This window comes from Populus nigra, chromosome 19, assembly GCF_951802175.1.
Source record: "Populus nigra chromosome 19, ddPopNigr1.1, whole genome shotgun sequence".
Classification (NCBI taxonomy): Eukaryota; Viridiplantae; Streptophyta; class Magnoliopsida; order Malpighiales; family Salicaceae; genus Populus; species Populus nigra.
Genome location: NC_084870.1, coordinates 1,097,276 through 1,381,948, shown reverse-complemented (window position 1 = coordinate 1,381,948; position 284,673 = coordinate 1,097,276). Strand labels below are relative to the sequence as shown.

At 47.0% G+C, this 284,673-nt stretch overlaps 1 protein-coding gene and 1 pseudogene across 1 annotated transcript; one reads left to right on the top strand and one right to left on the bottom strand.

Annotated features, from left to right (window-relative positions):
* Positions 1-9,068: 9,068 nt before the first annotated feature.
* LOC133680470 (succinate dehydrogenase subunit 6, mitochondrial) lies at positions 9,069-12,793 on the bottom strand. Its single transcript, XM_062103436.1, has 3 exons — positions 12,463-12,793; positions 10,025-10,127; positions 9,069-9,460 (listed from the first exon to the last, which is right to left on the bottom strand). Exons 1-3 carry the CDS (start codon positions 12,658-12,660, stop codon positions 9,312-9,314), a joined length of 450 nt encoding a protein of 149 aa, XP_061959420.1. The 5' UTR covers positions 12,661-12,793; the 3' UTR covers positions 9,069-9,311.
* A 65,294-nt stretch (positions 12,794-78,087) lies between these two features.
* LOC133680084 (uncharacterized) lies at positions 78,088-273,348 on the top strand (annotated as a pseudogene).
* The last annotated feature ends 11,325 nt before the right edge of the window (positions 273,349-284,673 follow it).

Sequence of the window (284,673 nt, the reverse complement as noted above, 5' to 3'; positions counted from 1 at the left end):
TACAAAATTATTGAAAAAATCATGCGGGGAAGCCATAAATATTTTTAAAATGCCATTTGAAAAATTTGAAGTTTTTTTTTAAAAAATTATTTTCTTATATTATTTTTTTATTAAATATATTGGGCTAGAACGAGTCCAGCTTGACTCAATGGGGGTGGGCTGACTGGCAACCCAATAATCTTTTTTTTTTGGTTCTGGGCTAGACCCGACCCAACCATCAAGGTTGGGCTGGAACAGTTCCAACCCATTGTTGCATTTGCTAGTAAAAGCTAGCAATTGGAGGACGTGAATTATTTTACTTGGCATACGGGTTGCTACGGTGTAAGTTTACAGCTTAATATTATGCAAAATTATTGAAAAAATCATGCAGGGAAGCCACAAATATTTTTAAAATGCCATTTGAAAATTTTGAAGTTTTTTTTTATTTAAAAAAAATATTATTTTCTTATATTATTTTTTTATTAAATATATTGGGCTAGAGCGAGTCTAACCTGACTCAATAGGGGTAGGCTGACTGGCAACCCAATAATCTTTTTTTTTTTGGGTCTGGGCTAGACCCGACCCAACCATCAAGGTTGGGTTGGAACAGGTCCAACCCATTGTTGCAGCTACTAGTAAAAGCTAGCAATTGGAGGACGTGAATTATTTTACTTGGCATACGGGTTGCGGCTGGCGTCACTGGTATGGATGAGACCAGTGGAAGTGCTGGTGGCTCACGGTGGAGACTGGAGATGTTGGTGGCCAAGTTATTGTGATGCAGGAAGAAGAAGAAATTTGCGGTGGAAAGGGAGAAACTTGCAATGGTTGTCCTTATTGCTGGCAAGGAGATGAGTTTCCAAGGATGCTGGGTCATTGTTGGTCACGGTGTGGGGGGGTTATGGTGGTTGAAGAAGTCGAAGTTGTGGCGGTGGAGGAGAAAATGAAAAGGCTGGCAATTGAAAAAAATATTGGGAAGGCTAACTTTTTGTAAACTTTGGACTTGAATTTATCCTCCTAAATGCATGAAATCCATCCCTATTTATAGAGGGTGAAAGAGGGGTAATTTGTCTTTATTGTGGACAAATCTTGGCTCTTAATTCAACTAGAAAGGATCTCAACCGTTGGTTCAAATGTGTCATCATGGTTTGTCAAAAGTTGGCAGTTAAAGGCTATCTGAGTTGGCCATTTTGGGCCAACGCCGTGACCACTGTGGTGTTAATCAGCCGGAAAGGACCATACCAGAGTGTAGTTAAATATCAGACCATCATGGTGGTGTTATTTATTTTATTTTTATTTTATCAAATTTGGTGAAAAAACGAAGCATTAAATGCGCTTGAAAGGTAGTCACCCGAGCAACTTTTTCAGAAAAAAAAAAGATGATGATGAACAGTAAGCAGACGACGCGTCGTTCGGTCCCTTTTTTTACAATTCAAAATGGCGTCATTTTGGACTTCTTAAGGATCTAATTTAGTGGTTTGGCTAAAGTTCAATTTCATCCTCCTTTTAATTTCTTTTAATTGCACCCCTAATTAACCATAAACTTCTAATTTTATGCAAGTTTGCCCCCACTGAACTTGAATGTCAGCCTTAGATTTCAACGCCTTTCATTTTGATCTTTGGTCTTGGGTTTATGCAAATTGACCATTAAATTTTTAATTCTCTTCAATTTCACCCCTGGTTTCAATCAATTAGGTCCCCTGTAACATCCTCAAATTATAATGTCATGCAATCTCAGACATTTCTTTACTAATATCAAGTATTGAATAATATGTCTAAAATTATGGAATTTTGTTTTTTGAAAATTTCAGCAAAGTTCCTCTATTTTTGTTGATACTAAGTTATCGACAACACTTCTATTATATGTCATTACAACTTCTATCTTAATCCAATCATTCTGAATCACATCTTATTCATCAAATAATATATCAATACATATAATTATCAATATATTCAAGTCTTATAATATCAATTAATAAGTCAACATAAAAGTATTACTCAAACAATTTGAAAGATAAACAAATTCATCACTAAAAAGTAATAAATGTTATCTAACTATATATACATTAGATGTTTTAAGACAATATGACTCTTAATCTTAATATTGTATATGACTCTTAATCTTAATATTGTAAATACAATATTAAGATTAAGAGTCATATTGTCTTAAAACATCTAATGTATTCTACTACTTTATATTATAAACTTATTTTATCATTTTGAAAATGATTTAGCCATACTAACAATTATATATATATATATATATATATATATATATAATACATCCACTACATACTACTTGATTTTTACAACATAATAGGTTTTCAAAGAAAATAAAGATATAAATATTGCATTCTAAAATGATAATTCATAAACAGAAAACTCCTACATCTAACAATCTGCATCACCTCGCGGTGTACCTGTTTCAACAATAACCACATTAATCAATTTACTTAATATCTTAGTCTAGTATTAATTATTTACTCTTAACTTTTGAAATTTAATACTTCTAACTTCAATCTAACTCAATCAATTAATTTACATAATCTTTTCAAAACTTAAATATCCAGCTAACTCATCTTGATTACCAAATAATTCTAACACTTCCATATAATTACTCAGAAATTTAGTTTTCCTTTCTCGGTTACCAATAAATCCGGTAATTTCCATCTGAATTACCCATCATCCAGCTAACTTTTTTATTAACAGTAAACCCGATAATTCTTTTAATTACCCAAGGAATCCGGCTAACTCATTTTGGTTGCCAAAATCCATCCGGTAATTCCATATGAATTACCCAGCATCCGGCTAACCTCTTTATTAACTAGTAATTCTCTTAATTACCCAAGAAATTCGGCTAACCCATTTCGGCTGCCAAAATCAATCCGGTAATTCCATATGAATTACCCAGCATCCGGCTAACCTCTTTATTAACTAGTAATTCTCTTAATTACCCAAGAAATTCGGCTAACCCATTTTGGCTGCCAAAATCAATCCGGTAATTCCATATGAATTACCCAGCATCCGGCTAACCTCTTTTGTTAGCCAAATAATGATCTCGGTAATTTCACATAAATTACCAATAATTCTCATAATAATTACTCAATTTATTCTTTTGCTTCATTCTTTTAACATCAAGTAAATAAACAACATAGATATTTAGGGAAAAATAATAATTATAAAATAAGGTGACAAATCACATACCTTCTGTTCGTGATGACCCAACTCCTTCTATTTGATAACCAACTCCAGATACAACTCTTAAATCAATCAAATGTCATTATATCATTAGTCCATCAATATTTTTCTTACATGCCAAAACGCAAAGCTCATAATTTATTTTTATTTGTAATTCATTCTAATAAAAATTCATTCTCAAACATAACATCATTATTTTACATGCAACCATATATTTAAATCAAGTTACTTCTTTTCTTACTTTATAATTCCTCCACCAAATCCTTCTATTCTTTATGCCCTCACATCATATTATTTATTTTATTTAAACATATGTAACAACTATATTGAAATACAATCTAAACATCTTGTCTTTATGCTTTCTTTTAACTAGTTCATTTCTCTTTTAAATTGAATTTACATATTTTTATTTTTATTTTTTTCTCAACTTTAATGCTATTTCTTCATTTAGTCTTTCTTGCATATTTCAAATATCATGATTAAACATAGTTTTCTAAATATTAATATCTAAACTCATTCCTCCACTTTTCCTTCATTTGACTGAATGTGATGTTCCTTTTCGTCCCCTAAATTTTTCTTCGTTTACTTGTTATTTTAAAATGGGGATTTTTTTTATTTTTTTTATAAAATTATCTTGATCTCATGACTGGAGTCACGGGTTTAGCAGGGATAACTTGAGTTGGCGAAACCCTGATTACTAGAGTTACAAGCTTGTCATTCTAACCTGAGTTGACCCAGCCTGATTTTTTTAGATCCCTCTTTTCCAGCTTGATTTTTTAAGTCCTTTTTTTACTTAGCTTTATCTTTTCATATTTAATAAACTAAGAATTAAGCTACATCGTTTATTCTCCTTTGAAAAAAAATCTTCTAGGATATAGCGAGTTTTTTTTTTTTTGTAAATTGGTTTATCTATTATTGTTGCTTTTTTATCATTTAATTAAAGTAAAAACAATTTATTTAATGCAATTAGGTATAGACCCATGTCATTAAAAAAATCAAAATATATATAGGTCTTATAATTCTATGGCATATCATCAAACTGTTATGTTGATAACTTGCACGCCAATTGCTTAACTAAATGTTAGTAATTGAAATAATTTTTCAAAAATATAGTATATTATTTATTATTTGACTTTTATTTTATACTTCATTATATTTTTTTTTTACTTTATAATCAACCTAATTTTATTTAAATGTCAAAATATTTTTTTATTAAAATAAATGTACACATGCATTTTGATGAAAAATGAAGCTCTCATTTTTTTTATCCTTTTTGTCTGTGAAAGAAAAATATGAAACTGTTTTTTATAACATTTGTTAAGAATACTGTTTCAATTTCTAAAAATGTTTTTTAAGAAATTGTAATTTTTTTTTTAACAAGTATCATTTTAGAGGTTTACGTGACTCTCCTAAATAGTATCTACTATATATTTATATACAATTCAGATTTATATTTTAAAATTTTATTTTAGTTGAATTAAGATTATTTTACCTACTTTTTAATCAGTAATTACTCCATCATATTTTATATAAAGTCATTCAGATCTAAAATAAATATTCAAGTTTATTTATTTTAATTAAAATCACAGCATATTAAATTTGGTAAAAATGTTCAATATATAGTTGATTAACATACTTGCAAAGCATGTGGCAAGAAAACTAGCTTTTTTATAAATAGATGAAGAAAAAAAAACAGAATTTAACCAATTAATTACAGCATGAACAATTTAAATAAAATCTCAAAATAAACCTTAGCTTTGTTTGGGAACGCAATTTGCATCACACCGCAAGTGCAACTTTGTTCCCAAAGAGGTTCGTAGTCACAAACTCAAATCATACAGAATGGAATGAAAGTAAAATCAGAATTATTCAAAAACTGGACCCAACGCCGACATATACATCCCCACATCTGAAGATTCAAAACTCACAGAGCGACTAGACCACAGAGATGATGGCAGCAGATACATCCTCAGGAAATTGTGCAGTAGGTGCTAGCAAGGTTTGCTAACTCATGTCACTCGGCATCAATCCAAGCCATCTAAGATCAAATCCCACTGACAAGGAATGGAATGGACTGAGGGAGGAAGGCTGTCCCCGTTGCACAGCTCATAGTTCAACAAACTCTCTAACGAACCCGGAAAAAAAAAAGAAATATGAATGCGTACCCAAGACAAGTGACTTGAACTTGATTTTTTACTGTCCCTTGAAAAACCTAACTGCTGCCTAGGGGCATGGTTAGTAAAACATATATAGTTGGTTCTGAAGGTCTACAGTCACCCTGACTTTAATATCGATTATAAGATGAACTAGCTTATATTATTAGCAGTTATGATTTATGTGATAGACTGAAGAATCTTTATATAGAGGGAGAAAAACCACTCACATCCCCATCAAACTGTGCAGACAGCCCTTTGGGAACTTAGTTTTGTTGTTATTAAAAAAAAAAGGGTTGTCCACCGAGAAAAATTCCCGGATGTGAAGCTGTATAACACCAATACTTGGAGAATCATTAGCTATTCCTCAAAAAGTTAACACTAGACCAGCTGGATGATGCTCTAGCATCCCATCTCAGAGTCAAGAACTCTATACTGAAAATCTAGCAGGCTCTTCTGAAAAGCTTAGTTGCATGTCCTGGAAAATTAAAACATATATGACAGGAATTGAACCTAAGACATTTCCTCAACAAGCAACATGGCAAAAAAATTGCAAGTATAAAAGCACCAGAAATTAAATGCAGGCAACATTGTTGAAGCAAAACCACTACTCAGAGAGCAAGGGAACCAGGATGTAATTGGAATCAAAACATGCTAATAGCATTTATATATCTATCAAGAAGTCTAAACCCATGAAACAAATGCACGTGTCAGATTTAACCGATCACCAAAGTGTGTTAATAGAAAGTAATTACTCCATGCATTATGTGCCAATAATTGCACTCCACTCAATAATCTTCCACATTTGAAGTGAACATACCAAATACAGTACATCTATAAAACCTATTACTGAGTGGCAGACCAAATGGAAAAGCATGAAGGGTTGATGGACCTGCCGATTCTCAGAACATTGATTGAGTCATTCGAACTTCGAGTTGGGAAAAGAGTAGGGGTACAATGTCCTTTAGTTTTGAGATCAAAGCATCCATGATCTTTCAATAGTAGACTGATCAGTGTGACCATAGCATGAACTATGAAGAACCAAAACCGAGATAACAAAATGAATAATACTCCTCAGAAGCTAAAAGTGTCTCTTAATTAGTTTCCTATCTGCAGTGAAAATGAAACTACACTCAACACCACTCACATATGTTAAGATTGCCAGGTACTTACAAGGTAATAATAATAACAGTCTTTGATTCTATCTCCACTTGCCTCAGACAAAATGAGAAAAAGAAGAAGAAGATGAGAGGCCTAGCCTTGCAAAGCAAGCAAAACTTAAGAATCCCTACAGATTTACAAAAGCACGGTAAAACTAGCAAGTAAAAGAGTTTGAAACTTATTTTATTTCTTAATAATCATATACTTTAATATTTCTTGCTCTTTGATTTTAGTGGATTTAAATTAAACTAAATTCCTACTTGAGTATTTGATCATAAAAATATCCACAAGCCTACCAGTTAAACTAGTTCATTGGATTGATGATGCAATTTCACTCCCTTTTGCAGTTAACTTCAGCCTTCCACTCTTCTATTTGTGTCTCACTCTGTAGATTTTTGCACCACAAATTCATTGACTAGAAAGCTAAAACCTGGACTTCAGATTGAAGATCTATAACTTCTTTTTCTCAGTTCTACTAAACTTCAATAGAACCAATCAAATGTAGCAAAAAATGCTCATTTGGCAAGGGGTTGATCCAAAAAATTATCAGAGTTCAGATGTTCTAGTATTGCAAATCATTGAAACCAAAAACAGAAAAGCATGGATCATTTGAATAAACTTACCTTACTGCTAATTTTTAATCCTAATAAATTTGTCTCTTGCAGCACAGAAAACCTGAGTTGCAAAGGTTCTACTGTGCATTGAGGGAGAATTAATATCAAGCAACTCGTTTTTTTTTAGACGACAAAACAAAATGGAAAACATATGAAGCAATTGATAGAGCATTCATTTCTAACATGAGAACAATAAATAGTATTTTAAAAATCAATATGCATTTAAAGTTTCAACTAATCACATAGAAACCTCTATGGAAGGACTGTCTAGTTCAACTTTTGGCCTGAGCATTTTCAGGAAATAAACAGTGAATTAGCAGGAAAGAGTGATAATTTGATTAGCGCAACTTCATCCCATCAATTCAAAAAGAAGGAAAATGTTAATAATAATTCAGCTCGAGAGAGGTTCTTGCCTTGTGGCTTCAAGAATCTCTAAAAATCCCATTCGGGGACAAGGAGTACACCTGTGAGCAGCTGGTCCAATGTGGTTTGGTTTGGCAAATAGAGCTCTTTTCCTGGTTGAACTTTGAGCTCTCTAGTTTTCTTCAGACTTTAGCTGATTTATATTTCTTAATCCTGCTACCATAAATGGGTGGACCTTTAGCTCTGCATGATTGCGCTTAAGGTGAATGAGCTCTCCGGGTATTTCAATTGGAAGTTTCTCTTGTTAATAAATGCAATGAATTTAAGAAAATGGTGCAAAGATTTGTTAATTGAGCCAACGGCAACCATTAGAAATGCCATGACCCAGATAGAGTAGCAGGCATGAACATTATACCTGCATATAATTCTAAATTTCCTGCCAAGGCATGGTTCTGGGTTGTTGTCACTTAGTATTTTTATTACCTATGCTCTTGTCTGTTCTTTCAAAGTGATTTGCCATTTTCCAGTGAGAATTGTGAAGTCAAATGAGCGTAGCCTGCTTTCTGGTATTTTTATTCATAATGCTGCCTTTTGTTTTTTCCCCTTCGTTTTAATTTGACAATGGAATGCCCGATTTTCTGGTTAGAATTATGGCTTTATTAATGCTCACATAATCTCTTCTTTGCAGGTATAGGATGCTGTGGATGAGATGCTTTGCCCCCCTATCTTCAAAGCTACCCGATAGTCATGTTATCGAAAGGGAAACGGAATGGCAAGTCAGATGTGATTTAGAATAAAGAACTAGAGCAAAAGGTCGTCTTCCATTCGAACACCTATTCCAGTAGATGTTTGAAAATCAGTTTAGGAGGATGACCTTGAATACAATTCTAATCCATGTGTAGGCGTGCTAATATTCAAGTTACAATTGACTAGAAACTTTGGGTAAATTCCTTGCGTTTTCAGTTAAGAAACTAAAGGTGGCCATGTGTGATTGTGAATCAGTTTATTTAATCCATGGAGTCTTTTCTCAGCATGCTAGTTTTGCTGAAACGTCTTACTTTCATCTGCATCTCAAATTGATTATGCAACATTTCTTTTGAATGGTCCTTGCTTCTGAGCCTTGAGGCTGAGCTGCACAAGAGAAACCCTTTAAAGAAAAAAACTTTATGTAACAACGATGCACGCTCCCATTTCGAGTGTTCTATAAACATAATCTCAAGAGGTTGGTAACGAGCTAACGCACATCTCACTCCTATAAATGTGAAGCAAACCATACCCATTGTTAGATCAGTTACACTCGCTTCGACAGTACCTGCTGCTCCTCACGTAATTTTAGTTATTAATTAATTACATGCGTGATGCAACTGGACCAGGTCAAATTACAGGTGGAGCCGCCACTTCTTGAGTGCAGCTTGGCAGAGATGAGGAATCCAATTATGACCCCAAACCATGTCATACTAAAAGACAGATCCTTACTGAATCAGATGGGGAAAAAAGGGCATTAAACTACATAACACAGTAGATATTGTTTAAACAGAAGTGTAATTCAAGGTAAAACGAATTTCAGTTGAATAACAAATTCTGCAGCCAGAGTACATGAACATGTCAAAAAAGCGCAAGGAAACTTATTATTATCATCAACAGCACACAAACTGCATTCTTATCAATTAGCATCCTAGGCAAGGCACAATGATAGTAAATCCATGATATTTTCAAGATTCTAGCATAAAACACAAGTTATGCAAATTGCCATTACATTTTCTGCAATGGAGCATTTATATTATTGTTGAAAAGGTGAACGACTCTTCGGTGAAGCTCCACATTCAACCAACAGTCCAACTTAAGACTACTCTCCACATTTTTTCTCCCACCACTCAATGAACTTAACCTGTGCTGCCATGGTATCCAACCTGTAGAGTTGTAGCCAGTGGTTTCCAACTTCATGTCCAAATGTCCAACCAAAAACACCTCCAGCTAGAAAGGACAGCCCAGCACCTGTTAAATATGATTAGGGTAAGAAGCTAAACAATTTTTCATAACTAAGAAAACATGATAGAACACCTTTTCTTTCTGCAAGCTTCTGTTAATGATAATTGGCCTGTTTTCACTGTGAAACTAAAGAAACTCAGTTCATTTGCAAGCACATAAATACATCTGGGGAGCTGGTCCAGTAGATTCTTATATAATAATGATTTTTCCACTATCAGTCATGCCAATAAAACTCTTAACATGTAAAGAAAAAGGAACAAAAAAGACAAGGCTGAGAATATGATTCCACTGTCCTATAAATCATATTTATGCATATTTAAAGCATACTGGATTTGCCTGAAACACAATCCCCAAAAGTAGAAATCTCTTGCAAGTTACTAAGCAATCAACAGTGGAATCAGGTTTCACTAAAAGATAAACTAACATGTGCAACTGCAAACAGAAATCATTGTGATATGGCTCAATCGAAATAATAAAATTCGAATCCTCTTTCATCCTTAAGTTACTGGACACATTCAATTCCAAGACTATATTTACAATAAAAAATAGAGTGAGGAGGCAGTGGACTACCATGCAAGCTCCTTGAATATTTCCAGGCAACACCTGCTGTTGATACTGCTCCAATTACACTTCCTGTAAGTCCAAAGTTTACTGCTTCCCTAGCAGTCCTCAGCTGAAAAAGAAGACGACTTTATTCAAGCTTTTCCATAAATAAAGATCAAGCAGTAAACATGCTACAAAACAGGAACCATCAGAACTTATGGATCTGCCTTCTTCTGCAGGAAAACTTTATATTTTATGAAAACTCAGTAAAACCCTGATCCAATAAATTTGATTTGTACAACAAGGTTCATCAAAGTAAGAGTTTCAGCCATTTTCAACCCAGTCAAGAGATTGCAAACAAATACTTCGCAAAAAGAAAAAAAATACAGTGATAACAAAATCCCCAGCAGTAATTATATCAGATGCTGGGTAAAAGTGAAATTGATGGGCATCCAAGAAACAATACATAAATAATGCAAACATGGGGCAAGATTTGGCAGTAACTTCTCATAAATTGAGTCAGTAAAGATTAGGTATGCATATTGAATACAACAAGAATGGTTAGCAGAAATGATGCCATAGATTTTATGTAAGAATTTTAAGGAATCCATGATATGATAAGTGATCAAAAAAGCAGTCAAATATTGCCAGAGCATACTTAATTCATGCACATATTGAAGTCAGGTGTAAGGGCCCAAGAGGTTCGAAGGAAACAACAAAAACATTGTTAAATGTCAATTGACTGATAGCCATCAAAAAATGAGAACAAAACAGGGAGTTAAAAGAAAACACTCCAAACACATATAACTCTATTCTCACCATAGTAATTAACCAACACAAATAAATTCTGTTATGAGGCATTTTGGACACAAATAAGTACAAATTGTCATCTTAAAAGCTCAGCTTCTATAAAAGAATAACAAAATAACTGTATTCTTTTTAGCAAGAAGTTAAATTTGAAACTTGGGAAGACCAGCAAACTATTTGTAATATTTTCAGATGCTGCAGGATACTCAACTAATAATATCATTTGAGGTTCAAGTTTTGTTCAGTGATAGATGTGATCTAATCAACTTACAGGTAACCTAAAGACTTTATTCACCTTTAACTATATTATTTGACAATAATACTATTAATGGCCCATTAAACATTTATGCAATGACTAGAGTGGTACTCTGTTAATGCCTAAGGAGGGAAAAAGAAAGCTCCTTGGAAGCCTAAAGGCGCTCAATTGGCTGAAGAGATATTACAGACAGCATGCTCAACAATAACAATAGTAAGTCTAAATCAAGCCTGTTAATTTGCGGTATGTTTTAACAAATGGTTCTGACCAATAATGTAAGCACTTTCAGGTTGAACCTGAGAAGCAGACTTACACAAACTCACCATCACATAAACTGAGATGGTAATAGCACACAAATATGGCGCTATGGTGGTAATAGCACACATAATATGGCACCTTTTTTATGTTAATAACATTGAATTAACCACAAGTCATCAATTGCATCCACCTGTTGCTAGGTGACTACCTCTTGTTACTGCCGCATCACTTTGATGCATGTTTACCATACTCGATAAAATAAATATTCCTCAATATTATGTTAGCATAAGGAAAAGACTGTGTCTAGGAATTTTCCCATGACATGTGCCCAAATATCAAAGGTCAAACAATACGATCATCTTTGGACGTGGGTGTTTTGATATCCAGCAGGCATCATACACAATTTAAAGCTGAAATTATACCATAATAACACAACAAAGGAAATTGTATCTTCGGACACGACTCTTCAACATAATTGTTCTTGGAAACAGGTTGATTTCATTTGGCAGGTCACCTGAGCAGCTTACAATTGACAGAATATTATTTCACCGTTACTAATTTCATATCTAACTGTGAAATAACTGAAGACAGAGACACATTATTGAAGAGTGTGATTTAAGTGCCGATAAGGAAATTATACCGAAGTGACTAGGCACCATCAAGAATAAATAAGAACGATTCACAAAATACCTAACACAATGAAAAGATAAATTTCGATTCAAATTCTAACAGAGCTAAAGATATGTCCAAATGGTTATTCTCAAATAAAACACACAACTCTTAAATCATTTTTTTTATTAGAAAAAAAAGGGAAAAGGACTCGTACAACTGTAAACAAACAAAATAAAAGGAACCCAAAATCAATAATAAAAATAAAAACATAAGAGAAAATATTTTCAAAATGAACCCAACATCCATCATCAGCAGATAAGCAGTAAAATCCAGCAAAAATAAAATCTTTACTTCAAATGAAGCATAAAATGCAAGGATAAGAAAAACCCAGATGAAAAAAAATCTAAAATTTAGACAAAAAAAAGAAAAGAAAGGAAATCAAGTAAAGGAAGGGAAACCCAAATGATGATCTGATCTAAGCTAAATCTACAGCAGTACGCAAGAAGTAAAAAGAAAGGGAAGGGAATAATACAGTGGGGCCATGAATATGATCTGAAGCAATGAATTCTTGAACATCAGAATCAGACCAAGAAGGGATTGGTTTATCACGCCTGAGGAATCTTGCATAGTTTTCAAGAAACGAAAATCTATCTCCCCAAAATTCTGTAAACCCTTCCCAGTGTTTCTTGAAAAATGATTGCTGATGTTGTAGGTCTGATGGTTCTCCCATTTCCTTTCTCTGTATCTTTGTGGTGATGATGATTAGCAGTGAAAATAGTAGGAGAGATGTTAGAAAATAAAAGCGCAGCCAACCTTACCTCTTTTTCCTTAATTAAATAAAAAACTGCAGGGCAGGGCAAACACTCCAGATTTCTGTATTTAACAAAGTCTATGAGATTACGAGTGTTTATTTGATATTTTAATAACAATTGTGATTGTGATTTGAAAAATAATTATTTTATAAAAAATATATTTAGTTAAAGATAGTTTGAAAAAATAAATATTTGATTAAAATTGTATTTAAATTTGAAGTTGAAAAAAAAATAATTTAATATGTTTAGTTAAGAATGCTTTTAAAATTGAAGTTATAAAATAATTTTAAAAAATATATATTAATATTGATAATTTTTAATTTAAATATTGTGGACATCATAAAATAAATCATACTTTATATTAAAAAAAAATTATTGTTTCATTAAACTATCTATAATTTTATTACGTACAATATTCATCTGACAAGAACTACAAATTAGATAAAATATTATCAGAAATAAAATTGAGATTACAATATAAGTATATTTAATTCACTTTAAATTAATTTTAAAAAAAAATTATTATTTACGTTCATGTAAATAATACAAATAAAATCAATTAACTATACTAGTTTTTCAAAGAAAAAAAAACTATTTACTTGAATATTAGATACATGTTTTTATTATTCAGTGAACAATAAATTCATACTTTATTATTCAGTGAATAGTAGAGTATGGTTCAGCATTTTGCGGCATAGAAGGCAACTCCTAACTACTATTTTTTTTCGTGTTTCAAACATAATTCATGAATAATAAAAGCGTTCGTTAATTGACCAAATAACTTGTAAAATAAAACCGCAAAAAATATAAATGCTACAACGCAACCAATCAGGTTCTTATTGGTTGTCTGAGAAGGTAGGATACTAGGACACCAACCTAGAAAAGTTTTCAATTTTATCGCGTTCGGTTTTGTAAAGCCCAAAGTTAAAAAATTCAGGTTGAGGTCGGCTACTTGTCCAACCTAATAAATAACTAACCTCATATATATATATATATATATAATTAAATAATTCTAAATTATAGTATTTAGATTCAAGTTATGAATATCCAATAGGTAATTAAAAACCATCTAGTCAGTTTTAAATATAAAAAGTCTATAACTATTTATGTTTATGTTTTTCAATTTTGGATAATATATATTAATATATATGAATATCCTTTACCTTCCTTGCACTGTTACCTCATTTTTTTATTATAGTATTTAGATCCAGTTAAAGATATCTAATGAGTATTTAAAACTTGACTAGATTAGGTATAAATAAAAAAAAATTCATATCCATTTAGATTTGTGTTAAGTTTGATAATTATTTTGATTTTAAATTCAAGTTAGAATAATAGGAAATACTATATGCATTACCTTCACATCTCTGTTACCTCGTTTATCATGCACCACTCACAACTCATCATGCATAATTTACAAAATAAAATTTGAGAATACACCATATGAAGAATTGTTGAGTATACCAAAAATTATACTTCTCTCTTACAATAGTTTATATATATATAGATCACTAGTTTATATATGCTATGAGTTGGATTAATTTTTTTAATATAACAAAAAATGTTTAGGCTATAAAAAAATATTTGGTAATTTTATTAAACTTAGTCTAGAGGATGAATCTCAAAACCTCCTGATACAACTCTTTACCTCACCACTAGAAAATTGACAAATACAAACAAAAACACTAACAGAATATTTCTGTAGGCAAATTATAGTGAATTTTACCGACAAAAATATTTCATCGGTATATACCGAGGGAATTATAGTGGGAAAAGAAAAAATTAAAACAAAGTCAAAAGGTACAATGACGTGTCATTTATACCAACAATATTAATATTGTCAGTAAATTCCATCTGTAAACTCATTGGTAAATTGTTTACTTCTCTCTGACATTGTTCATCATATCAATTACAAAGGGAATTATCGACGAATTAATTCCATCGATATTTTCAGAGAGTTTTGGAAGTGTTTATTACTCAATTGTACTATTAATTATTGTTTTTATAGATGAAATCATTAACGGATTAAAAAGTCATTAGTGTTATTTGGCAGGTTTCTATTTTTTTTTATTAAATTGAAAATTAAAATTAAATATTACAAATAGAATCATCAACGGATTGAAAAGTCATCAATGATATTTGACAGTTCTGAAAATTTCTAATTAAATTAAAAAAAATTGAATTAAATATTACAAACAGAATCATTGACGGAATGATTAAAAATATTAATATTTAATTCTTCATCGGTAAAACCATCAGTAAAATGCCCCAACAAAAAGACTAGAACATCTCATTTCACAACAGACGCGCCTCTTCTTCTTCTTCTTCTTTCCCTTTTTTAAAAAATATTAATATTTAATTCTTCTTCCATAAAACCGTCAGTAAAATGCCCCAACAAAAAGACTAGAATATCTCATTTCACAACAGACGCGCCTCTTCTTCTTCTTCTTCTTCCACTTATTTAAAAAACACCAACATCCTTTTGTTTTTTCTTCTCTTCTCTTCTCTCCTCAATTCCTTCTCTTCTCCTCCACGCTAAGGTATGTCATCTCTTCTTTTCTTTCGTCTCTTAGTTTTTTTTAATTAACATATTTTATGAATTTGTGATGCAACTATATTATTCGATAGTTTCACCTATATTTAACTAGTATTTTGCCTATATTCTATATATAAAATGCCTTAATATTATTTGTTGTATATTTTGAAGGTATTTTTGGATGAAAGATGCAAAAAGGAGTAAATTAGAGGAAATTGGCAGATTAAACCATCAGTTGATGTTTTGTGCAGAGCGTGAGCTCTAGATGTTGAAATAAAGTGATTCTAGTGGCATTAAAAATCTAACATCCATACCTTTTTGTACATCTAAGGCAAGAAAATAAAATAAGGAAGAGCATGGAAATTGCAGCCTTCAAAGTCAAATCTTGTAATCTGTCCATGTTGATCTTTGGCCATTCTGACTTGAATATCTTAAGCTAAAGAAGTCCATTGGATGCAAACTCAATTTTTTTAGATTGTTTACTCAAATACCTATCAACGCTCCAAAATTTAGCAAAAAACGATGTCATATGAGGGAGATATGATTTTTCAAAGATGACAACTGAATTTTACCAACATACAGGTTTCGTGTAGAAACAGGTCCAAATTACGTTCCGAAGCATGTAAACCTACATACAAGTTTTTATTTTAGCAATTTAGATCCTCTAAGTCAAAGCTTGAAGATTTCATGCAAGGCCATTTGTAAATCCCTAGAAAATCAAGGTTGGATTAAATTAAAGAAAATAAACTAAACTAAAAAGAAGTGGGGGCAAAATGAATACACTTAAAGAAAATAGGGCCTAAATGCAAATAAAAATAATTATAGAGCATAATTACTCCTCTTCTCACCAAAAACAAATCTGCAGCTATCGTGAAGAAAGAAAAGAGGGAGTTTTTGTATCCATTTTTACAGATCAAGAGAGAAACACTAAAATTTCAAGAACCCATCCAAGATTAAGGGTTATAGGTAGAATAAACACTGGTGGGCAATGGATTAACAAGAAAAATTGAACAAGAAGAGAATAGGGGAGGGCCGACTATCATTAAAAAGAAAAGGAGGGATCGAAACCTTAATTCGTACCGGGTAAGGTGTTCTAAACATGATCTTATAAGTCATTTCAAATTCGATAATGAATTGATGCCTTGATGTGAATTATAGATTAGGGTTCTTAGACTTGAATTGGGGGAAAAGTATTTGTTGTTAAAATTAAGTTAATTCATGTGTGGTATGTGATTGGGGACGTGAAACCATGATAATTTATCTAGAAAAGGTAGTTTGTGAAAGTTATGTGTGAAGGGAAAGGGGGTGACAAATCTGAACAGATTTGTCTCCCGACTTTCAGTAAGGTTTAGGATAGGAGGATGAGGGAATTAGAACCAGGTTCCCTCATAGAAATTGTAGTTTTGGATGTTAGCTAACTAAAAAAATTAATCTTGCTTAATTTGGAGCTGTAGAACTCCAGTTTTGGGTTATCAACTGAGACTGGGTCATGACAGACCCTATAGGGCAGTAAGTCTGATTTGTTGATGAGTAATTATGACTATCTTAGGGGTAGAACTGGGTTCACCTTCCTTCAGAGGACTTGTAGCCCCATGTCTTAGCTTTCCAATGAGACTAATCTTGCTTGAATCAGAGTTCTATAACTCTAGATATAGTTAAAAATCTTAGGAGAGGTCAGATAGTAACAGTTCAAAAACGAGACAGTAACAGTTGGACAGTAACAATCCAAATGTTTGTTGATGAATAATTTTGACTGTCTTAGAGGCAAAACTGGGTTCTCCTTCCTTCAAAGAACTTGTAGTCTCATGTCTTAACTTTACAACGAGACTAATCTTGCTTTAATTAGAGTTATATAACTCCAAATATAGTTAAAAATCTAAGGAGAGGTTAGACAGTAATAATTGGACAGTAACAGTCCAAATATTTGTTGATGAGTAATTTTGACTATCTTAGAGGCAGAACTAGGTTCTTCTTCCTCAGAGAACTTGTAACCTTATGTCTTAGCTTTCCAACGAGACTAATCTCGCTTGAAATAGAATTCTATAACTCTAGATATAGTTAAAAATCTGAGGAGAGGTCAAACAATAACATTTTAATGTCTAGACAGTGACAGTTCGGGATTTAAACAGAAACAGTTCAAATATAAAGAAAGGAATGATAACTGTGGTTGGACAAAGAATGACAATATTAATGGGTGAATGAGAAAAATGTAAAATATTAAGAAATGACTGAAAGAAAGACTTATTGGTTGTTGATATGGTTATTATAAAACATATCCTTGAGTGAGGAAAATTTATGAGATGAACCTGTGATTTGCAGGAGGGACCACATGTGTGGTGCAACAGCAGTAGCAGGGGAGCACGAGTAGAGCTTCTATTGCAGGTACGTGAATCGCACTAATACCTTTTAGTTAAATTCCATAATTTAATATATATTACCGATGTGAAATGTGAATTACTAAATGTATGTGTATTCAAGGGGAAAGGTTGTTGTGTGAGTTGCAAAGTGATGAAATTATCACTGGCAAATGAAATATAGAAGTGTGATTTGAGGTGTAAACTAGCATACATTTAGTATATGTTAAGATCCCGGGTAAGGGGATCGCCATGTTTGGACTAACATACATTTAGTGTATGTTAGGATCCCGGATAAAGGGATCAAACATATATTAACTAGCATACATTTAGTGTATGTTTGGATCCCGGGTAAGGGGATCACCATGTATTGGCTAGCATATATTTAGTGTATGTTAGGATCCCGAGTAAGGGGATCACCTTGCATCGACTCCTACAGGGTGATGATGATGATACAAGTGAAATTGGTATCGGCAATGTGTTAAACAAAAATAATCATGTTTGATCTTATAAAGTCTAGAATGGAGGTTAATAGTGGAAGAGGGAACAATTATTAATAGTTGAATAAGGAAGAGATTCTACTGAAAACCAGAAGGGAGAAGTGAACAAAATATGAATGCATGTTACCCTATTGAAATTGTTAGATATTCATGTTGTTATATTTATTGTAATATTCACCTTTCAATAATATGTATTTTGTTTCAGGATCATCGCATGCATGACAGGAGTAGATCCAAGCTTATGTTCCCTTCTTATAATTTAGGTTCTAGGAAGTATACCCTTGTATTTTGTAAACATGAAAATATTTATATAACTTAATTTGTATAATTAATGTTTAAACTTGATTGAATGAACTTAACTCTGTAGTTCATATAACCATATTTCATGTCTATATATTTTTATATATTTTTATCCATCCATAATGATATTTTGTTATATAATATATACCATAAATATTGTGGTTGATAGGTGTGAGAATATTTGTGAAATTGAAACCCAGGATGATTGGGTCGGGATTAAATTATGAGATGCGAGTTATTAGAATTGTAAACAGGTTTCATGTCAATAACTTGGGACCTTCCGGTATAGGGGGGACTCTGTTGAAATTTCAGTAGATTTTAATACGTAACCATATATATATATATATATATTACTCTATTTTTTGATTGACATGAAATTGTTGTTTCTATCCCAGAATGGGGGATCTTACACCATTTCTCTTTTTTTTAGGAAAATAGTTATTGAAGTACTTAAATGTAAATTGTCTATTTAAGGGAGGACTATTTTGTACAATAGAGACTAGGGTTTAATAGGTAAAAAGAATGAGAGAAGAGAAGGGAGGAGAAGCCAACCAAGAGAGAAAAAACGCCCCTTCTCCTCCACAAACCCGAAATCATGTTTTCTTCTTTCTTTTTGATTAGTTATTCAACAAACATGCAAGACTAAACTCTTTTTCTTGGTTGCAAGGATACAGAAACCTTCGGATTTCAAGAACTATGAGATTTATTCTACCTTTTCTTTTCAGTTTATATGGTGAATGAATATGTTTGCTCTCCTATGCTGATTTTCCTATGATTGTTTATTTTAATTGCTTGAGCGGACTCTAAGTTATTATTGTGAACAATCTATTGCTAAGTTTGCTATCAAAATCGGAGTTATGGTATATGAACTTGCGAAGCACCTAATTTTAATAATTGTGGCGGATCTATGTTATTAATTTTAGGGAGAACATTCAATCAAATCAAATATAGACTGTGGACAGTTATGTTTTCTTGATTAATCAACTTATCCAGTTCTTAAGGCTGCCATTGAATTAAATTTCTTGTGCGGACACTGTGGTTGTTTGATGGTTAGGGTTAGTTATATGACGGATTCGTTAATTAACCAATGTAAAGAAGAGATAAATATTCAGAATATAAATTGATTTTTCATTTCCATGATTAGTTTTGATTTCTATAGATGGACGTTTACTTGTGACCAATGTTTGTTCTCTTGATAATTTTCTGATTTTATTTAATTCCGCTTGATAGTTTTCTGTTTTCTTTTGCTTTAGCCTAGATAACATCTAAACCCCCCTAAATTGCATATCATCTAGCATAAAAATCTAACTTGAACCTTCCTCGTGGGATCAACCTCTTGCTTGCTTTATACTATCTTATGTGTTGTGTTTTAAGTTGGAGTAATTAATTTATGTGACCGTAACATCGCAATAAATTTTGACGCCGTTGCAGGGGAAGTAATTTTAGTTGATTCTTGTGCTGTTATTTTTATTTGTTGTGGTTGTTATTTATTTTTCTAAAAAAAAAGAGAAACATAATTTTTGCTTGCTGTGATACTGTTCATTTACGGTAGCGGTACTGTTCATAACAGATTTTTTGATGGAATTAGGTATCGACCTTTTGTTTTCTTAAGGGAAACGATGTTCTGAACAGAACTAGCAGCCTTTGGCTGCTAGCCCTACCCTATCGGGCCAAATTCTGCTGTTTTCTAGGGTTTTCAGGCACTTTTAGTTTTATAGCGTAGGATTTTCGTTCAAATTACATTGTTTTCAATCTCGTGTGTGGCTAATTTCTTTTGAGTTTTCTTAACGATTTATGCTTGCAACCTGTTTTACTAATAAGAGTCAAGTGTAGGTGGATCTTGAAATAGAAAATACTTTACGCAGGTTATGAAAGGAAGCTCACGTCAACACCATGGTTGTTGCACGATAATAGACACTCAAGGAGCTCGCTACTCCTAACGTGGAGAACCAACCATTGTGCATAAACATTGACAATAATGTCAACTTCGAGCTCAAGTCTAGTTTTATACACTTGCTCCCAACATTCAATGGACTTGCCGGAGAAGATCCTCATACTCATCTCAAGAAGTTTCACATGGTTTGCGTTGGCATGAAACCGAACGGAGTTGACAAAGAATAGGTTAAGTTGAAAGCTTTCTCTTTCTCTTCAAAGGCATGACTTTTCTCTATTAACTTGGAGTGGCATGAAGAATATTTTCCTTGAAAAGTATTTCCTAGCATCTCGAGTTGCAACATAAGAAAAGAAATATGTGGGATTCAACAATCTCATGGGGAGATACTCTTCGAGTATTGGGAAAGATTTGAGCAACTGTGCATTCAATGCCCTCATCATCACATACTTGATCAACTGCTCATTCAATATTTCTATGAAGGACTGATGCCTACTGACCGCAGTATCATTAATGTGGCAAGTGGAGGGGCATTGGTAGATAAAACACCAGTGGCTGCACGCCAATTAATCTCAAATATGACAGCCAACTTAAAACAATTTGGCACCCGTGGAGACTTCACAAACAAACAAGTAAATGAGGTAAGTATTTCTAATCTTGAAAATAAAGTTAATGATCTTACTTCTCTTGTGCATTTTTTGGCTTGTGGAAATGTACAGGAGGTGAAAGTCTATAACATATGCTCCTTACAAGGACATACCTCAGATATGTGGCCAACAATGCAAAAAGATTACATTGAACATACTCATGCAGTTGATGGAGGATTCAATGGACAACCCTAGCGTAAATATGATCCCTTTTCCAACACGTACAATCCCAGATGGAGAGATCCATCCCAACTTATGTTATGGGAACCAGCCTCAACAAGGCAATCAAGGCCGACAGTTCCATCCCTATGGATTTCAATCCTAATAGATTATCAAGCAAGACAACCCCTTCCATTCACAAACTCTAATGTTATGGGGTCGTCATGCAATGATGATCTTCATGAGATGATGAAAACTTTAGCTTCTAACATTGTGACCTTGCAACAAAATGTCATGTCTTTTCAACAGGAAACAAGGTCAAGTATTCACAACTTAGAGAAGCAAATGTGGCAAATAACTTCAAGTGTAGGGAAATTGAAAGCATAAATGAATGGAAAATACCCTTCCAAGCATTAAATCCAAAAGAGAATGTTAGTGCGATCATGTTGCGAAGTGGGAAAGAACTTGAAGAGCAAAGGTCAAAACAAATTGAGATGGAGGAAGAAGAGGAGATAGAAACCAAATTGAGTATAAAGAAGAAACATCCTTATCCTTCCTAAACTGAAACAATGACCATTACTTAGAAGGTAAGTCCCCACTCAATAAATTCTAATTTTAAAACAATTCCACCCTTTCCTGTGAGTTCTTCTAGGTCTAATAAAGAGGACAAAGAAAAAGAAATTTTAGAGGTTTTCAAGAAAATGGAACTCAACATTCATTTGATTGATGTTATCAAGCAAATTTCCAAGTATGCCAAATTCTTGAAGGAGTTGTGTACTACCAAGAGAGCCTACAAGCTAAAAGCTATGAAATGGTTAGTATAGGTGAAGTTGTATCTGCTGTGTTCAAAAGAATATGACTTTGAAGCAAAAAGACTCAGGTGCCTTTACTATTCCATGTGTTATTGGTAATCCTAGTTTTAAAAGGGCTTTATGTGATTTAGGTGCATCCATTAGTGTTATGCTTAAACGTATTTATGATGCTCTTAGTCTGGAGCCTCTGAACAAAACTAGTATTGTAATATAATTTGCGGATCGTAGTTTTGTTTATCCACTTGGTGTGATAGAAGATGTCCTAGTCAAGATTGATAGTTTGGTTATTCTATGCGACTTTTATATTCTTGATATGGAACATGACTCTTATGATTCATCAAATAACACTCCTATATTGTTTGGGAGACCATTCTTGAAAACTGCCAATACAAAGATTGATTGTGGTAAGGATACTTTTGTTTATGGTGGTAGAAGATGAAAAAATTTAATTTAATTTTCATGATGCAATGAAATATCCTTACAACAATGTTTATTCTATCACATGCTATGACCAAGTTGATAAGTGTGTGCATCAAGTTTTTGATTTTGACTGTGAGAACGGATTAAGTGTGACTTTGAGTTATGATTATGATTTTACCAAGATAAAAGACATGGAGAGTTATATATGTGTTCCCTAAAACACGCACGAATTAACATTGGCTTTGCAAGCTTTGCAAACTATCCTCTATAATGCAGGGGTCATTTACCCCATCACGATAGTAAATGGGTGGCGCCTATCCTTTTGGTACCCAAAAAGACTGGAATTACATCGGAAGAGATGCAAAATGATGCTTATGAGAATGCAAAGATTTACAAAGAAAAGACTAAGAGTCTTCATGACCGAATGATTACAAGAAAAGAGTTTAATGTTGGAGACAAAGTCCTTCTTTATCATTCGCATTTGAAACTTTTTCCTGGAAAGTTGTGCTCTTGTTGGATTGGACCCTTTGTTGTTTCTAATGTTTTTCCTTATGGTGCAGTTGAAATTACAAGTTTAGAAACAAACAAAGTGCTCAAGGTCAATGGGCATTGTTTAAAACCTTTCTATGAAAGTCGAACGACAAAACTCACCACTTCTATGGAGTTAGCTGAACCAATCTATAAAGAATGAGCATGCCACATGTCGAGCTAATGACATAAAACAAAAATGCTTACTGGGAGGCAACTCAACACAAAAAAAAATAGATTTGCTTTCTTTTTCCTGTATCTTTTATTTTTCGCATTTTACTTTATTTTTGCCGTTCTCTTATATTCCTTTTCTTTTATTTCAACATTAAGGACAATGTTATGTTTAAAGTGTGGGGGTATTGAGAGAATTTTGATTTTCTTTGTTGCGTAAAAAAAAAAAAACCTTAACTTTTCTTTAGTGAGCCCTTTTTGAGCTTGTTTAATTTTTTCTTTGCTTTACCCATGTATAAGCCTTAACTTTTTATATGTTTTCCTTTTCCCCTGGCCAAGGATTATTTAGAGCATATACTTGTGATATCTCATGAAATTATCTGAAAAGAAAGAAGAAGTGATGCTTGATGAAAAGATAGGCAAAGTTGCCAAAGGTGAAAAACAAAAAAAAAAGAAAAAATATTTCCTTTATGTTAAGATTTTATGTTGAAAGAGCTTGAAATCAAAAGAAGTTACGCATTGATGATTAAAATTGGAAAATTTATGTGCTTTGATGGGATATCCTGTTTTTTTTTTTAATCAATCTTTTTTAGAATGCTTTACTTCTTTTGGTTTTAACCTTTTCTTTTCCTTTCTTTTACCTCACCTTAACCTTAGCCCCATTACAACAAAAAAGTAAGACCTTTTGATTCATGCATTGCTTGTAATATGTTAGTAATGAAGATGAGATTGAAGAGCAAGTTTATGGTATAATATATTCATTGATTGAATTTGAGAAATTTAAACACAAAAGCCCTAAATACATGAGTGTTGGAGTGTATATCAATGAGAGGACCTATCACTTTAGCATGACATATATTTCATTTAAATCTCAAAGATCAATTGAGTTTTGAAGTTTGCATGTAAATGAATTCATGAAAATCTGTACTCTTTATCCTTCTTGATTGTATTCTTGTTTATAAGGCATATATTCTTGGACATTGATGGGAGATTAGAAGATTAATCATAGTGATTTAATTTAATTTATTTTCAATTTGATTTTATCTATCCTTTCTCGAGGATGAGCAAGAATTAAGTGTAGGGGTATTGATGCAACCATATTATTCAATAGTTTCACTCATATTTAACTAGTATTTTATCTATGCTTTATATATAAAATGCCTTGATATTCTTTGTTTCATGTTTTGAAGGCACTTTTGGATGAAAGATGCAAAAAAGAGTAAATTGGAGGTAATTGACAGATTAGACCTTCAGTTGATGTTTTGTGCAGAGCGTGAGCTCTAAAGGTCGAAATAAAGTGATTCTAGTGGCATTAAAAATCTAACATCCATACCTTTTTATACATCTAAGGCAAGAAAATAAAATAAGGAAGAGCATGGAAATTGCAGTCTTCAAAGTCAAATCTCACAATCTGCTAGTGTTGATCTTCGGGCATTTCGACTTGAATATCTTGACCTAAAGAAGTCAATTGGATGCAAACTCAATTTTGTTAAATTCCTGACTTAAATATCTATCAACGCTCCAAATTTCAGCCAAAAAAGATGTCATATGGGGGAGATATTAGTTTTCAAATATGACAACTGAATTCTGCTAGTAAACAAGTTTCGTGAAGAAACGGGTCCAAATTAAGTTCCGAAGCATCTAAAACGACATGCAAGTTTTTATTTTAGCAATTTAACTCCTTTAAGTCAAATCTTGAAGATTTTATGCAAGGCTATTTCTCTTTTTTTTAGGAAAATAGTTATTGAAGTACTTAAATGTAAATTGTCTACTTAAGGAAGGATTATTTTGTAAAATAGAGATTAGGGTTTTCTAGGATATAAAAAGAATGAGAGAAGAGAAGGGAGGAGAAGCCAACCAAGAGAGAAAAAACGCCCCTTCTCCTCCACAAACTCGAAATCATGTTTTCTTCTTTCTTTTTGATTAGTTGTTCATCAAACATGCAAGGTTTAAACTCTTTTTCTTGGTTGCAAGGATACAGAAACCTTCGGATTTCAAGAACTATGAGATTTATTCTACCTTTTCTTTTCAGTTTATATGGTGAATGAATATGTTTGCTCTCCTATGCTGATTTCCTATGATTGTTTATTTTAATTGCTTGAGCGGACTCTAAGTTATTATTGTGAACAATCTATTGCTAAGTTTGCTATCAAAATCGGAGTTGTGATATATGAACTTGCAAAACAACCGAGTTTAATAATTGTAGCGGATCTACATTATTAATTTTAGGGAGAACATTCAATCAAATCAAATATAGACTGTGGACAATTATGTTTTCTTGATTAATCAACTTATCCAGTTCTTAAGGTTGCCATTGAATTAAATTACTTGTGCGGACACTGTGGTTGTTTGATGGTTAGGGTTAATTATATAGCGGATCCGTTAACTAACCAATGTAAAGAAGAGATAAATATTCATAATATAAATTGATATTTTGTTTCCATGATCAGTTCTGATTTTTGTAGGTGGACATTTATTTGTGACCAAGGTTTGTTCTCTTGATAATTTTTTGATTTTATTTAATTTTGCTTGATAGTTTTCTGTTTTCTTTTGCTTTAACCTAGATAACATCCAAACCCCCCCAAATTGCATATCATTTAGCATAAAAATCTGACTTGAACCTTCCTTGTGGGAGTGACCCCTTACTTGCTCTATATTATCTTGTGTGTTGTGTTTTAAGCTAGAGTAATTAATTTGTGCGACCGCGACATCACAACAATTTATTTTTTCATTTCTCTTCTTAGCTTCACTCGCAACTACATTAAGGTAAGATTTTCTTCTTCTTTTTTGTTTTTTCTTTTTGCATTAAATTTGTTTTTTATTTGATTTTTACATTTTTTTTGTTCTTAATAATTGTATGAATGTTGTTGTAGGATTTTGTTTTCATATGAGATCAATTTTGTTGGATTTTTTTTCAATTTTGTTGGTTAATTTCAATTAAATTATTTTATTTGTTGCTAGATTATATGTTCTGAAATAGGTCTTCTTAGGTATTTATTTTTTTGTGTTATTTATTTGTTGCAAATTTGTTTGAGTTGATTTTTCTTCCAAGCAACTCAGTTCCTAAGTATTATGAAGTGTTGATTTATATTAATTTAATTATTTTCTAGTTCTATTAAATAAATTTTTTAAATAATCACCGATTGAATTGCATACGATATTTTTGTCGGTTATATCACAAGCTTCCCAAGGGAAATACAAACGAAATGAAGTGAATAATTTTTTGACGCGCTTTTCCAGTAAGTAAATTCATCGGTAATAATACTTTTTTTATTACTGACAAACTCACCAACAAACCAAAAATTACCGACAAGAGTTTTATCAATGGAGCATTTCCGTTCGTGATCGTATCGGTAAATTAATTGCCGATGGAATAATAGTACAAACACTGACAAAAAATTTCGTCGGTAAAAATAAGAATTCAGGTAGTGCCTAACCTAGCTTTAAAATTAAACCGTGTGAGAGTTACTTCGATATAGCTTGGTTGATTTAGCCAGTTCAAAGGAAACTTGACTTGCTGATGGAAGCAAATTCGAAGGATAAAATTGAGGAAAAAAAGATAAATTGACACAAAAAATCTCTTGACTCAATTTCTTGCCTAACATGGGTTTAAATTAAACCATGTAAAAATTATCTGAATACAACCTAGTCAACTTGGTCGGTTCAAAAGCAACCCTAACCGAGTAACAAAAAAATCTAAGCACAAAATTGAGAAAAAATGATAAATTTGACAAAAAAATTCCCTTTTGATCCAACTCTTTACCTAGCCGGAGTTTAAAATTAAATCATGTGAAAGTTGCTCTTAACGCGATTCAATCTACTTCTTAAGTTCAAATGTAACCTAAGCGACTATTAAAAACAAATCTGATAATGAAATTGAAAGAACAAAACATAGTTTTATTGTGTGTAGTAGGTCTACATAAAGAATATTAGTTTTTTAGTATAGAAGAGTAATATTTTTACAAAGAAAAGAATATAAATTATAATATATTTAATAATTTCTCACTTGACCATATTTTGTGTATATTTAACGTTTTTTTTCTTCTTCACATTATTATACTTTTTTACATTCTTAAATATATCTAGAGATTCCATCGTAATCAAAATTTAAGGTATAATTGAGTTTATCTAATGAGTAAATTCTTACAATGATTAATGTTACAAGCCAATCATTGATTTAGAAAAATACTCTTTGCCTAGACTAATAAAACAAAGAAACATTACATGCAAAATAATACAAATATTTTCACTTAAGACTCAAAATTTATAAAATACTCTTTGCCTAGACTAATAAAACAAAGAAACATTACATGCAAAATAATACAAATATTTCCATTTAAGACTCAAAATTTATTCTCTCCCTTCCATGGTGTTTATATCTTCTGAAATAAGTATTGGTAGTGCATGTGATACAGTCTATCAATTGAAAATATTAATTGTGACAGAATCAACTTGTACTCACCATCAGCTAGTATTAAGTCAGCCAAAACGATGTCCATCTTGCTACCTCTTCAGTGATGTAAAAATAGGAAGAGAACTACAAAGAGTTTGGCAACTCCACCAACCAAATGACAAAGAGATCATGCACTACTTAAGTGCGCGTTTGGCGCTGCAGTTGCAAGCAAACATGGTTTACAAGTGTTTGGTTAAATATTAACCATATTTTTATTATACGTAGGTCCCATTCAAAACCGAGGATGGACCTCAGTTTGTGAAAAGCAATTTCTAATTACTATTTAGGATAAAACAAAAGAAAATAGAAAATTATCAAGCAAAATTAAATAAAATCAGAAAATTATCAAGAGAACAAATCTTGGTCGCAAGCACACATCCACCTATAGAAATCAGAACTGATCATGGAAATAAAACATCAATTTATATTCTGAATATTTATCTCTTCTTAACATTGGTTAGCTAACGGATCCGCCGTATAACTAACCCTAACCATCAAACAACTACAGTGTCCGCACTAGTAATTTAATTCAATGGCAGCCTTAAGAACTAGATAAGTTGATTAATCAAGAAAACATAACTGTCTGCTGTCTATGTTTGATTTGATTGAATGTTCTCCCTAAGATTAATAACGTAGATCCGCCATAATTATTAAACTCAATTACTTCACAAGTTCATATACCACAACTCCGGTTTTGATATCAAACTTAGAGTCCGCTTTAGCAATTAAAATAAAATAAGAAAAATAAGTATAGGAGAACAAACATATTCATCATATAAACTAAAAAGAAAAGGTAAAATAAATCTCACAGTTCTTGAAATCCGAAGGTTTCCGTGTCCTTGCAACCAAGAAAAAGAGTTTAGCCTTACATGTTTGTTGAACAACTAATAAAAAAAAGGAGGAATGCATGATTTCGGGTTTCTTAGAGGAGGGGGGCGTTTTTCTCTTCTTGGCTGGCGCCCCCCTTCTCTTCTCTCATTCTTTTTATATCCTAGGAAACCCTAGTCTATAATTTACAAAATAGTCCTCCTATAAGTAGATTGTTTACATTTAAGTACTTCAATAACTATTTTCCTAAAAACAGAGAAATAGCCTTGCATGAAATCTTCAAGCTTTGACTTAGAAGAGCTAAATTGCTAAAATAAAATCTTGGATATCGGTTTAGATGCTTCGGAACGTAATTTGGACTTGTTTGTTCACGAAACCTATTTGCTGGCAGAATTCAATTGTCATCTTTGAAAAATCATATCTCCCTCATATAACATATTTTTTTGGCTGAAAGTTGGAGAGTTTATAGGTTTTTGAGTCAGGAATCCAAAACAATTGAGTTTGCATCAATTGGACTTCTATAGCTACAGATATTCAAGTCGGAATGACAGAAGGTCAATACTGACAGATTGCAAGATTTGACTTTGAAGGCTGCGATTTCCATGCTCTTCCTTATTTTATTTTCTTTTCTTAGATGTCCAGAAAGGTATGGATGTTAGCTTTTTAATGCCATTGGAATCACTTCATTTCAACCTCTAGAGCTCATGCTCTGCACAAAACATCGACTATAGGTCAAATCTGCCAATTATCCCCAATTTACTCATTTTTGCATCTTTCATCCAAAAGTGCCTTCAAAACATAAAAAAAAGAATATCAAGGCATTTTATATATAAAACATAGGTAAAAAACTAGTTAAATGTGGGTGAAACTATCGAATAATATGGTTGCATAAACTTTTTTCCTTTGCAAAACTAAGCTTGTTTCTTCTTGTTATAAGGCTTGTTTTCTTGTAATATTCAAGCTGCCACTGTTGGGTCTACTTGTGAGCTTGTAAGGTCTGAAATTTAGTTGGTTTGGTTGATAGATTCAATATGAAGCTCTTAAGGCTTTTACTGTTATACCTATTTTTCCTTTCTGTCGTGGGCCTATTTCCTTCATAGGACATATTGGCATTGCTTGAATTCAAGAAGGGTATCAAGCATGACCCTACTGGTTATGTTCGTGAGTCATGAAATGAGGAGTAAACAAAAAAGTAGGGTCAAAGAATCTTGAATAATTGAAAGAGGACAATAATTTTATTGGAATCACATTAAAAGTAGCAACATTTTAGCTACAAAAGAACATCTATATGTTAATTTTACAGCTCATACATGTCAGAATGAAATTATTTTGAAAGCAAAAAATTTCAAAAGAGACGTAGACATCATTTCATTTTTTCTATATAAGGAGGGATGTTTGTATCATGTTTTCCAATGACATAACTTTCTTGAGAACAAACATCTCGATTGCATTTGATACAAGCAAGTGGAACATCTTTTTTTTTTTTGCTTTAAAGGTGTGTAAACAATTATTTCTCACCAACTCTTTGATAGTTTTTTTTTGTACTGAATGATATTTAATTATTTAAAGTATTTTATTAACAACATACCAATTTTTTTTATTTACATGTAATTGAAGATATGGATGATCCATGATTTAATGCCATATTTAACGAAGATTTTGATGATGATTATGATAATGTAATGAATCGCATTGTAGACCACATTAATTATCCTAGTTGTGAAGGTAGTGGTGCCTCAATTCCTGATGCTGGAGATGATGATGATGGAAATGACAACAATAACGACGACAATAATAATGATGATGATGATGATGATGATAGTGACGATGAAAGTGATGATGATGATGAATTTATTTTAAGGAGGCAGTTTGATATGAATAAATTAATTATATGCATGGCTGGAGCTATAAACATGTATTATATTAATTATATGCACAAAGAACCATGTATGGTTTCATGCAACATAGGGATGTGTTAGTTGAATGAGGTTTTAAAAGGTCATTGGAAATGATGTGTTAACATGTTTAGAATGGACACAACCATTTTGTTGAGTCTGTGCAATGATTTAGAAACGCATCATGGCTTAAAACCTTCAAGAATAATGAACGTTGCTGAAAAAATGGTAATGTTTCTATTTACAATAGCAGTAGGGACATCAAATAAAGAAGTGCATGAGAGATTTCAACATTCAGGTGAAACTGTTAGTAGATGTTTCAAAGAAGTCCTTAAATCATTATTGATTAGTACTTAAAAGTGCATTTTTATTTAGGTTCTATATCATCATTTTGCACTTAAAGTATCAATAACTCCTTAACTAAAGCATGTTTTATAATAACATATTTAATAATATAAGATACCTTTAATTTATGGTAAATGTCCATCTTAAATGCAGGCCTATCACATAAATGAAAGAATTGATTGATGAGTTAAAGTACTGAAATTGAAAGGACAAAGAGATGGCCAAATTTAGAAAAGAGATGTTGATGCAATCCAAACTGGAACACTGTTCGGTAATCAGGTCATACCTGTAGCTGTAGATCTCGGATTTAGGTCTACTTTATATGGACCCTAGGCACTGAGAAATCATCAACAATGTGCTGTCACGGGTGACGCGAGGATTCCACAGCCGACACAGCCTTAGGCACTCAGAAATCATCAACGAAGTGCTGTCACGGGTGACGCGTGGATTAGACAGCCGACACAGCCTCCAGGGACTGAGAAATCATCAATGAACTGCTGTCACGGCTCACACGTGGATTCCACAGCCGACACAGCCCTAGGCACTGAGAAATCATCAAGGATGTGCTGTCACGGGTGACGCGCGAATTCCACAGCCGACACAGCACTAGGCACTCAGAAATCATCAACGAAGTGCTCTCACGGGTGACGCGTGGATTAGACAGCCGACACAGCCTCCAGGCACTGTGAAATCATCAACGAACTGCTGTCATGGGTGACGCGTGGATTCCACAGCCGACACAGCCCTAGGCACTGAGAAATCATCAAGGATGTGCTATCACGGGTGACGCGTGGATTCCACAGCCGACACAGCACTAGGCACTCAGAAATCATCAACGAAGTGCTGTCACGGGTGACGCGTGGATTAGACAGCCGACACAGCCTCCAGGGACTGTGAAATCATCAACGAACTGCTATCATGGGTGACGCGTGGATTCCACAGCCGACACAGCCCTAGGCACTGAGAAATCATCAAGGATGTGCTGTCACGGGTGACGCGTGGATTCCACAGCCGACACAGCCTCCAGGGATTGTGAAATCATCAACATGAACTGCTGTCACGGCTCACGCGTGCATTCCACAGCTGACACACCCCCAGGCACTGAGAAATCATCAACGATGTGCTGTCACGGGTGACGCGAAGATTCCACAGCCGACACAGCCCTAGGCACTCAAAAATCATCAACGAAGTGCTGTCACGGGTGTCGCCTGGATTCGACAGCCGACACAGCCTCCAGGGACTGTGAAAATCATCAACGAACTGCTGTCACGGCTCACATGTGCATTCCACAGCCGACACAACCCTAGGCACTGAGAAATCATCAACAATGTGCTGTCACGGGTGACGCGAGGATTCCACAGCCGACACAGCCCCAGGCACTCAGAAATCATCAATGAAGTGCTGTCACGGGTGACGCGTGGATTAGACAGCCGACACAGCCTCCAGGGACTGTGAAATCATCAACGAACTGCTGTCATGGGTGACACGTGGATTCCACAGCCGACACAGCCCTAGGCACTGAGAAATCATCAACGATGTGCTGTCACGGGTGACGCGTGGATTCCACAGCCGACACAGCCTCCAGGGATTGTGAAATCATCAACATGAACTGCTGTCACGGCTCACACGTGCATTCCACAGCTGACACACCCCCAGGCACTGAGAAATCATCAACGATGTGGTGTCACGGGTGACGCGAAGATTCCACAGCCGACACAGCACTAGGCACTCAGAAATCATCAATAAAGTGCTGTCACGGGTGACGCGTGGATTAGACAGCCGACACAGCCTCCAGGGACTGTGAAATCATCAACAAACTGCTGTCATGGGTGACACGTGGATTCCAAAGCCGACACAGCCCTAGGCACTGAGAAATCATCAACGATGTGCTGTCACGGGTGTCGCATGGATTAGACAGCCGACACAGCCTCTAGGGACTGTGAAATCATCAATGAACTGCTGTCATGGGTGACGCGTGGATTCCACAGCCGACACAGCCCTAGGCTCTCAAAAATCATCAACGAAGTGCTGTCACGGGTGATGCGTGGATGAGACGGCCGACACAGCTTCCAGGGACTGAGAAATCATCAATGAACTGCTGTCACGGCTCACACGTGGATTCCACAGCCGACACTGCCCTAGGCACTGAGAAATCATCAAGGATGTGCTGTCACGGGTGACGCGTGGATTAGATAGCCGACACAGCCTCCAGGGACTGAGAAATCATCAATGAACTGTTGTCACGGCTCACACGTGGATTCCACAGCCGACACAGCCCTAGGCACTGAGAAATCATCAACGATGTGCTGTCACGGGTGACGCGTGGATTCCACAGCCGACACAGCCCTAGGCACTCAGAAATCATCAACGAAGTGCTGTCACGGGTGACGCGTGGATTCGACAGCCGATACAGTCCCTAGGGACTGTGAAATCATCAACGAACTGCTATCACGGGTGACGCGTGGATTCCACAGCCGACACAGCCCCTAGGGACTGTGACATCCTCAACGAACTGCTGTCACGGGTGACTCGTGGATTGTACAGCCGACACAGCCTCCAGGGACTGAGAAATCATCAATGAACTGCTGTCACGGCTCACATGTGGATTCCACAGCCGACACAGCCCTAGGCACTGACAAATCATCAACGATGTGCTGTCCCGGGTGACGCGTGTATTCCACAGCCGACACAGCCCTAGGCACTGAGAAATCAGCAACGATGTGCTGTCATGGGTAACGCGTGGATTCCACAGCCGACACAGCCCTAGGCACTCAGAAATCATCAACGAAGTGCTGTCACGGGTGATGCGTGGATGAGACGGCCGACACAGCCTCCAGGGACTGAGAAATCATCAATGAACTGCTGTCACGGCTCACAGGTGGATTCCACAGCCGACACAGCCCTAGGCACTGAGAAATCATCAACGATGTGCTGTCACGGGTGACGCGTGGATTCCACAGCCGACACAGTCCTAGGCACTCAGAAATCATCAACGAAGTGCTGTCACGGGTGACGCGTGGATTCGACAGCCGACAGAGCCCCTAGGGACTGTGAAATCATCAACGAATTGCTGTAACGGGTGACGCGTGGATTGGACAGCCGACACAGCCCTAGGCAGTGAGAAATCATCAATGAACTGCTGTCACGGCTCACACGTGGATACCACAGCCGACACAGCCCTAGGCACTGAGAAATCATCAACAATGTGCTGTCATGGGTGACGCGAGGATTCCATAGCCGACACAGCCCTAGGCACTCAAAAATCATCAACGAAGTGCTGTCACGGGTGACGCATGGATTCGACAGCCGACACAGCCTCCAGGGACTGTGAAATCATCAACGAACTGCTGTCAGGGGTGACGCGTGGATTCCACAGCCGACACAGCCCTAGGCACTGAGAAATCATCAACGATGTGCTGTCACGGGTGACGCGTGGATTCCACAGCCGACACAGTCCTAGGCACTCAGAAATCATCAACGAAGTGCTGTCACGGGTGACGCGTGGATTCGACAGCCGACACTGCCTCCAAGGACTGTGAAATCATCAACGAACTGCTATAATGGGTGACGCGTGGATTCCACAGCCGACACAGCCCTAGGCACTGAGAAATCATCAACGATGTGCTGTCACGGGTGACGCGTGGATTCCACAGCCGACACAGCCTCCAGGGACTGTGAAATCATCAACATGAACTGCTGTCACGGCTCACACGTGCATTCCACAACTGACACACCCCCAGGCACTGAGAAATCATCAACGATGTGCTGTCACGGGTGACGCGAAGATTCCACAGCCGACACAGCCCTAGGCACTCAAAAATCATCAACGAAGTGCTGTCACGGGTGTCGCCTGGATTCGACAGCCGACACAGCCTCCAGGGACTGTGAAAATCATCAACGAACTGCTGTCACGGCTCACATGTGCATTCCACAGCCGACACAACCCTAGGCACTGAGAAATCATCAACAATGTGCTGTCACGGGTGACGCGAGGATTCCACAGCCGACACAGCCCCAGGCACTCAGAAATCATCAATGAAGTGCTGTCACGGGTGACGCGTGGATTAGACAGCCGACACAGCCTCCAGGGACTGTGAAATCATCAACGAACTGCTGTCATGGGTGACACGTGGATTCCACAGCCGACACAGCCCTAGGCACTGAGAAATCATCAACGATGTGCTGTCACGGGTGACGCGTGGATTCCACAGCCGACACAGCCTCCAGGGATTGTGAAATCATCAACATGAACTGCTGTCACGGCTCACACGTGCATTCCACAGCTGACACACCCCCAGGCACTGAGAAATCATCAACGATGTGCTGTCACGGGTGACGCGAGGATTCCACAGCCGACACAGCCCTAGGCACTCAAAAATCATCAACGAAGTGCTGTCACGGGTGACGCATGGAATCCACAGCCGACACAGCCTCCAGGGACTGTGAAATCATCAACGAACTGTTGTCACGGCTCACATGTGCATTCCACAGCCGACACAACCCTAGGCATTGAGAAATCATCAACAATGTGCTGTCACGGGTGACGCGAGGATTCCACAGCCGACACAGCCCTAGGCACTCAGAAATCATCAATGAAGTGCTGTCACGGGTGACGCGTGGATTAGACAGCCGACACAGCCTCCAGGGACTGTGAAATCATCAACGAACTGCTGTCATGGGTGACGCGTGGATTCCACAGCCGACACAGCCGTAGGCACTGAGAAATAATCAACGATGTGCTGTAACGGGTGACGCGTGGATTCCACAGCCGACACAGCCCTAGGCACTGAGAAATCATCAACGATGTGCTGTCACGGGTGACGCGTGGATTCCACAGCCGACACAGTCCTAGGCACTCAGAAATCATCAATGAAGTGCTGTCACGGGTGACGCGTGGATTCGACAGCCGACAGAGCCCCTAGGGACTGTGAAATCATCAACGAATTGCTGTCACGGGTGACGCGTGGATTGGACAGCCGACACAGCCTCGAGGGAGTGAGAAATCATCAATGAACTGCTGTCACGGCTCACACGTGGATTCCATAGCCGACACAGCCCTAGGCACTGAGAAATCATCAACAATGTGCTGTCACGGGTGACGCGTGGATTCCATAGCCGACACAGCCCTAGGCACTCAGAAATCAGCAACGAAGTGCTGTCACGGGTGACGCGTGGATTAGACAGCCGACACAGCCTCCAGGGACTGTGAAATCATCAACGAACTGCTGTCAAGGGTGACGCGTGGATTCCACAGCCGACACAGCCCTAGGCACTCAGAAATCATCAACGAAGTGCTGTCACGGGTGACGCGTGGATTAGACAGCCGACACAGCCTCCAGGGACTGTGAAATCATCAACAAACTGCTGTCATGGGTGACGCGTGGATTCCAAAGCCGACACAGCCCTAGGGACTGAGAAATCATCAACGATGTGCTGTCACGGGTGACGCGTGGATTCCACAGCCGACACAGCCCTAGGCACTGAGAAATCATCAACGATGTGCTGTCACGGGTGACGCGTGGATTCCACAGCCGACACAGCCTTCAGGGACTGTGAAATCATCAACATGAACTGCTGTCACGGCTCACACGTGCATTCCACAGCTGACACACCCCTAGGCACTGAGAAATCATCAACGATGTGCTGTCACGGGTGACGCGAGGATTCCACAGCCGACACAGCCCTAGGCACTGAGAAATCAGCAACGATGTGCTGTCCCGGGTGACGCGTGTATTCCACAGCCGACACAGCCTTAGGCACTGAGAAATCAGCAACGATGTGCTGTCATGGGTGACGCGTGGATTCCACAGCCGACACAGCCCTAGGCACTCAGAAATCATCAACGAAGTGCTGTCACGGGTGATGCGTGGATGAGACGGCCGACACAGCCTCCAGGGACTGAGAAATCATCAATGAACTGCTGTCACAGCTCACACGTGGATTCCACAGCCGACACAGCCCTAGGCACTGAGAAATCATCAACGATGTGCTGTCACGGGTGACGCGTGGATTCCACAGCCGACTGACACGACCAAAAGATTGATGGCTTTTCCCAAGTGCAGGAGTGTCGAAGTAATAAATAACCCGGTAAGACCGGGGTCGAACCACAGGGAGGTTACTTGTATAAATTATAAGCAACAATAACACTAAAACAATAGTAACAACAACAACAATAATAATAATAATAACAGTGAAGAAGAAGAGGAAGAAGTCGATGAGAACTTTGAGATGGAAGATTAACGTAAGGATTAAACAATGATAACAACAAATGTCAAGGTTAGAGGATCCACTAATGGTACATCAAACAAGTATAGTATAAACTCTTATTATTCAAATGGAAACCACACACAAAGGAGGTTCCAATCGGATTATAAATTGTTAACATGATTACATTAGTTATCTTATTCGAATAATGCTAATACTTGTAAATGTTGTCAGGCATTCATGATTATAACTTATGTTAACAACAAATCAAGTTCCTTTCATAGCTCAGGTGTCGGTTATACCATACAGTATGGGCTATGAAAGTACCAAGTATTTGTTGTACCAAATGTTATACAACATAAATCTAGATTAACCATTTAACAAGCAAAGTATTAAAAGTGAACAAGATAGCAAATATAAAGCATGTTAGTATCCAACATTAAGGTCCATGTTAAGTTTATATTATACTTATTCTTACACCATTAGTGTACCCTTTTCACCTTGACATAATAAACTTAGTTAAACATAATGAAAAAAAGAAACATAAATAAACAAGGAAAGGAAATGAAAAGCATAAGCAAGAGATTAATATAAGCAAAACTTAAGCATTACAAAATATAAAGAGAGAAAGCAAGAGCATGATCTTGATCTGAACACCAAGATGCCTAAATACATGGCAAATGCCTCCTTTTATAGGCCAAAATTCGGAACTATTGATTTGTTGACTAATTGATGAGTGGGTGGCCACATCTTGACTTGGTGACAATTCTTATCTTCTTGTCTGCCAAAAACGTCATTGATGACGTCATAATTTGAACAAACTTGAATCATGAAAGTTCTAGGAAATTGTCTCATCTTTCCAGCGTAAAAATTTGAGATCATTTGGACTTCTAGAACTTGAGATATGGGCTGAACACTGAACAGTGTCTGGGCTGCAGGACAGATTCAGACTTCTTTGTTGTTGCTACAATTTGGACTTGAAAACGGCCTTGTTAAATCTTGGGCTCCAAATGAAAGTTGTAGGCCTATGTCTTATCTTTCCATCCATATGAAATGGACCTAAATCCAAGATCTACAGCTCCAGATATGACCCAATTACCGAACAGTGTTCAAGTTTGGACTGCACCAGCATCTCTTTTCTAAGTTTGGCCATCTCTTTGTCCTTTCAATTTCAGTACTTCAACTCATCAATCAATTCTTTCATTTATATGATAGGCCTGCATTTAAGATTAACATTTACCATAAATTAAAGGTATCTTATGTAATTAGATATGTTATTATAAAACATGCTTTAGTTAAGGAGTTATTGATACTTCAAGTGCAAAATGATGATATAAAACCTTGATAAAAATGCACTTTTAAGTACTAATCACCGACACAGTCCTAGGCACTCAGAAATCATCAACGAAGTGCTGTCACGGGTGACGCGTGGATTCGACAGCCGACAGAGCCCCTAGGGACTGTGAAATCATCAACGAATTGCTGTCACGGGTGACGCGTGGATTGGACAGCCGACACAGCCTCGAGGGAGTGAGAAATCATCAATGAACTGCTGTCACGGCTCACACGTGGATTCCACAGCCGACACAGCCCTAGGCACTGAGAAATCATCAACAATGTGCTGTCACGGGTGACGCGAGGATTCCATAGCCGACACAGCCCTAGGCACTCAAAAATCATCAACGAAGTGCTGTCACGGGTGACGCATGGATTCGACAGCCGACACAGCCTCCAGGGACTGTGAAATCATCAACGAACTGCTGTCATGGGTGACGCGTGGATTCCATAGCCGACACAGCCCTAGGCACTGAGAAATCATCAACGATGTGCTGTCACGGGTGACGCGTGGATTCCACAGCCGACACAGTCCTAGGCACTCAGAAATCATCAACGAACTGCTGTCACGGGTGACGCGTGGATTAGACAGCCGACACAGCCTCCAGGGACTGTGAAATCATCAACGAACTGCTATCATGGGTGACGCGTGGATTCCACAGCCGACACAGCCCTAGGCACTGAGAAATCATCAACGATGTGCTGTCACGGGTGACGCGTGGATTCCACAGCCGACACAGCCTCCAGGGACTGTGAAATCATCAACATGAACTGCTGTCACGGCTCACACGTGCATTCCACAGCTGACACACCCCTAGGCACTGAGAAATCATCAACGATGTGCTGTCACGGGTGACGCGAGGATTCCACAGCCGACACAGCCCTAGGCACTCAAAAATCATCAACGAAGTGCTGTCACGGGTGACGCATGGATTCCACAGCCGACACAGCCTCCAGGGACTGTGAAATCATCAATGAACTGCTGTCACGGCTCACATGTGCATTCCACAGCCGACACAACCCTAGGCACTGAGAAATCATCAACAATGTGCTGTCACGGGTGACGCGAGGATTCCACAGCCGACACAGCCCTAGGCACTCAGAAATCATCAATGAAGTGCTGTCACGGGTGACGCGTGGATTAGACAGCCGACACAGCCTCCAGGGACTGTGAAATCATCAACGAACTGCTGTCATGGGTGACGCGTGGATTCCACAGCCGACACAGCCGTAGGCACTGAGAAATAATCAACGATGTGCTGTAATGGGTGACGCGTGGATTCCACACCCGACACAGCCCTAGGCACTGAGAAATCATCAACGATGTGCTGTCACGGGTGACGCGTGGATTCCACAGCCGACACAGTCCTAGGCACTCAGAAATCATCAACGAAGTGCTGTCACGGGTGACGCGTGGATTCGACAGCCGACAGAGCCCCTAGGGACTGTGAAATCATCAACGAATTGCTGTCATGGGTGACGCGTGGATTGGACAGCCGACACAGCCTCGAGGGAGTGAGAAATCATCAATGAACTGCTGTCACGGCTCACACGTGGATTCCATAGCCGACACAGCCCTAGGCACTGAGAAATCATCAACAATGTGCTGTCACGGGTGACGCGTGGATTCCATAGCCGACACAGCCCTAGGCACTCAGAAATCAGCAACGAAGTGCTGTCACGGGTGACGCGTGGATTAGACAGCCGACACAGCCTCCAGGGACTGTGAAATCATCAACGAACTACTGTCATGGGTGACGCGTGGATTCCACAGCCGGCACAGCCCTAGGCACTCAGAAATCATCAACGAAGTGCTATCACGGGTGACGCGTGGATTAGACAGCCGACACAGCCTCCAGGGACTGTGAAATCATCAACAAACTGCTGTCATGGGTGACGCGTGGATTCCAAAGCCGACACAGCCCTAGGCACTGAGAAATCATCAACGATGTGCTGTCATGGGTGACGCGTGGATTAGACAGCCGACACAGCCTCCAGGGACTGTGAAATCATCAACCAACTGCTGTCATGGGTGACGCGTGGATTCCACAGCCGACACAGCCCTAGGCACTGAGAAATCATCAACGATGTGCTGTCACGGGTGACGCGTGGATTAGACAGCCGACACAGCCTTTAGGGACTGAGAAATCATCAGCGAAGTGCTGTCACGGGTGACGCGTGGATTCGACAGCCGACAGAGCCCCTAGGGACTGTGAAATCATCAACGAACTGCTGTCACGGGTGACGCGTGGATTGGACAGCCGACACAGCCTCTAGGGACTGAGAAATCATCAATGAACTGCTGTCACGGCTCACATGTGGATTCCACAGCCGACACAGCCCTAGGCACTGAGAAATCATCAACGATGTGCTGTCACGAGTGACGCGTGGATTAGACAGCCGACACAGCCTTTAGGGACTGAGAAATCATCAGCGAAGTGCTGTCACGGGTGACGCGTGGATTCGACAGCCGACAGAGCCCCTAGGGACTGTGAAATCATCAACGAACTGCAGTCACGGGTGACGCGTGGATTAGACAGCCGACACAGCCTCTAGGGACTGTGAAATCATCAACCAACTGCTGTCATGGGTGACGCGTGGATTCCACAGCCGACACAGCCCTAGGCACTGAGAAATCATCAACGATGTGCTGTCACGGGTGACGCGTGGATTAGACAGCCAACACAGCCTTTAGGGACTGAGAAATCATCAGCGAAGTGCTGTCACGGGTGACGCGTGGATTCGACAGCCGACAGAGCCCCTAGGGACTGTGAAATCATCAACGAACTGCTGTCACGGGTGACGCGTGGATTGGACAGCCGAGACAGCCTCTAGGGACTGAGAAATCATCAATGAACTGCTGTCACGGCTCACATGTGGATTCCACAGCCGACACAGCCCTAGGCACTCAGAAATCATCAACGAAGTGCTATCACGGGTGACGCGTGGATTCGACAGCCGATACAATCCCTAGGGAGTGTGAAATCATCACCGAACTGCTATCACGGGTGACGCGTGGATTCCACAGCCGAGACAGCCCCAAAGGACTGTGACATCCTCAACGAACTGCTGTCACGGGTGACTCGTGGATTCGACATCCGACACAGCCTCCAGGGACTGTGAAATCATCAACGAACTGCTGTCATGGGTGACGTGTGGATTCCACAGCCGACACAGCCCGAGGCACTGAGAAATCATCAAGGATGTGCTGTCACGGGTGACGCGTGGATTCTACAGCCGACACAGCACTAGGCACTCAGAAATCATCAACGAAGTGCTGTCACGGGTGACGCGTGGATTGGACAGCCGACACAGCCTCCAGGGACTGTGAAATCATCAACGAACTGCTGTCATGGGTGACGCGTGGATTCCACAGCCGACACAGCCCTAGGCACTGAGAAATCATCAAGGATGTGCTGTCACGGGTGACGCGTGGATTCCACAGCTGACACAGCACTGGGCACTCAGAAATCATCAACGAAGTGCTGTCACGGGTGTCGCATGGATTAGACAGCCGACACAGCCTCCAGGGACTGTGAAATCATCAATGAACTGCTGTCATGGGTGACGCGTGGATTCCACAGCCGATAAAGCCCTAGGCACTCAGAAATCATCAACGAACTGCTGTCACGGGTGATGTGTGGATGAGACGGCCGACACAGCCTCCAGGGACTGAAAAATCATTAATGAACTGTTGTCACGGCTCACACGTGGATTCCATAGCCAACACAGCCCTAGGCACTGAGAAATCATCAAGGATGTGCTGTCACGGGTGACGCGTGGATTAGACAACCGACACAGCCTCCAGGGACTGAGAAATCATCAATGAACTGTTGTCACGGCTCACAAGTGGATTCCACAGCCGACACAGCCCTAGGCACTGAGAAATCATCAATGATGTGCTGTCACGGGTGACGCGTGGATTCCACAGCCGACACAGCCCTAGGCACTCAGAAATCATCAACGAAGTGCTGTCACGGGAGACGCGTGGATTCGACAGCCGATACAGTCCCTAGGGACTGTGAAATCATCAACGAACTGCTATCACGGGTGACGCGTGGATTCCACAGCCGACACAGCCCCTAGGGACTGTGAAATCCTCAACGAACTGCTGTCATGGGTGACTCGTGGATTGTACAGCCGACACAGCCTCCAGGGACTGAGAAATCATCAATGAACTGCTGTCACGGCTCACATGTGGATTCCACAGGAGACACAGCCCTAGGCACTGACAAATCATCAACGATGTGCCGTCCCGGGTGACGCATGTATTCCACAGCCGACACAGCCCTAGGCACTCCGAAATCATCAACGAAGTGCTGTCACGGGTGATGCGTGGATGAGTCGGCCGACACAGCATCCAGGGACTGAGAAATCATCAATGAACTGCTGTCACGGCTCACACGTGGATTGCACAGCCGACACAGCCCTAGGCACTGAGAAATCATCAACGATGTGCTGTCACGGGTGACGCGTGGATTCCACAGCCGACACAGTCGTAGGCACTCAGAAATCATCAACGAAGTGCTGTGACGGGTGACGCGTGGATTCGACAGCCGACAGAGCCCCTAGGGACTGTGAAATCATCAACGAATTGTTGTCACGGGTGACGCGTGGATTGGACAGCCGACACAGCCTCGAGGGAGTGAGAAATCATTAATGAACTGCTGTCACGACTCACACGTGGATTCCACAGCCGACACATCCCTAGGCACTGAGAAATCATCAACAATGTGCTGTCACGGGTGACGCGTGGATTCCACAGCCGACACAGCCCTAGGCACTCAGAAATCATCAACGAAGTGATATCACGGGTGACGCGTGGATTCGACAGCCGACACAGCCTCCAGGGACTGTGAAATCATCAACGAACTACTGTCATGGGTGACGCGTGGATTCCACAGCCGACACAGCCCTAGGCACTGAGAAATCATCAACGATGTGCTGTCACGGGTGACGCGTGGATTCCACAGCCGACACAGTCCTAGGCACTCAAAAATCATCAACGAAGTGCTATCACGGGTGACACGTGGATTCGACAGCCGACAGAGCCCCTAGGGACTGTGAAATCATCAACGAATTGCTGTCACGGGTGACGCGTGGATTGGACAGCCGACACAGCCTCGAGGGAGTGAGAAATCATCAATGAACTGCTGTCACGGCTCACACGTGGATTCCATAGCCGACACAGCCTAGGCACTGAGAAATCATCAACAATGTGCTGTCACGGGTGACGCGTGGATTCCACAGCCGACACAGCCCTAGGCACTCAGAAATCATCAACGAAGTGCTGTCACGGGTGACGCGTGGATTAGACAGCCGACACAGCCTCCACGGACTGTGAAATCATCAACGAACTACTGTCATGGGTGACGCGTGGATTCTACAGCCGACACAGCCCTAGGCACTCAGAAATCATCAACGAAGTGCTGTCACGGGTGACGCGTGGATTAGACAGCCGACACAGCCTCCAGGGACTGTGAAATCATCAACAAACTGCTGTCATGGGTGACGCGTGGATTCCAAAGCCGACACAGCCCTAGGAACTGAGAAATCATCAACGATGTGCTGTCACGGGTGACGCGTGGATTAGACAGCCGACACAGCCTTTAGGGACTGAGAAATCATCAATGAACTGCTGTCACGGCTCACACGTTGATTCCACAGCCGACACAGCCCTAGGCACTCAAAAATCAACAACGATGTGCTGTCACGTGTGACGCGTGGATTCCACAGCCGACACAGTCCTAGGCACTCAGAAATCATCAACGAAGTGCTGTCACGGGTGACGCGTGGATTCGACAGCCGACAGAGCCCCTAGGGACTGTGAAATCATCAATGAACTGCTGTCACGGGTGACGTGTGGATTGGACAGCCGACACAGCCTCCAGGGACTGAGAAATCATCAATAAACTGCTGTCACGGCTAACACGTGGATTCCACAGCCGACACAGCCCTAGGCACTGAGAAATCATCAACGATGTGCTGTCACGGGTGACGCGTGGATTCCACAGCCGACACAGCCCTAGGCACTCAGAAATCATCAACGATGTGCTGTCACGGGTGACGCGTGGATTCCACAGCCGACACAGCCCTAGGCACTCAGAAATCATCAACGAAGTGCTCTCACGGGTGACGCGTGGATTCGACAGCCGATACAATCCCTAGGGACTGTGAAATCATCAACGAACTACTGTCATGGGTGACGCGTGGATTCCACAGCCGACACAGCCCTAGGAACTGAGAAATCATCAACGATGTGCTGTCACGGGTGACGCGTGGATTCCACAGCCGACACAGTCCTAGGCACTCAAAAATCATCAACGAAGTGCTGTCACGAGTGACGCGTGGATTCGACAGCCGACAGAGCCCCTAGGGACTGTGAAATCATCAACGAATTGCTGTCACGGGTGACGCGTGGATTGGACAGCCGACACAGCCTCGAGGGAGTGAGAAATCATTAATGAACTGCTGTCACGGCTCACACGTGGATTCCACAGCCGACACAGCCCTAGGCACTGAGAAATCATCAACAATGTGCTGTCACGGGTGACGCGTGGATTCCACAGCCGACACAGCCCTAGGCACTCAGAAATCATCAACGAAGTGATATCACGGGTGACGCGTGGATTCGACAGCCGACACAGCCTCCAGGGACTGTGAAATCATCAACGAACTACTGTCAGGGGTGACGCGTGGATTCCACAGCCGACACAGCCCTAGGCACTGAGAAATCATCAACGATGTGCTGTCACGGGTGACGCGTGGATTCCACAGCCGACACAGCCCTAGGCACTCAAAAATCATCAACGAAGTGCTGTCACGGGTGACACGTGGATTCGACAGCCGACAGAGCCCCTAGGGACTGTGAAATCATCAACGAATTGCTGTCACGGGTGACGCGTGGATTGGACAGCCGACACAGCCTCGAGGGAGTGAGAAATCATCAATGAACTGCTGTCACGGCTCACACGTGGATTCCATAGCCGACACAGCCCTAGGCACTGAGAAATCATCAACAATGTGCTGTCACGGGTGACGCGTGGATTCCACAGCCGACACAGCCCTAGGCACTCAGAAATCATCAACGAAGTGCTGTGACGGGTGACGCGTGGATTCGACAGCCGACAGAGCCCCTAGGGACTGTGAAATCATCAACGAATTGTTGTCACGGGTGACACGTGGATTGGACAGCCGACACAGCCTCGAGGGAGTGAGAAATCATCAATGAACTGCTGTCACGGCTCACACGTGGATTCCATAGCCGACACAGCCCTAGGCACTGAGAAATCATCAACAATGTGCTGTCACGGGTGACGCGTGGATTCCACAGCCGACACAGCCCTAGGCACTCAGAAATCATCAACGAAGTGCTGTCACGGGTGACGCGTGGATTAGACAGCCGACACAGCCTCCAAGGACTGTGAAATCATCAACGAACTACTGTCATGGGTGACGCGTGGATTCCACAGCCGACACAGCCCTAGGCACTCAGAAATCATCAACGAAGTGCTGTCACGGGTGACGCGTGGATTAGACAGCCGACACAGCCTCCAGGGACTGTGAAATCATCAACAAATTGCTGTCATGGGTGACGCGTGGATTCCAAAGCCGACACAGCCCTAGGAACTGAGAAATCATCAACGATGTGCTGTCACGGGTGACGCGTGGATTAGACAGCCGACACAGCCTTTAGGGACTGAGAAATCATCAATGAACTGCTGTCACGGCTCACACGTTGATTCCACAGCCGACACAGCCCTAGGCACTCAAAAATCGACAACGATGTGCTGTCACGTGTGACACGTGGATTCCACAGCCGACACAGTCCTAGGCACTCAGAAATCATCAACGAAGTGCTGTCACGGGTGACGTGTGGATTGGACAGCCGACACAGCCTCCAGGGACTGAGAAATCATCAATAAACTGCTGTCACGGTTAACACGTGGATTCCACAGCCGACACAGCCCTAGGCACTGAGAAATCATCAACGATGTGCTGTCAGGGTGACGCGTGTATTCCAAAGCCGACACAGCCCTAGGCACTCAGAAATCATCAACGAAGTGCTGTCACGGGTGATGCGTGGATGAGACGGCCGACACAGCCTCCAGGGACTGAGAAATCATCAAGGAACTGCTGTCACGGCTCACACGTGGATTCCACAGCCGACACAGCCCTAGGCACTGACAAATCATCAACGAAGTGCTGTCACGGGTGACGCGTGGATTCCACAGCCGACACAGCCCTAGGCACTCAGAAATCATCAATGAAGTGCTCTCACGGGTGACGCGTGGATTCGACAGCCGATACAATCCCTAGGGACTGTGAAATCATCAACGAACTGCTGTCACGGGTGACGCGTGGATTCCACAGCCGACACAGCCCCTAGGGACTGTGACATCCTCAACAAACTGCTATCACGGGTGACTCGTGGATTCGACAGCCGACACAGCCTCCAGGGACTGTGAAATCATCAACGAACTGCTGTCATGGGTGACGCGTGGATTCCACAGCCGACACAGCCCTAGGCACTGAGAAATCATCAAGGATGTGCTGTCACGGGTGACGCGTGGATTCCACAGCCGACACAGCCCTAGGCACTCAGAAATCATCAATGAAGTGCTCTCACGGGTGACGCGTGGATTCGACAGCCGATACAATCCCTAGGGACTGTGAAATCATCAACGAACTGCTGTCACGGGTGACGCGTGGATTCCACAGCCGACACAGCCCCTAGGGACTGTGACATCCTCAACAAACTGCTATCACGGGTGACTCGTGGATTCGACAGCCGACACAGCCTCCAGGGACTGAGAAATCATCAAGGAACTGCTGTCACGGCTCACACGTGGATTCCACAGCCGACACAGCCCTAGGCACTGACAAATCATCAACGAAGTGCTGTCACGGGTGACGCGTGGATTCCACAGCCGACACAGCCCTAGGCACTCAGAAATCATCAACGATGTGCTGTCACGGGTGACGCGTGGATTCCACAGCCGACACAGCCCTAGGCACTCAGAAATCATCAATGAAGTGCTCTCACGGGTGACGCGTGGATTCGACAGCCGATACAATCCCTAGGGACTGTGAAATCATCAACGAACTGCTGTCACGGGTGACGCGTGGATTCCACAGCCGACACAGCCCCTAGGGACTGTGACATCCTCAACAAACTGCTATCACGGGTGACTCGTGGATTCGACAGCCGACACAGCCTCCAGGGACTGTGAAATCATCAACGAACTGCTGTCATGGGTGACGCGTGGATTCCACAGCCGACACAGCCCTAGGCACTGAGAAATCATCAAGGATGTGCTGTCACGCGTGACGCGTGGATTCCACAGCCGACACAGCACTAGGCACTCAGAAATCATCAACGAAGTGCTGTCACGGGTGACGCGTGGATTAGACAGCCGACACAGCCTCCAGGGACTGTGAAATCATCAACCAACTGCTGTAATGGGTGACGCGTGGATTCCACAGCCGACACAGCCCTAGGCACTGAGAAATCATCAACGATGTGCTGTCACGGGTGACGCGTGGATTCCACAGCCGACACAGCCCTAGGCACTCAGAAATCATCAACGATGTGCTGTCACGGGTGACGCGTGGATTCCACAGCCGACACAGCACTAGGCACTCAGATATCATCAACGAAGTGCTGTCACGGGTGTCGCATGGATTAGACAGCCTACACAGCCTCCAGGGACTGTGAAATCATCAATGAACTGCTGTCATGGGTGACGCGTGGATTCCATAGCCGACACAGCCCTAGGCACTCAGAAATCATTAACGAAGTGCTGTCACGGGTGATGCGTGGATGAGACGGCCGACACAGCCTCCAGGGACTGAGAAATCATCAAGGAACTGCTGTCACGGCTCACACGTGGATTCCACAGCCGACACAGCCCTAGGCACTGACAAATCATCAACGATGTGCTGTCAGGGTGACGCGTGTATTCCACAGCCGACACAACCCTAGGCACTGAGAAATCATAAACGATGTGCTGTCACGGGTGACGCGTAGATTCCACAGCCGACACAGCCCTAGGCACTCAGAAATCATCAACGAAGTGCTGTCACGGGTGATGCGTGGATGAGACGGCCGACACAGCCTCCATGGACTGAGAAATCATCAAGGAACTGCTGTCACGGCTCGCACGTGGATTCCTCAGCCGACACAGCCCTAGGCACTGAGAAATCATCAACGATGTGCTGTCACGGGTGACGCGTGGATTCCACAGCCGACACAGCACTAGGCACTCAGAAATCATCAACGAAGTGCTGTCACGGGTGTCGCATGGATTAGACAGCCTACACAGCCTCCAGGGACTGTGAAATCATCAATGAACTGCTGTCATGGGTGACGCGTGGATTCCACAGCCGACACAGCCCTAGGCACTCAGAAATCATTAACGAAGTGCTGTCACGGGTGATGCATGGATGAGACGGCCGACACAGCCTCCAGGGACTGAGAAATCATCAAGGAACTGCTGTCACGGCTCACACGTGGATTCCACAGCCGGCACAGCCCTAGGCACTGACACATCATCAACGATGTGCTGTCAGGGTGACGCGTGTATTCCACAGCCGACACAGCCCTAGGCACTGAGAAATCATAAACGATGTGCTGTCATGGGTGACGCGTGGATTCCACAGCCGACACAGCCCTAGGCACTCAGAAATCATCAACGAAGTGCTGTCACGGGTGATGCGTGGATGAGACGGCCGACACAGCCTCCATGGACTGAGAAATCATCAATGAACTGCTGTCACGGCTCGCACGTGGATTCCACAGCCGACACAGCCCTAGGCACTGAGAAATCATCAACGATGTGCTGTCACGGGTGACGCGTGGATTCCACAGCCGACACAGCACTAGGCACTCAGAAATCATCAACGAAGTGCTGTCACGGGTGTCGCATGGATTAGACAACCTACACAGCCTCCAGGGACTGTGAAATCATCAATGAACTGCTGTCATGGGTGACGCGTGGATTCCAAAGCCGACACAGCCCTAGGCACTCAGAAATCATCAACGAAGTGCTGTCACGGGTGATGCGTGGATGAGACGGCCGACACAGCCTCCAGGGACTGAGAAATCATCAAGGAACTGCTGTCACGGCTCACACGTGGATTCCACAGCCGACACAGCCCTAGGCACTGACAAATCATCAACGATGTGCTGTCAGGGTGACGCGTGTATTCCAAAGCCGACACAGCCCTAGGCACTCAGAAATCATCAACGAAGTGCTGTCACGGGTGATGCGTGGATGAGACGGCCGACACAGCCTCCAGGGACTGAGAAATCATCAAGGAACTGCTGTCACGGCTCACACGTGGATTCCACAGCCGACACAGCCCTAGGCACTGACAAATCATCAACGATGTGCTGTCAGGGTGACGCGTGTATTCCACAGTCGACACAGCCCTAGGCACTGAGAAATCATCAACGATGTGCTGTCACGGGTGACGCGTGGATTCCACAGCCGACACAGCCCTAGGCACTCAGAAATCATCAACGTAGTGCTGTCATGGGTGAGGCGTGGATGAGACGGCCGACACAGCCTCCATGGACTGAGAAATCATCATTGAACTGTTGTCACGGTTCACACGTGGATTCCACAGCCGACACAGCCCTAGGCACTGAGAAATCATCAACGATGTGCTGTCACGGGTGACGCGTGGATTCCACAGCCGACACAGTCCTAGGCACTCATAAATCATCAACGTAGTGCTGTCAAGGGTGATGCGTGGATGAGACGGCCGACACAGCCTCCATGGACTGAGAAATCATCAATGAACTGCTGTCACGGCTCACACGTGGATTCCACAGCCGACACAGCCCTAGGCACTGACAAATCATCAACGATGTGCTGTCAGGGTGACGCGTGTATTCCACAGCCGACACAGCCCTAGGCACTGAGAAATCATCAACGATGTGCTGTCACGGTTGACGCGTGGATTCCACAGCCGACACAGCCCTAGGCACTCAGAAATCATCAACGAAGTGCTGTCACGGGTGATGCGTGGATGAGACGGCCGACACAGCCTCCATGGACTGAGAAATCATCAATGAACTGCTGTCACGGCTCGCACGTGGATTCCACAGCCGACACAGCCCTAGGCACTGAGAAATCATCAACGATGTGCTGTCACGGGTGACGCGTGGATTCCACAGCCGACACAGCCCCTAGGGACTGTGACATCCTCAACAAACTGCTATCACGGGTGACTCGTGGATTCGACAGCCGACACAGCCTCCAGGGACTGTGAAATCATCAACGAACTGCTGTCATGGGTGACGCGTGGATTCCACAGCCGACACAGCCCTAGGCACTCAGAAATCATCAACGATGTGCTGTCACGGGTGACGCGTGGATTCCATAGCCGACACAGCACTAGGCACTCAGAAATCATCAACGAAGTGCTGTCACGGGTGTCCCATGGATTAGACAGCCTATACAGCCTCCAGGGACTGTGAAATCATCAATGAACTGCTGTCATGGGTGACGCGTGGATTCCACAGCCGACACAGCCCTAGGCACTCAGAAATCATCAACGAAGTGCTGTCACGGGTGATGCGTGGATGAGACGGCTGACACAGCCTCCAGGGACTGAGAAATCATCAAGGAACTGCTGTCACGGCTCACACGTGGATTCCACAGCCGACACAGCCCTAGGCACTGACAAATCATCAACGATGTGCTGTCAGGGTGACGCGTGTATTCCACAGCCGACACAGCCCTAGGCACTGAGAAATCATCAACGATATACTGTCACGGGTGACGCGTGGATTCCACAGCCGACACAGCCCTAGGCACTCAGAAATCATCAACGATGTGCTGTCACGGGTGACGCGTGGATTCCACAGCCGACACAGCACTAGGCACTCAGAAATCATCAACGAAGTGCTGTCACGGGTGTCGCATGGATTAGACAGCCTACACAGCCTCCAGGGACTGTGAAATCATCAATGAACTGCTGTCATGGGTGACGCGTGGATTCCAAAGCCGACACAGCTCTAGGCACTCAGAAATCATCAACGAAGTGCTGTCACGGGTGATGCGTGGATGAGACGGCCGACACAGCCTCCAGGGACTGAGAAATCATCAAGGAACTGCTGTCACGGCTCACACGTGGATTCCACAGCCGACACAGCCGTAGGCACTCAGAAATCATCAACGTAGTGCTGTCATGGGTGATGCGTGGATGAGACGGCCGACACAGCCTCCATGGACTGAGAAATCATCAATGAACTGCTGTCACGGTTCACACGTGGATTCCACAGCCGACACAGCCCTAGGCACTGAGAAATCATCAACGATGTGCTGTCACGGGTGACGCGTGGATTCCACAGCCGACACAGTCCTAGGCACTCAGAAATCATCAACGTAGTGCTGTCATGGGTGATGCGTGGATGAGACGGCCGACACAGCCTCCATGGACTGAGAAATCATCAATGAACTGCTGTCACGGCTCACACGTGGATTCCACAGCCGACACAGCCCTAGGCACTGACAAATCATCAACGATGTGCTGTAAGGGGACGCGTGTATTCCACAGCCGACACAGCCCTAGGCACTGAGAAATCATCAACGATGTGCTGTCACGGGTGACGCGTGGATTCCACAGCCGACACAGCCCTAGGCACTCAGAAATCATCAACGAAGTGCTGTCACGGGTGATGCGTGGATGAGACGGCCGACACAGCCTCCATGGACTGAGAAATCATCAATGAACTGCTGTCACGGCTCGCACGTGGATTCCACAGCCGACACAGCCCTAGGCACTGAGAAATCATCAACGATGTGCTGTCACGGGTGACGCGTGGATTCCACAGCCGACACAGCACTAGGCACTCAGAAATCATCAACGAAGTGCTGTCACGGGTGTCGCATGGATTAGACAACCTACACAGCCTCCAGGGACTGTGAAATCATCAATGAACTGCTGTCATGGGTGACGCGTGGATTCCAAAGCCGACACAGCCCTAGGCACTCAGAAATCATCAACGAAGTGCTGTCACGGGTGATGCGTGGATGAGACGGCCGACACAGCCTCCAGGGACTGAGAAATCATCAAGGAACTGCTGTCACGGCTCACACGTGGATTCCACAGCCGACACAGCCCTAGGCACTGACAAATCATCAACGATGTGCTGTCAGGGTGACGCGTGTATTCCAAAGCCGACACAGCCCTAGGCACTCAGAAATCATCAACGAAGTGCTGTCACGGGTGATGCGTGGATGAGACGGCCGACACAGCCTCCAGGGACTGAGAAATCATCAAGGAACTGCTGTCACGGCTCACACGTGGATTCCACAGCCGACACAGCCCTAGGCACTGACAAATCATCAACGATGTGCTGTCAGGGTGACGCGTGTATTCCACAGTCGACACAGCCCTAGGCACTGAGAAATCATCAACGATGTGCTGTCACGGGTGACGCGTGGATTCCACAGCCGACACAGCCCTAGGCACTCAGAAATCATCAACGTAGTGCTGTCATGGGTGAGGCGTGGATGAGACGGCCGACACAGCCTCCATGGACTGAGAAATCATCATTGAACTGCTGTCACGGTTCACACGTGGATTCCACAGCCGACACAGCCCTAGGCACTGAGAAATCATCAACGATGTGCTGTCACGGGTGACGCGTGGATTCCACAGCCGACACAGTCCTAGGCACTCAGAAATCATCAACGTAGTGCTGTCAAGGGTGATGCGTGGATGAGACGGCCGACACAGCCTCCATGGACTGAGAAATCATCAATGAACTGCTGTCACGGCTCACACGTGGATTCCACAGCCGACACAGCCCTAGGCACTGACAAATCATCAACGATGTGCTGTCAGGGTGACGCGTGTATTCCACAGCCGACACAGCCCTAGGCACTGAGAAATCATCAACGATGTGCTGTCACGGTTGACGCGTGGATTCCACAGCCGACACAGCCCTAGGCACTCAGAAATCATCAACGAAGTGCTGTCACGGGTGATGCGTGGATGAGACGGCCGACACAGCCTCCATGGACTGAGAAATCATCAATGAACTGCTGTCACGGCTCGCACGTGGATTCCACAGCCGACACAGCCCTAGGCACTGAGAAATCATCAACGATGTGCTGTCACGGGTGACGCGTGGATTCCACAGCCGACACAGCCCCTAGGGACTGTGACATCCTCAACAAACTGCTATCACGGGTGACTCGTGGATTCGACAGCCGACACAGCCTCCAGGGACTGTGAAATCATCAACGAACTGCTGTCATGGGTGACGCGTGGATTCCACAGCCGACACAGCCCTAGGCACTGAGAAATCATCAAGGATGTGCTGTCACGGGTGACGCGTGGATTCCACAGCCGACACAGCACTAGGCACTCAGAAATCATCAACGAAGTGCTGTCACGGGTGACGCGTGGATTAGACAGCCGACACAGCCTCCAGGGACTGTGAAATCATCAACCAACTGCTGTAATGGGTGACGCGTGGATTCCACAGCCGACACAGCCCTAGGCACTCAGAAATCATCAACGATGTGCTGTCACGGGTGACGCGTGGATTCCATAGCCGACACAGCACTAGGCACTCAGAAATCATCAACGAAGTGCTGTCACGGGTGTCCCATGGATTAGACAGCCTATACAGCCTCCAGGGACTGTGAAATCATCAATGAACTGCTGTCATGGGTGACGCGTGGATTCCACAGCCGACACAGCCCTAGGCACTCAGAAATCATCAACGAAGTGCTGTCACGGGTGATGCGTGGATGAGACGGCTGACACAGCCTCCAGGGACTGAGAAATCATCAAGGAACTGCTGTCACGGCTCACACGTGGATTCCACAGCCGACACAGCCCTAGGCACTGACAAATCATCAACGATGTGCTGTCAGGGTGACGCGTGTATTCCACAGCCGACACAGCCCTAGGCACTGAGAAATCATCAACGATATACTGTCACGGGTGACGCGTGGATTCCACAGCCGACACAGCCCTAGGCACTCAGAAATCATCAACGATGTGCTGTCACGGGTGACGCGTGGATTCCACAGCCGACACAGCACTAGGCACTCAGAAATCATCAACGAAGTGCTGTCACGGGTGTCGCATGGATTAGACAGCCTACACACCCTCCAGGGACTGTGAAATCATCAATGAACTGCTGTCATGGGTGACGCGTGGATTCCAAAGCCGACACAGCCCTAGGCACTCAGAAATCATCAACGAAGTGCTGTCACGGGTGATGCGTGGATGAGACGGCCGACACAGCCTCCAGGGACTGAGAAATCATCAAGGAACTGCTGTCACGGCTCACACGTGGATTCCACAGCCGACACAGCCGTAGGCACTCAGAAATCATCAACGTAGTGCTGTCATGGGTGATGCGTGGATGAGACGGCCGACACAGCCTCCATGGACTGAGAAATCATCAATGAACTGCTGTCACGGTTCACACGTGGATTCCACAGCCGACACAGCCCTAGGCACTGAGAAATCATCAACGATGTGCTGTCACGGGTGACGCGTGGATTCCACAGCCGACACAGTCCTAGGCACTCAGAAATCATCAACGTAGTGCTGTCATGGGTGATGCGTGGATGAGACGGCCGACACAGCCTCCATGGACTGAGAAATCATCAATGAACTGCTGTCACGGCTCACACGTGGATTCCACAGCCGACACAGCCCTAGGCACTGACAAATCATCAACGATGTGCTGTAAGGGGACGCGTGTATTCCACAGCCGACACAGCCCTAGGCACTGAGAAATCATCAACGATGTGCTGTCACGGGTGACGCGTGGATTCCACAGCCGACACAGCCCTAGGCACTCAGAAATCATCAACGAAGTGCTGTCACGGGTGATGCGTGGATGAGACGGCCGACACAGCCTCCATGGACTGAGAAATCATCAATGAACTGCTGTCACGGCTCGCACGTGGATTCCACAGCCGACACAGCCCTAGGCACTGAGAAATCATCAACGATGTGCTGTCACGGGTGACGCGTGGATTCCACAGCCGACACAGCCCCTAGGGACTGTGACATCCTCAACAAACTGCTATCACGGGTGACTCGTGGATTCGACAGCCGACACAGCCTCCAGGGACTGTGAAATCATCAACGAACTGCTGTCATGGGTGACGCGTGGATTCCACAGCCGACACAGCCCTAGGCACTGAGAAATCATCAAGGATGTGCTGTCACGGGTGACGCGTGGATTCCACAGCCGACACAGCACTAGGCACTCAGAAATCATCAACGAAGTGCTGTCACGGGTGACGCGTGGATTAGACAGCCGACACAGCCTCCAGGGACTGTGAAATCATCAATGAACTGCTGTCATGGGTGACGCGTGGATTCCACAGCCGACACAGCCCTAGGCACTCAGAAATCATTAACGAAGTGCTGTCACGGGTGATGCGTGGATGAGACGGCCGACACAGCCTCCAGGGACTGAGAAATCATCAAGGAACTGCTGTCACGGCTCACACGTGGATTCCACAGCCGGCACAGCCCTAGGCACTGACAAATCATCAACGATGTGCTGTCAGGGTGACGCGTGTATTCCACAGCCGACACAGCCCTAGGCACTGAGAAATCATAAACGTTGTGCTGTCACGGGTGACGCGTGGATTCCACAGCCGACACAGCCCTAGGCACTCAGAAATCATCAACGAAGTGCTGTCACGGGTGATGCGTGGATGAGACGGCCGACACAGCCTCCAGGGACTGAGAAATCATCAAGGAACTGCTGTCACGGCTCACACGTGGATTCCACAGCCGACACAGCCCTAGGCACTGACAAATCATCAACGATGTGCTGTCAGGGTGACGCGTGTATTCCACAGCCGACACAGCACTAGGCACTCAGAAATCATCAACGAAGTGCTGTCACGGGTGTCGCATGGATTAGACAGCCTACACAGCCTCCAGGGACTGTGAAATCATCAATGAACTGCTGTCATGGGTGACGCGTGGATTCCACAGCCGACACAGCCCTAGGCACTCAGAAATCATTAACGAAGTGCTGTCACGGGTGATGCGTGGATGAGACGGCCGACACAGCCTCCATGGACTGAGAAATCATCAAGGAACTGCTGTCACGGCTCGCACGTGGATTCCACAGCCGACACAGCCCTAGGCACTGAGAAATCATCAACGATGTGCTGTCACGGGTGACGCGTGGATTCCACAGCCGACACAGCACTAGGCACTCAGAAATCATCAACGAAGTGCTGTCACGGGTGTCGCATGGATTAGACAGCCTACACAGCCTCCAGGGACTGTGAAATCATCAATGAACTGCTGTCATGGGTGACGCGTGGATTCCACAGCCGACACAGCCCTAGGCACTCAGAAATCATTAACAAAGTGCTGTCACGGGTGATGCGTGGATGAGACGGCCGACACAGCCTCCAGGGACTGAGAAATCATCAAGGAACTGCTGTCACGGCTCACATGTGGATTCCACAGCCGGCACAGCCCTAGGCACTGACAAATCATCAACGATGTGCTGTCAGGGTGACGCGTGTATTCCACAGCCGACACAGCCCTAGGCACTGAGAAATCATAAACGTTGTGCTGTCACGGGTGACGCGTGGATTCCACAGCCGACACAGCCCTAGGCACTCAAAAATCATCAACGAAGTGCTGTCACTGGTGATGCGTGGATGAGACGGCCGACACAGCCTCCATGGACTGAGAAATCATCAATGAACTGCTGTCACGGCTCGCACGTGGATTCCACAGCCGACACAGCCCTAGGCACTGAGAAATCATCAACGATGTGCTGTCACGGGTGACGCGTGGATTCCACAGCCGACACAGCACTAGGCACTCAGAAATCATCAACGAAGTGCTGTCACGGGTGTCGCATGGATTAGACAACCTACACAGCCTCCAGGGACTGTGAAATCATCAATGAACTGCTGTCATGGGTGACGCGTGGATTCCAAAGCCGACACAGCCCTAGGCACTCAGAAATCATCAACGAAGTGCTGTCACGGGTGATGCGTGGATGAGACGGCCGACACAGCCTCCAGGGACTGAGAAATCATCAAGGAACTGCTGTCACGGCTCACACGTGGATTCCACAGCCGACACAGCCCTAGGCACTGACAAATCATCAACGATGTGCTGTCAGGGTGACGCGTGTATTCCACAGCCGACACAGCCCTAGGCACTGAGAAATCATCAACGATGTGCTGTCACGGGTGACGCGTGGATTCCACAGCCGACACAGCCCTAGGCACTCAGAAATCATCAACGTAGTGCTGTCATGGGTGAGGTGTGGATGAGAAGGCCGACACAGCCTCCATGGACTGAGAAATCATCAATGAACTGCTGTCACGGTTCACACGTGGATTCCACAGCCGACACAGCCCTAGGCACTGAGAAATCATCAACGATGTGCTGTCACGGGTGACGCGTGGATTCCACAGCCGACACAGTCCTAGGCACTCAGAAATCATCAACGTAGTGCTGTCAAGGGTGATGCGTGGATGAGACGGCCGACACAGCCTCCATGGACTGAGAAATCATCAATGAACTGCTGTCACGGCTCACACGTGGATTCCACAGCCGACACAGCCCTAGACACTGACAAATCATCAACGATGTGCTGTCAGGGTGACGCGTGTATTCCACAGCCGACACAGCCCTAGGCACTGAGAAATCATCAACGATGTGCTGTCACGGGTGACGCGTGGATTCCACAGCCGACACAGCCCTAGGCACTCAGAAATCATCAACGAAGTGCTGTCACGGGTGATGCGTGGATGAGACGGCCGACACAGCCTCCATGGACTGAGAAATCATCAATGAACTGCTGTCACGGCTCGCACGTGGATTCCACAGCCGACACAGCCCTAGGCACTGAGAAATCATCAACGATGTGCTGTCACGGGTGACGCGTGGATTCCACAGCCGACACAGCCCCTAGGGACTGTGACATCCTCAACAAACTGCTATCACGGGTGACTCGTGGATTCGACAGCCGACACAGCCTCCAGGGACTGTGAAATCATCAACGAACTGCTGTCATGGGTGACGCGTGGATTCCACAGCCGACACAGCCCTAGGCACTGAGAAATCATCAAGAATGTGCTGTCACGGGTGACGCGTGGATTCCACAGCCGACACAGCACTAGGCACTCAGAAATCATCAACGAAGTGCTGTCACGGGTGACGCGTGGATTAGACAGCCGACACAGCCTCCAGGGACTGTGAAATCATCAACCAACTGCTGTAATGGGTGACGCGTGGATTCCACAGCCGACACAGCCCTAGGCACTCAGAAATCATCAACGATGTGCTGTCACGGGTGACGCGTGGATTCCATAGCCGACACAGCACTAGGCACTCAGAAATCATCAACGAAGTGCTGTCACGGGTGTCGCATGGATTAGACAGCCTATACAGCCTCCAGGGACTGTGAAATCATCAATGAACTGCTGTCATGGGTGACGCGTGGATTCCACAGCCGACACAGCCCTAGGCACTCAGAAATCATCAACGAAGTGCTGTCACGGGTGATGCGTGGATGAGACGGCCGACACAGCCTCCAGGGACTGAGAAATCATCAAGGAACTGCTGTCAAGGCTCACACGTGGATTCCACAGCCGACACAGCCCTAGGCACTGACAAATCATCAACGATGTGCTGTCAGGGTGACGCGTGTATTCCACAGCCGACACAGCCCTAGGCACTGAGAAATCATCAACGATATACTGTCACGGGTGACGCGTGGATTCCACAGCCGACACAGCCCTAGACACTCAGAAATCATCAACGATGTGCTGTCACGGGTGACGCGTGTATTCCACAGCCGACACAGCCCTAGGCACTGAGAAATCATCAACGATGTGCTGTCACGGGTGACGCGTGGATTCCACAGCCGACACAGCCCTAGGCACTCAGAAATCATCAACGTAGTGCTGTCATGGGTGAGGTGTGGATGAGACGGCCGACACAGCCTCCATGGACTGAGAAATCATCAATGAACTGCTGTCACGGTTCACACGTGGATTCCACAGCCGACACAGCCCTAGGCACTGAGAAATCATCAACGATGTGCTGTCACGGGTGACGCGTGGATTCCACAGCCGACACAGTCCTAGGCACTCAGAAATCATCAACGTAGTGCTGTCAAGGGTGATGCGTGGATGAGACGGCCGACACAGCCTCCATGGACTGAGAAATCATCAATGAACTGCTGTCACGGCTCACACGTGGATTCCACAGCCGACACAGCCCTAGGCACTGACAAATCATCAACGATGTGCTGTCAGGGTGACGCGTGTATTCCACAGCCGACACAGCCCTAGGCACTGAGAAATCATCAACGATATCCTGTCACGGGTGACGCGTGGATTCCACAGCCGACACAGCCCTAGACACTCAGAAATCATCAACGATGTGCTGTCACGGGTGACGCGTGGATTCCACAGCCGACACAGCACTAGGCACTCAGAAATCATCAACGAAGTGCTGTCACGGGTGTCGCATGGATTAGACAGCCTACACAGCCTCCAGGGACTGTGAAATCATCAATGAACTGCTGTCATGGGTGACGCGTGGATTCCAAAGCCGACACAGCCCTAGGCACTCAGAAATCATCAACGAAGTGCTGTCACGGGTGATGCGTGGATGAGACGGCCGACACAGCCTCCAGGGACTGAGAAATCATCAAGGAACTGCTGTCACGGCTCACACGTGGATTCCACAGCCGACACAGCCCTAGGCACTGACAAATCATCAACGATGTGCTGTCAGGGTGACGCGTGTATTCCACAGCCGACACAGCCCTAGGCACTGAGAAATCATCAACAATGTGCTGTCACGGGTGACGCGTGGATTCCACAGCCGACACAGCCCTAGGCACTCAGAAATCATCAACGTAGTGCTGTCATGGGTGATGCGTGGATGAGACGGCCGACACAGCCTCCATGGACTGAGAAATCATCAATGAACTGCTGTCACGGTTCACACGTGGATTCCACAGCCGACACAGCCCTAGGCACTGAGAAATCATCAACGATGTGCTGTCACGGGTGACGCGTGGATTCCACAGCCGACACAGTCCTAGGCACTCAGAAATCATCAACGTAGTGCTGTCATGGGTGATGCGTGGATGAGACGGCCGACACAGCCTCCATGGACTGAGAAATCATCAATGAACTGCTGTCACGGCTCACACGTGGATTCCACAGCCGACACAGCCCTAGGCACTGACAAATCATCAACGATGTGCTGTCAGGGTGACGCGTGTATTCCACAGCCGACACAGCCCTAGGCACTGAGAAATCATCAACGATGTGCTGTCACGGGTGACGCGTGGATTCCACAGCCGACACAGCCCTAGGCACTCAGAAATCATCAACGAAGTGCTGTCACGGGTGATGCGTGGATGAGACGGCCGACACAGCCTCCATGGACTGAGAAATCATCAATGAACTGCTGTCACGGCTCGCACGTGGATTCCACAGCCGACACAGCCCTAGGCACTGAGAAATCATCAACGATGTGCTGTCACGGGTGACGCGTGGATTCCACAGCCGACACAGCACTAGGCACTTAGAAATCATCAACGAAGTGCTGTCACGGGTGTCGCATGGATTAGACAGCCTACACAGCGTCCAGGGACTGTGAAATCATCAATGAACTGCTGTCATGGGTGACGCGTGGATTCCAAAGCCGACACAGCCCTAGGCACTCAGAAATCATCAACGAAGTGCTGTCACGGGTGATGCGTGGATGAGACGGCCGACACAGCCTCCAGGGACTGAGAAATCATCAAGGAACTGCTGTCACGGCTCACACGTGGATTCCACAGCCGACACAGCCCTAGGCACTGAGAAATCATCAACGATGTGCTGTCACGGGTGACGCGTGGATTCCACAGCCGACACAGCCCTAGGCACTCAGAAATCATCAACGTAGTGCTGTCATGGGTGATGCGAGGATGAAACGGCCGACACAGCCTCCATGGACTGAGAAATCATCAATGAACTGCTGTCACGGCTCAAATGGGATTCCACAGCCGACACAGCCCTAGGCACTGAGAAATCATCAACGATGTGCTGTCACGGGTGACGCGTGGATTCCACAGCCGACACAGTCCTAGGCACTCAGAAATCATCAACGAAGTGCTGTCACGGGTGACGCGTGAATTTGACAGCCGACAGAGCCCCACGGACTGTGAAATCATCAACGAACTGCTGTCATGGGTGACGCGTGGATTCCACAGCCGACACAGCCCCTAGGGACTGACAAATCATCAACGATGTGCTGTCCCGGGTGACGCGTGTATTGAACAGCCGACACAGCCCTAGGCATTGAGAAATCATCAACGATGTGCTGTCACGGGTGACGCGTGGATTCCACAGCCAACACAGCCCTAGGCACTCAGAAATCATCAACGAAGTGCTGTCACGGGTGTCGCATGGATTAGACAGCCGACACAGCCTCCAGGGACTGTGAAATCATCAACCAACTGCTGTCACGGGTGACGCGTGGATTCCACAGCCGACACAGCCCTAGGCACTGAGAAATCATCAACGATGTGCTGTCACGGGTGACGCGTGGATTCCACAGCCGACACAGCCTCCAGGGACTGTGAAATCATCAACGAACTGCTGTCATGGGTGACGCGTGGATTGTACAGCCCATACAGCCTCCAGGGACTGAGAAATCATCAATGAACTGCTGTCACGGCTCACACGTGGATTCCACAGCCGACACAGCCGAGGCACTGAGAAATCATCAATGATGTGCTGTCACGGGTGACTCGTGGATTCCACAGCCGACACAGCCCTAGGCACTCAGAAATCATCAACGAAGTGCTGTCACGGGTGACGCGTGGATTAGACAGCCGACACAGCCTCCAGGGACTGTGAAATCATCAACGAACTGCTGTCATGGGTGACGCGTGGATTCCACAGCCAACACAGCCCTAGGCACTCAGAAATCATCAACGATGTGCTGTCACGGGTGACGCGTGGATTAGACAGCCGACACAACCTCCAGGGACTGAGAAATCATCAATGAACTGCTGTCACGGCTCACACGTGGATTCCACAGCCGACACAGCCCTAGGCACTGAGAAATCATCAACGATGTGCTGTCACGGGTGACGCGTGGATTCCACAGCCGACATAACCCTAGGCACTCAGAAATCATCAACGAAGTGCTCTCACGGGTGACGCATGGATTCGACAGCCGATACAGTCCCTAGGGACTGTGAAATGATCAACGAACTGCTGTCACGGGTGACGCGTGGATTCCACCGCTGACACAGCCCCTAGGGACTGACAAATCATCAACGATGTGCTGTCCCGGGTGACGCGTGTATTGAACAGCCGACACAGCCCTAGGCATTGAGAAATCATCAACGATGTGCTGTCACGGGTGACGCGTGGATTCCACAGCCAACACAGCCCTAGGCACTCAGAAATCATCAACGAAGTGCTGTCACGGGTGATGCGTGGATGAGACGGCCGACACAGCCTCCAGGAACTAAGAAATCATCAATGAACTGCTGTCACGGCTCACACGTGGATTGCACAGCCGACACAGCCCTAGGCACTGAGAAATCATCAACGATGTGCTGTCCCGGGTGACGCGTGTATTGAACAGCCGACACAGCCTTAGGCACTGAGAAATCATCAACGATGTGCTGTCACGGGTGACGCGTGGATTCCACAGCCGACACAGCCCTAGGCACTCAGAAATCATCAACGAAGTGCTGTCACGGGTGATGCGTGGATGAGACGGCCGACACAGCCTCCAGGAACTAAGAAATCATCAATGAACTGCTGTCACGGCTCACACGTGGATTCCACAGCCGACACAGCCCTAGGCACTGACAAATCATCAACGATGTGCTGTCCCGGGTGACGCGTGTATTGAACAGCCGACACAGCCCTAGGCACTGAGAAATCATCAACGATGTGCTGTCGCGGGTGACGCATGGATTCCACAGCCGACACAGCCCTAGGCACTCAGAAATCATCAACGAAGTGCTGTCACGGGTGATGCGTGGATGAGACGGCCGACACAGCCTCTAGGGACTGAGAAATCATCAATGAACTGCTGTCACGGCTCACACGTTGATTGCACAGCCGACACAGCCCTAGGCACTGAGAAATCATCAACGATGTGCTGTCACGAGTGACCCGTGGATTCCACAGCCGACATAGTCCTAGGCACTCAGAAATCGTCAACGAAGTGCTGTCACGGGTGACGCGTGGATTCGACAGCCGACAGAGCCCTTAGGGACTTGTGAAATCATCAACGAACTGCTGTCACGGGTGACGCGTTGATTGGACAGCCGACACAGCCCTAGGCACTGAGAAATCATCAACGATGTGCTGTCACGGGTTACGCGTGGATTCCACAACTGACACAGCCCTAGGCATTCAGAAATCATCAACGAAGTGCTGTCACGGGTGACGCGTGGATTAGAAGGCAGACACAGCCTCTAGGGACTGAGAAATCATCAATGAACTGTTGTCACGGCTGACACGTGCATTCCACAGCCGACACACCCCTATGCTCTGAGAAATCATCAACGATGTGATGTCATGGGTGACGCGTGGATTCCACGGCCGACACAGCCCTAGGCACTGAGAAATCATCAACGATGTGCTGTCACGGGTGACGCGTGGATTAGACAGCCGACACAGACTCCAGGGACTGAGAAATCATCAATGAACTGCTGTTAGGGCTCACACGTGGATTCCACGGCCGACACAGCCCTAGGCACTCAAAAATCAACAACGATGTGCTGTCACGGGTGACGCGTGGATTCCACAGCCCTAGGCACTCAGAAATCATCAACGAAGTGCTGTCACGGGTGACTCGTGGATTAGACGGCCGACGCAGCCTCTAGGGACTAAGAAATCATCAATGAACTGCTGTCACGGCTCACACGTGGATTCCACAGCCGAGGCACTGAGCAATCATCAACAATGTGCTGTCACGGGTGACGCGTGGATTCCACAGCCGACACAGCACTAGGCACTCAGAAATCATCAACGAAGTGCTGTCACGGGTGACGCGTGGATTAGACAGCCGACACAGCCTCCAGGGATTGTGAAATCATCAACGAACTGCTGTCATGGGTGACGCGTGGATTCCACAGCCGACACAGCCCTAGGCACTGAGAAATCATCAACGATGTGCTGTCACGGGTGACGCGTGGATTAGACAGCCGACACAGACTCCAGGGACTGAGAAATCATCAATGAACTGCTGTTAGGGCTCACACGTGGATTCCACGGCCGACACAGCCCTAGGCACTCAAAAATCAACAACGATGTGCTGTCACGGGTGACGCGTGGATTCCACAGCCCTAGGCACTCAGAAATCATCAACGAAGTGCTGTCACGAGTGACTCGTGGATTAGACGGCCGACGCAGCCTCTAGGGACTAAGAAATCATCAATGAACTGCTGTCACGGCTCACACGTGGATTCCACAGCCGAGGCACTGAGCAATCATCAACAATGTGCTGTCACGGGTGACGCGTGGATTCCACAGCCGACACAGCACTAGGCACTCAGAAATCATCAACGAAGTGCTGTCACGGGTGACGCGTGGATTAGACAGCCGACACAGCCTCCAGGGATTGTGAAATCATCAACGAACTGCTGTCATGGGTGACGCGTGGATTCCACAGCCGACACAGCCCTAGGCACTGAGAAATCATCAACGATGTGCTGTCACGGGTGACGCGTGGATTAGACAGCCGACACAGCCTCCAGGGACTGAGAAATCATCAATGAACTGCTGTTAGGGCTCACACGTGGATTCCACAGCAGACACAGCCCTAGGCACTCAAAAATCAACAACGATGTGCTGTCACGGGTGACGCGTGGATTCCACAGCCCTAGGCACTCAGAAATCATCAACGAAGTGCTGTCACGGGTGACTCGTGGATTAGACGGCCGACACAGCCTCTAGGGACTGAGAAATCATCAATGAACTGCTGTCAGCGCTAACACGTGGATTCCACAGCCGACACAGCCCTAGGCACTGAGAAATCATCAACAATGTTCTGTCACGGGTGACGCGTGGATTCCACATCCGACACAGCCCTAGGCACTCAGAAATCATCAACGAAGTGCTGTCACGGGTGTCGCGTGGATTAGACAGCCGACACAGCCTCCAGGGACTGTGAAATCATCAACGAACTGCTGTCAGGGGTGACGCGTGGATTCCACAGCCGACACAGCCCTAGGCACTGAGAAATCATCAACGATGTGCTGTCACGGGTTACGCGTGGATTCCACAACTGACACAGCCCTAGGCACTCAGAAATCATCAACGAAGTGCTGTCACGGGTGACGCGTGGATTAGACGGCAGACACAGCCTCTAGGGACTGAGAAATCATCAATGAACTGTTGTCACGGCTGACACGTGCATTCCACAGCCGACACACCCCTAGGCACTGAGAAATCATCAACGATGTGATGTCATGGGTGACGCGTGGATTCCACAGCCGACACAGCCCTAGGCACTGAGAAATCATCAACGATGTGCTGTCACGGGTGACGCGTGGATTAGACAGCCGACACAGACTCCAGGGACTGAGAAATCATCAATGAACTGCTGTTAGGGCTCACACGTGGATTCCACGGCCGACACAGCCCTAGGCACTCAAAAATCAACAACGATGTGCTGTCACGGGTGACGCGTGGATTCCACAGCCCTAGGCACTCAGAAATCATCAACGAAGTGCTGTCACGGGTGACTCGTGGATTAGATGGCCGACACAGCCTCTAGGGACTGAGAAATCATCAATGAACTGCTGTCACGGCTAACACGTGGATTCCACAGCCGACACAGCCCTAGGCACTGAGAAATCATCAACAATGTTCTGTCACGGGTGACGCGTGGATTCCACAGCCGACACAGCCCTAGGCACTCAGAAATCATCAACGAAGTGCTGTCACGGGTGTCGCGTGGATTAGACAGCCGACACAGCCTCCAGGGACTGTGACATCATCAACGAACTGCTGTCACGAGTGACGCGAGTATTCCACAGCCGACACAGCCCCTAAGGACTGAGAAATCATCAACGAAGTGCTGCACGGGTGACGCGTGGATTGTACAGCCGACACAGCCTCCAGGGACTGAGAAATCATCAATGAACTGCTGTCACGGCTCACACGTGGATTCCACAGCCGACACAGCCGAGGCACTGAGAAATCATCAACGATGTGCTGTCACGGGTGACGCGTGGATTCCACAGCCGACACAGCCCTAGGCACTCAGTAATCATCAACGAAGTGCTGTCACGGGTGACGCCTGGATTAGACAGCCGACACAGCCTCCAGGGACTGTGAAATCATCAACGAACTGCTGTTAGGGGTGACGCGTGGATTCCACAGCCGACACAGCCCTAGGCACTGAGAAATCATCAACGATGTGCTATCACGGGTGACGCCTGGATTCCACAACTGACACAGCCCTAGGCACTCAGAAATCATCAACGAAGTGCTGTCACGGGTGACGCGTGGATTAGACGGCAGACACAGCCTTAAGGGACTGAGAAATCATCAATGAACTGTTGTCACGGCTGACACGTGCATTCCACAGCCGACACACCCCTAGGCACTGAGAAATCATCAACGATGTGATGTCACGGGTGATGCGAGGAATCCACAGCCGACACAGCCCTAGGCACTCAGAAATCATCAACGAAGTGCTGTCACGGGTGACGCGTGGATTGGACAGCCGACACAGCCTCTAGGGACTGAGAAATCATCAATGAACTGCTGTCACGGCTCACACGTGGATTCCACAGCCGACACAGCCCTAGGCACTGAGAAATCATCAACAATGTGTTGTCACGGGTGACGCGTGGATTCCACAGCCGACACAGCCCTAGGCACTCAGAAATCATCAACGAAGTGCTGTCACGGGTGACGCGTGGATTAGACAGCCGACACCGCCTCCAGGGACTGTGAAATTATCAACGAACTGCTGTCATGGGTGACGCGTGGATTGTACAGCCCACACAGCCTCCAGAGACTGAGAAATCATCAATGAACTGCTGTCACGGCTCACACGTGGATTCCACAGCCGACACAGCCGAGGCACTGAGAAATCATCAACGATGCGCTGTCACGGGTGACTCGTGGATTCCACAGCCGACACAGCCCTAGGCACTCAAAAATCATCAGCGAAGTGCTGTCACGGGTGAAGCCTGGATTAGACAGCCGACACAGCCTCCAGGGACTGTGAAATTATCAAGAACTGCTGTCATGGGTGAAGCGTGGATTCCACAGCCGACACAGTCCTAGGCACTGAGAAATCAACAAGGATGTGCTGTCACGGGTGACGCGTGGATTCCACAGCCGACACACCCCTAGGCACTCAGAAAACATCAACGAAGTGCTGTCACGGGTGACGCATGGATTCCACAGCCCTAGGCACTCAGAAATCATCAACGAAGTGCTGTCACGGGTGACGCCTGGATTAGACAGCCGACACAGCCTCCAGGGACTGTGAAATCATCAACGAACTGCTGTCATGGGAGACGCGTGGATTCCACAGCCGACACAGCCCTAGGCACTGAGAAATCATCAACGATGTGCTGTCACGGGTTACGCGTGGATTCCACAACTGACACAGCCCTAGGCACTCAGAAATCATCAACGAAGTGCTGTCACGGGTGACGCGTGGATTAGACGGCAGACACAGCCTCTAGGGACTGAGAAATCATCAAGGAACTGCTGTCACGGCTCACACGTGGATTGCACAGCCGACACAGCCCTAGGCACTGAGAAATCATCAACGATGTGCTGTCCCGGGTGACGCGTGTATTGAACAGCCGACACAGCCGTAGGCACTGAGAAATCATCAACGATGTGCTGTCACGGGTGACGCGTGGATTCCACAGCCGACACAGCCCTAGGCACTCAGAAATCATTAACGAAGTGCTGTCACGGGTGATGCGTGGATGAGACGGCCGACATAGCCTCCAGGAACTAAGAAATCATCAATGAACTGCTGTCACGGCTCACACGTGGATTCCACAGCCGACACAGCCCTAGGCACTGACAAATCATCAACGATGTGCTGTCCCGGGTGACGCGTGTATTGAACAGCCGACACAGCCCTAGGCACTGAGAAATCATCAACGATGTGCTGTCACGGGTGACGCGTGGATTCCACAGCCGACACAGCCCTAGGCACTCAGAAATCATCAACGAAGTGCTGTCACGGGTGATGCGTGGATGAGACGGCCGACACAGCCTCTAGGGACTGAGAAATCATCAATGAACTGCTGTCACGGCTCACACGTTGATTGCACAGCCGACACAGCCCTAGGCACTGAGAAATCATCAACGATGTGCCGTCACGAGTGACCCGTGGATTCCACAGCCGACATAGTCCTAGGCACTCAGAAATCGTCAACGAAGTGCTGTCACGGGTGACGCGTGGATTCGACAGCCGACAGAGCCCTTAGGGACTTGTGAAATCATCAACGAACTGCTGTCACGGGTGACGCGTTGATTGGACAGCCGACACAGCCCTAGGCACTGAGAAATCATCAACGATGTGCTGTCACGGGTTACGCGTGGATTCCACAACTGACACAGCCCTAGGCACTCAGAAATCATCAACGAAGTGCTGTCACGGGTGACGCGTGGATTAGAAGGCAGACACAGCCTCTAGGGACTGAGAAATCATCAATGAACTGTTGTCACGGCTGACACGTGCATTCCACAGCCGACACACCCCTAGGCACTGAGAAATCATCAACGATGTGATGTCATGGGTGACGCGTGGATTCCACGGCCGACACAGCCCTAGGCACTGAGAAATCATCAACGATGTGCTGTCTCGGGTGACGCGTGGATTAGACAGCCGACACAGACTCCAGGGACTGAGAAATCATCAATGAACTGCTGTTAGGGCTCACACGTGGATTCCACGGCCGACACAGCCCTAGGCACTCAAAAATCAACAACGATGTGCTGTCACGGGTGACGCGTGGATTCCACAGCCCTAGGCACTCAGAAATCATCAACGAAGTGCTGTCACGGGTGACTCGTGGATTAGACGGCCGACGCAGCCTCTAGGGACTAAGAAATCATCAATGAACTGCTGTCACGGCTCACACGTGGATTCCACAGCCGAGGCACTGAGCAATCATCAACAATGTGCTGTCACGGGTGACGCGTGGATTCCACAGCCGACACAGCACTAGGCACTCAGAAATCATCAACGAAGTGCTGTCACGGGTGACGCGTGGATTAGACAGCCGACACAGCCTCCAGGGATTGTGAAATCATCAACGAACTGCTGTCATGGGTGACGCGTGGATTCCACAGCCGACACAGCCCTAGGCACTGAGAAATCATCAACGATGTGCTGTCACGGGTGACGCGTGGATTAGACAGCCGACACAGACTCCAGGGACTGAGAAATCATCAATGAACTGCTGTTAGGGCTCACACGTGGATTCCACGGCCGACACAGCCCTAGGCACTCAAAAATCAACAACGATGTGCTGTCACGGGTGACGCGTGGATTCCACAGCCCTAGGCACTCAGAAATCATCAACGAAGTGCTGTCACGGGTGACTCGTGGATTAGACGGCCGACGCAGCCTCTAGGGACTAAGAAATCATCAATGAACTGCTGTCACGGCTCACACGTGGATTCCACAGCCGAGGCACTGAGCAATCATCAACAATGTGCTGTCACGGGTGACGCGTGGATTCCACAGCCGACACAGCACTAGGCACTCAGAAATCATCAACGAAGTGCTGTCACGGGTGACGCGTGGATTAGACAGCCGACACAGCCTCCAGGGATTGTGAAATCATCAACGAACTGCTGTCATGGGTGACGCGTGGATTCCACAGCCGACACAGCCCTAGGCACTGAGAAATCATCAACGATGTGCTGTCACGGGTGACGCGTGGATTAGACAGCCGACACAGCCTCCAGGGACTGAGAAATCATCAATGAACTGCTGTTAGGGCTCACACGTGGATTCCACAGCAGACACAGCCCTAGGCACTCAAAAATCAACAACGATGTGCTGTCACGGGTGACGCGTGGATTCCACAGCCCTAGGCACTCAGAAATCATCAACGAAGTGCTGTCACGGGTGACTCGTGGATTAGACGGCCGACACAGCCTCTAGGGACTGAGAAATCATCAATGAACTGCTGTCAGCGCTAACACGTGGATTCCACAGCCGACACAGCCCTAGGCACTGAGAAATCATCAACAATGTTCTGTCACGGGTGACGCGTGGATTCCACATCCGACACAGCCCTAGGCACTCAGAAATCATCAACGAAGTGCTGTCACGGGTGTCGCGTGGATTAGACAGCCGACACAGCCTCCAGGGACTGTGAAATCATCAACGAACTGCTGTCAGGGGTGACGCGTGGATTCCACAGCCGACACAGCCCTAGGCACTGAGAAATCATCAACGATGTGCTGTCACGGGTTACGCGTGGATTCCACAACTGACACAGCCCTAGGCACTCAGAAATCATCAACGAAGTGCTGTCACGGGTGACGCGTGGATTAGACGGCAGACACAGCCTCTAGGGACTGAGAAATCATCAATGAACTGTTGTCACGGCTGACACGTGCATTCCACAGCCGACACACCCCTAGGCACTGAGAAATCATCAACGATGTGATGTCATGGGTGACGCGTGGATTCCACAGCCGACACAGCCCTAGGCACTGAGAAATCATCAACGATGTGCTGTCACGGGTGACGCGTGGATTAGACAGCCGACACAGACTCCAGGGACTGAGAAATCATCAATGAACTGCTGTTAGGGCTCACACGTGGATTCCACGGCCGACACAGCCCTAGGCACTCAAAAATCAACAACGATGTGCTGTCACGGGTGACGCGTGGATTCCACAGCCCTAGGCACTCAGAAATCATCAACGAAGTGCTGTCACGGGTGACTCGTGGATTAGATGGCCGACACAGCCTCTAGGGACTGAGAAATCATCAATGAACTGCTGTCACGGCTAACACGTGGATTCCACAGCCGACACAGCCCTAGGCACTGAGAAATCATCAACAATGTTCTGTCACGGGTGACGCGTGGATTCCACAGCCGACACAGCCCTAGGCACTCAGAAATCATCAACGAAGTGCTGTCACGGGTGTCGCGTGGATTAGACAGCCGACACAGCCTCCAGGGACTGTGACATCATCAACGAACTGCTGTCACGAGTGACGCGAGTATTCCACAGCCGACACAGCCCCTAAGGACTGAGAAATCATCAACGAAGTGCTGCACGGGTGACGCGTGGATTGTACAGCCGACACAGCCTCCAGGGACTGAGAAATCATCAATGAACTGCTGTCACGGCTCACACGTGGATTCCACAGCCGACACAGCCGAGGCACTGAGAAATCATCAACGATGTGCTGTCACGGGTGACGCGTGGATTCCACAGCCGACACAGCCCTAGGCACTCAGTAATCATCAACGAAGTGCTGTCACGGGTGACGCCTGGATTAGACAGCCGACACAGCCTCCAGGGACTGTGAAATCATCAACGAACTGCTGTTAGGGGTGACGCGTGGATTCCACAGCCGACACAGCCCTAGGCACTGAGAAATCATCAACGATGTGCTGTCACGGGTGACGCGTGGATTCCACAACTGACACAGCCCTAGGCACTCAGAAATCATCAACGAAGTGCTGTCACGGGTGACGCGTGGATTAGACGGCAGACACAGCCTTAAGGGACTGAGAAATCATCAATGAACTGTTGTCACGGCTGACACGTGCATTCCACAGCCGACACACCCCTAGGCACTGAGAAATCATCAACGATGTGATGTCACGGGTGATGCGAGGAATCCACAGCCGACACAGCCCTAGGCACTCAGAAATCATCAACGACGTGCTGTCACGGGTGACGCGTGGATTGGACAGCCGACACAGCCTCTAGGGACTGAGAAATCATCAATGAACTGCTGTCACGGCTCACACGTGGATTCCACAGCCGACACAGCCCTAGGCACTGAGAAATCATCAACAATGTTCTGTCACGGGTGACGCGTGGATTCCACAGCCGACACAGCCCTAGGCACTCAGAAATCATCTACGAAGTGCTGTCACGGGTGACGCGTGGATTAGACAGCCGACACCGCCTCCAGGGACTGTGAAATTATCAACGAACTGCTGTCATGGGTGACGCGTGGATTGTACAGCCCACACAGCCTCCAGAGACTGAGAAATCATCAATGAACTGCTGTCACGGCTCACACGTGGATTCCACAGCCGACACAGCCGAGGCACTGAGAAATCATCAACGATGCGCTGTCACGGGTGACTCGTGGATTCCACAGCCGACACAGCCCTAGGCACTCAAAAATCATCAGCGAAGTGCTGTCACGGGTGAAGCCTGGATTAGACAGCCGACACAGCCTTCAGGGACTGTGAAATCATCAAGAACTGCTGTCATGGGTGAGGCGTGGATTCCACAGCCGACACAGTCCTAGGCACTGAGAAATCAACAAGGATGTGCTGTCACGGGTGACGCGTGGATTCCACAGCCGACACACCCCTAGGCACTCAGAAAACATCAACGAAGTGCTGTCACGGGTGACGCATGGATTCCACAGCCCTAGGCACTCAGAAATCATCAACGAAGTGCTGTCACGGGTGACGCCTGGATTAGACAGCCGACACAGCCTCCAGGGACTGTGAAATCATCAACGAACTGCTGTCATGGGAGACGCGTGGATTCCACAGCCGACACAGCCCTAGGCACTGAGAAATCATCAACGATGTGCTGTCACGGGTTACGCGTGGATTCCACAACTAACACAGCCCTAGGCACTCAGAAATCATCAACGAAGTGCTGTCACGGGTGACGCGTGGATTAGACGGCAGACACAGCCTCTAGGGACTGAGAAATCATCAATGAACTGTTGTCACGGCTGACACGTGCATTCCACAGCCGACACACCCCTAGGCACTGAGAAATCATCAACGATGTGATGTCATGGGTGACGCGTGGATTCCACAGCCGACACAGCCCTAGGCACTCAGAAATCATCAACGATGTGCTGTCACGGGTGACGCGTGGATTAGACAGCCGACACAGACTCCAGGGATTGAGAAATCATCAATGAACTGCTGTTAGGGCTCACACGTGGATTCCACGGCCGACACAGCCCTAGGCACTCAAAAATCAACAACGAAGTGCTGTCACGGGTGACGCGTGGATTCCACAGTCCTAGGCACTCAGAAATCATCAACGAAGTGCTGTCACGGGTGACTCGTGGATTAGACGGCCGACACAGCCTCTAGGGACTGAGAAATCATCAATGAACTGCTGTCACGGCTAACACGTGCATTCCACAGCCGACACAGCCCTAGGCACTGAGAAATCATCAACAATGTTCTGTCACGGGTGACGCGTGGATTCCACAGCCGACACAGCCCTAGGCACTCAGAAATCAACAACGAAGTGCTGTCACGGGTGTCGCGTGGATTAGACAGCCGACAAAGCCTCCAGGGACTGTGACATCATCAACGAACTGCTGTCACGAGTGACGCGAGTATTCCACAGCCGACACAGCCCCTAAGGACTGAGAAATCATCAACGAAGTGCTGCACGGGTGACGCGTGGATTGTACAGCCCACACAGCCTCCAGGGACTGAGAAATCATCAATGAACTGCTGTCACGGCTCACACGTGGATTCCACAGCCGACACAGCCGAGGCACTGAGAAATCATCAACGATGTGCTGTCACGGGTGACGCGTGGATTCCACAGCTGACACAGCCCTAGGCACTCAGAAATCATCAACGAAGTGCTGTCACGGGTGACGCCTGGATTAGACAGCCGACACAGCCTCCAGGGACTGTGAAATCATCAACGAACTGCTGTTAGGGGTGACGCGTGGATTCCACAGCCGACACAGCCCTAGGCACTGAGAAATCATCAACGATGTGCTGTCACGGGTGACGCGTGGATTCCACAACTAACACAGCCCTAGGCACTCAGAAATCATCAACGAAGTGCTTTCACGGGTGACGCGTGCATTAGACGGCAGACACAACCTTAAGGGACTGAGAAATCATCAATGAACTGTTGTCACGGCTGACACGTGCATTCCACAGCCGACACACCCCTAGGCACTGAGAAATCATCAACGATGTGATGTCACGGGTGATGCGAGGAATCCACAGCCGACACAGCCCTAGGCACTCAGAAATCATCAACGAAGTGCTGTCACCGGTGACGCGTGGATTGGACAGCCGACACAGCCTCTAGGGACTGAGAAATCATCAATGAACTGCTGTCACGGCTCACACGTGGATTCCACAGCCGACACAGCCCTAGGCACTGAGAAATCATCAACAATGTGTTGTCACGGGTGACGCGTGGATTCCACAGCCGACACAGCCCTAGGCACTCAGAAATCATCAACGAAGTGCTGTCACGGGTGACGCGCGGATTAGACAGCCGACACAGCCTCCAGGGACTGTGAAATCATCAACGAACTCCTGTCATGGGTGACGCGTGGATTGTACAGCCCACACAGCCTCCAGGGACTGAGAAATCATCAATGAACTGCTGTCATGGCTCACACCTGGATTCCACAGCCGACACAGCCCTAGGCACTCAGAAATCATCAACGAAGTGCTGTCACCGGTGACGCGTGGATTGGACAGCCGACACAGCCTCTAGGGACTGAGAAATCATCAATGAACTGCTGTCACGGCTCACACGTGGATTCCACAGCCGACACAGCCCTAGGCACTGAGAAATCATCAACAATGTGTTGTCACGGGTGACGCGTGGATTCCACAGCCGACACAGCCCTAGGCACTCAGAAATCATCAACGAAGTGCTGTCACGGGTGACGCGCGGATTAGACAGCCGACACAGCCTCCAGGGACTGTGAAATCATCAACGAACTCCTGTCATGGGTGACGCGTGGATTGTACAGCCCACACAGCCTCTAGGGATTGAGAAATCATCAACGATGTGCTGTCACGGGTGACGCAAGGATTCTACAGCCGACACAGCCCTAGGCGCTCAGAAATCATCAACGAAGTGTTGTCACGGTTGACGCGTGGATTAAACAGCCGACACAGCCTCGAGGGACTGAGAAATCATCAATGAACTGCTGTCACGGCTCACACGTGGATTCCACAGCCGACACAGCCCTAGGTACTGAGAAATCATCAATAATGTGCTGTCACGGGTGACGCGTGGATTCCACAGCCGACACAGCCCTAGGCACTCAGAAATCATCAACGAAGTGCTGTCACGGGTGACGCGCGGATTAGACAGCCGACACAGCCTCCAGGGACTGTGAAATCATCAACGAACTCCTGTCATGGGTGACGCGTGGATTGTACAGCCCACACAGCCTCCAGGGACTGAGAAATCATCAATGAACTGCTGTGATGGCTCACACCTGGATTCCACAGCCGACACAGCCGAGGCACTGAGAAATCATCAACGATGCGCTGTCACGGGTGACTCGTGGATTCCACAGCCAACACAGCCCTAGGCACTCAAAAATCATCAGCGAAGTGCTGTCACGGGTGAAGCCTGGATTAGACAGCCGACACAGCCTCCAGGGACTGTGAAATCATCAAGAACTGCTGTCAGGGGTGACGCGTGGATTCCACAGCCGACACACCCCTAGGCACTCAGAAAACATCAACGAAGTGCTGTCACGGGTGACGCATGGATTCCACAGCCCTAGGCACTCAGAAATCATTAACGAAGTGCTGTCACGGGTGACGCGTGGATTAGACAGCCGACACAGCCTCCAGGGACTGTGAAATCATCAACGAACTGCTGTCATGGGAGACGCGTGGATTCCACAGCCGACACAACCCTAGGCACTCAGAAATCATCAACGAAGTGCTCTCACGGGTGACGCATGGATTCGACAGCCGATACAGTCCCTAGGGACTGTGAAATGATCAACGAACTGCTGTCACGGGTGACGCGTGGATTCCACAGCCCTAGGCACTCAGAAATCATCAACGAAGTGCTGTCACGGGTGACGCGTGGATTCGACAGCCGACAGAGCCCTTAGGGACTTGTGAAATCATCAACGAACTGCTGTCACGGGTGACGCGTTGATTGGACAGCCGACGCAGCCTCTAGGGACTAAGAAATCATCAATGAACTGCTGTCACGGCTCACACGTGGATTCCACAGCCGAGGCACTGAGCAATCATCAACAATGTGCTGTCACGGGTGACGCGTGGATTCCACAGCCGACACAGCACTAGGCACTCAGAAATCATCAACGAAGTGCTGTCACGGGTGACGCGTGGATTAGACAGCCGACACAGCCTCCAGGGATTGTGAAATCAGCAACGAACTGCTGTCATGGGTGACGCGTGGATTCCACAGCCGACACAGCCCTAGGCACTGAGAAATCATCAACGATGTGCTGTCACGGGTGACGCGTCGATTAGACAGCCGACACAGCCTCCAGGGACTGAGAAATCATCAATGAACTGCTGTTAGGGCTCACACGTGGATTCCACAGCCGACACAGCCCTAGGCACTCAAAAATCAACAACGATGTGCTGTCACAGGTGACGCGTGGATTCCACAGCCCTAGGCACTCAGAAATCATCAACGAAGTGCTGTCATGGGTGACTCGTGGATTAGACGGCCGACACAGCCTCTAGGGACTGAGAAATCATCAATGAATTGCTGTCAGCGCTAACACGTGGATTCCACAGCCGACACAGCCCTAGGCACTGAGAAATCATCAACAATGTTCTGTCACGGGTGACGCGTGGATTCCACATCCGACACAGCCCTAGGCACTCAGAAATCATCAACGAAGTGCTGTCACGGGTGTCGCGTGGATTAGACAGCCGACACAGCCTCCAGGGACTGTGAAATCATCAACGAACTGCTGTCAGGGGTGACGCGTGGATTCCACAGCCGACACAGCCCTAGGCACTGAGAAATCATCAACGATGTGCTGTCACGGCTCACACGTGGATTCCACAGCCGACACAGCCGAGGCACTGAGAAATCATCAACGATGCGCTGTCACGGGTGACTCGTGGATTCCACAGCCGACACAGCCCTAGGCACTCAGAAATCATCAGCGAAGTCCTGTCACGGGTGAAGCCTGGATTAGACAGCCGACACAGCCTCTAGGGACTGTGAAATCATCAAGAACTGCTGTCATGGGTGACGCGTGGATTCCACAGCCGACACAGTCCTAGGCACTGAGAAATCAACAAGGATGTGCTGTCACGGGTGACGTGTGGATTCCACAGCCGACACACCCCTAGGCACTCAGAAAACATCAAAGAAGTGCTGTCACGGGTGACGCATGGATTCCACAGCCCTAGGCACTCAGAAATCATCAACGAAGTGCTGTCACGGGTGACGCGTGGATTAGACAGCCGACACAGCCTCCAGGGACTGTGAAATCATCAACGAACTGCTGTCATGGGAGACGCGTGGATTCCACAGCCGACACAGCCCTAGGCACTGAGAAATCATCAACGATGTGCTGTCATGGGTGACGCGTGGATTCCACAGCCGACACAGCCTCCAGGGACTGAGAAATCATCAATGAACTACTGTCACGGCTCACACATGGATTCCACAACCGACACAGCCCTAGGCACTCAAAAATCAACAACGAAGTGCTGTCACGAGTGACGCGTGGATTCCACAGTCGACACAGCCCCTACAGACTGTGAAATCATCGACAAACTGCTGCACGGGTGACGCGTGGAATCCACAGCCGACACAACCCTAGGGACTGAGAAATCATCAACGAACTGCTGTCATGGGTGACGCGTGGATTCCACAGCCGACAAAGCCCTAGGCACTGAGAAATCATCAACGAACTGCTGTCATGAGTGACGCTAGGATTCCACAGCTGACACAGCCCCTAGGGACTGAAAAATCATCAACGAAGTGCTGTCATGGGTGACGCGCGGATTGTACAGCCGACACAGCCTCCAGGGACTGAGAAATCATCAATGAACTGCTGTCACGGCTCACACATGGATTCCACAGCCGACACAGCCCTAGGCACTGAGAAATCATCAACAATGTGCTGTCACAGGTGACGCGTGGATTCCACAGCCGACACAGCCCTAGGCACTCAGAAATCATCAACGAAGTGCTGTCACGGGTGACGCGTGGATTGTACAGCCGACACAGCCTCTAGGGATTGAGAAATCATCAATGATGTGCTGTCACGGGTGACGCAAGGATTCTACAGCCGACACAGCCCTAGGCGCTCAGAAATCATCAACGAAGTGCTGTCACGGTTGACGCGTGGATTAAACAGCCGACACAGCCTCGAGGGACTGAGAAATCATCAATGAACTGCTGTCACGGCTCACACGTGGATTCCACAGCCGACACAGCCCTAGGTACTGAGAAATCATCAACAATGTGCTGTCACGGGTGACGCGTGGATTCCACAGCCGACACAGCCCTAGGCACTCAGAAATCATCAACGAAGTGCTGTCACGGGTGACGCGCGGATTAGACAGCCGACACAGCCTCCAGGGACTGTGAAATCATCAACGAACTCCTGTCATGGGTGACGCGTGGATTGTACAGCCCACACAGCCTCCAGGGACTGAGAAATCATCAATGAACTGCTGTCATGGCTCACACCTGGATTCCACAGCCGACACAGCCGAGGCACTGAGAAATCATCAACGATGTGCTATCACGGGTGACTCGTGGATTCCACAGCCGACACAGCCCTAGGCACTCTGAAATCATCAACGAAGTGCTGTCACGGGTGACGCGTGGATTAGACAGCCGACACAGCCTCCAGGGACTGTGAACTCATCAACGAACTGGTGTCATGGGTGACGCGTGGATTCCACAGCCGACACAGCCCTAGGCACTGAGAAATCATCAACGATGTGCTGTCAAGGGTGACGCGTGGATTAGACAGCCGACACAGCCTCCAGGGACTGAGAAATCATCAATGAACTGCTGTCAGGGCTCACACGTGGATTCCACAGCCGACACAGCCCCAAGCACTCAGAAATCATCAACGAAGTGCTGTCACGGGTGACGCGTGGATTGGACAGCCGACACAGCCTCTAGGGACTGAGAAATCATCAATGTACTGCTGTCACGGTCACACGTGGATTCCACAGCCGACACAGCCCTAGGCACTGAGAAATCATCAACAATGTGCTGTCACGGGTGACGCGTGGATTCCACAGCCCTAGGCACTCAGAAATCATCAACGAAGTGCTGTCACGGGTGACGCGTGGATTAGACAGCCGACACAGCCTCCAGGGACTGTGAAATCATCAACGAACTGCTGTCATGGGTGACGCGTGGATTGTACAGCCAACACAGCCTCCAGGGACTGAGAAATCATCAATGAACTGCTGTCACGGCTCACACGTGGATTCCACAGCCGAGGCACTGAGAAATCATCAACGATGTGCTGTCACGGGCGACTCGTGGATTCCACGGCCGACACAGCCCTAGGCACTCAGAAGTCATCAACGAAATGTTGTCACGGGCGAAGCCTAGATTAGACAGCCGACACAGCCTCCAGGGACTGTGAAATCATCAAGAACTGCTGTCATGGGTGACGCGTGGATTCCACAGCCGACACAGCTCTAGGCACTGAGAAATCAACAAGGATGTGCTGTCACGGGTGACGCGTGGATTCCACAGCCGACACACCCCTAGGCACTCAGAAAACATCAACGAAGTGCTGTCACGGGTGACGCGTGGATTCCACAGCCCTAGGCACTCAGAAATCATCAACGAATTGCTATCACGGGTGACGCATGGATTAGACAGCCGACACAGCCTCCAGGGACTGTGAAATCATCAACGAACTGCTGTCATGGGAGACGCGTGGATTCCACAGCCGACACAGCCCGAGGCACTGAGAAATCATCAACGATGTGCTGTCACGGGTGACGAGTGGATTCCACAGCCGACACAGCCTCCAGGGACTGAGAAATCATCAATGAACTGCTGTCACGGCTCCCACGTGGATTCCACAACCGACACAGCCCTAGGCACTCAAAAATTAACAACGAAGTGCTGTCATGAGTCACGCGTGGATTCCACAGTCGACACAGCCCCTACAGACTGTGAAATCATCGACAAACTGCTGCACGGGTGACGCGTGGAATCCACAGCCGACACAAGCCTAGGGACTAAGAAATCATCAACGAACTGCTGTCACGGGTGACGCGAGGATTCCACTGCCGACACGGCCCCTAGGGACTGAGAAATCATGAACGAAGTGCTGTCACGGGTGACGCGTGGATTGTACAGCCAACACAGCCTCCAGGGATTGAGAAATCATCAATGAACTGCTGTCACGGCTCACACGTGGATTCCAAAGCCGACACAGCCCTAGGCACTGAGAAATCATCAACAATGTGCTGTCACGGGTGACGCGTGGATTCCACAGCCGACACAGCCCTAGGCACTCAGAAATCATCAACGAAGTGCTGTCACGGGTGACGCGTGGATTAGACAGCCGACACAGCCTTCAGGGAGTGTGAAATCATCAACGAACTGCTGTCATGGGTGACGCGTGGATTCCACAGCTGACACAGCCCTAGGCACTGAGAAATCATCAACGATGTGCTGTCACCGGTTACGCGTGGATTAGACAGCCGACACAGCCTCCAGGGACTGAGAAATCATCAATGAACTGCTATCAGGGCTCACACGTGGATTCCACAGCCGACACAGCCCCAGGCACTCAGAAATCATCAACGAAGTGCTGTCACGGGTGAAGCGTGGATTGGACAGCCGACACAGCCTCTAGGGACTGAGAAATCATCAATGTACTGCTGTCACGGTCACACGTGGATTCCACAGCCGACACAGCCCTAGGCACTGAGAAATCATCAACAATGTGCTGTCACGGGTGACGCGTGGATTCCATAGCCCTAGGCACTCAGAAATCATCAACGAAGTGCTGTCACGGGTGACGCGTGGATTAGACAGCCGACACAGCCTCCAGGGACTGAAATCATCAACGAACTGCTGTCATGGGTGACGCGTGGATTGTACAGCCAACACAGCCTCCAGGGACTGAGAAATCATCAATGAACTGCTGTCACGGCTCACACGTGGATTCCACAGCCGACACAACCGAGGCACTGAGAAATCATCAACGATGTGCTGTCACGGGTGACTCGTGGATTCCACAGCCGACACAGCCCTAGGCACTCAGAAATCATCAACGAAGTGCTGTCACGGGTGAAGCCTGGATTAGACAGCCGACACAGCCTCCAGGGACTGTGAAATCATCAAGAACTCCTGTCATGGGTGACGCGTGGATTCCACAGCCGACACAGCCCTAGGCACTGAGAAATCATCAAGGATGTGTTGTCACGGGTGACGCGTGGATTCCACAGCCGACACACCCCTAGGCACTCAGAAAACATCAACGAAGTGCTGTCACGGGTGACGCGTGGATTCCACAGCCCTAGGCACTCAGAAATCATCAACGAAGTGCTGTCACGGGTGACGCGTGGATTAGACAGCCGACACAGCCTACAGGGACTGTGAAATCATCAACGAACTGCTGTCATGGGAGACGCGTGAATTCCACAGCCGACACAGCCCTAGGCACTGAGAAATCATCAACGATGTGCTGTCACGGGTGACGCGTGGATTCGACAGCCGACACAGCCTCCAGGGACTGAGAAATCATCAATGAACTGCTGTCACGGCTCACACGTGGATTCCACAACCGACACAGCCCTAGGCACTCAAAAATCAACAACGAAGTGCTGTCACGAGTGACGCGTGGATTCCACAGTCGACACAGCCCTTATAGACTGTGAAATCATCGACAAACTGCTGCACGGGTGACGCGTGGAATCCACAGCCGACACAAGCCTAGGGACTGAGAAATCATCAACGAACTGCTGTCACGGGTGACGCGAGGATTCCACAGCCGACACGGCCCCTAGGGACTGAGAAATCATGAACGAAGTGCTGTCACGGGTGACGCGTGGATTGTACAGCCAACACAGCCTCCAGGGATTGAGAAATCATCAATGAACTGCTGTCACGGCTCACACGTGGATTCCAAAGCCGACACAGCCCTAGGCACTGAGAAATCATCAACAATGTGCTGTCACGGGTTACGCGTGGATTCCACAGCCGACACAGCCCTAGGCACTCAGAAATCATCAACGAAGTGCTGTCACGGGTGACGCGTGGATTAGACAGCCGACACAGCCTCCAGGGATTGTGAAATCATCAACGAACTTCTGTCATGGGTGACGCGTGGATTCCACAACCGACACAGCCCGAGGCACTGAGAAATCATCAACGATGTGCTGTCACGGGTGACGCGTGGATTAGACAGCCGACACAGCCTCCAGGGACTGAGAAATCATCAATGAACTGCTGTCACGGCTCACACGTGGATTCCACAGCCGACACAACCGAGGCACTGAGAAATCATCAACGATGTGCTGTCACGGGTGACTCGTGGATTCCACAGCCGACACAGCCCTAGGCACTCAGAAATCATCAACGAAGTGCTGTCACGGGTGAAGCCTGGATTAGACAGCCGACACAGCCTCCAGGGACTGTGAAATCATCAAGAACTGCTGTCATGGGTGACGCGTGGATTCCACAGCCGACACAGCCCTAGGCACTGAGAAATCATCAAGGATGTGTTGTCACGGGTGACGCGTGGATTCCACAGCCGACACACCCCTAGGCACTCAGAAAACATCAACGAAGTGCTGTCACGGGTGACGCGTGGATTCGACAGCCGACACAGCCTCCAGGGACTGAGAAATCATCAATGAACTGCTGTCACGGCTCACACGTGGATTCCACAACCGACACAGCCCTAGGCACTCAAAAATCAACAACGAAGTGCTGTCACGAGTGACGCGTGGATTCCACAGTCGACACAGCCCTTATAGACTGTGAAATCATCGACAAACTGCTGCACGGGTAACGCGTGGAATCCACAGCCGACACAAGCCTAGGGACTGAGAAATCATCAACGAACTGCTGTCACGGGTGACGCGAGGATTCCACAGCCGACACGGCCCCTAGGGACTGAGAAATCATGAACGAAGTGCTGTCACGGGTGACGCGTGGATTGTACAGCCAACACAGCCTCCAGGGATTGAGAAATCATCAATGAACTGCTGTCACGGCTCACACGTGGATTCCAAAGCCGACACAGCCCTAGGCACTGAGAAATCATCAACAATGTGCTGTCACGGGTTACGCGTGGATTCCACAGCCGACACAGCCCTAGGCACTCAGAAATCATCAACGAAGTGCTGTCACGGGTGACGCGTGGATTAGACAGCCGACACAGCCTCCAGGGATTGTGAAATCATCAACGAACTTCTGTCATGGGTGACGCGTGGATTCCACAACCGACACAGCCCGAGGCACTGAGAAATCATCAACGATGTGCTGTCACGGGTGACGCGTGGATTAGACAGCCGACACAGCCTCCAGGGACTGAGAAATCATCAATGAACTGCTGTCACGACTCACACGTGGATTCCACAGCCGACACAACCGAGGCACTGAGAAATCATCAACGATGTGCTGTCACGGGTGACTCGTGGATTCCACAGCCGACACAGCCCTAGGCACTCAGAAATCATCAACGAAGTGCTGTCACGGGTGAAGCCTGGATTAGACAGCCGACACAGCCTCCAGGGACTGTGAAATCATCAAGAACTACAGTCATGGGTGACGCGTGGATTCCACAGCCGACACAGCCCTAGGCACTGAGAAATCATCAACGAAGTGCTGTCACGGGTGACGCGTGGATTAGACAGCCGACACAGCCTACAGGGACTGTGAAATCATCAACGAACTGCTGTCATGGGAGACGCGTGGATTCCACAGCCGACACAGCCCTAGGCACTGAGAAATCATCAACGATGTGCTGTCACGGGTGACGCGTGGATTCCACAGCCGACACAGCCTCCAGGGACTGAGAAATCATCAATGAACTGCTGTCACGGCTCACACGTGGATTCCACAAACGACACAGCCCTAGGCACTCAAAAATCAACAACGAAGTGCTGTCACGAGTGACGCGTGGATTCCACAGTCGACACAGCCCTTATAGACTGTGAAATCATCGACAAACTGCTGCACGGGTGACGCGTGGAATCCACAGCCGACACAAGCCTAGGGACTGAGAAATCATCAACGAACTGCTGTCACGGGTGACGCGAGGATTCCACAGCCGACACGGCCCCTAGGGACTGAGAAATCATGAACGAAGTGCTGTCACGGGTGACGCGTGGATTGTACAGCCAACACAGCCTCCAGGGATTGAGAAATCATCAATGAACTGCTGTCACGGCTCACACGTGGATTCCAAAGCCGACACAGCCCTAGGCACTCAGAAATCATCAACAATGTGCTGTCACGGGTGACGCGTGGATTCCACAGCCGACACAGCCCTAGGCACTCAGAAATCATCAACGAAGTGCTGTCACGGGTGACGCGTGGATTAGACAGCCGACACAGCCTCCAGGGATTGTGAAATCATCAACGAACTGCTGTCATGGGTGACGCGTGGATTCCACAGCCGACACAGCCCTAGGCACTGAGAAATCATCAACGATGTGCTGTCACCGGTTACGCGTGGATTAGACAGCCGACACAGCCTCCAGGGACTGAGAAATCATCAATGAACTGCTATCAGGGCTCACACGTGGATTCCACAGCCGACACAGCCCCAGGCACTCAGAAATCATCAACGAAGTGCTGTCACGGGTGAAGCGTGGATTGGACAGCCGACACAGCCTCTAGGGACTGAGAAATCATCAATGTACTGCTGTCACGGTCACACGTGGATTCCACAGCCGACACAGCCCTAGGCACTGAGAAATCATCAACAATGTGCTGTCACGGGTGACGCGTGGATTCCATAGCCCTAGGCACTCAGAAATCATCAACGAAGTGCTGTCACGGGTGACGCGTGGATTAGACAGCCGACACAGCCTCCAGGGACTGAAATCATCAACGAACTGCTGTCATGGGTGACGCGTGGATTGTACAGCCAACACAGCCTCCAGGGACTGAGAAATCATCAATGAACTGCTGTCACGGCTCACACGTGGATTCCACAGCCGACACAACCGAGGCACTGAGAAATCATCAACGATGTGCTGTCACGGGTGACTCGTGGATTCCACAGCCGACACAGCCCTAGGCACTCAGAAATCATCAACGAAGTGCTGTCACGGGTGAAGCCTAGATTAGACAGCCGACACAGCCTCCAGGGACTGTGAAATCATCAAGAACTGCTGTCACGGGTGACGCGTGGATTCCACAGCCGACACACCCCTAGGCACTCAGAAAACATCAACGAAGTGCTGTCACGGGTGACGCGTGGATTCCACAGCCCTAGGCACTCAGAAATCATCAACGAAGTGCTGTCACGGGTGACGCGTGGATTAGACAGCCGACACAGCCTACAGGGACTGTGAAATCATCAACGAACTGCTGTCATGGGAGACGCGTGAATTCCACAGCCGACACAGCCCTAGGCACTGAGAAATCATCAACGATGTGCTGTCACGGGTGACGCGTGGATTCGACAGCCGACACAGCCTCCAGGGACTGAGAAATCATCAATGAACTGCTGTCACGGCTCACACGTGGATTCCACAACCGACACAGCCCTAGGCACTCAAAAATCAACAACGAAGTGCTGTCACGAGTGACGCGTGGATTCCACAGTCGACACAGCCCTTATAGACTGTGAAATCATCGACAAACTGCTGCACGGGTGACGCGTGGAATCCACAGCCGACACAAGCCTAGGGACTGAGAAATCATCAACGAACTGCTGTCACGGGTGACGCGAGGATTCCACAGCCGACACGGCCCCTAGGGACTGAGAAATCATGAACGAAGTGCTGTCACGGGTGACGCGTGGATTGTACAGCCAACACAGCCTCCAGGGATTGAGAAATCATCAATGAACTGCTGTCACGGCTCACACGTGGATTCCAAAGCCGACACAGCCCTAGGCACTGAGAAATCATCAACAATGTGCTGTCACGGGTTACGCGTGGATTCCACAGCCGACACAGCCCTAGGCACTCAGAAATCATCAACGAAGTGCTGTCACGGGTGACGCGTGGATTAGACAGCCGACACAGCCTCCAGGGATTGTGAAATCATCAACGAACTTCTGTCATGGGTGACGCGTGGATTCCACAACCGACACAGCCCGAGGCACTGAGAAATCATCAACGATGTGCTGTCACGGGTGACGCGTGGATTAGACAGCCGACACAGCCTCCAGGGACTGAGAAATCATCAATGAACTGCTGTCACGGCTCACACGTGGATTCCACAGCCGACACAACCGAGGCACTGAGAAATCATCAACGATGTGCTGTCACGGGTGACTCGTGGATTCCACAGCCGACACAGCCCTAGGCACTCAGAAATCATCAACGAAGTGCTGTCACGGGTGAAGCCTGGATTAGACAGCCGACACAGCCTCCAGGGACTGTGAAATCATCAAGAACTGCTGTCATGGGTGACGCGTGGATTCCACAGCCGACACAGCCCTAGGCACTGAGAAATCATCAAGGATGTGTTGTCACGGGTGACGCGTGGATTCCACAGCCCTAGGCACTCAGAAATCATCAACGAAGTGCTGTCACGGGTGACGCGTGGATTAGACAGCCGACACAGCCTACAGGGACTGTGAAATCATCAACGAACTGCTGTCATGGGAGACGCGTGGATTCCACAGCCGACACAGCCCTAGGCACTGAGAAATCATCAACGATGTGCTGTCACGGGTGACGCGTGGATTCCACAGCCGACACAGCCTCCAGGGACTGAGAAATCATCAATGAACTGCTGTCACGGCTCACACGTGGATTCCACAACCGACACAGCCCTAGGCACTCAAAAATCAACAACGAAGTGCTGTCACGAGTGACGCGTGGATTCCACAGTCGACACAGCCCTTATAGACTGTGAAATCATCGACAAACTGCTGCACGGGTGACGCGTGGAATCCACAGCCGACACAAGCCTAGGGACTGAGAAATCATCAACGAACTGCTGTCACGGGTGACGCGAGGATTCCACAGCCGACACGGCCCCTAGGGACTGAGAAATCATGAACGAAGTGCTGTCACGGGTGACGCGTGGATTGTACAGCCGACACAGCCTCCAGGGATTGAGAAATTATCAATGAACTGCTGTCACGGCTCACACGTGGATTTCAAAGCCGACACAGCCCTAGGCACTGAGAAATCATCAACAATGTGCTGTCACGGGTTACGCGTGGATTCCACAGCCGACACAGCCCTAGGCACTCAGAAATCATCAACGAAGTGCTGTCACGGGTGACGCGTGGATTAGACAGCCGACACAGCCTCCAGGGATTGTGAAATCATCAACGAACTTCTGTCATGGGTGACGCGTGGATTCCACAGCCGACACAGCCCGAGGCACTGAGAAATCATCAACGATGTGCTGTCACGGGTGACGCGTGGATTAGACAGCCGACACAGCCTCCAGGGACTGAGAAATCATCAATGAACTGCTGTCACGGCTCACACGTGGATTCCACAGTCGACACAGCCCCAGGCACTAAGAAATCATCAACGATGTGCTGTCACGGGTGACGCGTGGATTCCACAGCCGACACACCCCTAGGCACTCAGAAAACATCAACGAAGTGCTGTCACGGGTGACGCCTAGATTAGACAGACGACACAGCCTCCAGGGACTGTGAAATCATCAACGAACTGCTGTTACGGGTCACGCGTGGATTCCACATATTACAGAGCCCCTAGGGACGGAGAAATCATCAATGAACTGCTGTCACGGCTCACACGTGGATTCCACAGCCGACACAGCCGAGGCACTGAGAAATCATCAACGATGTGCTGTCACGGGTGACTCGTGGATTCCACAGCCGACACAGCCCTAGGCACTCAGAAATCATCAACGAAGTGCTGTCACGGGTGAAGCCTGGATTAGACAGCCGACACAGCCTCCAGGGACTGTGAAATCATCAAGAACTGCTGTCATGGGTGACGCGTGGGTTACACAGCCGACACAACCCGAGGCACTGAGAAATCATCAAGGATGTGCTGTCACGGGTGACACGTGGATTAGACAGCCGACACACCCCTAGGCACTCAGAAAACATCAACGAAATGCTGTCACGGGTGACGCGAGGATTCCACAGCCCTAGGCACTCAGAAATCATCAACGAAGTGCTGTCACGGGTGACGCGCGGATTAGACAGCCGACACAGCCTCCAGGGACTGTGAAATCATCAACGAACTGCTGTCAAGGGAGACGCGTGGATTCCACAGCCGACACAACCCTAGGCACTGAGAAATCATCAACGATGTGCTGTCACGGGTGACTCGTGGATTCCACATCCGACACAGCCTCCAGGGACTGTGAAATCATCAACGAACTGCTGTCATGGGAGACGCATGGATTCCACAGCCGACACAGCCCTAGGCACTGAGAAATCATCAACGATGTGCTGTCACGGGTGATGCGTGGATTCCACAGCCGACACAGCCTCCAGGGACTGAGAAATCATCAATGAACTGCTGTCACGGCTCACACGTGGATTCCACAACCGACACAGCCCTAGGCACTCAAAAATCAACAACGAAGTGCTGTCACGAGTGACGTGTGGATTCCACAGTCGACACAGCCCCTACAGACTGTGAAATCATCGACAAACTGCTGCACGGGTGACGCGTGGAATCCACAGCCGACACAAGCCTAGGGACTGAGAAATCATCAACGAACTGCTGTCACGGGTGACGCGAGGATTCCACAACCGACACGGCCCCTAGGGACTAAGAAATCATCAACGAACTGCTGTCACGGGTGACGCGTGGATTGTATTGCCGACACAGCCTCCAGGGATTGAGAAATCATCAATGAACTGTTGTCACGGCTCACACGTGGATTCCAAAGCCGACACAGCCCTAGGCACTGAGAAATCATCAACAATGTGGTGTCACGGGTGACGCGTGGATTCCACAGCCGACACAGCCCTAGGCACTCAGAAATCATCAACGAAGTGCTGTCACGGGTGACGCGTGGATTAGACAGCCGACACAGCCTCCAGGGATTGTGAAATCATCAACGAACTTCTGTCATGGGTGACGCGTGGGTTCCACAGCCGACACAGCCCGAGGCACTGAGAAATCATCAACGATGTGCTGTCACGGGTGACGCATGGATTAGACAGCCGACACAGCCTACAGGGACTGTGAAATCATCAACGAACTGCTGTCATGGGAGACGCGTGGATTCCACAGCCGACACAGCCCTAGGCACTGAGAAATCATCAACGATGTGCTGTCACGGGTGACGCGTGGATTCCACAGCCGACACACCCCTAGGCACTCAGAAAACATCAACGAAGTGCTGTCACGGGTGACGCCTGGATTAGACAGACGACACAGCCTCCAGGGACTGTGAAATCATCAACGAACTGCTGTCACGGGTCACGCGTGGATTCCACATATGACAGAGCCCCGAGGGACTGAGAAATCATCAATGAACTGCTGTCACGGCTCACACGTGGATTCCACAGCCGACACAGCCGAGGCACTGAGAAATCATCAACGATGTGCTGTGACAGGTGACTCGTGGATTCCACAGCCGACACAGCCCTAGGGACTGAGAAATCATCAACGAAGTGCTGTCACGGGTGAAGCCTGGATTAGACAGCCGACACAGCCTCCAGGGACTGTGAAATCATCAACGATGTGCTGTCACAGGTGACTCGTGGATTCCACAGCCGACACAGCCCTAGGCACTCAGAAATCATCAACAAAGTGCTGTCACGGGTGAAGCCTGGATTAGACAGCCGACACAGCCTCCAGGGACTGTGAAATCATCAAGAACTGCTGTCATGGGTGACGTGTGGATTCCACAGCCGACACAGCCATAGGCACTGAGAAATCATCAAAGATGTGCTGTCACGGGTGACGCGTGGATTCCACATCCAACACACCCCTAGGCACTCAGAAAACATCAACGAAGTGCTGTCACGGGTGACGCCTGGATTAGACAGACGACACAGCCTTTAGGGACTGTGAAATCATCAAGGAACTGCTGTCACGGGTCACGCGTGGATTCCACATATGACAGAGCCCCTAGGGACTGAGAAATCATCAACGAAGTGATGTCATGGGTGACGCGTGGATTCAATAGCTGACACAGGCCCTAGGGACTGTGAAATCATCAACGAACTGCTGTCATGAGTGACGCTAGGATTCCACAGCCGACACAGCCCCTAGGGACTGAGATATCATCAACGAAGTGCTGTCACGGGTGACGCGCGTATTGTACAGCCGACACAGGCTCCAGGGACTGAGAAATCATCAATGAACTGCTGTCACGGCTCACACGTGGATTCCACAGCCGACACAGCCCTAGGCACTGAGAAATCATCAACAATGTGCTGTCACGGGTGACGCGTGGATTCCACAGCCGACACAAGCCTAGGGACTGAGAAATCATCAACGAACTGCTGTCACGGGTGACACGAGGATTCCACAGCCGACACGGCCCCTAGGGACTGAGAAATCATGAACGAAGTGCTGTCACGGGTGACGCGTGGATTGTACAGCCGACACAGCCTCCAGGGATTGAGAAATCATCAATGAACTGCTGTCACGGCTCACACGTGGATTTCAAAGCCGACACAGCCCTAGGCACTGAGAAATCATCAACAATGTGCTGTCACGGGTGACGCGTGGATTCCACAGCCGACACAGCCCTAGGCACTCAGAAATCATCAACGAAGTGCTGCCACGGGTGACGCGTGGATTAGACAGACGACACAGCCTCCAGGGACTGTGAAATCATCAACGAACTGCTGTCACGGGTCACGCGTGGATTCCACATATGACAGAGCCCCTAGGGACTGAGAAATCATCAACGAAGTGATGTCATGGGTGACGCGTGGATTCAATAGCTGACAAAGGCCCTAGGGACTGTGAAATCATCAACGAACTGCTGTCATGAGTGACGCTAGGATTCCACAGCCGACACAGCCCCTAGGGACTGTGAAATCATCAACGAACTGCTGTCATGAGTGACGCTAGGATTCCACAGCCGACACAGCCTCCAGGGACAGAGAAATCATCAAGAACTGCTGTCACGGCTCACACGTGGATTCCACAGCCGACACAGCCCTAGGCACTCAGAAATCATCAACGAAGTGCTGTCACGGGTGACGCGTGGATTAGACAGCCGACACAGCCTCCAGGGACTGTGAAATCATCAACGAACTGCTGTCATGGGTGACGCGTGGATTCCACAGCCGACACAGCCCGAGGCACTGAGAAAACATCAACCATGTGCTGTCACGGGTGACGCGTGGATTAGACAGCCGACACAGCCTCCAGGGACTGAGAAATCATCAATGAAATGCTGTCACGGCTCACACGTGGATTCCACAGCCGACACAGCCGTAGGCACTGAGAAATCATCAACGATGTACTGTCACGGGTGACGTGTGGATTCCACAGCCGACACACCCCTAGGCACTCAGAAAACATCAACGAAGTGCTGTCACGGGTGACGCCTGGATTAGACAGACGACATAGCCTCCACGGACTGTGAAATCATCAACGAACTGCTGTCACGGGTCAAGCGTGGATTCCACATATGACAGAGCCCCTAGGGACTAAGAAATCATCAACAAAGTGATGTCATGGGTGACGCGTGGATTCAATAGCTGACACAGGCCCTAGGGACTGTGAAATCATCAACGAACTGCGGTCACGAGTGACGCTAGGATTCCACAGCCGACACCGCCCCTAGGGACTGAGAAATCATCAACGAAGTGCTGTCACGGGTGACGCGTGGATTGTACAACCGACACAGCCTCCAGGGACTGAGAAATCATCAATGAACTGCTGTCACGGCTCACACGTGGATTCCACAGCCGACACAGCCCTAGGCACTGAGAAATCATCAACAATGTGCTGTCACGGGTGACGCGTGGATTCCACAGCCGACACAGCCCTAGGCACTCAGAAATCATCAACGAAGTGCTGTCACGGGTGACGCGTGGATTAGACAGCCGACACAGCCTCCAGGGACTGTGAAATCATCAACGAACTGCTGTCATGGGAGACGCGTGGATTCCACAGCCGACACAGCCCTAGGCGCTGAGAAATCATCAACGATATGCTGTCACGGGTGACGCGTGGATTAGACAGCCGACACAGCCTCTAGGAACTGAGAAATCATCAATGAACTGCTGTCACGGCTCACACGTGGATTCCACAACCGACACAGCCCTAGGCACTCAAAAATCAACAACGAAGTGCTGTCACGAGTGACGCGTGGATTCCACAGGCGACACAGCTCCTACAGACTGTGAAATCATCGACAAACTGCTGCACGGGTGACGCGTGGATTCCACAGCCGACACAAGCCTAGGAACTGAGAAATCATCAACGAACTGCTGTCACGGGTGACGCTAGGATTCCACAGCCGACACGGCCCCTAGGGACTGAGAAATCATCAACGAAGTGCTGTCACGGGTGACGCGTGGATTGTACACCCAACACAGCCTCCAGGGATTGAGAAATCATCAATGAACTGCTGTCACGGCTCACACGTGGATTCCAAAGCCGACACAGCCCTAGGCACTGAGAAATCATCAACAATGTGCTGTCACGGGTGACGCGTGGATTCCACAGCCGACACAGCCCTAGGCACTCAGAAATCATCAACGAAGTGCTGTCACGGGTGATGCGTGGATGAGACGGCCGACACAGCCTCCATGGACTGAGAAATCATCAATGAACTGCTGTCACGGCTCGCACGTGGATTCCACAGCCGACACAGCCCTAGGCACTGAGAAATCATCAACAATGTGCTGTCACGGGTGACGCCTGGATTAGACAGCCGACATACCCTCCAGGGATTGTGAAATCATCAACGAACTGCTGTCATGGGTGACGCGTGGATTCCACAGCCGACACAGCCCTAGGCACTGAGAAATCATCAACGATGTGCTGTCACGGGTGACGCGTGGATTCCACAGCCGACACAGCCCTAGGCAATCAGAAATCATCAACGAAGTGCTGTCACGGTTGACGCGTGGATTAAACAGCCGACACAGCCTCCAGGGACTGAGAAATCATCAATGAACTGCTGTCACGGCTCACACGTGGATTCCACAACCGACACAGCCCTAGGCACTCAAAAATCAACAACGAAGTGCTGTCACGAGTGACGCGTGGATTGGACAGCCGACACAGCCTCTGTGGACTGAGAAATCATCAATGAACTGTTGTCACGGCTCACACGTGGATTCCACAGCCGACACAGCCCTAGGCACTGGGAAATCATCAACAATGTGCTGTCACGGGTGACGCGTGGATTCCACAGCCGACACAGCCCTAGGCACTCACAAATCATCAACGATGTGCTGTCACGGGTGACGCGTGGATTCCACAGCCGACACAGCCCTAGGCAATCAGAAATCATCAACGAAGTGCTGTCACGGTTGACGCGTGGATTAAACAGCCGACACAGCCTCTAGGGATTGTGAAATCATCAACGAACTGCTGTTATGGGTGACGCGTGGATTCCACAGCCAACACAGCCCGAGGCACTGAGAAATCATCAACGATGTGCTGTCACGGGTTACGCGTGGATTCCACAACCGACACAGCATCCAGGGACTGAGAAATCATCAATGAATTGCTGTCACGGGTGACGCGTGGATTAGACGGCCGACACAGCCTCTAGGGACTGAGATATCATCAATGAACTGTTGTCACGGCTGACACGTGCATTCAACAGCCGACACAACCCTAGGCACTGTGAAATCATCAACGATGTGCTGTCACGGGTGACGCGAGGATTCCACAGCCGACACAGCCCAGGCACTCAGAAATCATCAACGAAGTGCTGTCACGGGTGACGCGTTGATTAGACAGCCGACACAGCCTCTAGGGACTGAGAAATCATCAATGAACTGCTGTCACGGCTCGCACGTGGATTCCACAGCCGACACAGCCCTAGGCACTGAGAAATCATCAACAATGTGCTGTCACGGGTGACGCCTGGATAAGACAGCCGACATACCCTCCAGGGATTGTGAAATCATCAACGAACTGCTGTCATGGGTGACGCGTGGATTCCACAGCCGACACAGCCCTAGGCACTGAGAAATCATCAACGATGTGCTGTCACGGGTGACGCGTGGATTCCACAGCCGACACAGCCCTAGGCAATCAGAAATCATCAACGAAGTGCTGTCACGGTTGACGCGTGGATTAAACAGCCGACACAGCCTCCAGGGACTGAGAAATCATCAATGAACTGCTGTCACGGCTCACACGTGGATTCCACAACCGACACAGCCCTAGGCACTCAAAAATCAACAACGAAGTGCTGTCACGAGTGACGCGTGGATTCCACAGTCGACACAGCCCCTACAGACTGTGAAATCATCGACAAACTGCTGCACGGGTGACGCGTGGATTCCACAGCCGACACACCCCTAGGAACTGAGAAATCATCAACGAACTGCTATCATGGGTGACGCGTGGATTCCACAGCCGACACAGCCCTAGGCACTGAGAAATCATCAACGATGTGCTGTCACGGGTGACGCGTGGATTCCACAGCCGACACAGCCCTAGGCAATCAGAAATCATCAACGAAGTGCTGTCACGGTTGACGCGTGGATTAAACAGCCGACACAGCCTCCAGGGATTGTGAAATCATCAACGAACTGCTGTTATGGGTGACGCGTGGATTCCACAGCCGACACAGCCCGAGGGACTGAGAAATCATCAACGATGTGCTGTCACGGGTTACGCGTGGATTCCACAACCGACACAGCATCCAGGGACTGAGAAATCATCAATGAACTGCTGTCACGGGTGACGCGTGGATTAGACGGCCGACACAGCCTCTAGGGACTGAGATATCATCAATGAACTGTTGTCACGGCTGACACGTGCATTCAACAGCCGACACAGCCCTAGGCACTCAGAAATCATCAACGAAGTGCTGTCACGGGTGACGCGTGGATTAGACAGCCGACACAGCCTCCAGGGACTGTGAAATCATCAACGAACTGCTGTCATGGGTGACGCGTGGATTCCACAGCCGACACAGCCCGAGGCACTGAGAAAACATCAACCATGTGCTGTCACGGGTGACGCGTGGATTAGACAGCCGACACAGCTTCCAGGGACTGAGAAATCATCAATGAAATGCTGTCACGGCTCACACGTGGATTCCACAGCCGACACAGCCCTAGGCACTGAGAAATCATCAACGATGTACTGTCACGGGTGACGTGTGGATTCCACAGCCGACACACCCCTAGGCACTTCGAAAACATCAACGAAGTGCTGTCACGAGTGACGCCTGGATTAGACAGACGACACAGCCTCCACGGACTGTGAAATCATCAACGAACTGCTGTCACGGGTCAAGCGTGGATTCCACATATGACAGAGCCCCTAGGGATTAAGAAATCATCAACGAAGTGATGTCATGGGTGACGCGTGGATTCAATAGCTGACACAGGCCCTAGGGACTGTGAAATCATCAACGAACTGCGGTCACGAGTGACGCTAGGATTCCACAGCCGACACAGCCCCTAGGGACTGAGAAATCATCAACGAAGTGCTGTCACGGGTGACGCGTGGATTGTACAGCCGACACAGCCTCCAGGGACTGAGAAATCATCAATGAACTGCTGTCACGGCTCACACGTGGATTCCACAGCCGACACAGCCCTAGGCACTGAGAAATCATCAACAATGTGCTGTCACGGGTTACGCGTGGATTCCACAACCGACACAGCATCCAGGGACTGAGAAATCATCAATGAACTGCTGTCACGGGTGACGCGTGGATTAGACGGCCGACACAGCCTCTAGGGCTGAGATATCATCAATGAACTGTTGTCACGGCTTACACGTGCATTCAACAGCCGACACAACCCTAGGCACTGTGAAATCATCAACGATGTGCTGTCACGGGTGACGCGAGGATTCCACAGCCGACACAGCCCAGGCACTCAGAAATCATCAACGAAGTGCTGTCACGGGTGACGCGTTGATTAGACAGCCGACACAGCCTCTAGTGACTGAGAAATCATCAATGAACTGCTGTCACGGCTCACACGTGGATTCCACAGCCGACACAGCCCTAGGCACTGAGAAATCATCAACAATGTGCTGTCACGGGTGACGCGTGGATTCCACAGCCGACACAGCCCCAGGCACTCAGAAATCATCAACGAAGTGCTGTCACGGGTGACGCGTGGATTAGACAGCTGACACAGCCTCCAGGGACTGTGAAATCATCAACGAACTGCTGTCATGGGTGACGCGTGGATTCCACAGCCGCCACAACCCTAAGCACTGAGAAATCATCAACGATGTGCTGTCACGGGTGACGCGCGGATTAGACAGCCGACACAGCCTCCAGGGACTGAGAAATCATCAATGAACTGCTGTCACGGCTCACACGTGGATTCCACAGCCGACACAGCCCTAGGCACTCAAAAATCAACAACGAAGTGCTGTCACGAGTGACGCGTGGATTCCACAGCCGACACAGCCCATACAGACTGTGAAATCATCAACAAACTGCTGCACGGGTGACGCGTGGATTCCACAGCCGACACACCCCTAGGGACTGAGAAATCATCAACAAACTGCTGTCACGGGTGACGCGAGGATTCCACAGCCGACACGGCCCCTAGGGACTGAAAAATCATCAACGAAGTGCTGTCACGGGTGACGCGTGGATTGTACAGCCGACACCGCCTCCAGGGATTGTGAAATCATCAACAATGTGCTGTCACGGGTGACGCGTGGATTCCACAGGCGACACAGCCCTAGGCACTCAGAAATCATCAACGAAGTGCTGTCACGGGTGACGCGTGGATTAGACAGCCGACACAGCCTCCAGAGATTGTGAAATCATCAACGAACTGCTGTCATGGGTGACGCGTTGATTAGACAGCCGACACAGCCTCTAGGGACTGAGAAATCATCAATGAACTGCTGTCACGGCTCACACGTGGATTCCACAGCCGACACAGCCCTAGGCACTGAGAAATCATCAACAATGTGCTGTCACGGGTGACGCGTGGATTCCACAGCCGACACAGCCCGAGGCACTGAGAAAACATCAACGATGTGCTGTCACGGGTGACGCGTGGATTAGACAGCCGACACAGCCTCCAGGGATTGTGAAATCATCAACGAACTGCTGTCATGGGTGACGCGTGGATTCCACAGCCGACACAGCCCGAGGCACTGAGAAATCATCAACGATGTGCTGTCACGGCTGACTCGTGGATTAGACAGCCGACACAGCCTCCAGGGACTGAGAAATCATCAATGAACTGCTGTCACGGCTCACACTTTGATTCCACAGCCGACACAGCCCTAGGCACTCAGAAATCATCAACGAACTGTTGTCAGGGGTGACGCGTCGATTCCACAGCCGACACAGCCCTAGGCACTGAGAAATCATCAACGATGTGCCGTCACGGGTGACGCGTGGATTAGACAGCCGACACAGCCTATAGGGACTGAGAAATCATCAACGATGTGCTGTCACGGGAGACGCGTGGATTCCATAGCCATCACAGCCCTAGGCATTCAGAAATCATCAACGAAGTGCTCTCACGGGTGACGCGTGGATTAGACAGCCGACACAGCCTCCAAGGACTGAGAAATCATCAATGAACTGCTGTCACGGCTCACACGTGGATTCCACAGCCGACACAGCCCTAGGCACTGAGAAATCATCAACGATGTGCTGTCACGGGTGACACGTGGATTCCCCGGCCGACACAGCCCTAGGCACTCAGAAATCATCAACGAAGTGCTGTCACGGGTGACGCGTGGATTAGACAGCCGACACAGCCTCAAGGGACTAAGAAATCATCAATGAACTGCTGTCACGGCTCACACGTGGATTCCACAGCCGACACAGCCCTAGGCACTGAGAAATCATCAACGATGTGCTGTCACGAGTGACGCGTGGATTCCACAGCCGACACAGTCCTAGGCACTCAGAAATCATCAACGAAGTGCTGTCACGGGTGACGTGTGGATTCAACAGCCGACAGAGCCCCAAAGACTGTGAAATCATCAACGAACTGCTGTCACGGGTGACGCGTGGATTGGACAGCCGACACAGCCTCCAGGGACTGAGAAATCATCAATGAACTACTGTCACGGCTCACACGTGGATTCCACAGCCGACACAGCCCTAGGCACTGAGAAATCATCAACGATGTGCTGTCACGGCTCACACGTGGATTCCACAGCCCACACAGCCCTAGGCACTGAGAAATCATCAACGATGTGCTGTCACGAGTGACGCGTGGATTCCACAGCCGACACAGTCCTAGGCACTCAGAAATCATCAACGAAGTGCTGTCACGGGTGACGCGTGGATTAGACAGCCGACACAGCCTCCAGGGACTGACAAATCATCAATGAACTGCTGTCACGGCTCACACGTGGATTCCACAGCCGACACAGCCCTAGGCACTGGCACTAAGAAATCACCAACGAAGTGCTGTCACGGGTGACGCGTGGATTCGACAGCCGACACAGCCTCCAGGGACTGTGAAATCTTCAACGAACTGCTGTCACGGCTCACACGTGGATTCCACAGCCGACACAGCCCTAGGCACTGAGAAATCATCAACGATGTGCTGTCACGGGTGACGCGTGGATTCCACAGCCGACACAGCCCTAGGCACTCAGAAATCATCAACGAAGTGCTGTCACGGGTGACGCGTGGATTAGACAGCCGACACAGCCTCCAGGGACTGTGAAATCTTCAACGAACTGCTGTCACGGCTCACGCGTGGATTCCACAGCCGACACAGCCCTAGGCACTGAGAAATCATCAACAATGTGCTGGCACGGGTGACGCGTGGATTCCACAGCCGACACAGCCCTAGGCACTCAGAAATCATCAACGATGTGCTGCCACGGGTGACGCGTGCATTCCACAGCCGACACAGCCCTAGGCACTCAGAAATCATCAATGAACTGCTGTCACGGGTGACGCGTGGATTAGACAGCCGACACAGCCTCCAGGGACTGTGAAATCATCAATGAACTGCTGTCACGGCTCACACGTGGATTCCACAGCCGACACAGCCCTAGGCTCTGAGAAATCATCAACGATGTGCTGTCACGGGTGACGCGTGGATTCCACAGCGGACACAGCCCTAGGCACTCAGAAATCATCAACGAAGTGCTGTCATGATGACGCGTGGATTAGACAGGCGACACAGCCTCCAGGGACTGTGAAATCTTTGAGGAACTACTGTCACGGCTCACACGTGGATTCCGCAGCCGACATAGGCTCTAGGGACTGAGAAATCTTCAACGAAGTGCTGTCACGGGTTACGCGTGGATTCGACAGCCTACATATCCCCTAGGGACTGTGAAATCTTCAAAGAACTGCTGTCACGGGTGACGCGTGGATTCCACAGCCGACACAGCCCTAGGCACTCAGAAATCATCAACGAAGTGCTGTCACGGGGACGCGTGGATTAGACAGCCGACAGAGCCTCCAGGGACTGTGAAATCATCAACGAACTGCTGTCACGGCTCACACGTGGATTCCACGGCCGACACAGCCCTAGGCACTTAGAAATCATCAACGATGTGCTGTCACGGGTGACGCGTGCATTCCACAGCCGACACAGCCCTAGGCACTCAGAAATCATCAACGAAGTGCTGTCACGGGTGACGCGTGGATTCGACAGCCAACACAGCGTTTAGGGACTGTGAAATCTTCAAGGAACTGCTGTCACGGCTCACTCGTGGATTCCACAGCCGACACAGCCCTAGGCCCTGAGAAATCATCAACGCTGTGCTGTCACGGGTGACGCGTGGATTCCACAGCCGACTCAGCCCTAGGCACTCAGAAATCATCAACGAAGTGCTGTCATGATGACGCGTGGATTATAGAGGCGACACAGCCTCCAGGGACTGTGAAATCTTCAACGAACTGCTGTCAGGGCTCACACGTGGATTCCACAGCCGACACAACCCTAAGCACTCAGAAATCATCAACGATGTGCTGTCACGGGTGACGCGTGGATTCCACAGCCGACACAGCCCTAGGCACTCAGAAATCATCAACGATGTGGTGTCAGGGGTGACGAGTGTATTCCACAGCCGACACAGCCTTAGGCACTCAGAAATCATCAACGATGTGCTGTAACGGGGACGCGTGGATTAGACAGCTGACAGAGCCTCCAGGGACTGTGAAATCTTCAATGAACTGCTGTCACGGCTCACACGTGGATTCCACAGCCGACACAGCCCTAAGCACTCAGAAATCATCAACGATGTGCTGTCACGGGTGACGCGTGGATTCCACAGCCGACACAGCCCTAGGCACTCAGAAATCATCAACGATGTGCTGTCACGGGGACGCGTGGATTAGACAGCCGACAGAGCCTCCAGGGACTGTGAAATCTTCAATGAACTGCTGTCACGGCTCACACGTGGATTCCACAGCCGACACAGCCCTCGGCACTGAGAAATCATCAACGATGTGCTGTCACGGGTTACGCGTGGATTCGACAGCCTACATATCCCCTAGGGACTGTGAAATCTTCAAAGAACTGCTGTCACGGGTGACGAGTGTATTCCACAGCCGACACAGCCCTAGGCACTCAGAAATCATCAACGATGTGCTGTCACGGGTGACGCGTGCATTCCACAGCCGACACAGCCCTAGGCACTCAGAAATCATCAATGAACTGCTGTCACGGGTGACGCGTGGATTAGACAGCCGACACAGCCTCCAGGGACTGTGAAATCGTCAATGAACTGCTGTCACGGCTCACACGTGGATTCCACAACCGACACAGCCCTAGGCACTGAGAAATCATCAACGATGTGCTGTCAGGGGTGACGCGTGTACTCCACAGCCGACACAGCCCTAGGCACTCAGAAATCATCAACGATGTGCTGTCACGGGTGACGCGTGGATTCCAAAGCCGACAAAGCCCTAGGCACTTAGAAATCATCAACGAAGTGCTGTCACGGGTGACGCGTGGATTCGACAGCCAACACAGCCTCCAGGGACTGTGAAATCTTCAAGGAACTGCTGTCACGACTCACACGTGGATTCCACAGCCGACACAACCCTAGGCACTAAGAAATCACCAACGAAGTGCTGTCACGGGTGACGCGTGGATTAGACAGCCGACACAGCCTCCAGGGACTGTGAAATCTTCAACGAACTGCTGTCACGGCTCACACGTGGATTCCACAGCCGACACAGCCCTAGGCACTGAGAAATCATCAACGATGTGCTGTCACGGGTGACGCGTGGATTCCACAGCCGACACAGCCCTAGGCACTCAGAAATCATCAACGAAGTGCTGTCATGATGACGCGTGGATTAGACAGGCGACACAGCCTCCAGGGACTGTGAAATCTTTGAGGAACTACTGTCACGGCTCACACGTGGATTCCGCAGCCGACATAGGCTCTAGGGACTGAGAAATCTTCAACGAAGTGCTGTCACGGGTTACGCGTGGATTCGATAGCCTACACAGCACCTAGGGACTGTGAAATCTTCAAAGAACTGCTGTCACGGGTGACGCGTGGATTCCACAGCCGACAAAGCCCTAGGCACGCAGAAATCATCAACGAAGTGCTTTCACGGGTGACGCGTGGATTAGACAGCCGACACAGCCTCCAGGGACTGTGAAATCTTCAAGGAACTGCTGTCACGGCTCACACGTGGATTCCACATCCGACACAGCCCTATGCACTAAGAAATCATCAACGATGTGCTGTCACGGGTGACGCGTGGATTCCACGGCCGACACAGCCCTAGGCACTCAGAAATCATCAACGATGTGCTGTCACGGGTGACGCGTGCATTCCACAGCCGACACAGCCCTAGGCACTCAGAAATCATCAACGAAGTGCTGTCACGGGTGACGCGTGGATTCGACAGCCAACACAGCGTTTAGGGACTGTGAAATCTTCAAGGAACTGCTGTCACGGCTCACTCGTGGATTCCACAGCCGACACAGCCCTAGGCCCTGAGAAATCATCAACGCTGTGCTGTCACGGGTGACGCGTGGATTCCACAGCCGACTCAGCCCTAGGCACTCAGAAATCATCAACGAAGTGCTGTCATGATGACGCGTGGATTATAGAGGCGACACAGCCTCCAGGGACTGTGAAATCTTCAACGAACTGCTGTCAGGGCTCACACGTGGATTCCACAGCCGACACAACCCTAAGCACTCAGAAATCATCAACGATGTGCTGTCACGGGTGACGCGTGGATTCCACAGCCGACACAGCCCTAGGCACTCAGAAATCATCAACGAAGTGCTGTCATGATGACGCGTGGATTAGACAGGCGACACAGCCTCCAGGGACTGTGAAATCTTTGAGGAACTACTGTCACGGCTCACACGTGGATTCCGCAGCCGACATAGGCTCTAGGGACTGAGAAATCTTCAACGAAGTGCTGTCACGGGTTACGCGTGGATTCGATAGCCTACACAGCACCTAGGGACTGTGAAATCTTCAAAGAACTGCTGTCACGGGTGACGCGTGGATTCCACAGCCGACAAAGCCCTAGGCACGCAGAAATCATCAACGAAGTGCTTTCACGGGTGACGCGTGGATTAGACAGCCGACACAGCCTCCAGGGACTGTGAAATCTTCAAGGAACTGCTGTCACGGCTCACACGTGGATTCCACATCCGACACAGCCCTATGCACTAAGAAATCATCAACGATGTGCTGTCACGGGTGACGCGTGGATTCCACGGCCGACACAGCCCTAGGCACTCAGAAATCATCAACGATGTGCTGTCACGGGTGACGCGTGCATTCCACAGCCGACACAGCCCTAGGCACTCAGAAATCATCAACGAAGTGCTGTCACGGGTGACGCGTGGATTCGACAGCCAACACAGCGTTTAGGGACTGTGAAATCTTCAAGGAACTGCTGTCACGGCTCACTCGTGGATTCCACAGCCGACACAGCCCTAGGCCCTGAGAAATCATCAACGCTGTGCTGTCACGGGTGACGCGTGGATTCCACAGCCGACTCAGCCCTAGGCACTCAGAAATCATCAACGAAGTGCTGTCATGATGACGCGTGGATTATAGAGGCGACACAGCCTCCAGGGACTGTGAAATCTTCAACGAACTGCTGTCAGGGCTCACACGTGGATTCCACAGCCGACACAACCCTAAGCACTCAGAAATCATCAACGATGTGCTGTCACGGGTGACGCGTGGATTCCACAGCCGACACAGCCCTAGGCACTCAGAAATCATCAACGATGTGGTGTCAGGGGTGACGAGTGTATTCCACAGCCGACACAGCCTTAGGCACTCAGAAATCATCAACGATGTGCTGCCACGGGTGACGCGTGCATTCCACAGCCGACAAAGCCCTAGGCACTCAGAAATCATCAACGAAGTGCTGTCACGGGTGACGCGTGGATTCGACAGCCAACACAGCCTCCAGGGACTGTGAAATCTTCAAGGAACTGCTGTCACGACTCACACGTGGATTCCACAGCCGACACAACCCTAGGCACTAAGAAATCACCAACGAAGTGCTGTCACGGGTGACGCGTGGATTAGACAGCCGACACAGCCTCCAGGGACTGTGAAATCTTCAACGAACTGCTGTCACGGCTCACACGTGGATTCCACAGCCGACACAGCCCTAGGCACTGAGAAATCATCAACGATGTGCTGTCACGGGTGACGCGTGGATTCCACAGCCGACATAGCCCTAGGCACGCAGAAATCATCAACAAAGTGCTGTCACGGGTGACGCGTGGATTAGACAGCCGACACAGCCTCCAGGGACTGTGAAATCTTCAAGGAACTGCTGTCACGGCTCACACGTGGATTCCACATCCGACACAGCCCTATGCACTAAGAAATCATCAACGATGTGCTGTCACGGGTGACGCGTGGATTCCACGGCCGACACAGCCCTAGGCACTCAGAAATCATCAACGATGTGCTGGCACGGGTGACGCGTGCATTCCACAGCCGACACAGCCCTAGGCACTCAGAAATCATCAACGAAGTGCTGTCACGGGTGACGCGTGGATTCGACAGCCAACACAGCGTTCAGGGACTGTGAAATCTTCAAGGAACTGCTGTCACGGCTCACACGTGGATTCCACAGCCGACACAGCCCTAGGCCCTGAGAAATCATCAACGCTGTGCTGTCACGGGTGACGCGTGGATTCCACAGCCGACTCAGCCCTAGGCACTTAGAAATCATCAACGAAGTGCTGTCATGATGACGTGTGGATTATAGAGGCGACACAGCCTCCAGGGACTGTGAAATCTTCAACGAACTGCTGTCAGGGCTCACACGTGGATTCCACAGCCGACACAACCCTAAGCACTCAGAAATCATCAACGATGTGCTGTCACGGGTGACGCGTGGATTCCACAGCCGACACAGCCCTAGGCACTCAGAAATCATCAACGAAGTGCTGTCACGGGGACGCGTGGATTCGACAGCCGACACAGCCTCCAGGGACTGTGAAATCTTCAACGAACTGCTGTCAAGGCTCACACGTGGATTCCACAGCCGACACAGCCCTAGGCACAGAGAAATCATCAATGAAGTGCTGTCACTGGTGACGCGTGGATTCGACAGCCGACACAGCCTCTAGGGACTGAGAAATCATCAACGACGTGCTGTCACGGGTGACGCGTGGATTCGACAGCCAACACAGCCCCTAGGGACTGTGAAATCTTCAAAAAACTGCTGTCACGGGTGACGCGTGGATTCCTCAGCCGAAACAGCCCTAGGCACTCAGAAATCATCAATGAAGTGCTGTCACTGGTAACGCGTGGATTCGACAGCCGACACAGCCTCTAGGGACTGAGAAATCATCAACGACGTGCTGTCACGGGTGACGCGTGGATTCGACAGCCAACACAGCCCCTAGGGACTGTGAAATCTTCAAAAAACTGCTATCACGGGTGACGCGTGGACTCCATGGTCGACACAGCCCTAGGCATTCAGAAATCATCAACGAAGTGCTATCACAGGTGACGCGTGGATTAGACAGCCGACGCAGCCTCCAGGGACTGTGAAATCTTCAACGAACTGTTGTCACGGGTGACGCGTGGATTCCACAGCCGACACAGCCCTAGGCACTCAGAAATCATCATCGATGTGCTGTCACGGGTGACGCGTGGATTCCATAGCCGACACAGCCCTAGGCACTCAGAAATCATCAACGAAGTGTTGTCACGGGTGACGCGTGGATTAGACAGCCGACACAGCCTCCAGGGACTGTGAAATCTTCAACGAACTGCTCTCATGGCTCACACGTGGATTCCACAGCGGACACAACCCTAAGCACATAGAAATCATCAACGATGTGCTGTCACGGGTGACGCGTGGATTCCACAGCCGACACAGCCCTAGGCACTCAGAAATCTTCAACGAAGTGCTGTCACGGGGACGCGTGGATTAGACAGCCGACACAGCCTCCAGGGACTGTGAAATCTTCAACGAACTGCTGTCAGGGCTCACACGTGGATTCCGCAGCCGACACACCCCTAGGCACTGAGAAATCATCAACGACGTGCTGTCACGGGTGACGCGTGGATTCCACAGCCGACACAGCCCTAGGCACTCAGAAATCATCAATGAAGTGCTGTCACTGGTGACGCGTGGATTCGACAGCCGACACAGCCTCTAGGGACTGAGAAATCATCAACGATGTGCTGTCATTGGTGACGCGTGGATTCGACAGCCAACACAACCCCTAGGGACTGTGAAATCTTCAAAAAACTGTTGTCACGGGTGACGCGTGGATTCCACAGTCGACACAGCCGTAGGCACTCAGAAATCATCAACGAAGTGCTATCACGAGTGAAGCGTGGATTACACAGCCGACGCAGCCTCCAGGGACTGTGAAATCTTCAACGAACTGCTGTCACGGGTCACACGTGGATTCCACAGCCGACACAGCCCTAGGCACTGAGAAATCAACAACGATGTGCTGTCACGGGTGACGCGTGGATTCACAGCCGACACAGCCCTAGGCACTCAGAAATCATCAACGAAGCGCTGTCATGGCTCACACGTGGATTCGACAGCCGACACAGCCCAAGGCACTCAGAAATCATCAACGAAGTGCTGTCATGGCTCACACGTGGATTCGACAGCCAACACAGCCCAAGGCACTCAGAAATCATCAACGAAGTGCTGTCACGGGTGACGCGTGGATTAGACAGCCGACACAGCCTCCAGGGACTGTGAAATCTTCAACGAACTGCTGTCACGGGTCACACGTGGATTCCACAGCCGACACAACCCTAGGCACTGAGAAATCATCAACGATGTGCTGTCAGGGGTGACGCGTGGATTCCACAGCCGACACAGCCCTAGGCACTCAGAAATCATCAACGATGTGCTGTCACGGGTGACGCGTGGATTCCAAAGCAGACAAAGCCCTAGGCACTCAGAAATCATCAACGAAGTGCTGTCACGGGGACGAGTGGGTTCCACAGCCGACACAGCCCTAGGCACTCAGAAATCATCAACGAAGTGCTGTCACGGGGACGCGTGGATTAGATAGCCGACACAGCCTCCAGGGACTGTGAAATCTTCAACGAACTGCTGTCAGGGCTCACACGTGGATTCCGCAGCCGACACACCCCTAGGCACTGAGAAATCATCAACGACGTGCTGTCACGGGTGACGCGTGGATTCCACAGCCGACACAGCCCTAGGCACTCAGAAATCATCAATGAAGTGCTGTCACTGGTGACGCGTGGATTCGACAGCCGACACAGCCTCTAGGGACTGAGAAATCAACAACGATGTGCTGTCATGGGTGACGCGTGGATTCGACAGCCAACACAGCCCCTAGGGACTGTGAAATCTTCAAAAAACTGTTGTCACGGGTGACGCGTGGATTCCACAGTCGACATAGCCGTAGGCACTCAGAAATCATCAACGAAGTGCTATAACGAGTGAAGCGTGGATTACACAGCCGACGCAGCCTCCAGGGACTGTGAAATCTTCAACGAACTGCTGTCACGGGTCACACGTGGATTCCACAGCCGACACAGCCCTAGGCACTGAGAAATCAACAACGATGTGTTGTCACGGGTGACGCGTGGATTCACAGCCGACACAGCCCTAGGCACTCAGAAATCATCAACGAAGTGCTGTCATGGCTCACACGTGGATTCCACAGCCGACACAGCCCAAGGCACTCAGAAATCATCAACGAAGTGCTGTCACGGGTGACGCGTGGATTAGACAGCCGACACAGCCTCCAGGGACTGTGAAATCTTCAACGAACTGCTGTCACGGGTCACACGTGGATTCCACAGCCGACACAGCCCTAGGCACTGAGAAATCAACAACGATGTGCTGTCACGGGTGACGCGTGGATTCGACAGCCAACACAGCCCCTAGGGACTGTGAAATCTTCAAAATACTGCTGTCACGGGTGACGCGTGGATTCCTCAGCCGAAACAGCCCTAGGCACTCAGAAATCATCAATGAAGTGCTGTCACTGGTAACGCGTGGATTCGACAGCCGACACAGCCTCTAGGGACTGAGAAATCATCAACGACGTGCTGTCACGGGTGACGCGTGGATTCGACAGCCAACACAGCCCCTAGGGACTGTGAAATCTTCAAAAAACTGCTGTCACGGGTGACGCGTGGATTCCATGGTCGACACAGCCCTAAGCATTCAGAAATCATCAACGAAGTGCTATCACAGGTGACGCGTGGATTAGACAGCCGACGCAGCCTCCAGGGACTGTGAAATCTTCAACGAACTGTTGTCACGGGTGACGCGTGGATTCCACAGCCGACACAGCCCTAGGCACTCAGAAATCATCATCGATGTGCTGTCACGGGTGACGCGTGGATTCCACAGCCGACACAGCCCTAGGCACTCAGAAATCATCAACGAAGTGTTGTCACGGGTGACGCGTGGATTAGACTGCCGACACAGCCTCCAGGGACTGTGAAATCTTCAACGAACTGTTGTCACGGGTGACGCGTGGATTCCACAGCCGACACAGCCCTAGGCACTCAGAAATCATCAACGATGTGCTGTCAGGGGTGACGCGTGGATTCCACAGCCGACACAGCCCTAGGCACTCAGAAATCATCAACGATGTGCTGTCACGGGTGACGCGTGGATTCCATAGCAGACAAAGCCCTAGGCACTCAGAAATCATCAACGAAGTGCTGTCACGGGGACGAGTGGGTTCCACAGCCGACACAGCCCTAGGCACTCAGAAATCATCAACGAAGTGCTGTCACGGGGACGCGTGGATTAGACAGCCGACACAGCCTCCAGGGACTGTGAAATCTTCAACGAACTGCTGTCAGGGCTCACACGTGGATTCCGCAGCCGACACACCCCTAGGCACTGAGAAATCATCAACGACGTGCTGTCACGGGTGACGCGTGGATTCCACAGTCGACACAGCCCAAGGCACTCAGAAATCATCAACGAAGTGCTGTCACGGGTGACGCGTGGATTAGACAGCCGACACAGCCTCCAGGGACTGTGAAATCTTCAACGAACTGTTGTCACGGGTCACACGTGGATTCCACAGCCGACACAGCCCTAGGCACTGAGAAATCAACAACGATGTGCTGTCAGGGGTGACGCGTGGATTCCACAGCCGACACAGCCCTAGGCACTCAGAAATCATCAACAATGTGCTGTCACGGGTGACGCGTGGATTCCATAGCAGACAAAGCCCTAGGCATTCAGAAATCATCAACGAAGTGCTGTCACGGGTGACGCGTGGATTCGACAGCCAACACAGCCTTCAGGGACTGTGAAATCTTCAAGGAACTGCTGTCACGGCTCACACGTGGATTCCAGAGCCGACACAGCCCTAGGCCCTGAGAAATCATCAACGATGTGCTGTCACGGGTGACGCGTGGATTCCACAGCCGACACAGCCCTAGGCACTCAGAAATCATCAATGAAGTGCTGTCACTAGTGACGCGTGGATTCGACAGCCGACACAGCCTCTAGGGACTGAGAAATCAACAACGATGTGCTGTCATGGGTGACGCGTGGATTCGACAGCCAACACAGCCCCTAGGGACTGTGAAATCTTCAAAAAACTGTTGTCACGGGTGACGCGTGGATTCCACAGTCGACATAGCCGTAGGCACTCAGAAATCATCAACGAAGTGCTATAACGAGTGAAGCGTGGATTACACAGCCGACACAGCCTCCAGGGACTGTGAAATCTTCAACGAACTGTTGTCACGGGTCACACGTGGATTCCACAGCCGACACAGCCCTAGGCACTGAGAAATCAACAACGATGTGCTGTCAGGGGTGACGCGTGGATTCCACAGCCGACACAGCCCTAGGCACTCAGAAATCATCAACAATGTGCTGTCACGGGTGACGCGTGGATTCCATAGCAGACAAAGCCCTAGGCATTCAGAAATCATCAACGAAGTGCTGTCACGGGTGACGCGTGGATTCGACAGCCAACACAGCCTTCAGGGACTGTGAAATCTTCAAGGAACTGCTGTCACGGCTCACACGTGGATTCCAGAGCCGACACAGCCCTAGGCCCTGAGAAATCATCAACGATGTGCTGTCACGGGTGACGCGTGGATTCCACAGCCGACACAGCCCTAGGCACTCAGAAATCATCAATGAAGTGCTGTCACTAGTGACGCGTGGATTCGACAGCCGACACAGCCTCTAGGGACTGAGAAATCAACAACGATGTGCTGTCATGGGTGACGCGTGGATTCGACAGCCAACACAGCCCCTAGGGACTGTGAAATCTTCAAAAAACTGTTGTCACGGGTGACGCGTGGATTCCACAGTCGACATAGCCGTAGGCACTCAGAAATCATCAACGAAGTGCTATAACGAGTGAAGCGTGGATTACACAGCCGACGCAGCCTCCAGGGACTGTGAAATCTTCAACGAACTGCTGTCACGGGTCACACGTGGATTCCACAGCCGACACAGCCCTAGGTACTGAGAAATCAACAACGATGTGCTGTCACGGGTGACGTGTGGATTCACAGCCGACACAGCCCTAGGCACTCAGAAATCATCAACGAAGTGCTGTCATGGCTCACACGTGGATTCCACAGTCGACACAGCCCAAGGCACTCAGAAATCATCAACGAAGTGCTGTCACGGGTGACGCGTGGATTAGACAGCCGACACAGCCTCCAGGGACTGTGAAATCTTCAACGAACTGGTGTCACGGGTCACACGTGGATTCCACAGCCGACACAGCCCTAGGCACTGAGAAATCAACAACGATGTGCTGTCAGGGGTGACGCGTGGATTCCACAGCCGACACAGCCCTAGGCACTCAGAAATCATCAACAATGTGCTGTCACGGGTGACGCGTGGATTCCATAGCAGACAAAGCCCTAGGCATTCAGAAATCATCAACGAAGTGCTGTCACGGGTGACGCGTGGATTCGACAGCCAACACAGCCTTCAGGGACTGTGAAATCTTCAAGGAACTGCTGTCACGGCTCACACGTGGATTCCACAGCCGACACAGCCCTAGGCCCTGAGAAATCATCAACGATGTGCTGTCACGGGTGACGCGTGGATTCCACAGCCGACACAACCCTAGGCACTCAGAAATCATCAACTAAGTGATGTCATGATGACGCGTGGATTATACAGTCGACACAGCCTCCAGGGACTGTGAAATCTTCAACGAACTGCTTTCAGGGCTCACACGTGGATTCCACAGCCGACACAACCCTAAGCACTCAGAAATCATCAACGATGTGCTGTCACGGGTGACGCGTGGATCCCATAGCCAACATAGCCCTAGGCACTGAGAAATCATCAACGATGTGCTGTCACGGGTGACGCGTGGATTCACAGCCGACACAGCCCTAAGCACTTAGAAATCATCAACGAAGTGCTGTCATGGCTCACACGTGGATTCCACAGCCGACACAGCCCAAGGCACTCAGAAATCATCAACGAAGTGCTGTCACGGGTGACGCGTGGATTAGACAGCCGACACAGCCTCCAGGGACTGTGAAATCTTCAACGAACTGCTGTCACGGGTCACACGTGGATTCCACAGCCGACACAGCCCTAGGCACTGAGAAATCAACAACGATGTGCTGTCAGGGGTGACGCGTGGATTCCACAGCCGACACAGCCCTAGGCACTCAGAAATCATCAACGATGTGCTGTCACGGGTGACGCGTGGATTCCATAGCAGACAAAGCCCTAGGCACTCAGAAATCATCAACGAAGTGCTGTCACGGGTGACGCGTGGATTCGACAGCCAACACAGCCTTCAGGGACTGTGAAATCTTCAAGGAACTGCTGTCACGGCTCACACGTGGATTCCACAGCCGACACAGCCCTAGGCTCTGAGAAATCATCAACGATGTGCTGTCACGGGTGACGCGTGGATTCCACAGCCGACACAACCCTAGGCACTCAGAAATCATCAACTAAGTGCTGTCATGATGACGCGTGGATTATACAGTCGACACAGCCTCCAGGGACTGTGAAATCTTCAACGAACTGCTTTCAGGGCTCACACGTGGATTCCACAGCCGACACAGCCCTAGGCACTGAGAAATCAACAACGATGTGCTGTCATGGGTGACGCGTGGATTCACAGCCGACACAGCCCTAGGCACTGAGAAATCAACAACGATGTGCTGTCATGGCTCACACGTGGATTCCACAGCCGACACAGCCCAAGGCACTCAGAAATCATCAACGAAGTGCTGTCACGGGTGACGCGTGGATTCCATAGCAGACAAAGCCCTAGGCACTCAGAAATCATCAACGAAGTGCTGTCACGGGTGACGTGTGGATTCGACAGCCAACACAGCCTTCAGGGACTGTGAAATCTTCAAGGAACTGCTGTCACGGCTCACACGTGGATTCCACAGCCGACACAGCCCTAGGCCCTGAGAAATCATCAACGATGTGCTGTCACGGGTGACGCGTGGATTCCACAGCCGACACAACCCTAGGCACTCAGAAATCATCAACTAAGTGCTGTCATGATGACGCGTGGATTATACAGTCGACACAGCCTCCAGGGACTGTGAAATCTTCATCGAACTGCTTTCAGGGCTCACACGTGGATTCCACAGCCGACACAACCCTAAGCACTCAGAAATCATCAACGATGTGCTGTCACGGGTGACGCGTGGATTCCACAGCCGATAGAGCCCTAGGCACTCAGAAATCATTAACGAAGTGCTGCCACGGGTGACGCGTGGATTAGAAAGGCGACGCAGCCTCCAGGGACTATGAAATCTTCAACGAACTGCTGTCATGGGTGACGCGTGCATTCCACAGCCCACACAGCCCTAGGCACTGAGAAATCATCAACTATGTTTTGTCACGGGTGACGCGTAGATTCCACAGCCGACACAGCCTAGGCACTGAGAAATCATCAACGAAGTGCTGTCAAGGGTGACACGTGGATTAGACAGCCGACACAGCCTCCAGGGATTGAGAAATCATCAATGAACTGCTGTTACGGCTCACACGTGGATTCCACAGCCGACACAACCTTAGGCACTGAGAAATCATCAACGATGTGCTGTCACGGGTGACGCGTGGATTCCACAGCCGACACAACCCTAGGCACTCAGAAATCATCAACGATGTGCTGTCACGGGTGTCCCGTGGATTCCACAGCCGACACAGCCCTAGGGACTGTGAAATCTTCAACGAACTGCTGTCACGGGTCACACGTGGATTCCACAGCCGACACAGCCCTAGGCACTGAGAAATCAACAACGATGTGCTGTCAGGGGTGACGCGTGGATTCCACAGCCGACACAGCCCTAGGCACTCATAAATCATCAACGATGTGCTGTCACGGGTGACGCGTGGATTCCATAGCAGACAAAGCCCTAGGCACTCAGAAATCATCAACGAAGTGCTGTCACGGGTGACGCGTGGATTCGACAGCCAACACAGCCTTCAGGGACTGTGAAATCTTCAAGGAACTGCTGTCACGGCTCACACGTGGATTCCACAGCCGACACAGCCCTAGGCCCTGAGAAATCATCAACGATGTGCTGTCACGGGTGACGCGTGGATTCCACAGCCGACACAACCCTAGGCACTCAGAAATCATCAACTAAGTGCTGTCATGATGACGCGTGGATTATACAGTCGACACAGCCTCCAGGGACTGTGAAATCTTCAACGAACTGCTTTCAGGGCTCACACGTGGATTCCACAGCCGACACAACCCTAAGCACTCAGAAATCATCAACGATGTGCTGTCACGGGTGACGCGTGGATTCCACAGCCGACAGAGCCCTAGGCACTCAGAAATCATTAACGAAGTGCTGCCACGGGTGACGCGTGGATTAGAAAGCCGACGCAGCCTCTAGGGACTATGAAATCTTCAACGAACTGCTGTCAGGGGTGACGCGTGCATTCCACAGCCCACACAGCCCTAGGCACTAAGAAATCATCAACTATGTTCTGTCACGGGTGACGTGTAGATTCCACAGCCGACACAGCCCTAGGCACTGAGAAATCATCAACGAAGTGCTGTCAAGGGTGACGCGTGGATTAGACAGCCAACACAGCCTCCAGGGATTGAGAAATCATCAATGAACTGCTGTTACGGCTCACACGTGGATTCCACAGCCGACACAACCTTAGGCACTGAGAAATCATCAACGATGTGCTGTCACGGGTGTCACGTGGATTCCACAGCCGACACAGCCTCTAGGGACTGAGAAATCATCAACGAACTGCTGTCACGACAGACGCGTGGATTCGATAGCCGACACATCCCTAGGCACTGAGAAATCATGAACGATGTGCTGTCACGACAGACGCGTGGATTCGACAGCCGACACAGCCCAAGGGACTGTGAAATCATCAACGAACTGCTGTCACGGGTGACGTGTGGATGCCACAGCCGCCACAGCCTCCAGGGACTATGAAATCTTCAACGAACTGCTGTCATGGGTGACGCGTGGATTCCACAGCCCACACAGCCCTAGGCACTGAGAAATCATCAACTATGTGCTGTCACGGGTGACGCGTAGATTCCACAGCCGACACAGCCCTAGGCACTGAGAAATCATCAACAAAGTGCTGTCAAGGGTGACGCGTGGATTAGACAGCCGACACAGCCTCCAGGGATTGAGAAATCATCAATGAACTGCTGTCACAGCTCACACGTGGATTCCACAGTCGACACAGCCTTGGGCACTCAGAAATCATCAATGGAGTGCTGTCACGGGTGACGCGAGGATTGGAAAGCCGACAGAGCCTCGAAGGACTGAGAAATCATCAACGAAGTGCTGTCACGGGTGACGCGTGGATTCGACAGCCGACACAGCCCTAGGGACTGTGAAATCATCAACGAACTGCTGTCACGGGTGACTCGTGGATTCGATAGCCGACATAGCCTCTAGGGACTGAGAAATCATCAACGAAGTGGTGTCACGGGTGACGCGTGGATTCCATAGCCGACACAGCCCTAGGCACTCAGAAATCATCAATGAAGTGCTGTCACGGGTGACGCGTGGATTCGACAGCCGACACAGCCCTAGGGACTGTGAAATCTTCAACGAACTGCTGTCACGGGTAACGCGTGGATTCCACAGCCGACACAGCCCTAGGCAGTGAGAAATCATCAACGAACTGCTGTCACGGCTCACCCGTGGATTCCACAGCCAACACAGCCCCTAGGGACTGAGAAATCATCAACGAACTGCTGTCACGGGTGACGCGAGGATTCCACAGGCGACACAGCCCCTAGGGACTGAGAAATCATCAACGAAGTGCTGTCACGAGTGACGCGTGGATTCGACAGCCGACATAGCCTCGAGGGACTGTGAAATCATTAACGAACTGCTGTCACAGGTGACGCGTGGATTCGACAGCCGACACAGCCCCTAGGGACTGTGAAATCTTCAACGAACTGCTGTCACGGGTGACGCGTGGATTCCACAGCCGATACAGCCCTAGGCCCTGAGAAATCATCAACGAACTGCTGTCACGGCTCACCCGTGGATTCCACAGCCGACACAGCCCCTAGGGACTGAGAAATCATCAACGAACTGCTGTCACGGGTGACGCGAGGATTCCACAGGCGACACAGCCCCTAGGGACTGAGAAATCATCAACGAAGTGCTGTCACCGGTGACGCGTGGATTCGACAGCTGACACAGCCCTAGGGACTGTAAAATCATCAACGAACTGCTGTCACGGGTGACGCGTGGATGCCACAGCCGACACAGCCCCTAGGGACTCAGAAATCATCAACGAACTGCTATCACGAGTGACGCGAGGATTCCACAGGCGACACTGCCCCTAGGCACTCAGAAATCATCAACGATGTGGTGTCACAGGTGACGCGTGGCTTCCACAGCCGACACAGCCCTAGGCACTCAGAAATCATCAACGAAGTGCTGTCACGAGTGACGCGTGGATTCGACAGCCGACATAGCCTCGAGGGACTGTGAAATCATTAACGAACTGCTGTCACAGGTGACGCGTGGATTCCATAGCCGACACAGCCCTAGGCACTCAGAAATCATCAAGGAAGTGCTGTCACGGGTGACGCGTGGATTCGACAGCCGACAGAGCCTCTAGGGACTGAGAAATCATCAACGAAGTGCTCTCATGGGTGACGCGTGGATTCCACAGCCAACATAGCCCTAGAGACTAGGAAATCATCAACGAAGTGCTCTCACGGGTGACGCGTGGATTCGACAGCCGACACAACCCTAGGGACTGTGAAATCATCAACGAACTGCTGTCACGGGTGACTCGTGGATTCGATAGCCGACATAGCCTCTAGGGACTGAGAAATCATCAACGAAGTGGTGTCACGGGTGACGCGTGGATTCCATAGCCGACACAGCCCTAGGCACTCAGAAATCATCAAGGAAGTGCTATCACGGGTGACGCGTGGATTCGACAGCCGACACAGCCCTAGGGACTGTGAAATCTTCAACGAACTACTGTCACGGGTGATGCGTGGATTCCACAGCCGACACAGCCCTAGGCAGTGAGAAATCATCAACGAACTGCTCTCACGGCTCACCCGTGGATTCCACAGCCGACAAAGCCCCTAGGGACTGAGAAATCATCAACGAACTGCTGTCACGGGTGACGCGAGGATTCCACAGGCGACACAGCCCCTAGGGACTGAGAAATCATCAACGAAGTGTTGTCACCGGTGACGCGTGGATTCGACAGCCGACACAGCCCTAGGGACTGTAAAATCATCAACAAACTGCTGTCACGGGTGACGCGTGGATGCCACAGCCGACACAGCCCCTAGGGACTCAGAAATCATCAACGAACTGCTCTCACGAGTGACGCGAGGATTCCACAGGCGACACTGCCCCTAGGCACTCAGAAATCATCAACGATGTGGTGTCACAGGTGACGCGTGGCTTCCACAGCCGATACAGCCCTAGGCACTCAGAAATCATCAACGAAGTGCTGTCACGAGTGACGCATGGATTCGACAGCCGACATAGCCTCGAGGGACTGTGAAATCATTAACGAACTGCTGTCACAGGTGACGTGTGGATTCGACAGCCGACACAGCCCCTAGGGACTGTGAAATCTTCAACGAACTGCTGTCACGGGTGACCTGGGATTCCACAGCCGATACAGCCCTAGGCAGTGAGAAATCATCAACGAACTGCTGTCACGGCTCACCTGTGGATTCCACAGCCGACACAGCCCCTAGGGACTGAGAAATCATCAACGAACTGCTGTCACGGGTCACGCGAGGATTCCAGAGGCGACACAGCCCCTAGGGACTGAGAAATCATCAACGAAGTGCTGTCACCGGTGACGCGTGGATTCGACAGCCGACACAGCCCTAGGGACTGTAAAATCATCAACGAACTGCTGTCATGGGTGACGCGTGGATGCCACAGCCGACACAGGCCCTAGGGACTCAGAAATCATCAACGAACTGCTATCACGAGTGACGCGAGGATTCCACAGGCGACACTGCCCCTAGGCACTCAGAAATCATTAATGATGTGGTGTCACAGGTGACGCGTGGCTTCCACAGCCGACACAGCCCTAGGCACTCAGAAATCATCAACGAAGCGCTGTCACGTGTGACGCGTGGATTCGATAGCCGACATAGCCTCGAGGGACTGTGAAATCATTAACGAACTGCTGTCATAGGTGACGCGTGGATTCCACAGCCGACACAGCCCTAGGCACTCAGAAATCATCAAGGAAGTGCTGTCACGGGTGACGCGTGGATTCGACAGCCGACACAGCCTCCAGGGACTGTGAAATCTTCAACGAACTGCTGTCACGGCTCACAGTGGATTCCACAGCCGACACAACCCTAGGCACTGAGAAATCATCAACGAAGTGCTCTCACGGGTGACGCGTGGACTCGACAGCCGACACAGCCCTAGGGACTGTGAAATCATCAACGAACTGCTGTCACGGGTGACTCGTGGATTCGACAGCCGACATAGCCTCTAGGGACTGAGAAATCATCAACGAAGTGGTGTCACGGGTGACGCGTGGATTCCATAGCCGACACAACCCTAGGCACTCAGAAATCATCAATGAAGTGCTGTCACGGGTGACGCGTGGATTCGACAGCCGACACAGCCCCTAGGGACTGTGAAATCTTCAACGAACTGCTGTGACGGGTGACGCGTGGATTCCACAGCCGACACAGCCCTAGGCAGTGAGAAATCATCAACGAACTGCTGTCACAGCTCACCCGTGGATTCCACAGCCGACACAGCCCCTAGGGACTGAGAAATCATCAACGAAGTGCTGTTACGGGTCACGCGTGGAATCCACATCTAACAGTGCCCCTATGGACTGAGAAATCATCAACGAACTGCTGTCACGGGTTACGCGTGGATTCCACAGCCGACACCGCCCCTACGGACTGAGAAATCGTCAACAAACTGCTGTCACGGGTGAAGCGTGGATTCCACAGCCGACACAGCCCCGAGGGAATGTGAAATCTTCAACGAATTGCTGTCATAGGTGACGCGTGCATTTCACAGCCGACACAGCCCTAGGCACTCAGAAATCATCAACGATGTGCTGTCACGGGTGACACCTGATATTCCATAGCCGACAAAGCCCTAGGCACTCAGAAATCATCAACGAAGTGCTGTCACGGGTGACGTGTGGATTCGACAGCCCACACAGCCTCCAGGGACTGTGAAATCTTCAACGAACTGCTGTCACGGCTCACAGTGGATTCCACAGCCGACACAACCCTAGGCACTGAGAAATCATCAACGATGTGCTGTCACGGGTGACGCGTGGATTCCACAGCCGACACAGCCCTAGGCACTGAGAAATCATAAACGAAGTGCTGTCACGGGTGACTCGTGGATTCCACAGCCGTCACAGCCCGAGGCACACAGAAATCATCAACGAAGTGCTCTCACGGGTGACGCGTGTATTAGACAGCCGACGCAGCCTCCAAGGACTGTGAAATCTTCAACGAACTGCTGTCACGGGTCACGCGTGGATTCCACAGCCGATACAGCCCTAGGAATGAGAAATCATCAACGAAGCGCTGTCACGGGTGACGCATGGATTCGACAGCCGACACAACCCTAGGGACTGTGAAATCATCAACGAACTGCTGTCACGGGTAACTCGTGGATTCGACAGCCTACATAGCCTCTAGGGATTGAGAAATCATCAACGAAGTGCTGTCACGGGTGACGCATGGATTCGACAGCCAACACAGCCCCTAGGGACTGTGAAATCTTCAAAAAACTACTGTCACGGGTGACGCGTGGATTCCATAGGCGACACAGCCCTAGGCACTCAGAAATCATCAAGGAAGTGCTATCACGGGTGATGCGTGGATTAGACAGCCGACGCAGCCTTCAAGGACTGTGAAATCTTCAACGAACTGCTGTCACGGCTCACACGTGGATTGCACAGCCGACACAGCCTAGGCACTGAGAAATCATCAATGATGTGCTGTCACGGGTGACGCGTGGATTCCACAGCCGAAACAGCCTTAGGCACTCAGAAATCATCAATGAAGTGCTGTCACGGGTGACGCGTGGATTCGACAGCCGACACAGCCCTAGGGACTGTGAAATCATCAACGAAGTGCTGTCACGGGTGAAGCGTGGATTCGACAGCCTACACAGCCCCTAGGGACTGTGAAATCTTCAAAGAACTGCTGTCACGGGTGACGCGCGGATTCCACAGCCGACACAGCCCTAGGCACTCAGAAATCATCAACGAAGTGCTGTCACGGGTGACGAGTGGATTAGACAGCGGACACAGCCTCCAGGGACTGTGAAATCTTCAACGAACTGCTGTGACGGGTGACGCGTGGATTCCACAGCCGATACAGCCCTAGGCACTGAGAAATCATCAACAATGTGCTGTCACAGGTGACGCGTGGATTCCACAGCCATCACAGCCCTAGGCACTCAGAAATCATCAACGAAGTGCTGTCACGGGTGACTCGTGGATTAGACAGCCGACACAGCCTCCAGGGACTGTAAAATCTTCAATGAACCGCTGTCACGGCTCACACGTGGATTCCACAGCCGACACAGCCTAGGCACTGAGAAATCAGCAACGATGTGCTGTCACGGGTGACGCGTGGATTCCACAGCCGAAACAGCCTTAGGCACTCAGAAATCATCAAGGAAGTGCTGTGATGGGTGACGCGTGGATTCGACAGCCGACACAGCCCCTAGGGACTGTGAAATCTTCAACGAACTGCTGTCATGGGTGACGCGTGGATTCCACAGCCGACACAGCCCTAGGTAGTGACAAATCATCAACGAAATGCTGTCACGGCTCACCCGTGGATTCGACAGCCGACACAGCCCCTAGGGACTGAGAAATCATCAACGAAGTGCTGTCACGGGTCACGCGTGGAATCCACATCTGACAGTGCCCCTATGGACTGAGAAATCATCAACGAACTGCTGCCACGGGTTACGCGTAGATTCCACAGCCGACACCGCCCCTACGGACTGAGAAATCGTCAACAAACTGCTGTCACGGGTGACGCGTGGATTCCACAGCCGACACAGCCCCGAGGGAATGTGAAATCTTCAACGAACTGCTGTCACAGGTGACGAGTGGATTCCACAGCCGACACAGCCTTAGGCACTCAGAAATCATCAACGATGTGCTGTCACGGGTGACACGTGGATTCCATAGCCGACAAAGCCCTGGGCACTCAGAAATCGTCAACGAAGTGCTGTCACGGTTGACGCGTGGATTCGACAGCCAACACAGCCTACAGGGACTGTGAAATCTTCAATGAACTGCTGTCATGGCTCACACGTGGATTGCTCAGCCGACATAGCCCTAGGCCCTGAGAAATCATCAATGATGTGCTGTCACGGGTGACGCGAGGATTCCACAGCCGACATAGCCTAGGCACTCAGAAATCATCAACGAAGTGCTGTCACGGGTGACGCGTGGATTAGACAGCCGACACAGCCTCCAGGGATTGAGAAATCATCAACGAACTGATGTCATGGCTCACACGTGGATTCCACAGCCGACACAGCCCTAGGCACTGAGAAATCATCAACGATGTGCTGTCACGGGTGACGCGTGGATTCCACAGCCGACACAGCCCTAGGCACTCAGGAATCATCAAGGAAGTGCTGTCACGGGTCACGCGTGGATTCGACAGCCGACACAGCCCCTAGGGACTGTGAAATCATCAACGAACTGCTGTCACGGATGACGCGTGGTTTCCACAGCCGACATAGCCCTAGGAAGTGAGAAATCATCAACGAACTGCTGTCACGGCTCACACGTGGATTCCATAGCCGACACAGCCCTGATGGACTGAGAAATCATCAACGAATTGCTGTCACGAGTGACGCGAGGATTCCACAGCTGACACAGCCCCTAGGGACTGAGAAATAATCAACGAAGTGCTGTCACGGGTCACGCGTGGATTCCACATCTGACAGTGCCCCTAGGGACTGAGAAATCATCAACGAACTGCTGTCACGGGTGATGCGAGGATTCCACAGCCGACACCGCCCCTACGGATTGAGAAATCGTCAACCAACTGTTGTCGCGGGTGACGCGTGGATTCCACAGCCGACATAGCCCTTAGGGACTGTGAAATCTTCAACGAACTGCTGTGACGGGTGACGCATGGATTCCACAGCCGACACAGCCCTAGGCACTGAGAAATCATCAACAATGTGCTGTCACAGGTGACGCGTGGATTCCACAGCCGTCACAGCCCTAGGAACTCAGAAATCATCAATGAAGTGCTGTCACGGGTGACGCGTGGATTAGACAGCCGACACAGCCTCCAGGGATTGTAAAATCTTCAACGAACCGCTGTCACGGCTCACACGTGGATTCCACAGCCGACACAGCCCTAGGCACTGAGAAATCATCAACAATGTGCTGTCACGGGTGACGCGTGGATTCCATAGCAGATGATTAGTACTTAAAAGTGTATTTTTATCAAGGTTTTATATCATCATTTTGCACTTGAAGTATCAATAACTCCTTAACTAAAGCATGTTTTATAATAACATATCTAATTACATAAGATACCTTTAATTTATGGTAAATGTTAATCTTAAATGCAGGCCTATCACATAAATGAAAGAATTGATTGATGAGTTGAAGTACTGAAATTGAAAGGACAAAAAGATGGCCAAAGAGATGCTGGTGCAGTCCAAATTGGAACACAGTTCGGTAATTGGGTCATATCTGGAGCTGTAGATCTTGGATTTAGGTCCATTTTATATGGATGGAAAGATAAGACATAGGCCTACAACTTTCATGTGGAGCCCAAGATTTAACAAGGCCGTTTTCAAGTCCAAATTGTAGCAACAACAAAGAAGTCCGAATCTGTCCTGCAGCCCAGACACTGTTCAGTGTTCAGCCCATATCTCAAGTTCTAGAAGTCCAAATGATCTCAAATTTTTACCCTGGAAAGATGAGACAATTTCCTAGAACTTTCATGATTCAAGTTTGTTCAAATTATGACGTCATCAATGACGTTTTTGGCAGACAAGAAGATAAGAATTGTCACCAAGTCAAGATGTGGCCACCCACTCATCAATTAGTCAACAAATCAATAGTTCCGAATTTTGGCCTATAAAAGGAGGCATTTGCCATGTATTTAGGCATCTTGGTTTTCAGATCAAGATCATGCTTTTGCTCTCTCTTTATATTTTGTAATGCTTAAGTTTTGCTTATATTAATCTCTTGCTTATGCTTTTCATTTCCTTTCCTTGTTCATTTATGTTTCTTTCTTTCATTATGTCTAGCTAAATTAATTATGTCAAGGTGAAAAGGGTACACTAATGGTGTAAGAATAAGTATAATATAAACTTAACATGGACCTTAATGTTGGATACTAACATGCTTTATATTTGCTATCTTGTTCACTTATAATACTTTGCTTGTTAAATGGTTAATCTAGATTTATGTTGTATAACATTTGGTACAACAAATACTTGGCACTTTCATAGCCCATACTGTATGGTATAACCGACACCTGAGCTATGAAAGGAACTTGATTTGTTGTTAATATAAGTTATAATCATGAATGCCTGACAACATTTACAAGTATTAGCATTATTCGAATAAGATAGCTAATGTAATCATGTTAACAATTTATAATCTGATTGGAACCTCCTTGTGTGTGGTTTCCAATTGAATAATAAGGGTTTATACTATACTTGTTTGAAATACCATTAGTGGATCCTCTAACCTTGACATTTGTTGTTATCATTGTTTAATCCTTACGTTAATCTTTCATCTCAAAGTTCTCATCAACTTCTTCCTCTTCTTCTTCGTTATTATTATTATCACTATTATTATTATTATTATTATTATTACTATCGTTGTAGTATTATTGTTGCTTATAATTTATACAAGTAACCTCCCTGTGGTTCGACCCCGGTCTTGCCGGGTTATTTATTACTTCGACACTCCTGCACTTGGGAAAAGACATCAATCTTTTGGTCGTGTCAAGTTTTTGGCGCCGTTGCCGGGGAGGTAAATTCTTGTACAAATTATAGTATTTATTTTATTTTCTCTTTTCTCTTTTCTCTTTTCTTGTATCTAACTTTGTTTCTTTTGTTTTGTTTCTCTTTCTTTTGTTTTCTCCTCCCTTTTATTCTCTTCTTACACGTGCATGAGAGTGTGGTCACGTACATTAAGTGGTAGACTTTGTAGGGTATCCTCATCATTTTCAGAAAATATGGCCGAAGAAGATAACCAATCACTTCATAATGAAAATAATGAGAATATTCGGGTTAGAACACTTAGAGACCACATGAATCCCACAAGAACAAGTGCACCCTCATGCATAGTTTTTCCTCCTGATGCATCTCATTTTAATTTTAAGACAGGCATTATTCAACTTTTACCGTCTTTTCATGGCTTAGATTTAGAAAATCCATACTTGCATTTAAGGGAATTTGAGGAGGTTTGCAACACGTATAATGACTCAAATTGTAGCATGAACACCATTAGATTGAAGCTTTTTCCTTTTTCATTAAAAGATAAAGCTAAAACATGGCTACAAAATTTGAGACCTGGATCCATTCGTGCTTGGGATGAAATGCAACAACAATTTTTAAAGAAGTTTTTTCCATCCCACAGAACAAACTCTTTCAAAAGACAAATCATTACTTTCTCTCAAAAACCAGGAGAAACATTTTATCAATGTTGGGATAGGTATCGAGACTTACTTAATACTTGCCCCCATCATGGTTTTGAAACATGGAGATTAGTTTCACATTTTTATGAAGGGTTAACTCCTAGAGATAGGCAAATGGTTGAATTGATGTGCAATGGAACTTTTGAGGATAAAGACCCTAATGAAGCAATGGAATACCTAGACTTGCTAGCTGAAAATGCGCAAAATTGGGACACCACAGGTACTTATGAGGCACCAAGTAAAACCCAACCTCATACATCTAGTGGAGGTATGTACAACCTTAGGGAAAATCATGACCTCCAAGCCAAGTTTGCATCTTTAGCTAGAAAGGTTGAGGCACTAGAATTAAAAAAGAGTGGTCAACTAAAATCTGTTCAAGACATTGCATGTCAAATCTGTGAAACCAACGAACATTCAACCAATGACTGTCCAACCTTGCCTTCTTTTAAAGAATGTCTCCATGAACAAGCCCATGCATTAAACAGTTTTCAAAGGCCCAATCATAACCCATATTCACAAACATACAACCCTGGTTGGAGAAATCATCCAAATTTCAGTTGGAAGAGTGAGAACAATAATGCTCAAACTTCACAGCCACCATTTCAAGCACAGCATAATTTCCAAAATTCTCATGGATATGCACCTCCTTATGCTCCACCTCCTAGAAAAAATCTTGAGGAAACATTGCATGTATTTATGGAAAAGCAAGAGGCAATTAACACTCAACTTGCTCAAAGCATGACAGATTTTAAAGATACTCTTGCAAAATTGACATCTGCTCTCAGTTTCCAAGAGAAAGGTAAGTTTCCATCTCAACCACAACAAAATCCCAAGGGGCAATACAATGCGAATGCAAGTAGTTCGGGAAGCCAACACATGGATCATGTAAAATCAGTCATCACTCTTCGCAGTGGTAAGGTTATTGAAAAACCCATTCTTGAACCTTGTGAGAATGATGATGAATCAATCTCTGAGGGTAAGGAAGGGGTTGAATCTGATCATTGCAAAGAAAAGACTGATTCTCCGCCAGCACTTCCATTTCCTCATGCCATGACCAAACAAAGAAAAGTCAATCACAACTCTGAAATCTTTGAAACTTTCAAACAGGTAAGGATCAATATACCTTTGTTGGATGCTATTAAACAGGTTCCTTCTTATGCTAAATTTTTGAAAGATCTGTGCACTGTGAAGAGAAAACTGAATGTGAAAAAGAAAGCCTTCTTAGCCGAACAAGTAAGTGCCATTCTTCAGAACAATAATGCATTGAAATATAAAGACCCTGGTTGTCCTACAATTTCATGCTTTATTGGAGAACATAAAATTGAAAGAGCTTTACTTGATCTTGGAGCTAGTGTGAATTTACTTCCATATTCAGTTTTTCAAAGTCTCAATCTAGGTGAGTTAAAACCAACTTCTGTGACTCTTTTACTTGCCGATAGATCTGTAAAAGTGCCTAGAGGAATAGTTGAAGATGTGTTAGTACAAGTCGATAAATTCATTTATCCTGTGGATTTTATTGTCTTGGATACACAGCCTGTTGAAGCATGTAATTCATTTCCTGTTATTTTAGGACGTCCATTTCTTGCAACTTCTAATGCATTGATTAATTGTAGGAATGGACTGATGAAGCTATCTTTTGGAAACATGACATTGGAGATGAATATTTTCAACATTTGCAAGCAACCTGGAGATGATAATGATTTACAGGAAGTGGACTTTACTGAAAAATTAGTTCATGATCAATTTCAAACCACTTCCAATGAAATTGAGATTGATGAATCTGATGATTTGCAAATGGTCTATTTTCAGGAAGAATCAAAGGCAAGTAATTGGAGACCACAAATTGAGGAATTGCCGCCACGATCAATTGAGCCAATACCTTCAAGTGTTCAACCACCAAAACCTGATTTGAAGCCGTTACCCCTCAATCTCAAATACTCATTTTTGGGAGAAAATGAAACTTTTCCGGTAATAATCTCTTCCAAACTTAATGCACAGCAAGAAGGTAAGTTATTACAAACTCTGAAAATGCATAAAAATGCATTAGGATGGACCATAGCTGACATAAAAGGAATTAGTCCTTTGATTTGCACTCACAGGATTTATTTGGAGGAAAATGCTAAACCCTCTAGAGAAATGCAACGAAGGCTTAATCCTAATATGAAAGAAGTAGTGAAAAATGAAGTCATTAAGCTTCTAGATAATGGAATCATTTATCCTATTTCTGACAGCAAATGGGTAAGTCGTACTCAAGTGGTACCTAAGAAGTCTGGAGTCACTGTGATAACAAATGAAAAAAATGAGTTAATTCCAACTAGGACTATTACTGGTTGGCGCATGTGCATTGATTATAGGAAACTTAATTCAATGACTAGAAAATATCATTTTCCCTTACCTTTCATGGATCAAATCCTAGAAAGAGTTGCAGGTCATGAATTTTATTGTTTTCTAGATGGCTATTCAGGTTATAACCAAATTGAAATTGCATTGGAAGATCAAGAGAAAACTACTTTCACATGTCCATTTGGCACTTTTGCATATCGAAGGATGCCTTTTGGATTATGTAATGCACCAGCCACATTTCAAAGATGCATGCTTAGTATATTTAGTGATATGGTTGAACGTTTTCTTGAGATTTTTATGGATGATTTTTCTGTTTTTGGTGATTCATTTGATGATTGTTTGACTAACTTAGAAAAGGTTTTGAGCAGGTGTGAAGAGAAGAATCTTGTACTGAATTGGGAAAAATGTCACTTTATGGTAACAAACGGCATTGTACTTGGTCACATTGTTTCATCAAAAGGAATTGAGGTTGACAAATCTAAAATCGAGTTAATTGCTAACTTGCCAACACCAAAATCCATTAAAGATGTTAGATCATTCTTAGGACATGCTGGTTTTTATAGAAGGTTCATCAAAGATTTTAGTGTAATATCTAAGCCCTTGAGCAACCTTCTAACAAAGGATAATATTTTTGAATGGACTGAACATTGTGAAGAAGCCTTTGTTAAACTTAAAAACTTGCTTACTTCTGCTCCTATCATTCAACCTCCTGATTGGTCTTTACCTTTTGAAATAATGTGTGACGCTAGTGATTATGCCGTGGGTGCTGTCTTGGGACAAAGAAAAGATAAGAAACCTTATGTGATTTACTATGCAAGTAAAACTTTAAATAGTGCTCAAATGAATTACACCACTACTGAAAAAGAATTACTTGCAGTAGTATTTGCATGTGAAAACTTCAGGTCTTATCTTGTTGGCTCACCTGTTGTTGTTTACAGTGATCATGCAGCATTGAAATATCTTCTTTCTAAGAAAGATTCTAAGGCTAGATTGGTTCGGTGGATTTTGTTACTTCAAGAATTTGATATCACAATCAAAGACAAGAAAGGCACCGAAAATGTTGTCGCCGATCATTTGTCAAGATTGACAACAGATTCAAAATCTGACATCACACCAATCGATGACTACTTTCCTGATGAATCTTTATTTTCTGTCTCTACAATGCCTTGGTTTGCTAATATTGTTAATTTTCTTGTTTCAGGACAATTGCCAGCTCATTGGAGTACCCAAGACAAAAGAAAGTTCTTGAACGAAGTAAAGAACTTTTATTGGGATGACCCTTATTTATTCAAATATTGTCCTGATCAAATATTTCGAAGATGCATTCCTGACAATGAGGTAAGTAGTGTCATTAAATTTTGTCATTCTGAGGCATGTGGGGGCCATTTCTCATCAAGAAAGACAACTGCAAAAATCTTACAATGCGGATTTTACTGGCCCACCATGTTCAAGGACTCACATGCATTCTGTAAGATTTGTGAAAATTGTCAAAAGTTGGGATCTATTTCAAAACGTCACATGATGCCTTTAAATCCTATTCTTGTCATTGAGATCTTTGACTGTTGGGGTATAGATTTCATGGGTCCATTTCCTTCATCATTTGGTTTCGTGTACATATTAGTCGCAGTAGATTATGTTTCAAAATGGATAGAGGCAATTCCAAGTCGAAACAATGATCACAAAACAGTGATAAAATTCTTGAAAGAAAATATTTTGAGTCGATTTGGAATCCCTCGAGCCATGATAAGTGATGGTGGAACACATTTCTGCAACAAGCCATTTGAGTCTTTAATGAAGAAATATGGAATCACTCACAAAGTTGCCACCCCTTATCACCATCAGACTAGTGGGCAGGTAGAGCTTGCTAATAGGGAGATCAAACAAATCTTGGAGAAAACAGTGAACCCTAATAGGAAAGACTGGTCTTTAAGACTTAATGATGCACTTTGGGCTTATCGAACTGCTTATAAAACATCATTAGGTATGTCACCTTATAGACTAGTCTATGGAAAACCTTGTCACTTGCCTGTGGAACTTGAACATAAAGCTTATTGGGCTATTAAAGCTTTTAATTCAAACCTTGATGATGCTGGTCAACTGTGAAAATTACAAATAAATGAGCTTGAGGAAATAAGAAATGATGCATATGAAAATTCAAGAATTCATAAAGCAAGAATCAAAGAGTTTCATGACAAGAAAATATTGAGAAAAACATTCAATGTTGGTCAAAAAGTCTTGCTTTATAATTCTCGACTCCATTTATTTCCTGGAAAACTAAGATCAAGATGGAGTGGTCCTTTCATTGTGAAACATGTGTATCCATATGGGGCCTGTGATATCGAGAATCCAAAGAATGGCAATGTTTTCAAGGTAAATGGACATCGTTTGAAAGTTTACTTTGATAATTTTTCAGTTGAAAATGACTCGATTGAATTGAGTGATCCTGTATATAAAGATTGATTAGTTTTCTCACATTGTTTTGTGTTTCATTTTGCTAGTTTCTCTCACCCCGGTCAAAAGGCGGATAACGGTACTCCGTGACTTAAGTCGGTTCTTTCAGTTTCCCATAATAACTGATATCTATCTATATTTGTGCAATTCTTTACTCTTTCTCTCTTCTTTGAATCTCTTCTCCAATTCTCATTTCAAAATGGACACCATTCTTGAAAAATTGAAAAAGTACTTTCCCGCTCTGCCTCAGAATGCGATTACAAAAATTTACCGTGCTAGGTGTGCAAGATTGAAGTTGTTAATGGATCATGGAATTCCTGAAGATATTCGTTGGCTGATTGAAGCAAAGGTCCGATTATCAGGTGAGTCCTCCAATTCTTTCATTTCACACATGCCTGGAACAGGTAAAAGCACTTTTGCAAAGAAACGTCGTGCAAAACGACTGAAAGTCTGTCACAAATGTGCCAGATGGACTTGTAATGCAACATGTCGTTCTTTAGGAATGGTATCTATAAACCGTGAAGATAAAATACAATTCATTAAGGATGGCCTAAGTAAGGGGTCTTTAGATAATCTTTTGTTGACCCTTGAGACGCATCCTAGTGGAGATGTGCATCGTGCAATTCATGATTTATGGCCCCATTTTCATAAAGAACATGATAGACTTAGTCTTGGGAATCTGACTAAAAAAGACCCTGTTTGCCAGTTTTTAAGAAAACTGGATGGGAAGCCTATCCCCGACCCATAGAGGGCGTTTAAGCCGTTCTTGGACGTAAAACCAAGGGAAGATGTGAGCCACAATCACAACTACCTGTACATACACATGCCTTTTCAAAATAAATAAATAAATAAAGAGAGAGAGTGTGAGACTCCAGCTGGCCTACATATAGGTGGTATGATTGCATCTTCAATTTCTCTTCTATAAAATCTTCTCTTCCTTCCCCTCATTTCTACTCATCCCTTACATTAGACAGATATAGAAGCGTGTAGAAATGGCAGGTTCCTCAAGTTATCACATAAAAAATATTTGTGTTTTCGGTGGATCCAGTCCTGGGAAGGAAATAGCATTTTTAGAAACAGCAAATCATCTTGGTCAGGTCCTAGCTGAGAGAAAGATGCATTTAGTGTATGGGGGAGACAGCCTTGGGTTAATGGGAGGTGTGGCGATAGCTGCATTTTTAGGAGGTAGTCAAGTTTTGGGGGTCGTCCCCGAAGCTTTAACAAAAGGGGACATCATTGGAAGAACAATTGGAGAGGAACTACAGGTCTCCACAATGTTTGATCGAATGAATACAATGTTTAACCATGCTGATGCCTTCATTGCCTTACCAGGTGGTCTGGGCACATTGGAAGAGATCTTTCATATTTCATCTTGGGCCCAACTTCACATTCACCATAAACCTATAGGTTTGCTCAATGTTAATGGTTATTATGATACTTTGTTGTCTTTTCTTGATCAAGCTGTGGAACAGGAATTTCTAACATCTTCGGCACGACAAATCATAATCTCTGCTGCTACGGCTGAATAATTGATCGACAAACTACAATCTTTCACCCCTGTAATTGATCCTTCCATGAGTCGCATCAATTGGTCAACTACAGAAAGCTGTAAAAAGCTTAGATTGGATTTGAGCCTTCGTTTGTGAATCCTTGTGTCTTTTGGTTTTATTTCTCACATAGTATTTTGTTCTGTTATTTTTGTTTAAGTGTGTTTCAGGTTTGTCAGTGTTCGTTGTTTCAGGTGATGTCTTCTATACTCTATCTTTCTACCTTAGAACATTGAGGACAATGTCTCGTTTTGGTTGGGGGGAGAGGGTAGTAGTATTTTTTTTTAAAAAAAAAAAAAACTAACCAACTAACTGTTTTTGTTTCATTTGGCAAAACTGTTATTACTAGGATGGCAGAGTAAGGGGGAATGACTCTTGAGACGCATCTTAGTAAACATTTTCTAATGGTTATTTGCAATATTCATAACAAGGCCTATTATAATACTTCTTGAAATATTCAGGTTTACAAACTCTCGCATTGTTATCACTTGGTTCTGCTCCTATACTCATTTAACAAATATTCTTAAACCTTCATTTTCACACACACACTTTAACATATGATTGTGGGTTGCACATTGGATTATTACATTATTTATGTTCTTTTGTTAAAGGTAACAACTAAGGGATAGGGATAGTCTATAATTTGCAAAAAAAAAAAAGAAAAGAAAAAAAGAAAAAAAGAAAAAAAGAAAAAAAAAGAAAAAAAAAAGGAAAAAAAATGATGATAATAAGAACGTAGATAAGTTTGATTTCGTAGCCTCCCTAACCTAAGCAATTAAGCCCGAAGGGGTGTTTTAACACCTAATACCCTAAAGTCAACTGACTTGGGAGCTATTGGCCCAAAGCTTGTTACATGGGTTAAGGAGAAAAGCTTAAGGGAATCAAACATTGCACTATCTACGTATCAGTATCTGCAACCCGAGTTACTAAGCTCGTAGGGGTGTCTCAACACCTAATGCCCTAAGATCAACTGGTCTGGGAGTCATTAGCCGAAAGCTCGTTACATGGGTTAAAGATGCATTGTGTTTTATGTTATATGTATAGATATTAAAAAAAAAAAGTAAAATAAAATAAAATAATCCCAACCCAAGGAAGTTAACCTTAAACATTAGAACAAAATATTGTTTTCTTCCAACAAAAGCCCCATCATCTATGTTTCATACATTGAGCACATAACAAGGAAGGTTTATTAATATTTTGTTTAAGAGGTATTGAGCAGATATATAAAATTTAATGAGAGTTTGTTTATCTGGATAGATTAATGGAAGTTGAATGATGAATGCCTTGCTTTGTGGAATTTGCAAATTTTTTTTCTATTTTAACGCTTTAATTACTAGGGACTAGTAATAAGCTGGTTGGGGGGTGTGATTAGTACTTAAAAGTGCATTTTTATCAAGGTTTTATATCATCATTTTGCACTTGAAGTATCAATAACTCCTTAACTAAAGCATGTTTTATAATAACATATCTAATTACATAAGATACCTTTAATTTATGGTAAATGTTAATCTTAAATGCAGGCCTATCACATAAATGAAAGAATTGATTGATGAGTTGAAGTACTGAAATTGAAAGGACAAAAAGATGGCCAAAGAGATGCTGGTGCAGTCCAAATTGGAACACAGTTCGGTAATTGGGTCATATCTGGAGCTGTAGATCTTGGATTTAGGTCCATTTTATATGGATGGAAAGATAAGACATAGGCCTACAACTTTCACGTGGAGCCCAAGATTTAACAAGGCCGTTTTCAAGTCCAAATTGTAGCAACAACAAAGAAGTCCGAATCTGTCCTGCAGCCCAGACACTGTTCAGTGTTCAGCCCATATCTCAAGTTCTAGAAGTCCAAATGATCTCAAATTTTTACCCTGGAAAGATGAGACAATTTCCTAGAACTTTCATGATTCAAGTTTGTTCAAATTATGACGTCATCAATGATGTTTTTGGCAGACAAGAAGATAAGAATTGTCACCAAGTCAAGATGTGGCCACCCACTCATCAATTAGTCAACAAATCAATAGTTCCGAATTTTGGCCTATAAAAGGAGGCATTTGCCATGTATTTAGGCATCTTGGTTTTCAGATCAAGATCATGCTTTTGCTCTCTCTTTATATTTTGTAATGCTTAAGTTTTGCTTATATTAATCTCTTGCTTATGCTTTTCATTTCCTTTCCTTGTTCATTTATGTTTCTTTCTTTCATTATGTCTAGCTAAATTAATTATGTCAAGGTGAAAAGGGTACACTAATGGTGTAAGAATAAGTATAATATAAACTTAACATGGACCTTAATGTTGGATACTAACATGCTTTATATTTGCTATCTTGTTCACTTATAATACTTTGCTTGTTAAATGGTTAATCTAGATTTATGTTGTATAACATTTGGTACAACAAATACTTGGCACTTTCATAGCCCATACTGTATGGTATAACCGACACCTGAGCTATGAAAGGAACTTGATTTGTTGTTAACATAAGTTATAATCATGAATGCCTGACAACATTTACAAGTATTAGCATTATTCGAATAAGATAGCTAATGTAATCATGTTAACAATTTATAATCTGATTGGAACCTCCTTGTGTGTGGTTTCCAATTGAATAATAAGGGTTTATACTATACTTGTTTGAAATACCATTAGTGGATCCTCTAATCTTGACATTTGTTGTTATCATTGTTTAATCCTTACGTTAATCTTTCATCTCAAAGTTCTCATCAACTTCTTCCTCTTCTTCTTCGTTATTATTATTATCACTATTATTATTATTATTATTATTATTACTATCGTTGTAGTATTATTGTTGCTTATAATTTATACAAGTAACCTCCCTGTGGTTCGACCCCGGTCTTGCCGGGTTATTTATTACTTCGACACTCCTGCACTTGGGAAAAGACATCAATCTTTTGGTCGTGTCAGCAGACAAAGCCCTAGGCACTCAGAAATCATCAACAAACTGCTGTCACGGGTGACGCGTGGATTCCACAGCCGACACAACCCCTAGGGACTGTGAAATCTTCAACGAACTGCTGTCACAGGTGACGCGTGGATTCGACAGCCGACACAGCCCCTAGGGACTGTGAAATCATCAACGAACTGCTGTCACGGGTGACGCGTGGTTTCCACAGCCGACACAGCCCTAGGCAGTGAGAAATCATCAACGAACTGCTGTCACGGCTCACACGTGGATTCCATAGGCGACACAGCCCTGAGGGACTGAGAAATCATCAACGAATTGCTGTCACGCGTGACGCGAGGATTCCACAGCCGACACAGCCCTAGGCAGTGAGAAATCATCAACGAACTGCTGTCACGGCTCACACGTGGATTCCATAGCCGACACAGCCTTGAAGGACTGAGAAATCATCAACGAATTGCTGTCACAAGTGACGCGAGGATTCCACAGCCGACACAGCCCCTAGGGACTGAGAAATAATCAACGAAGTGCTGTCACGGGTCACACGTGGATTCCATAGCCGATACAGCCCTGAGGGACTGAGAAATCATCAACGATGTGCTGTCACGGGTGACGCGTGGATTCCACAGCCGACACAGCCTTAGGCACTCAGAAATCATCAACGAAGTGCTGTCACGGGTCACACGTGGATTCGACAGCCGACACAGCCCCTAGGGACTGTGAAATCATCAACGAACTGCTGTCACGGATGACGTGTGGTTTCCACAGCCGACACAGCCCTAGGAAGTGAGAAATCATCAACGAACTGCTGTCACGGCTCACACGTGGATTCCATAGCCGACACAGCCCTGATGGACTGAGAAATCATCAACGAATTGCTGTCACGAGTGACGCGAGGATTCCACAGCTGACACAGCCCCTAGGGACTGAGAAATAATCAACGAAGTGCTGTCACGGGTCACGCGTGGATTCCACATCTGACAGTGCCCCTAGGGACTGAGAAATCATCAACGAACTGCTGTCACGGGTGATGCGAGGATTCCACAGCCGACACCGCCCCTACAGATTGAGAAATCGTCAACCAACTGTTGTCGCGGGTGACGCGTGGATTCCACAGCCGACATAGCCCTTAGGGACTGTGAAATCTTCAACGAACTACTGTGACGGGTGACGCGTGGATTCCACAGCCGACACAGCCCTAGGCACTGAGAAATCATCAACAATGTGCTGTCACAGGTGACGCGTGGATTCCACAGCCGTCACAGCCCTAGGAACTCAGAAATCATCAATGAAGTGCTGTCACGGGTGACGCGTGGATTAGACAGCCGACACAGCCTCCAGGGATTGTAAAATCTTCAACGAACCGCTGTCACGGCTCACACGTGGATTCCACAGCCGACACAGCCCTAGGCACTGAGAAATCATCAACGATGTGCTGTCACGGGTGACGCGTGGATTCCATAGCAGACAAAGCCCTAGGCACTCAGAAATCATCAACAAACTGCTGTCACGGGTGACGCGTGGATTCCACAGCCGACACAACCCCTAGGGACTGTGAAATCTTCAACGAACTGCTGTCACAGGTGACGCGTGGATTCGACAGCCGACACAGCCCTTAGGGACTGTGAAATCATCAACGAACTGCTGTCACGGGTGACGCGTGGTTTCCACAGCCGACACAGCCCTAGGCAGTGAGAAATCATCAACGAACTGCTGTCACGGCTCACACGTGGATTCCATAGGCGACACAGCCCTGAGGGACTGAGAAATCATCAACGAATTGCTGTCACGCGTGACGCGAGGATTCCACAGCCGACACAGCCCTAGGCAGTGAGAAATCATCAACGAACTGCTGTCACGGCTCACACGTGGATTCCATAGCCGACACAGCCTTGAAGGACTGAGAAATCATCAACGAATTGCTGTCACAAGTGACGCGAGGATTCCACAGCCGACACAGCCCCTAGGGACTGAGAAATAATCAACGAAGTGCTGTCACGGGTCACACGTGGATTCCATAGCCGATACAGCCCTGAGGGACTGAGAAATCATCAACGATGTGCTGTCACGGGTGACGCGTGGATTCCACAGCCGACACAGCCTTAGGCACTCAGAAATCATCAACGAAGTGCTGTCACGGGTCACGCGTGGATTCGACAGCCGACACAGCCCCTAGGGACTGTGAAATCATCAACGAACTGCTGTCACGGATGACGCGTGGTTTCCACAGCCGACACAGCCCTAGGAAGTGAGAAATCATCAACGAACTGCTGTCACGGCTCACACGTGGATTCCATAGCCGACACAGCCCTGATGGACTGAGAAATCATCAACGAATTGCTGTCACGAGTGACGCGAGGATTCCACAGCTGACACAGCCCCTAGGGACTGAGAAATAATCAACGAAGTGCTGTCACGGGTCACGCGTGGATTCCACATCTGACAGTGCCCCTAGGGACTGAGAAATCATCAACGAACTGCTGTCACGGGTGATGCGAGGATTCCACAGCCGACACCGCCCCTACGGATTGAGAAATCGTCAACCAACTGTTGTCGCGGGTGACGCGTGGATTCCACAGCCGACATAGCCCTTAGGGACTGTGAAATCTTCAACGAACTGCTATCACGGGTGACGCGTGGATTCCACAGCCGACACAGCCCTAGGCACTGAGAAATCATCAACGATGTGCTGTCACGGGTGACACGTGGATTCCACAGCCGACACAGCCCTAGGCACTCAGAAATCATCAACGAAGTGCTGTCACGGGTGACGTGTGGATTCCATAGTCGACACAGCCCAAGGCACTAAGAAATCATCAACCATGTGCTGTCACGGGTGACGCGTGGATTCCACAGCTGACACAGCCCTAGGCACTCAGAAATCATCAACGAAGTGCTGTCACGGGTGACGCGTGGATTTGACAGTCGACAGAGCCTCCAGGGACTGTGAAATCTTCAACGAACTGTTGTCACGGCTCACACGTGGATTCCACAGCCGACACCGGCCCTTGGGAATTAGAAATCATCAACGAAGTGCTGTCACGGTTGACGGGTGGATTCCACTGCTGATACCGCTCCTAGGGACTGAGAAATCATCAACGAAGGGGTGTCACGGGTGAGGCGTTGATTCGACAGCCGACACGGCCTTAGGGACTGAGAAATCCTTAACGAACTGCTGTCACGGGTGACGCGTGGATTCGACAGCCGACATCGCCCCTATGGACAGAGAAATCATCAACGAACTACTATCACGGGTGACGCGTGGATTCGACAGCCGACACGGCCCTTATGGACTGAAAAATCATGAACGAAGCGCTGTCCCGGGCCACGCGTGGATTCCATAGGCGAGACAGCCCCTAGGGATTGAGAAATCATCTACGAAGTGCTGTCCCGGGTGACGCGTGGATTCCACAGCCGACACCGCCCCTAGGGACTGAAAAATCATCAATGAAGTGCTGTCACGGGTGACGCATGGATTCTACAGCCGACACATCCCCTAGGGACTGTATAATCATCAACGAACTGCTGTCACGGGTGACGCGTGGATTCCACAGCCGACACAGCCCTAGGCACTGAGAAATCATCTACGAAGTGCTGTCACGGGTAACGCGTGGATTCGACAGCCGACACAGCCCCTAGGGATTGTGAAATCATCAACGATGTGCTGTCACGGGTGACGCGTGCATTCCACAGCTGACACAACCCTAGGCACTCAGAAATCATCAACGATGTGCTGTCACGGGTGACGCGTGGACTCCAAGCTCACATAGCCCTAGGCAGTGAGGAATCATCAACGAACTGCTGTCACGGGTGACGAGTGGATTGGAAAGCCGACACAGCCCCTATGAACTGAGAAATCATCAACGAACTGCTGTCACGGGTGACGCGTGGATTCCACAGCCGCCAAAACCCCTATGGACTGAGAAATCATGAACGAAGTGCTGTCACGGGTCACGCGTGGATTCCATAGGCGACACAGCCCCTATAGACTGAGAAATCATCAACGAACTGCTGTCACGGGTCACGCGTGGATTCCACATATGACAGAGCCCCTAGGGTTTGAGAAATCATCAACGAAGTGCTGTCATTGGTGACGCGTGGATTCAATAGCTGACACCGCCCCTACAGACAGAGAAATCATCAACGAACTGTTGTCACGGGTGACGCATGTATTCGATAGCCGACACGGCCCCTAGGGACAAAGAAATCCTCAACGAACTGCTGTCATGGGTGACGCGTGGTTCCACAGCCGACACCGGCCCTTGGGAATGAGAAATCATCAACGAAGTGCTGTCACGGTTGACAGGTGGATTCCACTGCCAACACTGCCCCTAGGGACTGAGAAATCATCAACGAAGGGCTGTCACGGGTGACGTGTGGATTCCACAGCCGACACCGCCCATATGGACAGGGAAATCGTCAATGAACTGGTATCATGGGTGACGCGTGGATTCGACAGCCGACACGGCCCTTATGGACTGAGAAATCATGAACAAAGCGCTGTCCTGGGTCACGCGTGGATTCCATAGGCGACACAACCCCTAGAGACTGAGAAATCATCTACGAAGTGCTGTCGCGAGTGACGCGTGGATTCGACAGCCGACACAGCCCTTAGGGACTTAGAAATCATCTACGAAGGGCTGTCATGGGTGACGCGTGGATTCAATAGCTGCCGCCCCTACGGACAGAGAAATCGTCAACGAACTACTGTCATGGGTGATGCGTGGATTCGACAGCCGACACGGCCCCTAGGGACACAGAAATCCTCAACGAAATGCTATCACGGGTGACGCGTGGATTCCAGAGTCGACACCGGCCCTTGGGAATGAGAAATCATCAACGAACTGCTGTCATGGGTGACGCGTGAATTCCACAGCCGACACGGCCCCTAGGAACTGAGAAATCATCAACGAACTGCTGTCACGGGTGACGCGTCGATTCGACAGCCGACACAGCCCCTATGGACTGAGAAATCATCAACAAAGTGCTGTCACAAGTGACGCGTGGATTCCACAACCGACATAGCCCTAGGCAGTGAGAAATCATCAACGAACTCCTGTTACGGGTGGCGTGTGGATTGGACAGCCGACACAACCCCTACGGACTAAGAAATCATCAACGAACTGCTGTCATGGGTGACGCGTGGATTCCACAGCCGACACAGCCCCTATGGACTGAGAAATCATGAACGAAGTGCTGTCACGGGTCAGGCATGGATTCCATAGGCGACACAACCCCTATAGACTGAGAAATCATCAACGAACTGCTGTCACAGGTCACACGTGGATTCCACTTATGATAGAGCCCCTAGGGACTGAGAAATCATCAACGAAGTGCTGTCAGGGGTGACACGTGGATTCAACAGCCGACACCGCCCCTACGGACAGAGAAATCATCAACGAACTACTGTCACGGGTGACACGTGGATTCCTCAGCCGACACAGCCCCTAGGGACTGAGAAATCATCAACGAACTACTGTCACGGGTGACACGTGGATTCCTCAGCCGACACAGCCTCTAGGGACTGAGAAATTATCAACGAACTGCTGTCACGGGTGACGCGTGGATTGGACAGCCGACACAGCCCCTAGGGACTCAAAAATCATCAACGAAGTGCTGTCACAAGTGACGCGTGGATTCCACAGCCGACACAGCCCTAGGCAGTGAGAAATCATCAACGAACTGCTGTCACGGGTGACGTGTGGATTGGACAGCCGACACAGCCCCTACGGACTGAGAAATCATTAACGAACTGCTGTCACGGGTGACGCGTGGATTCCACAGCCGACACAGCCCCTATGGACTGAGAAATCATGAAAGAAGTGCTGTCACGGGTCACGTGTGGATTCCATAGGCGACACAACCCCTACAGACTGAGAAATCATCAACGAACTGCTGTCACGACTCATGCGTGGATTCCACATATGACAGAGCCCCTACTGTAACGACTCGGATTTCTAATCCCAACAATAGTAAATTTTTTATATATATATATATATTTAATACACCTGGTGCCGGTAATCAAAGAACTTGAATCCTTACATCATCAAAATACAACCCATACAATCAACAGTTCATTCAAAAGCGAATCTTACACAAACACATAATATTAGTGTTGCATGATTTGAAATTCATATTAAAAATATATATACATGGACATGAGTTTGCATTCTTATACTACTAATAGCCATCACAAAATTTTAAACAAAAAGGTCTAATAAAAGTTATACATTCAGTACATTGATCCCTACAAAATACATTGTGAGTTCGAATGCATCTACTTAATTCTTTGCAAAAGTAGGTTCCCATGTATCGGGTATCCTAGACATCTTGTTGGTGTGACGTCCCTGCAGCAGTACAAAACATTTAAGAGAAAACAAATACTTAATAATAATAATAATATTGGTAACTAACGGCCTAGCAATTAAATAAGCATTAACATTTATAATTTCTTCATGTATTTGATGTAACAATTAGTAGTACATATAGATACACAAGTTTTCAAATGCCATTCGCCGAAACTAGTCGTTTATTTGTCCCAGCTATCCATCCGGATTCCATAGCAATAGCTGCGTCACTGCCAATCCTAAAATCGGCAGCCGAAACTACATCGCTGCCGATCAAGGAATCGGCAGCGAAACTGGGTCGCTGCCGAATTCTGTATCGGCAGCGAAGACTGCATCGCTGCCGATCCAAAATCGGCAGCGGAAACTGCGTCGCTGCCGATTTCTGTATCGGCAGCGGAAACTAGGTCGCTGCCGATTTCTGTATCGGCAGTGAATACTGTGTCGCTGCCGATCCAGAATCGGCAGCGGAACTGCGTCGCTGCCGATCCAGAATCGGCAGCGGAACTGCGTCGCTGCCGATTTCTGTATCGGCAGCGGAAACTAGGTCGCTGCCGATTTCTGTATCGGCAGCGAATACTGTGTCGCTGCCGATCCAGAATCGGCAGCGGAACTGCGTCGCTGCCGATTTCTGTATCGGCAGCGGAAACTAAGTCGCTGCCGATTTCTGTATCGGCAGCGGAAACTAGGTCGCTGCCGATTTCTGTATCGGCAGCGAATACTGTGTCGCTGCCGATCCAGAATCGGCAGCGGAACTGCGTCGCTGCCGATTTCTGTATCGGCAGCGGAAACTAGGTCGCTGCCGATTTCTGTATCGGCAGCGAATACTGTGTCGCTGCCGATCCAGAATCGGCAGCGGAACTGCGTCGCTGCCGATCCACAATCGGCAGCGAAATCATCCCTTTTTAACCCGGCCATCCATTCGGACGCCATTAGCCAAAGCTAATCATTCTTTGTCCCGGCCATCCGTTTGGATGCCATTAGCCGAAGCTAATCACTCTTTTGTCCCGGCCATCCGTTTGGATGCCATTAGCCGAAGCTAATCACTCTTTTGTCCCGGCCATCCGTTTGGATGCCATTAGCCGAAGCTAATCACTCTTTTGTCCCGGCCATCCATTCGGATGCCATTAGCCGAAGCTAATCACTCTTTGTCCCGGCCATCCGTTTGGATGCCATTAGCCGAAGCTAATCACTCTTTTATCAACAATTAAGCGTTCGACAATTTAATATCGGTTCTAACAATATGGTAGTACTCAAGTTAAAATGTTCTAAGGTTCAACATATGAAAAAGAAAGGTGCAAGTCACCTACCTGTTCCACCTGTGGGTCGTTCCTGTCTTGATGATGGTCCAATCCCGACTGCACCACCTGAGACATCAATGGTCACAAATCAGCACAGTTGTATTTATTTTATTTTTGAATCACATGCATCATCACACTTATTTCAATAGTTCACATGTTCACATTAAAGTGTTCCCTATTTTACACCATCATATCATGAAATTGTTATTAGCATTTAAGTCATTCCTGCCTAGGAGGCTTATTGTAGGAATCGGCAGCGAGAACCGGTTCGCTGCGGGCTGCCCAATTCGGCAGCGAGAACTGGTTCGCTGCGGGCTGCCAGTTCGGCAGCAAGAACTGCACCGCTGTTGGCGCCACAGTTTCGCTGCACAACGCACAACTCGGCAGCGAATATCACTTCGCTGCAGGAGGTTCAGCTGCGGCAGCGAAACAGAATTTCGCTGCGCAACACACAACTCGGCAGCGAATATTAATTCGCTGCAGCAGGTTCAGTTGCGGCAGCGAAACAGAATTTCGCTGCGCAACCCATAATCGGGAGCATCAATTTCAGCACAATCATCACAGTAGAACACCTTAATTCCAGCAACAAACATCACAGCAGAACACATTAATTCCAGCAACAACATCACATTAATTCCAGCAACAATCATCACAGCAGAACACATTAATTCCAGCAACAACATCATAGCAGAACACATTAATTCCAGCAACAATCATCACAGCAGAACACATTAATTCCAGCAACAATCATCACAGCAGAACACATTAATTCCAGCAACAACATCACAGCAGAACACATTAATTCCCCCTAGTTAAAGCCGGCCCTCTACCATGATTTGTTAGATGTTCTGAAATTGACTTTATTTCACTTTTGTTTGCTTGTTCTCTTGGTTAATTTCAGCTTCCTTCACAGCTGGCTTAGGTCTTAGATCAATTCTTTTCTTAGGGTTTTTTTTTTTCTTCTTTATTTTCGTTTTTGATCTTACGGGGGAGAGGAAGAGAGTTTCATGACCCATACCTTCTGAATTTAACTAAGTTTGAGGAAGGTTTGACACTATTCAGCTGCTGGTTCTCCTTCTTCTTTTTTTTTTTCTCACGTTTTTTTTTTTTTCCGGCTCTCCTTTGCCTCTCCTCTATGCAGCTGCCCACTCCTCTCTCAAGGCCTCATCTCTCCCTCACAAGTTCACAAAGTAATCTCTACTGGTCTGATTTACGTTTCTGTTGTGAAAGGGGAAGGGAAGAACGACATGCAGCTGCTGGATTTGGAAGGAGATGGGTCATTCTCTCTCCCCTCTTTGTATTTATACTACCCATCCAATGAAATGGGTTGTTTGGGGGTTGGTTTAGGTGTGTCCTTATCCTTGTTTGGTTTATCTAAAACCAGTTTTACCCCTCCCTCCCAGCTCTGCGTCACTGTTCATTGAGAAATCGGCAGCGAAAACTGCATCGCTGCCGATTTCTGCATCGGCAGCAAAAACTGCATCGCTGCCGATTTCTGCATCGGCAGCAAAAACTGTGTCGCTGCCGATCCAGAATCGGCAGCGGAACTGCGTCGCTGCCGATTTCTGCATCAGCAGCGAAAACTGCATCCATCATCATCCCTCTCTCTCTAAATATATATATATATATATTTTCCTTTGGGTGTTTACACCTACGGACTGAGAAATCATCAACGAACTGCTGTCATGGGTGACGCGTGGATTCCACAGCCGACACAGCCCCTATGGACTGAGAAATCATGAACGAAGTGCTGTCACGGGTCAGGCATGGATTCCATAGGCGACACAACCCCTATAGACTGAGAAATCATCAACGAACTGCTGTCACGGGTCACGCGTGGATTCCACATATGACAGAGCCCCTAGGGACTGAGAAATCATCAACGAAGTGTTGTCATGGGTGAAGCGTGGATTCAACAGCCGACACTGCCCCTACGGACAGAGAAATCATCAACGAACTACTATCACGGGTGACACGTGGATTCCTCAGCCGACACAGCCCCTAGGGACTGAGAAATCATCAACGAACTGCTGTCATGGGTGACGCGTGGATTGGACAGCCGACACAGCCCCTAGAGACTCAGAAATCATCAACGAAGTGCTGTCACAAGTGACGCGTGGATTCCACAGCCGACACAGCCCCTAGGGACTGAGAAATCATCAACGAATCGCGTTCAAACTTTTACTGGAGTTTCCGGAGGCCGTTTTCCATGGAGTGCATGTGCAATCCATACACGGTGAATGGGACGTCTGGTCACGGCATGCTAGAGTTACGTTTCAAAAGGGCAATAACTTTTGATCCGAGCGTTGGATCGCGATCAAACTTTTACTGGAGTTTCCAGAGGCCCTATTCCATGGAGTGCATGTGGAATCCATAGTCGGTGAGGTAGAGGTCTGGTAGCATGGTTTGAAAAGGCCATAACTTTAGATCCGACCGTTAGATCGCGATCAAACTTTTACTGGAGTTCTCGTAGGCAGTTTTCCATGGATTGCACGTGGAATCGATACTCGGTGAGGTGGAGGTCTGGTAGCGCCACGCTAGTGTAACGGTTCGAAAGGGCTATAACTTTGGATCCGATCGTTGGATCGCGATCATACTTTTACTGGAGATTCCGAAGGCCCTTTTCCATGGAGTGCATGTGGAATCCATACACGGTGAGGTAGACGTCTGGTCCCGGCAGGCTAGAGTAACGTTTTGAAAGGGCAATAACTTTTGATTCGACCGTTGGATCGCGATCAAACTTTTACTGGAGTTTTCAGAGGCCCTTTTCAATGGATTGCATGTGGAATCGATACTCGATGAGGTGGAGCTCTGGTAGCGCCACGCTAGTGTAACGGTTCGAAAGGGCCATAACTAGGGATCCGACCGTTGGATCGCGATCAAACTTTTACTGGAGATTCCGAAGGCCCTTTTCCATGGAGTGCATGTGGAATCCATACACGGTGAGGTAGACGTCTGGTCCCGGCAGGCTAGAGTAACGTTTTGAAAGGGCAATAACTTTTGATTCGACCGTTGGATCGCGATCAAACTTTTACTGGAGATTTCGGAGGCCATGTTCCATAGAGTGCATGTGGAATCCATAGTCGGTGAGTTAGAAGTCTGTTAGCACAGTTCGAAAGGGCCATAACTTTAGATCCGACCGTTGGATCGCGATCAAACTTTTACAGGAGTTTTCGGAGGCCCTTGTCCATGGAGTGCATGTGGAATCCATACTCGGTGAGGTGGAGGTCTGATCACGGCAGGCTAGAGTAACGGTTTAAAAGGGCAATAATTTTTGATCCGACCGTTGGATCGAGATCAAACTTTTACTAGAGTTTCCGGAGGCTCTTTTGCATGGAGTGCATGTGGAATCCGTACACGGGGAGGTGGAGGTGTGGTAGCATGGTTTGAAAGTGCCATAACTTTAGATCCGACCGTTAGATCGTGATCAAACTTTTACTGGAGTTTCCAGAAGCCCTATTCCATGGAGTGCATGTGGAATCCATAGTCAGTGAGGTAGAGATCTGGTAGCGTGGTTCGAAAGGGCTATAACTTTAGATCCGACCGTTAGATCGCGATCAAACTTTTACTGGAGTTCTCGGAGGCAGTTTTCCATGGATTGCACGTGGAATCGATACTCGGTGAGGTGGAGCTCTAGTAGCGCCACGCTAGTGCAACGGTTCGAAAGGGCCATAACTTTGGATCCGACCGTTGGATCGCGATCATACTTTTACTGGAGATTCCGGAGGCCCTTTTCCATGGAGTGCATGTGGAATCCATACACGGTGAGGTAGACGTCTGGTCCCGGCAGGCTAGAGTAACGTTTTGAAAGGGCAATAACTTTTGATTCGACCGTTGGATCGCGATCAAACTTTTACTGGAGTTTTCGGAGGCCCTTTTCCATGGATTGCATGTGGAATCCATACTCGGTGAGGTGGAGGTCTGGTAGCGCCACGCTAGTGTAACGGTTCGAAAGGGCCATAACTTTGGATCCGAATGTTGGATCACGATCAAACTTTTATTGGAGTTTTCGGAGGCCCTTGTCCATGTAGTGCATGTGGAATCCATACACGGTGAGGTGGAGGTCTGGTCACGGCAGGCTAGAGTAACATTTTGAAAGGGCCATAACTTTTGATCCGACCGTTGGAACGCGATCAAACTTTTACTAGAGTTTTCGGTGGCCCTGTTCCATTGAGTGCATATGGAATCCATAGTCGGTGAGTTAGAGGTATGGTAGCACGGTTCGAAAGGGCCATAACTTTAGATCCGACCGTTGGATCACGATCAAACTTTTACTGGAGTTTTCGGAGGCCCTTTTCCATGGATTGCATGTGGAATCCATACTCGGTGAGGTGAAGGTCTGGTCATGGTAGGCTAGAGTAACGGTTCAAAAGGGCAATAACTTTTGATCCGACCGTTGGATCACGATCAAACTTTCACTAGAGTTTGCGGAGGCCCTTGTCCATGGAGTGCATGTGGAATCCATACTCCGTGAGGTGGAGGTCTGGTCGTGGCAGGCTAGAGTAACTGTTCGAAAGGGCAATAACTTTTGATCCGACCGTTGGATCGCGATCAAACTTTTACTGGAGTTTCCGGAGGCTCTTTTGCATGGAGTGCAAGTGGAATCCATACACGAGGAGGTGGAGGTGTGGTAGCGCCACGCTAGTGTAACGGTTCGAAAGGGCCATAACTTTAGATCCAACCGTTGGATCGCGATCAAACTTTTACTGGAGTTTTCGGAGGCCCTTGTCCATGGAGTGCATGTGCAATCCATACACAGTGAAGTGGACATCTGGTCACGCATGCTAGAGTACCGGTTCGAAAAGGCAATAACTTTTGATCCGACCGTTGGATCGCGATCAAACTTTTACTGGAGTTTCCAGAGGCCATATTCCATGGAGTGCATGTGGAATCCATAGTCGGTGAGGTAGAGATCTGGTAGCATGGTTTGAAAGGGCCATAACTTGAGATCCGACCGTTTGATCGCGATCAAACTTTTACTGGAGTTTTCGGAGGCAGTTTTCCAGGGATTGCACGTGGAATCGATACTCGGTGAGGTGGAGGTCTGGTAGCGCCACGCTAGTGTAACGGTTCGAAAGAGCCATAACTTTAGATCCGATCGTTGGAACGCGATCAAACTTTTACTAGAGTTTTCGGAGGCCCTGTTCCATATAGTGCATATGGAATCCATAGTCGGTGAGTTAGAGGTCTGTTAGCACGGTTTGAAAGGGCCATAACTTTAGATCCGACAGTTGGATCGCGATCAAACTTTTATAAGAGTTTTTGGAGGCCCTTATCCATGGAGTGCATGTGGAATCCATACTTGGTGAGGTGGAGGTCTGGTCATGGCAGGCTAGAGTAACGGTTTGAAAGGGCAATAACTTTTGATCCGACCGTTGGATCGCGATCAAACTTTTACTGGAGTATCCAGAGGTCTTGTTCCATGGGGTGCATGTGGAATCCATAGTCGGTGAGGTAGAGGTCTGGTAGCATGGTTCGAAAGTGCCATAACTTTAGATCCGACTGTTAGATCGCGATCAAACTTTTACTGGAGTTTTCGGAGGCCCTTTTCCATGGATTGCATATGGAATCCATACTCGGTGAGGTGGAGGTCTGGTAGCGCCACGCTAGTGTAACGGTTCGAAAGGGCCATAACTTTGAATCCGACTGTTGGATCGCAATCAAACTTTTACTAGAGTTTTAGAAGGCCCTTTTACATGGATTGCATGTGGAATCCATACACCCCCATGCTAGAGTAACGGTTTGAAAGAGCCATAACTTTAAATCCGACCGTGGGAATGCGATCAAACTTTTACTAGAGTTTCCGGAGGCCCTTTTCCATAGAATGCATGTGGAATCCGTTCTCGGTGAGGTGGAGGTCTATTAGCGCTAGGATAGAGTAACGGTTCGAAGGGGCCATAACTTTAGATCCGACCGTTGGATCGCGATCAAACTTTTACTAGAGTTTTCGGAGGCCCTTTTCCATGGATTGCATGTGGAATCCATACTCGGTGAGGTGGAGGTCTGGTCACGGCAGGCTAGAGTAACGATTAAAAAGGGCCATAACGTTTGATTCGAATGTTGGAACGCGATCAAACTTTTACTGGAGATTTCGGAGGCCATGTTCCATAGAGTGCATGTGGAATCCATAGTCGGTGAGTTAGAGGTCTGTTAGCACAGTTCGAAAGGGCCATAACTTTAGATCCGACCGTTGGATCGCGATCAAACTTTCACTGGAGTTTTCGGAGGCCCTTTTCCATGGATTGCATGTGGAATCCATACTCGGTGAGGTGGAGGTCTGGTCACGGCAGGCTAGGGTTACGGTTCGAAAGGGCAATAACTTTTGATCCGACCGTTGGATCGCGATCAAACATTCACTGGAGTTTTCAGAGGCCCTTGTCCATGGAGTGCACGTGGAATCCATACTCGGTGAGGTGGAGGTCTGGTCACGGCAGGCTAGAGTAACAGTTCGAAAGGGCAATAACTTTTGATCCGACCGTTGGATCGCGATCAAACTTTTACTGGAGTTTCCGGAGGCTCTTTTGCATGGAGTGCATGTGGAATTCATACACGGGGAGGTGGAGGTGTGGTAGCGCCACGCTAGAGTAACGGTTTGAAAGAGCAATAACTTTCGATCCGACCATTGGAACGCTATCAAACTTTTACTGGAGGTTCCGGAAGCCGTTTTCCATGGATTGCATGTTGAATCCATAGTCGGTGAGGTGGAGGTCTGGTAGCGCCACACTAGTGTAACGGTTCTAAAAGGCCATAACTTTGGATCCGACAGTTGGATCGTGATCAAACTTTTACTGGAGTTTCCGGATGCCCTTTTCCATGGAGTGCATGTGGAATCCATACTCGGTGAGGTGGAGAGGTCTGGTAGCGCCACGCTTGAGTAACGCTTCGAAAGGGCAATAACTTTTGATCCGACCGTTGAATCGCAATCAAACTTTTACTGGAGATTCTGGAGGCCCTTTTCCATGGAGTGCATGTGGAATCCATACTCGGTGAGGTGGAGGTCTGGTAGCGCCAGGCTTGACTAACGGTTCGAAAGGGCAATAACTTTTGATTCGACCGTTGGATCGCGATCAAACTTTTACTATAGTTTCCGGAGGCCCTTTTCCATGGATTGCATGTGCAATCCATACTCGGTGGGGTGGAGATCTGGTAGCGCCATGCTAGTGTAACGGTTCAAAGGGGTCATAACTTTTGATCCAACCGTTGGATCGCGATCAAACTTTTGTTGGAGTTTCCGGAGGGCCTTTTCAATGGAGTGTATGTGAAATGTATGCTCGGTGAGGTGGAGGTCTTGTAGCGCTACGCTAGAGGAACGGTTTGAAAGAGCCATAACTTTGGATCCGACCGTTGGAACGTGATCAAGCTTTTACTGGAGTTTTCGGAGGCCCTTTTCCATGGAGTGCATGTGGAATCCATACACTGTGAGGTGGACGTCTTGTCACGGCAGGCTAAAGTAACGTTTCGAAATGGCCTTTTTCTACCGTTGGATCGCGATCAAACTTTTGCTCAAGTTTTCGGAGGCCTTTTTCTATACAGTGCATGTGAAATCCACACTCTATGAGGTGGAGGTCTGGTCACGGCAGGCTAGTGTAACGGTTCGAAAGGGCAATAACTTTTGATCCCACCACTGGATAGCGATCAAACTTTTACTGGAGTTTCCGGAGGCCCTTTTCCATGGAGTGGATGTGAAATCTATTCTCGGTGAGGTGGAGGTCTTGTAGCACCACGCTAGAGGAACGGTTTGAAAGAGCCATAACTTTCGATCCGACCATTGGATCGCGATCAAACTTTTGCTCAAGTTTTCGGAGGTCTTTTTCTATACAGTGCATGTGAAATCCACACTCTATGAGGTGGAGGTCTGGTCACGGCAGGCTAGAGTAACGGTTCGAAAGGGCAATAACTTTTGATCCCACCACTGGATAGCGATCAAACTTTTGCTGGAGTTTCCGGAGGCCCTTTTCCATGGAGTGCATATGGAATCCATACTCGGTAAGGTGGGGGTCTGGTAGCGCTACGCTAGAGTAACGGTTCGAAAGGGCCATAACTTTGGATCCGACCGTTGGATCATGATCAAACTTTTATTGGAGTTTCTGGAGGCCCTTTTCCATGAAGGGCATGTGGAATCCATACTCAGTGAGGTGGAGGTCTGGTAGCGCCAGGCTTGCGTAACGGTTCGAAACGACATTAACTTTTGATCCGACCGTTGGATTGCTATCAAAGTTTTACTGGAGTTTCCGGAGGCCCTTTCCAAGAAGGGCTTGTGGAATCCATACGCGGTGAGTTAGAGGTCTGGTAGCGCAGGGCTAGAGTAACGGTTCGAAAAGGCTATAACTTTTGATCCGACCGTTGGATCGCGATCAAACTTTTACTGTAGTTTCCGGAGGCCCTTTTCCATGAAGTGCATGTGGAATCCATACTCGGTGAGGGAGGTTTGATAGCGTCAGGCTAGAGTAACGGTTCAAAACGGCATTAATTTTTGATCCGACTATTGGATCGCGATGAAACTTTTACTGTAGTTTCCGGAGGCCTTTTCCATAGAGTGCATCTGGAATCCATACTCGGTGCGGTGGAGGTCTGGTAGCGCCAGGCTTGCGTAACGGTTCGAAATGACATTAACTTTTGATCCGACCGTTGGATTGCTATCAAAGTTTTACTGGAGTTTCCGGAGGCCTTTTCCAAGAAGGGCTTGTGGAATCCATACGCGGTGAGTTAGAGGTCTGGTAGCGTAGGGCTAGAGTAACGGTTTGAAAAGGCTATAACTTTTGATCCGACCGTTGGATCGCGATCAAACTTTTACTGTAGTTTCCGGAGGCCCTTTTCCATGGAGTGCATGTGGAATCCATACTCGGTGAGGGAGGTCTGATAGCGTCAGGCTAGAGTAATGGTTCAAAACGGCATTAACTTTTGATCCGACCGTTGGATCGCTATCAAAGTTTTACTGGAGTTTCCGGAGCCCCTTTTCCAAGAAATGCTTGTGGAATCCATACGCGGTGAGTTGGAGGTCTGGTAGCGCAGGGCTAGAGTAACGGTTCGAAAAGGTTGTAACTTTTGATCCGACCGTTGGATCGCGATCAAACTTTTACTGTAGTTTCCGGAGGCCCTTTTCCATGGAGCGCATGTGGAATCCATACTCGGTGAGGTGGAGGTCAGTAGCGCCAAGCTTGAGTAACGGTTGGAAAGGGCCATAACTTTTGATCTGACCATTTGATCGCGATCAAAGTTTTACTATAGTTTCTAGACGCCCTTTTCCATGGAGTGTATGTGAAATCTATACTCGGTGAGGTGGAGGTCTTGTAGCGCCACGCTAGAGGAACGGTTTGAAAGAGCCATAACTTTGGATCCGACCGTTGGAACACGATCAAGCTTTTACTGGAGTTTTCAGAGGTCCTGTTCCATGGAGTGCATATGGAATCCATACTTGGTGAGGTGAAGGTCTGGTTGTGCCAAGCTAGAGTAACAGTTCGAAAGGGCAATAACTTTTGATCCGACCGTTGGATCGCCATCAAACTTTTACTGGAGTTATCAGAGGCCCGTTTCCATGGAGAGCCTGTGGAATCCATACGCGGTGAGGTAGAGGTCAGGTAGCGCCACGCTAGTGTAACGGTTCGAAAGGGCCCTAACTTAGGATCCGACCGTTGGATCGCGATCAAACTTTTACTGGAGTTTTCGGAGGCCCTTTTCCATGGAGTGCATGTGGAATCCATACACTGTGAGGTGGAAGTCTGGTCACGGCAGGCTAAAGTAACATTTCGAAATGGCCATAACTTTTGATCCCACCATTGGATCGCGATCAAATTGTTCCTGGAGTTTCCGGAGGCCCTTCTCGATGGAGTGCATGTGGAATCCATAGTCGATAAGCTGGAGGTCTGGTCACGGCAGGCTAGAGTAACGGTTCGAAAGGGCAATAACTTTTGATCGCACCATTAGATCACGATCAAACTTGTACTGGAGTTTCCGGAGGTCCTTTTCCATGGAGCGCATGTGGAATCCATACTCGGTGAGGTCGAGGTCTGGTATCCCAGGCTATAGTAATGGTTGGAAACGGCATTAACTTTTGATCCGACCGTTGAATTGCTATCAAAGTTTTACTGGAGTTTCCGGAGTCCCTTTTCCAAGCAGTGCTTCTGGAATCCATACGCGGTGAGGTGGAGGTCTGGTAGCGCAGGGCTAGAGTAATGGTTTGAAAGGGCCATAAGTTTTGATCCGACCGTTTGATCGCGATCAAAGTTTTACTGTAGTTTCCGGAGGCCCTTTTCCATGGAGTGCATGTGGATTCCATACTCGGTGTGGTGGAGGTTTGCTAGCATAAAGCTAGAGTAACGGTTCGAAACGGCCATAACTTTTGATCGGACCATTGGATCGCGATCAAACTTTTGGTGGAGTTTCCAGAGGCCCTTTTCCATGGAGTGCCTGTGGAATCCATAGTCGGTGAGGTAGAGGTCAGGGAGCGCCAAGCTAGAGTAACGATTCAAAACGGTCATAACTTTTGATCCGACCGTTGGATCGGAATCAAACTTTTGCTGGAGTTTCCGGAGGCCTTTTTCCATGGAGTGCCTGTGGAATCCATACTCAGTGAGGTGGAGGTCTGGTAGCGCCACGCTAGAGTAACGGTTCGAAAGGGCCATAACTTAAGATCCGAATGTTGGATCGCGATCAAACTTTTGCTGCAATTTTCGGAGGCCTTTTTCTATGCAGTACATGTGAAATCCACACTTAGTGAGTTGGAGGTCTGGTCACGGCAGGCTAGAGTAACGGTACGGAAGGGCCATAACTTTTGATCCTACCATTGGATCGCGATCAAACTTTTCTTGGAGTTTCCGGAGGCCCTTCTCGATGGAGTGCATGTTGAATCCATAATTGGCAAGCTGGAGGTCTGGTCACGGCAGTCTAGAGTAACGGTTCGAAAGGGCAATAACTTTTGATCCCACCGTTGGATCGCGATCAAACTTTTACTGTAGTTTCCTGAGGCACTTTTCCATGGAGTGCATGTGGAATCCACACTCGGTGAGGTGGAGGTCTGGTAGCGCCAGGCTAGAGTAACGATTCGAAAGGGCCATAACTTTTGATACGACTGTTGGATCGCGATCAAACTTTTGCTGGAGTTTCCGGAGGCACTTTTCCATGGAGTGCATGTGGAATCCACATTCGGTGAGGTGGAGGTCTGGTAGCGCCAGGCTAGAGTAACGATTCGAAAGGGCCATAACTTTTGATACGACTGTTGGATCGCGATCAAACTTTTGCTGGAGTTTCCGGAGGCCCTTTTCCATGGAGTGCATGTGGAATCCACACTCGATGCGGCGGAGGTCTGGTAGCGCGAGGCTAGAGTAACGGTTCGAAACGGCATTAACTTTTGATCCGACAGTTGGATCGCTATCAAAGTTTTACTGGAGTTTCCGGAGGCCCTTTTCCAAGAAGTGCTTGTGGAATCCATACGCGGTGAGTTGGAGGTCTGGTAGCGCAGGGCTAGAGTAACGGTTCGAAAAGGCTGCAACTTTTGATCCGACCGCTTGATCGCGATCAAACTTTTACTGTAGTTTACGGAGGCCCTTTTCCATGGAGTGCATGTGGAATCCATACTCGGTGAGGTGGAGTTCTGGTAGCGCCAGGCTTGAATAACGGTTCGAAACTACATTAACTTTTGATCCGACCGTTGGATCGCTATCAAAGTTTTATTGGAGTTTCCGGAGGCCCTTTTCCAAGAAGTGCTTGTGGAATCCATACGCGGTGAGGTGGAGGTCTGGTCGCGCAGGGCTAGAGTAACGGTTCGAAAAGGCTATAACTTTTGATCCCACCATTGGATCGCGATCAAACTTTTCCTGGAGTTTTCGGAGGCCCTTCTCGATGGAGTGCATGTGGAATCCATAATCGGCAAGCTGGAGGTCTGGTAGCGCCAGGCTAGAGTAACAGTTTGAAAGGGCCATATCTTTTGATGCGACTGTTGGATCGCGATGAAACTTTTGCTGGAGTTTCCGGAGGCCCTTTTCCATGGAGCGCAAGTGGAATCCATACTCGATGTTGTCGAGGTCTGGTAGCCCAGGCTAGAGTAATGGTTTGAATGGGCCATAACTTTTGATCCGACTACTAGATCGCAATCAAACTTTTGCTGGAGTATCCGGAGGCCCTTTTCCATTGAGTGCATGTGGAATCCACACTCGGTGCGGTGGAGGTGTGGGAGGGCTAGGCTAGAGTAACGGTTCGAAACGACATTAACTTTTGATCCGACCGTTGGATCGCTATCAAAGTTTTACTGGAGTTTCCGGAGGCCCTTTTCCAAGAAGTGCTTGTGGAATCCATACGCGGTGAGGTGGAGGTCTGGTCGCGCAGGGCTAGAGTAACGGTTCGAAAAGGCTATAACTTTTGATCCCACCATTGGATCGCGATCAAAGTTTTCCTGGAGTTTTCGGAGGCCCTTCTCGATGGAGTGCATGTGGAATCCATAATCGGCAAGCTGGAGGTGTGGTAGCGCCAGGCTAGAGTAACGGTTCGAAAGGGCCATAACTTTTGATCCGACTGTTGGATCGCTATCAAACTTTTGCTGGTGTTTCCGGAGGCCCTTTTCCATGGAGTGCATGTGGAATCCACACTCGGTGCGGCGGAGGTCTGGTAGCGCCAGGCTAGAGTAACGGTTCGAAACGGCATTAACTTTTGATCCGACCGTTGGATCGCTATCAATGTTTTACTGGAGTTTCCGGAGGCCCTTTTCCAAGAAGTGCTTGTGGAATCCATACGCGGTGAGGTGGAGGTCTGGTCGCGCAGGGCTAGAGTAACGGTTCGAAAAGGCTATAACTTTTGATCCCACCATTGGATCGCGATCAAACTTTTCCTGGAGTTTTCGGAGGCCCTTCTCGATGGAGTGCATGTGGAATCGATAATCGGCAAGCTGGAGGTGTGGTAGCGCCAGGCTAGAGTAACGGTTCGAAAGGGCCATAACTTTTGATCCGACTGTTGGATCGCTATCAAACTTTTGCTGGAGTTTCCGGAGGCCCTTCTCGATGGAATACATGTGGAATCCATAATCGGCAAGCTGGAGGTCTGGTAGCGCCAGGCTAGAGTAACGGTTCGAAACGGCATTAACTTTTGATCTGACCGTTGGATCGCTATCAAAGTTTTACTGGAGTTTCCGGAGGCCCTTTTCCAAGAAGTGCTTGTGGAATCCATACGCGGTGAGGTGGAGGTCTGGTCGCGCAGGGCGAGAGTAACGGTTCGAAAAGGCTATAACTTTTGATCCCACCATTGGATCGCGATCAAACTTTTCCTGGAGTTTTCGGAGGCCCTTCTCGATGGAGTGCATGTGGAATCCATAATTGGCAAGCTGGAGGTGTGGTAGCGCCAGGCTAGAGTAACGGTTCGAAAGGGCCATAACTTTTGATCCGACTGTTGGATCGCTATCAAACTTTTGCTGGAGTTTCCGGAGGCCCTTCTCGATGGAGTGCATGTGGAATCCACACTCGGTGCGGCGGAGGTCTGGTAGCGTCAGGCTAGAGTAACGGTTCGAAACGCCATTAACTTTTGATCTGACCGTTGGATCGCTATCAAAGTTTTACTGGAGTTTCCGGAGGCCCTTTTCCAAGAAGTGCTTGTGGAATCCATACGCGGTGAGGTGGAGGTCTGGTCGCGCAGGGCTAGAGTAACGGTTCGAAAAGGCTATAACTTTTGATCCCACCATTGGATCGCGATCAAAGTTTTCCTGGAGTTTTCGGAGGCCCTTCTCGATGGAGTGCATGTGGAATCCATAATCAGCAAGCTGGAGGTGTGGTAGCGCCAGGCTAGAGTAACGGTTCGCAAGGGCCATAACTTTTGATCCGACTGTTGGATCGCTATCAAACTTTTGCTGGAGTTTTCGGAGGCCCTTTTCCATGGAGTGCATGTGGAATCCACACTCGGTGCGGCGGAGGTCTGGTAGCGTCAGGCTAGAGTAACGGTTCGAAACGGCATTAGCTTTTGATCCGACCGTTGGATCGCTATCAAAGTTTTACTGGAGTTTCCGGAGGCCCTTTTCCAAGAAGTGCTTGTGGAATCCATACGCGGTGAGGTGGAGGTCTGGTCGCGCGGGGCTAGAGTAATGGTTCGGAAAGGCTATAAGTTTTGATCCGACCGTTGGATCGTGATCAAACTTTTACTGTAGTTTCCGGAGGCCCTTTTCCACGGAGCTTATGTCGAATCCATTCTCGGTGAGGTGTAGGTCTGGTAGCGCAGGGCTAGAGTAACGGTTCGAAAAGGCTATAACTTTTTATCCGACCGTTGGATCGCGATCAAACTTTTACTGTAGTTTCCGAAGGCCCTTTTCCATGGAGTGCATGTGGAATCCATACTTGGTGAGGGAGGTCTGGTAGCGCCAGGCTTGAGTAACGGTTCAAAACGACATTAACTTTTGATCCGACCATTGGATCGCTATCAAAGTTTTACTGGAGTTTTTGGAGGCCCTTTTCCATGGAGTGCATGTGGAATCCATTCACGGTGAGGTGGACGTCTGGTCACGGCAGGCTACAGTAACGTTTTGAAATGGCCATAACTTTTGATCCCACCGTTGGATCTTGATCAAACTTTTGTTGAAATTTTCGGAGGCCTTTTTCGATGCAGTGCATGTGAAATCCATACTCAGTGAGGTGGAGGTCTGGTCACGGCAGGCTAGAGTAAGGGTTCGAAAGGGCAATAACTTTTGATCCGACCATTGGATCGCGATCAAACTTTTAGTGGAGTTTGCGGAGGCCCTTTTCCATGAAGTGCATGTGGAATCCATACACGGGGAGGTGTGGTAGCGCCAGGCTTGAGTAACGGTTTGAAAGGGCTATAACTTTTGATCCGACCGTTCGATCGCGATCAAACTTTTACTCGAGTTTTCAGAGGCCCTTTTCCATGGAGTGCATGTGGAATCCATACTCGGTGAGGTGGAGGTCTGGTAGCGCCAGGCTAGAGTAACGGTTCGAAATGGCCATAACTTTTGATCCAACCGTTGGATCGCGATCAAATTTTTGCTGGAGTTTTCGGAGGCCCTTTTCCATGGAGTGCATATGGAATCCATACTCGGTGAGGCGGAGGTCCGGTAGCGCCATGCTAGAGTAACAGTTGGAAACGACATTAACTTTTGATCCGACCATTGGATCGCTATCAAAATTTTACTGGAGTTTCCGGAGGCCCTTTTCCAAGAAGTGCTTGTGGAATCCATACGTGGTGAGGTGGAGGTCTGGTAGCGCAGGGTTAGAGTAACGGTTCGAAATGGCCATAACTTTTGATCCGACCGTTGGATCGCGATCAAACTTTTACTGTAGTTTCCGGAGGCCCTTTTCCATGGAGTGCATGTGGAATCCATACTCAGTGAGGTGGAGGTCTGGTAGCGGCAGGCTTGAGTAATGATTTGAAAGGGCCATAACTTTTGATCCGACCTTTTGATCGCGATCAAAGTTTTACTAGAGTTTTGAAGGCCCTTTTCCATGAAGTGCATGTGGATTCCGTACTCGACGAGGTGGAGGTCTGGCAGCGCCAGGCTAGAGTAACAGTTCTGAACAACCATAACATTTGATCTGACCGTTGGATCGCGATCAAACTTTTGCTGGAGTTTCCGGAGGCCCTTTTCTATGGAGTGGATGTGAAATCTATACTTGGTGAGGTGGAGGTCTTGTAGCGCCAGGATAGAGTAACGGTTTGAAAGGGCCATAAATTTAGATCCCACCGTTGGATCTTGATTAAACTTTTGCTGTAATTTTTGGAGGCCTTTTTCGATGCAGTGCATGTGAAATCCATACTCGGTGAGGTGGAGGTCTGGTCACGGCATGCTAGAGTAACTATTCGAAAGGGCAATAACTTTTGATCCGACCGTTGGATCGCGATCAAACTTTTACTGGAGTTTTTGGAGGCCCTTTTCCATGGAGTGCATGTGGAATCCATTCACGGTGAGGTGGACGTCTGGTCACGGCAGGCTACAGTAACGTTTCGAAATGGCCATAACTTTTGATCCCACCGTTGGATCTTGATCAAACTTTTGCTGAAATTTTCGGAGGCCTTTTTCGATGCAGTGCATGTGAAATCCATACTCAGTGAGGTGGAGGTCTGGTCACGGCAGGCTAGAGTAAGGGTTCGAAAGGGCAATAACTTTTGATCCGACCATTGGATCGCGATCAAACTTTTAGTGGAGTTTGCGGAGGCCCTTTTCCATGAAGTGCATGTGGAATCCATACACGGGGAGGTGTGGTAGCGCCAGGCTTGAGTAACGGTTTGAAAAGGCTATAACTTTTGATCCGACCGTTCGATCGCGATCAAACTTTTACTCGAGTTTTCAGAGGCCCTTTTCCATGGAGTGCATGTGGAATCCATACTCGGTGAGGTGGAGGTCTGGTAGCGCCAGGCTAGAGTAACGGTTCAAAATGGCCATAACTTTTGATCCGACCGTTGGATCGCTATCAAAATTTTACTGGAGTTTCCGGAGGCCCTTTTCGAAGAAGTGCTTGTGGAATCCATACGCGATGAGGTAGAGCTGTGGTAGTGCAGGGCTAGAGTAACAGTTCGAAAAAGCTATAACTTTTGATCCGACCGTTGGATCGCGATCAAACTTTTACTGTAGTTTCCGGAGGCCCCTTTTCATGGAGTGCATGTGGAATCCATACTCGGTGAGGTGGAGGTCTGGTCACGGCAGGCTAGAGTAAGGGTTCGAAAGGGCAATAACTTTTGATCCGACCATTGGATCGCGATCAAACTTTTAGTGGAGTTTGCGGAGGCCCTTTTCCATGAAGTGCATGTGGAATCCATACACGGGGAGGTGTGGTAGCGCCAGGCTTGAGTAACAGTTTGAAAGGGCTATAACTTTTGATCCGACCGTTCGATCGCGATCAAACTTTTACTCGAGTTTTCAGAGGCCCTTTTCCATGGAGTGCATGTGGAATCCATACTCGGTGAGGTGGAGGTCTGGTAGCGCCAGGCTAGAGTAACGGTTCGAAATGGCCATAACTTTTGATCCGACCGTTGGAACGAGATCAAACTTTTGCTGAAATTTTTGGAGGCCTTTTTCGATGCAGTGCATGTGAAATCCATACTAGGTGAGGTGGAGGTCTGGTCACGGCAGGCTAGAGTAACGGTTCGAAAGGGCAATAAGTTTGGATCCCACCGTTGGATCGCGATCAAACTTTTACTGCAGTTTCCGGAGGCCCTTTTCCATGGAGTGCATGTGGAATCCATACTCGGTGAGGTGGAGGTCTGGTAGCGCCAGGCTAGAGTAACGGTTCGAAATGGCCATAACTTTTGATCTGACCGTTGGAACGTGATCAAACTTTTGCTAGAGTTTTCGGAGGCCCTTTTCCTTGGAGTGCATGTGGAATCCATACTCGGTGAGGTGGAGGTCTGGTAGCGCTAGGATAGAGTAACGGTTCGAAATGGCCATAAATTTAGATCCGACCGTTGGATAGCGATCAAACTTTTGCTAATGTTTTCGGAGGCCTTTTTCCATGGATTGCATGTGGAATCGATACTCGGTGAGGTGGAGATCTTGTAGCGCGACGCTAGTGTAACAGTTCGAAAGGGCCATAACTTTGGATTCGATCGTTGGATCGCGATCAAACTTTTACTGGAGATTCCGGAGGCCCTTTTCCATGGAGTGCATGTGGAATCCATATACGGGTGAGGTCGAAGTGTGGTAGCGCCAGGCTTGAGTAACGGTTTGAAAGGGCCATAACTTTTGATCCGACCGTTTGATCGCGATCAAACTTTTACTGGAGTTTTCAGAAGCCCTTTTCTATGGATTGCATGCGGAATCCATATTCGGTGAGGTGGAGGTCTGGTAGCGCCACGCTAGTGTAATGGATCGAAAGGGCCTTATTTTTGGATCCGACCATTGGATCGCGATTAAACTTTTACTGGAGTTCCTAGAGGCCCTTTTCCATGGAGTGCATGTACAATCCATACTCAGTGAGGTGGAGGTCTGTTAGCGCCACGCTAGAGGAACGGTTTCAAAGAGCCATAACTTTGGATCCGATCGTTGGAACGCGATCAAAATTTTACTGGAGTTTTCGGAAGCCCTGTTCTATGGAGTACATGTCGAATCCATAGACGATGAGGTAGAGGTTTGGTAGTGCCAGGCTAGAGTAACGGTTTCAAAGGGCCATAACTTCAGATCCGACCGTTGTATCGCGATCAAACTTTTACTGGAGTTTTTGGAGTCCCTTTCCTATGGATTGCATGTGGCATCCATACTCGGTGAGTTGGAGGTCTGGTAGCGCCACGTTAGTGTAACGGTTCGAAAGGGCCTTATTTTTTGATCCGACCATTGGATCGCGATCAAACTTTTACTGGAGTTTTCGGAAGCCCTGTTCCATGGAGTGCATGTGGAATCCATTGTCGGTGAGGTAGAGGTTTGGTAGTGCCAGGCTAGTGTAACGGTTCGAAAGGGCCTTATTTTTGGATCCGACCGTTGGAACGCGATCAAACTTTTACTAGAGTTTTCGGAAGCCCTGTTACGTGGAGTGCATGTGGAATCCATAGTCGGTGAGGTGGAGGTCTGTTAGCGCCACGCTAGAGTAACAATTTCAAAGCGCCATAACTTTGGATCTGATCGTTGGAACGCGATCAAACTTTTACTAGAGTTTTCGAAAGCCCTGTTCCATGGAGTGCATGTGGAATCCATACTCGGTGAGGTGGAGGTCTGGTCAAGGCAGGCTAGAGTAACGGTTCGAAAGGGCAATAACTTTTGATCCGACCGTTGGATCGCGATCAAACTTTTACTGGAGTTTTCGGAAGCCCTGTTCCATGGAGTGCATGTGGAATCCATTGTCGATGAGGTAGAGGTTTGGTAGTGCCAGGCTAGTGTAACGGTTCGAAAGGGCCTTATTTTTGGATCCGACCGTTGGATTGCGATCAAACTTTTACTGGAGTTTTCGGAGACCCTTGTCCATGGAGTGCATGTGGAATCCATACTCGGTGAGGTGGAGGTCTGGTCAAGGCAGGCTAGAGTAACGGTTCGAAAGGGCAATAACTTTTGATCCGACCGTTGGATCGCGATCAAACTTTTACTGGAGTTTTCGGAGGCCCTTTTCTATGAATCGCGATCAAACTTTTACTGGAGTTTCAGGAGGCCCTTTTCCATGGAGTGCATGTGAAATCCTTAGTGGGTGAGGTAGAGGTTTGGTAGTGCCAGGCTAGAGTAACAGTTCGAAACGACCATAACTTTGGATCCGATCATTGGAACGCGATCAAACTTTTACCAGAGTTTTCGGAGGCCCCTGTCCATGGAGTGCATGTGGAATCCATACTCGGTGAGGTGGAGGTCTGGTAGCGCCACGCTAGTGTAATGGTTCGAAAGGGCCTTATTTTTTGATCCGACCGTTGGATCGCGTTCAAACTTTTGCTGGAGTTTCCGGAGGCCCTTTTCCGTGGAGTGCATGTGAAATCCACACTCCGTGAGGTGGAGGTCTGGTCACGACAGTCTAGAGTAACGGTTCGAAAGGGCATTAACTTTTGATCTGACCGTTGGATCGCGATTAAACTTTTACTGGAGTTTCTAGAGGCCCTTTTCAATGGAGTGCATGTACAATCCATACTCGGTGAGCTGGAGGTCTGTTCGCGCCACCCTAGAGTAACGGTTTCAAAGAGCCATAACTTTGGATACGATCGTTGGAACGCGATCACACTTTTACTGGAGTTTTCCGAAGCCCTGTTCCATGGAGTGCATGTGGAATCCATAGTCGGTGAGGTAGAGGTTTGGTAGTGCCAGGCTAGTGTAACGGTTCCAAAGGGCCTCATTTTTAGATCCGGTCGTTGGATCGCGATCAAATTTTTACTGGAGTTTTCAGAGGCCCTTGTCCATGGAGTGCCTGTGGAATCCATACTCGGTGAGGTGGAGGTCTGGTTACGCGGGCTAGAGTAACGGTTCGAAAGGGTAATAACTTTTGATCCGACCGTTGGATCGCGATCAAACTTTTACTGGAGTTTTCAGAGGCCCATTTCCAGGGATTGCGTGTGGAATCCATACTCGGTGAGGTGGAGGTCTGGTAGTGCCACGCTCGTGTAACGGTTCGAAAGGGCCTTATTTTTGGATCCGACCGTTGGATCGCGTTCAAACTTTTGCTGGAGTTTCCGGAGGCCCTTTCCCATGGAGTGCATGTGAAATCCACACTCCGTGAGGTGGAGGTGTGTTCACGGCAGGCTAGAGTAACGGTTCCAAAGGGCCATAACTTTAGATCCGACCGTTGGATCGCGATTAAACTTTTACTGGAGTTTTCGGAGGCCCTTTTGCATGGATTGCATGTGGAATCCATACTCGGTGAGGTGGAGGTCTGGTAGCGCCACGTTAGTGTAACGGTTCGAAAGGGCCTTATTTTTGGATCCGACCGTTGGATCGCGATCAAACTTTTACTCGAGTTTCCGGAAGCCCTGTTCCATGGAGTGCATGTGGAATCCATTGTCGGTGAGGTAGAGGTTTGGTAGTGCCAGGCTAGTGTAACGGTTCGAAAGGGCCTTATTTTTGGATCTGACCGTTGGATTGGGATCAAACTTTTACTGGAGTTTTTGGAGGCCTTGTCCATGGAGTGCATGTGGAATCCATACTCGGTGAGGTGGAGGTCTGGTCAATGCAGGCTAGAGTAACGGTTCGAAAGGGCAATAACTTTTGATCCGACCGTTGGATCGCGATCAAACTTTTACCGGAGTTTTCGGAGGCCCCTTTCCATGGATTGCATGTGGAATCCATACTCAGTGAGGTGGAGGTGTAGTAGCGCCAGGCTTGAGTAACGGTTTGAAAGGGCCATAACTTTTGATCCGACCGTTTGATCGCGATCAAACTTTTACTGGAGTTTTCGGAGGCCCTTTTCTATGGATTGCAAGCGGAATCCATACTCGGTAAGGTGGAGGTCTGGTAGCGCCATGTTAGTGTAACGGTTCGAAAGGGCCTTATTTTTGGATCCGACCGTTGGAACGCGATCAAACTTTTACTAGAGTTTTCGGAAGCCCTGTTCCGTGGAGTGCATGTGGAATCCATAGTCGGTGAGGTGGAGGTCTGTTAGCGCCACGCTAGAGTAATGATTTCAAAGCGCCATAACTTTGGATCTGATCGTTGGAACGCGATCAAACTTTTACTAGAGTTTTCGAAAGCCCTGTTCCATGGAGTGCATGTGGAATCCACAGTCGGCAAGGTAGAGGTGTGGTAGTGCCATGCTAGAGTAACGATTCTAAAGGGCCATAACTTTAGATCCAACCGTTGGATCGCGATCAAACTTTTACTGGAGTTTTTGGAGGCCCTTTTCCATCGATTGCATATGGAATCCATACTCGATGAGGTGGAGGTCTGGTAGCGCCACGCTAGTGTAACGGTTCGAAAGGGTCATGACTTTGGATCCGACCGTTGGATCGCGATCAAACTTTTACTCGAGTTTTCGGAGGCGCTTTTCCATGGATTGCATGTGGAATCCATGCTTGGTGAGGTGGAGGTCTGGTAGCGCCACGCTAGTGTAACGGTTCGAAAGGAACTTTGGATCCGACCGTTGGATCGCGATTAAACTTTTACTGGAGTTTTCGGAGGCCCTTTTGCATGGATTGCATGTGGAATCCATACTCGGTGAGGTGGAGGTCTGGTAGCGCCACGTTAGTGTAACGGTTCGAAAGGGCCTTATTTTTGGATCCGACCGTTGGATCGCGATCAAACTTTTACTCGAGTTTCCGGAAGCCCTGTTCCATGGAGTGCATGTGGAATCCATTGTCGGTGAGGTAGAGGTTTGGTAGTGCCAGGCTAGTGTAACGGTTCGAAAGGGCCTTATTTTTGGATCTGACCGTTGGATTGGGATCAAACTTTTACTGGAGTTTTTGGAGGCCTTGTCCATGGAGTGCATGTGGAATCCATACTCGGTGAGGTGGAGGTCTGGTCAATGCAGGCTAGAGTAACGGTTCGAAAGGGCAATAACTTTTGATCCGACCGTTGGATCGCGATCAAACTTTTACCGGAGTTTTCGGAGGCCCCTTTCCATGGATTGCATGTGGAATCCATACTCAGTGAGGTGGAGGTGTAGTAGCGCCAGGCTTGAGTAACGGTTTGAAAGGGCCATAACTTTTGATCCGACCGTTTGATCGCGATCAAACTTTTACTGGAGTTTTCGGAGGCCCTTTTCTATGGATTGCAAGCGGAATCCATACTCGGTAAGGTGGAGGTCTGGTAGCGCCATGTTAGTGTAACGGTTCGAAAGGGCCTTATTTTTGGATCCGACCGTTGGAACGCGATCAAACTTTTACTAGAGTTTTCGGAAGCCCTGTTCCGTGGAGTGCATGTGGAATCCATAGTCGGTGAGGTGGAGGTCTGTTAGCGCCACGCTAGAGTAATGATTTCAAAGCGCCATAACTTTGGATCTGATCGTTGGAACGCGATCAAACTTTTACTAGAGTTTTCGAAAGCCCTGTTCCATGGAGTGCATGTGGAATCCACAGTCGGCAAGGTAGAGGTGTGGTAGTGCCATGCTAGAGTAACGATTCTAAAGGGCCATAACTTTAGATCCAACCGTTGGATCGCGATCAAACTTTTACTGGAGTTTTTGGAGGCCCTTTTCCATCGATTGCATATGGAATCCATACTCGATGAGGTGGAGGTCTGGTAGCGCCACGCTAGTGTAACGGTTCGAAAGGGTCATGACTTTGGATCCGACCGTTGGATCGCGATCAAACTTTTACTCGAGTTTTCGGAGGCGCTTTTCCATGGATTGCATGTGGAATCCATGCTTGGTGAGGTGGAGGTCTGGTAGCGCCACGCTAGTGTAACGGTTCGAAAGGAACTTTGGATCCGACCGTTGGATCGCGATCAAACTTTTACTGGAGTTTTCGGAGGCCCTAGTCCATGGAGTGCATGTGGTATCCATACTCGGTGAGGTGGAGGTCTGGTCACGGCAGGCTAGAGTAACGGTTTGAAAGAGCAATAATTTGTATCCGACCATTGGATCGAGATCGAACTTTTACACGAGTTTTCGATGGCCCTTTTCCATTATTTGCATGTGGAATCCATACTCGGTGAGGTGGAGGTCTGGTAGCGCCATGTTAGTGTAACGGTTCGAAAGGGCCTTATTTTTGGATCCGACCGTTGGAACGCGATCAAACTTTTACTAGAGTTTTCGGAAGCCCTGTTACGTGGAGTGCATGTGGAATCCATAGTCGGTGAGGTGGAGGTCTGTTAGCCCCACGCTAGAGTAACAATTTCAAAGCGCCATAACTTTGGATCTGATCGTTGGAACGCGATCAAACTTTTACTAGAGTTTTCGAAAGCCCTGTTCCATGGAGTGCATGTGGAATCCACAGTCGGCAAGGTAGAGGTTTGGTAGTGCCATGCTAGAGTAACGATTCTAAAGGGCCATAACTTTAGATCCGACCGTTGCATCGCGATCAAACTTTTACTGGAGTTTTTGGAGGCTTTTTTCCATCGATTGCATGTGGAATCCATACTCGATGAGGTGGAGGTCTGGTAGCGCCACGCTAGTGTAACGGTTCGAAAGAGCCATGACTTTGGATCCGACTGTTGGATCGCGATCAAACTTTTACTCGAGTTTTCGGAGGCGCTTTTCCATAGATTGCATGTGGAATCCATGCTTGGTGAGGTGGAGGTCTGGTAGCGTCACGCTAGTGTAACGGTTCGAAAGGGCCATAACTTTGGATCCGACCGTTGGATCGCGATCAAACTTTTACTGGAGTTTTCGAAGGCCCTCGTCCATGGAGTGCATGTAGTATCCATACTCGGTGAGGTGGAGGTCTGGTCACGGCAGGCTAGAGTAACGGTTTGAAAGAGCAATAATTTTTTATCCGACCGTTGGATCGAGATCGAACTTTTACACGAGTTTTCGAAGGCCCTTTTCCATTATTTGCATGTGGAATCCATACTCGGTGAGGTGGAGGTCTGGTAGCGCCACACTAGTGTAATGGTTCGAAAGGGCCATAACTTTGGATCCGATCGTTGGATCGCGATCAAACTTTTACTAGAATTTCTAGAGGCCCTTATCCTTGGAGTTCATGTACAATCCATACTCGGTGAGGTGGAGGTCTGTTAGCGCCACACTAGAGTAACGGTTTCAAAGAGCCATAACTTTGGATCCGACTGTTGGAACGCGATCAAACTTTTACTGGAGTTTTCGGAGGCCCTTTTCTATGGATTACATGTGGAATCCATACTCGGTGAGGTGGAGGTCTGCTAGCGCCACGCTAGTGTAACGATTCGAAAGGGCCATAACTTTGGATCCGACCATTGGATCGCGATCAAACTTTTACTGGAGATTCCGGAGGCCCTTTTCCATGGAGTGCATGTGGAATCCATAAACGGGTGAGGTGGAGGTGTGGTAGCGCCAGGCTTGAGGAACGGTTTGAAAGGGCCATAACTTTTGATCCGACCGTTTGATCGCGATAAGACTTTTACTGGATTTTTCGGAGGCCCTTTTCGATGGATTGCATGCGGAATCCATACTCAATAAGGTGGAGGTCTGGTAGCGCCACGCTAGTGTAACGGTTAGAAAGGGCCTTATTTTTGCATCCGACCGTTGGAACGCGATCAAATTTTTATTGGAGTTTTCGGAAGCCCTGTTCCATAGAGTGCATGTGGAATCCATAGTCGGTGAGGTAGAGGTTTGGTAGTGCCAGTCTAGTGTAACGGTTCAAAAGGGCCTCATTTTTAGATCCGGTCGTTGGATCGCGATCAAATTTTTACTGGAGTTTTCAGAGGCCCTTGTCCATGGAGTGCCTGTGGAATCCATACTCGGTGAGGTGGAGGTCTGGTTAGGCGGGCTAGAGTAACGGTTCGAAAGGGTAATAACTTTTGATCCGACCGTTGAATCGCGATCAAACTTTTACTGGAGTTTTCAGAGGCCCATTTCCAGGGATTGCGTGTGGAATCCATACTCGGTGAGGTGGAGGTCTGGTAGCGCCACGCTCGTGTAACGGTTCGAAAGGGCCTTATTTTTGGATCCGACCGTTGGAACGCGTTCAAACTTTTGCTGGAGTTTCCGGAGGCCCTTTCCCATGAAGTGCATGTGAAATCCACACTCCGTGAGGTGGAGGTGTGGTCACGGCAGGCTAGAGTAACGGTTCGAAAGGGCAATAGCTTTTGATCTGACCGTTGGATCGCGATTAAACTTTTACTGGAGTTTCTAGAGACCCTTTTCCATGGAGTGCATGTACAATCCATACTCGGTGAGCTGGAGGTCTGTTAGCGCCACCCTAGAGTAACGGTTTCAAAGAGCCATAACTTTGGATCCGATCGTTGGAACGCGATCACACTTTTACTGGAGTTTTCGGAAGCCCTGTTCCATGGAGTGCATGTGGAATCCATAGTCGGTGAGGTAGAGGTTTGGTAGTGCCAAACTAGAGTAACGGTTCCAAAGGGCTATAACTTTAGATCCGATTGTTGGATCGGGATCAAACTTTTAGTGGAGTTTTCGGAGGCCCTTTTCCATGGATTGCATGTGGAATCCATATTCAGTAAGGTGGAGGTCTGGTAGCGCCACGTTAGTGTAACGGTTCGAAAGGGCCTTATTTTTGGATCCGACCGTTGGATCGCGATCAAACTTTTAGTGGAGTTTTCGGAAGCCCTGTTCCATGGAATGCATGAGGAATCCATTGTCAGTGAGGTAGAGGTTTGGTAATGCCAGGCTAGTGTAACGGTTCGAAAGGGCCTTATTTTTGGATCCGACCGTTGGATTGCGATCAAACTTTTACTGGAGTTTTCGGAGGCCCTTGTCCATAGAGTGCATGTGGAATCCATACTCGGTGAGGTGGAGGTCTTGTCAACGCAGGCTAGAGTAACGGTTCGAAAGGGCAGTAACTTTTGATCCGACCGTTCGATTGCGATCAAACTTTTACTGGAGTTTTCGGAGGCCCTTTTCTATGGATTGCATGTGGAATCCATACTCGGTAAGGTGGAGGTCTGGTAGCGCAATGTTAGTGTAACGGTTCGAAAGGGCCTTATTTTTGGATACGACCGTTGGATCGCGATCAAACTTTTACTGGATTTTTCGGAAGCCCTGTTCCATGGAGTGCATGTGGAATCCATTGTCGGTGAGGTAGTGGTTTGGTAGTGCCAGGCTAGTGTAACGGTTCGAAACGGCCATAACTTTGGATCCGATCATTGGTACACGATCAAACTTTTACCGGAGTTTTCGGAGGCCCCTATCCATGGAGTGCATGTGGAATCCATACTCGGTGAGGTGGAGGTCTGGTAGCGCCACGCTAGTGTAACGGTTCGAAATGGCCTTATTTTTGGATCCGACCGTTGGATCACGATCAAACTTTTACTCGAGTTTTCGGTGGCCCCTTTCCATGGATTGCATATGGAATCGATACTCGGTGAAGTGGAGATCTGGTAGCGACACTCTAGTGTAACGGTTTCAATGCGCCATAACTTTGGATCCGATCGTTGGAACGCGATCAAACTTTTACTAGAGTTTTCGGAAGCCCTGTTCCGTGGAGTGCATGTGGAATCCATAGTTGGTGAGGTGGAGGTCTGTTAGCGCCACGCTAGAGTAACGGTTTCAAAGCGCCATAACTTTGGATCTGATCGTTGGAACGCGATCAAACTTTTACTAGAGTTTTCGAAAGCCCTGTTCCATGGAGTGCATGTGGAATCCACAGTCGGCAAGGTAGAGGTTTGGTAGTGCCATGCTAGAGTAACGATTCCAAAGGTCCATAACTTTAGATCCGACCGTTGGATCGCGATCAAACTTTTATTGGAGTTTTGGGAGGCCCTTTTCCATCGATTGCATGTCGAATCCATACTCGATGAGGTGGAGGTCTGGTAGCGCCACGCTAGTGTAACGGTTCGAAAGGGCCATGACTTTGGATCCAACCGTTGGATCGCGATCAAACTTTTACTCGAGTTTTCGGAGGCGCTTTTCCATGGATTGCATGTGGAATCCATGCTTGGTGAGGTGGAGGTCTGGTAGCGCCACGCTAGTATAACGGTTCGAAAGGGCCATCACTTTGGATCCGACCGTTGGATTGCGATCAAACTTTTACTGGAGTTTTCGGAGGCCCTAGTCCATGGAGTGCATGTAGTATCCATACTCGGTGAGGTGGAGGTCTGGTCACGGCAGGCTAGAGTAACGGTTTGAAAGAGTAATAATTTTTTATCCGACCGTTGGATCGAGATCGAACTTTTACACGAGTTTTCGAAGGCCCTTTTCCATTGATTGCATGTGGAATCCATACTCGGTGAGGTGGAGGTATGGTAGCGCCACGCTAGTGTAACGGTTCGAAAGGGCCATAACTTTGGATTCGACCGTTGGATTGCGATCAAATTTTTACTAGAATTTCTAAAGGCCCTTATCCATGTAGTTCATGTACAATCCATACTTAGTGAGGTGGAGGTCTGTTAGCGCCACACTAGAGTAACGGTTTCAAAGAGCCATAACTTTGGATCCGACCGTTGGAACGCGATCAAACTTTTACTGGAGTTTTCGGAGGCCCTTTTCTATGGATTGCATGTGGAATCCATACTCGGTGAGGTGGAGGTCTGCTAGGGCAACGCTAGTGTAACGATTCGAAAGGGCCATAACTTTGGATCTGACCGTTGGATCGCGATCAAACTTTTACTAGAGATTCCGGAGGCCCTTTTCCATGGAGTGCATGTGGAATCCATAAACGGGTGAGGTGGAGGTGTGGTAGCGCCAGGCTTGAGGAACGGTTTGAAAGGGCCATAACTTTTGATCCGACCGTTTGATCGCGATCAGACTTTTACTGGATTTTTCGGAGGCCCTTTTCGATGGATTGCATGCGGAATCCATACTCAATAAGGTGGAGGTCTGGTAGCGCCACACTAGTGTAACGGTTAGAAAGGGCCTTATTTTTGGATCCGACCGTTGGAACGCGATCAAACTTTTACTGGAGTTTTCGGAAGCCCTGTTCCATGGAGTGCATGTGGAATCCATAGTCGGTGAGGTAGAGGTTTGGTAGTGCCAGGCTAGTGTAACGGTTCAAAAGGGCCTCATTTTTGGATCCGACCGTTGGATCGCGATCAAATTTTTACTGGAGTTTTCAGAGGCCCTTGTCCATGGAGTGCATATGGAAGCCATACTCGGTGAGGTGGAGGTCTGGTCAGGCGGGCTAGAGTAACGGTTCGAAAGGGCAATAACTTTTGATCCGACCGTTGGATCGCGATCAAACTTTTACTGGAGTTTTCAGAGGCCCATTTCCATGGATTGCGTGTGGAATCCATACTCGGTGAGGTGGAGGTCTGGTAGCGCCACGCTAGTGTAACTGTTCGAAAGGGCCTTATTTTTGGATCCGACCGTTGGATCGCGATCAAACTTTTACTGGAGTTTTCAGAGGCCCTTTTGCATGGATTGCATGTGGAATCCATACTCAGTGAGCTGGAGGTCTGGTAGCGCCACGTTAGTGTAACGGTTCGAAAGGGCCTTATTTTTTGATCCGACCGTTGGAACGCGATCACACTTTTACTGTAGTTTTCGGAAGCCCTGTTCCATGGACTGCATGTGGAATCCATTGTCGGTGAGGTAGAGATTTGGTAGTGCCAAACCAGAGTAACTGTTCCAAAGGGCCATAACTTTAGATCCGACCGTTGGATCGCGATCAAACTTTTACTGGAGTTTCCGGAGGCCCTTTTCCATGTATTGCATGTGGAATCCATACTCGGTAAGGTGGAGGTCTGGTAGCGCCATGTTAGTGTAACGGTTCGAAAGGGCCTTATTTTTGGATCCGAACGTTGGATCGCGATCAAACTTTTACTGGAGTTTCCGGAGGCCCTTTTCCATGTATTGCATGTGGAATCCATACTCGGTAAGGTGGAGGTCTGGTAGCGCCATGTTAGTGTAACGGTTCGAAAGGGCCTTATTTTTGGATCCGAACGTTGGATCGCGATCAAAATTTTACTGGAATTTTCGGAAGCCCTGTTCCATGGAGTGCATGTGGAATCCATTGTCGGTGAGGTAGAGGTTTGGTAGTGCCAGGCTAGTGTAACAGTTCGAAAGGGCCTTATTTTTGGATCCGACCGTTGGATCGCGATCAAATTTTTACTGGAGTTTCCGGAGGCCCTTTTCCATGGAGTGGATGAGCTTGAGTAACGGTTCGAAAGGGCCATAACTTTGGATCCGACTGTTGGATCGGGATCAAACTTTTGCTGGAGTTTTCGGCGGCCCTTTTCTATGGATTGCGTGTGGAATCCGTACTCGGTGAGGTGGAGGTCTGGTCACGGCAGGCTAGAGTAACGGTTCGAAACGACCATAACTTTTGATCCGACCATTGGATCGCGATCAAACTTTTACTGAAGTTTTCGGAGGCCCTTGTCCATGGAGTGCATGTGGAATCCATACTCGGTGAGGTGGAGGTCTGGTCACGGCAGCCTAGAGTAACGGTTCGAAAGGGCCATAACTTTTGATCCGATTTATGGATCGGGATCTAACTTTTACTGGAGTTTTCGGAGGCCTTTTTCCATGGATTGCATGCGGAATCCATACTCGGTAAGGTGGAGGTCTGGTAGCGCCATGTTAGTGTAACGGTTCGAAAGGGCCTTATTTTTTGATCCGACCGTTGGATCGCGATCAAACTTTTGCTGGAGTTTTCGGAGGCCCTTTTCTATGGATTGGATGCGGAATCTATACTCGGTGAGGTGGAGGTCTGGTAGCGCCACGCTAGTGTAACGGTTCGAAAGGGCCTTATTTTTGGATCCGATCGTTAGAACGCGATCAAACTTTTACTGGAGTTTTTGAAAGCCTTGTTCCACGGAGTGCATGTGGAATCCATAGTCGATGAGGTCGAGGTTTGGTAGTGCCAGGCGAGAGTAACGGTTCCCAAGGGCCATAACTTTAGATCCGATCGTTGGATCGCGATCAAACTTTTACTGGAGTTTCCGGAGGCCCTTTTCCATGTAGTGCATGTGAAATCCTTAGTTGGTGAGGTAGAGGTTTGGTAGTGCCAGGCTAGAGTAACGGTTCGAAAGGGAAATAACTTTTGATCCGACCATTGGATCGCGATCAAACTTTTACTGGAGTTTTCGGAGGCCCTTTTGCATGGATTGCATATGGAATCCATACTCGGTGAGGTTGAGGTCTGGTAGCGCCAGGCTTGAGTAACGGTTTGAAAGGGCCATAACTTTTGATCCTACCGTTTGATCGCGATCAAAGTTTTGCTGGAGTTTTCGGAGGCCCTTTTCTATGGATTGGATGCGGAATCTATACTCGGTGAGGTGGAGGTCTGGTAGAGCCATGTTAGTGTAACGGTTCGAAACGGCCTTATTTTTGGATCCGACCGTTGGATCGCGATCAAACTTTTACTGGAGTTTTCGGAAGGCCTGTTCCATGGAGTGCATGTGGAATACATAGTCGGTGAGGTAGAGGTGTGGTAGTGCCAAACTAGAGTAACGGTTCCAAAGGGCCATAACTTTAGATCCGACCGTTGGATCGCGATCAAACTTTTACTGGAGTTTTCGGAGGCCCTTTTCCATGGATTGCATGTGGAATCCATACTCGGTAAAGTGGAGGTCTGGTAGCGCCATGTTAGTGTAACGGTTCGAAATGGCCTTATTTTTAGATCCGACCGTTGGATCGCGATCAAACTTTTACTGGAGTTTTCGGAAGCCCTGTTCCATGGAGTGCATGTGGAATGCATTGTCGGTGAGGTAGAGGTTTGGTAGTGCCAGGCTAGTGTAACGGTTCGAAAGGGCCTTATTTTTGGATCCGACCGTTGGATTGCGATCAAACTTTTACTAGAGTTTTCAGAGGCCCTGTTCCATGGAGTGCATGTGGAATACATAGTCGGTGAGGTAGAGGTGTGGTAGTGCCAAACTAGAGTAACGGTTCCAAAGGGCCATAACTTTAGATCCGACCATTGGATCGCGATCAAACTTTTACTGGAGTTTTCGGAGGCCCTTTTGCATGGATTGCATGTGGAATCTATACTCTGTGAGGTGGAGATCTGGTAGCGCCACGTTAGTGTAACGGTTCGAAATGGCCTTATTTTTGGATCCGACCGTTGGATCGCGATCAAACTTTTACTGGAGTTTTCGGAAGCCCTGTTCCATGGAGTGCATGTGGAATCCATTGTCGGTGAGGTAGAGGTTTGGTAGTGCCAGGCTAGTGTAACGGTTCGAAAGGGCTTTATTTTTGGATTCGACCGTTGGATTGCGATCAAACTTTTACTGGAGTTTTCGGAGGCCCTTTTCCATGGATTGCATGTGGAATCCATACACCGTGAGGTGGAGGTCTGGTCATGGCAGGCTAGAGTAACGGTTCGAAACGACCATAACTTTTGATCCGACCATTGGATCGCGATCAAACTTTTACTGGAGTTCTCCGAGGCCCTTTTCTATGGATTGCATATGGAATCCATACTCGGTGAGGTGGAGGTCTGGTCACGACAGGCTAGAGTAACGGTTTGAAACTACCATAACTTTTGATCCGACCGTTGGATCGCGATCAAACTTTTACTGGAGTTTTCGGAGGCCCTTTTGCATGGATTGCATTTGGAATCCATACTCGGTGAGGTGGAGGTCTGGTAGCGCCACGTTAGTGTAACGGTTCGAAAGGGCCTTATTTTTGGATCCGACCGTTGGATCGCGATCAAACTTTTACTGGAGTTTTCGGAAGCCCTGTTCCATGGAGTGCATGTGGAATCCATTGTCGCTGAGGTAGAGGTTTGGTAGTGCCAGGCTAGTGTAACGGTTCGAAAGGGTCTTATTTTTGGATCCGACCGATGGATTGCGATCAAACTTTTACTAGAGTTTTTGGAGGCCCTTGTCCATGGAGTGCATGTGGAATCCATACTCGGTGAGGTGGAGGTCTGGTCAAGGCAGGCTAGAGTAATGGTTCGAAACGACCATAACTTTTGATCCGACCGTTGGATCGCGATCAAACTTTTACTGGAGATTTCGGAGGCCCTTGTCCATGGAGTGCATGTGGAATCCATACTCGGTGAGGTGGAGGTCTGGTCAAGGCAGGCTAGAGTAACGGTTCGAAAGGGCAATAACTTTTGATCTGACCATTGGATCGTGATCAAACTTTTACTGTAGTTTTCGGAGGCCCCTTTCCATGGATTGCATGTGGAATCCATACTCGGTGAGGTGGAGATCTGGTAGCGCCACGCTAGTGTAACGATTCGAAAGGGCCTTATTTTTGGATCCGATCGTTGGATCGCGATCAAACTTTTACTGGAGTTTTCGGAGGCCCTTTTCTATGGATTGGATGCGGAATCTATACTCGGTGAGGTGGAGGTCTGGTAGCGCCACGCTAGTGTAACGGTTCGAAAGGGCCTTATTTTTGGATCCGATCGTTGGAACGCGATTAAACTTTTACTGGAGTTTTTGAAAGCCTTGTTCCATGGAGTGCATGTGGAATCCATAGTCGGTGAGGTCGAGGTTTGGTAGTGCCAGGCTAGAGTAACGGTTCCAAAGGGCCATAACTTTAGATCCGACCGTTGGATCGCGATCAACCTTTTACTGGAGTTTTCGGAGGCCCTTGTCCATGGAGTGCATGTGGAATCCATACTCGGTGAGGTGGAGCTCTGGTCAAGGCAGGCTAGAGTAACGGTTCGAAACGACCATAACTTTTGATCCGACCGTTGGATCGCGATCAAACTTTTACTAGAGTTTGCGGAGGCCCTTGTCTATGGAGTACATGTGGAATCCATACTTGGTGAGGTGGAGGTCTGGTCATGGCAGGCTAGAGTAATGGTTCGAAACGACCATAACTTTTGATCCGACCGTTGGATCGCGATCAAACGTTTTCTGGAGTTTTCGGAGGCCCTTTTGCATGGATTGCATTTGGAATGCATACTCGGTGAGGTGGAGGTCTGGTAGCGCCACGTTAGTGTAACGGTTCGAAAGGGCCTTATTTTTGGATCCGACCGTTAGATCGCGATCAAACTTTTACTGGAGTTTCCGGAAGCCCTGTTCCATGGAGTGCATGTGGAATCCATTGTCGGTGAGGTAGAGATTTGGTAGTTCCAGGCTAGTGTAAAAGTTCGAAAGGGCCTTATTTTTGGATCCGACCGTTGGATTGCGATAAAACTTTTACTGGAGTTTTCGGAGGCCCTTGTCCATGGGGTGCATATGGAATCCATACTCGATGAGGTGGAGCTCTGGTTAAGGCAGGCTAGAGTAACGGTTCGAAACGACCATAACTTTTGATCCGACCGTTGGATCGTGATCAAACTTTTACTGGAGTTTTCGGAGGCCCTTGTCCATGGAGTGCATGTGGAATCCATACTCGGTGAGGTGGAGGTCTGGTCAAGGTAGGCTAGAGTAACGGTTCGAAAGGGCAATAACTTTTGATCCAACCGTTGGATCGCGATCAAACTTTTACTGGAGTTTTCGGAGGCCCCTTTCCATGGATTGCATGTGGAATCCATACTCGGTGAGATCGAGGATTGGTAGTGCCAGGCTACTGTAACGGTTTGGAAGGGCTTTATTTTTGGATTCGACCGTTGGATTGCGATCAAACTTTTAATGGAGTTTTCGGAGGCCCTGTTCCATGGAGTGCATGTGGAATCCATAGTCGGTGAGGTAGAGGTTTGGTAGTGCCACACTAGAGTAACGGTTCCAAAGGGCCATAACATTAGATCCGACCGTTGGATCGCGATCAAACTTTTACTGGAGTTTTCAGAGGCCATTTTGCATGGATTGCATGTGGAATCCATACTCGGTGAGGTGGAGGTTGATTAGTACTTAAAAGTGCATTTTTATCAAGGTTTTATATCATCATTTTGCACTTGAAGTATCAATAACTCCTTAACTAAAGCATGTTTTATAATAACATATCTAATTACATAAGATACCTTTAATTTATGGTAAATGTTAATCTTAAATGCAGGCCTATCACATAAATGAAAGAATTGATTGATGAGTTGAAGTACTGAAATTGAAAGGACAAAAAGATGGCCAAAGAGATGCTGGTGCAGTCCAAATTGGAACACAGTTCGGTAATTGGGTCATATCTGGAGCTGTAGATCTTGGATTTAGGTCCATTTTATATGGATGGAAAGATAAGACATAGGCCTACAACTTTCATGTGGAGCCCAAGATTTAACAAGGCCGTTTTCAAGTCCAAATTGTAGCAACAACAAAGAAGTCCGAATCTGTCCTGCAGCCCAGACACTGTTCAGTGTTCAGCTCATATCTCAAGTTCTAGAAGTCCAAATGATCTCAAATTTTTACCCTGGAAAGATAATACAATTTGCTAGAACTTTCATGATTCAAGTTTGTTCACATTATGACGTCATCAATGATGTTTTTGGCAGACAAGAAGATAAGAATTGTCACCAAGTCAAGATGTGGCCACCCACTCATCAATTAGTCAACAAATCAATAGTTCCGAATTTTGGCCTATAAAAGGAGGCATTTGCCATGTATTTAGGCATCTTGGTTTTCAGATCAAGATCATGCTTTTGCTCTCTCTTTATATTTTGTAATGCTTAAGTTTTGCTTATAATTAATCTCTTGCTTATGCTTTTCATTTCCTTTCCTTGTTTATTTATGTTTCTTTCTTTCATTATGTTTAGTTAAGTTAATTATGTCAAGGTGAAAAGGGTACACTAATGGTGTAAGAATAAGTATAATATAAACTTAACATGGACCTTAACGTTGGATACTAACATGCTTTATATTTGCTATCTTGTTCACTTTTAATACTTTGCTTGTTAAATGGTTAATCTAGATTTATGTTGTATAACACTTGGTACAACAAATACTTGGCACTTTCATAGCCCATACTGTATGGTATAACCGACACCTGAGCTATGAAAGGAACTTGATTTGTTGTTAACATAAGTTATAATCATGAATGCCTGAAAACATTTACAAGTATTAGCATTATTCGAATAAGATAAATAATGCAATCATGTTAACAATTTATAATCCGATTGGAACCTCCTTTGTGTGTGGTTTCCAGTTGAATAATAAGAGTTTATACTATACTTGTTTGATATACCATTAGTGGATCCTCTAACCTTGACATTTGTTGTTATCATTGTTTAATCCTTACGTTAATCTTCCATCTCAAAGTTCTCATCGACTTCTTCCTCTTCTTCTTCACTATTATTATCATCATCGTTATTGTTGTTGTTGTTACTATTGTTGTTGTATTATTGTTGCTTATAATTTATACAAGTAACCTCCCTGTGGTTCGACCCCGGTCTTGCCGGGTTATTTATTACTTCGACACTCCTGCACTTGGGAAAAGACATCAATCTTTTGGTCGTGTCAGAGGTCTGGTCACGGCAGGCTAGAGTAACGGTTCGAAAGGGCCATAACTTTTGATCCGACTGTTGGATCGGGATCTAACTTTTACTGGAGTTTTCGGAGGCCCTTTTCCATGTATTGCATGTGGAATCCATACTCGGTAAGGTGGAGGTCTGGTAGCGCCATGTAAGTGTAACGGTTCGAAAGGGCCTTATTTTTGGATCCGACCGTTGGATTACGATCAAACTTTTACTGGAGTTTTCGGAGGCCCTTGTCCATGGAGTGCATGTGGAATCCATACTCGGTGAGGTGGAGGTCTGGTCAAGGCAGGCTAGAGTAACGGTTCGAAAGGGCAATAACTTTTGATCCGACCGTTGGATCGCGATCAAACTTTTACTGGAGTTTTTGGAGGCCCCTTTCCATGGATTGCAAGTGGAATCCATACTCGGTGAGGTGGAGGTCTGGTCAAGGCAGGCTAAAGTAATGGTTCGAAAGTGCAATAACTTTTGATCCGACCGTTGGATCGCCATCAAACTTTTACTGGAGTTTTCAGAGTCTCTTTTCAATGGATTGCCTGTACAATGCATACTCGGTGAGGTGGAGGTTTGTTAGCGCCACGCTAGAGTAACGGTTTCAAAGGGCCATAACTTTGGATCCGACCGTTGGAATGCGATCAAACTTTTATTGGAGTTTTTGGAACCCCTGTTCCAAGGAGTGCATGTGGAATCCATAGTCGGTGAGGTAGAGGTTTGGTAGTGCCAGGCTAGAGTAACGGTTCCAAAGGGCCATAACTTTAGATCTGGTCGTTGGATCGCGATCAAACTTTTAGTAGAGTTTCCGGAGGCCCTTTTCCATGGAGTGCATGTGAAATCCATACACGGGGAGGTGGCGGTCTGGTAGCGCAAGGCTAGAGTAACGGTTCGAAAGGGCCATAACTTTGGATCCGACCGTTGGATCGCGATCAAACTTTTACTAGAGTTTGCGGAGGCTCTTTTCCATGGAGTGCATGTGGAATCCATACTCGGTGAGGTGGAGGTCTGGTAATGGCAGGCTAGAGTAACGGTTCGAAAGGGCAATAACTTTTGATCCGACTGTTGGATCGCGAAAAAACTTTTACTGTAGTTTTCAGAGGCCCCTTTCCATGGATTGCATGTGGAATCGATACTTGGTGAAGTGGAGATCTGGTAGCGCCACGCTAGTGTAACGGTTTCAAAGCGCCACAACTTTGGATCCGATCGTTGGAACGCGATGAAACTTTTACTGGAGTTTTCGAAAGCCCTGTTCCATGGAGTGCATGTGGAATCCATACTCGGTGAGGTGGAGGTCTGGTAGCGCCACGCTAGAGTAACGGTTTCAAAGCGCATAACTTTGGATCCGATCATTGGAATGCGATCAAACTTTTACTGGAGTTTTCGGAAGCCCTGTTCCATGGAGTGCATGTGGAATCCATAGTCGGTGCGGTAGAGGTTTGGTAGTGCCAGGCTAGAGTAATGGTTCGAAAGGGCAATAACTTTAGAACCGACCGTTGGATCGCGATCAAACTTTTACTGGAGTTTTCGGAGGCCCTTTTCAATGGATTGCATGTGGAATCCATACTCCGTGAGGTAGAGGTTTGGTAGCGCCACGATAGTGTAACGATTCGAAAGGGCCTTATTTTTGGATCCGACCGTTGGATCGAGATCAAACTTTTACTGGAGTTTTCGGAGGCCCTTTTCCATGGAGTGGATGTGGAAACCATACACGGGGAGGTGGAGGTGTGGTAGCGCCAAGCTTGAGTAACGGTTCGAAAGGGCCATAACTTTGGATTCGACTGTTGGATCGGGATCAAACTTTTACTGGAGTTTTCGAAGGCCCTTTTCGATGGATTGCATGTGGAATCCATACTCGGTGAGGTGGAGGTCTGGTCACGGCATGCTAGAGTAACGGTTCGAAACGACCATAACTTTTGATGCGACCGTTGGATCGCGATCAAACTTTTATTGGAGTTTTCGGAGGCCCTTGTCCATGGAGTGCATGTGGAATGCATACTCGGTGAGGTGGAGGTCTGGTCACGGCAGGCTAGAGTAACGGTTCGAAATTGCCATAACTTTTGATCCGACTGTTGAATCGGGATCTAACTTTTACTGGAGTTTTCGGAGGCCCTTTCTATGGATTGCATGTGGAATCCATACTCGGTGAGGTGGAGGTCTGGTCACGGCAGGCTAGAGTAACGGTTCGAAATTGCCATAACTTTTGATCCGACTGTTGGATCGGGATCTAACTTTTACTGGAGTTTCGGAGGCCCTTGTCCATGGAGTGCATGTGGAATCCATACTCGGTGAGGTGGAGGTCTGGTCACGGCAGGCTAGAGTAACGGTTCGAAAGGGCCATAACTTTTGATCCGACTGTTGGATCGGGATCTAACTTTTACTGGAGTTTTCGGAGGCCCTTTTCTATGGATTGCATGTGGAATCCATACTCCGTGAGGTGGAGGTCTAGTAGCGCCACGCTAGCGTAACGATTCGAAAGGGTTTTATTTTTGGATCCGACCGTTGGATCGCGATCAAACTTTTACTGGAGTTTTCGGAGGCCCTTTTCCATGGAATGGATGTGGAATCCATACACGGTGAGGTGGAGGTGTGGTAGCGCCAAGCTTGAGTAACGATTCGAAAGGGCCATAACTTTGGATCCGACTGTTGGATCGGGATCAAACTTTTACTGGAGTTTTCGGAGGCCCGTTTCTATGGATTGCATGTGGAATCCATACTCGGTGAGGTGGAGGTCTGATCACGACAGGCTAGAGTAACGGTTCAAAACGACCATAACTTTTGATCCGACCGTTGGATCGTGATGAAACTTTTACTGGAGTTTCCGGAGGACCTTTTCCATAGAGTGCATATGGAATCCATACTCGGTGATGTGGAGGAGTAGTAGCGCTAGGATAGAGTAACGGTTCGAAACGACCATAATTTTTTATCAGACCGTTGGATCGCGATCAAACTTTTACTGAAGTTTTCGGAGGCCCTTGTCCATGGAGTGGATGTGGAATCCATACACGGGGAGGTGGAGGTGTGGTAGCGCCAAGCTTGAGTAACGGTTCGAAAGGGAAATAACTTTGGATCCGACTGTTGGATCGGGATCAAACTTTTGTTGGAGTTTTCGGAGGCCCTTGTCCATGGAGTGGATGTGGAATCCATACACGGGGAGGTGGAGGTGTGGTAGCGCCAAGCTTGAGTAACGGTTCGAAAGGGAAATAACTTTGGATCCCACTGTTGGATCGGGATCAAACTTTTGTTGGAGTTTTCGGAGGCCCTTGTCCATGGAGTGGATGTGGAATCCATACACGGGGAGGTGGAGGTCTGATCATGACAGTTTTCGGAGGCCTTTTTCCATGGAATGGACGTGGAATCCATACACGGTGAGGTGGAGGTGTGGTAGCGCCAAGCTTGATTAACGATTCGAAAGGGCCATAACTTTGGATCCGACTGTTGGATCGGGATCAAACTTTTACTGGAGTTTTCGGAGACCCTTTTCTATGGATTGCATGTGGAATCCATACTCGGTGAGGTGGAGGTCTGGTCACGGCAGGCTAGAGTAACGGTTCGAAATGGCCATAACTTTTGATCCGACTGTTGGATCGGGATCTAACTTTTACTGGAGTTTTCGGAGGCCCTTTTCTATGGATTGCATGTGGAATCCATACTCGGTGAGGTGGAGGTCTGGTCATGGCAGGCTAGAGTAACGGTTCGAAAGGGCCATAACTTTTGATCCGACTGTTGGATCACGATCAAACTTTTAATGGAGTTTTCGGAGGCCCTTGTCCATGGAGTGCATGTGGAATCCATACTCGGTGAGGTGGAGGTCTGGTCACGCCAGGCTAGAGTAACGGTTCGAAAGGGCCATAATTTTTGATCCGACTGTTGGATTGGGATCTAACTTTTACTGGAGTTTTCGGAGGCCCTTTTCTCTGGATTGCATGTGGAATCCATACTCGGTGAGGTGGAGGTCCGGTCACGGCAGGCTAGAGTAACGGTTCGAAATGGCCATAACTTTTGATCCAACTGTTGGATCGGGATCTAACTTTTACTGGAGTTTTCGGTGGCCCTTTTCTATGGATTGCATGTGGAATCCATCCTCGGTGAGGTGGAGGTCTGGTCACGGCAGGCTAGAGTAACAGTTCGAAAGGGCCATAACTTTTGATCCGACTGTTGGATCGGGATCTAACTTTTACTGGAGTTTTCGGTGGGCCTTTTCTATGGATTGCATATGGAATCCATACTCCGTGAGGTGGAGGTCTGATCACGGCAGGCTACAGTAACGGTTCAAAAGGTCCATTACTTTTGATCCGATCGTTGGATCGTGATCAAACTTTTACTGGAGTTTCCGGAGGCTCTTTTTCATGGAGTGGATGTGGAATTCATACACGGGGAGGTGGAGGTCTGGTAGCGCAAGGCTAGAGTAACGGTTCGAAAAGGCTATAACTTTTGATCCAACCGTTGGATCGCGATCAAACGTTTACTGGAGTTTCCGGAGGACCTTTTCCATAGAGTGCATATGGAATCCATACTCGGTGATGTGGAGGTGTAGTAGCGCTAGGATAGAGTAACGGTTCGAAACGACCATAATTTTTTATCAGACCGTTGGATCGCGATCAAACTTTTACTGAAGTTTTCGGAGGCCCTTGTCCATGGAGTGGATGTGGAATCCATACACGGGGAGGTGGAGGTGTGGTAGCGCCAAGCTTGAGTAACGGTTCGAAAGGGAAATAACTTTGGATCCGACTGTTGGATCGGGATCAAACTTTTGTTGGAGTTTTCGGAGGCCCTTGTCCATGGAGTGGATGTGGAATCCATACACGGGGAGGTGGAGGTGTGGTAGCGCCAAGCTTGAGTAACGGTTCGAAAGGGAAATAACTTTGGATCCGACTGTTGGATCGGGATCAAACTTTTGTTGCAGTATTCGGAGGTCCTTGTCCATGGAGTGCATGTGGAATCCATACTCGGTGAGGTGGAGGTCTGGTCACGACAGGCTATAGTAACGGTTCGAAACGACCATAACTTTTGATCCTACCGTTGGATCGCGATCAAACTTTTACTAGAGTTTTCGGAGGCCCTTTTCCATGGATTGCATGTGGAATCCATACTCGGTGAGGTGGAGGTCTGCTAGCGCCACGCTAGTGTAACGGTTTGAAAGGGCCATAACTTTGGATCCGACCGTTGGATCGCGATCAAACTTTTACTGGAGTTTTCGTAGGCCCTTGTCATGGAGTGCATGTGGAATCCATACTAGGTGAGGTGGAGGTCTGGTCACGGCAGGCTAGAGTAACGGTTCGAAAGGGCAATAAATAACTTTGGATCCGACCGTTGGATCGCGATCAAACTTTTTCTACAGTCTCTAGAGGCCCTTTTCCATGAAGTGCATGTGGAATCCATTTTCGGTGAGGTGGAGGTCTGGTAGTGCCGGGATAGAGTAACGGTTTGAAAGGGCCAGAACTTTCGATCTGACCGTTCGATCGCGATCAAACTTTTGCTGAAGTTTTCGGAGGCCTTTCTCTATGGAGTGCATGTGAAATCCACACTCGGTGAGGTGGAGGTCTGGTCATGGCAAGCTAGAGTAACGGTTCAAAAGGTCCGTAACTTTTGATCCGACCGTTAGATCGCGATCAAACTTTTCCAGGAGTTTCCGGAGGCTCTTTTCCATGGAGTGGATGTGGAATCCATACACGGGGAGGTGGAGGTCTGGAAGCGCAAGGCTAGAGTAACGATTTGAAAAGGCTATAACTTTTGATCCGGCCGTTGGATCGCAATCAAACGTTTACTGGAGTTTCTGGAGGACCTTTTCCATAGAGTGCATATGGAAGCCATACTCGGTGATTTGAAGGTCTAGTAGCGCTAGGATAGAGTAACGGTTCAAAACGGCCATAAATTTTTACCGGACCGTTGGATCGCGATCAAACTTTTACTGGAGTTTTCGGAGGCCCTTGTCCATGGAGTGCATGTGGAATCCATACTCAGTGAGGTGGAGGTCTGGTCACGGCAGGCTAGAGTAACGGTTCGAAAGGGCAATAAATAACTTTGGATCCGACCGTTGGATCGCGATCAAACTTTTTCTGGAGTTTCCGGAGGCCCTTTTCCATGAAGTGCATGTGGAATCCATTCTCGGTGAGGTGGAGGTTTGGTAGCGCCAGGATAGAGTAACGGTTCGAAAGGGCCATAACTTTCGACCCGATCTTGGATCGCAATCAAATTTTTGCTGAAGTTTTTGGAGGCCTTTCTCTATGGAGTGCATGTGAAATCCACACTCAGTGAGGTGGAGGTTTGGTCACGGCAAGCTAGAGTAACGGTTCCAAAGGTCCATAACTTTTGATCCGACCGTTGGATCACGATCAAACTTTTCCTGGAGTTTCCGGAGGCTCTTTTCCATAGAGTGGATGTGGAATCCATACACGGGGAGGTGGAGGTCTGGTAGCGCAAGGCTAGAGCAACGGTTCAAAAAGGCTACAACTTTTAATCCGACCGTTGGATCGCGATCAAACGTTTACTGGAGTTTCTGGAGGACCTTTTCCGTAGAGGGCATATGGAAGCCATATTCGGTGATTTGGAGGTCTAGTAGCTCTAGGATAGAGTAACGGTTTGAAACGACGATAAATTTTTATCGGACCGTTAGATTGCGATCAAACTTTTACTGGAGTTTTCGGAGGCCCTTGTCCATTGAGTGCATGTGGAATCCATACTCCGTGAGGTGGAGGTCTGGTAGCGCCACGCTAGTGTAACGGTTCGAAAGGGCCATAACTTTGGATCCGATCGTTGGATCGCGATCAAACTTTTACTGCAGTTTTTGGAGGCCCTTTTCAATGGAGTGCATGTGGAATCCATACTCGGTGAGGTGGAGGTCTGGTCACGGCAGGCTAGAGTAACGGTTCGAAAGGGCAATAAATAACTTTTGATCCGACCGTTGGATCGCGATCAAATATTTACTGGAGTTTTTGGAAACCCTTTTCCATGGAGTGCATGTGGAATCCATACTCGGTGAGGTGGAGGTCTGGTTGCACCAGGCTAGAGTAACGGTTCGAAAAGGAGATAACTTTTGATCCAACAGTTGGATCGCGATCAAACTTTTACTGGAGTTTTCGGAGGCCCTTGTCCATTGAGTGCATGTGGAATCCATACTCACTGAGGTGGAGGTCTGGTCACGGCAGGCTAGAGTAACGGTTTGAAAGGGCAATAACTTTTGAACCGACCGTTGGATCGCGATCAAACTTTTTCTGGAGTTTCCGGAGGCCCTTTTCCATTAAGTGCATGTGGAATCCATTCTCGGTGAGGTGGAGGTCTGGTAGCGCCAGGATAGAGTAACGGTTCGAAAGGGCCATAACTTTCGATCCGACCGTTGGATCGCGATCAAACTTTTGCTGAAGTTTTCGGAGGCCTTTCTCTATGGAGTGCATGTGAAATCCACACTCAGTGAGGTGGAGGTCTGGTCACGGCAAGCTAGAGTAACGGTTCAAAAGGTCCATAACTTTTGATCCGACCGTTGGATCGCGATCAAACTTTTCCTGGAGTTTCCGGAGGCTCTTTTCCATGGAGTGGATGTGGAATCCATACACGAGGAGGTGGAGGTCTTGTAGCGCAAGGCTAGAGTAACGGTTCAAAAATGCTATAACTTTTGATCCAACCGTTGGATCGCGATCAAACATTTACTGAAGTTTCCGGAGGACTTTTTCCATAGAGTGCATATGGAATCCATACTCGGTGATGTGGAGGTCTAGTAGCGCTAGGATAGAGTAACGGTTTGAAAGGGCCATAACTTTCGATCGGACCGTTGGATCGCGATCAAACTTTTCCTAGAGTTTCCGTAGGCCCTTTTCGATGGAGTGCATGTGGAATCCATACTTGGTGAGCTGAAGGTCTGGTCACGGCAGGCTAGAGTAACGGTTCGAACGGGCCATAACTTTCGATCGGACCGTTGGATCGCGATCAAACTTTTCCTAGAGTTTCCGGAGGCCCTTTTCGATGGAGTGCATGTGGAATCCATACTTGGTGAGCTGAAGGTCTGGTCACGGCAGGCTTGAGTAACGGTTCGAAAGGGCCATAACTTTCGATCCGACCGTTGGATCGCGATCAAACTTTTACTAGAGTTTACGGAGGCTCTTTTCCATGGAGTGCATGTGGAATCCATACACGGGGAGGTGGAGATGTGGTAGCTCCAGGCTGGAGTAACGGTTGGAAAAGGCTATAACTTTAGATTCGACCGTTGGATCGCGATCAAACTTTTGATGGAGTTTTCGGAGGCCCTTTTCCATGGAATGCATATGGAATCCATACTCAGTGATGTGGAGGTCTGGTAGCGCCACACTAGTGTAACGGTTCGAAAGGGCCATAACTTTGGATCCAACCGTTGAATCGCGATCGAACTTTTACTGGAGTTTTCAGAGGCCCTTGTCATGAAGTGCATGTGGAATCCATACTCGGTGAGGTGGAGGTCTGGTCACGGCAGGCTAGAGTAACGGTTCGAAAGGGCCATAACTTTCGATCCGACCGTTGAATCGCGATCAAACTTTTGCTAAAGTTTTCGGAGGCCTTTCTCTATGGAGTGCATGTGAAATCCACACTCAGTGAGGTGGAGGTCTAGTCACGGCAAGCTAGAGTAACGGTTCAAAAGATCCATAACTTTTGATCCGACCGTTGGATCGCGATCAAACTTTTACTGGAGTTTTTGGAAACCCTGTTCCATGGAGTGCATGTGGAATCCATACTCGGTGAGGTGGAGGTCTGGTTGCACCAAGCTAGAGTAACGGTTCGAAAAGGAGATAACTTTTGATCCAACAGTTGGATCGCGATCAAACTATTGCTGAAGTTTTCGAAGGCCTTTTTCTATGGAGTGCATGTGAAATCCACACTCAGTGAGGTGGAGGTCTGATCACGGCAGGCTAGAGTACCGGTTCGAAAGGACAATAACTTTTGATCCGACTGTTGGATCGCGATCAAACTTTTTCTGGAGTTTCTGGAGGCCCTTTTCCATGAAGTGCATGTGGAATCCATTCTCGCTGAGGTGGAGGTCTGGTAGAGCCAGGATAGAGTAACGGTTTGAAATGACCATAACTTTCGATCCAACCGTTGGATCGCGATCAAACTTTTGCTGAAATTTTCGGAGGCCTTTCTCTATGGAGTGCATGTGAAATCCACACTCAGTGAGGTGGAGGTCTGGTCACGGCAAGCCAGAGTAACGGTTCAAAAGGTCCATAACTTTTGATCCGACCTTTGGATCGCGATCAAACTTTTCCTGGAGTTTTCGGAGGCCCTTTTCCATGGATTGCATGTGCAATCGATACACGGTGAGGTGGAGACCTGGTTGCGCCACGCTAGTGTAACGGTTCGAAAGGGCAATAACTTTTGATCCGACCGTTGGATCGCGATCAAACTTTTCCTGGAGTTTCCGGAGGCTCTTTTCCATGGAGTGGATGTGGAATCCATACACGGGGAGGTGGAGGTCTAGTAGCGCAAAGCTAGAGTAACGGTTCAAAAAGGCTATAACTTTTGATCCAACCGTTGGATCGCGATCAAACATTTACTGGAGTTTCCGGAGGACCTTTTCCATAGAGTGCATATGGAAGCCATACTCGGTGATTTGGAGGTCTAGTAGCGCTAGGATAGAGTAACAGTTCGAAACGGCCATAAATTTTTATCTGATCGTTGGATCGCGATCAAACTTTTACTGCAGTTTTCGGAGGCCCTTGTTCATTGAGTGCATGTGGAATCCATACTCAGTGAGGTGGAGGTCTGGTAGCGCCACGCTAATGTAACGGTTTGAAAGGGCCATAACTTTGGATCCGACCGTTGGATCGCGATCAAACTTTTACTGGAGTTTCCGGAGGACCTTTTCCATAGAGTGCATATGGAAGCCATACTCGGTGATTTGGAGGTCTAGTAGCGCTAGGATAGAGTAACAGTTCGAAACGGCCATAATTGATTATTTTTATTTGGGTTTTTTATAATAATTGATGTGCTTTTTAGTAATGAAGTTTCTTTTAATGTCTCGATAGGTTTTTGGAGCTTAAATGAATTATTTCAGAAAATTCAACGTCGGAATTCGGAACAAAGAATTGAAGAGAAATTTAGTTGAAGATTGAAGCAAATCTTGGTTCAAATAAGTGCTCCAAATTTGCCCCAAAAATCAATTCAAGTCCAATTCTAGAAAAGAATATCATATGATTTATTTCAAGCCCAAACATGCCTTATGTTGTGTGCAAACTTCAACCATCAAACACTCAAGGTTTCAAAGTCAATCTTAGCCCAAATAATAGGTACATTTGTATCCTTATTTGATGCTTAAATTCAGCCCCAAATCAGCCCCAAATCAGCCCCAAATCACCTTCCAAATCAGCCCAAACACAATCCATGATCCTACATGTCCACATAATAAATAACATTTGATTTATTTGGGTAATTCATTGATCCAAGAGGGCAAGCACATGGATGGAAAGCTGGAGGGGACATTGTGACATTATTTTGGGTCAAAAGAAGAAAGAGACAACTCATAAAGGAGGAAGAAAAACGTGCACCAAAGTGTTCTCCAAGCTGGCCTGGTTTGATTTTCCAGAACACCTTTCGGTGTTTTCTCCATAACTTTTGACTCAGATGTCCAAATGAGCTGTTCTTTAATGATCTGGAAAGCTAACAGAATGGCCTATAAATATGTCTCTAATAGCCATCTCCAGAGGAGGCTTCTAAAAGGGTCGAATTGCTGTCCAAAGTTAGAGTCAGATTTGTGTCCGAATTTTTACTGAAATTGTGTTGTGTTCTTCTTTATAGATTTCGGTTCTTTAGCTTGTAAAACTCATTATTTCAGTTTGATTCAAGTCATTTTATGTTTATTAAAGTGTTATTATATCTAATCATGGTTGGCTAATCTTCTTCTTGGATTCAAATCAAGGATGATGGTGGTTGAGGTGAGTTCTTTAAGATATGAATGAATCTTAATGTCTATCTTTTCATTTTCTTCATGAATGTTTATTATTGCAAAGAAATTTTAGAAATCATTTAGGTAATGTTATAATCTTGAATTTTTATGCACAAACCTTAGTTTTGGTATAGAGATTGCTTGATTCAATGTCTTACTTAATATGAAAATACTTGTACATTCTTAAGCAATAATCAATCTTCATCCTTTTAAACTTCATTGTAATATCTTCCGATCTAATATCACCATCGTTGATATTAGGTTGAGTTATCTTATATATGTTAAAGGAATCACCAATACATCACCATTAAAATTGATTTGGACCAAGACTTACTTTTTCTTGTCATTTAAAATCTATTTACACTTTTTCATCTTTGAAAACAAATCCATCAATCATTTTCAACCAAGTTATTGTTAATTTAATTTCTCTTGAGTTTTGTTTTGTTACCTAGCTTAATTTCCAGATCTAGCTCTCTGTGGATATGACCTCGATCTTACCGAGTTAATTGCTACATCGCACACTCGTGCACTTGCGAGTTAAAACAAGCCGAACATAAAAAGCGGTCAAGCAATTTTGGCGCCGTTGCCGGGGAGCTAGCAAGCAAAGGTAACAAATTTCTATTTGATTATTGGAAAACAAAAAAAATACATAAAAATAAAAAATCAAATGGCTGGTTTTACCGCCTAAAAAAATTTAATTTGACCTCAACTTTTCGGATATTGGACTGTGGACTGGACTATTAATTGTTGGATTTTTGTTGGTTCAACCATTTTTCTTTTATTGTCTATTCTAATTAGTTTATAATATTTATTGTTTATATTATAAGGCTGGTTTTACCGCCTCTTGTTTATTTTATTTTATTTTGTTGTTTATTGTTGTTATTTTTTTTATATTTATTGTCTGAAGTGCTTGGCCGGTACTACCGCCTTTTGTTCATTTTATTTTATTTTGTTGTTTATTGTTGTTATTTTTCTTATATTTATTGTCTGAAGTGCTTGGCCGGTACTACCGCCTTTTGTTCATTTTATTTTATTTTGTTGTTTATTGTTGTTATTTTTTTTATATTTATTGTCTGAAGTGCTTGGCCGGTACTACCGCCTTTTGTTCATTTTATTTTATTTTGTTGTTTATTGTTGTTATTTTTCTTATATTTATTGTCTGAAGTGCTTGGCCGGTACTACCGCCTTTTGTTCATTTTATTTTATTTTGTTGTTTATTGTTGTTATTTTTCTTATATTTATTGTTTGAAGTGCTTGGCCGGTATTACCGCCTTTTATTCATGCTTGTTATAATTATCTTTTAATGTTTATTGTTGTTACTATTGCTTATTAGTTAGAGAGTGAATTTCTTAATTTGTTGTATTTTTATTTTTGAGCTATTACTTTATCTTTTACGTTTCATTTACTTTTATTTGCAATCTTTTTTTTCTTTTTCTTTTCCTTTCCTTTCGTATTCATATAATTGTTATATTATTGTTTTTTTATCATGGCTAATGTTGAAGATGTAGAGGGTGAAGGGAGTGTTCAAGGTAATGGACCTCCACAATTCAATGATCAACCTAATTTTCGAACTCTTAGAGAGTATCTTCACCCGGCTAGACAAAGTACACCTTCGTGTATTATCTTACCTCTTAACCAACAAGCTTTCAATTTGAAACCGGGCATGATTCAACTTCTTCCCACATTTCACGGTATGGATTCTGAAAATCCATACATACACATTAAAGACTTTGAAGAGGTATGTAATACTTTTATTGATAGAACATGCACCGAGGAAACTATTCGTCTTAAATTGTTCCCATTCTCTCTAAAGGATAAAGCCAAGCTTTGGTTAAACTCCTTGCGTCCTAGGTCTATAGGTACATGGAGAGAAATGCAAGCTGAATTTTTGAAAAAATACTTCCCCACTCATAGAACGGCAGCCTTACAACGTCAAATGATGAATTTTTCTTGTAGTCCAAATGAGTCATTTCACCAAGCTTGGGAAAGGTTTAAAGACTTGTTAAATGCATGCCCCCACCATGGTTTTGAGATGTGGAGGTTAGTGAGTTTCTTCTACGACTCTCTTACCGCAGATTTTAAAAAGCTAGTGTCAACCATGTGTAATGGTGAGTTTTATGACAAAGAACCAAGTGAAGCCTTTGATTTCTTTGATCAATTGGCTGAAAACACAAAGCAATGGGAGACTTCTCTCCCACTTCATGTTGAGTCTAGAAATACCATTTCTCATTCAAGTGGGAAGTTCCAATTGAAAGAAACTGATGACCTCAATGCTAGATTAGCCTCATTGGCTAGGAAAGTAGAGTCTCTTGAGATTAAAAAAGTGCATGTCATGAGTGAACAACAAGAGGAAAGTTGTGTTGTTTGTGAGAGCAAAGGGCATAGGACAACTGAGTGTCCTACCATTCCAGCCTTCAAGGAAGTGCTATATGGCCAAACTTCTGATTCAAGTAATGTTAGAAAGCCATTTTCAAACCAAGTAGGCAATCCCTACTCTGAGACCTACAATCCTGGATGGAGGAACCACCCAAATTTTGGATGGAGAAATGAGGGCCCTTCAGTACCTCAAACATTTCAACCTCCACCCCAACCATTTCATGCTCCCACACATAATACATACCAACCACCTCATAAGAGATCCCTAGAGGATACTCTTCAACAATTCATGCAAACACAAGGAGGAATCAACAACCAAGCTTACAAATTTCAAGACCAGACCAATAGGACCTTAGATGACATTCGAAGTCAACTAACCAAGTTGACTCAATCACTAAGCATTCAAGAGAAGGGAAAGATCCCAGCTCAACCAATGCCAAATCCTAGAGGTCAGGTACACATGAGCGAATCCTCATCTAGTGAACCTTCAAACCATGAACAAGTCCAAGCCATCACTACCCTTAGAAGTGGAAAGATTGTTGACAAAGCTATAGGTTTTGAGATTCCTAGAGGTATTGTGGAGGAGAAATCTAAGGAAAGTGAAGAGGAAATCAAAACACAAGTGACAAATGAGAGCTTGAGTGACAAAGAAGGTGAGATAAATGAGAAAGAGATGAGTGAGAAAGGAGATGATTCAAGAAAAATTGGAGTCAAAGTGAGTGATTTAGAATTTGTTCCTAGAGCACCATTTCCACAAAGGTTAGGGAAACCTAAACATGATCTTATGAACTCGGAAATCTATGAATTGTTCAAACAAGTGAAAGTCAACATCCCACTCCTTGATGCAATTAAACAAGTCCCATCTTATGCAAAGTTCCTCAAGGACTTATGCACAGTCAAAAGGAGATTGAATGTGAAAGAAAGAGCCTTTCTAACTGAACATGCTAGTGCCATCATCCAGTTTAAGACCCCTCCCAAATACAAAGATCCTGGTTGTCCTACCGTTTCATGCATTATTGGAAGTCATAAGATAGACCAAGCTTTGTTGGATTTAGGAGCAAGTGTGAATTTGATACCCTACACTGTTTATGAACAGTTAGGTTTAGGAGAAATCAAGCCTACTCGAATCACCCTTCAATTAGCTGATAGGTCAATCAAGATTCCCAGGGGTATTGTTGAGGATGTGTTGGTCCAAGTAGATAAATTCTACTTTCCTGTTGATTTTGTAGTGTTGGACACCGCACCTATTCAAGGTTCTAATGCTCCCATCCCAGTCATCTTAGGTAGACCTTTCCTAGCTACATCCAATGCTTTAATCAACTGTAGGAATGGGGTGATGAAATTGTCTTTTGGGAACATGACTGTGGAGATGAACATATTCAATGTCTCCAAACAAATTGGTGAACATGAGGACATTAGAGAGGTGGATTTGATCCAAACAGTTTGTCAAGAACACTTTGAGAGAGAATGGATAAAGGATCCATTGGAGAGAACTTTAATTCATGATGAAAGATTTTATTCTTTGGAATGTGTTGATGAGGAAGTAAGAGAACTCGAGACTTATCTAGATCCAATGCCTCTTATGTCAATAGGTCAATGGACCCCATCGTTTGAGCCTTTGATTTCACCCCAAGTGAAAGCTGAGGCATCTCTTGTCCAACCTTATAAACCAGAAAGGAAGCCTTTACCGAGTGATCTTAAGTATGCATTTCTAGGGGAAGATGAATCATATCCTATTGTGATTTCATCAAAACTTAGCATAGAGCAGGAACAAGAACTTTTGAGAGTGGTGAGAAAACACAAAAAAGCAATTGGGTGGACTATTACTGACTTGAAAGGAATTAGCCCTCTTTTATGTACACATAGAATCTATCTTGAAGAAGAGGCTAAAACTGTGAGGCAAATGCAAAGACGATTGAACCCAAACATGAAGGAAGTAGTAAGATGTGAAGTGCTTAAGCTACTTGATGCGGGTATCATTTACCCCATTGCAAACTCAAAATGGGTTAGTCCAACCCAAGTTGTCCCAAAAAAATCTGGAGTCACGGTAGTGAAAAATGAAAATAATGAGCTAGTACCAACTAGAATCCAAACTGGATGGCGTATGTGCATTGATTATCGTAAGTTGAACATAGTGACTAGGAAGGACCATTTTCCACTTCCATTTTTAGACCAAGTGCTTGAAAGAGTAGCCGGAAGAGCTTTCTATTGTTTTCTTGATGGATACTCAGGTTACAACCAAATTGAGATTTCTTTAGAAGACCAAGAAAAAACCACTTTCACTTGTCCTTTTGGTACCTATGCTTATAGAAGAATGCCTTTTGGCTTGTGTAATGCACCAGCCACTTTTCAAAGGTGTATGATGAGTATCTTTAGTGACATGGTGGAAAATTTTTTGGAAGTTTTCATGGATGATTTTTCAGTTTATGGGGATTCTTATGAGTTGTGTCTAATGCATTTAGAAAAAGTTCTTGAAAGGTGTGAAGAGAGGAATCTTGTACTTAATTGGGAGAAATGTCATTTTATGGTGACACATGGCATTGTCTTAGGTCACATTGTCTCTTCAAAAGGGATAGAGGTAGATAAGTCAAAGGTTGAAGTCATTCAAAAATTACCTACCCCTCGGACTGTGAAAGATGTGAGATCCTTTTTAGGACACGCTGGTTTTTACCGAAGATTCATTCATTCTTTTAGTACCATTGCCAAACCATTGTGTAACTTGTTGTCACAAGATGTTCAATTTGATTGGACATCAAAATGTCAAGAAGCTTTTGAAAAGCTTAAAGGGTTGTTGACCACTGCACCAATCATGCAAGCTCCTGATTGGTCTTTACCATTTGAACTGATGTGTGATGCTAGTGATTTTGCGGTAGGGGCTGTTTTAGGACAAAGAAAAGATAAGAAACCTCATGTCATTTATTATGCTAGCAAGACTTTGAATGATGCTCAATTGAATTACACTACAACTGAAAAAGAACTTTTAGCTGTAGTATTTGCATTGGACAAGTTTAGGTCTTATTTGGTTGGATCTCTTGTTATTGTTTTTACTGATCATGCAGCATTGAAATACTTGCTCACAAAACAAGATGTCAAGCCACGTTTGATTCGATGGATCCTCTTACTCCAAGAGTTTAACCTTGAAATTCGAGATAAAAAGGGAGTAGAGAATGTAGTGGCTGATCATTTGTCCCGTCTTTCAAGCTATGAGACCACAATTGATGAATCTCCAATAAATGAATTCTTTGCTGATGAAAATTTATTTTGTGCAGGTACTGTTTCCTACATTGGCTCTCCATGGTATGCTGACATAGCAAATTACCTAGCCACAAGTCAGATTCCTTCTCATTGGTCTAAACTTGACAAACAAAAATTCTTGCGTAACGTGCGCACCTTTTTTTGGGATGACCCCTACCTATTTAAATACTGCCCTGACCAAATTGTTAGGCGGTGCATCCCTGATCATGAAATTCCAAGTGTAATTAATTTTTGTCATGCATTAGCCTGTGGTGGGCATTTCTCTTCCAAGAAAACCACTGCCAAGATCTTGCAGTGTGGTTTTTATTGGCCCACCATGTTCAAAGATGTCCATGCCTTCTGTGTTGCATGTGACCGATGCCAACGACTAGGTAACCTTACTAGGCGTAACATGATGCCCCTAAACCCCATTCTTGTTTTGGAAATATTTGATTGTTGGGGGATTGATTTCATGGGACCTTTTCCAAGTTCATTTGGTTACCAATTCATCCTTGTAGCTGTTGATTATGTGTCTAAATGGGTGGAGGCCATTGCATCTCGAACCAATGACCATCGAGTTGTGGTCAAATTCTTGAAAGAAAATATTTTCTCTCGTTTTGGCATGCCCCGGGCTATGATTAGTGATGGGGGTAAGCATTTTTGTAACAAGCCCGTTGGGATTTTGATGAGAAAATATAGTGTAATTCACAAGGTCAGTACCCCCTATCATCCACAGACTAGTGGCCAAGCTGAGTTGGCAAATAGGGAGATCAAGAACATTCTAGAGAAAACAGTCAATCCAAACCGTAAAGATTGGTCCCTACGACTAGTTGATGCTTTGTGGGCATATCGCACTGCTTACAAGACCTCTTTAGGAATGTCTCCTTATAGGCTAGTTTATGGAAAGCCTTGTCATCTCCCTGTTGAGATTGAGCACCGTGCATATTGGGCCATCCGGCAATTCAATGATAATGAAAACGAGGTTGGCAAAAATAGAAAGCTTCAATTGGATGAATTAGAGGAGCTGAGAAATGATGCATTTGAAAATGCAAAAATTTCAAAACATAAGATGAAAGCTTTGCATGATAAACACATTTTTAGAAAATCCTTTCATGTTGGTCAAAAGGTTCTCTTGTATAATTCACGATTACATCTCTTTCCTGGGAAGTTAAGGACAAAATGGATTGGTCCATTTGTGATTAAATCCATCTCTGAGCATGGTGCATTTGAGGTAGAAAATCCTAAGAATGGAAATGTTTTCAAAGTAAATGGTCATCGATTGAAACCTTATCTTGAAAACTTTGTGGCTGAAGTTGAGACATTGGATCTTGAAGATCCAATACCATTGTAGTATCAGAAGTAATGAGTTTTTATTTTTATTTTTTTCATTTTTATTTTTATTTTTTTTTTCTCTTTCTTCCATCTCTTATATTTTCTTGTTCATGCATTAGGGACAATGCATTATTTTAAGTTGGGGGGGTGTGAGGTTCTTTATTTTCAAAAAAAAAAAAAAAAAAACATCAATGTTTTCTTTTAGTTGTGATATGCAGGTAAAAAAAAATCAAGCAAGAAGTCAGCTCATGTCCAATTCAATCAGACATTCATCCTTGAGAACAAAAGGGGAGTAACAGTTTTCTAATCTTTATACTTTTCTTCTCTTTCTTTTTTACATTGAGGATAATGAAAAACTTAATTTTAGATATTTGATTATGTTGAATGCTTGAGATAACCATGCTTGTTAAAAAAAAAAAAAACTTGCATTCGTATGTGAATGAGACTTGTTTAAGATCAACATTACATTTTTGGATTCATTATTGTGTTGAACATTGCATGCTTTAATTTGGGATAGATAATATCTTATAAAGCAAGATATAGCATACTTTTTTCTTAAGATTATTGAAGTACATCTTTCCTTGTAAAAGTTGTGTGAGTTGTGTGATTATGCATGAAAGATGAGTGTGATGCTTTACTTGTGATCATCCCTTTTGATCTAGTCCTAAACAAGGTTTAAGTAAATAGAGTAATCATTATTACACAAATGTGTACAAAATTCTATCTACTCCAATGTTTTGAGTTGCTCAGTAACTAGGGGTATTCATCACAAATGTTTATCTTTACGTCAAACGGCAGCTTGAAATATGAGTATGCAAAGCACTTTAAGTTTGTGACTTTGTGAGTAACCGGGTGCATTCATCACAAATGTTTGTATTCGCGTCAAAAGGGAAGTGACCACTTAAAGAAAAAGAATAAATAATATCTTCAAAAAAAAAAGAGAAAAAAAAAAGAAAAAAGAAAAAAATATATATAGATATTTCTCTAGTTTGCTACCTTGTTTGTAGTAGTAAGAAGGGAAGATTACAAGTTGAGTTTTTGCGTGAATCAATTATGTTGGTTGCATGATAAATACGATTGAATTTGGAATTTTGTATGGATGTTTGATTTAGAGAATGTGAGTATGCTTATTTTTCTTTATTTGTTATTGTGTACACTAAGTTAAAGATACCAATGTTTGCATGATATGTCCTTTAAGTGTGATGAGTCGAGCCTAATTATGTTATTATTATTCTTTTTATTTCAAAGGTTTTATGTTTTGTTTTGCTTGAGGACTAGCAAAATCTAAGTTGGGGGGTGTGATTGTGCATCAAAAGTATCATTAAGTCTCTTATTTTACATATGTATTTATTATTTTTATTTGGGTTTTTTATAATAATTGATGTGCTTTTTAGTAATGAAGTTTCTTTTAATGTCTCGATAGGTTTTTGGAGCTTAAATGAATTATTTCAGAAAATTCAACGTCGGAATTCGGAACAAAGAATTGAAGAGAAATTTAGTTGAAGATTGAAGCAAATCTTGGTTCAAATAAGTGCTCCAAATTTGCCCCAAAAATCAATTCAAGTCCAATTCTAGAAAAGAATATCATATGATTTATTTCAAGCCCAAACATGCCTTATGTTGTGTGCAAACTTCAACCATCAAACACTCAAGGTTTCAAAGTCAATCTTAGCCCAAATAATAGGTACATTTGTATCCTTATTTGATGCTTAAATTCAGCCCCAAATCAGCCCCAAATCAGCCCCAAATCACCTTCCAAATCAGCCCAAACACAATCCATGATCCTACATGTCCACATAATAAATAACATTTGATTTATTTGGGTAATTCATTGATCCAAGAGGGCAAGCACATGGATGGAAAGCTGGAGGGGACATTGTGACATTATTTTGGGTCAAAAGAAGAAAGAGACAACTCATAAAGGAGGAAGAAAAACGTGCACCAAAGTGTTCTCCAAGCTGGCCTGGTTTGATTTTCCAGAACACCTTTCGGTGTTTTCTCCATAACTTTTGACTCAGATGTCCAAATGAGCTGTTCTTTAATGATCTGGAAAGCTAACAGAATGGCCTATAAATATGTCTCTAATAGCCATCTCCAGAGGAGGCTTCTAAAAGGGTCGAATTGCTGTCCAAAGTTAGAGTCAGATTTGTGTCCGAATTTTTACTGAAATTGTGTTGTGTTCTTCTTTATAGATTTCGGTTCTTTAGCTTGTAAAACTCATTATTTCAGTTTGATTCAAGTCATTTTATGTTTATTAAAGTGTTATTATATCTAATCATGGTTGGCTAATCTTCTTCTTGGATTCAAATCAAGGATGATGGTGGTTGAGGTGAGTTCTTTAAGATATGAATGAATCTTAATGTCTATCTTTTCATTTTCTTCATGAATGTTTATTATTGCAAAGAAATTTTAGAAATCATTTAGGTAATGTTATAATCTTGAATTTTTATGCACAAACCTTAGTTTTGGTATAGAGATTGCTTGATTCAATGTCTTACTTAATATGAAAATACTTGTACATTCTTAAGCAATAATCAATCTTCATCCTTTTAAACTTCATTGTAATATCTTCCGATCTAATATCACCATCGTTGATATTAGGTTGAGTTATCTTATATATGTTAAAGGAATCACCAATACATCACCATTAAAATTGATTTGGACCAAGACTTACTTTTTCTTGTCATTTAAAATCTATTTACACTTTTTCATCTTTGAAAACAAATCCATCAATCATTTTCAACCAAGTTATTGTTAATTTAATTTCTCTTGAGTTTTGTTTTGTTACCTAGCTTAATTTCCAGATCTAGCTCTCTGTGGATATGACCTCGATCTTACCGAGTTAATTGCTACATCGCACACTCGTGCACTTGCGAGTTAAAACAAGCCGAACATAAAAAGCGGTCAAGCAATCGTGATCAAACTTTTGCTGAAGTTTTCGGAGGCCTTTCTCTATGGAGTGCATGTGAAATCCACACTCAGTGAGGTGGAGGTCTGGTCACGGCAAGCTAGAGTAACGGTTCAAAAAGTCCATAACATTTGATCTGACCGTTGGATCGCGATCAAACTTTTGCTGGAGTTTCCGGAGGACCTTTTCTATAGAGTGCATGTGAAATCTATACTCAGTGAGGTGGAGGTCTGGTCACCACAGGTTAGAGGAACGGTTCGAAAGGGCAATAACTTTGGATCCGACCGTTGGATCGCGATCAAACCTTTACTAGAGTTTCCGGAGGCTCTTTTCCATGGAGTGGATGTGGAATCCATACACGGGGAGGTGGAGGTCTGGTAGCGCAAGGCTAGAGTAACGGTTCCAAAAGGCTATAATTTTTGATCCAACCGTTCGATCGCGATCAAACGTTTACTGGAGTTTCCAGAGGACCTTTTCCATAGAGTGCATATGGAATCCATACTCGGTGATGTGGTGGTCTAGTAGGGCTAGGATAGAGTAACGGTTCGAAACGACCATAATTTTTTATCTGACCGTTGGATTGCGATCAAACTTTTACTGGAGTTTTCGGAGGCCCTTGTCCATTGAGTGCATGTGGAATCCACACTTAGTGAGGTGGAGGTCTGGTCACGATAGGCTAGAGTAACGGTTCGAAAGGGCCATAACTTTTGATCCGACAATTGGATCGTGATCAAACTTTTACTGGAGTTTCCGGAGGCCCTTTTCGATGGAGTGCATGTGGAATCCATACTTGGTGAGCTGAAGGTCTGGTCACGGCAGGCTAGAGTAACTTTCGATCCGACCGTTGGATCGCGATCAAACTTTTACTGGAGTTTTCGGAAACCCTGTTCCATGGAGTGCATGTGGAATCCATACTCGGTGAGGTGGAGGTCTAGTTGCACCAGGCTAGAGTAACGGTTCGAAAAGGAGATAACTTTTGATCCAACAGTTGGATCGCGATCAAACTTTTGCTGAAGGTTTCGGAGGCCTTTTTCTATGGAGTGCATGTGAAATCCACACTCGGTGAGGTGGAGGTCTGATCACGGCAGGCTAGAGTAATGGTTCTAAATGGTCATAACTTTGGATCCGACCGTTGGATCGCGATCAAACTCTTACTGGAGTTTCAGAGGCCCTTTTCCATGGAATGCATGTGAATTCCATATTCGGTGAGGTGGAGGTCTGGTAGCGCCAGGCTAGAGTAACTGTTCGAAAGGGCCATAACTTTCGATCCGACCGTTGGATCGTGATCAAACTTTTACTGGAGTTTACGGAGGCTCTTTTCCATGGAGTGCCTGTGGAATCCATACACGGGGAGGTGGAGGTGTGGTAGCTCCAGGCTGGAGTAACGGTTTGAAAGGACTATAACTTTAGATCCGACCGTTGGATCGCGATCAAACTTTTGATGGAGTTTTCGGAGGCCCTTTTCCACGGAGTGCATATGGAATCCATACTCGGTGAGGTGGAGGTCTGGTAGTGCCAGGCTAGAGTAATGGTTCTAAAGGGCCATAACTTTGGATCCGACCGTTGGATCGCGATCAAACTTTTACAGGAGTTTTCGGAGGCCCTTTTCCGTGTAGTGCATATGAATTCCATACTCGATGAGGTTGAGGTCTGGTAGTGCCAGGCTAGAGTAACGGTTCTAAACAACCATAACTTTTGATCCGACCGTTGGATCGCGATCAAACTTTTGCTCGAGTTTCCGGTGGCCCTTTTCCATGGAGCGCATGTGGATTCCATACATGGTAAGGTGGATGTCTGGTCACGGCAGGCTAGCGCAACGTTTCGAAACGACAATAACTTTTGATCCGACCGTTGGATCGCGATCAAACTTTTGCTGGAAGTTCCGGAGGCCCTTTTCCATGGGGCGCATGTGGAATCCATACACGGTGAGGTGGACGTCTGGTCACGGCAGGCTAGAATAAAAGTTTAAAACGGCCATAACTTTTGATCCGACCGTTGGAACGCGATCAAACTTTTACTGGAGTTTTCGGAGGCCCTTTTCCATGGAGGGCATGTGGAATCCATACTCGGTGAGCTTGAGGTCTGGTAGCGCCACGCTAGAGTAACGGTTTGAAAGGGCCATAAATTTGGATCCGAACGTTAGATCGCGATTAAACTTTTACTGGAGTTTTCGGAGGCCCTTTTCCATGGAGGGCATGTGGAATCCATACTCGGTGAGGTTGAGGTCTGGTAGCGCCACGCTAGAGTAACGGTTTGAAAGGGCCATAACTTTGGATCCGAACGTTAGATCAAGATGAAACTTTTACTAGAGTTTTCGGAGGCTCTTTTCCATGGAGTGCATGTGGAATCCATACACGGTGAGGTGGACGTCTGGTCACGGCAGGCTAGAGTAACAGTTTAAAACGACCATAATTTTTGATCCGACCGTTGGATCGCGATCAAACTTTTGCTGGAGTTTCCGGAGGCCTTTTTCTATAGAGTGCATGTGAAATCTATACTCAGTGAGGTGGAGGTCTGGTCACCGCAGGCTAGAGGAACAGTTCGAAAGGGCAATAACTTTGGATCTAACCGTTGGATCGCGATCAAACTTTTAATGGAGTTTTCGGAGGCCTTTTTTTATGGAGTGCATATGGAATCCATACTCGGTGAGGTGGAGGTCTGGTAGCGCCAGGTTAGAGTAATGGTTCTAAATGGTCATAACTTTGGATATGACCGTTGGATCGCGATCAAACTTTTACTGGAGTTTTCGGAGGCCCTTTTCCGTGGAATGCATGTGAATTCCATACTTGGTGACTGAGGTCTGGTAGCGCCAGGCTAGAGGAACGGTTTGAAAGGGCCATAACTATGGATTCGACCGTTGGATCGCGATCAAACTTTTACTGGAGTTTTTGGAGGCCCTATTCCATGGAGTGCATATGGAATCCATACACGGTGAGGTGGACGTCTGGTCACGGTAGGCTAGCGCAACGTTTCGAAACGACAATAACTTTTGATACAGCCGTTGGATCACGATCAAACTTTTAATGGAGTTTTCAAATACCCTTTTCCATGGAGTGCATGCGCAATCCATACTCGGTGAGGTGGCGGTCTGGTAGCGCCAGGCTAGAGTAATGGTTCTTAAGGGCCATAACTTTGGATCCGACTGTTGGATGGCGATCAAACTTTTACTGGAGTTTTCAGAAGCCCTGTTCCATGGAGTGCATGTGGAATCCATTCTCGTTGAGGTGGAGGTCTGGTAGCGCCACGCTAGAGTAGCGGTTCGAAAGGGCCATAACGTTGGATCCGACCGTTGGATCGCGATCAAACTTTTACTGGAGTTTTCGGAGGCCCTTTTCCATGAAGTGTATGTGGAATCCATACTCGGTGACTGAGGTCTGGTAGCGCCAGGCTAGAGGAACGGTTTGAAAGGGCCATAACTATGCATTCGACCGTTGGATCGCGATCAAACTTTTACTGGAGTTTTTGGAGGCCCTATTCCATGGAGTGCATCTGGAATCCATACACGGTGAGGTGGACGTCTGGTCACGGCAGGCTAGCGCAACGTTTTGAAATGACAATAACTTTTGATACGGCCGTTGGATCGCGATCAAACTTTTACTGGAGTTTTCGGATACCCTTTCCCATGGAGTGCATGCGCAATCCATACTCGGTGAGGTGGCGGTCTGGTAGCACCAGGCTAGAGTAATGGTTGTTAAGGGCCATAACTTTGAATCCAACCGTTGGATGGCGATCAATCTTTTACTGCAGTTTTCGGAGGCCCTTTTCCATGGAGTGCATGTGTAATCCATACTCGATGAGGTGGAGGTCTGGTAGCGCCACGCTAGAATAACGGTTCGAAATGGCCATAACTTTGGATCCGACCGTTGGATCGCGATCAAACTTTTACTGGAGTTTTTGGTGGCCCTCGTCCATGGAGTGCGTGTGCAATCCATACTCGGTGAGGTGGAGGTCTGGTAGCGCCAGGCTAGAGTAACTGTTGGAAACAGCCATAACATTGGATCCGACCGTTGGAACGTGATCAAACTTTTACTGGAGTTTTCAGAGGCCCTTTTCCATGGAGTGCATGTGGAATCCATACTCAGTGAGGTGGAGGTCTGGTCACCGCAGGCTAGAGGAACACTTCGAAAGGGCAATAACTTTTGATCCGACCGGTGGATCGCGATCAAACTTTTAATGGAGTTTTCGGAGGCCCTTTTTTATGGGGTGCATATGGAATCCATACTCGGTGAGGTGGAGGTCTGGTAGCGCCAGGCTAGAGTAATGGTTCTAAATGGTCATAACTTTGGATCCGACCGTTGGATCGCGATCAAACTTTTACTAGAGTTTTCGGAGGCCCTTTTCCGTGGAATGCATGTGAATTCCATACTCGTTGAGGTGGAGGTCTGGTAGCGCAAGGCTAGAGTAGTGGTTGGAAACGGCCATAAAATTGGATCCGACCGTTGGAACGTGATCAAACTTTTACTGGAGTTTTCAGAGGCCCTTTTCCGTGGAGTGCATGTGGAATCCATACTCGGTGAGGTGGAGGTCTGGTCACCGCAGGCTAGAGGAACGGTTTGACAGGGCAATAACTTTTGATCCGACCGGTGGATCGCGATCAAACTTTTACTGGAGTTTCTGGAGGCTCTTTTCCATGGAGTGGATGTGGAATCCATACACGGGGAGGTGGAGGTGCGGTAGATCCAGGTTGGAGTAACAGTTTGAAAGGTCTATAACTTTAGATCCAACCGTTGGATCGCGATCAAACTTTTAATGGAGTTTTCGGAGGCCCTTTTTTATGGAGTGCATATGGAATCCATACTCGGTGAGGTGGAGGTCTGGTAGCGCCAGGCTAGAGTAATGGTTCGAAAGGGCCATAACTTTGGATCCGACCGTTGGAACGCGATCAAACCTTTACTGGAGTTTTCAGAAGCCCTGCTCCATGGAGTGCATGTGGAATCCATACTCGCTGAGGTGGAGGTCTAGTAGCGCCACGCTAAAGTAGCGGTTGGAAACGGCCATAAAATTGGATCCGACCGTTGGAACGTGATCAAACATTTACTGGAGTTTTCAGAGGCCCTTTTCCGTGGAGTGCATGTGGAATCCATACTCGGTGAGGTGGAGGTCTGGTCACCGCAGGCTAGAGGAACGGTTTGACAGGGCAATAACTTTTGATCCGACCGGTGGATCGCGATCAAACTTTTACTGGAGTTTCTGGAGGCTCTTTTCCATGGAGTGGATGTGGAATCCATACACGGGGAGGTGGAGGTGCGGTAGATCCAGGTTGGAGTAACAGTTTGAAAGGTCTATAACTTTAGATCCAACCGTTGGATCGCGATCAAACTTTTAATGGAGTTTTCGGAGGCCCTTTTTTATGGAGTGCATATGGAATCCATACTCGGTGAGGTGGAGGTCTGGTAGCGCCAGGCTAGAGTAATGGTTCTAAATGGTCATAACTTTGGATCCGACCGTTGGATCGCGATCAAACTTTTACTGGAGTTTTCGGAGGCCCTTTTCCGTGGAATGCATGTGAATTCCATACTCGGTGAGGTGGAGGTCTGGTAGCGCCAGGCTAGAGTAATGGTTCTAAAGGGCCATAACTTTGGATCCGACCGTTGGATGGCAATCAAACTTTTACTGGAGTTTTCAGAAGCCCTGTTCCATGGTATGCATTTGGAATCCATACTCGCTGAGGTGGAGGTCTGGTAGCGCCACGCTAGAGTAGCGATTCGAAAGGGCCATAACTTTGGATCTGACCGTTGGATCGCGATCAAACTTTTAACGGAGTTTTCGGAGGCCTTTTTCCATGGAATGCATGTGGAATCCATATTCGGTGACTGAGGTCTCGTAGCGCCAGGCTAGAGTAACGGTTGGAAACCGCCATAACATTGGATCCGACCGTTGGAACGTGATCAAACTTTTACTGGAGTTTTCAGAGGCCCTTTTCCATGGAGTGCATGTGGAATCCATACACGGTGAGGTGGATGTCTGGTCACGGCAGGATAGCGCAACGTTTCGAAAAGACAATATTTTTTGATATGGCCATTGGATCACGATCAAACTTTTACTGGAGTTTTCGGATACCCTTTTCCATGGAGTGCATGCGCAATCCATACTCGGTGAGGTGGCGGTCTGGTAGCGCCAGGCTAGCCTAATGGTTCTTAAGGGCCATAACTTTGGATCCAACCGTTGGATGGCGATTAATCTTTTACTGCAGTTTTCGGAGGCCCTTTTCCATGGAGTGCATGTGTAATCCATACTCGATGAGGTGGAAGTCTGGTAGCGCCACGCTAGAATAATGGTTCGAAAGGGCCATAACTCTGGATCCAACCGTTAGATGGCGATCAATCTTTTACTGCAGTTTTCGGAAGCCCTTTTCCATGGAGTGCATGTGGAATCCATACTCGATGAGGTGGAGGTCTGGTAGCGCCACGCTAGAATAACGGTTCGAAAGGGCCATAACTTTGGATCCGACCGTTGGATCGCGATCAAAATTTTACTGGAGTTTTCGGAGGCCCGTTTTCGTGTAGTGCATGTGAATTCCATACTCGGTGAGGTGGAGGTCTGGTAGCGCCAAATTAGAGTAACGGTTCCAAACGGCCATAACTTTTGATCCGACCCTTGGATCGCGATCAAACTTTTGCTGGAGTTTCTGGAGGCCCTTTTCCATGGAGTGCATGTGGAATCCATACACGGTGAGGTGGACGTTTGGTCACGGCATGCGAGAGCAACGTTTCGAAAGGACAATAACTTTTGATACGGCCGTTGGATCGCAATCAAACTTTTACAGGAGTTTACGGAGGCCCATTTCTATGGAGTGCATGTGCAATCCATACTCGGTGAGGTGGAGGTCTGGTAGCACCAGGCTAGAGTCATGGTTCTAAAGGGCCATAACTTTGGATCCGACCGTTGGATGGTGATCAAACTTTCACTGGAGTTTTCAGAGGCCCTTTTCCGTGAAGTGCATGTGAATTCCATACTCGGTGAGGTGGGGGTCTGGTAGCGCCACGCTAGAGTAACGGTTTGAAAAAGCTATAACTTTTGATCCGACCGTTCGATCGCGATCAAAGTTTTACTAGAGTTTTTGGAGGCCTTTTTTCCGTGTAATGCATATGAATTGCATACTTGGTGAGGTGGAGGTCTGGTCGTAGCAGGCTAGAGTAACGGTTCAAAACTGCCTTAACTTTTGATCCGACCATTGGATCGCGATCAAACTTTTGCTGGAGTTTCCGGAGGCCCTTTTCCATGGAATGCATGTGTAATCTATACTAAGTGAGGTGGAGGTCTGGTCACGGCAGGCTAGAGGAACAGTTCGAAAGGGCAATAACTTTTGCTCCGACTGTTGGATCGCGATCAAACTTTTACTGGAGTTTCCGGAGGCCCTTTTCGTGGAGTGCATGTGCAATCCATATTCGGTGAGGTGGAGGTCTGGTAGCGTCAGGCTAGAGTAACGGTTCAAAAGGGCCATAACTTTCGATACGACTGTTTGATCGCGATCAAACCTTTTCTGGAGCTTTTGGAGGCCCTTTTCCATGTAGTGTATGTGGAATCCATACTCGGTGAGGTGGAGGTCTGGTAGCGCCATGCTAGATTAACGATTCGAAAGGGCCATAACTTTGGATTCGACCGTTGGATCGCGATGAAACTTTTACTGGAGTTTACGGATGCCCTTTTCCATAGAGTGTGTGTGGAGTCCATACTCAATGAAGTGGAGGTCTGGTAGCACCAGGCTAGAGTAACGGTTCGAAAGGGCCATAACTTTCGATCCTACCATTGGATCGCTATCAAACATTTACTGGAGCTTGCGGAGGCCCTTTTCCATGGAGTGCATGTGGAATCCATACTCGGTGAGGTGGAGGTCTGGTAGCGCCACGCTAGAATAACGGTTTGATAGGGCCATATCTTTGGATCCGACCATTGGATCCCGATCAAACTTTTACTGGAGCTTTGTGGAGGCCCTTTTCCATGCAGTGCATGTGGAATCCATACTCGGTGAGGTGGAGGTCTGGTAGCCCCAGGCTAGAATAACGGTTCGAAAGGGCCATAACTATGGATCCGACCGTTGGATCACGATCAAACTTTTAATGGAGTTTCCGGAGGCCCTATTCCATGGAGTGCATGTTGAATCCATACGCGGTGAGGTGGACGTCTGGTCACGGCAGGCTAGAGCAAGGTTTAGAAAGGACAATAACTTTTGATACGGTCGTTGGATCGCGATCAAAATTTTACTGGAGTTTGCGGAGGCCCATTTCCATGGAGTGCATGTGGAATCCATACTCGGTGAGGTGGAGGTCTGGTAGCGTCAGCCTGGAGTAATGGTTCTAAAGGGCCATAACTTTGGATCCGACCGTTGGATGGCGATCAAACTTTTACTGGAGTTTTCGAAGGCCTTTTTTCGTGGAGTGCATGTGAATTCCATACTCGGTGAGGTGGAGGTCTGGTAGCGCCAGGCTAGAGTAACGGTTCCACACGTCCATAACTTTTGATCCGACTGTTGGATCGGGATCAAACTTTTTCTGGAGTTTCCGGAGGCCCTTTTCCATGGAGTGCATGTGAAATCTATACTCCGTGGGGTGGAGGTCTGGTCACGACAGGCTAGAGGAACGGTTCGAAAGGGCAATAACTTTAAATCTGACCGTTGGATCGCGATCAAACTTTTACTGGAGTTTCCGGAGGCCCTTTCCATAGAGTGCATGTGAAATCTATACTCGGTGAGGTGGAGGTCTGGTAGCGCCATGCTAGAGTAACGGTGGGAAACAGCCAGAACTTTGGATCCGACCGTTGGAACGCAATCAAACTTTTACTGGAGTTTGCAGAGGCCCTTTTTCATTGAGTGCATGTGGAATCCATACTCGGTTAGGTGGGGGTCTGGTAGCGCCACGATAGTGTAACGGTTTGAAAGGGCCATAACTTTGGATCCGACCGTTGGAACGCGATCAAACTTTTACTGGAGTTTCTTGAGGCCCTTCTCCATGGAGTGCATCTGCAATCCATACTCGTTGAGGTGGATGTCTGGTAGCGCCAAGCTAGAGTAAAGGTTCTAAAGGGTCATAACTTTCGATCCGACCGTTGGATCGCGATCAAACTTTTACTGGAGTTTTCAGAGGCTCTTTTCCATGGATTGGATGTGGAATCCATACACGGGGAGGTGGACGTCTGGTCACGGTAGGCTAGAGTAATGTTTCGAAAGGGCAATAACTTTTGATCTGACCGTTGGATCGCGATCAAACTTTTACTGGAGTTTTCGGAGGCCCTTTTCAACGGAGTGCATGTGCAATCCGTACTCGGTGAGGTGGAAGTCTAGTAGCGCCACGCTAGAGTAACGGTTCGAAAGGGCCATAACTTTGGATCCGATCGTTGGATCGCGATCAAAGTTTTACTGGAGTTTGCGGAGGCCCATTTCCATGGAGTGCATGTGGAATCCATACTCGGTGAGGTGGAGGTCTGGTAGCGTCAGCCTGGAGTAATGGTTCTAAAGGGCCATAACTTTGGATCCGACCGTTGGATGGCGATCAAACTTTTACTGGAGTTTTCGAAGGCCTTTTTTCGTGGAGTGCATGTGAATTCCATACTCGGTGAGGTGGAGGTCTGGTAGCGCCAGGCTAGAGTAACGGTTCCAAACGTCCATAACTTTTGATCCGACTGTTGGATCGCGATCAAACTTTTTCTGGAGTTTCCGGAGGCCCTTTTCCATGGAGTGCATGTGAAATCTATACTCCGTGGGGTGGAGGTCTGGTCACGACAGGCTAGAGGAACGGTTCGAAAGGGCAATAACTTTAAATCTGACCGTTGGATCGCGATCAAACTTTTACTGGAGTTTCCGGAGGCCCTTTCCATAGAGTGCATGTGAAATCTATACTCGGTGAGGTGGAGGTCTGGTAGCGCCATGCTAGAGTAACGGTGGGAAACAGCCAGAACTTTGGATCCGACCGTTGGAACGCAATCAAACTTTTACTGGAGTTTGCAGAGGCCCTTTTTCATTGAGTGCATGTGGAATCCATACTCGGTTAGGTGGGGGTCTGGTAGCGCCACGATAGTGTAACGGTTTGAAAGGGCCATAACTTTGGATCCGACCGTTGGAACGCGATCAAACTTTTACTGGAGTTTCTTGAGGCCCTTCTCCATGGAGTGCATCTGCAATCCATACTCGTTGAGGTGGATGTCTGGTAGCGCCAAGCTAGAGTAAAGGTTCTAAAGGGTCATAACTTTCGATCCGACCGTTAGATCGCGATCAAACTTTTACTGGAGTTTTCAGAGGCTCTTTTCCATGGATTGGATGTGGAATCCATACACGGGGAGGTGGACGTCTGGTCACGGTAGGCTAGAGTAATGTTTCGAAAGGGCAATAACTTTTGATCTGACCGTTGGATCGCGATCAAACTTTTACTGGAGTTTTCGGAGGCCCTTTTCAACGGAGTGCATGTGCAATCCGTACTCGGTGAGGTGGAAGTCTAGTAGCGCCACGCTAGAGTAACGGTTCGAAAGGGCCATAACTTTGGATCCGATCGTTGGATCGCGATCAAAGTTTTACTGGAGTTTGCGGAGGCCCATTTCTATGGAGTGCATGTGGAATCCATACTCGGTGAGGTGGAGGTCTGGTAGCGTCAGCCTGGAGTAATGGTTCTAAAGGGCCATAACTTTGGATCCGACCGTTGGATGGCGATCAAACTTTTACTGGAGTTTTCGGAGGCCTTTTTTCGTGGAGTGCATGTGAATTCCATACTCAGTGAGGTGGAGGTCTGGTAGCGCCAGGCTAGAGTAACGGTTCCAAACGTCCATAACTTTTGATCCGACTTTTGGATCGCGATCAAACTTTTTCTGGAGTTTCCGGAGGCCCTTTTCCATGGAGTGCATGTGAAATCTATACTCCGTGGGGTGGAGGTCTGGTCACGACAGGCTAGAGGAACGGTTCGAAAGGGCAATAACTTTAAATCTGACCGTTGGATCGCGATCAAACTTTTACTGGAGTTTCCGGAGGCCCTTTCCATAGAGTGCATGTGAAATCTATACTCGGTGAGGTGGAGGTCTGGTAGCGCCATGCTAGAGTAACGGTGGGAAACAGCCAGAACTTTGGATCCGACCGTTGGAACGCAATCAAACTTTTACTGGAGTTTGCAGAGGCCCTTTTTCATTGAGTGCATGTGGAATCCATACTCGGTTAGGTGGGGGTCTGGTAGCGCCACGATAGTGTAACGGTTTGAAAGGGCCATAACTTTGGATCCGACCGTTGGAACGCGATCAAACTTTTACTGGAGTTTCTTGAGGCCCTTCTCCATGGAGTGCATCTGCAATCCATACTCGTTGAGGTGGATGTCTGGTAGCGCCAGGCTAGAGTAAAGGTTCTAAAGGGTCATAACTTTCGATCCGACCGTTGGATCGCGATCAAACTTTTACTGGAGTTTTCAGAGGCTCTTTTCCATGGATTGGATGTGGAATCCATACACGGGGAGGTGGACGTCTGGTCACGGCAGGCTAGAGTAATGTTTCGAAAGGGCAATAACTTTTGATCTGACCGTTGGATCGCGATCAAACTTTTACTGGAGTTTTCGGAGGCCCTTTTCAACGGAGTGCATGTGCAATCCGTACTCGGTGAGGTGGAAGTCTAGTAGCGCCACGCTAGAGTAACGGTTCGAAAGGGCCATAACTTTGGATCCGATCGTTGGATCGCGATCAAAGTTTTACTGGAGTTTGCGAAGGCCCTTTTCCATGGAGTGGATGTGGAATCCATACTCGGTAAGGTGGAGGTCTGGTAGCGCCACGCTATAGTAACGGTTCGAAACGGACATAATTTTGAATCTGACCGTTGGATCGCGATCAAACTTTTGCTGGAGTTTCTGGAGGCCCTTTTCCATGGAGTGCATGTGAAATCTAAACTCAGTGAGGTGGAGGTCTGGTCACGGCAGGCTAGAGCAACAATTCGAAAGGGCAATCACTTTTGATCCGACCATTGGATCGCGATCAAACTTTTACTGGAGTTTGCGGAGGCCCATTTCCATGGAGTGCATGTGCAATCCATACTCGGTGAGGTGGAGGTCTGGTAGCGTCAGCCTGGAGTAATGGTTCTAAAGGGCCATAACTTTGGATCCGACCGTTGGATGGCGATCAAACTTTTACTAGAGTTTTCGGAGGCCTTTTTTCGTGGAATGCATGTGAATTCCATACTCGGTGAGGTGGAGGTCTGGTAGCGCCAGGCTAGAGTAACGGTTCCAAACGTCCATAACTTTTGATCCGACTGTTGGATCGCGATCAAACCTTTTCTGGAGTTTTCGGAGGCCCTTTTGCATTGAGTGCATGTGAAATCTATACTCCGTGAGGTGGAGGTCTGGTAACGACAGGCTAGAGGAACGGTTCAAAAGGGCAATAACTTTAAATCTGACCGTTGGATCGCGATCAAACTTTTACTGGAGTTTCTGGAGGCCCTTTCCATAGAGTGCATGTGAAATCTATACTCGGTGAGGTGGAGGTCTGGTAGCGCCACGATAGAGTAACGGTTTGAAAGGGCCATAACTTTGGATCCAACCGTTGGATCGCAATCAAACTTTTACTGGAGTTTGCAGAGGCCCTTTTCCATGGAGTGCATGTGGAATCCATACTCGGTGAGGTGGGGGTCTGGTAGCACCACGATAGAGTAACGGTTTGAAAGGGCCATAACTTTTGATCAGACCATTCGATCGTGATCAAAGTTTTACTGGAGTTTTCGGAGGCCCTTTTCCGTGTAGTGCATAGGAATTCCATACTCGGTGAGGTGGAGGCTGGTAGCGCCAGGCTAGAGTAACGGTTCAAAACTGCCATAACTTTTGATCCGACCGTTGGATCGCGATCAAACTTTTACTGGAGTTTTCGGAGGTCCTTTTCCATGGAGTGCATGTGGAATCCATACTCAGTGAGGTGGAGGTCTGGTAGCGCCACGCTAGAGTAACGGTTCAAAAGGGCCATAACTTTGGATCCGACCGTTGGATCGCGATCAAACTTTTACTGGAGTTTCCGGAGGCCCTTTTCCATGGAGTGGATGTGGAATCCATACTCAGTGAGGTGGAGGTCTGGTCACCGCAGGCTAGAGGAACACTTCGAAAGGGCAATAACTTTTGATCCGACCGGTGGATCGCGATCAAACTTTTAATGGAGTTTTCGGAGGCCCTTTTTTATGGGGTGCATATGGAATCCATACTCGGTGAGGTGGAGGTCTGGTAGCGCCAGGCTAGAGTAATGGTTCTAAATGGTCATAACTTTGGATCCGACCGTTGGATCGCGATCAAACTTTTACTCGAGTTTTCGGAGGCCCTTTCCATGGAGTGCATGTGCAATCCATACTCAGTGAGGTGGAGGTCTGGTAGCGCCAGGCTAGAGTAATGGTTCTAAAGGGCCATAACTTTGGATTCGACCGTTGGATGACGATCAAACTTTTACTAGACTTTTCGAAGGCCATTTTCCATGGAGTGCATGTGCAATCCATACTCGTTGAGGTGGATGTCTGGTAGTGCCAGGCTAGAGTAATGTTTTGAAAGGGCCATAACTTTGGATCTGACCATTGGATCACGATCAAACTTTTACTAAAGTTTTCGGAGGCCTTTTTCCATGGAGTGCATGTGCAATCCGTACTCGTTGAGGTGGATGTCTGGTAGCGCCAGGTTAGAGTAAGAGTTCTAAAGCGCCATAATTTTGATCCGATCGTTGGATCGCGATCAAAATTTTACTGGAGTTTTTGGAGGCCCTTTTCAACGGAGTGCATATGCAATCCGTACTCGGTGAGGTGGAAGTCTAGTAGCGCCACGCTAGAGTAACGGTTTGAAAGGGCCATAACTTTGGATCCGATCGTTGGATCGCGATCAAAGTTTTACTGGAGTTTGCGGAGGCCCTTTTCCATGGAGTGGATGTGGAATCCATACTCGGTAAGGTGGAGGTCTGGTAGCGCCACGCTATAGTAACGGCTCGAAACGGACATAATTTTGAATTTGACCGTTGGATCGCGATCAAACTTTTGCTGGAGTTTCTGGAGGCCCTTTTCCATGGAGTGCATGTGAAATCTAAACTCAGTGAGGTGGAGGTCTGGTCACGGCAGGCTAGAGCAACGATTCGAAAGGGCAATCACTTTTGATCTGACCGTTGGATCGAGATCAAACTTTTGCTGGAGTTTCTGGAGGCCCTTTTCCATGGAGTGCATGTGAAATCTATACTTAGTGAGATGGAGGTCTGGTCACGGCAGGCTAGAGCATCGATTCGAAAGGGCAATCACTTTTGATCCCTCCGTTGGATCGCGATCAAACTTTTACTCGAGTTTTCAGAGGCCTTTTTCTATGGAGTGCATGTGGAATCCATACACGGTGAGGTGGACGTCTAGTCACGGCAGGCTACAGTAACATTTTGAAAGTGCCATAACATTGGATCCGACCGTTGGATCGCAGTCAAACTTTTACTGGTGTTTGCGGAGGCCCTTTTCCATGGAGTGCATGTGCAATCCATACTCGGTGAGGTGGGGGTCTGGTAGCGCCACGCTAGAGTAACGATTTGAAAGGGCCATAACTTTTCATCCGACCGTTCGATCGCGATCAAAGTTTTACTGGAGTTTTCAGAGGCCCTTTTTCCGTGTAGTGCATATGAATTCCATACTCGGTGAGGTGGAGGTCTGGTAGCACCATGCAAGAGTAAAGGTTTGAAACAGCCATAACTTTGGATCCGATCGTTGGAACGCGATGAAACTTTCACTGGAGTTTTGAGAGGCCCTTTTCCATGGAGTGCATGTGGAATCCATACTCGGTAAGGTGGGGGTCTGGTAGCGCCACGCTAGAGTAACGGTTCGAAAGGGCCATAACTTTGGATCCGACCGTTGGATCACGATCAAACTTTTACTAGAGTTTCCAGAGGCCCTTTTCCATGGAGTGCATGTGGAATTCGTACACGGTGAGGTGGACATCTAGTCACGGCAGGCTAGAGTAACGTTTCGAAAGTGCCATAACATTGGATCCGACCGTTGGATCACGATCAAACTTTTACTGGTGTTTGCGGAGGCCCTTTTTCATGGAGTGCATGTGCAATCCATACTCGGTGAGGTGGGGGTCTGGGAGCGCCACGCTAGAGTAACGATTCGAAATGGCTATAATTTTTAATCCGATCGTTGGATCGCAATCAAACTTTTACTGGAGTTTCCAGAGGCCCTCTTCCATGGAGTGCATGTGGAATCCATACACGGTGAGGTGGACGTCTGGTCACGGCATGCGAGAGCAATGTTTCGAACGGAAAATAACTTTTGATCTGACCGTTGGATCGCGATCAAACTTTTACTGGAGTTTTCGGAGGCCCTTTTCCATGGAGTGCATGTGAAATCCACACTTAGTGAGGTGGTGGTCTGAGAGCGCCACGCTAGAGTAACGATTCGAAATGGCCAGAATTTTTAATCCGATCGTTGGATCGCAATCAAACTTTTACTAGAGTTTCCAGAGGCCCTTTTCCATGGAGTGCATGTGGAATTCATACACGATGAGGTGGACGTCTGGTCACGGCATGCGAGAGCAACGTTTTGAAAGGACAATAACTTTTGATCTGACCGTTGGATCGCGATCAAACTTTTACTGGAGTTTTCGGAGGCCTTTTTCCATGGAGTGCATGTGCAATCCATACTCGGTGAGGTGGAGGTCTGGTCACGGCAGGATAGAGCAACTGTTCGAAAGGGCAACAACTTTTGATCCGACCGTTGGATCGCCATCAAACTTTTACTGGAGTTTTCGGAGGCCCTTTTCTATGGAGTGCATGTGGAATCCATACTCGATGAGGTGGAGGTCTGGTAGCGCCATGCTAGAGTAACGGTTGGAAACAGCCATAACTTTGGATCCGATCGTTGGAACGCGATGAAACTTTCACTGGAGTTTTGAGAGGCCCTTTTCCATGGAGTGCATGTGGAATCCATACTCGGTAAGGTGGGGGTCTGGTAGCGCCACGCTAGAGTAACGGTTCGAAAGGGCAATAACTTTGGATCCGACCGTTGGATCACGATCAAACTTTTACTAGAGTTTCCGGAGGCCTTTTTCCGTGGAGTGCATGTGCAATCCATACTCGGTGAGGTGGGGGTCTGGGAGCGCCACGCTAGAGTAACGATTCGAAATGGCTATAATTTTTAATCCGATCGTTGGATCGCAATCAAACTTTTACTGGAGTTTCTAGAGGACCTCTTCCATGGAGTGCACGTGGAATCCATACACAGTAAGGTGGGGTTCTGGTAGCGCCACGCTAGAGTAACGGTTCGAAAGGGCCATAACTTTGGATCCGACCATTGATCGCGTTCAAACTTTTACTAGAGCTTTCGTAGGCCCTTTTCCATGGATTGCATATGGAATCCATACTCGATGAGGTGGAGGTCTGGTACAGCCAGGCTAGAGTAACGGTTCGAAAGGGCCATAACTTTGGATCCGACCGTTGGATCGCGATCAAAGTTTTACTAGAGTTTGCAGATGCCCTTTTCCATGGAGTAGATGTGGAATCCATACTCGGTGAGGTGGAGGTCTGGTAGCGCCATGCTAGAGTAACATTTGAAAGAGCTATAACTTTGGATCCGACCGTTGGAACGCGATCAAACTTTTACTGGAGTTTTCGGAGCCCTTTTCCATGGAGTGCGTGTGGAATCCATACTCGGTGAGGTGGAGGTCTGGTACCGCCAGGCTAGAGTAACGGTTCGAGAGGGCCATAACTTTGGATCCGACCTTTGGAATGCGATCAAACTTTTACAAGAGTTTTCAGAGGCCCTTTTCCATGGAGTGGATGTGGAATCCATACTCGGTGAGGTGGAGGTCTGGTAGCGTCATGCTAGAGTAACATTTAAAAGAGCTATAACTTTGGATGCGACCGTTGGAACGCGATCAAACTTTTACTGGAGTTTTCGGAGCCCTTTTCCATGGAGTGCGTGTGGAATCCATACTCGGTGAGGTGGAGGTCTGGTACCGCCAGGCTAGAGTAACGGTTCGAGAGGGCCATAACTTTGGATCCGACCGTTGGGACGCGGTCAAACTTTTGCTGGAGCTTTCAGAGGCCCTTTTCCATGGAGTGCGTGTGGAATCCATACTCGGTGAGGTGGAGATCTGGTACCGCCAGGCTAGAGTAACGGTTCGAAAGGGCCATAATTTTGGGTACGACTGTTGGATCGCGATCAAAGTTTTACTGGAGTTTGTGGAGGCCCTTTTCCATGGAGTGGATGTGGAATCCATACTCATTGAGGTGGAGGTCTGGTAGCGCCATGCTAGAGTAACGGTTTGAAAAAGGCATAACTTTGGATCCGACCATTGATCGCGATCAAACTTTTAGTAGAGCTTTTGGAGGCCCTTTTCCATGGATTGCGTATGGAATCCATACTCGATGAGGTGGAGGTCTGGTAGCGCCACGCTAGAGTAACGGTTTGAAAGGGCCATAACTTTGGATCCGACCGTTGGATCACGATCAAAGTTTTACTGGAGTTTGCGGAGGCCCTTTTCCATGGAGTGGATTTGGAATCCATACTCGGTGAGGTGGAGGTCTGGTAGCACCATGCAAGAGTAACGGTTTGAAAAAGGCATAACTTTGGATCCGACCATTGATCGCGATCAAACTTTTGCTAGAGCTTTCGGAGGCCCTTTTCCATGGATTGCATATGGAATCCATACTCGATGAGGTGGAGGTCTGGTAGCGCCACGCTAGAGTAACGGTTTGAAAGGGCCATAACTTTGGGTCCGACCGTTGGATCGCGATCAAAGTTTTACTGGAGTTTGCGGCGGCCCTTTTCCATGGAGTGGATGTGGAATCCATACTCGGTGAGGTGGAGGTCTGGTAGCGCCATGCTAGAGTAACGGTTCGAAAGGGCCATAACTTTGGATCCGACCGTTGGAACGCGATCAAACTTTTACTGGAGCTTTCAGAGGCCCTTTTCCATGGAGTGCGTGTGGAATCCATACTCGGTGAGGTGGAGGTCTGGTACCGCCAGGCTAGAGTAACAGTTTGAAAGGGCCATAACTTTGGATACGACCGTTGGATCGCGATCAAAGTTTTACTAGAGTTTGCGGAGGCCCTTTTCCATGGAGTGGATGTGGAATCCATACTCGGTGAGGTGGAGGTTCGGTAGCGCCATGCTAGAGTAACGGTTCGAAAGGGCCATAACTTTGGATCCGACCGTTGGAACGCGATCAAACTTTTGCTGGAGCTTTCAGAGGCCCTTTTCCATGGAGTGCGTGTGGAATCCATACTCGGTGAGGTGGGGGTCTGGTAGCGCCATGCAAGAGTAAAGGTTTGAAACAGCCATAACTTTGGATCCGACCGTTGGAACGCGATGAAACTTTCACTGGAGTTTTCAGAGGCCCTTTTCCATGGAGTGCGTGTGGAATCCATACTCGGTGAGGTGGAGGTCTGGTACCGCCAGGCTAGAGTAACGGTTCGAAAAGGCCATAACTTTGGATCCGACCGTTGGAACGCGATCAAACTTTTGCTAGAGTAACGATTTGAAAGGGCCATAACTTTTAATCCAACCGTTCGATCGCGATCAAAGTTTTACTGGAGTTTTCAGAGGCCCTTTTCCGTGTAGTGCATATGAATTCCATACTCGGTGAGGTGGAGGTCTGGTAGCACCATGCAGGAGTAACGGTTTGAAAAAGCTATAACTTTGGATCTGACCATTGATCGCGATCAAACTTTTACTAGAGCTTTCGGAGGCCCTTTTCCTTGGATTGCATGTGGAATCCATACTCGGTGAGGTGGAGGTCTGGTAGCGCCAGGCTAGAGTAACGGTTCACAAGGGCCATAACTTTAGATCCGATAGTTGGATCGCGATCAATCTTTTGCTGGAGTTTTCGAAGGCCCTTTTCCATGGAGTTCATGTGGAATTCATACTCGGTGAGGGAGGTCTGGTAGCGCCAGGCAAGAGTAACGTTTGGAAAGCGCCATAACTATGGATCCGACCGTTGGATCACGATGAAACTTTTACTAGAGTTTCCGGAGGCCCTATTCCATGGAGTGCATACGGAATCCATACACGGTGAGGTGGACGTCTGATCACGGCAGGCTAGAGTATCGTTTTGAAGGGGCCATAACGTTGGATCTGACCGTGAGATCGCGATCAGAAAGGGCAATAACTTTTGATCCGACTGTTGGATCATGATCAAACTTTTAGATGAGTTTCCGGAGGCCTTATTCCATGGAGTGCATATGCAATCCATACTCGGTGAGGTGGAGGTTTGGTAGCGCCACGCTAGAGTAATGGTTCGAAAGGGCCATAACTCTGGATTCGATCATTGGATCGCGATCAAAGTTTTACTGGAGTTTGCGGAGGCCCTTTTCCATGGAATGGATGTGGAATCCATACTCGGTGAGGTGGAGGTTTGGTAGCGCCACGCTAGAGTAATGGTTCGAAAGGGCCATAACTTTGGATTCGATCGTTGGATCGCGATCAAAGTTTTACTGGAGTTTGCGGAGGCCCTTTTCCATGGAGTGGATTTGCAATCCATACTCGGTGAGGTGGAGGTCTGGTAGCACCATGCAAGAGTAACGGTTTCAAAAAGGCATAACTTTGGATCCGACCATTGATCGCGATCAAACTTTTAGTAGAGCTTTCGGAGGCCCTTTTCCATGGATTGCATATGGAATCCATACTCGGTGAGGTGGAGGTCTGGTAGCGCCATGCTAGAGTAACGGTTCGAAAGGGCCATAACTTTGGATCCGACCGTTGGAACACGATCAAAGTTTTACTAGAGCTTTCAGAGGCCCTTTTCCATGGAGTGCATGTGGAATCCATACTCGGTGAGGTCGACGTCTGGTAGCGCCATGCTAGAGTAACGGTTCGAAAGGGCCATAACTTTGGATCCGACCGTTGGGACGCGGTCAAACTTTTGCTGGAGCTTTCAGAGGCCCTTTTCCATGGAGTGCGTGTGGAATCCATACTCGGTGAGGTGGAGATCTGGTACCGCCAGGCTAGAGTAACGGTTCGAAAGGGCCATAATTTTGGGTACGACTGTTGGATCGCGATCAAAGTTTTACTGGAGTTTGTGGAGGCCCTTTTCCATGGAGTGGATGTGGAATCCATACTCATTGAGGTGGAGGTCTGGTAGCGCCATGCTAGAGTAACGGTTTGAAAAAGGCATAACTTTGGATCCGACCATTGATCGCGATCAAACTTTTACTAGAGCTTTTGGAGGCCCTTTTCCATGGATTGCGTATGGAATCCATACTCGATGAGGTGGAGGTCTGGTAGCGCCACACTAGAGTAACGGTTCGAAAGGGCCATAACTTTGGATTCGACCGTTGGATCGCGATCAATGTTTTACTGGAGTTTGTGGAGGCCCTTTTCCATGGAGTGGATGTGGAATCCATACTCATTGAGGTGGAGGTCTGGTAGCGCCAGGCTAGAGTAACGGTTGGAAATAGCCATAACTTTGGATCCGATCGTTGGAACGCGATCAAACTTTCACTGGAGCTTTTGGAGGCCCTTTTCCATGGATTGCATGTGGAATCCATACTCGGTGAGGTGGAGGTCTGGTAGCGCAACGCTAGAATAATGGTTCGACAGGGCCATAACTTTGGATCCGACCATTGGATCGCGATCAAACTTTTACTGGAGCTTTCGGAGGCCCTTTTCCATGGAGTGCATGTGCAATCCATACTCGCTTAGGGAGGTCTGGTAGCGCCAGGCTAGAGGAACTGTCCGAAAGGGCCATAACTATGGATTCGACCGTTGGATCGCGATCAAACTTTTACTGGAGTTTCCAGAGGCCCTATTCCATGGAGTGCATGTGGAATCCATACACGGTGACGTTGAGATTTGGTAGCGCCACGCTAGAGTAACGGTTCGAAAGGGCCATAACTTTGGATTCGATCGTTAGATTGCGATCAAAGTTCTACTGGAGTTTGCGGAGGCCCTTTTCCATGGAGTGGATTTGGAATCCATACTCGGTGAGGTGGAGGTCTGGTAGCACCAAGCTAGAGTAACGGTTTGAAAGATCCATAACTTTGGATCCGACCGTTGGAGCGCGATCAAACTTTTACTGGAGTTTTCAGAGGCCCTTTTCCATGGAGTGCATGTGGAATCCATACTCGGTGAGGTGGAGGTCTGGTACCGCCAGGCTAGAGTAACGGTTCGAAAAGGCCATAACTTTGGATCCGACCGTTGGATCGCGATCAAAGTTTTACTGGAGTGTGCGGAGGCCCTATTCTATGGAGTGCATGTGGAATCCAAACACGGTGAGGTGGACGTCTGGTCACGGCAGGCTAAAGCAAGGTTTAGAAAGGACAATAACTTTTGATACGGCCGTTGGATCGCGATCAAACTTTTATTGAAGTTTTCGGAGGGCCATTTCCATGGAGTGCATGTGCAATCCATACTCGGTGAGGTGGAGGTCTGGTAGCGCCAGGCTAGAGTAATGGTTCTAAAGGGCCATAACTTTGGATTCGACTGTTGGATGGCGATCAAACTTTTACTGGAGTTTTCGGAGGCCTTTTTTCGTGGAGTGTATGTGAATTCCGTACTCGATAAGGTGGAGGTCTGGTAGAGCCAGGCTAGAGTAACGTTCCAAACGGCCATAACTTTTGATCCGACCGTTGGATCGCGATCAAATTTTTGCTAGATTTTCCGGATACCCTTTTCCATGGAGTGCATGTGAAATCTATACTGAGTGAGGTGGAGGTCTGGTCACGGAAGTCTACAGTAACGGTTTGAAATGGCAATAACTTTTGATCTGACCGTTGGATCGCCATCAAATTTTTGCTGGAGTTTCCGGAGGCCCTTCTCCATGCAGTGCATGTGAAATCTATACTCAGTGAGGTGGAGGTCTGGTCACGACAGGCTACAGTAACGGTTCAAAAGGGCAATAACTTTGGATGTGACCGTTGGAACGGGATCAAACTTTTACTGGAATTTGTGGAGGCCCTTTTCCATGGAGTGTATGTGGAATGCATACTCGGTGAGGTAGGGGTCTGGTAGCGCCACGCTAGAGTGACGGTTTGAAAGGGCCATAACTTTGGATCCGACCGTTGGATCGCGATCAATGTTCTACTGGAGTTTGCGGAGGCCCTTTTCCATGGAGTGGATTTGGAATCCATACTCGGTGAGGTGGAGGTCTGGTAGCGCCATGCTAGAGTAACGGTTTGAAAGAGCCAGAACTTTGGATCCGACCGTTGGATCGCGATCAAAGTTTTACTGGAGTTTGCGGAGGCCCTTTTCCATGGAGTGGATTTGGAATCCATACTCGGTGAGGTGGAGGTCTGGTAGCGCCAAGCTAGAGTAACGGTTTGAAAGAGCCATAACTTTGGATCCTACCGTTGAAACGCGATCAAACTTTTACTGGAGTTTTCAGAGGCCCTTTTCCATGGAGTGCGTGTGGAATCCATACTCGGTGAGGTGGAGGTCTAGTACCGCCAGGCTAGAGTAACGGTTCGAAAGGGCCATAACTTTGGATCCGACCGTTGGATCGCGATCAAAGTTTTACTGGAGTTTGCGGAAGCTGTATTCTATGGAGTGCATGTGGAATCCATACACGGTTAGGTGGACGTCTGGTGACGGCAGGCTAAAGCAAGGTTTAGAAAGGACAATAACTTTTGATACGGCTGTTGGATCGCGATCAAACTTTTATTGGAGTTTTCGGAGGGCCGTTTCCATGGAGTGCATGTGCAATCCATACACGGTGAGGTGGAGGTCTGGTAGCGCCAGGCTAGAGTAATGGTTCTAAAGGGCCATAACTTTGGACCCGATCGTTGGATGGGGATCAAACTTTTACTATAGTTTTCGGAGGCCTTTTTTCGTGGAGTGCATGTGAATTCCGTACTCGATGAGGTGGAGGTCTGGTAGAGCCAGGCTAGAGTAACAGTTCCAAACAGCCATAACTTTTGATCCGACCGTTGGATCGCGATCAAATTTTTGCTAGATTTTCCGGAGACCCTTTTCCATGGAGTGCATGTGAAATCTATACTGAGTGAGGTGGAGGTCTGGTCACGGAAGGCTACATTAACGGTTCGAAAGGGCAATAACTTTTGATCTGACCGTTGGATCGCCATCAAATTTTTGCTGGAGTTTCCGGAGGCCCTTTTCCATGTAGTGCATGTGAAATCTATACTCAGTGAGGTGGAGGTCTGGTCACGACAGGCTACAGTAACGGTTCAAAAGGGCAATAACTTTGGATCTGACCGTTGGAACGGGATCAAACTTTTACTGGAATTTGCGGAGGCCCTTTTCCATGGAGTGCATGTGGAAAGCATACTCGGTGACGTGGGGGTCTGGTAGCGCCATGCTAGAGTGACGGTATGAAAGGGCCATAACTTTGGATTCGACCGTTGGATCGCGATCAAACTTTTTCTGGAGTTTGCGGAGGCCCCTTTCCATAGAGTGCATGTGGAATGCATACTCGGTGAGTTGGGGGTCTGGTAGCGCCACGCTAGAGTAACGGTTTGAAAGGGCCATAACTTTTGATCCGACCGTTGGATCGCGATCAAAGTTTTACTGGAGTTTCCGGAAGCCCTTTTCCGTGTAGTGCATATGAATTCCATACTCGGTGAGGTGGAGGTCTGGTAGCGCCAGGCTAGAGTAACGGTTCAAAACTGCCTTAACTGTTGATCCGACCGTTGGATCGCGATCAAACTTTTGTTGGAGTTTCCGGAGGCCCTTTCCGTGGAGTGCATGTGCAATCCATACTCGGTGAGGTGGAGGTCTGGTAGCGCCGTGCTAGAGTAACGGTTTGAAAGAGCCATAACTTTGGATCCGACCGTTGGAACGCGATCAAACTTTCACTCGAGTTTTCAGAGGCCCTTTCCATGGAGTGCATGTGGAATCCATACTTGGTGAGGTGGGGGTCTGGTAGCGCCACGCTAGAGTAATGGTTTGAAAGGGCCATAACTTTTGATCCGATCGTTCGATTGCGATTAAAGTTTTACTGGAGTTTTTGGAGGCCCTCTTCCGTGTAGTGCATATGAATTCCATACTCGATGAGGTGGAGGTCTGGTAGCGCCAGGCCAGAGTAACGGTCCAAAACTGCCTTAACTTTTGATCCGACCGTTGGGTCGCGATCAAACTTTTGCTGGAGTTTCTGGAGGCCCTTTTCCATTGAGTGCATGTGTAATCTATACTCAGTGAGGTGGAGGTCTGGTCACGGCAGGCTAGAGGAACGATTGGAAAGGGCAATAACTTTTGATCCGACCGTTGGATCGCGATCAAACTTTTACTGGCGTTTCCTGAGGCCCTTTCCATGGAGTGCATGTGCAATCCATACTCGGTGAGATGGAGGTCTAGTAGCGCCATGCAAGAGTAACGATTTGAAAGAGCCATAACTTTGGATCCGACCATTGGAACGCGATCAAACTTTTACTGGAGTTTTCGGAGGCCCTTTTCCATGGAGTGCATGTGGAATCCATACTCGGTGAGTTGGAGGTCTGGTAGCGCCAGGCTAGAGTAATGGTTCTAAAGGGCCATAACTTTGAATCCGACTGTTAGATGGCGATCAAAGTTTTACTGGAGTTTCCGTAGGCCCTTTTCCGTGTAGTGCATATGAATCCATACTCGGTGAGGTGGAGGTCTAGTGGCGCCATGCTAGAGTAACGTTGGAAACAACCATAACTTTGGATCCGACCGTTGGAACGCGATCAAACTTTCAGTGGATTTTTCAGAGGCCCTTTTCCATGGAGTGCATGTGGAATCCATACTCGATGAGGTGGGGGTCTGGTAGCGCCACGCTAGAGTAACGGTTTGAAAGGGCCATAACTTTTGATTCAACCGTTCGATCGCGATCAAACTTTTACTGGAGTTTACGGAGGCCCATTTCCATGGAGTGCATGTGCAATCCATACTCGGTGAGTTGGAGGTCTGGTAGCGCCAGGCTAGAGTAATGGTTCTAAAGGGCCATAACTTTGAATCCGACTGTTGGATGGCGATCAAACTTTTACTGGAGCTTTCGGAGGCCCTTTTCCATGGAGTGCATGTGCAATCTATACTCAGTGAGGTGAAGGTTTGGTCACGGAAGGTTACAGTAACGGTTCGAAAGGGCAATAACTTTGAATCCTACTGTTGGATGGCGATCAAACTTTTACTGGAGTTTCCGGAGGCCCTTTCCATGGAGTGCATGTGCAATCCACACTCGGTGAGGTGGAGGTCTAGTAGCGCCATGCAAGAGTAACGGTTTGAAAGAGCCATAACTTTGGATCCGACCATTGGAACGCGATCAAACTTTTACTGGAGCTTTCGGAGGCCCTTTTCCATGGAGTGCATGTGCAATCCACACTTGGTGAGGTGGAGGTCTAGTGGCGCCATGCTAGAGTAACGTTGGAAACAACCATAACTTTGGATCCGACCGTTGGAACGCGATCAAACTTTCAATGGATTTTTCAGAGCCCTTTTCCATGGAGTGCATGTGGAATCCATACTCGATGAGGTGGGGGTCTGGTAGCGCCACGCTAGAGTAACGGTTTGAAAGGGCCATAACTTTTGATCCAACCGTTCGATCGCGATCAAACTTTTACTGGAGTTTACGGAGGCCCATTTCCATGGAGTGCATGTGCAATCCATACTCGGTGAGTTGGAGGTCTGGTAGTGCCAGGCTAGAATAAGGGTTCTAAAGGGCCATAACTTTGAATCTGACTGTTGGATGGCGATCAAACTTTTACTGGAGTTTCCGGAGGCCCTTTTCCATGGAGTGCATGTGGAATCTATACTCAGTGAGGTGGAGGTCTGGTCACGGCAGGCTGGAGGAACGATTGGAAAGGGCAATAACTTTTGATCCGACCGTTGGATCGCGATCAAACTTTTACTGGAGTTTCCGGAGGCCCTTTTTCATGGAGTGCATGTGCAATCCACACTCGGTGAGGTGGAGGTCTGGTGGCGCCATGCTAGAGTAACGTTTGGAAACAGCCATAACTTTGGATCCGACCGTTAGAACGCGATTAAACTTTCAGTGGAGTTTTCGGAGGCCCTTTTCCATGGAGTGCATGTGCCATCCACACTCGATGAGGTGGAGGTCTAGTGGCGCCATGCTCGAGTAACGTTGGAAACAACCATAACTTTGGATCCGACCGTTGGAACGCGATCAAACTTTCAGTGGATTTTTCAGAGCCCTTTTCCATGGAGTGCATGTGGAATCCATACTCGATGAGGTGGGGGTCTGGTAGCGCCACGCTAGAGTAACGGTTTGAAAGGGCCATAACTTTTGATCCAACCGTTCGATCGCGATCAAACTTTTACTGGAGTTTACGGAGGCCCATTTCCATGGAGTGCATGTGCAATCCATACTCGGTGAGTTGGAGGTCTGGTAGCGCCAGGCTAGACTAATGGTTCTAAAGGGCCATAACTTTGAATCCGACTGTTGGATGGCGATCAAACTTTTACTGGAGCTTTCGGAGGCCCTTTTCCATGGAGTGCATGTGCAATCTATACTCAGTGAGGTGAAGGTTTGGTCACGGAAGGTTACAGTAACGGTTCGAAAGGGCAATAACTTTTGATCCGACCGTTGGATCGTGATCAAACTTTTACTGGAGTTTCCGAAGGCCCTTTTCCATGGAGTGCATGTGCAATCCACACTCGGTGAGGTGGAGGTCTGGTGGAGCCATGCTAGAGTAACGATTGGAAACACCCATAACTTTGGATACGACCGTTAGAACGCGATCAAACTTTCAGTGGAGTTTTCAGAGGCCCTTTTTCATGGAGTGCATGTGGAATCCATACTCGGTAATGTGGGGGTCTGGTAGCGCCATGCTAGAGTAACGGTTTGAAAGGGCCATAACTTTTGATCCGACCGTTCGATCGCGATCAAAGTTTTACTGGAGTTTTTGGAGGCCCTTTTCCGTGTAATGCATATGAATTCCATACACGGTGAGGTGGATGTCTGGTGGCGCCATGCTAGAGTAACGGTTGGAAACAACCATAACTTTGGATCCGATCGTTGGAACACGATCAAACTTTCACTGGAGCTTTCGGAGGCCCTTTTCCATGGAGTGCATGTGAAATCTATACTCAATGAGGTGGAGGTTTGGTCACGGAAGGTTACAGTAACGGTTCGAAAGGGCAATAACTTTTGATCCGACCGTTGGATCGTGATCAAACTTTTACTGGAGTTTACGAAGGCCCTTTTCCATGGAGTGCATGTGCAATCCACACTCGGTGAGGTGGAGGTCTGGTGGCGCCATGCTAGAGTAACGATTGGAAACAGCCATAACTTTGGATCCGACCGTTAGAACGCGATTAAACTTTCAGTGGAGTTTTCAGAGGCCCTTTTTCATGGAGTGCATGTGGAATCCATACTCGGTGAGGTGGGGGTCTGGTAGCGCCACGCTAGAGTAACGGTTTGAAAGGGCCATAACTTTTAATCTGACCGTTCAATTGCGATCAAAGTTTTACTGGAGTTTTTGGAGGCCCTCTTCCGTGTAGTGCATATGAATTCCATACTCGATGAGGTGGAGGTCTGGTAGCGCCAGGCCAGAGTAACGGTCCAAAACTGCCTTAACTTTTGATCCGACCGGTGGGTCGCGATCAAACTTTAGCTGGAGTTTCCGGAGGCCCTTTTCCATGGAGTGCATGTGTAATCTATACTCAGTGAGGTGGAGGTCTGGTCACGGCAGGCTAGAGGAACGATTGGAAAGGGCAATAACTTTTGATCCGACCGTTGGATCGCGATCAAACTTTTACTGGAGTTTCCGGAGGCCCTTTCCATGGAGTGCATGTGCAATCCATACTCGGTGAGATGGAGGTCTAGTAGCGCCATGCAAGAGTAACGGTTTGAAAGAGCCATAACTTTGGATCCGACCATTGGAACGCGATCAAACTTTTACTGGAGTTTTCGAAGGCCCTTTTCCATGGAGTGCATGTGCAATCCACACTCGGTGAGGTGGAGGTCTCGTGGCGCCATGCTAGAGTAACGTTCGAAATAACCATAACTTTGGATCCGACCGTTGGAACGCGATCAAACTTTCAGTGGATTTTTCAGAGGCCCTTTTCCATGGAGTGCATGTGGAATCCATACTCGATGAGGTGGGGGTCTGGTAGCGCCACGCTAGAGTAACGGTTTGAAAGCGCCATAACTTTTGATCCAACCGTTCGATCGCGATCAAACTTTTACTGGAGTTTACGGAGGCCCATTTCCATGGAGTGCATGTGCAATCCATACTCGGTGAGTTAGAGGTCTGGTAGCGCCAGGCTTGAGTAATGGTTCTAAAGGGCCATAACTTTGAATCCGACTTTTGGATGGCGATCAAACTTTTACTGGAGCTTTCGGAGGCCCTTTTCCATGGAGTGCATGTGCAATCCATACTCGCTGAGGGAGCTCTGGTAGCGACAGGCTAGAGGAACTGTCCGAAAGGGCCATAACTTTGGATCCGACCGTTGGATCGCGATCAAACTTTTACTGGGTTTCCGGAGGCCCTATTCCATGGTGTGCATATGGAATCCATACACGGTGAGGTGGATGTCTAGTCACGGCAGGCTAGAGCAAGGTTTCGAAAGGACAATAACTTTTGATACGGCCGGTGGGTCGCGATCAAACTTTAGCTGGAGTTTCCGGAGGCCCTTTTCCATGGAGTGCATGTGTAATCTATACTCAGTGAGGTGGAGGTCTGGTCACGGCAGGCTAGAGGAACGATTGGAAAGGGCAATAACTTTTGATCCGACCGTTGGATCGCGATCAAACTTTTACTGGAGTTTCCGGAGGCCCTTTCCATGGAGTGCATGTGCAATCCAAACTCGGTGAGGTGGAGGTCTGGTGGCGCCATGCTAGAGTAACGTTTGGAAACAGCCATAACTTTGGATCCGACCGTTAGAACGCGATGAAACTTTCAGTGGAGTTTTCGGAGGCCCTTTTCCGTGTAGTGCATGTGCCATCCACACTCGGTGAGGTGGAGGTCTGGTGGCGCCATGCTAGAGTAACGTTGGAAACAACCATAACTTTGGATCCGACCGTTGGAACGCGATCAAACTTTCAGTGGATTTTTCAGAGCCCTTTTCCATGGAGTGCATGTGGAATCCATACTCGATGAGGTGGGGGTCTGGTAGCGCCACGCTAGAGTAACGGTTTGAAAGGGCCATAACTTTTGATCCAACCGTTCGATCGTGATCAAACTTTTACTGGAGTTTACGGAGGCCCATTTCCATGGAGTGCATGTGCAATCCATACTCGGTGAGTTGGAGGTCTGGTAGCGCCAGGCTAGAGTAATGGTTCTAAAGGGCCATAACTTTGAATCCGACTGTTGGATGGCGATCAAACTTTTACTGGAGCTTTCGGAGGCCCTTTTCCATGGAGTGCATGTGCAATCTATACTCAGTGAGGTGAAGGTTTGGTCACGGAAGGTTACAGTAACGGTTCGAAAGGGCAATAACTTTTGATCCGACCGTTGGATCGTGATCAAACTTTTACTGGAGTTTCCGAAGGCCCTTTTCCATGGAGTGCATGTGCAATCCACACTCGGTGAGGTGGAGGTCTGGTGGCGCCATGCTAGAGTAACGATTGGAAACAGCCATAACTTTGGATCCGACCGTTAGAACGCGATTAAACTTTCAGTGGAGTTTTCAGAGGCCCTTTTTCATGGAGTGCATGTGGAATCCATACTCGGTGAGGTGGGGGTCTGGTAGCGCCACGCTAGAGTAACGGTTTGAAAGGGCCATAACTTTTAATCTGACCGTTCGATTGAGATCAAAGTTTTACTGGAGTTTTTGGAGGCCCTCTTCCGTGTAGTGCATATGAATTCCATACTCGATGAGGTGGAGGTCTGGTAGCGCCAGGCCAGAGTAACGGTCCAAAACTGCCTTAACTTTTGATCCGACCGGTGGGTCGCGATCAAACTTTAGCTGGAGTTTCCGGAGGCCCTTTTCCATGGAGTGCATGTGTAATCTATACTCAGTGAGGTGGAGGTCTGGTCACGGCAGGCTAGAGGAACGATTGGAAAGGGCAATAACTTTTGATCCGACCGTTGGATCGCGATCAAACTTTTACTGGAGTTTCCGGAGGCCCTTTCCATGGAGTGCATGTGCAATCCATACTCGGTGAGATGGAGGTCTAGTAGCGCCATGCAAGAATAACGGTTTGAAAAGCCATAACTTTGGATCCGACCATTGGAACGCAATCAAACTTTTACTGGAGTTTTCGAAGGCCCTTTTCCATGGAGTGCATGTGCAATCCACACTCGGTGAGGTGGAGGTCTCGTGGCGCCATGCTAGATTAACGTTGGAAAGAACCATAACTTTGGATCCGACCGTTGGAACGCGATCAAACTTTCAGTGGATTTTTCAGAGGCCCTTTTCCATGGAGTGCATGTGGAATCCATACTCGATGAGGTGGGGGTCTGGTAGCGCCACGCTAGAGTAACGGTTTGAAAGGGCCATAACTTTTGATCCAACCGTTCGATCGCGATCAAACTTTTACTGGAGTTTACGGAGGCCCATTTCCATGGAGTGCATGTGCAATCCATACTCGGTGAGTTGGAGGTCTGGTAGCGCCAGGCTAGAGTAATGGTTCTAAAGGGCCATAACTTTGAATCCGACTGTTGGATGGCGATCAAACTTTTACTGGAGCTTTCGGAGGCCCTTTTCCATGGAGTGCATGTGAAATCCATACTCAGTGAGGTGGAGGTTTGGTCATGGAAGGTTACAGTAACGGTTCGAAAGGGCAATAACTTTTGATCCGACCGTTGGATCGTGATCAAACTTTTACTGGAGTTTCCGAAGGCCCTTTTCCATGGAGTGCATGTGCAATCCACACTCGGTGAGGTGGAGGTCTGGTGGCGCCATGCTAGAGTAACGATTGGAAACAACCATAACTTTGGATCCGACCGTTAGAACGCGATTAAACTTTTAGTGGAGTTTTCAGAGGCCCTTTTTCATGGAGTGCATGTGGAATCCATAATCGGTGAGGTGGGGGTCTGGTAGCGCCACGCTAGAGTAACGGTTTGAAAGGGCCATAACTTTTGATCTGACCGTTCGATTGCGATCAAAGTTCTACTGGAGTTTTTGGAGGCCCTCTTCCGTGTAGTGCATATGAATTCCATACTCGATGAGGTGGAGGTCTGGTAGCGCCAGGCTAGAGTAACGGTCCAAAACTGCCTTAACTTTTGATCCGACCGTTGGGTCGCGATCAAACTTTAGCTGGAGTTTCCGGAGGCCCTTTTCCATGGAGTGCATGTGTAATCTATACTCAGTGAGGTGGAGGTCTGGTCACGGCAGGCTAGAGGAAAGATTGGAAAGGGCAATAACTTTTGATCCAACCATTGGATCGCGATCAAACTTTTACTGGAGTTTCCGGAGGCCCTTTCCATGGAGTGCATGTGCAATCCATACTCGGTGAGATGGAGGTCTAGTAGCGCCCTGCAAGAGTAACGGTTTGAAAGAGCCATAACTTTGGATCCGACCATTGGAACGCGATCAAACTTTTACTGGAGTTTTCGGAGGCCCTTTTCCATGGAGTGCATGTGCAATCCACACTCGGTGAGGTGGAGGTCTAGTGGCGCCATGCTAGAGTAACGTTGGAAACAACCATAACTTTGGATCCGACCGTTGGAACGCGATCAAACTTTTACTGGATTTTTCAGAGGCCCTTTTCCATGGAGTGCATGTGGAATCCATACTCGATGAGGTGGGGGTCTGGTAGCGCCACGCTAGAGTAACGGTTTGAAAGGGCCATAACTTTTGATCCAACCGTTCGATCGCGATCAAACTTTTACAGGAGTTTACGGAGGCCCATTTCCATGGAGTGCATGTGCAATCCATACTCGGTGAGTTGGAGGTCTGGTAGCGCCAGGCTAGAGTAATGGTTCTAAAGGGCTATAACTTTGAATCCGACTCTTGGATGGCGATCAAACTTGTACTGGAGCTTTCGGAGGCCCTTTTCCATGGAGTGCATGTGCAATCCATACTCGCTGAGGGAGCTCTGGTAGCGACAGGCTAGAGGAACTGTCCGAAAGGGCCATAACTTTGGATCCGACCGTTGGATCGCGATCAAACTTTTACTGGGTTTCCGGAGGCCCTATTCCATGGTGTACATATGGAATCCATACACGGTGAGGTGGATGTCTAGTCACGGCAGGCTAGAGCAAGGTTTTGAAAGGACAATAACTTTTGATACGGCCGGTGGGTCGCGATCAAAGTTTAGCTGGAGTTTCCGGAGGCCGTTTTCCATGGAGTGCATGTGTAATCTATACTCAGTGAGGTGGAGGTCTGGTCACGGCAGGCTAGAGGAACGATTGGAAAGGGCAATAACTTTTGATCCGACCGTTGGATCGCGATCAAACTTTTACTGGAGTTTCCGGAGGCCCTTTGCATGGAGTGCATGTGCAATCCATACTCGATGAGGTGGGGATCTGGTAGCGCCACGCTAGAGTAACGGTTTGAAAGGGCCATAACTTTTGATCCAACCGTTTGATCGCGATAAAACTTTTACTGGAGTTTACGGAGGCCCATTTCCATGGAGTGCATGTGCAATCCATACTCGGTGAGTTGGAGGTCTGGTAGCGCCAGGCTAGAGTAATGGTTCTAAAGGGCCATAACTTTGAATCCGACTGTTGGATGGCGATCAAACTTTTACTGGAGCTTTCGGAGGCCTTTTTCCATGGAGTGCATGTGAAATCTATACTCAGTGAGGTGGAGGTGTGGTCACGGAAGGTTACAGTAACGGTTCGAAAGGGCAATAACTTTTGATCCGACCGTTGGATCGTGATCAAACTTTTACTGGAGTTTCCGAAGGCCCTTTTCCATGTAGTGCATGTGCAATCCACACTCGGTGAGGTGGAGGTCTGGTGGCGCCATGCTAGAGTAACGATTGGAAACAGCCATAACTTTGGATCCAACCGTTAGAACGCGATTAAACTTTCAGTGGAGTTTTCAGAGGCCCTTTTTCATGGAGTGCATGTGGAATCCATACTCGCTGAGGGAGCTCTGGTAGCGACAGGCTATAGGAACTGTCCGAAAGGGCCATAACTTTGGATCCAACCGTTGGATCGCGATCAAACTTTTACTGGGTTTCCGGAGGCCCTATTCCATGGTGTGCATATGGAATTCATACACGGTGAGGTGGATGTCTAGTCACGGCAGGCTAGAGCAAGGTTTCGAAAGGACAATAACTTTTGATACGGCCGTTGGGTAGCGATCAAACTTTAGCTGGAGTTTCCGGAGGCCCTTCTCCATGGAGTGCATGTGTAATCTATACTCAGTGAGGTGGAGGTCTGGTCACGGCAGGCTAGAGGAACGATTGGAAAGGGCAATAACTTTTGATCCGACCGTTGGATCGCGATCAAACTTTTACTGGACTTTCCGGAGGCCCTTTGCATGGAGTGCATGTGCAATCCATACTCGGTGAGATGGAGGCCTAGTAGCGCCATGCAAGAGTAACGGTTTGAAAGAGCCATAACTTTCGATCCGACCATTGGAACGCGATCAAACTTTTACTGGAGTTTTCGGAGGCCCTTTTCCATGGAGTGCATGTGAAATCTATACTCAGTGAGGTGGAGGTTTGGTCACGGAAGGTTACAGTAACGGTTCGAAAGGGCAATAACTTTTGATCCGACCGTTGGATCGTGATCAAACTTTTACTGGAGTTTCCGAAGGCCCTTTTCCATGTAGTGCATGTGCAATCCACACTCGGTGAGGTGGAGGTCTGGTGGCGCCATGCTAGAGTAACGATTGGAAACAGCCATAACTTTGGATACGACCGTTAGAACGCGATTAAACTTTCAATGGAGTTTTCAGAGGCCCTTTTTCATGGAGTGCATGTGGAATCCATACTCGGTGAGGTGGGGGTCTGGTAGCGCCACGCTAGAGTAACGGTTTGAAAGGGCCATAACTTTTGATCTGACCGTTCGATTGCGATCAAAGTTTTACTGGAGTTTTTGGAGGCCCTCTTCCTTGTAGTGCATATGAATTCCATACTCGATGAGGTGGAGGTCTGGTAGCGCCAGGCTAGAGTAACGGTCCAAAACTGCCTTAACTTTTGATCCGACCGTTGGGTCGCGATCAAACTTTAGCTAGAGTTTCCGGAGGCCCTTTTCCATGGAGTGCATGTGTAATCTATACTCAGTGAGGTGGAGGTCTGGTCACGGCAGGCTAGAGGAACGATTGGAAAGGGCAATAACTTTTGATCCGACCGTTGGATCGCGATGAAACTTTTACTGGAGTTTCCGGAGGCCCTTTCCATGGAGTGCATGTGCAATCCATACTCGGTGAGATGGAGGTCTAGTAGCGCCATGCAAGAGTAACGGTTTGAAAAAGCCATAACTTTGGATCCGACCATTGGAACGCGATCAAACTTTTACTAGAGTTTTCGGAGGCCCTTTTCCATGGAGTGCATGTGCAATCCACACTCGGTGAGGTGGAGGTCTAGTGGCGCCATGCTAGAGTGACGTTGGAAACAACCATAACTTTGGATCCGACCGTTGGAACGCGATCAAACTTTCAGTGGATTTTTCAGAGCCCTTTTCCATGGAGTGCATGTGGAATCCATACTCGATGAGGTGGTGGTCTGGTAGCGCCACGCTAGAGTAACGGTTTGAAAGGGCCATAACTTTTGATCCAACCGTTCGATCGCGATCAAACTTTTACTGGAGTTTACGGAGGCCCATTTCCATGGAGTGCATGTGCAATCCATACTCGGTGAGTTGGAGGTCTGGTAGCGCCAGGCTAGAGTAATGGTTCTAAAGGGCCATAACTTTGAATCCGACTGTTGGATGGCGATCAAACTTTTACTGGAGCTTTCGGAGGCCCTTTTCCATGAAGTGCATGTGCAATCCATACTCGCTGAGGGAGCTCTGGTAGCGATAGGCTAGAGGAACTGTCCGAAAGGCCATAACTTTGGATCCAACCGTTGGATCGCGATCAAACTTTTACTGGGTTTCCGGAGGCCCTATTCCATGGTGTGCATATGGAATGCATACACGGTGAGGTGGATGTCTAGTCACGGCAGGCTAGAGCAAGGTTTCGAAAGGACAATAACTTTTGATACGGCCGTTGGGTAGCGATCAAACTTTAGCTGGAGTTTCCGGAGGCCCTTCTCCATGGAGTGCATGTGTAATCTATACTCAGTGAGGTGGAGGTCTGGTCACGGCAGGCTAGAGGAACGATTGGAAAGGGCAATAACTTTTGATCCGACCGTTGGATCGCGATCAAACTTTTACTGGAGTTTTCGGAGGCCCTTTTCCATGGAGTGCATGTGCAATCCATACTCGCTGAGGGAGCTCTGGTAGCGACAGGCTAGAGGAACTGTCTGAAAGGGCCATAACTTTGGATCCGACCGTTGGATCGCGATCAAACTTTTACTGGGTTTCCGGAGGCCCTATTCCATGGTGTGCATATGGAATTCATACATGGTGAGGTGGATGTCTAGTCACGGCAGGCTAGAGCAAGGTTTCGAAAGGACAATAACTTTTGATACGGCCGTTGGGTAGTGATCAAAATTTAGCTGGAGTTTCCGGAGGCCCTTTTCCATGGAGTGCATGTGTAATCTATACTCAGTGAGGTGGAGGTCTGGTCACGGCAGGCTAGAGGAACGATTGGAAAGGGCAATAACTTTTCATCCGACCGTTGGATCGCGATCAAACTTTTACTGGAGTTTCCGGAGGCCCTTTGCATGGAGTGCATGTGCAATCCATACTCGGTGAGATGGAGGTCTAGTAGCGCCATGCAAGAGTAACGGTTTGAAAGAGCCATAACTTTGGATCCGACCATTGGAACGCGATCAAACTTTTACTGGAGTTTTCGGAGGCCCTTTTCCATGGAGTGCATGTGCAATCCACACTCGGTGAGGTGGAGGTCTAGTGGCGACAGGCTAGAGGAACTGTCTGAAAGGGCCATAACTTTGGATCCGACCGTTGGATCGCGATCAAACTTTTACTGGAGTTTCCGGAGGCCCTTTTCCATGGAGTGCATGTGGAATCCATACTCGATGAGGTTGGGGTCTGGTAGCGCCACGCTAGAGTAACGGTTTGAAAGGGCCATAACTTTTGATCCAACCGTTCGATCGCGATCAAACTTTTACTGGAGTTTACGGAGGCCCATTTCCATGGAGTGCATGTGCAATCCATACTCGGTGAGTTGGAGGTCTGGTAGCGCCATGCTAGAGTAACGTTGGAAACAACCATAACTTTGGATCCGACCGTTGGAACGCGATCAAACTTTCAGTGGATTTTTCAGAGGCCCTTTTCCATGGAGTGCATGTGGAATCCATACTCGATGAGGTTGGGGTCTGGTAGCGCCACGCTAGAGTAACGGTTTGAAAGGGCCATAACTTTTGATCCAACCGTTCGATCGCGATCAAACTTTTACTAGAGTTTACGGAGGCCCATTTCCATGGAGTGCATGTGCAATCTATACTCGGTGAGTTGGAGGTCTGGTAGCGCCAGGCTAGAGTAATGGTTCTAAAGGGCCATAACTTTGAATCCGACTGTTGGATGGCGATCAAACTTTTACTGGAGCTTTCGGAGGCCCTTTTCCATGGAGTGCATGTGCTATCCATACTCGCTGAGGGAGCTCTGGTAGCGACAGGCTAGAGGAACTGTCTGAAAGGGCCATAACTTTGGATCCGACCGTTGGATCGCGATCAAACTTTTACTGGGTTTCCGGAGGCCCTATTCCATGGTGTGCATATGGAATTCATACACGGTGAGGTGGATGTCTAGTCACGGCAGGCTAGAGCAAGGTTTCGAAAGGACAATAACTTTTGATACGGCCGTTGGGTCGCGATCAAACTTTAGCTGGAGTTTCCGGAGGCCCTTTTCCATGGAGTGCATGTGTAATCTATACTCAGTGAGGTGGAGGTCTGGTCACGGCAGGCTAGAGGAACGATTGGAAAGGGCAATAACTTTTGATCCGACCGTTGGATCGCGATCAAACTTTTACTGGAGTTTCCGGAGGCCCTTTCCATGGAGTGCATGTGCAATCCATACTCGGTGAGATGGAGGTCTAGTAGCGCCATGCAAGAGGAACGGTTTGAAAGAGCCATAACTTTTAATCTGACCGTTCGATTGAGATCAAAGTTTTACTGGAGTTTTTGGAGGCCCTCTTCCGTGTAGTGCATATGAATTCCATACTCGATGAGGTGGAGGTCTGGTAGCGCCAGGCCAGAGTAACGGTCCAAAACTGCCTTAACTTTTGATCCGACCGGTGGGTCGCGATCAAACTTTAGCTGGAGTTTCCGGAGGCCCTTTTCCATGGAGTGCATGTGTAATCTATACTCAGTGAGGTGGAGGTCTGGTCACGGCAGGCTAGAGGAACGATTGGAAAGGGCAATAACTTTTGATCCGACCGTTGGATCGCGATCAAACTTTTACTGGAGTTTCCGGAGGCCCTTTCCATGGAGTGCATGTGCAATCCATACTCGGTGAGATGGAGGTCTAGTAGCGCCATGCAAGAATAACGGTTTGAAAAGCCATAACTTTGGATCCGACCATTGGAACGCGATCAAACTTTTACTGGAGTTTTCGAAGGCCCTTTTCCATGGAGTGCATGTGCAATCCATACTCGGTGAGATGGAGGTCTAGTAGCGCCATGCAAGAGTAACGGTTTGAAAGAGCCATAACTTTGGATCCGACCATTGGAACGCGATCAAACTTTTACTGGAGTTTTCGGAGGCCCTTTTTCATGGAGTGTGACACGATCAAAAGATTGATGTCTTCTCCCAAGTGCAGGAGTGTCGAAGTAATAAATAACCCGGTAAGACCGGGGTCGAACCACAGGGAGGTTACTTGTATAAATTATAAGCAACAATAACACTACAAGAATAGTAACAACAACAACAACAACAACAATAATAATAATAGTGATAATAATAATAATAGTGAAGAAGAAGAGGAAGAAGTTGATGAGAACTTTGAGATGAAAGATTAACGTAAGGATTAAACAATGATAACAACAAATGTCAAGGTTAGAGGATCCACTAATGGTATTTCAAACAAGTATAGTATAAACTCTTATTATTCAATTGGAAACCACACACAAGGAGGTTCCAATCAGATTATAAATTGTTAACATGATTACATTAGTTATCTTATTCGAATAATGCTAATACTTGTAAATGTTTTCAGGCATTCATGATTATAACTTATGTTAACAACAAATCAAGTTCCTTTCATAGCTCAGGTGTCGGTTATACCATACAGTATGGGCTATGAAAGTGCCAAGTATTTGTTGTACCAAGTGTTATACAACATAAATCTAGATTAACCATTTAACAAGCAAAGTATTAAAAGTGAACAAGATAACAAATATAAAGCATGTTAGTATCCAACATTAAGGTCCATGTTAAGTTTATATTATACTTATTCTTACACCATTAGTGTACCCTTTTCACCTTGACATAATTAACTTAGTTAAACATAATGAAAAAAAGAAACATAAATAAACAAGGAAAGGAAATGAAAAGCATAAGCAAGAGATTAATATAAGTAAAACTTAAGCAATACAAAATATAAAGAGAGAAAGCAAGAGCATGATCTTGATCTGAACACCAAGATGCCTAAATACATGGCAAATGTCTCCTTTTATAGGCCAAAATTCGGAACTATTGATTTGTTGACTAATTGATGAGTGGGTGGCCACATCTTGACTTGGTGACAATTCTTATCTTCTTGTCTGCCAAAAACGTCATTGATGACGTCATAATTTGAACAAACTTGAATCATGAAAGTTCTAGGAAATTGTCTCATCTTTCCAGGGTAAAAATTTGAGATCATTTGGACTTCTAGAACTCGAGATATGGGCTGAACACTGAACAGTGTCTGGGCTGCAGGACAGATTCGGACTTCTTCTTTGTTGCTACAATTTGGACTTGAAAACGGCCTTGTTAAATCTTAGGCTCCAAATGAAAGTTGTAGGCCTATGTCTTATCTTTCCATCCATATAAAATGGACCTAAATCCAAGATCTACAGCTCCAGATATGACCCAATTACCGAACTGTGTTCCAGTTTGGACTGCACCAGCATCTCTTTGGCCATCTTTTTGTCCTTTCAATTTCAGTACTTCAACTCATCAATCAATTCTTTCATTTATGTGATAGGCCTGCATTTAAGATGAACATTTACCATAAATTAAAGGTATCTTATATAATTAGATATGTTATTATAAAACACGCTTTAGTTAAGGAGTTATTGATACTTCAAGTGCAAAATGATGATATAAAACCTTGATAAAAATGCACTTTTAAGTACTAATCACACCCCCCAACCAGCTTATTACTAGTCCCTAGTAATTAAAGCGTTAAAATAGAAAAACAATTTGCAAAATCCACAAAGCAAGGCATTCATCATTCAACTTCCATTAATCTATCCAGATAAACAAACTCTCATTAAATTTTATATATCTGCTCAATACCTCTTAAACAAAATATTAATAAACCTTCCTTGTTATGTGCTCAATGTATGAAACATAGATGATGGGGCTTTTGTTGGAAGAAAACAATATTTTGTTCTAATGTTTAAGGTTAACTTCCTTGGGTTGGGATTATTTTATTTTATTTTACTCTTTTTTTTTTTTAATATCTATACATAAAACACAATGCATCTTTAACCCATGTAACGAGCTTTCGGCTAATGACTCCCAGACCAGTTGATCTTAGGGCATTAGGTGTTGAGACACCCCTACGAGCTTAGTAACTCGGGTTGCAGATACTGATACGTAGATAGTGCAATGTTTGATTCCCTTAAGCTTTTCTCCTTAACCCATGTAACAAGCTTTGGGCCAATAACTCCCAAGTCAGTTGACTTTAGGGTATTAGGTGTTAAAACACCCCTTCGGGCTTAATTGCTTAGGTTAGGGAGGCTACGAAATCAAACTTATCTACGTTTTTATTATCATCATTTTCTTTTCTTTTTTTTTTCTTTCTTTCTTTTTTTTTCTTTTTTTTTATTTTTTGCAAATTATAGACTATCCCTATCCCTTAGTTGTTACCTTTAACAAAAGAACATAAATAATGTAATAATCCAATGTGCAACCCACAATCATATGTTAAAGTGTGTGTGTGAAAATGAAGGTTTAAGAATATTTGTTAAATGAGTATAGGAGCAGAACCAAGTGATAACAATGCGAGAGTTTGTAAACCTGAATATTTCAAGAAGTATTCTAATAGGCCTTGTTATGAATATTGCAAATAACCATTAGAAAATGTTTACTAAGATGCGTCTCAAGAGTCATTCCCCCTTACTCTGCCATCCTAGTAATAACAGTTTTGCCAAATGGTTTTTAAAACAAAAACAGTTAGTTGGTTAGTTTTTTTTTTTTTTTTTTTTTTTAAATACTACTACCCTCTCCCCCCAACCAAAACGAGACATTGTCCTCAATGTCATAAGATAGAAAGATAGAGTATAGAAGACATCACCTGAAATAACGAACACTGACAATCCTGAAACACACTTAAACAAATATAAAAGATAACAAAACATAAAAAAATATTATGCTATTAATAAAACTGAAAGACATAAATTTTTACATACTCAAACTCAAATCGTAGTTGTGATTGTGGCTCACATCTTCCCTTGGTTTTACGTCCAAGAACGGCTTAAACGCCCTCTATGGGTCGGGGATAGGCTTCCCATCCAGTTTTCTTAAAAACTGGCAAACAGGGTCTTTTACAGTCAGATTCCCAAGACTAAGTCGATCACGTTCTTTATGGAAATGGGGTCATAAGTCGTGAAATGCACAATGCACATCTCCACCAGGATATGTCTTCAAAGTCAATAGAAGATTATCTAAAGATTCCTTATGTTTTGAAATAAATCCTGACTTTTGACAATTTTCACAAGCTTTGCAGAATGCATGCGTGTCCTTGAACATGGTAGGCCAATAAAATCCATTTTGAAAGATTTTCGCAATGGTCTTTTTTGACGAGAAATGACTCCCACATGCTTCAGAATGATAAAATTTAATGACATTACTTACCTCATTGTCAGGAATGCATCTTCGAAATATTTGATCAGGACAATATTCGAATAAGTAAGGGTCATCCCAATAAAATTTCTTCACTTCGTTCAGAAACTCACCTTTGTCTTCGGTACTCCAATGAGTTGGCAAATCTCCTGAGATAAGGAAATTGATATTTTTAGCAAACCAAGGCATTGAACTAAGAGAAAGTAAGGATTTATCAGGAAAGTAATCATCGGTTGGTGTGGTGTCAGATATCGAATCTGTTGTCACTCTTGACAAAAGATTTGCATCAACATTTTCAATGCCTTTTTCATCCGTGATTTCTTCCTGAGAATAAGTCATTTGCAAGTCTTCAAATTCATCAAACTCAGTATTACTCAAAGTAGATTCAAATTGATCATAAACCAATTCTTCAATAAAATCTACTTCTTGTAAATCATTATCATCTCCAGGTTGCTTGCAAATGTTGAAAATATTCATCTCCAATGTCATGTTTCCAAAAGATAGCTTCATCAGTCCATTCCTACAATTAATTAATGCATTAGAAGTTGCAAGAAACGGACGCCCTAAAATAACAGGAAATGAATTGCATGCTTCAACAGGTTGTGTGTCCAAGACAATAAAATCCACAGGATAAATGAATTTATCGACTTGTACTAACACATCTTCAACTATTCCTCTAGGCACTTTTACAGATCTATCGGCAAGTAAAAGAGTCACAGAAGTTGGTTTTAACTCACCTAGATTGAGACTTTGAAAAACTGAATATGGAAGTAAATTCACACTAGCTCCAAGATCAAGTAAAGCTCTTTCAATTTTATGTTCTCCAATAAAGCATGAAATTGTAGGACAACCAGGGTCTTTATATTTCAATGCATTATTGTTCTGAAGAATGGCACTTACTTGTTCGGCTAAAAAGGCTTTCTTTTTCACATTCAGTTTTCTCTTCACAGTGCACAGATCTTTCAAAAATTTAGCATAAGAAGGAACCTGTTTGATAGCATCCAGCAAAGGTATATTGATCCTTACCTGTTTGAAAGTTTCAAAGATTTCAGAGTTGTGATTGACTTTCCTTTGTTTAGTCATGGCATGAGGAAATGGAAGTGCTGGCGGAGAATCAGTCTTTTCTTTGCAATGATCAGATTCAACCCCTTCCTTACCCTTAGAGATTGATTCATCATCATTCTCACAAGGTTCAAGAATGGGTTTTTCAATAACCTTACCACTGCGAAGAGTGATGATTGATTTTACGTGATCCATGTGTTGGCTTCCCGAACTACTTGCATTCACATTGTATTGCCCCTTTGGATTTTGTTGTGGTTGAGATGGAAACTTACCTTTCTCTTGGAAACTGAGAGCAGATGTGAACTTTGCAAGAGTATCTTTAAAATCTGTCATGCTTTGAGCAAGTTGAGTGTTAATTGCCTCTTGCTTTTCCATAAATGCATGTAATGTTTCCTCAAGATTTCTTCTAGGAGGGGGAGCATAAGGAGGTGCATATCCATGAGAATTTTGGAAATTATGATGTGCTTGAAACGGTGGCTGTGAAGTTTGAGCATTATTGTTCTCACTCTTCCAACTAAAATTTGGATGATTTCTCCAACCAGGGTTATATGTTTGTGAATATGGGTTATGGTTGGGCCTTTGAAAACTATTTAATGCATGGGCTTGTTCATGGAGACATTCTTTAAAAGAAGGCAAGGTTGGACAGTCATTGGTTGAATGTTCGTTGGTTTCACAAATTTGACATGCAATGTCTTGAACATATTTTAATTGACCACTCTTTTTTAATTCTAGTGCCTCAACCTTTCTAGCTAAAGATGCAAACTTGGCTTGGAGGTCATGATCTTCCCTAAGGTTGTACATACCTCCACTAGATGTATGAGGTTGGGTTTTACTTGGTGCCTCATAAGTTCCTGTAGTGTCCCAATTTTGTGCATTTTCAGCTAGCAAGTCTAGGTATTCCATCGCTTCATTAGGGTCTTTATCCTCAAAAGTTCCATTGCACATCAATTCAACCATTTGCCTATCTCTAGGAGTTAACCCTTCATAAAAATGTGACACCAATCTCCATGTCTCAAAACCATGATGGGGGCAAGTATTAAGCAAGTCTCGATACCTATCCCAACATTGATAAAATGTTTCTCCTGGTTTTTGAGAGAAAGTAATGATTTGTCTTTTGAAAGAGTTCGTTCTATGAGATGGAAAAAACTTCTTTAAAAATTGTTGTTGCATATCATCCCAAGCACGAATGGATCCAGGTCTCAAGTTTTGTAGCCATGTTTTAGCTTTATCTTTTAATGAAAACGGAAAAAGCTTCAATCTAATGGTGTTCATGCTACAATTTGAGTCATTATACGTGTTGCAAACCTCCTCAAATTTCCTTAAATGCAAGTATGGATTTTCTAAATCTAAGCCATGAAAAGATGGTAAAAGTTGAATAATGCCTGTCTTAAAATTAAAATGAGATGCATCAGGAGGAAAAACTATGCATGAGGGTGCACTTGTTCTTGTGGGATTCATGTGATCTCTAAGAGTTCTAACCCGAATATTCTCATTATTCTCATTATGAAGCGATTGGTTATCTTCTTCAGCCATATTTTCTAAAAATGATGAGGATACCCTACAAAGTCTACCACTTAATGGACGTGACCACACTCTCATGCACGTGTAAGAAGAGAATAAAAGAAAGAAGAAAACAAAAGAAAGAGAAACAAAACAAAAGAAACAAAGTTAGATACAAGAAAAGAGAAAAGAGAAAAGAGAAAATAAAATAAATACTATAATTTGTACAAGAATTTACCTCCCCGGCAACGGCGCCAAAAACTTGACACGATCAAAAGATTGATGTCTTCTCCCAAGTGCAGGAGTGTCGAAGTAATAAATAACCCGGTAAGACCGGGGTCGAACCACAGGGAGGTTACTTGTATAAATTATAAGCAACAATAACACTACAAGAATAGTAACAACAACAACAACAACAACAATAATAATAATAGTGATAATAATAATAATAGTGAAGAAGAAGAGGAAGAAGTTGATGAGAACTTTGAGATGAAAGATTAACGTAAGGATTAAACAATGATAACAACAAATGTCAAGGTTAGAGGATCCACTAATGGTATTTCAAACAAGTATAGTATAAACTCTTATTATTCAATTGGAAACCACACACAAGGAGGTTCCAATCAGATTATAAATTGTTAACATGATTACATTAGTTATCTTATTCGAATAATGCTAATACTTGTAAATGTTTTCAGGCATTCATGATTATAACTTATGTTAACAACAAATCAAGTTCCTTTCATAGCTCAGGTGTCGGTTATACCATACAGTATGGGCTATGAAAGTGCCAAGTATTTGTTGTACCAAGTGTTATACAACATAAATCTAGATTAACCATTTAACAAGCAAAGTATTAAAAGTGAACAAGATAACAAATATAAAGCATGTTAGTATCCAACATTAAGGTCCATGTTAAGTTTATATTATACTTATTCTTACACCATTAGTGTACCCTTTTCACCTTGACATAATTAACTTAGTTAAACATAATGAAAAAAAGAAACATAAATAAACAAGGAAAGGAAATGAAAAGCATAAGCAAGAGATTAATATAAGTAAAACTTAAGCAATACAAAATATAAAGAGAGAAAGCAAGAGCATGATCTTGATCTGAACACCAAGATGCCTAAATACATGGCAAATGTCTCCTTTTATAGGCCAAAATTCGGAACTATTGATTTGTTGACTAATTGATGAGTGGGTGGCCACATCTTGACTTGGTGACAATTCTTATCTTCTTGTCTGCCAAAAACATCATTGATGACGTCATAATTTGAACAAACTTGAATCATGAAAGTTCTAGGAAATTGTCTCATCTTTCCAGGGTAAAAATTTGAGATCATTTGGTCTTCTAGAACTCGAGATATGGGCTGAACACTGAGCAGTGTCTGGGCTGCAGGACAGATTCAGACTTCTTCTTTGTTGCTACAATTTGGACTTGAAAACGGCCTTGTTAAATCTTAGGCTCCAAATGAAAGTTGTAGACCTATGTCTTATCTTTCCATCCATATAAAATGGACCTAAATCCAAGATCTACAGCTCCAGATATGACCCAATTACCGAACTGTGTTCCAGTTTGGACTGCACCAGCATCTCTTTGGCCATCTTTTTGTCCTTTCAATTTCAGTACTTCAACTCATCAATCAATTCTTTCATTTATGTGATAGGCCTGCATTTAAGATGAACATTTACCATAAATTAAAGGTATCTTATATAATTAGATATGTTATTATAAAACACGCTTTAGTTAAGGAGTTATTGATACTTCAAGTGCAAAATGATGATATAAAACCTTGATAAAAATGCACTTTTAAGTACTAATCAGAGTGCATGTGCAATCCATACTCAGTGAGGTGGAGGTCTGGTAGCGCCATGCTAGAGTAACAGTTGGAAACAGCCAGAACTTTGGATCCGATCGTTGGAACACGATCAAACTTTCACTGGAGCTTTCGGAGGCCCTTTTCCATGCAGTGCATGTGAAATCTATACTCAATGAGGTGGAGGTTTGGTCACGGAAGGTTAGAGTAACGGTTCGAAAGGGCAATAACTTTTGATCCGACCGTTGGATCGCGATCAAACTTTTACTGGAGTTTCCGGAGGCCCTTTTCCATGGAGTGCATGTGCAATCCACACTCGGTGAGGTGGAGGTCTGGTGGCGCCATGCTAGAGTAACGATTGGAAACAGCCATAACTTTGGATCCGATCGTTAGAACGCGATTAAACTTTCAGTGAGTTTTCAGAGGCCCTTTTTCATGGAGTGCATGTGGAATCCATACTCGGTGAGGTGGGGGTCTGGTAGCGCCACGCTAGAGTAACGGTTTGAAAGGGCCATAACTTTTGATCTGACCGTTCGATTGCGATCAAAGTTTTACTGGAGTTTTTGGAGGCCCTCTTCCTTGTAGTGCATATGAATTCCATACTCGATGAGGTGGAGGTCTGGTAGCGCCAGGCTAGAGTAACGGTCCAAAACTGCCTTAACTTTTGATCCGACCGTTGGGTCGCGATCAAACTTTAGCTGGAGTTTCCGGAGGCCCTTTTCCATGGAGTGCATGTGTAATCTATACTCAGTGAGGTGGAGGTCTGGTCACGGCAGGCTAGAGGAACGATTGGAAAGGGAAATAACTTTTGATCCGACCGTTGGATCGCGATCAAACTTTTACTGGAGTTTCCGGAGGCCCTTTCCATGGAGTGCATGTGCAATCCATACTCGGTGAGATGGAGGTCTAGTAGCGCCATGCAAGAGTAACGGTTTGAAAGAGCCATAACTTTGGATCCGACCATTGGAACGCGATCAAACTTTTACTGGAGTTTTCGGAGGCTCTTTTCCATGGAGTGCATGTGCAATCCACACTCGGTGAGGTGGAGGTCTAGTGGCGCCATGCTAGAGTAACGTTGGAAACAACCATAACTTTGGATCCGACCGTTGGAACGCGATCAAACTTTCAGTGGATTTTTCAGAGGCCCTTTTCCATGGAGTGCATGTGGAATCCATACTCGATGAGGTGGGGGTCTGGTAGCGCCACGCTAGAGTAACGGTTTGAAAGGGCCATAACTTTTGATCCAACCGTTCGATCGCGATCAAACTTTTACTGGAGTTTACGGAGGCCCATTTCCATGGAGTGCATGTGCAATCCATACTCGGTGAGTTGATGGTCTGGTAGCGCCAGGCTAGAGTAATGGTTCTAAAGGGCCATAACTTTGAATCCGACTGTTGGATGGCGATCAAACTTTTACTGGAGCTTTCGGAGGCCCTTTTCCATGGAGTGCATGTGAAATCTATACTCAGTGAGGTGGAGGTTTGGTCACGGAAGGTTACAGTAACGGTTCGAAAGGGCAATAACTTTTGATCCGACCGTTGGATCGTGATCAAACTTTTACTGGAGCTTTCGGAGGCCCTTTTCCATAGAGTGCATGTGCAATCCATACTCACTGAGGGAGGTCTGGTAGCGACAGGCTAGAGGAACTGTTCGAAAGGGCCATAATTATGGATCCGATCATTGGATCGCGATCAAACTTTTACTGGAGTTTCCGGAGGCCCTATTTCATGGAGTGCATGTGGAATCCATACACGGTGAGGTGGACGTCTGGTCACGGCAGGCTAGAGCAAGGTTTCGAAAGGACAATAACTTTTGATACGGCCGTTGGATCGCGATCAAACTTTTACTAGAGTTTACGGAGGCCCTTTTCTGTGTAGTGCATATGAATTCCATACTCGGTGATGTGGATGTCTGGTGGGGCCATGCTAGAGTAACGGTTGGAAACAACCATAACTTTGGATCCGATCGTTGGAACACGATCAAACTTTCACTGGAGCTTTCGGAGGCCCTTTTCCATGGAGTGCATGTGAAATCTATACTCAGTGAGGTGGAGGTTTGGTCACGGAAGGTTACAGTAACGGTTCGAAAGGGCAATAACTTTTGATCCGACCGTTGGATCGTGATCAAACTTTTACTGGAGTTTCCGGAGGCCCTTTTCCATGGAGTGCATGTGCAATCCACACTCGGTGAGGTGGAGGTCTGGTGGCGCCATGCTAGAGTAACGATTGGAAACAACCATAACTTTGGATCCGACCGTTCGAACGCGATCAAACTTTCAGTGGAGTTTCCAGAGGCCCTTTTTCATGGAGTGCATGTGGAATCCATACTCGGTGATATGGGGGTCTGGTAGCGCCATGCTAGAGTAACATTTGAAAGAGCTATAACTTTGGATCCGACCGTTGGAACGCGATCAAACTTTTACTGGAGTTTCCAGAGGCCCTTTTCCATGGAGTGCATGTGCAATCCACACTCGGTGAGGTGGAGGTCTGGTGGCGCCATGCTAGAGTAACGATTGGAAACAGCCATAACTTTGGATCCGACCGTTAGAACGCGATCAAACTTTCAGTGGAGTTTTCAGAGGCCCTTTTTCATGGAGTGCATGTGGAATCCATACTCGGTAATGTGGGGGTCTGGTAGCGCCATGCTAGAGTAACGGTTTGAAAGGGCCATAACTTTTGATCCGACCGTTCGATCGCGATAAAGTTTTACTGAAGTTTTTGGAGGCCCTTTTCCGTGTAATGCATATGAATTCCATACACGGTGAGGTGGATGTCTGGTGGCGCCATGCTAGAGTAATGGTTGGAAACAACCATAACTTTGGATCCAATCATTGGAATGCGATCAAACTTTCACTGGAGCTTTCGGAGGCCCTTTTCCATGGAGTGCATGTGGAATCCATACTCGGTGAGGTGGAGGTCTGGTAGCGCAACGCTAGAATAATGGTTCGAAAGGGCCATAACTTTGGATCCGACCGTTGGAACGCGATCAAACTTTCACTGGAGTTTTCAGAGGCCCTTTTCCATGAAGTGCATTTGGAATCCATACTCGGTGAGGTGGAGGTCTGGTAGCGCCATGCTAGAGTAACGGTTGGAAACAGCCAGAACTTTGGATCCGATCGTTGGAACACGATCAAACTTTCACTGGAGCTTTCGGAGGCCCTTTTCCATGCAGTGCATGTGAAATCTATACTCAGTGAGGTGGAGGTTTGGTCACGGAAGGTTAGAGTAACGGTTCGAAAGGGCAATAACTTTTGATCCAACCGTTGGATCGGGATCAAACTTTTACTGGAGTTTCCGGAGGCCCTTTTCCATGGATGCATGTGCAATCCACACTCGGTGAGGTGGAGGTCTGGTGGCGCCATGCTAGAGTAACGATTGGAAACAGCCATAACTTTGGATCCGACCGTTAGAACGCGATCAAACTTTCAGTGGAGTTTTCAGAGGCCCTTTTTCATGGAGTGCATGTGGAATCCATACTCGGTGATGTGGGGGTCTGGTAGCGCCACGCTAGAGTAACGGTTTGAAAGGGCCATAACTTTTGATCCGACCGTTCGATCGCGATCAAAGTTTTACAGGAGTTTTTGGAGGCCTTTTTCCGTGTAATACATATGAATTCCATACTCGATGCGGTGGATGTCTGGTGGCGCCATGCTAGAGTAATGGTTGGAAACAACCATAACTTTGGATCCGATCATTGGAACGCGATCAAACTTTCACTGGAGCTTTCGGAGGCCCTTTTCCATGGAGTGCATGTGGAATCCATACTCGGTGAGGTGGAGGTCTGGTAGCGCAACGCTAGAATAATGGTTCGAAAGGGCCATAACTTTGGATCCGACCGTTGGAACGCGATCAAACTTTCACTGGAGTTTTCAGAGGCCCTTTTCCATGAAGTGCATTTGGAATCCATACTCGGTGAGGTGGAGGTCTGGTAGCGCCATGCTAGAGTAACGGTTGGAAACAGCCAGAACTTTGGATCCGACCGTTGGAACACGATCAAACTTTTACTGGAGTTTGTAGAGGCCCTTTTCCATGGAGTGCATGTGGAATCCATACTCGGTGAGGTAGGGGTCTGGTAGCGCCACGATAGAGTAACGGTTTGAAAGGGCAATAACTTTTGATCAGACCGTTCGATCGCGATCAAAGTTTTACTATAGTTTTCGGAGGCCTTTTTCCGTGTAGTGCATAGGAATTCCATACTCGGTGAGGTGGAGGCTGGTAGCGCCAGGCTAGAGTAATGGTTCAAAACTGCCATAACTTTTGATACGACTGTTGGATCGCGATTAAACTTTTACTGGAGTTTTCGGAGGCCCTATTCCATGGAGTGCATGTGGAATCCATACACGGTGAGGTGGACGTCTGGTCACGGCAGGCTAGAGCAATGTTTCGAAAGGACAATAATTTTTTATACGGTCGTTGGATCGCGATCAAACTTTTACTGGAGTTTTCAGAGGCCCATTTCCATGGAGTGCATGTGGAATCCATACTCGGTGAGGTGGAGGTCTCGTAGCGCCATGCAAGAGTAACGGTTTGAAAGAGCCATAACTTTGGATCCAACCTTTGGAACGCGATCAAACTTTTACTGTTGTTTTCGGAGGCCCTTTTCCATGGAGTGCGTGTGGAATCCATACTCGGTGAGGTGGAGGTCTGGTCACGGCAGGCTATAGCAACGGTTCAAAAGGGCCATAACTTTGGCTCCGACCGTTGGATCGCGATCAAACTTTTGCTAGAGTTTCCGGAGGCCCTATTCCATGGAGTGCATGTGCAATCCATACTCGCTGAGGGAGACGTCTGGTCACAGCAAGCTAGAGCAAGGTTTCGATAGGACAATAACTTTTGATACGGTCGTTGGATCGCGATCAAACTTTTACTGGAGTTTTCGGAGGCCCATTTTCCATGGAGTGCTTGTGGAATCCATACTCGGTGAGGTGGAGATCTCGTAGCGGCACGCTAGAGTAACGGTTCGAAAGGGCCATAACTTTGGATCCGACCGTTGGATCGCGATCAAACTTTTACTGAAGTTTCCGAAGGCCCATTTCCGTGGAGTGCATGTGGAATCCATACACGGTGAGGTAGATGTCTGGTCACGACAAGCTAGAGCAAGGTTTCGAAAGGACAATAACTTTTGATATGGTCGTTGGATCGCGATCAAACTTTTACTGGAGTTTTCGGAAGCCCATTTCCATGGAGTGCATGTGCTATCCATACTCGGTGAGGTAGAGGTCTGGTGGCGCCATGCTCGAGTAACGTTTGGAAACAGCCATAACTTTGGATCCGACCGTTAGAACGCGATCAAACTTTCACTGGAGTTTTCAGAAGCCCTTTTCCATGGAGTGCATGTGCAATCCATACTCGGTGAGGTGGAGGTCTGGTCACGGCAGGCTATAGCAACGGTTCAAAAGGGCCATAACTTTGGCTCCGACCGTTGGATCGCGATCAAACTTTTGCTAGAGTTTCCGGAGGCCCTATTCCATGGAGTGCATGTGCAATCCATACTCGCTGAGGGAGACGTCTGGTCACAGCAAGCTAGAGCAAGGTTTCGATAGGACAATAACTTTTGATACGGTCGTTGGATCGCGATCAAACTTTTTCTGGAGTTTTCGGAAGCCCATTTCCATGGAGTGCATGTGCTATCCATACTTGGTGAGGTAGAGGTCTGGTGGCGCCATGCTCGAGTAACGTTTGGAAACAGCCATAACTTTGGATCCGACCGTTGGAACGCGATCAAACTTTCACTGGAGCTTTCAGAAGCCCATTTCCATGGAGTGCATGTGCAATGCATACTCGGTGAGGTGGAGGTCTGATAGCGCAACGCTAGACTAATGGTTCGAAAGGGCCATAACATTGGATCCGACCTTTGGATCGCGATTAAACTTTTACTAGAGTTTTCGGTGGCCCTTGTCCATGGAGTGCATGTGGAATCCACACTCGGTGAGGGAGGTCTGGTAGCGCCAGGCTAGAGGAACGGTTTGAAAGGGCCATAACTATGGATCCGACCGTTGGATCACGATCAAACTTTTACTGGAGTTTCCGGAGGCCCTATTCCATGGAGTGCATGTGTAATCCATACACGGTGAGGTGGACGTCTGGTCACGGCTGGCTATAGCAACGTTTAGAAAGGACAATAACTTTTAATACGGCCGTTGGATTGCGATCAAACTTTTACTGGAGTTTGCAGAGGCTCTTTTCCATGGAGTGCATGTGGAATCCATACTCGGTGAGGTGGGGGTCTGGTAGCGCCACGATAGAGTAACGGTTTGAAAGGGCCATAACTTTTGATCAAACCGTTCGATCGCGATCAAAGTTTTACTATAGCTTTCGGAGGCCCTTTTCGGTGTAGTGCATAGGAATTCCATACTCGGTGAGGTGGAGGCTGGTAGCGCCAGGCTAGAGTAACGGTTCAAAACTGCCATAACTTTTGATCCGACCGTTGGATCGCAATCAAACTTTTACTGGAGTTTTCAGAGGCCCTTTTCCATGGAGTGCATGTGCAATCCACACTCGGTGAGGTGGAGGTCTGGTGGCGCCATGCTAGAATAACGATTGGAAACAGCCATAACTTTGGATCCGACCGTTGGAACGCGATCAAACTTTCACTGGAGTTTTCAGAGGCCCTTTTCCATGGAGTGCATATGCAATCCATACTCGATGAGGGTGGTCTGGTAGTGCCAGGCTAGAGAAACTGTCCGAAAGGGCTATAACTATGGATCCGACCGTTGGATCGTGAACAAACTTTTACTGTAGTTTCCGGAGGCCATATTCCATGGAGTGCATGTGGAATTCATAGACGGTGAGGTGGACGTCTCGTCACGGAAGGTTACAGTAACGGTTCGAAAGGGCAATAACTTTTGATCCGACCGTTGGATCGTGATCAAACTTTTACTGGAGTTTTCGGGGGCCCTTTTCCATGGAGTGCATGTGGAATCCATACTAGGTGAGGTGGAGGTCTGGTACCGCCAGGCTAGAGTAACGGTTCGAAAGGGCCATAACTTTGGATCCGACCGTTAGATCGCAATCAAAGTTCTACTGGAGTTTGCGGAGGCCCTTTTCCATGGAGTGGATTTGGAATCCATACTCGGTGAGGTGGACGTCTGGTAGCGCCACGCTAGAGTAACGGTTCGAAAGAGCCATAACTTTGGATCCAACCATTGGATCACGATCAAACTTTTACTGAAGTTTCCAGCGGCCGTTTTCAATGGAGTCCATGTGGAATCCATACACGGTGAGGTGGAGGTCTGGTAGTGCCACGCTAGAGTAACGGTTTGAAAGGGACATATCTTAGGATCCGACCGTTGGATCGCGATCAAACTTTTACCGGAGTTTTCGGAGGCTCTTTTCCATGGAGTGCATATGGGATCCATACTCAGTGAGGTAGAGGTCTGGTAGCGCCAGGCTAGAGTAACATTTCGAAAGAGCAATAACTTTGGATCCGACCGTTGGAACGCCATCAAAGTTTTACTAGAGTTTTCGGAGGCCCTTTTCCGTGGAGTGCATGTGCAATCCATACTCGGTGAGGTAGAGGTCTGGTCACGGCAGGCTAGAGCAACGGTTCGAAAGGGCTATAACTTTTGATCTGACTTTTGGATCGCGATCAAACTTTTACTGGAGTTTTCGGAGTCCCTTTTCCATGGAGTGCATGTGCAATCCATACTCATTGAGGTGGACGTCTGGTCACGGCAGGCTAGAGTAATGTTTCAAAAGGGCAATAACTTTTGATCTGACTGTTTGATCGCGATCAAACTTTTACTGGAGTTTTTGGAGGCCCAGTTCGATGGAGTGCATGTGCAATCCATACTCGGTGAGGTGGAGGTCTGGTCACGGCATGCTAGAGCAACAGTTCGAAAGGGCAATATCTTTTGATCCGACCGTTGGATCGTGATCAAACTTTTACTGGAGTTTTCGGTGGCCATTTTCCATGGAGTGCATGTGGAATCCATACTAGGTGAGGTGGAGATCTGGTAGCACCAGGATAGAATAACGGTTCGCAAGGGCCATAACTTTAGATCCCACCGTTGGATCCCGATCAAACTTTTACTGGAGTTTTCGGAGGCCCTTTTCCATGGAGTGCATGTGCAATCCATACTCGGTGAGGTAGAGGTCTGGTCACGGCAGGCTAGAGCAACGGTTCGAAAGGGCTATAACTTTTGATCCGACCGTTGGATCGCGATCAAATTTTTACTGGAGTTTTCGGAGTCCCTTTTCCATGGAGTGCGTGTGCAATCCATACTCAGTGAGGTGGACGTCTGGTCACGACAGGCTAGAGTAACGTGTCGAAAGGGCAACAACTTTTGATCCCACCGTTGCATCGCGATCAAACTTTTGCTGGAGTTTCTAGAGGCCCTTTTCCATGGAGTGCATGTGCAATCCATACACGGTGAGGTGGACGTCTGGTCACGGCAGGCTAGAGTAACGTTTCAAAAGGGCAATAACTTTTGATCCGACCATTGGATCGCGATCAAACTTTTACTGGAGTTTTCGGAGGCCCAGTTCGATGGAGTGCATGTGCAATCCATACTCGGTGAGGTGGAGGTCTGGTCACGGCATGCTAGAGCAACAGTTCGAAAGGGCAATATCTTTTGATCCGACCGTTGGATCGCGATCAAACTTTTACTGGAGTTTTCGGAGTCCCTTTTCCATGGAGTGCGTGTGCAATCCATACTCAGTGAGGTTGGGGTCTGGTAGCGCCACTCTAGAGTAACGACTCGAAATGTCCATAATTTCTAATCCGATTGTTGGATCGCGATCAAACTTTTACTACAGTTTCCAGAGGCCCTTTTCCATGGAGTGCATCTGGAATCCATACACGGTGAGGTGGACATCTTGTCACGGCAGGCTAGAGTAACGTTTCGAAAGGGCAATAACTTTTGATGCGGCAATTGGATCGCGATCAAACTTTTACAGGAGTTTACGGAGGGCCTTTTCCATGGAGTGCATGTGGAATCCATACTCGGTGAGGTGGAGGTCTGGTAGCGCCACGCTAGAGTAACGGTTCGAAAGAGCCATAACTTTGGATCCAACCGTTGGATCGCGATCAAACTTTTACTGGAGTTTCCAGCGGCCCTTTTCCATGGAGTGCATGTGGAATCCATACACGGTGAGGTGGAGGTCTGGTAGTGCCACGCTAGAGTAACGGTTTGAAAGGGACATAACTTAGGATGCGACCGTTGGATCGCGATCAAACTTTTACCGGAGTTTTCGGAGGCTCTTTTCCATGGAGTGCATCTGGAATCCATACTCAGTGAGGTAGAGGTCTGGTAGCGCCAGGCTAGAGTAATGTTTCGAAAGAGCAATAACTTTGGATCCGACTGTTAGAACGCCATCAAAGTTTTACTGGAGTTTTCGGAGGCCCTTTTCCATGGAGTGCATGTGCAATCCATACTCGGTGAGGTAGAGGTCTGGTTACGGCAGGCTAGAGCAATGGTTCGAAAGGGCTATAACTTTTGATCCGACCGTTGGATTGCGATCAAACTTTTACTGGAGTTTTCGGAGTCCCTTTTCCATGGAGTGCATATGAAATCTATACACAGTGAGGTGGAGGTCTGGTCACGACAAGCTATAGTAACGGTTTGAAAGGGCAATAACTTTTGATCCGACCGTTGGATCACCATCAACCTTTTACTGGACTTTTCGGAGGCCTTTTTCCATGGAGTGCATGTAATATCCATACTCAATGGGGTGGACGTCTGGTAGCGCACGCTAGACTAACGTTTCGAAAGAGCCATAACTATGGATCCGACCGTTGGAACGCGATCAAACTTTTACTGGAGTTTCTAGAGGCCCTTTTCCATGGAGTGCATGTGGAATCCATATTCGGTGAGGTGGAGGTCTTGTAGCGCCACGCTAAAGTAACGGTTCGAAAGTGCCAGAACATAGGATCCGACCGTTGGATCGCGATCAAACTTTTACTGGAGTTTGCAGAGGCCCTTTTCCATGGAGTGCATGTGCAATCCATACATGGTGAGGTGGAGGTCTGGTCACGGCAAGCTAGAGCAACGGTTCGAAAGGGAAATAACTTTTGATCCGATCTTTGGATCGCGATCAAAATTTTACTGGGGTTTCCGGAGGCCCTTTTCCATGGAGTGCATATGCAATCCATACTCGGTGAGGTGGACGTCTAGTAGCGCCACGCTAGAGTAATGTTTCGAAAGAGCCATAACTTTGGATCCAACCGTTGTAACGCGATGAAACTTTTACTGGAGTTTCTAGAGGCCCTTTTCCGTGGAGTGCATGTGGAATCCATACTCGGTGAGGTGGAGGTCTGGTAGCGCCACGCTAGAGTAACGGTTTGAAAGGGCAATAACTTTTGATCCGACCGTTGGATCGTGATCAAAGTTTGTCTAGAGTTTGCGGAGGTCGTTTGCCATGGAGTGCATGTAGAATCCATACTCGGTGAGGTGGAGGTTTGGTAGCGCCACGCTAGAGGAACGGTTCGAAAGGGCCATAACTTTGGATGCGACCGTTGGATCGCGATCAAAATTTTATTGGAGTTTGCAGAGGCCCTTTTCCATGGAGTGCATGTGGAATCCGTACACGGTGTGGTGGACGTCTGATCACAGCAGGCTAGAGCAATAGTTCGAAAGGGCAATAACTTTTGATCCGACCCTTGGATCGCGATCAAACTTTTACTGGAGTTTGCGGAGGCCCATTTCCATGGAATGCATATGCAACCCATACTCGGTGAGGTAGAGGTCTGGTAGCGCCAGGCTAGAGTATCGTTGGATCGCGATCAAAATTTTACTGGAGTTTCCGGAGACCCTTTTCCATGGTGTGCATGTGGAATCCATACTCGGTGAGGTGGAGGTCTGATAGCGCCACGCTATAGTAACGGTTTGAAACGGCCATAACTTTGCATCCGACCATTGGATCGCGATCAAACTTTTACTGGAGTTTCCGGAGGCCCTTTTTCCATAGAGTGCATATGCAATCCATACTCGGTGAGGTGGAGATCTGGTAGCGCCACGCTAGAGTAACGGTTCGAAAGGGCCATAACTTTGGATTCGACCGTTGGATCGCGATCAAACTTTTACTGGAGTTTGCGGAGGCCCTTTTCCATGGAATGCATGTGGAATCCGTACACGGTGAGGTGGACGTCTGATCACAGCAAGCTAGAGTAATGTTTTGAAAGGGCAATAACATTTGATCCGACCCTTGGATCGCGATCAAACTTTTACTGGAGTTTCCGGAGGCCCTTTTCCATGGAGTGCATGTGGAATTCAAACTCAGTGAGGTGGAGGTCTGGTAGCGCCATGCTAGAGTAACGGTACGAAAGGGTCATAACTTTCGATTCGACCGTTGGACCGCGATCAAACTTTTACAGGAGCTTGCGGAGGCCCTTTTCCTTGGAGTGCATATGCAATACATACTCGGTGAGCTGGAGGTCTGGTAGCGCCATGCTATAGTAATGGTTCGAAACGACAATAACTTTGAATCCAACCGTTGGATCGCGATCAAACTTTTGTTGGAGTTTCCGTACGCCCTTTTCCATGGAGTGCATGTGAAATCTATACTTAGTGACGTTAGTGTGTGGTCACGGCAGGCTAGAGCAATGGTTTGAAATGGCAATAACTTTTGATCTGACCGTTGGATCGCTATCAAACTTTTACTGGAGTTTTCGGAGGCCCTTTTCCATGGAGTCCATGTGGAATCCATACTCGGTGAGATGGGGGTCCGGTAGCAAGACGCTACAGTAACGTTTCGAAAGAGCAATAACTTTTGATCCGATCGTTGGATCGCGATCAAACTTTTACTGGAGTTTCTAGAGGCCCTTTTTCATGGAATGCATGTGGAATCCATACACGGTAAGGTGGACGTCTGGTCACGGCAGGCTAGAGTAACATTTCGAAAGGGCAACAACTTTTGATGCGGCAGTTGGATCGCGATCAAACTTTTACTGAAATTTTTGGAGGCCCTTTTCTATGGAGTGCATGTGCAATCCGTACTCGGTGAGGTGGAGGTCTGGTAGCGCGACGCTAGAGCAACGGTTTGGGTCATAACTTTGGATCCGATCGTTGGATCGCGATCAAAGTTTCACTGGAGTTTCCGGAGGTCCTTTTCCATTGAGTGGATGTGGAATCCATACTCGGTGAGGTAGAGGTCTGGTAGCGCCAGGCTAGAGTATCGTTGGATCGCGATCAAAATTTTACTGGAGTTTCCAGAGGCCCTTTTCCATGGTGTGCATGTGGAATCCATACTCGGTGAGGTGGAGGTCTGATAGCGCCACGCTATAGTAACGGTTTGAAACGGCCATAACTTTGCATCCGACCATTGGATCGCGATCAAACTTTTACTGGAGTTTCCGGAGGCCTTTTTTCCATAGAGTGCATATGCAATCCATACTCGGTGAGGTGGAGATTTGGTAGCGCCACGCTAGAGTAACGGTTTGGAAGGCCCATAACTTTGGATTCGACCGTTGGATCGCGATCAAACTTTTACTGGAGTTTGCGGAGGCCCTTTTCCATGGAGTGCATGTGGAATCCGTACACGGTGAGGTGGACGTCTGATCACAGCAAGCTAGAGTAATGTTTTGAAAGGGCAATAACTTTTGATCCGACCCTTGGATCGCGATCAAACTTTTACTGGAGTTTCCGGAGGCCCTTTTCCATGGAGTGCATGTGGAATTCAAACTCAGTGAGGTGGAGGTCTGGTAGCGCCATACTAGAGTAACGGTACGAAAGGGCCATAACTTTCGATTCGACCGTTGGACCGCGATCAAACTTTTACCGGAGCTTGCGAAGGCCCTTTTCCTTGGAGTGCATATGCAATACATACTCGGTGAGCTGGAGGTCTGGTAGCGCCATGCTATAGTAATGGTTCAAAACGACAATAACTTTGAATTCAACCGTTGGATCGCGATCAAACTTTTGTTGGAGTTTCCGTACGCCCTTTTCCATGGAGTGCATGTGAAATCTATACTTAGTGACGTTAATGTGTGGTCACGGCTGGCTAGAGCAATGGTTTGAAATGGCAATAACTTCTGATCCGACCGTTGGATCGCTATCAAACTTTTACTGGAGTTTTCGGAGGCCCTTTTCCATGGAGTCCATGTGGAATCCATACTCGGTGAGGTGGGGGTCCGGTAGCAAGACGCTACAGTAATGTTTCGAAAGAGCAATAACTTTTGATCCGACCGTTGGATCGCGATCAAACTTTTACTGGAGTTTCTAGAGGCCCTTTTCCATGGAATGCATGTGGAATCCATACACGGTGAGGTGGACGTCTGGTCACGGCAGGCTAGAGTAACGTTTCGAAAGGGCAACAACTTTTGATGCGGCAGTTGGATCGCGATCAAACTTTTACTGAAATTTTTGGAGGCCCTATTCTATGGAGTGCATGTGCAATCCGTACTCGGTGAGGTGGAGGTATGGTAGCGCGACGCTAGAGCAACGGTTTGGGTCATAACTTTGGATCCGATCGTTGGATTGCGATCAAAGTTTCACTGGAGTTTCCGGAGGTCCTTTTCCATGGAGTGGATGTGGAATCCATACTCGGTGAGGTGGATGTCTGGTAGCGCCACGCTAGAGTAACGGTTCGAAAGGGCCACAACTTTGGATCCCACCGTTGGATCGCGATCAAACTTTTACTGGAGTTTCCGGAGGTCCTTTTCCATGGAGTGTCATGTGGAATCCATACTCAGTGAAGTGGAGGTCTGGTAGCGCCATGCTAGAGTAACGGTTCGGAAGGGCCATAACTTTGGATCCGACCGTTGGATCGCGATCAAACTTTTACTGGAGTTTTCGGAGGCCCTTTTCCATGGAGTGCATGTGGAATCCATACTCGATGAGGTGGAGGTGTGGTAGCGCCATGCTAGAGTAACGGTTTGAAAAGGCCATAACTTTGGATCCGACCGTTGGATCGCGATCAAACTTTTACCGAAGTTTGCGGAGGCCCTTTTCCATGGTGTGCATATGCAATCCGTACTCGGTGAGGTGGAGGCCTGGTAGCCCCACGCTAGAGTAACGGTTCGAAAGAGACATAACTTAGGAACCAACCGTTGGATCGCGATCAAACTTTCACTGGAGTTTCCGGAGGCCCTTATCCATGGAGTGGATGTGGAATCCATACACGGTTAGGTTGAGGTATGGGGGCACCAGGCTTGAGGATCGGTTCGAAAGGGCCATAACTTTTGATCCGATCGTTGGAACGCGCTAAAACTTTAAGTAGAGTTTTCGGAAGCCCTTTGCCATGGAGTGCATGTGGATTCCATACTCGGTGAGGTGGATGTCTGGTAGTGCGAGGCTAGAGTAACGGTTCGAAACGGCCATAACTTTTGATCCAACCGTTGGATTGCGATCAAACTTTTACTGGAGTTTTCGGAGGCCATTTTCCATGGAGTGCATTTGCAATCTATACTCGGTGAGTTGGAGGTCTGGTAGCGCCGCGCTAGAGCAACGGTTGGAAAGTGCCATAACTTTGGATCCGACCGTTGGAATGCCATCAAACTTTTGCTGGAGTTTTCGGAGGCCCTAGTCCATGGAGTGGATGTGGAATCCATACACGGTTAGGTGAAGGTCTGGTAGAACCAGGCTTGAGCAACGGTTCGAAAGGGCAATAACTTTTGATTCGACCGTTGGATCGCGATCAAACTTTTACTAGAGTTTGCGGAGGCCCTTTTCCATGGAGTGCATATGCAATCCATACTCGGTGAGGTGGAGGTCTGGTAGCGCCACACTAGAGTAACGGTTCGAAAGGGACATAACTTAGGAACCGACCGTTGGATCGCGATCAAACTTTTACTGGAGTTTCCGGAGGCTTTTTTCCATGGAGTGCTTGTGGAATCCATACTCGGTGAGGTGGAGGTCTGGGAGCGCCACGCTAGAGTAAGGGTTCGAAAGGGCCATAACTTTGGATGCGACCGTTGGATCGCGATCAAACTTTTACTGGAGTTTTCGGAGGCTCTTGTCCATGGATGGATGTGGAATCCATACTCGGTTAGGTGGAGGTCTGGGAGCGCCACGCTAGAGTAAGGGTTCGAAAGGGCCATAACTTTGGATGCGACCGTTGGATCGCGATCAAACTTTTACTGGAGTTTTCGGAAGCCCTTGTCCATGGAATGGATGTGGAATCCATACACGGTTAGGTGGAGGTCTGGGAGCACCAGGCTTGAGGATCGGTTCGAAAGGGCCATAACTTTTGATCCGACCGTTGGAACGCGATCAAACTTTAACTGGAGTTTTCGGAAGCCCTTTGCCATGGAGTGCATATGGATTCCATACTCGGTGAGGTAGAGGTCTGGTAGTTTGAGGCTAGAGTAACGGTTCGAAACGACCATAACTTTTGATCCAACTGTTGGATTGCGATCAAACTTTTACTGGAGTTTCCGAAGGCCATTTTCCATGGAGTGCATTTGCAATCCATACTCGGTGAGGTGGAGGTCTAGTAGCGTCGCGCTAGAGCAATGGTTGGAAAGCGCCATAACTTTGGATCCGACCGTTGGAATGCCATCAAACTTTTACTGGAGTTTTCGGAGGCCCTTGTCCATGGAATGGATATGGAATCCATACACGGTTAGGTGGAGGTCTGGGAGCACCAGGCTTGGGATCGGTTCGAAAGGGCCATAACTTTTGATCCGACCGTTGGAACGCGATCAAACTTTAACTGGAGTTTTCGGATGCCCTTTGCCATGGAGTGCATATGGATTCCATACTCGGTGAGGTAGATGTCTGGTAGTGTGAGGCTAGAGTAACGGTTCGAAACGGCCATAACTTTTGATCCGACCATTGGAACGCGATCAAACTTTAACTGGAGTTTTCGGAAGCCCTTTGCCATGGAGTGCATATGGATTCCATACTCGGTGAGGTAGAGGTCTGGTAGTGTGAGGCTAGAGTAACGGTTCGAAACGGCCATAACTTTTGATCCGACCGTTGGATTGCGATCAAACTTTTACTAGAGTTTCCGAAGGCTTTTTTCCATGGAGTGCATGTGGAATCCATACTCGGTGAGGTGGAGGTCTGGGAGCGCCACGCTAGAGTAACGGTTCGAAAGGGCCATAACTTTGGATGCGACCGTTGGATCGCGATCAAACTTTTACTGGAGTTTTCGGACGCCCTTGTCCATGGAGTGGATGTGGAATCCATACTCGTTAAGGTGGAGGTACGGTAGCGCCACGCTAGAGTAACGTTGGAAAGAGCCATAGCTTTGTATCCGACCATTGGAACGCGATCAAACTTTTACTGGAGTTTTCGGAGGCCCTTTTCCATGGAGTGCATGTGGAATCCATACTCGTTGAGGTGGAGGTACGGTAGCGCCAGGCTAGAGTAACGATTCGAAAGGGCCATATCTTTTGATCCGACCATTGGATCGCGATCAAACTTTTACAGGAGTTTTCGGAGGCCTTTGTCCATGGAGTGGATATGGAATCTATACACGGTTAGGTGGAGGTCTGGTAGCACCATGCTTGAGTAACGGTTCGAAAGCGTCATAACTTTTGATCCGACCGTTGAATCGCGATCAAACTTTTACTAGAGTTTTCAAAGGCCCTTTTCCATGAAGTGCATATGGATTCCATACTCGGTGAGGTGGAGGTCTGGTAGCGCCGCGCTAGAGCAACGGTTGGAAAGCGCCATACCTTTGGATCCGACCGTTGGAACGCCATCAAATATTTACTGGAGTTTTCAGAGGCCCTTGTCCATGGAGTGGATGTGGAATCCATACACGGTTAGGTGAAGGTCTGGTAGCACCAGGCTTGAGCAACAGTTCGAAAGGGCGATAACTTTTGATTCGACCGTTGGATCGCCATCAAACTTTTACTAGAGTTTGCGGAGGCCCTTTTCCATGGAGTGCATATGCAATCGATACTCGGTGAGGTGGAGGTCTGGTAGCGCCACGCTAGAGTAACGGTTCGAAAGGGACATAACGTAGGAACAGACCGTTGGATCGCGATCAAACTTTTACTGGAGTTTCCGGAGGCTTTTTTCCATGGAGTGCATGTGGAATCCATACTCGGTGAGGTGGAGGTCTGGGAGCACCAGGCTTGAGTATCGGTTCGAAAGGGTCATAACTTTTCATCCGACCATTGGAACGCGATCAAACTTTGACTGGAGTTTTCGAAAGCCCTTTTCGATGGAGTGCATGTGGATTCCATACTCGGTGAGGTGGAGGTCTGGTAGTGCGAGGCTAGAGTAACGGTTCGAAATGGCCATAACTTTGAATCTGATCGTTGGATCGCGATCAAACTTTTACTGGAGTTTTCAGAGGCCCTTGTCCATGGAGTGCATGTGGAATCCATACTCGGTGAGGTGGAGGTCTGGGAGCGCGACGCTAGAGTAACGGTTCGAAAGGGCCATAACTTTGGATGCGACCGTTGGATCGCGATCAAACTGTTACTGGAGTTTTCGGAGGCCCTTGTCCATGGAGTGGATGTGGAATCCATACATGGTTAGGTGGAGGTCTGGGAGCACCAGGCTTGAGTATCGGTTCGAAAGGGCCATAACTTTTGATCCGACCGTTGGAACGCGATCAAACTTTAACTGGAGTTTTCGGAAGCCCTTTTCCATGGAGTAGATGTGGAATCCATACTCGGTGAGGTGGAGGTCTGGTAGTGCGAGGCTAGAGTAACGGTTCGAAACGACCATAACTTTTCATCCGACCGTTGGATTGCGATTAAACTTTTACTGGAGTTTCCGGAGGCCATTTTCCATGGAGTGCATTTGCAATCCATACTCGGTGAGGTGGAGGTCTGGTAGCGCCGCGCTAGAGCAACGATTGGAAAGCATCATAACTTTGGATCCGACCGTTGGAACGCCATCAAACTTTTACTAAAGTTTTCGGAGGCCCTTTTCCATGGAGTGCATGTGGAATCCATACTCGTTGAGGTGGAGGTACGGTAGTGCCAGGCTAGATTAACGGTTCGAAAGGGCCATATCTTTTGATCCGACCATTGGATCTTGATCAAACTTTTACAAGAGTTTTCGGAGGCCTTTGTCCATGGAGTGGATGTGGAATCTATACACGGTTAGGTGGAGGTCTGGTAGCACCATGCTTGAGTAACGGTTCAAAAGCGTCATAACTTTTGATTCGACCGTTGAATCGCGATCAAACTTTTACAAGAGTTTTCAAAGGCCCTTTTCCATGAAGTGCATGTGGATTCCATACTCGGTGAGGTGGAGGTCTGGTAGCGACGCGCTAGAGCAACGGTTGGAAAGAGCCATAGCTTTGGATCCGACTGTTGGAACGCGATCAAACTTTTTTTGGAGTTTTCGGAGGCCCTTTTCCATGGAGTGCATGTGGAATCCATACTCGTTGAGGTGGAGGTACGGTAGCGCCAGGCTAGCGTAACGGTTCGAAAGGGCCATATCTTTTGATCCGACCATTGGATCGTGATCAAACTTTTACAGGAGTTTTCGGAGGCCTTTGTCCATGGAGTGGATGTGGAATCTATACACGGTTAGGTGGAGGTCTGGTAGCACCATGCTTGAGTAACGGTTGGAAAGCGTCATAACTTTTGATCCGACCGTTGAATCGCGATCAAACTTTTACTAGAGTTTTCAAAGGCCCTTTTCCATGAAGTGCATGTGGATTCCATACTCGGTGAGGTGAAGGTCTGGTAGCGCCGTGCTAGAGCAACGGTTGGAAAGAGCCATAGCTTTGGATCCGACCGTTGGAACGCGATCAAACTTTTACTGGAGTTTTCGGAGGCCCTTTTCCATGGAGTGCATGTGGAATCCATACTCGTTGAGGTGGAGGTACGGTAGCGCCAAGCTAGAGTAACGGTTCGAAAGGGCCATATCTTTTGATTCGACCATTGGATCGTGATCAAACTTTTACAGGAGTTTTCGGAGGCCTTTGTCCATGGAGTGGATGTGGAATCAATACACGATTAGGTGGAGGTCTGGTAGCACCATGCTTGAGTAACGGTTCGAAAGCGTCATAACTTTTGATCCGACCGTTGAATCGCGATCAAACTTTTACTGGAGTTTTCAAAGGCCCTTTTCCATGAAGTGCATGTGGATTCCATACTCGGTGAGGTGGAGGTCTGGTAGCGCCAGGCTAGAGTAACAATTCGAAACGGCCATAACTTTTGATCCGACCGTTGAATCGCGATCAAACTTTTGCTGGAGTTTTCGGAGGCCCTTTTCCATGGAGTGCATGTGGAATTCAAACTCGGTGAGGTGGAGGTTTGGTAGCGCCAGGCTAGAGTAATGGTTCTAAAGGGCCATAACTTTGGATCCGACCGTTGGATCACGATCAAACTTTTGCTGGAGTTTCTAGAGGCCCTTTTCCATGGAATGCATGTGGAATCCATACTCAGTGAGGTGGAGGTCTGGTAGCACCAGGCTAGAGTAATGGTTCTAAAGGGCCATAACTTTGGATCCGACCGTTGGATCGCGATCAAACTTTTGCTGGAGTTTCTAGAGGCCCTTTTCCATGGAATGCATGTGGAATCCATACTCGGTGAGGTGGAGGTCTGGCAGCGCCACGCTAGAGTATCGGTTCGAAAGGGCCATAACTTTTGATCCGACCGTTGGATCGCGATAAAAGTTTTACTGGAGTTTTTAGAGGCCCTTGTCCATGAAGTGCATATGGATTCCATACTCGATGAGGTGGAGGTCTGGTAGCGCCAGGCTAGAGTAACGATTCGAAACGGCCATAACTTTTGATCCGACCGTTGAATCGCGATCAAACGTTTGCTGGAGTTTTAGAAGGCCCTTTTCCATGCAGTGCATGTGGAATTCAAACTCGGTGAGGTGGAGGTCTGGTAGCGCCAAGCTAGAGTAATGGTTCTAAAGGGCCATAACTTTGGATCCGATCGTTGGATCGCGATCAAACTTTTGCTCGAGTTTCTGGAGGCCCTTTTCCATGGAATGCATGTGGAATCCATACTCGGTGAGGTGGAGGTCTGGTAGCGCCAGGCTAGAGTAATGGTTCGAAAGGGTCATATCATTTGATCCGACCATTGGATCGCGACCAAACTTTTACTGGAGTTTCCAGAGGCTCTTTTCCATGGAGTGGATGTGCAATCCATACACGGGGAGGTGGAGGTGTGGTAGCACCAGGCTTAAGTAACGGTTTGAAAGGGCAATAACTTTTGATCCGACAGTTCGATCGCGATCAAACTTTTACTAGAGTTTTCGGAGGCCCTTTTCCATGGAGTGCATGTGGATTCCATACTCGGTGAGGTGGAGGTTTGGTAGCGCCAGGCTAGAGTAACGGTTCGAAACGGCCATAACTTTTGATCCCACCATTGCATCGCGATCAAACTTTTGCTGGAGTTTCTGGAGGCTCTTTTCCAAGGAGTGCATGTGAAATCTATACTCAATGAGGTGGAGCTCTGGTCAGGGCAGGCTAGAGTAACGGTTCGAAAGGGCAATAACTTTTGATCCGATCGTTGCATCACGATGAATATTTTACTGGAGTTTCCGGAGGCCCTTTTCCATAGAGTGCATGTGGAATCCATACACGGTGAGGTGGACGTCTGGTCACGGGAGGCTAGAGTAACGTTTTGAAAGGGCAATATCTTTTGATTCGATCGTTGGATGGCGATTAAACTTTTACTGGAGTTTCTAGAGTCCCTTTTCCATGGAATGCATGTGGAATCCATACTCGGTGAGGTGGAGGTCTGGTAGCGCCAGGCTAGAGTAATTGTTCAAAAGGGTCACATCATTTGATCCAACCATTGGATCGCGACCAAACTTTTACTGGAGTTTCCAGAGGCTCTTTTCCATGGAGTGGATGTGCAATCCATACTCGGTGAGGTTGAGATCTAGTAGCGCCAAGCTAGAGTAACGGTTCGAAAGGCCCATAACTTTAGATCCGACCGTTGGATCGCGATCAAACTTTTACTGGAGTTATCGGAGGCCCATTTCCATGGAGTGCATGTGTTATCCATACTCGGTGAGGTGGAGGTCTGGTAGCGCCACGCTAGAGTAACGATTCGAAAGGTCCATAACTTTGGATCCGACCGTTGGATCGCGATCAAACTTTTACTGGAGTTTTCGGAGGCCCTTGTCCATGGAGTGCATGTGGAATCCATACTCGGTGAGGTGGAGGCCTGGTAGCTCCAGGCTAGAGTAACGATTCGAAAGGGCCATAACTTTGAATCCGACTGTTGGATCGCGGTCAAACTTTTATTGGAGCTTTCGGAGGCCCATTTCCATGTAGTGCATGTGCTATCCATACTCGGTGAGGTGGAGGTCTGGTAGCGCCACGCTAGAGTAACGATTCGAAAGGTCCATAACTTTGGATCCGACCGTTGGATCGCGATCAAACTTTTACTGGAGTTTTCGGAGGCCCTTGTCCATGGAGTGCATGTGGAATCCATACTCGGTGAGGTGGAGGCCTGGTAGCTCCAGGCTAGAGTAACGATTCGAAAGGGCCATAACTTTGAATCCGACTGTTGGATCGCGGTCAAACTTTTACTAGAGTTTTCGGAGGCCCTTTTCCATGTAGTGCATGTGGAATCCATACTCGATGAGGTGGAGGTCTGGTAGAGCCATGCTAGAGTAACGGTTCGAAAGGGCCATATCTTTTGATCCGACCATTGGATCGCGATGAAACTTTTACTGGAGTTTTCGGAGGCCCTTGTCCATGGTGTGGATGTGTAATCCATACATGGTTAGGTGGAGGTCTGGTAGCACCATGCTAGAGCAACGGTTCGAAACGGTCATAACTTTTGATCCCACCGTTGGATCGCGATCAAACTTTTACTGGAGTTTTCGGAGGCCCTTTTCCATGAAGTGCATGTGGAATCCATACTAGGTGTGGTGTAGCTCTGGTAGCGTTAGGCGAGAGCAACGGTTCAAAACGGCCATAACTTTGGATCCGACCGTTGGATCATGATCAAACTTTTACTGGAGTTTTCGGAGGCCCTTTTCCATGGAGTGCATGTGAAATCTATACTCAGTGAGGTGGAGGTCTGGTGACGGCAGGCTAGAGTAACGGTTCGAAAGGGCAATAACTTTTGATCCGACCGTTGCATCGCGATCAAACTTTTACTGGAGTTTTCGGATGCCCATTTCCATGGAGTGCATGTGCAATCCATACTCGGTGAGGTGGATGTCTGGTAGCGCTAGGCTAGAGTAATGGTTCCAAAGGGCCATAACTTTAGATCCGACCGTTGGATCATGATCAAACTTTTACTAGAGTTTTCGGAGGCCCTTTTCCATGGAGTGCATGTGGAATCCATACACGGTGAGGTGGACGTCTGGTCACGGCAGGCTAGAGTAATGTTTCGAAAGGCTAATAACTTTTAATTCGGCCGTTGGATCGCGATCAAACTTTTACTGGAGTTTTCAGAGGCCCATTTCCATGGAGTGCATGTGCAATCCATACTCGGTGAGGTGGATGTCTGGTAGCGCTAGGCTAGAGTAATGGTTCTAAAGGGCCATAACATTTGATCCGACCGTTCAATCACGATCAAATTTTTACTGGAGTTTTTGGAGGCCCTTTTCCATGGAGTGCATGTGAAATGTATACTTAGTGAGGTGGAGGTCTGGTGACGGCAGGCTAGAGTAACGGTTCAAAAGGGCAATAACATTTGATCCGACCATTGGATCGCGATCAAACTTTTGCTAGAGTTTCCGGAGGCCCTTTTCAATGGAGTGCATTTGCAATCCATACTCAGGGAGGTGGAGGTCTGGTAGCGCCAGGCTAGAACAACAGTTCGAAACGACCATAACTTTGAATCCGACAGTTGGATCGGGATCAAAGTTTTACTGGAGTTTCCGGAGGCTCTTTCCCATGGAGTGCATGTGCAATCCATACTCGGTGAGGTAGAGGTCTAGTCGCGTCAGGCTAGAGTTACGGTTCGAAAGGGCCATAACTTTGGATACGACCGTTGGATCGCGATCAAACTTTTACTGGAGTTTTGCGGAGGCCCTTTTCCATGGAGTGCATGTGAAATCCATACACGGTTAGGTGTAGGTCTGGTAGCACCAGGCTTGAAGAACAGTTCGAAAGGGCCATAACTTTGGATCCGGCCGTTAAATCGCGATCAAACTTTTACTAGAGTTTCCGGAGGCCCTTTTCAATGGAGTGCATTTGCAATTCATACTCGGCGAGGTGGATGTCTGGTAGCGCCACGCTAGAATAACGGTTGGAAAGCACCATAACTTTGGATCTGACCGTTGGAACGCAATCAAACTTTTACTGGAGTTTTCGGATGCTATTTTCCATGGAGTGCATGTGGAATCCATACTTGGTGAGGTGGAGGTCTGGTAGAGCCAGGCTAGAGTAACGGTTCGAAAGGGCCATATGTTTTGATCCGACCATTGGATCGCGATGAAACTTTTACTGGAGTTTTCGGAGGCCCTTGTCCATGGTGTGGATGTGTAATCCATACACGGTTAGGTGGAGGTCTAGTAGAACCAGGCTAGAGCTACGGTTCGAAACGGTCATAACTTTTGATCCCACCGTTGGATCGCGATCAAACTTTTACTGGAGTTTTCGGAGGCCCTTTTCCATGAAGTGCATGTGGAATCCATACTAGGTGAGGTGTAGCTCTGGTAGCGTTATGCGAGAGCAACGGTTCAAAACGGCCATAACTTTGGATCTGACAGTTGGATCGCGATCAAACTTTTACTGGAGTTTCCGGAGGCCCTTTTCCATAGAGTGCATATGGAATCCATACACGGTGAGGTGGACGTCTGGTCACGGCAGGCTAGAGTAACGTTTTGAAAGGGTAATAACTTTTAATTCTGTCATTGGATCGCGATCAAACTTTTACTGGAGTTTTCGGAGGCTCTTTTCAATGGAGTGCATTTGCAATCCATACTCGGTGAGGTGGACGTCTGGTAGCGCCACGCTAGAGTAACGGTTGGAAAGCACCATAACTTTGGATCTGACCGTTGGAACGCGATCAAACTTTTACTAGAGTTTTGGGAGGCCCTTTTCCATGGAGTGCATGTGGAATCCATACTCGGTGAGGTGGAGGTCTGGTAGAGCCAGGCTAGAGTAACGGTTCGAAATTGCCATATCTTTTGATCCCACCGTTGGATAGCGATTAAACTTTTACTGTAGTTTTCGCAGGCTCATTTCAATGGAGTGCATGTGCAATCCATACTTGGTGAGGTAGATGTCTGGTAGCGCTAGGCTAGAGTAACGGTTCGAAAGGGCCATATCTTTTGATCTGACCATTGGATCGCGAAGAAACTTTTACTGGAGTTTTCAGAGGACCTTGGCCATGGTGTGGATGTGGAATCCATACACGGTTAGGTAGAGGTCTGGTAGCACCAGGCTTGAGGAACAGTTCGAAAGGGCCATAACTTTTGATCCCACCGTTGGATAGCGATCAAACTTTTACTGTAGTTTTCGCAGACTCATTTCAATGGAGTGCATGTGCAATCCATACTTGGTGAGGTAGATGTCTGGTAGCGCTAGGCTAGAGTAACGGTTCGAAAGGGCTATATCTTTTGATCCGACCATTGGATCGCGATGAAACTTTTACTGGAGTTTTCAGAAGCCCTTGTCCATGGTGTGGATGTGGAATCAATACTCGGTGAGGTGGAGGTCTGGTAGCGCCACGCTAGAGCAACGGTTCGAAACGGTCATAACTTTTGATCCGATCGTTGGATCGCGATCAAACTTTTACTGGAGTTTCTAGAGGCCCTTTTCCATGAAGTGCATGTGGAATCCATACTAGGTGAGGTGTAGCTGTGGTAGCGCTTGGCGAGAGCAACGGTTCGAAACGACCATAACTTTTGATCTGACCGTTGGATCACGATCAAACTTTTACTGGAGTTTTCGGATGCTGTTTTCCAAGAAGTGCTTGTGGAATCCATACTCGGTGATGTGGAGGTCTGGTAGCGCCACACTAGAGTAACGGTTCGAAAGGGCCATAACTTTGGATCCGACCGTTGGATCGCGATCGAAATTTTACTAGAATTTCCGGAGGCCCTTTTCCATGGAGTGCATGTGGAATCCATACACTGTGAGGTGGAGGTGTGGTAGCGCCAGGCTTGAGTAACGGTTCGAAACGGTTATAACTTTTGATCGGATCGTTGGATCACGATCAAAGTTTTACTGGAGTTTCCGGATGCCCTTTTCCATTGAGTGCATGTGGAATTCATATTCGGTGAGGTGGAGGTCTGGTAACGCCAGGCTAGAGCAATGGTTCGAAACGATCATAACTTTTGATCCGACCGTTGGATCGCGATCAAACTTTTACTTAAAGTATCAATAACTCCTTAACTAAAGCATGTTTTATAATAACATATCTAATTATATAAGATACCTTTAATTTATGGTAAATGTTCATCTTAAATGCAGGCCTATCACATAAATGAAAGAATTGATTGATGAGTTGAAGTACTGAAATTGAAAGGACAAAGAGATGGCCAAACTTAGAAAAGAGATGTTGGTGCAGTCCAAACTGGAACACTGTTCTGTAATTGGGTCATATCTGGAGCTGTAGATCTTGGATTTAGGTCCATTTTATATGGATGGAAAGATAAGACATAGGCCTACAACTTTCATGTGGAGCCCAAGATTTAAAAAGGCCGTTTTCAAGCCCAAATTGTAGCAACAACGAAGAAGTCTGAATCTGTCCTACAACCCAGACACTGTTCAGTGTTCAGCCCATATCTCGAGTTCTAGAACCTGTTTGAAAGTTTCAAATATTTCAGCGTTGTGATTGACTTTCCTTTGTTTGGTCATGGCCCTTTTCCATAGAGTGCATGTGGAATCCATACTCTGTGACGTGGAGCTCTAGTAGCGCCAGGCTAGAGTAACGGTTCCAAAGGGCCATAACTTTTAATCCGACTGTTGGATCGCGATCAAACTTTTACTGGAGTTTGTGGAAGCCCTTTTCCATGGAGTAGATGCGGAATCCATACTCGGTGAGGTGGAGGTATGGTAGTGCCAGGCTAGAGTAACGGCTAAAAAGGGCCATAACTTTTGATCCGACCGTTGGATCGCGATCAAACTATTATTGGAGTTTCAAGAGGTCCTTTTCCATCGAGTGCTAGTGGAATCCATACTCGGTAACGTGGAGGTCTGGTAGCGCCAAGCTATAGTTGCGGTTCAAAAGGGCCTTAACTTTTGATCCAACCGTCGGATCGCGATCAAACATTTACTGGACTTTTCGGAGGCCCTTTTCCATGGAGTGCATGTGGAATCCATACTCGGTGACGTGGAGGTTTGGTAGCGCCAGGCTAGAGTAACAGTTAAAAAGGGCCATAACTTTTGATCCGACCGTTGGATCGCGATCAAACTTTTACAGGAGTTTTTGGAGGCCTTTTTCCATGGAGTAGATGTGGAATCCATACTCGGTGAGGTGGAGGTATGGTAGTGCAAGGCTAGAGTAACGGTTAAAAAGGGTCATAACTTTTGATCCGACCGTTGGATCGCGATCAAACTATTACTGGAGTTTCTGGAGGCCCTTTTCCATCGAGTGCTAGTGGAATCCATACTCGGTGACGTGGAGGTCTGGTAGCCCCAAGCTATAGTTGCGGTTCAAAAGGGCATTAACTTTCGATCCAACCGTCGGAATGCGATCAAACTTTTACTGGAGTTTACGGAGGCCCTTTTCCATGGAGTAGATATGGAATCCATACTCGGTGAGGTGGAGGTCTGGTAGCGCCTGGCTAGAGTAATGGTTCGAAAGGGCCATAACTTTTGATCCGACCGTTGGATCGCGATCAAACTTTTACTGGAGTTTTCGGAGGCCTGGTAGCGCCAGGCTAGAGTAAGGATTCGAAAGGTCCATAACTTTGCATCCGACCGTTGGATCGCGATCAAACTTTTACTGGAGTTTTCGGAGGCCCTTGTCCATAGAGTGCATGTGGAATCCATACTCGGTGAGGTGGAGGCCTGGTAGCGCCAGGCTAGAGTAATGGTTCTAATGGGCCATAACTTTGGATCCGACTGTTGGATCGCGATCAAACTTTTACTGGAGTTTCCGGAGGCCCTTTTCCATGGAGTGCATATGGAATCCATACACGGTGAGGTGGACGTCTGGTCACGGGAGGCTAGAGTAACGTTTTGAAAGGGCAATATCTTTTGATCCGATCGTTGGATGGCGATCAAACTTTTACTGGAGTTTTCGGAGGCCCATTTCCATGGAGTGCATGTGCTATCCATACTCGGTGAGGTGGAGGTCTGGTAGTGCCAAGCTAGAGTAATGATTCGAAAGGTCCATAACTTTGCATCCGACCGTTGGATCGCGATCAAACTTTTACTGGAGTTTTCGGAGGCCTTTGTCCATGGAGTGCATGTGGAATCCATTTTCGGTGAGGTGGAGGCCTGGTAGCGCCAGGCTAGAGTAACGGTTCGAAAGGGCCATAACTTTGGATCAGACCGGTGGATCGCGGTCAAACTTTTACTAGAGTTTTCGGAGGCCCTTTTCCATGTAGTGCATGTGGAATCCATACTCGGTGAGGTGGAGGTGTGGTAGAGCCAGGCTAGAGTAACGGTTCGTAAGGGCCATATCTTTTGATCCGACCATTGAATCGCGATGAAACTTTTACTGGAGTTTTCGGAGGCCCTTGTCCATGGAGTAGATGTGGAATCCATACTCGGTGAGGTGAAGGTATGGTAGTGCAAGGCTAGAGTAACGGTTAAAAAGGGCCATAACTTTTGATTTGACCGTTGGATCGCGATCAAACTGTTGCTGGAGTTTCCGTAGGCCCTTTTCCATCGAGTGCTAGTGGAATCCATACTCGTTGACGTGGAGGTCTGGTAGCGCCAATCTATAGTTGCGGTTCAAAAGGGCCTTAACTTTTGATCCAACCGTCGGATCGCGATCAAACTTTTACTGCAGTTTGCGGAGGCCTTTTTCTCTGGAGTGGATGTGGAATCAACACTCGGTGAGGTGGAGGTCTGGTAGCACCAGGCTAGAGTAACGGTGGGAAAGGGCCATAACTTTTGATCCGACCGTTGGAATGCGATCAAACTTTTACTGGAGTTTACGGAGGCCCTTTTCCATGGAGTGCATATGGAATCCATAGTCGGTGACGTGCAGGTCTGGTAACGCCAGGCTAGAGTAACGGTTCGAAATGGCCATAACATTTAATCCAACTGTTGGATCACGATCAAACTTTTACTGGAGTTTTTGGTGGCCCTTTTCCATGGAGTAGATGTGAAATCCATACTAGGTGAGGTGGAGGTATGGTAGTGCAAGGCTAGAGTAACGGTTAAAAAGGGCCATAACTTTTGATCCGATCGCTGGATCGCGATCAAACATTTACTAGAGTTTCCGGAGGCCCTTTTCCATCGAGTGCTTGTGGAATCCATACTCGATGACGTAGAGGTCTGGTAGCGCCAAGCTATAGTTGCGGTTCAAAAGGGCCTTAACTTGTGATCCGACCGTTGGATCGCGATCAAACATTTACTGGACTTTTCGGAGCCCTTTTCCATGGAATGCATGTGGAATCCATACTCGGTGACATGGAGGTGTGGTAGCGCCATGCTAGAGTAACGGTTCCAAAGGGCCATAATTTAAATCTGACTGTTGGATCGCGATCAAATATTTACTGGAGTTTTCGGAGGACCTTTTCCATGGAGTGCATGTGGATTCCATACTCGGTGACGTGGAGGTCTGGTAGCGACAGGCTAGACTAATGTTTCCAGAGGGCCATAACTTTTGATCCGACCGTCGGATCGCGATCAAACTTTTGCTGGAGTTTGAGGAGGCCCTTTTCTCTGGAGTGGATGTGGAATCCACACTCGGTGAGGTGGAGGTATGGTAGTGCCAGGGTAGAGTAACGGTTAATAAGGGCCATAACTTTTGATCCGACCGTTGGATCGCGATCAAACTTTTACAGGAGTTTGCGGAGGCCCTTTTTGATGGAGTGCATGTGGAATCCATACTCGGTGACGTGGAGGTCTGGTAGCGCCAAGCTATAGTAGCGGTTCAAAAGGGCCACAACTTTTGATCCTTTCGCTGGATCGCGATCAAACTTTTACTAGAGTTTACGGAGGCCCTTTTCCATGGAGTGCATGTGGAATCCATACTCTATGACGTGGAGGTCTGGTAACCCCAGGCTAGAGTAACGATTCCAAAGGGCCATAACTTTTGATCCAACCATTGGATCGCGATCAAACTTTTACTGGAGTTTGTGGAGGCACTTTTCTCTAGAGTGGATGTGGAATCCACACTCGGTGAGGTAGAGGTATGGTAGTGCCAGCGTAGAGTAACGATTAAAAAGGGCCATAACTTATGATCCGACCGTTAGATCGCGATCAAACTTTTACAGGAGTTTGCGGAGGCCCTTTTCCATGGAGTGCATGTGGAATCCATAATCTGTGAGGTGGAGGTCTGGTCACGGCAGGCTAGAGTAACGGTTCGAAAGGGCAATAATTTTTGATACGATCGTTGGATCGCGATCAAACTTTTATAGGAGTTTGCGGAGGCCCTTTACCATGGAGTGCATGTGGAATCCATACTCTGTGAGGTGGAGGTCTGGTGACGCGAGGCTAGAGTAACGGTTCGAAAGGGCAATAATTTTTGATACGATCATTGGATCGCGATCATACTTTTACAGGAGTTTGCAGAGGCTCTTTTCCATGGAGTGCATGTGGAATCCACACTCGGTGACGTGGAGGTTTAGTAGCGCCAGGCTAGAGTAACGGTGCAAAAGGGCCATAACTTTTGATCCAACCGTTGGATCGCGATCAAACTATTACTGGAGTTCCCGGATGCCCTTTTCCATCGAGTGCTTGTGGAATCCATACTCGGTGACGTGCAGGTCTGGTAGCACCAAGCTATAGTAGAGGTTTGAAAGGGCCATAACTTTTGATCCGACCGTTGGATCGCGATCAAACATTTACTGGAGTTTTCGGAAGCCCTTTTCCATGGAGTGCATGTGGAGTCCATACTCGGTGGCGTGGAGGTCTGGTAGCGCCAGGCTAGACTAATGGTTCTAGATGGCTATAACTTTTGATCCAACCATTGGATCGCGATTAAACTTTTACTGGAGTTTGTGGAGGCCCTTTTCTCTGGAGTGGAAGTGGAATCCACAATCGGTGAGGTGTAGGTATGGTAGTGCCAGGGTAGAGTAACGGTTAAAAAGGGTCATAACTTTTGATCCGACCGTTAGATCGCGATCAAACTTTTACAGGAGTTTGCGGAGGCCTTTTTCAATGGAGTGCATGTGGAATCCATACTCGGTGACATGGAGGTCTGGTAGCGCCAGGATAGAGTAACGGTGCGAAAGGGCCATAACTTTTGATCCGACCGTTGGGTCGCGATCAAACTTTTACTAGAGTTTACAGAGGTCCTTTCCCATGTAGTGCATGTGGAATCCATACTCTGTGTCGTGGAGGTCTGGTAGCGCCAGGCTAGAGTAACGGTTCCAAAGGGCCATAAATTTTAATCTGACTGTTGGATCGCGATCAAACTTTTACTGGAGTTTCTGAAGGCCCTTTTCCATGGAGTAGATGTGGAATCCATACTCGGTGAGGTAGAGGTATGGTAGTGCCAGGCTAGAGTAACGGTTAAAAAGGGCCATAACTTTTGATTCGATCGTTGGATCGCGATCAAACTTTTACTGGAGTTTCTGCAGGACCATTTCCAAGGCGTGCATATGGAATCCACACTCGGGGACGTAGAGGTCTAGTAACGCCAGGCTAGAGTAACGGTTTCAAAGTGCCATAACTTTTGATCTGACCGTTGGATAGCGATAAAACTTTTAGTGGTGTTTGCGAAGGCTCGTTTCCATGGAGTGCATGTGAAATCCATAGTTGGTGAGGTGGAGGTCTGGTAGCGCCAGGCTAGAGTAACGGTTCGAAAGGGCCATAACTTTTGATCCGACCATTGGATCGCGATCAAACTTTTACTAGAGTTTCCGGAGGCCCTTTTCCATCGAGTGCCTATGGAATCCATACTCTCTGTGAGGTGGAGGTTTGGTAGCGCCAGGCTAGAGTAACGATTCCAAAGGGCTATAACTTTTCATTCGACTGTTGAATCGCGATCAAACTTTTACTAGAGTTTCCAGAGGCCCTTTTCCATCGAGTGCGTGTGGAATCCATACTCTGTGAGGTGGAGGTGTGGTAGCGCCAGGCTAGAGTAACGGTTCGAAAGGGCCATAACTTTTGATCCGACCATTGGATCGCGATCAAACTTTTACTAGAGTTTCCGGAAGCCCGTTTCCATCGAGTGCCTGTGGAATCCATACTCTCTGTGAGGTGGAGGTTTGGTAGCGCCAGGCTAGAGTAACGGTTCCAAAGGGCTATAACTTTTCATTCGACTGTTGGATTGCGATCAAACTTTTACTAGAGTTTTCAGAGGCCCTTTTCCATCGAGTGCGTGTGGAATCCATACTCTGTGAGGTGGAGGTGTGGTAGCGCCAGGCTAGAGTAACGGTTCCAAAGAGCTATAACTTTTCATCTGACCATTGGATCGCGATCAAACTTTTACTGGTGTTTTAGGAGGCTCTTTTCCATGGAGTGCATGTGAAATCCATACTCGGTGAGGTGGAGGTCTGGTAGCGCCAAGCTAGAGTAACGGTTCCCAAAGGGCCATAACTTTTTATCCGACCATTGGATTGCGAACAAACTTTTACAGGAGTTTCTGAAGGCCATTTTCCAGGGAGTGCATGTGGAATCCATATTCCCTGACGTGGAGGTCTGGTAACGCCTAGTAATGGTTCCAAAGGGCTATAACTTTTGATCCGACCGTTGGATCACGATCAAACTTTTACTAGTGTTTTCGCAGGCTCTTTTTCATGGAGTGCATGTGAAATCGATACTCGGTGACGTGGAGGTCTCGTAGCGCCAGGCTAGAGTAACGGTTCCAAAGGGCCATAACTTTTGATCCGACGGTTGGAAGGCGATCAAACTTTTACTGGAGTTTCCGGAGGCCCTTTTCTATATGGTGCTTGTGGAATCCATACTCGGTGACGTGGAGGTCTGGTAGTGCCAGGCTAGAGTAACGGTTTGAAAGGGCCATAACTTTTGATCCAACTGTTGGATCGCGATCAAACTTTTACTGGAGTTTCCGGAGGCCCTTTTCTATAGAGTGCTTGTGGAATCCATACTCGGTGACGTGGAGGTCTGGTAGCGCTAAGCTACAATAACGGTTCGAAAGGGCCATAACTTTTGATCCGACCGTTGGATCGTGATCAGACTTTAACAGGAGTTTGCGGAGGCCCTTTTCCATGGAGCGAATGTGGAATCCATACTCAGAGACGTGGAGGTCTGCTAGCGCCAGGCTAGACCAACGATTCCAAAGTGCCATAACTTTTGATCCGGTCGTGGGATCGCGATCAAACTTTTACTGGAATTTGTGAAGGCCCTTTTCTCTAGAGTGGATGTGGAATCCACACTCGGTGAGGTGGAGGTATGGTAGTGCCGGCTAGAGTAACGGTTAAAAAGGGCCATAACATGTGATCCGATCGTTGGATCGCGATCAAACTTTTACTGGAGTTTCCGGAGTCCCTTTTTCAAGAAGTGCATATGGAATCTACACTCGAGGAGGTGGAGGTATGGTAGCGCAGGCTAGAGTAACGGTTAAAAAGTGCCATAACTTTTGATCTGACCGTTGGATAGCGATCAAACATTTACTGGTGCTTTCGGAGGCTTGTTTCCATAGAGTGCATGTGAAATCCATAGTCGGTGAGGTGGAGATCTGGTAGCTCCAGGCTAGAGTAATGGTTCAAAAGGGCTATAACTTTTGATCCGACCGTTGGATCGCGAGCAAACTTTTACTAGAGTTTTGCGGAGGCCCTTTTCCATCGAGTGCTTGTGGAATCCATACTCGGTGACGTGGAGGTCTGGTAGCGCCAGGCTAGAGTAACGGTTTGAAAAGGCCATAACTTTTGATCCGACCGTTGGATTGCGATCAAACTTTTACTGGAGTTTCTGGAGTCCCTATTCTATAGAGTGCTTGTGGAATCTATAGTCGATGACGTGGAGGTCTGGTAGTGCCAGGCTAGAGTAACGGTTCCAAAGGGCTATAACTTTTGATCTGACCGTTGGATCGCAATCAAACTTTTACTGGTGTTTTCGGAGGCTCTTTTTCATGGAGTGCATGTGAAATCGATACTCGGTGAGGTGGAGGTCTGGTAGCGCCAGGCTAGAGTAACGGTTCCAAAGGGCCATAACTTTTGATCCGATCGTTGGATCGCGATTAAACTTTTACTGGAGTTTCCGGAGGCCTTTTTCTATAGAGTGCTTATGTAATCCATACTCGGTGACGTGGAGGTCTGGTAGCGCCAGGCTAGAGGAACGATTCCAAAAGGGCCTTAACTTTTTATCCAACCGTTGGATGGCGATCAAACTTTTACAGGAGTTTCCGGAGGCCCTTTTCCAGGGAGTGCATGTGGAATCCATACTCGATGACTTGGAGGTCTGGTAGCGCCAGGCTAGAGTAACGGTTCCAAAATGCCATAACTTTTGATCCGACCGTTGGATTGCGATCAAACTTTTACTGGTGTTTTCGGAGGCTCGTTTCCATGGAGTGCATGTGAAATCCATAGTCGGTGAGGTGGAGGTCTGGTAGCGCCAAGCTAGAGTAACGGTTCCCAAAGGGCCATAACTTTTGATCTGACCGTTGGATAGCGATAAAACTTTTAGTGGTGTTTGCGAAGGCTCGTTTCCATGGAGTGCATGTGAAATCCATAGTCGGTTAGGTGGAGGTCTGGTAGCGCCAGGCTAGAGTAACGGTTCGAAAGGGTCATAACTTTTGATCCGACCATTGGATCGCGATCAAACTTTTACTAGAGTTTCCGGAGGCCCTTTTCCATCGAGTGCCTGTGGAATCCATACTCTCTGTGAGGTGGAGGTCTGGTAGCGCCAAGCTAGAGTAACGGTTTCCAAAGGGCCATAATGTTTGATTCGACCGTTTGATCGCGATCAAACTTTACTGGAGTTTACGGAGGCCCTTTTCCATGAAGTGCATGTGGAATCCATACTTGGTGACATGGAGGTCTGGTAGGGCCAGGCAAGACTAACGGTTCCAAAGGGCCATAACTTTTGATCCGACCGTTGGATCGCGATCAAACATTTACAGGAGTTTCCGGAGGCCCTTTTCCCTGGAGTTGATGTGGAATCCATACTAGGTGACGTGGAGGTCTAGTAGCGCCAGGCTAGAGTAACCGTTCCAAAGGGCCATAACTTTTGATACGGCTGTTGGATCGCGATCAAACTTTTACTGGAGTTTCTGGAGGCCCTTTTCCCTGGAGTTGATGTGGAATCCATACTCGGTGAGCTGGAGGTATGGTAGTGACAGGCTAGAGTAACGGTTAAAAAAGGCTATAACTTTTGATCCAACCGTTGGATCGCAATTGAACTTTTATTGTAGTTTCTGGAGGCCTTTTTCCCTGTAGTGGATGTGGAATCCATACTCGGTGACGTGGAGGTATGGTAGTGCCAGGCTAGAGTAACGGTTAAAAAAGGCCATAACTTTTGATCCAACCGTTGGATCGCAATTGAACTTTTATTGTAGTTTCTGGAGGCCCTTTTCCCTGTAGTGGATGTGGAATCCATACTCGGTGACGTGGAGGTATGGTAGTGCCAGGCTAGAGTAACGGTTAAAAAGGGCCATAACTTTTTATTCGACCGTTGGATCGCCATCAAACTTTTACTGGAGTTTCCAGAGGCCCTTTTCCATGGAGTGCATGTGGAATCCATACTCGGTGACGTGGAGGTCTGGTAGCACCAGTCTAGACTAACGGTTCCAAAAGACCATAACTTTTGATCTGACTGTTGGATCGCGATCAAAGTTTTACTGGAGTTTCTGGAGGCTCTTTTCCCTGGAGTTGATGTGGAATCCATACTCGGTGAGCTGAAGGTATGGTAGTGAGAGGCTAGAGTAACGGTTAAAAAAGTCCATAACTTTTGATCCAACCGTTGGATCGCGATTTAACTTTTACTGTAGTTTCTGGAGGCCCTTTTCCCTGTAGTGGATGAGGAATCCATACTCGGTAAGGTGGAGGTATGGTAGTGCCAGGCTAGAGTAACGATTAAAATGGGCCATAACTTTTTGTTCGACCGTTGGATCGCGATCAAACTTTTACTGGAGTTTGTGGAGGCCTTTTTCCATGGAGTAGATGTGGAATCCATACTCGGTGAGGTGGAGGTATGGTTGTGTGAGGCTAGAGTAACGGTTAAAAAGGGCCATAACTTTTGATCCGATCGTTGGATCGCGATCAAACTTTGACTGGAGTTTCTGCAGGACCTTTTCCAAGGAGTGCATATGGAATCCACACTCGAGGACGTAGAGGTCTGGTAACGCCAGGCTAGAGTAACGGTTCCAAAGTGCCAAAACTTTTGATCTGACCGTTGGATAGCGATAAAACTTTTAGTGGTGTTTGCGAAGGCTCGTTTCCATGGGGTGCATGTGAAATCTATAGTCGGTGAGGTGGAGGTCTGGTAGCATTAGGCTAGAATAACGGTTCGAAAAGGCCATAAGTTTTGATCCGACCGTTGGATCGCGATCAAACTTTTACTATAGTTTCCGGAGGCCCTTTTCCATCGAGTGCATGTGGAATCCATACTCTCTGTGAGGTGGAGGTTTGTTAGCGCCAGGCTAGAGTAACGGTTCCAAAGGGCTATAACTTTTCATTCGACTGTTGGATCGCGATCAAACTTTTACTGGAGTTTCCAAAGGCCCTTTTCCATCGAGTGCGTGTGGAATCCATACTCTGTGAGGTGGAGGTTTGGTAGCGCCAAGCTAGAGTAACGGTTTCAAAGGGCTATAATTTTTCATCCGACCATTGGATTGCGATCAAACTTTTACTGGTGTTTTAGGAGGCTTTTTCCATGGAGTGCATGTGAAATCCATACTCGGTGAGGTGGAGGTCAGGTAGCGCCAAGCTAGAGTAACGGTTCCAAAAAGGCCATAACTTTTTATCTAACCATTGGATTGCGATCAAACTTTTACAGGAGTTTCCGGAGGCCCTTTTCCAGGGAGTGCATGTGGAATCCATATTCCGTGACGTGGAGGTCTGGTAACGCCAAGCTAGAGTAACAAATCTAAAGGGCCATAACTATTGATCCAACCGTTGGATCGCGATCAAACTTTTACTGGAGTTTCCGGAGGCCCTTTTCCATAGAGTGCTTGTGGAATCCATAGTCGATGACTTGGAGGTCTGGTAGCGCCAGGCTAGAGTAACGGTTTGAAAAGGCTATAACTTTTGATCTGATCGTTGGATCACGATCAAACTTTTACAGGAGTTTTCGGAGGCCCTTTTCTATGGAGTGCATGTGGAATCCATGCTCGGTGACGTGGAGGTCTGGCAGCGCCAAGCTAGAGTAACGGTTCCAAAAGGCTATAACTTTTGATCCGACCGTTGGATCGCGATCAAACTTTTACTGGTGTTTTCGGAGGCTCTTTTTCATGGAGTGCATGTGAAATCGATACTCGGTGAGGTGGAGGTCTGGTAGCGCCAGGCTAGAGTAACGGTTTGAAAGGGTCATAACTTTTGATCCGACCGTTGGATCGCGATCAAACTTTTACTGGAGTTTCCGGAGGCCCTTTTTTATGGAGTGCATGTGGAATCCATACTCCGAGACATGGAGGTCTACTAGCGCCAGGCTAGACCAATGGTTCCAAAGTGCCATAACTTTTGATCCGATCGTTGGATCGCGATCAAACTTTTACTGGAGTTTGTGGAGGCCCTTTTCTCTGGATTGGATGTGGAATCCACACTTGGTGAGGTGAAGGTATGGTAGTGCCGGCTAGAGTAACGGTTAAAAAGGGCCATAACGTGTGATCCAACCGTTGGATCGCGATCAAACTTTTACTGGAGTTTCCGGAGGCCCTTTTCTATGGAGTGCATGTGGAATCCATACTCCGAGACGTGGAGGTCTACTAGCGCCAGGCTAGACCAACGGTTCCAAAGTGCCATAACTTTTGATCTGATCGTTGGATCACGATCAAACTTTTACTGGAGTTTGTGGAGGCCCTTTTCTCTAGAGTGGATGTGGAATCCACACTTGGTGAGGTGGAGGTATGTTAGTGCCGGCTAGAGTAACGGTTAAAAAGGGCCATAACGTGTGATCCGACCGTTGGATCGCGATCAAACTTTTACTGGAGTTTCCGGAGGCCCTTTTCCAAGGAGTGCATATGGAATGTACACTCGGGGAGGTGGTGGTATGGTAGCGCCAGGCTAGAGTAACGGTTAAAAAGGCCCATAACTTTTGATCCGACCGTTGGATCGCGATCCAACGTTTACAGGAGTTTCCGGAGGCCCTTTTCCATTTAGTGCATGTGGAATCCATACTCGGTGACGTGGAGGTCTGGAAACACCAAGCTAGAGTAACAGTTCCAAAGGGCCATAACTTTTAATCCCACCATCGGATCACGATCAAACTTTTACTGGAGTTTGTGGAGGCCCTTTTCGCTGCAGTGGATGTGGAATGCACACTCGGTGAGGTGGAAGTCTGGTAGCCAAAGGCTAGAGTACCGATTCGAAAGGGCCATAACTTTTGATCCGACCATTGGATCGCGATCAAACTTTTACAGGAGTTTGCGGAAGCTCTTTTCCATGGAGTGCCTGTGAAATCGATACTCGGTGAGGTGGAGGTCTGGTAGCGCCAGGCTAGAGTAACAGTTCCAAAGGGCCATAACTTTTGATCCGACTGTTGGATCGCGATCAAACTTTTACTGGAGTTTCCGGAGGCCCTTTTCCAGGGAGTGCATGTAGAATCCATACTCGGTGACGTGGAGGTCTGGTAGTGCCAGGCTACAATAACGGTTCCAATGTGCCATAACTTTTGATCCGACCGTTGGATAGAGATCAAACTTTTACTGGTGTTTTCAGAGGCTCGTTTCCATGGAATGCATGTGAAATCCATAGTCGGTGAGGTGGAGGTCTGGTAGCGCCAGGCTAGAGTAATGGTTCGAAAGGCCTATAACTTTTGATCCGACAGTTGGATCGCGAGCAAACTTTTACTGGAGTTTTGCGGGGCCCTTTTCCATCAATTGATTGTGGAATCCATAGTCGGTGACGTGGAGGTTTGGTACCGTCATGCTAGAGTAACGGTTCGGAAGGGCCATAACTTTTGATCCGACTGTTGGATCACGATCAAACTTTTACAGGAGTTTTCAGAGGCCCTTTTCTATGGAGTGCATGTGGAATCCATGCTCGGTGACGTGGAGGTCTGGCAGCGCCAAGCTAGAGTAACGGTTCCAAAGGACTACAACTTTTGATCCGACCGTTGGATCGCGATCAAACTTTTACAGGAGTTTGCGGAGGCCCTTTTCCATGGAGTGCATATGGAATCCATACTCTGTGAGGTGGAGGTCTGGTAGCGCCAGGTTAGAGTAACGGTTTGAAAGGGCCATAACTTTTGATCCGACCGTTGGATCGCGATCAAACTTTTACTGGAGTTTTCGGAGGCCCTTTTCTATGGAGTGCATGTGGAATCCATACTCCGAGACATGGAGGTCTACTAGCGCCAGGCTAGACCAACGGTTCCAAAGTTCCATAACTTTTGATCCGATTGTTGGATCGCGATCAAACTTTTACTGGAGTTTATGAAGGCCCTTTTCTCTAGAGTGGATGTGGAATCCACACTCGGTGAGGTGGAGGTATGGTAGTGCCAGGATAGAGTAACGGTTAAAAAGGGCCATAACATTTGATCTGACCGTTGGATCGCGATCAAATTTTTACTGGAGTTTCCGGAGGCTCTTTTCCAAGGAGTGCATATGGAATCCACACTCGGGGAGGTGGAGGTATGGCAGCACCAGGCTAGAGTAACGTTTAAAAAGGGCCATAACTTTTGATTCGACCATTGAATCGCGATCCAACGTTTACAGGAGTTTCCGGAGGCCCTTTTCCATCGAGTGCATGTGGAATCCATACTCGGACACGTGGAGGTCTGGAAACGCCAGGCTAGAGTAACAGTTCCAAAGGGCCATAACTTTTAATCCCACCATTGGATCGCGATCAAACTTTTTCTGTAGTTTATGGAGGCCCTTTTCGCTGGAGTGGATGTGGATTCCACACTCGGTGAGGTGGAGGTCTGGTAGCCCCAGGCTAGAGTAATGGTTCGAAAGGGCTATAACTTTTGATCCGACCGTTGGATCGCGATCAGACTTTTACAGGAGTTTGCGGAGGCCCTTTTCTATGGAGTGCATGTGGAATCCATACTCGGTGACATTAAGGTCTGGTAGTGCCAGGCTAGACCAACGGTTCCAAAGGGCCATAACTTTTGATCCGACCGTTGGATCGCGATCAAACTTTTACTAGAGTTTGAGGAGGCCCTTTTCTCTAGAGTGGATGTGGAATCCACACTCGGTGAGGTGGAGGTATGGTTGTTCCGGGCTAGGGTAACGGTTAAAAAGGGCCATAACATTTGATCCGATCGTTGGATCGCGATCAAACTTTTACTGGAGTTTCCGAAGGCCCTCTTCCATGGAGTGCTTGTGAAATCCATACTCGGTCACGTGGAGGTCTGGTAGCGCCAGGCTAGAGTAACGATTCCAAAGTGCCATAACTTTTGATATGATCGTTGGATAGCAATCGAACTTTTACTGGTGTTTTCGGAGGCTCTTTTTCATGGAGTGCATGTGAAATCAATACTCGGTGAGGTGGAGGTCTGGTAGCGCCAAGCTAGAGTAACAGTTCCAAAGGGCCATAACTTTTAATCCCACCATCGGATCGCGATCAAACTTTTTCTGGAGTTTGTGGAGGCCCTTGTCGCTGGAGTGGATGTGGAATCCACACTCCGTGAGGTGGAGGTCTGGTAGCCCCAGGCTAGAGTAACGGTTCGAAAGAGCCATAATTTTTTATCCGACCGTTGGATCGCGATCAGACTTTTACAGGAGTTTGCGGAGGCCCTTTTCTATGGAGTGCATGTGGAATCCATACTCGGTGACATTGAGGTATGGGAGCGCCAGGCTAGAGTAACTGTTGTAAAGGGCCATAACTTTTGATTCGATCGTTGGATCGCGATCAAACTTTAACTAGAGTTTGTGGAGGGCCTTTTCTCTGGAGTGAATGTGGAATCAACACTCGGTGAGGTGGAGGTATGGTAGTGCCGGTTAGAGTAACGGTTAAAAATGGCCATAACATTTGATCCGACCGTTGGATCGCGATTAAAGTTTTAGTGGAGTTTACAGAGGCCCTTTTCCAGGGAGTGCATGTGGAATCCATACTCGGTTACCTGGAGGTCTGATTGCGCCAGGCTAGACCAACGGTTCCAAAGAGCCATAACTTTTGATTCGACCGTTGGATCGCGATCAAACTTTTACTCGAGTTTGAGGAGGCCCTTTTCTCTGGAGTGGATGTGGAATCCACACTCGGTGAGGTGGAGGTATGGCAGTGCTGGGCTAGGGTAACGGTTAAAAAGGGCCATAACATTTGATCGGACCGTTGGATCGCGATCAAATTTTTACTGGAGTTTCCGGAGGCTCTTTTCCAAGCGGTGCATATGGAATCCATACTCGGGGAGCTGGAGGTATGGGAGCGCCAGACTAGAGTAACATTTAAAAAGGGCCATAACTTTTGATCCAACCGTTGGATCGCGATCCAACGTTTACAGGAGTTTCCGGAGGCCCTTTTTCCAGGGAGTGCATGTGGAATCTATACTCGGTGACGTGGAGGTCTGGTAGCGCCAGGCTAGAGTAACAGTTCCAAAGGGCTATAACTTTTTATCCGACTGTTGGATCGTGATCAAACTTTTACTGGTGGTTTTGGAGGCTCTTTTCCATGGAGTGCATGGGAAATCGATACTCAGTGAGGTGGAGGTCTGGTAGCGCCAGGCTAGAGTAACGGTTCCAAAGGGCCATAACTTTTGATCCGACCGTTGGATCGCGATCAAACTTTTACTGGTGTTTTTGGAGGCACTTTTCCATGAAGTGCATATGGAATCCACTGTCGGGGAGGTGGAGGTATGGTAGCGCCAGGCTAGAGTAACGGTTAAAAAGGGCCATAACTTTTGATCCGACCGTTGGATCGCGATCAAAGTTTTACTGGAGTTTCCAGAGGCCATTTTCCATAGAGTGCATATGGAATCCATACTCGGTGAGGTGGAGGTCTGGTAGCGCCAGGCTAGAGTAACGGTTCAAAAGGGCCATAACTTTTGATCCGATCGTTGGATCGCGATCAAACATTTACTGGAGTTTCCGGGAGCCTTTTTCTATGGAGTGCATGTGGAATCCATACTCGGTGACGTGGAGGTCTGGTAGCGCCAGGCTAGAGTAACGGTTTCAAACGGCTATAACTTTTCATTCGACCGTTGTATCGCGATCAAACTTTTACTGGTGTTTTTGGTGGCACTTTTGCATGGAGTGCATATGGAATCCACTGTCGGGGAGGTGGAGGTATGGTAGCGCCAGGCTAGAGTAACGGTTAAAAAGGGCCATAACTTTTGATCCGACCGTTGGATCGCGATCAAAGTTTTACTGGAGTTTCCAGAGGCCCTTTTCCATAGAGTGCACGTGGAATCCATACTCGGTGAGGTGGAGGTCTGGTAGCGCCAGGCTAGAGTAACGGTTAAAAAGGGCCATAACTTTTGATCAGACCGTTGTATCGCGATCAAAGTTTTACTGGAGTTTCCAGAGGCCCTTTTCCATGAAGTGCATGTGGAATCCATACTCGATGAGGTGGAGGTCTGGTAGCGCCAGGCTAGTGTAACGGTTTGAAAAGGCCATAACTTTTGATCCGACCGTGGGATCGCGATCAAACTTTTATAGGAGTTTTTGGAGGCCCTTTTCTGTGGAGTGCATGTGGAATCCATACCCAGTGACGTGGAGGTCTGGTAGCGCCAAGCTAGAGTAACGGTTCCAAAGGGCCATAACTTTTTATTCGACCGTTGGATTGCGATCAAACTTTTACTCGAGTTTCCGGAGGCCTTTTTCCATGGAGTGCTTGTGGAATCCATACTCGGTGACGTGGAGGTCTGGGAGCGCCAGGCTAGAGTAACGATTCGGAAGGGCCATAAATTTTCATCCGACCGTTGGATCGCGATCAAACTTTTACTGGTGTTTTTGGAGGCACTTTTCCATGGAGTGCATATGGAATCCACTGTCGGGGAGGTGGAGGTATGGTAGCGCCAGGCTAGAGTAACGGTTAAAAAGGGCCATAACTTTTGATCCGACCGTTGGATCGCGATCAAAGTTTTACTGGAGTTTCCAGAGGCCCTTTTCCATAGAGTGCATATGGAATCCATACTCGGTGAGGTGGAGGTCTGGTAGCGCCAGGCTAGAGTAACGGTTCAAAAGGGCCATAACTTTTGATCCGATCGTTGGATCGCGATCAAACATTTACTGGAGTTTCCGGGGGCCTTTTTCTATGGAGTGCATATGGAATCCATACTCGGTGACGTGGAGGTCTGGTAGCGCCAGGCTAGAGTAACGGTTTGAAAAGGCCATAACTTTTGATCCGACCGTGGGATCGTGATCAAACTTTTATAGGAGTTTTTGGAGGCCCTTTTCTGTGGAGTGCATGTGGAATCCATACCCAGTGACGTGGATGTCTGGTAGCGCCAGGCTAGAGTAACGGTTCCAAAGGGCCATAACTTTTTATTCGACCGTTGGATTGCGATCAAACATTTACTTGAGTTTCCGGAGGCCCTTTTCCATGGAGTGCTTGTGGAATCCATACCCAGTGACGTGGAGGTCTGGTAGCGCCAGGCTAGAGTAACGGTTCCAAAGGGCCATAACTTTTTATTCGACCATTGGATTGCGATCAAACTTTTACTTGAGTTTCCGGAGGCCCTTTTCCATGGAGTGCTTGTGGAATCCATACTCAGTGACGTGGAGGTCTGCAAGCGCCAGGCTAGAGTAACGGTTCGGAAGGGCCATTACTTTTGATCTGACCGTTGGATTGCGATCAAAATTTTACTAGAGTTTCCGGATGCCCTTTTCCAGGGAGTGCATGTGGAATCCATACTCGGTGACATGGAGGTCTGGTAGCGTCAGGCTAGAGTAACGATTCGAAAAGACCATAACTTTTGATCCGACCGTGGGCTCGCAATCAAACTTTTACTGGAGTTTCCAGAGGCCCTTTTC

Excerpts from the sequence above, each read along its gene's own strand:
- LOC133680470 (XM_062103436.1), bottom strand. The coding sequence starts at position 12,660 with ATGGGAGAACCATCAGACCTACAACATCAGCAATCATTTTTCAAGAAA. Across the intron at positions 10,128-12,462 it reads ATCATATTCATGGCCCCACT|CTGAGGACTGCTAGGGAAGC; the intron begins GTATTATTCCCT and ends CTTCTTTTTCAG. Across the intron at positions 9,461-10,024 it reads ATATTCAAGGAGCTTGCATG|GTGCTGGGCTGTCCTTTCTA; the intron begins GTAGTCCACTGC and ends CATATTTAACAG.